The following is a 288,358-nucleotide window of genomic DNA, read 5'->3' as shown; positions in this document are numbered from 1 at the left end:
TCATTAGAAGTGGTAGAAACAAAACTTCACTGTTGAAACCAATAATTTCCAGCATGTACCTTATTTTTCAAAAAAATACTCTGCACAGTGCTTTCTTTTTGGATGTTGCCAACCCTTGAATCATAAAGCACCTTTCCTCTGCTTAAAACAGCTGACATGATAATGAAAAACTTCAGCTTCAGGACAAGCACTCTTTTTTCCTCCTGTATAACAAGTGCTAGTCAATCATAAGGAAGTCTACTTTTAGTACTTTTTCCCAGTAAAAGGTAATTTTTTTTGTGCATTAGTATTTTATTCTTTGTCTCGCAATAGTTCTAGCCACCGCTCAACGTTCTGTCCACAGTTCCCACTATGCTGAATTTTTATTTATTTATTTCTATGTGCATTGCTGTAATGTCAGAGCCTCACAAACATTAATTTCCACTGGAAGTTGTTTCTTTGCATTTTTCTTAAATGACTAAGATCAGGACCACAGCCACTAAAATGGATCTAACAGCAAAAAGAAGTCAAACATAAATTAAACGTTACTATGTTCATTGATTTATCCTGAGAATCCCAACACCAGAGATCATTTCTGGGGCAAAATCTGTGAAAGTGCATGAGCTATTAAGTGCTCAAGATCCAGGGCCGGCTCGATGCACCAGCATCGAAGCATATGCTTGTGGCAGCACATTTCAAGGGGCGGCATTCCAGCCCCCCCCCTTTTTTTTTTTGGCTTGGAGTGGCAAAAAACTGGAGCCAGCCCTGTCAAGATCTGCTAATAAAACAGTATTAAATCCTAACCTAAGAGTGTGCTGGATTTACCTTCAACAAGACAATGATTTCAGAAGTGAATGGGGAGTCTAGACATTCCCATGAAACAAAAAATCCTGCTCAGCTCTGCTCTTTCCATCTCACACATCATCAGTAACCTGGACACAACTAAACTCAATGTACATCAGCTGTATCTCTGCTATATAAACATACATATGCAAAGGGGCAGGTGGGAGAGGGGAGACAGATGGCAATGCTCAAGAGATGTTTGTATTTTGTATGCTCTGTAGGGAAAAGTAGAGGGGGGTCTTTAAAATAAGAACACACAATCAAAGGTAAATATCTTCACCTGTAGAAAGAATGTGAAGAAATGAATAATGATTGAGCAATCTGAAGGCATCCAAATCAGTTTTAAAGTGCTCCATTTTCCCTTCACATGTGAGAATGCAGCCATTTCTGATGGTACTGTTGGGTCAGTGTTCCTTAGGGAACACATATTTGTGGGGCAGACTAGTTTTATACTGACAATGCATGTCTTTGCTTTGCATTTGGATGGATGCTGTTTGGTGTTCAGCATTGAAGCACTAAGTGTTGGAGCCCAGTGTCTGTGATATAGCCTGTTCATAGCAGATATAATTTATCTTAGGAGGCACGGCTGCTGAACTAGATTGGAGAATTTCAGTTGCTAACCAAAAGAAATTTGAAATATTATAGTCAGTGAGGGCTCATTCTACAACATTCTACAAATACATTAGAAGCAAGAGGAAGACCAAGGACAGGATAGGTCTGTTATTCAATATGTGTGGGGGTGGAGGGGGTGGATAATAACAGTAAATGTGGAAATGGCAGAGGTGCTCAATTACTTCTTTGTTTTGGTTTTCACCAAAAAAGTTGGTGGTGATTGGAAGTCTAACATAGTGAATGCCAGTGAAAATACAGTAGGATCAGAGGCTAAAATATGGAAAGGACAAGTTAAAAATTTTTTAGATAAGTTAGATGTCTTCAAGTCACCAGGGTCTGATGAAATGCATCCTAGAATACTCAAGGAGCTGACTGAGGAGATATCTGAGCCTTTAGCGATTATTTTTGAAATGTCATGGAAGATGAGAGAGATTCCAGAAGATGGGAAAAGGGCAAATATAGCACCCATCTATAAAAAGGGAAATAAGGACAACCTGGGGAATTACAGACCAGTCAGCTTAATTTCTGTACACGGAAAGATAATGGAGCAAATAATAAAGCAATCAATTTGCAAACATCTAGAAGATAATAAGGTGAAAAGTAACAGTCAGCATGGATTTGTCAAGAACAAATCATGTCAAACCAACCCAATAGCTTTCTTTGACAGGGTAACAAGACTTGTGGGTGGGGGGAAGAGGTTGACATGGTATATCTTGATTTTAATAAAGCTTTTGATACTGTCTCACATGACCTTCTCATAAACAAACTAGGGAAATACAACTGCAGATGGAGCTGCTATAAGGTGGGTGCAAAACTGGTTGGAAAACCATTCCCAGAGAGTAGGTATCAGTGGTTCACAATCATGCTGGAAGGGCATAACGAGTAGGGTCCCACAGGGATCAGTTCTGGGTCTGGTTCTTTTCAATATCTTCATCAATGATTTATATAATGGCATACAGAGTACACTTATATAGTTTGCAGACAATATCAAGCTGGGAGAAGTTGAAAGTGCTTTGGAAGATAGGATTATAATTCAAAATGATCTGGATAAACTGGAGAAATGGTCTGATGTAAATAGGATGAAATTTAATAAGGACAAATGCAAAGTATTCCACTTAGGAAGGAACAATCAGTTGCACATACGCAAAATGGGAAATGACTGCCTAGGAAGGAGTACTGCAGAAAGGGATCTGGAGGTCATAGTGGACCACAAGCTAAAGTTGAGTCAACAGTGTAACACAGTTGCAAAAAACACAGACATCATTCTGGGATGTATTAACAGGAGTGTTGTAAACAAGACATGAGAAGTAATTCTTCCGCTCTCCTCTGCACTGATTAGGCCTCAACTGGAGTATTGTGTCCAGTTCTGGGTGCACATTTCAGGAAGGATGTGGACAAATTGGAGAAAGTCCAGAGAAGAGCAACAACAAATGATTGAAGGTCTAGAAAATATGACCAATAAGGGAAGATGGAAAAAAATGTCTGGAAAAGAGAAGACTGAGAGGGGAAATGATAATAGTTTTCAGGTACATAAAAGGTTGTTACAAGGAGGAAGGAGAAAAAATATTTTTTGTTAACCTCTGAGGATAAGACAAGAAGCAATGGGCTTAAATTGCAGCAAAGGAGGTTTAGGTTGGACATTAGAAAAAACTTCCTAACCGTCATGGTGGTTAAGCACTGGAATAAATTGCCTAGGGAGATTGTGGAATCTCCATTATCAGAGATTTTAAAGAGCGGGTTAGACAAACACCTGCCAGGGATGGTCTAGATAATACATAGTCCTGCCATGAATGCAGGGGACTGGACTAGATGACCTCTCGAGATCCTTCCAGTTCTATGAGTCTATGATTCAAAGGTTTCATGTCTAAAGTATATAACAGGGGAGGTCAAACTTACTGACCCTCTGAGCTGCATACAACAATCTTCAGAAGTTTGAGAGCCGGTGCGCACTTTCCAGGGATCAGGTCTTCAGCCCCAGGGGAGGAACCTGATGGAGCTTGGGGCTTCAGTCCCACTCCTGTGGAAGCCCTGAGCCCCAGCAGGTGTGCCCCACAGGGCTGAAGCCCCGAGACCCCCCCACCTCCGTTAGGCAGCAGCCATGAGACCCCACCCTCCCTGCTGAGCAGAAGACCCTCCCCACTGCAAGGCAAAGGTCCAAAGCCCTCCCCCAGTCTGGATAGTGGTGGGGGGGACATGGGAGTCTCTGGGAGATGCATTTTAACAGTAAAAGAACTGTATATGGCTCATTAGCCACAGTTTGGCTACCCTTGGTATATAAATCCCAGAAAAATATAATATATCTGCAGAGATAAAGAGAGAAAAACTAAATATCTGGAGCATTGAGAGAGAGACCTGCAGGTAACCTTAACAGACATTGACTGCAATCATCTCTAATATGACATTATATGTTTTGGCTGATCTCATGAGCCAAGAAAACTGACATTAATTTTTTAAATCTATGTCACTCAAAGAAAAGTGACTAGAATTAGAATGGCCCTGTCCTTAAAATGCTTAAAAGCTTCACTGATTGGCATTTCATTTTACATCTCTGGCACCTGTGACCCAAAGGACTAGATCTCAGCTGGTGACTGATGTAGTTCTGTTAACTTCAATGGAGCTATGACAGTTTATACAAGTTGGGGGTCTAGCCATATACTTTGGAGTGGCCATACTTAATGATGGCTCTCTCTCTCTCTCTCCCTCTCTCCCTCAGTGTGTCTTCATTTTGATTTGTTTTTTCAGCAGATCTTCAAGTCAATGGAATTATGCTGAGCCCAGGTTACAGTCTGAACATAAACGTCTACACCACAAATAAACAGCCCCTTAGCCTGAGCCTCACAAGCCAGAGTCAGATGGCCCGGGCCAGCCATGGGTTTTTAATTGCAGCCTAGACATACCCTTAAATTCTTTAGGACTGATCAGCCCAGACTCTGATCCCATTTACAGTGAGATATATCAGGAGTAACTCATTTACTTAATGAGAATCTGGGCCCAGGTGAATGAGGACAAGAAGGAAGCAGAAATAAACTGCACAAGTTTTTAGCTTTCTGTTTTTTTCAAAAGTTTTGATTTTTTCCTCTAGAAAAATAAAAGCTTTCCCTGCAGTTCAGACAGAACTCTCATACATGTATGTGTGTGTGTATATCTTCATTTTTCCTGTATTGAATCAGCCCCACAGTAATTAGAGATGAAAAGTGACATTGCTGCAGCAAAGGTGCAAATTCAACTCAGAAAGAAAAGTGGCATCAATTTCAAGGTCTATAACTAGGTACGCTTCAATATCAAATGCTCTGTGGGAGGCCAAGAACTTCAATATTTATTGAGCACATTATACTTTCTCATTATACAAATACGTATTGCGCTACAACACAAACATCTTGTGTTCACGAAAGACATCAGATGGCATCATTTGAAATCTTGCATTAACATTCAGCTTAGCTTTGGTTGCCAGAATGAATGTATTAATTCATGAACCTTGAGGTCACAAGGTCTTCAGGCAAATACTCAAATTTACCCTTCTCATATATATACAGTATTCACAAAACATATTAAATGTACACACTTCAAAACGAATAAATTGCAAAATAAATGCTGTAAGATGATCCACTAACCTCTGGTGATTGTGTCAATTACCCTCTGCACAAGTAATTAAAATAATTTGCAACAATAGGGGATGAATATCAAATTCATCTCCGGTGCATGGTCATTGATGGGTAGCTAAGTAGCTGCACTTTAACAGGATACTCTGAATCTAACAAGAAATGTAATAAGAAGGATTTTTATCATATGGAACAGTTTAGCTTTTCTGGTATGTTAAATTGTTTGAATAATGTTACACTTAGCACTTTTACACTTATCCAGGCTTGACAGGGAATTTACAGTAAACCAGACAGACGCATTAGCAACTTTATGGCAGACTTCAGTTGCTATCATCATCTTTAAAGAAAAGAAGGGATAATTGCAAGAAATTAAAAGGAAGATTACATCATTCTGAATTCACATCAAAATATATTATTGATTCAGTTTTATGGCAATGATGGCTGTTTATCTCATAAGTTATTTATATTATTTACTCAGAGGAGATTTTTTTTGTTGTCTTCGTGGCTCCTTTCATATCCTTTCCTGGAGCTAGAAAGAAGTAACTGATGAAACACTGTTTCTCTTTGTGTTCTGCGCTAAAAGAAAGTATGTATTTTAACACAGATTTGTCTTCCTATGATGTTCCATAGTACTGGACAACAAGCCAGTCAGATTGACCCCAGTAGGGTCAGAGTTGAGGTATTTAGCCATTTATGGGTAGTGTTAAGTCACATCAACTGAGTAGGTGTCATGCTGTACCAGCTCAAGCTGCACTCCCTTCAGTGGAAGTTGTGCATCCTAAGGGACAATCCCTCCTAGGGAATACAAACAAATTCGGTCAAATCAGCTTCAATGCAGCTACACCAATATTAAACAACTGGCCAATGTGTAGAAGAGGCAGGCAACATAGGAAAGTGGGAAGCCATGCAAGAATCCATTCTCAGCAAAGATCAAAGATTTCACTTGTGTGCCCCCAAGGCATTTTTTAAATGTTTTAATCAAAACTTGTGAAATGAGTTTCAAATTAGCTGCAACTTAAATATAAGTGTATATTGACAATGGTATTCAAGTCTCTTAAAAACAGAGACCATGTTATCTATAATTAGGAGTGATCTCAAATCAAATCTCCATAACCAAACAATCCTGAACTTAGAGAAAGATTAAATCTGGATCTGGACTTCGTGGCTCTGGCCCATCCTTGCTTTTAAAGGATGACTGTGGCTGCATTAGGTTTAGGAGAGGAGAAGGAAATGTAGATGGAGAAAATAAAGGTTTTCTTCTGTCCAGAAGAGTCCTCTCACAGAAAGGAAAACAGGATAGGGGAAAATATGCAAGGAAGAAACACAGTCTTGATTGACGTGAATCATGTACCTGCTGTGCCCTAAATTTCCTATGCCACATTAATGGACTGACATGGCTGTCACTATTAAAATAGTGTGTGTCCTGAAGTACCGTACTTAGCAATTATGCAGTCCTATTTGTCTTCTAAGTGCTGTACAAAACTTAATCACAACCACTACGAGGTAGCTAAGTATTACTCCAATTTTACAGATAAGAAAACCAAAGCAGAGACGGATTATTATGATGTCCCCAATTCAGTAAAGCACGTAAGCACATGTAACTTTAAGCACCTGAGTGCTTCCATTGATGTCATGAGCTTTAAATTAGGCACAACCTTAACTATATTGCTGCATCCAGGCCTAAGTGACTAATATAAATCCAGGAAGGGAAACAGCGGAAGAGCTGGGATTAGAATTCAGGATTTCCTAATAGTCTTATGCTCAGTCCATTAGGAAACATTGGCATGCCTTAACTGTAACAACTCCCTTAACCTGATATTCTTTTAATGACAACTTTAAGTTTTAACAGACTAGCTCACTGTCAGCTCACATTCTGAAATAACCCAAGAAGAATTTATCTGCTCAATTAACTGGCCTGGTACACTGTTTATGAGAAGGCTGGCAATAAAGCCAAAAGAAATGTTACAATCTTATTGTTTATAAAAGCAAGAGAACATAATGTGTGTGTGTGTGTGTGTGTGTGTGTGTGTGTGTGTGTGTGTGTGTGTGTGTGTGTGTGTGTGTGTGTGTGTGTGTGTAAATGAGTTGGCTGCCCTTGTGCGTACACTTGCGTGGCTGGGGTGCCTCTGCCCTGCCCTTTATTCTTCCTCTGACAGCCCTTTTACAGAGACTCCACATCCTTGCTCTTCCAATCACCATTGTTCTTGGGGTGTGGGTTTATTGGGACTTAAACTCAAAGTCCCCAAAATCTATCCCAAGGCAAAGCCCAAGTTCCTTCATAGAGAACCTCAGGGCCCAGGTTCCTTCATAAAGTCAATTTAAGGAGTTCTTAGAGGGAGACCCATACTGGGGTTTGGCTTACAGCTGTTCTGCTCAGTGGTGACTCTCTTGTAGACCTCCCAGAGTTAGCCCCCTCAGACAAATGATTCAGCTCTCTTATAAGGAACTGAATGCTTGAGGGTCCTCCCTGTGCCACATGTCTCTGGTTAGTTCGTTTAGCAAGCCTGCTTCAGGCTTCAAGCCTCCTGCAGGTTACTCCCTCACTTCCCCTGCTCTCTCACAGTGGGTCGGTCAAACAGAACAAATTATTTATTGTTCTTTCAGATTTCTGATGTCTTTAAAACAGACACCCCAAAACTGAGTATATCTTGTGACAAATATGTGCTGTGGTATTTTCCATCACCCATTATACAATTAATATGTACTCTATAGGTGAAATCTTGGTCCCACTGAAGTCAATGAGAGTTTGGCCATTGACTTCACTGGGACCAGAATTTGATGCCTTGTATTTTGTGTGTGTATACAGGATGTATATATAATCTGCAGCATATACATTTTCTTCTTCATATAGGCCCCCTTCCTGCAAACACGTAGGCCTTGTCTACACTAATGCTGTAAGTCGATCTAAGTCATGCTGGTTAAGTTATGTAAATTACGTAACTTAAGTTAACATAGCTTCCATTGACTTAACGGGAGACACTATCCCATTGACATAGCTTCCATCTCTCGTTAAGGTGTTTTAATTAAGTCGACAGGAGAGGGTTCTCCCACTGACTTATTGCATCTTCAGCGGCACCAGTTTAGCCCATATTACAAAATGAAGATCTTATTTACAAAGATTCCAATGTTTGACACTGTCTAGATCCATGGTTATGGTTTGAGCCATTAGGAAAATCACCATTTGAAAATTTGGGTCTAGATCCTTATGCACATGCTTAATTTTACTCATGTAACTATTCCTTTTAATTTGGACTGCTATGGAACTATACATGGCGGTAAAGTTAGGCATGTGCCTAAGTGTTGCAGGATTGGTATCACGATATTTCAGCAGCCAGTTTTGTACAGAATTAACAGAACTAGTTTACAAAGCTCACTATCTCTGTTATTAGAGACAGTATATATACATAGCCTAGCATAATGAGGCCTTGATCCAGATTGTGGCCTCTAAGTACTAACCTAATGTAAATATTAAATAATCATCATTTGGCTTTGTCTAGTTTTTACTTATTTCTTCTTCCCTCTCTCTCTCTCACACACATACTGTCATAAACAGATAAGTAAGAGTTAATAGAACAGAAGTACTTTATATCTCTTTTGCCTGTAAAGGCTTAACAAAATCAGTGAGCCTGGCTGTCCCCTGACCAGAGGACCAATCAGGGGACAGGATACTTTCAAATCTTGAGGGAGGGAAGTTTTTGTGTGTGCTGATAGTTTTTGGTTGTTGTTCACTCTGGGGGGCTCAGAGGGACCAGACGTGCAACCAGGTTTCTCTCCAATCTCTCCGACACAGGCTCTTATAAGTTCAGAATATTAAGTACTAGGTAGATAAAGCGAGTTAGGCTTATGTTTGTCTTCTTTATTTGCAAATGTGTATTTGGCTGGAAGGAGTGCAAATGTGTATTTGGCTGGAAGGAGTTCAAATTTGTATTGCTGACAGGATTTTAATTTGTACTTGTATACTTAGGCTGGGAGGGTATTCCCAGTGTCTATAGCTGAAAGACTCTGTAATATATTCCATTTTAAATTTACAAAGATAATTTTTACTGTTTTTCTTTCTTTAATTAAAAGCTTTTCTTGTTTAAGAACCTGATTGTTTTTTTTTATTCTGGTGAGACCCCAGGGGACTGGGTCTGGATCCACCAGGGAATTGGTGGGGAGAAAGGAGGGAAGGGAGAGAGAAAAGCTAATTTCTCTCTGTGTTAGGATTACTTTCTCTCTCAGGGAGAGTCTGAGAGGGGGAGAGGGAAGGAGGGGGGAAGGTGAATTTTCCTCTCTGTTTTAAGATTCAAGGAGTTTGAATCACAGTGATCTTCCAGGGTAACCCAGGGAGGGGAAGTCTGGGAGAGGCAACGGTGAGGGAAAGGGTTTACTTTCCTTGTGTTAAGATCCAGAGGGTCTGGGTCTTGGGGGTCCCCGGGCAAGGTTTTGAGGGGACCAGAGTGTACCAGGCACTGGTAATTGAGCTTAGAGGAATTCATGCTGGCACCCCATCTTTTGGACGCTAAGGTTCAGAGTGGGGAATTATACCATGACACATACACACACTCTCTTGGTTCACTCCTTTTTTATTCCTTGTCAGTGGTTGACCTGAAGCAAAACATCTGGATCCTACTTGGGTGTTAGGAATCCAAATTAGAATCCAGACCCGAATTTTCAAATGGCTTTTTTCCTCATGGCCCAAACCATAACCATGGATCTAGACAGTGTCAAACATTGGAATCTTTGTAAACCAGATCTTCTGTTTGCGATTTGAAACACTCTCTCTCTTTCCTTCTGTGTCAGGCTGTCCCTTTCCCTCAAATTCATTGAAATTACACTGAACCCCAGGCTTAATTTGTGTCAGGGTTTGCCAGGGCTCAGCCCTGGCACCTCTAGGCTTGCCCCAGCACCTCTGGGCTTGCTGCATCAGTTATGAAAGTAAAGAAATTGCTTGAGCCCCAGCTCCTAATTGCTTGAGCCCCAGCACCTATCTTATTACAAATTAAACACTGACTGAACCCCTGAAATCCTGATCTACGTATGTGTCACTGAGAATAGATTTTTCCTACTAGTTCTTTGCAGCAAACAGTGGTGCCACCACTGATCCCTTTAGCCCCCTCTTATCTCAGGAATATGTAAGTGGAAGAGGTGGCCAGAATGTGACTCTTACTATCTGTTGTTTCAGTCCTTCAAAGATTTAAGGAGGTATGTCATCATCGGAATTCTGAGTAATCCCACTGAAGTAAGTAGCAGAGACGGTTGGAAAATGGGCTTTTTACCCTCATGGAAAATTTCAATGAAAAATTCTAAAAAATGGGAGTTGTAGTTCAGGTGCCTCATGCTCCCATTCTCTTCTGTAGATCAGACTTGCTGGTGGGACTGCATCACTCATGATGCCCCATGGTTTCAGCTCCTGGTGAATCACAGGTGGTTATGATGAATCATTCAAGACGTAGTCTGGCTAGAATGTCCAGCCCACAGAGGAGAATGGGGGCATGAAAAGAAACCACGAGGCACAGCAGTCCAAAAGCCTAACTGAAATATTTCAATTCTGGGGCATTTGGTTTTTCAATAAAAAAATCAAAATTTTCCTCAGAAAGCGGTAACTTTTAGTGAAAAATCATTAGTCCCGAAACCCCCAAAACAGTGTCAATGGAAAATTTTTGACCAGCCCCATCCAACAGGACTACTCACAGTGCATAAAATTCAATAAATGTCTAAGTCTTTGTAGGATCAACACAAAGAAATTACTGTTCAGCCTGGGGTAATAACATGTTTTTTACAATCTTCTTTGAAAATTGCCTTATTCAATTTTGATTTTTAACAAAATGATATTTATAGCAAAAAATATTGATGTAGATGCTATTTTACCTGTGAAGCAAAGTAAGGAAAGCTAGAGAATTTGGCTGTCTCGAATATCATTCTTAATTTGCACTATTGTAGGTATCTGGGTGCTTCAGGGAACTGAGACCCTGATCTTGTATTATAGGAGCTTTGCCATTGACTTCAGTGTATGTGGGATCATGCCCTGGGAAAGAGTCTATGGAGACTTCTATTTCTACATTACTCATGATCTAGGAATGTAGATAGAGCTGCATGATGTTGTATTACTTGAAAACTAGTATGTAATCATATAATTAAAGGGAGTATAGTAATGCAGACGGGCAAATTTATAATTATATGTTCAGTTTTAACTGGAATTTTCTAACTTCTGAGTGTGTAAATGTGATGCCAACATTGCATTAATGTAGTTTCTTCCTTTAGTTTTCTATTATACTGTATCTATAGATATATATACACACAAAGATACAAAATGAGTGAGTGTGAATAATGCATTATACATTATATATATGTATAATGCATTATTTACACACATATACAAAATGAAATGGTTAGTCAAGAAAGCTATTTCCAAAACAACTAGAAGGAACAAAGGTTTTATTCTCAAGCTTGATGAAACATTTTGTATTTTGAATTTCTAAAGTGAAATGCAAAATTTGCATCTCACTTACAAACATTAAAAATAAACTTCCTAACAAAAAGAGAATTTCAGTTGTGGAATACAGTGCTACCCATTTTAATCTCTAAAGCAAAAAGCAATGATCTCACAATTAGCAATTAGTTTGTTGCTAAGAGAATTTATAGGTTTTTATAACAAAAACACAAAAAGTGCACTGTATGAATTGAATTTTCCTGTTGCAAATCACAGATGGGCATGAAATTAGCAAATTTCAGATACCAGTATTTTAAAAATGTAGATCCCAATCATGTCATCCTTACTCAAGACTGGAATATAATAGGAGTTTTGCCTGAGGAAGAACTGCAGGTTGGGGTACTTCTCTTGTCTTTCAATATAAACTCAAGCTTTGTTATATATGTGAAATGCTGTGAGATCTAATACTGAAGAGAAAATACAGAACAAGTGTTAAATTCCACTGAAAATTTTAGTGAATTTAATTTTTTCAGGTGGATCACTGATGCACAAAAATGTTATTAAAAATCAGTGATAAATATATACTTAACGAATCACCAATCCACATAAAGAAGTTCATATGAATACATAAATAATTATTGTCTGAATTAAGCATCCGATATTGTACCCACAAAACATTTTGGAACATTAGTTAACAGCTTGACAGTATATTTTACGTTAGATAAAAGCAGGAGATAATTTGGATAACTAATGACAAAATTCAGTCTGGGCAGACATCTCACAAAAAGCTGACAATTTCTATCTCCCTCAAACAATTTCAGGAACCTATTTTTATCTCTGCCCCACTTGCTTAATTTTCATCTGCATATTTTTTTTCCAAGGTGAAAACAAGGGGGGGAAATTAGAAACTCTAGAAGGCTGGGTGGTTTTTAACTTCTCTAAACTGAGAATACATTAACTTCTGCTTGTTAAAGCACAGAGCACTTTCCTGTGCTTTAAGATGTTTCAAAGCTGTAGAATAGCTAAAACTATACAGTAAACAAGAAATTCAAGGCAAAAAGATAAAGAGAATCTCTCTCGCATTTTGCTATAGATATGCAAAATCCTAATTATTTCGTGAAAAACATTTTGAAATACAGCAGATCGCAAATAAAGGTATTGTTACAGCTGCTTCATCAGGTTGTTTCCTCTGTATTCATTTCCCTCAGCCATCACTGTGCTGAGCATATAAAGTCTGGGTGCTATGACAATAACCATTTGTCTACATTGCTATTCAGGCCTGAGCAATGAAAGAGTATGAATTGCGAGACAGAAGACAAAACCTCTCTGCTAATGCGAAAATGCCATAGATTCACGAGTTTCCATTATAAACAGCTGAATGAATTTCCTGGGTCAAGACTACTATATTTGATCGAACTCAGCACTGAATAATCTCTGCTTGAGCTTTCCAACAGCATGTTTGTTGGGCAATCACAGAAAATTGCATAGGCATAAGGATATATTACTGTGAAGTTTTCATTGTTGAATTCTCTCTCCTTTCTTTCCATCAGTGGGTGAGGTTCTCAGGGAATTACATTTCAGTGATTCCCAAAGCTTTAGGATAACCTATTTAACAGAAATGAGAAAACATATAAACCCAGTACTGTCACTGCCATAATCTAGTCCAGCTGTGTGTTCTCTCTCAGTTTCTCTGCCTGGTACTTGCCTGTGAGTGTATGAGAAGTTCTGAGAGAGTCACCAGGTAATGGTGCACTCCACAGGCTCCTGCAGGATGTGTGGTCACTTTAAATAGACTGCTGAGGTTTAACTCTTTGAACTCAGATCAGTGGGAAACCATCAATGCAGAGGCTCCACACCTCTGAGGCTCTTGCATTCTCCCTTATTCCTCACAACAGGGCTCTACTGCATCCATGCTGAAAAGGCTACCCCAGCCAATGGCATCCCTGGGTGCCTCTCTTTAAAGAGAATCCCTTCCCCCAGTACAGACGGAGTGGGATAGCAGAAGGATAATATACCGTGGGGCTGTCTGAACCAGTAGAGAGATGATGCAGGTATTCAAACACGCTCAACACTCTCTTGGCCCCCCACTCTTCATGTTTGTTACCAATGGGAATTACCTGTTCAGTTTCCAAGATGAAGAGATAGTGACCAGAATTTAGGACCAAATCTTGCTTGCACTGAAGTCAGTGGCAAAATTCCTTTCAACCCCATTAGGCTCTGGATCGGGCTCTTAAGTATTGAAATCAAATTTTTGTAAGCTTGCATGTAAATTATTTGCCAGTGAAGGAATCGATCTTAAAACCCCCCAAATTTAATTTTACAATATTTTTCAAATGCCTCACGATTTTTGACATGCTTTTGCATGCCAAGGGACCCAACTCCTCTGTAGTTCTCTCTTCACTGAAGAACCCCCATTTAAGGGATGATCCAGGGTGACAGCATCTGAGAAGAGCTATAGAAGCCTGGCTTCAAAGGAGTTGTGCTCTCAAGAAGCCGTGAAAAGCAACAGAGAGCATTGTCACTCCTGTGGATCCCAGATATCCATGGGATTTTGGGGTGGTACCATGCCCATTCTGCACAGAAACAGACCCTGCCATCCCCAAGTGAACTATTTTGGGAAAACTGTGCAAGCAACCATCAGTGAGGATGACTGCAGGAAAACCTTCCAGTATCTCCTTCATAGGGTTCTACTGTCTTTGTATGGATGGACAGAATGAAGAATGACTGCCAGTGCTCCCTTGCTGTATAGCAGCACACCACCCATTATTATGGGCAGTGACTAAATAGCACATCTTAGCTCTCATTATAGAATAAAGGATGAGCTTCCAGTTCACCAAAGCATGTAGGCATCAACCTGATCCACAGCCCATTGAAATCAAAGTCTTCTTTCATTGAGTTCAATGAGCACTGAATCAAGTCCGATGTGCTTAGCCTTAATCAATGATTTCAATGGGACTTAACCACATGCTTAAAGTTGAGCATGTGTTTAAGCGATTTGCTGAACAGGGATGGACTTAAGCAGATGCGTTAAGTTAAGCACAAATTCTTAAGTGTTTTGCTGAATTCATGGAATAAGCAATTCTGGAAATGGATTTCTGACTTCACTGCAATTATTCCTACATGCATTTTGTCATTTGTCCAGTACTATGTATTTTAGTGCATTTTTTTTTTGCTTACATTCCATTATGCTGAACTAGGAATAATGATGGAGATAAGGACTAATTACAAGTACATATCACTGTAAATTAAAAATGAAACAGTAAAATATGCAGTGTACCCAAGAAAAGCTTTGGGTGAGTACTTTATAAATTATTCATCTATATAAACCACTATTAGTTAAGGGATCGTTTACAAGTCTCTCAAAATCACTGAGATTGCTGGAATATCTTCTCTCTCTTCTCCATGAACTGCAGAATGAGTCAGCAGCACAGGCAGGTTTTCTGGGGTAGGTTTTCAGGACTTATTTTTGCTTACAGGCATTAGCAGTTATTAAATTAATTCTCTTCATTTCATATTTGATACAGAAGATGGAAAGTGTGTAGGGAAAAATACATCCTCATGATGCCTTAACCCATTAACTTTTGAGAATACTTTGTACTGGAAAATAATTTTGTCATTTCAGTTTTATTCTCCTTCTTAATTTTGGCTTCAGTGGGACAGCTTACATAAGTAAGGGTTTGTAGGAATTCATCCTTATGTTGTAATGTGACCACAAATTGATTTAACTGCAATAAGCCACTCATCTAGGAAGTGCATTTCAGGGTCCTGGCAAGAGTTTCTGGATGGGTCTGTGTTAGATCTGTACAGATCACTAATATAAACCACTAAAAATCACTTTTATATTCATTCCTTGGCTTCCTGGCCCTGTTTTTGGAGGAAGAGGAAAAGAAACATAAGGAATGCCTCTGCTAAATACTAATAAAATAATCATACTCAGTATCACAAAACACTGAACACAGAGAATCAGCCATAGGCTAAACTGCTATTAGTTACACCAATAAAAATATGCAATAATTCCATATTGGAGAAGATGGAATTACTCTGAATTTAAGTAGGTGAATTTTGCCCATTAGCTCTTGCCTTGTGATATGCAGCTTCAATAGTTCCCTGATCGTCTGGACATCAGGAGTGAGTCAGAGGCAAGGGAAGGCACTATTTCACTTTTGTCAGAGGCTGCAGAAGAATCACTTTACCTCCAGCATAGAGCAGATACACTGTTCCCTTCAGAATTTCCATTGCTGCCTTTCCACTCAACAGCTTGTAAGATGTACTGACAGCAAATGTTCCACTCTCTCTTTCTCTCTTCGCAGCCTAGAATCATAAAAACATCATCGTTAAACTGCATCCTCCAGCTTCTGTTAGGCCTATTGTTTCAAATAGTGACATAACACTCCAGAATATGGGAGCTAACCACCTACAAGAAATTCCAAAGAGGGGAGGACATTCACAAGAGCACTAAGCAGTGGATTTGTCTGTCTCCCCCAGAATGCCATTATATTCGTCCTCTCTGAAACACAAAACAGCTCCTGACCACTGGCACTGGCAAAGCACCTACAATTAAACCACACAGAGGCAGAGTTATAAGCCAGTGGATTCTCATCTTCGCAAGTCAGTTGTTAATGAGGCTTCCATGTACCAATGTGACAAGGAAACAACATGTTTTTGTCTGCACTTTTTCTCCAAAGTGAACCTAAATCCTAAAACTCACATGGTGTTTGAGAATCCTTGCTAAAATATTCTCCTATCTGGAGTGCTATAATCTAATATTGTTTGAAGCACCATCAGTTCTAACCTTGCTCCGAATGTGGATCTCATCCAGAACACCTTTCTGAATGTGGTCAGTGCAGATGGGAAAATTACTAGAGCAGAAAAAGATGATTCCCAGTTTCCTGCTTCTGAATTATTACCCTTTAGAAAAAGCAAGGGAGATCTATGTTGGCATTTGCAACTCTGCTTTTACCTGGAGCATATATTACCAAACTACAGGGCCTTGTAGCAGAAATATTATTAACTGTATATTCTGGTATCCACATACACAGTCCTGGATTTTGAATATTCCTCGTGTCCTGCTAGGAAATTTGTCTTTTTCAGGAACTCAAGCCTCGGTTCTCCACTACATCCAAATGCAGCTCAGACATAATAGAGAATGGCAGTTACAGGTGTTGCCAGCAGATAACTGCCTGAGGCCAAGCAACAGCGGGGGGGTCCGTCACCTGGTGTGCCGCGCCAATAAACACACCAGGGTGGAGAAGCAAACCAAGTTTATTTGAAATCTCAAAGCGGTGCAGGGAGATTGACTCAGATCAAGCACACCTAAAACAAGCAGTTTGTTCCTTTATATCCATGAGAACTTTTTTTACTGACTAGCAATCCCCCGTTTCCCCTCTCTCCTTTTTTTTCCTCCCCCTGTAGCAATTACGTAAGCGCAGGTGCATTAAGTAATTTTGGCCGCGGCAGCTTGTTAGTAAGTTTTCCTTCTGCAAGTTATTTTGTCCTTCTGCTAAAGGTGCACAGGCCTCATTATTTCTGCTTTAGACCAGTTAGAACTGTTGCAACTGATAACAGCTGTTACACCTGGCTTTTTAGGTCGATTAAAGTTCAAACATGGAGGGACTCTTGTCTGCTGAGGCCTAAAACCAGGAAGGCTCCATATTCTTGTGGCCTTCCACCCTCCCGAGTTATGTAGGGTTATGCTTAGCGACACCAACAACTCCCTCCTTTGAGAATACTCAACAGACTTTTGGCTGAGTGTTCTCACATTTAAAGGATAACATGATTTAGCTCTAGGGAGCTGAAGTGCTTTACAGCAAGCAAGCAAGAGAAGAGTAACAATACACAACACCACACCAGTGAGCAGGAGGTGAACAATGCCTTCCCCTATTTTTCCCAGGTTGAGTAATCAGCCCCAGAGGGAATCAGAAATAGTGGGTTTTCTTTCCTGGGCCTTCCACTGTTCAAAAGCCTGTTTGGCTGACAGGATGTACTTGTTAATATCCTGTGCGTCTTCTGGGACATAAGTACAGCATTCATTCCCTATAAGGGCGCACACCCCGCCCTGTGAAGCCACACTTCCACCCAGGAAGTGTCCACGTATGTCTCGATGATCACAGATCAGATGGTATTTCTGATGCGTCTGTAAGGGCAGTGGGCCAAGTCTGGTACTCAAGATCACTCCAAATGGCCATCAGCTGGTAATTCAGGAAATCCCGAATTCCTAAACATACTAGATCCCACTGCAATGCCTTCCCAGCCTTTGTGATATTTAATACCATTTTTTTTTTGGTGTAGTACTATAATACACCTGTTATTTAACTATTTTTAGGTACTTTTAAAAGGCATTGACATTAATAGCATAGGAGGGGGGTTACATTATTAGTCACTTTTCAGGACACAGGGCGCAGCCTATAGAATAAACCCCAAGCTTTAATTAATACTACATTTTTAAGCATGGGTCCCACAAATGTCCTTCCGCCAGTGTATAATTTTTTGTTTTTTTACCAGGGTCAGTTCTTAATGTCCTTTTTAGTTAGGAATTCCTGGACTTTGGCAATTTCAGTGGAGTGAGTGTTCCTTCTTTTCCAAAACAGTCGTAGTGCAGCATCCTACAGGGCAGAGGTTACTAGCACATAACCCTGTAATGGTTTTGATTCTTTTAGAAAAATTCAAAGGCACAGTAGATCTGTCAGTGGATAAGGGAGAGGTTACTAGCATGTTACCTTGTACTTTTTTCCTGCTGTCCAAAAGGCACAGTGGAGCTAGAAGGCGAAATAGGCTAATTATCAGTAGGAGAATTCTCCCAATGTGGAGGGGTTTTTTTGCAGTGAGAATCTTGGGTCCATGCAGTCAGTCTTTGACATTTTACAGCGATGTTGGTAGTCACCGGGACTTAAGGGCCTTTCCAGGGTGGAGCCAGAGCAGACTTTTGTCGGTGGACCTTTACATCAATCCCGTCTCCTGGTTCCAAAGAGTGGCAGGGCTGCTAGGGTCTTTGGGTAGCCCTTCTTTACCTGTGAGAAAAGAAACTTAACACATTTTATTAGTGCCTGGCAATGTTTTGCAAATCTCATAGCTGCATGGGCAAATTCAAGCCCTCCTTTTCCTGGTTGTTAGCCAAGTCTCAACTGTGAGCAGTGTTCTTGAATGGAGTCAGTGTCCCATCTATAGCCTGAGCTTGCTATTTTATTTTATTTTTTTTAGTTAATTTATTTTGTTTTTTTGTTTTTTGTTTCTTTTTGGCTTTTTTTAACCTGCAAAGGAAACTTCCACTTTTTACTTATACAACTTTTTTCCAACAATGAAGACATAAACATTGCTATTATACAGTATATTCGTTTTATTATTTAATATATGCCACACACACCCTTTTACTAAAATAACCTTATTACAGAGCTTTGGAGCAACAAGCCAGGACAAGCACACCCACTTTGAGGAGTTCACTTAATACAACCTCTAGTTCAATAGCCTTTCACCATTCCCAGCCCTCTGGCTAGAAATCTGAGGTAGCCAGAAAGATCCCATGTACAATATGGGGAGTGGGTTAACTTTTTATGTCTTTGCTTTCAAAGACTGTTGGTATGCAAATTTTAACAACAATTTTTGCAATTAACAGTTTGGCCAATGAAATTTCTTTTCCTTACTTAAGGAAATGCATTAGACTTTAGTATATTACATTTTTCTGATTTATTCAAACACTTTGTATTTCAAGTTGAACAAAACAAATATCTGCATTTTAATTTAACCTTTTTGTTTGATTTTAAACTAGACTATTTTATAAAAATATTAAACACAAAAATTCCGGCCACAAGACAAACACTACAGGACAGAACATAGAACACAAAACATGATTCCTATTGTGCCAGTAAATGCATGGTACGTTGAATGCTGTTCAGCTGGCATCAGTTTTCTCTGATTATCTGAAAGACAAAAAAAGAGAGGTCTACCCACCCCTTCTGGGCAGACAATCATCGCTTGAAATATACAAATACTCTTGTTGGCTTCAGGCAAAACAGAGGAATTACCCCATAGTTTCTTGTATTTGTTTCATAGGCAGCCCAGGTTTTCAATTACATGATACTGTATACATTCTTTAGCTAATTCAACTAAATTGTTCATAGCCAAATCAAATGATTGCAATCCAATAATTTCTTTGCCTAATTTATTTACAAACATTTTACAGACACCAAGAACTTTCTTCTTTAGCATTTTTACAAAGTTCAACTGCTGTTTCGTTTAGCAACTACAGAGTTAACTTTTCATTTTCCCTTAAATCACTTGCTTGTCTCCCAACAGCCACTTTTATTAACTTAAATCACCATTTCAAGTAAGTCCTAGGTATTTGAAATCTCCATGCTTACACTTACTGACTCCTTTCTTCCACTAAACTCTTAAAGTTTTCCAACCTGTTTTCCAATCTTTTTGTCTGTTGCCTGCCCGCCTGGGCCCGATCCTGCTTTTTTTGCTGAACCGTCCCTTCCATGGGCACCGACTTGTTCCACTACCAGTTTAGCTAGGAGGGTGGGCTTCTTAACTAGCCCCCAGCCCTTCTGGTCTTTTCCCTTAAACATTTTTACTTACAAGACTACCCAAGTCCTCCTTCATGAGGCTTGCCACCTGGACAAAAACACATGGCCCATTGGGCAAAGGCCATTTACTTAACATATAATTTAAAGGACTATTTTTAGAGGGTTTACCCAGAGACTCATTTATTTGTTTGACACTTAAACAGAAAAGAGAATTACACAGAGAGCAGAGGGAATTACAGTCTAAGCCAGACTTTCCCACTTCTATACACTGACCGCTACAGGGGACGGGACAGAAGGATCTCAATTCAACCTCAGAACTTTCTCGCACACATGGCTTCCACTCTGAGGAATTATGAACAAGAGGTTCAGTTCTGCCCACACTTCTAACGCCCAAATGAACAGAGCAAAAAAAAACAACAGTAACCGGTTAAACAGAACAGAACCAGAACCAGATAGTGTTTTCTTATCCTATTAGGACTCACTTTTACTCATGCAGTTCTCAACATATAACACCAACAGTACCAAGCAAAGCAAACACAAAATAACAAGGGTAAAACAAATAGATGGTGTAAATTCTGCAGGGCTCCCCCCTTCTTAATTGCTCACCACACTGTGACAAATTTCTGTTACCAATCTATCCCTCATGTCAGGTGATCAGGCTGACACTACAGGATCGTTGGGGGAAGATAAAGAAAACACACCATATAACTGTATTTTAAAGCTCCATTAATAAAATAATAAAACAACAACGGAGAGTGTTGGGAACGCTCCCTCATCACTCAGGAAAACATTAATGCCCCAAGCCCCTTTCATACCCACACACGTACGTCCAGACTGGCCACTTCTGTGTATAATGTTCAGAGAAGGGGGAGAGGTGGACAGGAGATTATCCTGTATACAGCTTGTCCAGAATTTCCAACATGCTTCTGCTCTTGGGAGGGCTGTTCTCCTACACCCTGGAATCTCCTGCGGCGTCTCTTTCAGAGATTCCAGTCCAGGCCGGCTGCCTGTGGCTTCTTTGGTGTCACCAAGCCACACCGACTCCAGGGTCACAAAGGCACACTGTTGGATCTTACTGGACACTTAAGCTTTGCAAATGTAATCTCAATTCTGTAACTTGTATTTCCTTTGCTTCGCCTCTGTCTATATTTTTTTCTTCACAGCCAGCTGGGGCCGAAAGCAGCCCCTCCCTGCACCAAGCACAGTCTGCGCCGATTCCTGACCCTGAACGCAGAGCAACCCCCCCCCCTTCCATCCCTAGGCCAAGATGATTTTTAAATTAACCCGTTCCTTTCCTCAACAGACAAATTTGCTCACGCTGTGTCAGGGCTTTTGGGTGATTAAACGCTCCTCTTAGATGTATGATCTTATCTAGATTGAAGTACCTTCTAGTGGGCATTGTTTAGATGGATTTTCACGCGTGTAAATATTCCATTTCTCTAAATACCTGCAGGTTGTTGAACTATAATGTACGTACATGTAATATGCTGGGGTACCCTAGGGGGTGAGGTGGAATGTTTAGGCTGCCCCCCCCCACCCATTTTCCACTTACACACACAGGGAGGGTGCCCTGTCCGCGCTAGCGGCTCATAAACTAAGGATTTTTCCCTACAGGGTACTCACACAGGAGAGGCTAATGAGGATGGCCACGACCCTCCTACACCTCCCTTCAGCAAAGAGCGTCGGCTAGTCTCTGGGAGACAGCGCCGCTTACTCTGATTGCATCCACTGAGATGATCAGACTGTCAGTAGCCCACACGGAAAGGAAAGGGGGAGGGAAGATGGGTACACACACTCCTAGACTCAGGCAGTTTCCTCACCGGATGATGCCAGGCCAAGTCAGCCCACCATGGGTCGGACCTCCTAAAGATCCACTAGTTACCGGGCTTGCGTTAGAGTAGTCCTGGTCACGAGCTTTTGCTTCACAGGGTACTCTGGGCGTCTTCCAGTAAGAGTCACTCACACTGGCCCCCAGTATCATTCTGCATCTGATCTTGCTTTTAGTTAGTGGATCTGATCCAAGCACTTCCCAATTCGCTAGAATGCATTCTAAAGGTGTACACCGTGACCTGCCTGGACTCTGTCCCTGCCCCATATCCTAGGGTGACACTGGGCGTCCCCAGGTCATAACAGGCAAAAATCCAGACCACTGGACTGTTCCTACCTTATCCAAGGGACCGGTTCCTCACCGTCGCCCTCAACTGCTTCTCCACTACTCGAGCGCGTTGCACCGTTGTGCCCTCTGGGGTCGCTCATACCGTGTCTCCGCCGAGGCCCCCGGTGAAGTCACCGGTGCGCGCTGGGCGTCGGTCGTCGCCGTTATCCGTCGACCACCAGAAGGGATCCAGGCAAGGCTAATTTTAGCCTCAATGCCCCACGTTGGGCGCCAAGAACTGTTGCCGGCAGATAACTGCCTGAGGCCAAGCAACAGCGGGAGGGTCCGTCGCCTAGTGTGCCGCGCCAATAAACACACCAGGGTGGAGAAGCAAACCAAGTTTATTTGAGATCTCAAAGTGGTGCAGGGAGATTGACTCAGATCAAGCACACCTAAAACAAGCAGTTTGTTCCTTTATATCCATGAGAACTTTTTTTACTGACTAGCAATTCCCCGTTTCCCCTCCCTCCTTTTTTTTCCTCCCCCTGTAGCAATTACGTAAGCGCAGGTGCATTAAGTAATTTTGGCCGGGGCAGCTTGTTAGTAAGTTTTCCTTCTGCAAGTTATTTTGTCCTTCTGCTAAAGGTGCACAGGCCTCATTATTTCTGCTTTAGACCAGTTAGAACTGTTGCAACTGATAACGGCTGTTACACCTGGCTTTTTAGGTCGATTAAAGTTCAAACATGGAGGGACTCTTGTCTGCTGAGGCCTAAAACCAGGAAGGCTCCATACTCTTGTGGCCTTCCACCCTCCCGAGTTACGTAGGGTTAAGCTTAGTGACACCAACACAGGGAATTGGTTGTAGCTCCCTGATCCTCAGCAGCTCAGCCCTGGCAAAATTTAAAGCAGCAGGGGATCACACTTAACTTTCATGGCTGGAATACTAGTGGAGGTCAGCCTCACCATGTCCTTGGGCCTCTCCCCACCCCATTCCTATCCCGCGCCTTCCTCCTCCTCACACTGGACCAGCCATACACTAGCAGAGAATCCAGCTACAGTAGGGAAGGAATTTCCTGCTACGAACCTATGGCCAGTTTTTAAAGCCACTTTTTACACAGCACAAGTTGACCTTAGCAGTTCAGAGACTCCAACCTTCAGTGTGGAGCTCACCCTGCAGGGCAAGATATCTTCATCAAAACAGGCTGGACTTTGCAGCCCCAGGACTAATCAGAATAACCTATTTGTAGGCCACTATATTTGTAACCATATCGTGTAGAAGCAGTTGCATTGATTCAATAGCTGTATATCATGCCATCAATCTTTAAGCAGAACTCTTCACTGAAGTCAATGAGAAATTCTGCTTAAAATTCAATTGAATGATATAGCCCATAATTAAGGTCAAACCTCTTGCTCCCTTTCATGAGCAGTTACTCAACAAGCATCCCACTGCCTATTCATGCACATTAACCGTTGCTGACTCAGGTAGGGGCCTCACAATCTGGTCCTAACTAAAGCAAATAGGAACAGTTACAAATCCAGACAAATATTATATATGTACAGGGTTCTCACTTAAACCATTTCTTCCATTTTGAAACATGCTACTGTTTGAGTCAATTTCCCTCTACCCAAAATTGGCAATAGTTGTAGAATCAGAGCCAACCAATGCCTGCCGACAGTGGGGGGCAGATGAGGGCAGCTGGCTTCAGCAGTGTTACTGAGCATGCTCAGTCCATGTGAGCATGCTCAGTACAAGCCAAGCAGCAAATGCGGGATGGGGGTCAGATTTCGCAGAACTGCAACATTTTCTAAATTCAAATTTCATTGGTGAAATTATTGAGGTAAAAAAACTGAAAAAAATCTAAACATTTTATTTTGAAGTTTTCTAAACAAAATATTTCAATTTGAAATGATTTTTTGTGCTGAAATTTTCTTTAATTTTAAAAATTAACATAATGTTAATTAAAATTATTGTTCAAAATCAAAATAGAATGTTTTGTTAACCCCCTTTTTTTTCAACTTTTCATTCCCCCCCCAAAAAAAAAATTAAAAATTGTTTTGGTTAAATCCAAGATGATTTTTCCCTCCAATTTTTCAAAATTGTCACTGAATCAAAAGATCTGTTCTTCACCTAGCTCTAATTGTGATACCTTCACTCATATTCAGTGGTCAGTGCCTTGTTCCACAAGTAGTTCCATTTACTTCAGTAGGACAAACTCATGATGGGTACTATTCAACATGAAAAAAAATCAATGCCAATCTGGCCCATACTTTATAACAACACGTCAGATTGTACATTTATTTCAGAAGTGAGCTATGTGAAAGTACATCCAGCACCATGTTTTAAAAACTGAAGCAAGGGATAAACTTTATCAAAAATTAAATATCTTTCTAATTGTCCAATGAAAGCAATTAAAAAAGCCCTTCAATTTTGCAAAACTTTCACTAATTTCCCATTAGTTCTATAAATGACTCAAAATCAAATAAAAAAAGATCAGTATTCATATGGAAGTGCCTATTATACATACAGTGCACACTTTCAACAGATTTCTTCTTGCTAAAATTATAGCAAGTTGATACAGGCTCTCCCTTGTGAAACAGCTTTCATACCCCCTCTCACCTGCCAAAAAATTGTTTCATTTTGAAATCACAGATGGATATTTATTTTCCTATAAAACGTATAGACAGTCCCAAAGGCCAGACTATAAAATTTACAGTATTTATAAATGTAGTACTCATTACTATAAATTGTTAGATCGTTTAATTTCTAGTGTCAGTTGTTCCCTTTGAAAAATTAATAGTCATCCAATAATGACCTAAAATAAAAAAATACAATACAAATAATACCAATAATAATGATATATTTGCTTGACCATTTATAGCATTTAGTTGGGGATTGGTCCTGCTTTGAGCAGGGGCTTGGACTAGATGAACTCCTGAGGTCCCTGATATTCTATGATTCTATGAAAAGAATGCCTGCTAACATGTATGTGTGTGCGTATCTGTGAGAGACAAGGAGAGTGAGATAATATCTTTTATTGGACCAACTTTTGTTTGTGAGAGAGACAAGCTTTTGAGCTTACCTAGAGCTCTCTTTCAGGTCTGAGAAACTAAAGACTAGTCTACACTGGAACTGCTACAGCTGCACTGATGCAGCTGTGCTGCTGTAGCATATCTGGTGAAGATGCTTTTTGCCAAAGGGAGAGTAGCTATGTCAGCAGGAAAAGCTCTCCCGTCAACATAGCACTGTCCACATTGGAACTTAGGTCTGTATAACTTATTCACACCCCGAGCAACATAAATTATACCAACGTAAGTGGTAGCATGCACAAGCCCTAACTCAAAAAGTGTTACATGCTAATTACAAGAGTTGAATAAATTATTTATCATACTTAGTTAACACATATTTCAAGGGACTATTCAAAGTGAAGTGGCCCATTAACACCCTTCCAGTCATAAGGAGGAAAGTGGGGGGCAGCAACTGGGGAGAGCATTGTCAGTGAGTTACAAATTGTTGTAATAAACCATATATCCTGCCCCTTCTGTCCCCTCTTGCCTGCCAGAGCCCCAACCCCCCTGCCTACTGCAGCTGGAGGAGTACCAGCCAAATATCCCCAGTCTCGGACCATTGGACAGCCTGCCCTAGCTGCGCTGGCCAGCCCAGGCACTGGCTCGCCCGTTCCAGCCACCAGTACCAGTCTGACCTCTGGGCTGCCAGCTGGCCCCGAGCACTGTCCCAACCCTTGGGTCAGCCCAAGCCACCCCTGGGCACTGGCAGGCCTAAGCTGCCTGCTGGCTTGAGCCACCCCGGGCCACCCCAAACCCTGAACTCCAGCCGCTGGCCCAAGCTAAGTCCCCGCTGCCCTTGGAGAAGAGGGGCAGTGAGGGCAGGACCTCAGGGCACAGCATGGGTGAAGCCATGGCTTTGGTTAGGGGAGGCTTATTGGTCAGATATAGAGTGATCACTATGTGAAAAGTGCTCACAAACAGTTGATTTGGTGTTTTTGTCTTTTTCCTGTGTGAGTTCATTCAAGAGTGTAGTAATTGTCTGGTTTCACCTTCACAGTTGTTATTGTGTCTACAATACATAGATAGATAGATAGATAGATAGATAGATAGATAGATAGATAGATAGATAGATAGATAGATAGATAGAGATTTGGTTAGGGGAGGCTTATTGGTCAGATATAGAGTGATCACTATGTGAAAAGTGCTCACTAACAGTTGATTTGGTGTTTTTGTCTTTTTCCTGTGTGAGTTCATTCAAGAGTATAGTAATTGTCTGGTTTCACCCCCACTGTTGTTATTGTGTCTACAATAGATAGATAGATAGATAGATAGATAGATAGATAGATAGATAGATAGATAGATAGATAGATAGAATAACTTGATCCACGGCTGAGTCAGTTCTTTACAAGGACATTCTAGCTGGTTATAAAATTCTCAAGAGTATTTTCAGAATCTGAAAACATCTGCATGAACTTCAGTATGAAGCTAGATCATTGTTCCTGCTTTGGGTATTTTCCTTTCCCTTATGGAGGGCATAAGGTTCCCTCAGATGTTTGGGCCAAAGAGCTTGAAGCCTTATCTTTATCAGCAGAGCTTCCTGACTTTTTTCCCTTCATGCCCATACATACAGATAGCATGGAGGAGCTGCTCCTCCAGGCTGATGCAACCTCCCATCTAGGCAGGGCCGGCTCTGGCTTTTTTGCCACCCTAAACCAAAAAAAAAGGGGTGGGGCGGCTGGAGCGGCAAAGCAGGAGGGGGAACACGGCATGGCTGGAGTGGCAAAGCGGGGAGGGGAACACAGTGGCTGGAGTGGCAAAGCTGAGGGGGGAACGATGCGACTGGAGTGGCAAAGCGCAGGGAGGAACATAGTGTGGCTGGAGCGGCAAAGGGGAACAAAACAAAAACGGCGCAGCTGGCAAAGCAGGGGGAAAAAACAAAACAAAAAACCCTACAGGGTGGCTGGAGCCAGGGAGCATGGGGACTCCCTGTGCTGCAGAGTGTGCACCGGTCTAGTGGAGGCGGGGGAAGGAGCGGGGGGGAGAGAGAGAAGGAGGCGGCCAGCACTTCAGCGAGGCGCTCACCCCACAGCCCCAACTACCGCCTGCCAGGAGGGCTCTGGACCGCTCTGGTCGGCGGAGAGGGAAGGAGGCGGGTTGCCCTGCCGAGTTTGCTGCAAAAAAAAGCATCCGTGCCATCCCAGGATTGGCCAGAATGCCTCCCTGTAGAATCTGCCGCCCCAAGCATGAGCTTGCTCAGCTGGTGCCTGGAGCAGGCCCTGCATATTGGAGACTCTCCTGGCCATGCCTCTATAGCCTGCTTCAGCCCATCCTTATTCTCTCCTGTTTGTCCAATAATCATTTGTCTACCTGACCTTCAAGAGTCCCAGCTTCTGCTTTTAGGGCTTTTTTTGCTCCCACTGCAGTCAATGAAAGTAAGTCACTGATTACAAAGGCATTTCCCAGCAAGAATAGGCCTAAGCAAAGGTGTGCTCAGCATTCCCATTCATCCAAATCACAGAATAAATAACACGCAGTAAAATATATATTCTTCACATTCTCTTCAAAAGGAGTATTGTCTCAGTGGAAGAGGCAATATAATAGCCTTGCCCATTGCCCATAAGGTATTTACAGTGGTGACGAGGTCAAATTCATCTCCTAAGGTCTTCAGGAGTAAAAATATTGTATTTACTTAGTCAACATTTTGATTGCAGCAGAGTCAGGTGATCTTTGAAGACTACATATTTCAGCCAGAATGGACTGGCTAAAAGCCTTCAGGTTTCTGGTAAGCAAAAAAAAAGTCTATTTTAACCCTTTTTTCCAGTTTGGACATTTGGGAATTTACTGTAAATGACTCAACTCTTAAAACAAAGAAAAAAATCTAAATGAAAATATGAGACCCTAAAGTACATGTTCAGTTTCACTGCAGTCATAATGTTTTTGTCGCTTCTCATCTCCCCTTCTGTATTGGTACATTGTCTATTTATGTCATCTGTCTCTAGATTGCAAGACAGGGACTTTGTTGTCATACCACTCTATAAATGCATAGCAAGCTGTTGGTGCTATGTAAATAATAAATAGTAAACCTAAATATTCTCTAGCTTAAAAGGGAATCCATAAAAAAAATGTATGTCAGGTCATGATATCTATTTCTTCCATCATCCAGAAGCATTTTGCAAGGAAGCTGTGGTCTCCAATAGCTGTTCTCCCTATTTTTCATATAACTACTCTCAATTACAGGGAAATCCAGAAATATTTAATGAATGTAAAGAAACAGTACACAACTAAGAAGCAAGTATGTTCATGTCTTAGCACACTTGGTTGCTACCCATATGATGAAGTTGGGACCTCTGAAGGAACTCGGATGTGAGATTGTAGAACTACTATCTGTTGTCTGTAACCTATCATTTAAATCAGCTCCTGTACCAAATAACTGGGAAATAACTAATGTGGCAGCAATTTTTAAAAATGGCTTCAGAGGTGATCCCAGCAATTCCAGGTCAGCAAGCCAGGCAAACTTGCTGAAACTATAGTAAAGAACAAAATTGTCAGACACATAGAGGAACATAATTTGTTGGGGAAGAGTCAACATGGTTTTTGTAAAGGGAAATCATGCCTCACCAATCTATTAGAATTCTTTGAATGGGTCAACAAGCCTGTGGACAAGGGGGATCCACTGGATATATTGTACTTAGATTTTCAAAAAGCCTTTGACAAGATCCCTCACCAAAGGCTCTTAAGCAAAGTAAGCTGTCATGGGATAAGAGGGAAAGTCGCCTCATGGATCAGTAACTGGTTAAAAGATAGGAAAGAAAGGGTAGGAATAAATGGTCAATTTTCAGAATGGAGAGAGGTAAATAGTGGTGTCCCCCGGGGTCTGTACATATTCATAAATGATCTAGAAAAAGGGATAAACAATGAGGTTGCAAAAATTGCAGATGACACAAAACTACTCAAGTATCAGGACCAGACTTCAGGACCAGACTTCAAAGAGAAACTGCTGAGCTTCAGTTCATCTGCAAATTTGACACCATCAGCTCAGGATTAAACAAAGACTGTGAATGGCTTGCCAATTACAGAACCAGTTTCTCCTCCCTTGGTTTTCACACCTCAACTTCTAGAACTCATCCTTCCTGATTGAACTAACCTCATTATCTCTAGCTTGCTTGCATATATATACCTGCCCCTGGAAATTTCCACTACATGCATCTGATGAAGTGGGTATTCACCCAAGAAAGCTCATGCTCCAAAACGTCTGTTAGTCTATAAGGTGCCATAGGATTCTTTGCTGCTTTTACAAAACTACTCAAGATAGTTAAGTCCCAAGCAGACTGCGAAGAGCTGCAAAAGGATCTCACAAAACTGGGTAAGTGGACAACAAAATGTTAGATGAAATTCAATGCTGATAAATGCAAAATAATGCACACTGGAAAATATAATCCCAAATATACATATAAAATGATGGGGTCTAAATTAGCTGTTACCACTCAAGAAAGAGATCTTGGAGTCATTGTGGATAGTTCTCTGAAAACATCTACTCAATGTGCAGTGGCAGTCAAAAAGGAAACAGAATGTTGGGCATCATTAAAAAAGGGATAGATAATAAGACAGAAAATATCATATTGCCTTTGTATAAATCCATGGTATGCCCACATCTTGAATATTGCATGCAGATGTGGTCACCCTATCTCAAAAAAGATATATTGGAATTGAAAAAAGTTCAAAATGATTAGGGGTATGGAACAGCTTCTTTATGAGGAAAGATTAATAAGAATGGGACTTTTCAGCTTGGAAAAGAGACAACTAAGGAGGGACATGATTGAGGTCGATAAAATCTTGACTGGTGTGGAGAAGATAAATAAGGAAGTGTTATTTACTCCGTCTCATAGCATAAGAGCTAGAGGTCAACAAATGAAATTAATAGGCAACAGACTTAAATCAAACAAAAGAAAGTATTTTTTCACACAATGAACAGTCAGTCTGTAGAACTCTTTGCCAGAAGATGTTGTGAAGTCCAAGATTACTAACAGGATTAAAAAAAGAACTAGAAAAGTTTATGGAGGATAGCTCCATCAATGGCTATTAGCCAAGATGGGTAGGGATGGTGTCCGTAGCTTCTGTTTGCCAGAAAGTGGGAATGGGGGACAGGGGATGGATCACTTGATGATTACATGTTTTGTTCATTCACTTTGGGGCACCTGGTATTGGCCACTATCAGAAGACAGGATACTGGGCTAGATGAACCTTTGGTCGGCTCAGTATGGCCGTTCTTATATTCTTATGTTCCTAATAGACTTCAAATCACATCCCTTCCTGGATTTGCCTACTCCAGAAAGTCTAGAGATGAAAACATCAAAATTAGTTTCTTCCTTTCACTTATAAAAGAGTGAATGGCCTTACGGGTCTTGTCATAGCAAGCACCAAACATAAACAGATTAGAGCTTCTTGGAGGCTTTCATCAGATTATAGCTAACAGAATACACTCATGTTGGAGATCAGCCAGACACCAGAAACCAAGATGATGCCCAATCTGGCCTTAAAAATCTACAATTTATGTTACAGCAGAAAATAAAGTCAGACCTCATGCACTCTGAAGCACACTGGACATAAATTCCACTACACAACTCAATGCTGAATCCTGTGGCATCTTCCAGGATATTTTAAAGGAAAGTTTAACTAAATACAGTACTAAGCAAAGCATTCCTTCTCTTGTTTAGTTTGATGTTAAATAGACTACTATTCTCAAAACATTGATGTTTGGCAACATATTCCATGCCCCCCTCCCATTTTCAGTTGTCACAGAGTTGCAGAATTTTGGATGGACAACAGAGAATGCCATCGTAGAAGCTGTTTGAGGAAAGCTGAAAGGTTTGGGCTCGTGAAGTTCTTGATGCCCAGGAAAAGATGGGAGGTGGCACTGGCCTTTTCACACCCTGTGAAAGCTATTGAGCTATTACATCTCCTTCTCTTGTGAAGCAGAGGTGTCTTTTATATTATTAAATAGGCTTAATTTCCTATCCTCTGCCCCAGCAGCCATCGGTAGCAACTTGCTGTCCTTCTTCCAACCTATCAAGGTCTGTCACTGGATCTAACAACAATGGAGAATTACATTAGCTGGATAGATTGCTAAGATTAGTGGGAGTGAAAGAGTTAACAATGTTGAGTTTTACATGCAAGGTATTAAACTTCCCATTGACATGACTAGAGAAACTTCGCTCTGCTCTTAAAGCTGTCAGTTTGTAGACTCAAGAGGATAATACTGCATTGGGTTACACCAGGGGTCTGCAACCTTCAGAAGTAGTGTGCCGAGTCTTCATTTATTCACTCTAATTTAAGGTTTCACGTGCCAGTAATACATTTTAACATTTTTAGAAGGTCTCAAGTCTATAATATATAACTAAACTATTGGTGTATGTAAAGTAAATAAGGCTTTTAAAATGTTTAAGAAGCTTCATTTAAAATTAAATTAAAAGGCAGAGCCCCCCGAACCGGTGGCCAGGACCTGGGCAGTATGAGTGCCACTGAAAATCAGCTTGCATGCCACCTTTAGCACACGTGCCATAGGTTGCCTACCCCTGGGTTGCCAAAGGGTCAGAGACTGAGTAACCATTGGGGCTGGAAACTTGTTTCAAATAAGAAACTTAGATTGTGAAGCTAAATTTTGCAACAGTTGTTGATTCTAAAGCTAATTCTGCAGCAATTGCAGAATCCCAGAAAACATGAAGCTGTGCATACAGTAGAAGAAGTAAGAAGTTTCTCATGAGCTTCCTATGTAAGTCTGTACAGAGTAGGGCTACTTTATCCTGGGACATCCCCTCAGTCCCTGTACTTGTTCCTGTTTCCCAGGTACTACAGAAGGTACTGACAATGTCGAGAAGGGAAAAGCATAGAGATAGATTCTGATCCTGTCTGTTGATCATGCTGATCATGGTTCCACTCAAATCTACAATTCCTCACAGAGATCCCTGTGGTCCTGTGGGAAGTGGCACAGTGACCAAAACAGAGAAATGCAGCAAAGGGAAAGTTCTGTAGTAAAAGACTCCCTGATTGGCAAATGTTTGCTGAAAGGGAATCTTTGAAAAATGCAAGATTTAAGGAACAACCTGTTCAGCTCCAGTTTGCAGGCTGGGAAACATAAAATCAATACATCATACAACAGAGTTGATAGGCTTTTTGTCCTGTAAGCAAAACCAGATTCAGGAAATAAAAATTCCTTTTCAAGAGTTAAGTTAGTAATGATTAATTATCTAGTGAATAAAGTAGTAGAGGGTAAATCTGCTCAAACATATACATCTGCTCTAGCCTCTCTTTCCCTGGGACTAAGCAGAAACAGGGAGTTTGGTGCTCTGCTCAGAACTGCCAGCCTTGCCAAACCTACTGAACCGCAACATGACTCCCCTTGAGACCCTAGAGTATTGTTAAATAATCTACATTGAATTGATAACTCCAGGTGCAACACTCAGAGATTTATTTGCCACATTGGCATGTCTTACACCTTTATGCTGGTCCATCAGGGTCTGAAAACTGGCTCTTCCAAAACCGAATCAGAGTTGGAAAAGAAAGCACCTGAGAAGAATTTCTCTATTCTGGGAAATCTAGAACTTAATTAGATGGTAATTTTACACCACTTTATTGTTGCAAGCAAGCAAGATACAGAAGTCTGCTGGAGACTTTCATCTGCAGACAAGTACACAGAGCTATGCAAGTAACTGATTTTTTATTCAGAGTCTGAATTAAAAAATAAAAAATAAATTCAGTTTGGATCAACCTGAAACAAAAATATCGTAAAAAAAAATAATTGGGAAGCAGAAAAATACTTTCTTTCAAATTGCAAAAAAAAATTTGTATGACCAAAGATTAAACATTTTATGATTTTGTTTTGCTGGTTTTTTGTTTTGTTTTGTTTTGTTTTGTTTGGGTGGAGGGGGTTAACTTTCCATTTTTAATAAAACTTCAGTAAAATTCAAATTGAAAATGCATTTTGTATTGAAAAGTCAAAACATTCCTTTTTAAAACTGTCAAAACAAAATGTTTTGATACTTTCAGAACGTTTTTTCCTGATTTTTTTTTAAACTGAAATAATTCAGTAAATTTGAACCAAACTTGTGAAATATTTTGGTCAACAACCCCAGGGTAGAAATAATATCATATCTTTATTTGTCATCATATACAAATGGATGAACTTTGGTTTTACATAATTCTGTTAAAGGGAATAAAGATGTTTTAATCCCAACCCATTTATGGGCCTGATCCTCAGCCCCACTGTATACTCTTTTAAATGAAAGGGGGCTTACACAGTGGGTGGCAATTCCTGTGGCATGGGAGAACGCCCAGCTGCCATAAGCCAATATAGCTAGCTTTATGCCACCTGCCCCTAATTCCCTGATAAATAGATCTGAGACCAACCCTACATCCCTTTGGGGACCATTACTGCAACCAGCCCAAAATAAAGCAGCTCTCAGATGACTCTAACTTGCTCTAGGGACCAGAATGGGGGAAAGGGGATGAAAAGGTGAGAGAAAGTAAATTTTGCCTACTGCTCCACAAACCTGCTGAGCATTCCTCCAGTGCCCCTGAAGATTTCTCTGTATGTTTAAAAATGTGTAACACAGACATCCAAGTCTTTTGTAGTTGCACCTGGTTCTAAAATCAATCATTGATGGAAGGTAAGCTTTCTATATAAAGAAACAGCACAACATCTTGGCGTGAGCCTTCATCTGACATATCTTAATAGGGAAGGTTAATATACAAAAAATTGGGAAAATGGTGAATCTGCTTCTGACCTCATACTGCTTTGAAACTAGTCTGTTATCCCATTGACATCAATGGAAGCAACTCTTGATTTACACTTGTGAAGAGAAAATAAAACCAGAAACTGACATTTTGTGTCCTTATTCCCCTGAAATAATCAGAATTTCCCATTATTACAGGAACAGGGAATGTGTTTTTCTTTAGCTGATATTCCAACTGAAACAACCCTAAAATTCACAACAGATTTATTAAGTTTTATGTGAAAATAGCAGTATCTATTTTATTTTTAACATGTATTTAGTTTGCACCACTAAGGACATGAATATTGATCTTTTTGGAGCATTAACTGCAGTACGGTTTTTAAAATAAAGTAATTAAGCTCAATAAAACCTATATTTAAGAAAAACAGTTCCAGATCTTTTACTACAGGAGCCATAAGTTTAGCACATATCAGCTGACTGGCTGAAGAAAAAGCAAACCATTGGGCTGCTTCAGACAGCAGCTTTCAGAAAATTAGGCTGTAAACTACATGGTTCGGTGGGTTAATAATTAGATTTTGAGTCGTTTGGTTTCAGTTCATTGGTTAGAATCTGGTGCAGCGCAGGTTAGTAGTGGCAGAGGCTTAAATCAAGGCCTATTCTCCTAAATTCTGTTGAACACAATGGAAGTTTTGCTGGCATAGGGACTACAGGATCAGTCTCAAATGGAGGACATTGGGTGCAATTTTGAAATGAGTTTTGTTGTAGTAAGGACTATAGGATCAGTCCCAAATGGAGAATCAGTTTCAGGGCCTGTAGTGGTTCAAGACAAGTTAATAAAGTATGGCTGTCCACATTACAACAAAACCGCATCACAAATGGCATTGTCACTCTTACAGTGGAGGGGGCCAGAATCCCAGAATCTACACCAAGGATCTGGCACAATATGTGCAAAGTGAACTGTCCTTATAGATGGGTAAGAACTGAAGCACACTGGTAGAACTGTATTGAGAGGCTTGTACTGTCATTGTACCTGTTCAGTAGACAGAGAAGTTCCATTTTCAGGTCTTTGGTCTGGTTCATAGTTCCTCTAGGAGGCATCCACTGATTCCTTGGACTCCCTCATGGAGTAGTGGGTAGTGTCCACTTGGTGTCCTCATCCAGTTCTCTTGTTTTTAACCTGTTCCCTTCCCTCTCCTCCCCAGTTGGGTTGGTTTTTTTTCTTTCATTATTTGTCCCAAGGACTCAGTTGCATTCTGGTCTCTGTGATTCCAGCTCTCAGTTGAGAAGATGGGCCTTTACTTTCGAGTGACCTTAGAGCCACCTCTCCCAGGATGCAAATAGGCTGATTTCCATGATCGTTTCATGACTGTAGGCAGAGTTACCTCCTTGTGAAATTCTTCCTGGCACTGACCAAGATGGCCACCCATCAGTCCAGAAAGAGGAAGCTAAGCATGGGAGGGTAGAGGCAGTGCTCTGCAACTGTGAGTCCTTTACCTGCTCCCTTCACTGTGCACACATCAGAGTAGAATTCCCTTAGGTGTCATCCCCTGACACTCACACTTCTTCTGGGAGCAATGGGCACTGTCCAGGTTTCTCTGCTCAGAGTCCCCATCTGCTTCCCTCACTTTCACCTTGTGACTTTCACCCTGTCCTATTTTTTCATTTTTTTTGTCCCTGTATTTAATTAAATTCTGGTCCCGTGGCTCTTCCAGCATCTGAGGCAGCAGCCTTCCATGGGTGGGATTTAAATCAGCTAGTTCCTTTCATAGGTACTGAGTTCACTGATAAACCCCTATAAATCTTCCATAGGTGAAGACAGGGCTCCACTTCCAAGGGAGAAGCATCAATACTGGCTTGTCCCCAGATCACCTTCAGGGAAGGTTTACACCCAACATAAGGACAGAGATTCCCCAATGGGAAATAACTTACTTTATGTTCATCTCAAAACTTAAGACAAAGAGGATAAGGGGATGGGGGGGAGGCAATGGCTGTATATCAATAGTCCTTTCACGAAAGGGCCAGAGTTTCATTGGCCCAGTCTGACTATATGGGGTACGGGGAGGGGGCAGGGAAGGAATGAGATTCTCTCCTTTTAGAGTATAGGAACTTCTCCCTCTGTGCACTTGTGGCATCACAAATCACCCAAAGGGGGAAAGGAGGCCCAGACTTGAGCTGACTGGATGTGGAAAGGGGAGCAGGAGGCATTGCCTTGGAGGATGTCAAGCTTGCATAACCCTTCACCGTGAAGTAGGAAGCATAGAGAGGGATTGTGCTTTCCTCATGTCCCTATGAGGACAGTGCAGCTCCATACAAGGCTCATTGCCCTGGAGGTATAATCTGGTCCATAGTGAATTGAGCTGCTTATTAAAAACTTTTTGAAAAAGTGAATCTAAAGAAACTGATGCATGAGCTGCTGGATGAATGGCTTTATCTCCACCGTTGATCAATGAGGGGATTGCGTGATAAAAATCTGTTGATGCTGGGATGAGCTTACAGTACTAATCTTGGAAGTGGCGTACACGATTAGACATTTCCTAACATTAAGGCCAACACACAGCAGAATGCTGAGTCTAGAAGCATTCAGATGATAGAGAATATAGAGGTGTGGCAGAGCTAGGAATGGAGCCAAAAAGGTAAGATTATGGAACAAAACCGTCACTGACATCAATGGGAGTTAGGCAAAAAGTTCAAGGGAAGAAAACAGCACGAAGTTTGTAAGACAAATGGACAAAAATAGAAGAAGCAACTTTTCTGCTCACTTGTGTGCCCTGCTTGAGCTACCTGCATTGCTACACCTTGCACTGCTGCTCAGCTGCCATCGCCGTTCCCATGCAGGTGGGCAGGGAGTGGATGGGAAGCAGGGTCCAGAGTGTGACTTTCAGATCAGTCTGGCTGTTGCCTTGCCCCTGGGGCAGTGCAGCGACACATTGCTCCTTACTCAGGCTGAATTGCAAGGCACCAATCCAACTTTTAATGATCTGCCCTTTACTTCTTAACAAGCAAATTCTCAAATGCTGCTCCATTTGCTGAGCTGCGGCCCCTTTAAATCAATCCAATGTGAAGAAGTGCCATTTAAATCGATAGCATGCATTTGCAGGCAACATTGGTTTTAAATTTATTACATGTTATGGCTTACTGTGACAAGACAAAACACATCATAAATTTAAAAAACAAAAAGGATTTTCTGGAGATAATCAACCACTGGACTGAAAGGGTGTTTTGTTTTGTTTTGGCAGGTGGAGGGAGTGCTCATGGGAAGAATATCAGAATTTGCTGTACCTTTTTAAAAAAATCATTTACACGTGCAGCTATTTTATTTAAATCTCAACCATACTAACTACAGCATATGCTTTTTTGCTGTTCTTGACTTGCCCACTCATGTAATGATATATACCTAAGCATATCTTTAGAAAATGAGGAAAAATATGTTGTTTTGGGTTTATATTAAAAACTGCACACGCATATCCAAGAGTTCTTCCACTGCACTAGCATAATGTTTCAAACCTACACTGTATGCTATTTATTAATTATTATCACTACTGGTCACAATTAGATAAACAACAGCTTGTGCCCTTTCTATGCACCCATTTAAACATTTGCCCCATGGTGATGTCTTTGCTGAACTAAGGAATGAAATAGATATATTCATAGTGAGACACTAGTTCAAAATGATACCTACCACTTTGTATCAAAAGATCTCAAAGTAATTTACAAAGGAGAGTAAATATCATCACCCCCATTTTTGCAGAAGGGAAAACTTAGGCACAGAGAATTGAAGGCCAATAGCATCAAAAGCATCCACTAATTTTAGGTGCCCAACTCAGGCTCTGTCTACACTACACAGCTTTTAGCAATACGGCTGTGCCGCTAAAGCTGTGTTGCTAAAAGGCGTGCAGTGTAGCCACTGTTTGTCGGCAGGAAAGAGCTCTCCCACAGGCAAAAAAATTCCATCCCCAATGAATGGTGGTAGCTTTGTCAGCAGGAGCACTGTTGTTTTTTGGGGTGTGTGTGTGTTTTTTTAACACCTCTGAATGACAAAAGTTTTGTTGTTCACTTGCCAGTGTAGACAAAGCCTCAGTGTCAGCTCAAGCCTGCTTTTCTGACGTTTGAGTATTTGTAATTCTTACTTGTAACAGGGTTCCTTTAAGGGCCAGAGACCCAGGGTCAGCCATCCTGGTCAATTATCAGACTCATCTGGAAAGGGAGTATGTGATTTAAAAAGTCAGCAAGGTGGATGGGGGACTGCAGAGTGAAGTCTTGTCTACACCAGTGGTTCTCAAACAAGGGCTGCCGGTTGTGTAGGGAAAGCCCCTGGTGGGCCAGGCCAGTTTGTTTACCTGCCACGTCCGCAGGTTTGGCCGATCGCGGCTCCCACTGGCCACAGTTCACCACTACAGGCCAATGGGGGCAGTAGGAAGTGGCAGCCAGCGTGTCCCTCAGCTCGCGCTCTTCCTCCAGCCCCCATTGGCCTTGAGCTGCGAACTGCAGTCTGTTGGAGCCACAGTCGTCCGAACCTGCGGACGCAGCGGGTAAACAAACCGGCCCGGCCCACCAGGGGCTTTCCCTGAACAAGAGGCAGCCCTAGTTTGAGAATCACTGTCTACACTACAAAGTTTTGTTGGCAAAAGCTGCCTTTTGGCGACAATACAGGGGAGGTGCACACACTACAAATCTACTTTTGGTGGCAAAACTCTGCTGTTTTGCGGACAAAATAAAACCACCTCAGCTCTGCTCACTATTTTGATCTCTGCTGCCCTACAGGCATACACCCCTCCCCTTTCAAGGCTCCAGGAAGTATCTGACAGCTGAGTGTGGGGAACAAAGAGCAAATCATTAATGTGGAATGCTCCTGTGCTGCCTTGCACTAGGAACACAGCAGCAGGCAGGATGCTGCTGCAGGGAGTGGGTATCAGGAGGCGGGAGAATGGGACTGCTGGGCTGCTTTGACATTCCTCAGCACAGATTGTTCACAGAGCTGCTCCGCGCAGCTGAGAAGGCTGTGGAAGAACTCAGAGGGAATCACAGAACCATAGGCAGGCAGAGCAGGCTGCTTTGGGAGAGACTGCTGTGCCAAGCAGAGCTGGGGAGCTGATGTGGGGAGGCAGGACTGCCGGGGGAGGGGCAAGTGGGGCAATTTGCCCCAGGCCCCGGCCCACGCAGGGGCTCCCACGAGAGTTTTTCAGGGTCCCTGGAGCGGGGTCCTTCACTCACTCCGGGGGCCCCAGAAAACTCTCACAGGGCCTGACCCCCGGAGTTTCTTCCACTCCGGGTCTTCGGTGGTGGGGGCTCCCACCGCCGAAGAACCCAGGCCCCCTGAATCCTCTGGGCAGCCCTGGGGGGGGGGGTCCCCCTCCCCTTGCCTCAGAATAGGTTGGTCAGTCTGCTATCTCCCCTGCCCCAGACACACCACTCTCCTCCCCACCACACACACACTTCAGTTGAAAAGGGGCTGACAATCTACTAGGATGCCCTTGGAACATTGGGATTGAGAAACCTGCACCATGTGATGCTGTATCTGCCCCATGAGGCATTGCAAACCCTTCCCAAAGCCCACTGTGGGGATAGCTACCCACAGTGCACTGCTCTCTGTTTTGATGCAAGAGGGTGGATGCACTCTGCTGACACAAGGAGTTAGTATGGACATGCAACAGCACTTTTAATTAAAGCAGCATAACTTTTGCGAAAAAACTTTGTAGTGTAGACAAGTCCTGAAGCTGCAGAAAGGGGGAATTTCTTGCAGTAGAAAAAGAAAAAAGAAAGAAAGAAAGAGGAGCCCTAGGAATTGTGGTTGTGTAGGAAATCCCAGCTGGAAATTTTCTTTTCTTTTTGTAAAGTTTGTGGTCATTTTGATAACACATTCAGGCCAGAACCAAGGGCTAAAATCTAATTTTGGTGTAACTGATAATTCTGAAGGCTGCTGAGGAAGCCAGTCTTATTACACCATAAATTTCAAATGGAATTATGGGTGCTCAGCACCTCAGAAAATGAGGCCCTAGATACCTCAGATTGGGCACCCAAAAATAAATGGACATTCTTGCACATATGAGCCTATGTGACTTGGACAAAATCACATAGTAACTCAGTGGCAGAGCTGGGTACAATATACAAACAAAGCTGCCACTCATTTCAATGAGGCCATGTTTTCACCCAGTGTGCGCTGACTCCCAGATCTATGCCCTCTGTTATGTCAGGATTCTTCTAAATGAGCATTTGACCATGGTGGACAAATATAAAATGTTCTGAAAATATAAAAGAGATCATTTGAAATCAGCAATTTGTAGCATATTCTTAGATATTTAAATATAGAATTGTTAAAAGCTGCAGGAACTTTATGCTTTAATAGCACACCAAAATGCATAAGCAGAACTATTGTGGAATTGTACTGTACTGCAATCATTCTGATCAATGCATCAGTTCCATTTTAACATTCAGATAACTGAGGTTACAAAGTAAACCTGCTTTTGCATCTTAAACAGGGAAAAGGAAAGTGTTTTATAGGCTTTTCAAGCTTTATTTGAAGATTAGCATAAAGTGAGAATTTTCATATTGCAAAGGCTCTAAAAACAGTAAACCTTTAAGGTTGCCTGACATTCATCGCAGTTTTTTCAAAGAATTATCTGGTCTGTATTTTCCATTGAGTTGAAAGTATCAGCACCAAAGTGACAATTCCACCTTTTAAAATTAAGAATTACACCAACAAAGCCACCCTGTATACAATATATTTACATTGATTCTGTCAACACAGCCTCTTAGGTCCTTTCAAAAATATTGATTTTAATAACTATTTGATTTTAATAAACTAACATGTTCGTGGATTTCAAAGCAAACTTGATATAATGACACTCTGGGAATGAAACATGAAGTTATGCAGCAGAGAAGTGAATAATCAGCATTGTTCATTGACACATATTTGCTGTATGAATACTTGCCTAGATCTATATAAACATGATAAAACGTGTCTTGTAACCATTGTTAGAGCTTGTTAGGAAAATCTCTCAAAGAAGCGGCGCATTGGGTGCACACTTGACATGCCCCCATTTCTTAATAACAGTTGTTTTTAACATTTCTTTAGAAACTGTAATTAGCTAAACTTTTTGTTGGACAAGATGACTGAAAAGTGCTGAAACACAGAGAGATTTTTATCTATGATATCTCATAAGGCAAATGAATTCCTCCTTGACTGATAGATCAGATTTTTAGAATTTAAGCCTAAATCCAATAGATGAAACTAGTCTACCAAGGACTTTAACAAGGGAGGCGGGGGAGGGAAGTGTTATGCTACAAAGCCACATCATCATAACCAGACAGTGGATAGAATAGGCAGAGACAGTTTGCACTTGTAGCAACTTAGATCTCATGAAACCATGTAATGGAATAAAAACCTTAACAAAGAATTAAAACAAAGATGGAGGACTTTAATTGAAAACTTGATCAATTAGCAGAAAGGCCATAAGAAGGAGGCAACAGAGCATGAAATTTGATTAAACAGAACCATACGTCCCACTTCATTTCCAGCTATGTTGTGAAACTGCTGACCTTGAAAACAGAAGACATTTGAAGAGTGGGAAGTAGTGGTTAGCTCAATGCTGGTTAAAACAGAGAAGTGATAATAAATGTACAATATAAAAGTCTTAAATTACAAATCACATACATTTAGAATTGAAAGGCGGATAGTAATAAATTCGGTTAATTGACATACAATCCAAATTTATGACAATGGATAGAGGCAGAGGGAATGCGGAAAAGTGCCCTCACTTCACAAATTTGACAAACGGAGCAGAACATACTGTAGCTTGCTGACTAGTCAAATTATTGTCAGGCAGTTTGGCACAGCTCTATTGCACTGTCTGATACTTTGGGCATATTCTTGGTATTTAATCTACTTCATTCCACTGGCAGAGTCGATATAGTGAGCACAGTTATTTTGCTGTGATTATTCCCCTCATTTTCCCCCTGCAATGAGTTCAGAAAATGACAAGAAGTCCTTTGCCCCAGTGATGCTAGCACAAACCTTATAACACTTCTCAGTTTCTGATAGCCATAGGTAAATCAGACTGAAGCCATCTCAACAGGGCACAAAAACCATATCCCTCTTCTCCTCCTACCCAAGTGATATAGTGGTGGGGGTTTTCAAAAATCCTCAGGGTCTCAGTTCTCATTTTAAGTCAATGGGAGTTCTACCATTGCCTTCAATGAGAGCAGAATAATGTCAGTGCTGAGTACTTTTGAAAATTCCACCCATCCCCGGTCAAATAAAATCACAGCAAACACATAAATGCAATGTGATAGTATGGTCATCATTGTGCGTCCAAAATAAAGTATTACTGATAAAACATCATGGTGTAGTTTGTAAAAGTTTTGATGAGACTTAAGCCCATTATGACTATTATGCCTTGCACGCATTGCTAACCTTCTCCTTGCAGCATGGACCTACTTTATGAGGACAACATATGCATAGTGGCCTAAAACTTTAAGAAACTAGACCCAGGTAAAGAATATCTATGATTACAGGAAATTGATGGAATTTGTGTATTCGGTGTAGCTTTAAACTCTGCAGAGCAGTAAACCTGTTAGAAATACAGGTAGCTTTTAAAAAGAAGTGATGAAACACTTAGTTAAATGTAATAGGACAGATCCTCAACTGGTATAAATCAGAGTCACTCCATCGCAGTTCACCTACATGCCTACATGTAACTTATGAATCCTGTCTGATATCATGAACTTGCTGTATGTTTGTCTTTTGCTGCAGTTTTGCATTATACTTCTTGTATTATGGTACCTGGCTGTCTGCTTCTGATGGGACAGTTAAGGATTATTAATAACTGAATAAATCATGTCTTAGCAGAACAATGAGATGGTTGCAACCTAAGTCCTGGTCTACGTTACAAAGTTAGGTCACTGTAGGTTGCCTTGCATTGACCTATTTGTACATGTGTCTACTGCCAAATTTGTCTCTGGCCAACATAAGTGCCCTGTTACAGAGACAAGTGAAACCTCATTTCCGACCAGTGTGAAATCATGGTCAAACTACTGAGGTCTGCCCGGAGTGAGTGTAGACACTGTGTGATCTGTGTCAACCACAACAGTCCTCCAGAAGCTGTCCCACAATACCCCATGCCCTCTGACATTGACTGCTCTGGTCACAACTGTGAACTCCATTGCTCAGGGGTCACAGATCCTGGAAGCTATCCCCCTTTAAAATGCCCTGTGTGTTTTTTAAATGCCTGATTACCTAGCTGCTCACCTTTGTCGTGTGCAACTGCCCAACCAACCATGCCATCTCCATGCACCAGACGCACTACTGCCTGGAGTAGGCAGCAAGTACTGGGCCTATGGGGAGAAGAGGCTGTGCAAGAACAGGTCTGACCAGCCAGAGAAACATGGGCATCTATCAACAGAGTGCATGGGGGATGCAGGCAAAGGGACATGACAGGGATCAATGGCAGTGCAGTATGAAAGCAAAGGACCTCTGTGTGGCATGCCACAAGTCTAGAGAGGCCTACAATAGATCTGGTAGTTCACCACAGACCTGCCACATTACAATGAGCCACATGAGCCACATGAGCAGAGACCCCACCAGCAGCCCGCAGACCATCATGAATATCTCGGAGGAGCCAAAGACAGAACCTCTTGCCTTGAACAGTAAAGCGGAAGAGGAGGAGGGGAAAACACTTCTGTGGGGCTCCATCCATGCCATGAGCCAAGATCTGTCAACACTCCACCACAGTTAAGTCACTCCCATCAGCCAAGCACAGATGAGCCTGATGAAGGGGAAGGGATCTCCGGGAAGTGTGTGCGTGCATTTTTCCTTACCATCTTTATATTTAAAGAAGGCCCTCAGCCCATCCCCGGGTTACCAAGATACAGGTATAGACTTTTAATTGTTTTACTCACACAAGAAGAGGCAGAGGTACAACAAGCAGCGGTAGAGTTGGTATCTACATTTCATTCCCCTGTTGGGTTGGGGGTGGGCATGTGGAACACTTTATTTAAGTGAATAGGGATGTCCCTTTTATTCTCCTGAGAGATCTGGATGAAACTTTCATGGAGGTATTCTACAGTCATGTCCAAAAGGTGTTTAGGGATGACTGCCTTCTTTCTTCCTCTGTCATGGGACACTTTCTCACACCACTCTGTAATGAGTTCGGCTGGCACCATTGCAGTAAACGAGCTAGTGGATACAGGCCAGAGTGGCTACAGAACACTACTAGCAGTTGTGTTCTCTGTGACTCTGTGACCTTCAGGGATAAGATATCAATTACAACCGCCACTACCTGTAGAAATAGTGCCAATATTCACCATCATTGCCCTATGGTTGTACCAATGTTATAGGGAAAAATGTTATTGTTTCATGCAACAGAAAATCCTTTCCCCCTCCTCCCTGTCCCCTCTGCTGGAAAGCAGTGCTGTGCCTTAGCTCTTCAAAGCTGACGTGTCAATAAGCATTTCTTATTAAAAGTGTTTATGAAAATAAGGGAAGGGAATTTTGAAATTTTGTGACTAAATCCAGTGATATCTGTCTGTTTTTGTCATCGTTTCTGGCATGTTGGCCTTGAGGGGTGTTGCCTCCATAACCACAGAACGCCTAACGCTGATGAGGAGAATGAAGAGGACTAGGGAGCACCTGTTCAGTGAGAATCTGTAAGCCAATGCTGCACTGGGCTGTGAACAAAGGACATGAAGGGCCAATATGACTCACAGTATGGAGAAGAAAAGGACAGACAGAAGTAAGTCCCAGTAGGACAAGGAGAGGGAGATGCACTGGGACATAATGGGTATTCTGAGGCAGCAAACCCAAATGCTGCAGACCCAGGTTAACCTAGAGATTCAAAAATCCCAAACTCCCCACTCTTTGCCATTCTTGAAAAACTCCATGGACTCCGCTCCCTGCCCAACATTTCATATGATATCACAGGCCACCTCTTTACCAGTACCACTCCACATTGAGGGGAAAGAAGGAAAACCACCATTTCACATACATTGATCTGTGAGAGCCCTGGTTGCTATAGCTGTAGCCACAACAGACTATGTTTGTGCTCTGAAATGGACAGAAATGTGTGCTGCCTTTCCACTTTTAAAGTTCCACTCTGTTAATTTATGTCAAAAGTTTGCATTATATTGCTGTGGTTTTTTTTGCAGTTTTTTCCCCTGCACCGTCTTTGCAACTCAAATTTCTATTTTTGAAAAATATTATCTTTATTTGTTTACATCACATGTTGCAAAATGCATAGTGGTAGTCGAACCACACAGTGCTTGTAAATGTACACTAAGCAGTACAGAATTCAGAGCTTAAAGAAACCATTTATATTTATAAATGTACAGCAAACATTACACAATTCCTAGCAGCATCCAAAGCTCCAGCCCCCAGAGGTCCCCCCAGCACAGAACATTACTCTGTCTGACCATTAAAATGCTCTTTCAAAGGCCATGGCTACATTGGCGCTTTACAGCGCTGCAACTTTCGCGCTCAGGGGTGTGAAAAAACACCCCCCTGAGCACTGCAAGATACAGCGCTGTAAAGCCTCAGTGTAATCAGTGCTGCAGCGCTGGGAGCGCGGCTCCCAGCGCTGCAAGCTACACCCGTAAGGGATGTGGTTTACGTGCAGCTGTTGATGTACTCTGGATTTGCAGCAATGTCCCGCACTTTACCAAGAGTCAGAGTCCTGCATACCAGACAATGACTAATGGCCTGCACACTTGCATGACAATAGCCCCCATTGTGGATTTTCCAACTCCAAATGATTTCCCACTGACTGATAACAATCCAGCACTGCAAGCTTCTAGAGTGTGAACACCACTTGCTTCTACACTGTCAGTGTAGCTCTCATTCTGGGATCCATGAGCTGGAATGTTAAGGACAGCTCAACATACACAGATCCAGGAATGTGGCCTTTCACATCCAAAAGTTGTGCAGCCACTGCTCATTGTCCCAAACCTGCATTGCAATGAGATCCCACCACTCAGTGCTCATTTCTTGGGTTGGTTCTCCACTGTCTGCAGCTGTTCCTTGAAAGCCACCAGCAATACTGAATTGCTTTCCACTACGATCCTCAGCAAACTGCCCTCAAAGAAATCCTCATGTATCTGTTGTTGCAGTATTTCCTGTGGGTCTGAAAATACCAGATAATCATGCATCCTGCATTTGCAAAGTTCATGAGAATAGTTCTGAGCTCTGCAGGCTCCATGCTTCTGTCAGAGATGGCTGACAGGGAAAAGTGCTGTGCAGGATATGGGATTAAAATAAAAGTGCAAAAAGTGTGGGATATGGAAGATATTAGGGAATGATAAAGGTGTATGCTGGGAACATGACTCCTAGCTCTCAGAGAGCCCTAGGCTAGTATGACATTCCACACTGGTGAGGGAGTGCATTATCCTTGCCCTGCAACCGTGGGTGCCTCACAATGCTTTGCTGCTGTAGCTCCCACCTGGGCCACTTACAAACAGCCAGAAGTATGCAGGTCAGACCCTGAGTGTCTGTATAGCTGAAGCCTGTCAGTCACACTCTGGCTTCCACCATCCTTGGTTACCATTTTTGGGATGACCCAAAAACACTCCCAGTCCCAGATTTTTCCCCAAAACCTGTGTTTTGCACTGTCCAGCCCTCTCCGGGACATTTCAGATTTATTAGGTCCTTTGCCCCTCTTAGGGGATCAATAGACAACAGTTTGCTACCCCAAATGGAGTTACCTACACAGTTCACAACATTGGATTTGTTTTGATTAAAGAATAAACCAAGTTTATGTAACTAAAAGGAGAGAGGTTTTAATTGAGTACAAGTATAAGGCATTAAGATTAGAAAAGGTTACAAGAGAAATAAAGATAAAATGCTTCCTAGGACTAAAGCTTAACAAACTAGACTTTGTTCAAGGTGAAATTCTTACCCTATGCTTCCAGCAACAGAGCTGACCAAATTTCAGGTCAGGATCTCTCCCAAAGTCAAATGGGCTGGTTTCTTTTCTCTTCTTAGGTGAAAGAATGATAGATGTATAAGGAAAAACATCTTGGGGTGTTTTGCCCCTCACTTTTATAGTTCAGTCACTCTTTGAAAATGCATTTTCCTGAGAGTTACCCTTAGGTAAAATTCATTCCTCGAGAGGACGGAGACAAGGAGTTTGGTGGTAAAAGAGGTTTCATGATGTTGTTTGCTAAGATGCAGATCTGTTTGTTCCTGCCCCGCTTCTTCGCCAAAAAATGGCCTCTTGATTGGTGATGGCTTATCGGCTCTGATGACACCTGTCCAGAGACATCAGCTTGTCCTTTGTTTTTAAGAAATAGATGTATCCACTCCCCAGATTTGTCTGGAGAGCACACGTCAGTCATGAGTTCATCTTACATTCATACTACACTCATTTCTTCATGATATTACTGATCAATGAGTTAATAGATTTCAAATGATACCTCACAAGGCATATTTGTACAAAGATTATGGCAATAGTCTGTAGAGTGTGACTACAGGAGTGTGTTGTCCCACAATGTATAGCAAAAAGGCATTGCACACAGGACAGAGGAACACGGTACAGATGTTCCCGAGTTACGTAAACACGACATACGCAAATCCGAGTTTACAGAAAAACTTCTATAAGCTAGAAATAGGAGGGTTTTGTTTTGTTTTGTTTTGTTTTTTTGGGGGGGGGTGTTTTTTTGCCTAATGGTCTAAGATACGTTTCCAACTTACACAAAGCGCTCTGGAAAGGAAGGCTTGTGTAAGTCAGGGAGTGTCTGTGTATTGGGATCACTACCCATGATGCTACACACTTTGCACTGATACAACTTACTCCTGGTAATAAGGTGACTAGATAGCAAGTGTGAAAAATTGGGACAGTGGGTGGGGGTAATAGGAGCCCATATAAAAAAAAGCCCCAAATATCTGGACTGTCCCTATAAAATCAGAACATTTGGTCACCCTACATGGTAAGTACATACAGCACAGATGAAAGCAGTCAAGTATACATATGTACACGCAATAAACTAATCTCATAGCTGTATGCCGATGCAACTAGCATCAACCAAAGTTTGTAAAGTAACATGGCTGAAGTAAAACCATTTTTCACGTCTAGCCTCCAGGTGAGTGGTAACCAAGCAACAAACTACCTGACGTGGGACCTTGATCACCTGCAGAAAGGGAGGGTTTGAGGCTAATCACAGTGTCATATGAAGGCTTGGAAGGATCAGCCTTATATCAGTAAATGTCGAGAAATGTTGATTTCACTGTACCCATGCAAACCAACAAAAAAAATATTGTTATTGACAATAGAAATTTACAGATAGGCAAAGTAAGAAAAATGCTGCTTGAGAACTTATTGGAGTTTGATTTAAGGCTATTTACTTTGTATATTTTGACATGTGATGTTTTGACATGTGACAATTTGTGTTTTAAGTTATAACGCTTTAACTTTTTGAATCTCAGTGTCTACTGTCATTAAATAATTATTGTCTGGCCCCCAACTCATAATTTCCTGCAACTGTAAACATTTAAATTGCTAAAAAAAGAAAAAAAAAACTGCTTTAAATACAATATAATCCACTGACATTATATTAAAAAAAAATCTAATTCTGCCAAGCCTAGTCAGATGGCAGAGGAGACAGGAAATTATAAGAGAACCAGGTATGTTCTGAGCAGCTCTCTCTCTCACTGAGCAGAATAGGAAGGGAAGGCTAAGCTGGAGGAGTGAGGTCTAGGAAAGAGGACTTGCATATCAGGACAGGCAGGCAACCAGGCAGCCATTTACAGTGAACAAAGGCTCATTTTGCAGTGTTAAAATAAACAATTACACACACTGTTTTGTAGTATTTCACAATTAAGGGCTTATTTCATTGCTTTAAAAAAAACCACTTTAATACGTGGAAATAAATGAAGTGTGTTGCTAAGTCCCACCATTCTGACAGTCATGCTGAATATGATTGTGAAATACATTAACAATATTGGCACTCATGGTGCAAGAGATGGTAGTGCAGTCTGTTAATGCAATCATTTTACAAAAAGACAGCAAATGTTAAAATACACACAATAAGAAAAGCAGAGTGGTAATTTATGTGCAGATTATAACTAGAGGGCTCGTGGGCATAGGAAAAATATGCTCGGTGTAAAAGAGAGGCTTTAGGCCTTTTAAACCCTTCATTCCCAGGGGATGAGTCAGCAACTATGCTGACCCTTTTGCAGCAGTTTTCATCTCCCCCACCCCACCCCCGCCATAAAGAACAGTTCCTTTCATTTGGCCAGCCACCCAAATCGCCTTCCCACTTCACTCCCTCCCCTCACTGCTTAAAGGTGCAGGGTGGTCATTTTTACTTATTCCTTTTGTTTCAATAATGCTGACACATTTCATTTTGATAAGGTTGAAATGTTCTTTTCAATGTTACCACTTTGTTTCATTTTAACTTATATAATTTTAAATTTTATATTTTATATTCTGATGTTTCAACATTATCCAAATAAAATGATTAGATGTTTTGGAATGTAATTCTTTTCAGAATTGCAAATTTTTTTGAAATTTCAATTTTTATATATATATTTATTTATTTATTTCAGAGAGAGAGAGAGAGAGAGAGAGAGAGAGAGAGCAATTGATATTTCAAAAAAATTCACAGATGGAAATTCTGAAAAAAAACGACAAAACATCTAATCATTTTGATTATATATGATACAGCATGAAAACAAATTTCAGAATGTTGACAATTTCCATGGGACAGAAATTCTGTTTTCTGACCAGTTCTACGAGTCTCTAACAATGGTAGATATACATACAGAAATTAAAGGTAATATACCTAGAGGATGAGACTAAAATTCTACTAGATCTTGATCCAGGCAGTATGCTTGAATTTTGTAAAAAACCAAAGATGAGCATGTTACACTAGATCAATTCATTACACAAATATAAGTGTCAATTTGAGGGAAATACACATTATTCACCTTCCATCTATGTATTGCAGTTAAAGAAATACCTAGGTATAGAATGATAATTATTAACATATGTAACATTTATAGTTCCCTTTCATCCCAAAGTGTCCTGAAGCACTTTAGAAACTTTTATACAAACTATCCACACAGGGATTATTTCATCCACTACTGAAGTTCATTCACCTCTGGAATGAAATATGGCAGCTGTTGAGCAGGACATAGCATTGTCACACAATGGGTTAGGACAAGAAATTAGAAGTGCAATGAGGATTAACATGGGCATAATCACCCAACTGCAATATGGTCAGAGCATTGAGATTAACATTCTTTCATGAGAGGTATGGGACTTCTGGAGTCAGAGTGAACCTTTAAGGCACAGATCTTTATTGGGAGTGGTGTGGAGCTGTAGAGGATCTGGGAGTTATTGGACTTCCTTTGAGCCCTCGCTCCTCCCCTCTCTCCTCCAGAGCCCCCTGAACACCACAAAACAGCTGATCATGGCAGGCGGTAGGCATGGGGAGGTGCTGATTTGCGGGCAGGGGGGCCAGTGGGCAGGAGGCACTGGAGAGGGTTGGGGGGAGCTGATAGAGGGGCTGTCAGTGGGTGCTCAGCATCATTTTTTCCCCATGGGTGATCCAGCCCCAGAGCACCCACAAAGTCAGCATCTATGAATCTGCAGTCCCTTGAACACAGGGTCTAGAACTGTGCCTGGTCCCTGTGAAAGGAGCACAAGGCTGGGGAAAGTCCTTGTATGCACCCTCCCCTTCCCTACACGATCTGGCCCTTAATGAATACAAATTATTAGGACCTTGGTTTTTATGTTATTCAGTTTAGCTAGGATGACCAGACAGCAAATGTGAAAATTCGGGTCAGCGGTGGGGGCTAATAGGAGCCTATATAAGAAAAAGACCCAAAAATCGGGACTGTATCTATAAAATCGGGACATCGGGTCACCCTAAGTTTAGCAATGTCCAATCTTTCACTCACTCCTCCACCTAGTGCTATCAGTTTTATGCTGCTATTATGAAAAAATGCTTCAGGGCACCTTGAAATATTGGCTTCTAATCTTTTGGGATAACTGTGTCATTTACCAAATTGTGGCCCCGATCCTGCAAACACTCGTGCATATGCTATCTGTAAGGATGTGCATGATCTCTTCAGTGGTGCATGAAGTTAAGCACACACTTAAGTGTTTGCAGGATTGGGACCTAAGAATTTAGTTGTAACAGCTTTCTGTGCCTCCCATTCACTTGTGTGCTCTCTTTGCCAGCATGGAGTTAGGAGGTGGAACATATGGAGGGAAAGGCTCAGGGATTCTATCCTTCTCCAAGGACAGTGTGAAGTCTGCTAACAAAGGACATATCAGATATTAAACTGATGCTACACTTGTAATCGTCAATCAGTAAAAGAGCTCCACCCATCACACATGCTAGATGCAGGTGTGTTAGCACGTTTAAAAAGGAATTCCAACCTTTCTTTTTTCTCTTGCTGGTATTGGGTTCTAGTAACCAATATGCATTTGGCCACATCATCAGATACAATGGCCGCATTTGAATTACTAAGTATTATGGCTCCCAACCATATCTGCTAATAAGATGCAGAGTTCTAGTTTGTTCTTGCTGCAGGTATAAACATCCTCTGTGCATTGAGGGGAGAACAGATTGTATAGTGTATATCTGATTGATCATTGGTATACTTGTGCACTATATAACAAATTGGATTTTTAAAATATAGGTCAAAGTCACAACCACTGCAGTGGTTTAATTATTTGAGGTGCCCCTATGCCAAGTTTTAAAGGCTTTAAATGAACTACTGAAAAATGAGATATTATACTAGGCGGAACAGCAATTGTTATACTGAAAATTAAGGTCACATAGACATTTTCATTCTGACACTGTTTTGATTCACTCATAACTTTCTGAAATGAGTGTGTTTTGGGCTGAAATTTTCCAAGTTTGGTCTCTGCCCACAGATGATTCTTTTGGAAAGTATAAGCAAAAATGCTTCAACCATTTTTCAATGGAGTGGGGTGTAGTGAGGGAACAAATTTTCCCCATTCTAAAAAAATATTCTTGCCATAAGTTTTTCACCAGTTCAGCCAAAAGCAGCTGAGGGTATAATGCTGACATTTAGCACACGCGCTCATTGAGGAGAAGAGGCTTTGCATATTCCAGTGAAAATGTATCTTGATTTGGTTAGAAACTGTTGGAAATGGCATGCTGTGTATGCCCCCTATAATTTGCATGGCGTTTTCTTGCTGTGCTCTTAAAGGGCCTGATCCAAAGCCTATTAAAATCAGTGGAGAGTTTCAATTGATTTAATGGGCTATGAATCAGACCTAAAGTATAAGGCAAAAACTACAAGTTCCTATGGTTTGCAGGTGGTCTCTCTCCTGTACATCCTTTCTGATCACCTGTGATACTGCACCAGCTCTGCTTCTGAAAGGAGGATAATGGCTCTTTATGTGTACACTATTATTCACCTTTTGAAAAGTCAGTCAAAGAGCATATGCAAATCTCTAATCCCTTAATGACTCACCAGAGGTGAATAAAAATCTTTCCCTCTAACTTCATCTTCCCATTAAAATGTTAGTTGAAATGGAAAAACTGTCACATTTTTTAATCCATGGCTCGAATGAAGACTTTTCCATATATTTCTAATGTAGACGTTCAAAACATATGTAACAATAACATGTTGATAGGCTAAGATTTTAAAAAATGAGCACTTAAATTTAGGCTGCTCAGATCAGATTTAGGCATCGAATTAAGTAGTCTGATTTTCAAAAGGGCTGAGCTTAGGAGTTCTTATGGGTCTCAGAGTCAGGGCTCTGGATTTGTTGTTTCTGGCTGTGTTACTGATTTTTCTGTGTGATCTTGAGCAAATCAGTTTACTGTCCTCTAAATTGGGTTCAATACATATATTTAGATATCCCATAATGAGAATAGAATTGTATTAATCAGACAGAGACAAAATATTAAAGGTCAATAAATCCTGATGTTCACTGAAACAGTAAGGCTAAGTTTCTAAAAAATGAGTGCCTAACGTTGGTCTCCTAAGTACCTTAAAAATGACTAGGTTTTCAAAAGCGCGAACCCCCCAGTGAATCCTATAAAATGTCCTTTGTCCTTTCAAATATCTCTATCAGATTAATCTTACACCATTGAAGTCAATTGAAGTTTTTCCATGGTTTTCACAGGACCAAACTTTACATCTCTTAGGGAATTGTGTTAAACTCATTACTATTTGTACAGTTTTGCATCTGCGATCTGTCTCCCTCAGACTTTCTGTGGGTAGTTCTTCCAAGTGACAGGCCTACACCTAAAGGGTTCTCTCAGTGGAATCTCAGTGTTCACCTCACCACTGACTGTACCACTAGCTTACAGTTTCCCTATTTACCAACCATATTTACCTCCAGCAGGTCCAGCTGGATTTGGCACCTTATATGGAATCTTCCCAGGGAGCTGTGACCAACTGGTAAAAGCAGTGACTGAAAGCAGCTTGTTCTAAACAGAGTTCAATTTACTTATCCATAAGAATATAACAAGCAGAGAGAAGAGGGCTGAAAACAACAAAAGCCTAAATGCATATTGTCTTACCTAAACTTAGCCTTTCCTTGCCAGTTTAAGTTAGTTCTGCTTAACACAAGTGTTCCCCTAGCCCTTAAAGTTGGGCAAAACAACTTACACTTCTGCCTCTGCTGCCTACCTGACAGTTTAATCCTCCTCCCCACTCCCCCATCAGAGACCTGCTCAGGCTGGCTGCCTTTCATTCACTTGGCGGCTCCTGTGTTCAAAAATTTCAACCTGGGTTTTCCCCGCTTCCCTTTGGAGCCATCAGCCAGCCTCCTGATCAGAACATAGAGGGGGCTGAACTTGCAAAGGAAATGACATCGGTATTGTGTTTCAAGTATGAGAGACTAGGGCTAATTACACCCATTGTCCCCCAGCCTACAGCCTTGTAGGACTGAGTTAACCCTTAGGCTTCCTTACAACATCACCCACTTTTAATCAAACAAATGGAGGATCTCACAATATCCATAAAAATTAATAATGAGAGCTCCCACATTCTTCACAATATGCACCAGTCTGTTTGCTCAGCTATTCATTGACACACAAATCCCAAAATTTCAAAAGTTATGCATATTTCTTAGGTCGCAGGAAAAACACAGAGTCTAAGAGAACTATGAAAACTCAAGATTTAGTCATAAATGTAAAATTGAGCAGATTAAGAAAATTAATATTATGCCCATTTGTTTTTAGGGACTGGTGGATATTTGGTACATTTCTGCTTGATATTTAAGTTTCCTTGCTTTTGGGGAGATTTAAGTGAGACTATTAAGGATACATTTTCAATGCAGGGAATTTGCTTTGAAACACCCATTAACATTAATGGAAGCTGCACAATTCATGCTGAACATTTACCTCCTAAAGTTTCTTTAGAATACCCTTTTTGTCTAATTTTCTTTGCTTTCTAATGGTAGAGTGGCTACATGTATGTTATGAATTCATAACAGGTAATTTCAGACCATATCTGCACAAGCACTGATGTTTATTAGATGTCTTTTCTCTTTCATAAGACAGGGTTTTAGTTATATTTTGTCAAACATGTAGTACCCTACACATTAAAAATATATATTATTTTATCTTCCAATATTAATTCTTTGATTTTATTTGCCACAAGCCACTGTTTCAATGGGACACGTGTATTAATACCTTGCCCATTCTGCCACATGATCAGACATCTCATTTAATACGTCATCTCTCTAATGTTTGTATATAACCACTGGGCTCCAGCTATCTTTTTTCATAGGTGATTGATCTTCTCTTGATGTAAGTTTATTAGAAAGCCTAATACTCAGGTGGTTATTTTGTTGATAGCTAGAAGTGCTGAAGATGGATATAGATATATATCAATATCCATCTTCAGCATTATATATATACACCTCTACCTCGCTATAACGCTGTCCTCGGGATTCAAAAAAATCTTACCATGTTATAGGTAAAACTGCGTTATATTGAACTTGCTTTGATTCACCGGAGTGTGAAGAGCACCCCACTCCTCACCCCGCCCCGAGCACTGCTTTACGGCATTATATCCGAATTCGTGTTATATCAGGTCGCGTTATATCAACGTAGAGGCGTGTGTATAATTTTCCACCTTTAATTTGAAATGGAAGCACTGAGAATCAGAGATCCTCTTTTAAAACTGTGGTAGGAATGAGATACACAACTTAAGAGGGGTTGATTATAAGAAGTAATTCCATTTGGGATTTAGCATATGATTGACATAGTCTACGCTTTGATAAGATTAAAAAAAAATCTCCAGAGATAATTGCTTATAATGAATCATTTATTATGTATATCTCTTAATTCTAGTGGGGTTAAGGATGAGTGAGCATGAAAGCCAGGGGTAGAGCTTTCTACATTCCATAAATACTTCTTGCAGTTATTTATGTGTATCCAAAAGTATTACTGCAAGATAAACAGGAATCAAGGACACACATTGCTTCTCCTGAAGTATGCACACTGTACAAAGACCTTTGGTGATCTGAGGCCCAAATCCCGCCCATAGCCTCAGTAACCCAGCTGGGCATGGAGGAGAGCCATGAGGGCAAGTGGGAAGGAATCATCATCTGTGGAGTAGCCACAGAACCATTCAGCAGCTGCTACTCCACTCTAAGGGCTGAGGCAGCCTCCACATCTCTTGTGCCATATTTCTGTGTGGAATGGGACCAAGGGTACCATTTATTGTCATGTTTTCCAGTCCCTTCTCTTACCCCTCACATGTCTGTTATGTTCATTGAATACATATAGAGAAGTTAGATAGAAACATATAATGCTCTTTCTGGAAGGCTGCAACATAACACTACTTTATTTCTTAGACTCCAGAACCCTAACACACAGGAACCTAAAACAAAGAAAAAACAAAGCAGGCTGCTCCATAAGGCAAAGAGGCACAACTCATCCCAACTTGATCTAGGCTGGCTCTTTGCATACTGACTGTATGAGACCCAAACTATACGCTTCCTTGCACAGCTCCCTAGCCTGCAAGCAGAACTAGGAAACCCCTTACCACTTAAAGTGACAGCTTGTAAATGTAACGGTTTTAAATATACCACAATGTCCAAAGGACTGCTTCGTGCAGCAGTGCTGGAAACCCTTCAGACTGATTTTCATGGCATGCAAAGGGAGCAGCCATCTTGTAAGGGTTTGACCCTGACGATTCCTCCATGCCAGCTGGCAGAGGGTTCATTGTTCTGTTCAGTAACTCCTGACAGGCATGACAAACTCATCTCACCTAGCACACTACTTCCATAGTATTTACCCACAGAAAATGTCATGTGAGGTCTTCAATAAAAGCCAGGGTCAGACTGGTCACTAATATTGTGGTGAAATGTACGTACAAATACCAAATAAGAAGTTCCGTATATATGTTCCTAAAAAAGTCTAAATGAAGGCATGGTTCACAAAAGGTTGTCTGCCAGACAAAGGATGTACATTTGCCTGTCTGCCTCTGTTCTCATCTAAATTAAGCATTGTAAGGGAGCCTAACTGAAGTTCCACTTTGCATACAAAGTCAACATGAGGATGTGACGTCAACATGAAATCACCACATCAGGGAATAAACTCCGGGAGTCATCCTGACTCTGGAGACAAACAATGGATTTGGGGGATATAAGGAGAAGGAAAAAGGAACCTCTTGTTCCTGCACCTGAGGAAGTAATCAGGATGTGCAATTAAATTCATCAAAAAAAAGGATCACAGCTAGCCTTGGTTGGAGTTGCTGCAAGAAGGCCTTGGGTGTGAATAGACTGCTTTAGACAGATGGTTAGCTTGTTAAAGTTAAGGTTAGTTTCTAGCATGCATGTATGAATTTTGTTTGGTGTGTAATCTTTCTGTTTCCATTATCCTTACTCACTATCTCTTAAATCTTAATCTTTGATGAACACCAGAGTTAAGAACTGACCAGTCAACCACATATCTCATTTGGAACCAGAAGTATGCAATCAGGCAGCAGAGACAAACAAAAGACAGATATGGTACGGTACAGTACAGTAGTGTGTTAAACATAAGCTACTAAAAAAACGGAAAATTTAAAAAAGATTTGACAAGGTGAGGAAACTGTTTCTGTGCTTGTTTCATTAAAATTAAGATGGTTAAAAGTAGCATTTTTTCTTCTGCATAGCAAAGTTTCAAAGCTGTATTAAATCACTGTTCAGTTGTAAACTTTTGAAAGAACAACCATAACATTTTGTTCTGAGTTACAAACATTTCAGTGTTACAAAAAAATCTCATTCCCAAGGTCTTCGTAACTCTGAGGCTCTGCTGTATATCTCAGTGCTGTGATGTTATACTGGAACTGATCCTCCATTCCATCAAACAAACGTGTGTGTACACTGTCACACTAGGGATAGAAAACCTAGTATCTCTGTGAGTTGTCAGGGGCTGGATATCACCAGGAAACACTTCAGAAGGGCTTGGGGTGCACCTACTGTTAGCCTGAAAAGCAAAATGAGAGGTAGCATAGTCCTGATGAGATCAGTTGGCTATAGGATGACCAGACAACAAGTATGAAAAATCGGGACGGGGTGGGAGGTAATAGGAGCCTATATAAGAAAAAAACCCAAAATCGGGACTGTCTCTATAAAATCGGGACATCTGGTCACCCTAGTTGGCTAATAGACTGGGAGTGTCAGGGAGCTGACATCCAGTTAAGCACAAGCAATTCTTCCTCTAGTTGGCAGCAGGGGAGTAACAAGGTGACTCACAGTTCTGGCACCCCAAGGAAACATTACAGAAAGGTCCTGACTTATGTCCCCACCTGCACAATAGAATCATGACAGTTCTTCTCTGTATGGGCAGGATATGCACTTGGCTCATGTAATGCATAATCAAATATTTTCCCTATAAATATAGTAGGCCTTTTGGTTTTTTTTTAAATGGTACCACTGGCATAAAACTTTCTGTAAAAGCAGCAAAGAGTCCTGTGGCACCTTATAGACTAACAGACATTTTGGAGCATGAGCTTTCATGGGTGAATACCCACTTTGTTGGATGTGTGTCATGTCATGTCTTTGCTGCTTTTATAGATCAAGACTAACACAGCTACACCTCTGATATAAAACTTTCTGTTCTTTAACCCATGTACATCCTAGGGCAAGAGCCTTAGCTCTGTAAAAGGACACGAATGACTGTATAACACATCCCATCATAAACACTGCATGTTTACAGGCTCTCCGATAATTCAGTTTCCTTGGCTTTGGAATGCTTCAAAGTACATACTATGTTAGGAGGCAGCACATCAAGCTTACCTCTAAGTGACATAGGTTTGAAGCGGCCTTGGGACTTGTGCTGCCTAAGCTTGGACAATGCAGACCACTACGTCAAAGAAAAAACTTGCTTGGTCTCTGAGAAGATGAATGATCTCCCAAACTTTCCTGAGGATCTTTATTCACAACAGAAGAGAGGTCCTTAAGGGAAATACTGTGAAGAAAATCAGGAGGCTCCACAAATAGAGAATAGGTGCTGACAAAGGGTAAGAGTTTTAACTGATGAAAATTCAGTTCATTAGTTTCATGACATACCTTATAGCATTGTGCTGGAAAATGACAAACACCAGTTTAGAAACAGCCTTTGATGTATGCCTTGCTGGACTGCATAATAACACCTTCCAAAAATGATGAGCTGGCTCTGAGCATATATTAAAGATTACCAAAACTATCAGTCAAACCACAAAACTTCATTGATTGATGAAGAGTTTGTAGCAACACAGAGTATTTAATCAAATTATTTATGACATTTTTTCTGCAAGTTGTCCATGAGCTGCTGACAACTTTGATGATCTGTTTATTATTTTAAATTGTTCCCTGGATGTTTAGCCCAAACCTATTTCAGCATAAGGACTGCTCAGAAATTGTTTGCTGTGAGTTTTGATCTGGATATTTAATATTCAGAATTGGCTATATGAGACGTGGAACTGGTCACCCAAGTCACATGCTACTCTTTCTCTTTCCTGATTGGAAGACCTAGCCGTTGTCAACAAGAAAAATGTCTGAACTCACTGAAGTAGCTGGGTCTTGACCCGTTGATAGTTTTAAAGATTGCAGCCAAGACCTTGACATGATTAACAGAAATGAACTGGGAGCCATTGGAAGTATTGGAGGAGAGGGGTGGCTCTCTCCAAGACAAACACAAGGCCACGAACAAAATTTGTTAGTATGACAGTTCACAGAAGAGTGAATAGGAAAGGGTGTGAAAATATTTGCATCAAACTTCACTTTAGCGTTGACAAATGTTTATAAATAATTGTTCCTGCTATCCAACTATAGTTTCTAAAGCTTAAACAATTTGGAACAGGGCCTGTGTCTTTCTGTGTGTTGTACAGCCTAGTATAAACTCCCACTCTGACTGGGACACATGGGTGCTACAGCCAGACAAAAGCATAAATGATTATCAACCACAAACAACAATAACAACATTCACCCAGCTCTAGATAGAGGCCTAAAAAGAAGTCACCCTCTCTTTCCTAATTAAACACAGGGCCGCCAAGAGGATTCAGGGGGCCTGGGGCAACGCAATTTTGGGGGCCCCTTCCATAAAAAAATTGCAATACTATACAATACTATATTCTCATGGGGGCCCCTGTGGGGTCTAGCGCAAATTGCCCCACTTGTTCCCCTGCCACAGGCGGCCCTGGGAAAAATAAACCTTGTGCATCTTGGCACAAACCCAGTTTTGAGAAAACTTCTTTATAAGGTATCACTGGTTCTCAGTATCAGCTAGTGCTAAAAGACACTAAAGCTCCTTAAAAGGATTGGAAAAATATTTTCCGTCAAAACTTCTTCTGGACTGAAAACTAGGGGTTTTTAAAAAGCAGAAAAAAATCACAGACAATGTCTGCTTTCCTTCAAAATTTGTTGTAGTTTTTTTTTTTAAATTGAAAAGCTGAAATTATCTGCCAAAACCTGAATATGGTTTGGGGTTTCAGAAGTGTGTGGCCAAATATTTGCTGCTTGCTGTGTTTGATTGTTTAAAGAAACAATAAAAAAATTCTGCTTAAAAAATATCCAAAATTTTTGAACCACCTCAGCTTGTGATCAAACGCCTGAGCCCATCCAGTCAGAGATTTTTCCAGGTTTCTGATATTCTGATGGCTTCCTTGACTCATATCTGTCTTCATAACTTTGGGTTCATTTAGCTTAGAACATAAGAACAGCCTACTGGGTCAAACCAAAGGTCCATCCAGCCCAGTATCCTGTCTACCGACAGTGGCCAATGCCAAGTGCCCCAGAGGGAGTTAACCTAACAGGTGATGATCAAGTAATCTCTCTCCTGCCATCCATCTCTATCCTCTGACAAAGAGAGGCTAGGGACACCATTCCTTACCCATCCTGGCTAATAGCCATTACTTAACCACCATGCATTTATCTGGCTACAAGGGGTCCCTGACAAACTGGAGACAGTTCCTGTGGCTTTGTCTTTAGTACAGCTTATGTACATACTCCACGAGCTGAGCATTTGAGCTTGTTCCAGAATCTGGGATGAGCCTATGTTGTGAAAACTGAAATGCTCAAAATAGCACATGCATGTGAATGGACACAGAGTACTAAAATTAAATTAACCCAGGGGTTCTCAAACTGGGGGGTCAGGACCACACAGGGGGTCACGATGTTATTAGTGGGGGTCACGAGCTTTCAGCCTCCACCTCAAACCCCACTTTGCCTCCAGCCTTTATAATAGTGTTAAATATATAAAAAAGTGTTTTTAATTTATAAGGGGCGAGGTGTCGCAGAGGTTTGCTATGTGAAAGGGGTCATCAGTATAAAAGTTTGAGAACCACTGAATTAACCCCTTTGAAGCCTCAGGGAATGCGGGGGTCTCCCTGGGTAGGGTTGGGAAGGATATTGCTCTTCTCATGTGATCCCTCTCCCAGTGGCTAATTTTAAATGAAACTACCCTCCCCTGACATGAATCTCCCTAAGACACTGAAATTAAATATAGACTATAATTTAGCATTTGAGAAGTGACAGGGATGGTAGCCCTAATGGAAAAGCTAACAGCTTGGCTCTTCTGCAAGCCTCAAACTGCTGAATGAGCTTTAGGGCAGGGAAGGCTGTGCCTCCCAAACAGCCTGGCCCTGCCCCCTATCTGACCCCCACCCATTTCCTGCTCCCTGACTGTCTGCCCCCCTCAGAATCCCTGACCCATCCTGCCCCTTGTCCCCCCACCGTCCCTCAGAGACCCCCCACCACCCCGGGACCCCACCCCTGCTCCCTGTCCCCTGACTACCCCACCCCTATTCACCCCCCCCCCCGTTGACTCCTGACAGACCCCCGGAACAGGGAACCAAACCACCCCCCGTTCCCTGACCGCCCCTGCCCAAGCTCTGCCCCCTCCCTGTGCCCTGCCTGTCCCCGGGACTCCCTGCCCCTTAGCCAACGCCCCCCGGCCCCGGCCCTTACCCCTGGCTCCCCCCTCTCCCGGAGCCTCAGCGCACCCAGCAACGTCCCTGGACAGCAGCAGCGTGTCTCCAGCTGGGCCCCTGAGCTCCGCCCCGCTCAGAGCCGCGTGGTCAGGAGGCGGAGGAGCTCGGCTCGCTGGGGCGCTGTTCTGGGACGCTGCTGGATGCGCTGAGGTTCCGGGAGAGGGGCGGGGGCGGGAGCCTCAGCCATTCTCCTGGGGGCCCCGGTGGAGCCCGGGGCCTGTGGCTAATTGCTCCACTTGCCCCCCCCCCCCCCGGGCGGCCCTGATTAAACAGTCTTGCCATCAAAACATTTCATCTTAGTTTACTATTGATCGCAGTCCAGAAAATATTCCGACATGCTCAATGCTGCAATGCGTCTATCAGTTGGAAAAATGCATTAAAACATATAAAGGTTTCCAATGCAGATATAGATAAGGATCATAATTATTTATATACTGTTCTCTTTCTAGTGGTGGGATGTTTAGGCATTAATGATTGGTGTCTAATCTACTATGTATAGGTAACACCTATTGCTCTTTTGCTGTTGTTGTTTTCCTATCCCAGCAACAGGGAGGAAATAGGAAACAAATAGGAAATTCTGCTGAAATATGCAAGAGGTAATAAACAAATGGATTCATACAGCTGCTTGCCTGCATGTAGTTAAAGGAAAACAGGAAATCATTCCACCTTCCCTTTAATTGTTTTTGTTTGTTTGTTTACTATATAAACTGATGGTAAAAAAATCCTCTTAAAATGTCTCTCTCCACCCGCTCACTATCTAGAATGGAATACAGATCACTATTACTGGGGGGAAGGGGAAGACAAATGTGGAACACTACTAATTTGGTGAGGAGAAAAGGTATAAAATACTATGAAAGTCAAATGAGGAATGTAATGTGATGGTTACCAAGTTATCAGAAGTCTATGTCTTCAGAAAAAGAAGAAATAAAAACAAATTCTGCCTTCTCCTTCTAATACACAGAGGAGAGATCTTAGACCAAAAATGTAGATCTTTCTTCAGAACATGGCAAGTGCTTCACAAAACATATTAGGGGCTATAGCAAGGTTTCAAATATATAAATATATGTTGTAAAACATCAGATAATGACTGACAAGAATAAAAGCTCTTCTTTAGTCTACAGGGATGCTCTTTAATGCTTCCCCACTATCACCACCACCCCCTGAATGCCCAGCTTGTGAGCTTCATTAGCTGCATTAGAACAGAAGCATAGTATGTTTCTTTCAATTAACTCAGGCCTAAACAGAGACTGGGAATGGTTGGGTCATTACACTAATTGACTCTATTTCCCTATGTTAAGTTCTCCTCACACCTTCTATGGGGCATCTTAATTATCACTTCAAAAGGTTTTTTTTGTCCTGCTGATGATAGCTCATCTCAATTGATTAGACTCTTCCTGTTGGTATGCATACTTCCACCTTTTCATGTTCTCTGTATGTATAAATATCTCCTGTCTGTGTGTTCCATTCTATGCATCCGAAGAAGTGAGCTGTAGCTCACGAAAGCTCATGCTGAAATAAATTTGTTAGTCTCTAAGGTGCCACAAGTACTCCTGTTCTTTTTGTGGATACAGACTAACACGGCTGCTACTCTGAAACCTTTCTTTCAATGGTAATTTCTATGTGGCATTTTTTACCCAATTTATTTGTAAACATTTTAACCCTATTGAGTTAACCATATAAAAGTGCAGGTAGTAGATTTTACAGTAACTAAACTGAAGAGATGGTAGTAGAACTTTAAAGAAATAGATTGTTAGCTCTCTCCTTGGGTCAGATCTTTACCTGTAGAATAGAGAGCACTACACAGAACCAAAGTAATCTTTGTAAAAGTCAATGAATTATGATACACGTTTACTGTGTGCATGTCTGAAAAGCTACAGTACTTTGGTACTGGTTCTCCAAAACACCTTGGGTCTGATTCTCAGATACAATATCCTAGGAGTGTAAAAGGGCCTTAGTGTAAAAGAGAAGCAGGCCTTCTACGTAATCATTTACACTATTGCAAAGTAGGGGAAGAAGACAACACAATGTGCAGAGCAATGGAGAGTCATGCCTGCGCTTTTCATTTATGTGTATATTTAAATACTTCTAGTGTCATGGTTATATCCACTAAGGGCTTGACTGTAACTTTTAAGGTAAAAGCTGTGGTAGGGGGCAATGTGGAGCTGCACAGTTTGTTGAGGCTGCTTATTGGACATGGGAGTAAGCAGTCCACTGTGTCTAACAGACTGAAGCTGATCACTTTCCCAGGTGCACCAGTCATTCTTCATGGGCCAGTGCAAATGGAGACCAACTGCTCCTTGTCTTCTGTTCAGAGTCCTGCTCCCAAGAGTGTAGGGAACATAGGGACTGCCACTGTGAGTGGCCTTTTCATGGCTACCGAGAGGTTGCTTATCATAATCCAGCTCTAAACAGATTCTCAGTATCCGGCTACACTTATATACTGGCTAACAGATAAGCTATAATGGTTCCTGACAAAACTACACAATCTTTCTCAACTCCTGCCTGAAGAAATGCACTCTTGCTGAAAATTGTACTAAATTTGGTGGGTTCATTTTACAGTGGCTGGCAGTCCGTGGAATTTTACTCTGATGCCAAACTTAGCCAAAATCTCCAAGCAAACCCATCAAGTTTTCCATGGATTGCACTCTAAACCATATTAAACTGGCTCAGGCTCATCTCACACTAGGCTAAGGATCACCCCCAATGCTTTGCAAACTGAGGGTCCTATTATGCAAATCTTACTCACATGAATAGTCCTTACTTACATATGTATGCTATTGACATGCATGAGGCTGCTTGCACGAATGTTGTTCTGCAGGATCAAGCCCTGAATCTTTACTAGTTTCAGGTTTTTTCACAGAAATTTTGGTCCAGAGACCTGCAAACCCTTATGTATCAGAGTAACGGTACACATATGAGTAGCACAATTGATTTCCCATTGATTACTCAGTGTGCATAAAGTTACGTGGATACAGATGCATTAGCAGTATTGGGTCCTTGCCCTGTAGTAACTGGTACATGAATCCTTTGGGCAATTTTCAGCTCGTGTATTTAATCCTTTAATGAATCCTTTCATTTCCTGTTTTTAATCCTTTAACGTAAACCATTTGGCAGATCTATTACATTTAAGTTACGTTCACGTAAGCCAAGTCTGAAGGCCTACGTGTTTATTGCTAATAACAATATAAATAATATAGTTATTTTATTTTTAGAGCACTAGCCCACCCAGACACCTGGGCTGCTGTGCAGATAATTAAAGTTAAAAAAAAGTAATGAGAAATAATAATTAGGATGAAATTTTTCTACGAGAGTGCATATAAGTGCAGGCTCCTGTAAAACTTGTTGAGCCAGATTCTCAGCTACTGTAAATCCGCATAGTTCTATTAATGTCAGTGGAGCTATGACTATTTATATCAGGTAAGGATCTGGTCCTCCGTGTTTACATGCAGGGAGGATGCATGCCCAGACTGGGTCTGCTGCGCACCTGTTGAAAAATGTTGGACTCAAAATGTACATCTGCATGCAAATATACAACATATAAACACCAAACCAAAGGGGAGAGAGACATCTGTACGGGGACAATGAAGAGGTTGTCAGATATCATTTTTAAATGGAGAAGAATGGAGTGAGATAAATGTTCAAGAGAAACCAACTCACATTTTAAGAGTGACAGTGTTAAATATTTGATCCCAAATGTCACCAACTGCATGAAGTACAGTTTTATTCCTCTTTGCATAGGTGTCTCTAGGCCCTCCAATGCTGGGCAATTTCTGATTTTTAAGTAAAAGGGCAAAGTTGTTTTAATCCATCTCTCTTCCCTCTCCAGATAGGATGGTTTTTTTAAAAAAAATCATGTGGACTGTGGGAAAGCTAAATCAAAGGAATGGGTTTTGTTCTGAGCGTGTGCGAGGTTGTCATTGTAATCCCTTGCTGAAATGAGTTCCACAGTCTAGGTACAGCTTCTGAGACAATTCTGTCTCCTGCTCTTTGAATACTCACTCTTGTGGTAAACAGTTCTATTGTTCCTGTCGAATGCAGCTGGTAAGGGAGACTGCGCTTATGAAGCAACAGGTGGTCTCAAGTAGCTTTGTCCAGACAGCATGGTCCATTCAACAGGCCACTGATATGGGATTCAGGAGATGTGGGTCCTATTACTGGCTCTGCTGCTGGCCTCCTGTCAGTTACGTCATCTCTCGGTGCCTCTGTTCCACCTCCCATGCTTTGTCAATCTTGTCTTTGTTCAGCTTGTAAGCCATTGGGAGCAGGAAGGCTGTCCTTATACTATGCATTTGTAGAGTGCCTAGTACAACGGGTCCCTGATACAACCTGGGCTATGTCTACACTAGCACTTTTATCGGTCAAGGGTATGAAAAAACCCACACCCCTGACCGACATAAGTTTCACAGACAAAAGTGCTGGTGTGGACAGCGCTATGTCGGCGTGATACACTCTCTGGCCAACATAGCTACCGCTGCTCATTGGGGGTTTGGCTTAATTATGCCGACGGGAGAGCTCTCTCCCGCCAGCGTAGAGCGGCTACACGAGAGAATGTACAGCGGTGAAGCTGCAGTGGTATAGCTGTGTCGCTTTAAGGTCTATAGCGTAGATGTGGCCTAAAAGAAAAACGAGTCCCTTGTAAGACTCTGAGTATAAGGCAGAAATCTTTAGTTTGACTCTGGATACAACAGAGAGCCTGTCATGGTATAAACCCCCACTCTGAATCTTAGCATCCAAAAGATGGGGTACCAACATGAATTCCTCTAAGCTCAATTACCAGCTTAGTACTTGTAGCGCTGCCACCAGCCAGGAATTCCAGTGCCTGGTACACTCTGGTCCCCCCAAAACCTTGCCCAGGGACCCCCAAGACCCAGTCCCTCTGGATCTTAACACAAGGAAAGTAAACCCTTTCCCTCACTGTTGCCTCTCCCAGGCTTCCCCTCCCTGGATTACCCTGGAAGATCACTGTGATTCAAACTCCTTGAATCTCAAAACAGAGAGGAAAATCCACCTTCCCCTGCTCCTTCTCTCTCCCCCTCCCAGACTCTTCCTGAGAGAGAAAGTAATCCTAATACAGAGAGAAATTAACCTTTCTCTTCCCCTTCCCTCCTTTCTCCCCTGGTGAATCCAGACCCCGTCCCCTGGGATCTCACACCAGAATAAATAAAAAACAATCAGGTTCTTAAACAAGAAAAGCTTTTTAATTAAAGAAAGAAAAACAGTAAAAATTATCTTTGTAAATTTAAGATGGAATATGTTATAGGGTCTTTCAGCTGTAGACACTGGGAATACCCTCCCAGCCTAAGTATACAAGTACAAATTAAAATCCTTTCAGCAAAATACAAATTTGAACTCCTTCCAGCCAAATACACATTTGCAAATAAAGAAAACAAACATAAGCCTAACTCGCCTTATCTACCTAGTACTCACTATTCTGGACATATAAGAGACTGTATCAAAGAGATTGGAGATAAACCTGGTTGCACATCTGGTCACTCTCAGAACCCAGAGAGAACAACAACCAAAAACTAACAGCACACACAAAGACTTCCCTCCCTCAAGATTTGAAAGTATCCTGTCCCCTGACTGGTCCTCTGGTCAGGTGACAGCCAGGCTCACTGAACTTGTTAACCCTTTACAGGCAAAAGAGACAAAAAGTACTCCTGTTCTATTAACCCTTAACTATCTGTTTATGACAGAGCCAATGCATTATTGAGCGGCAGGGACATTGCTCATGGTGGCTGGTGTTGGTAAGTAGGCAGGATGCTGCACTCTATCAGTTGGAGGTTTTTCAGGGCAGATGACTTTATTCCAAGGTGCAATGAGTTGTAATTCCTTCCCAGTGGCTTCATGCCCTGCTGCTTGTGATGAACTGTTATAAATACAGGAAAGCTTTTCATTTCATTATTTTTGCTTTGCCAATGAAACTGGAAGATAATAACAGAGAGCTGATTAAAGAAACAGGTTGGGTGCTATTGAAACCGTTTATGTGAGATAAATAAATAAAATACTACCCCCCAAAAATCCTAGAATTCAAATTTGCCAAAACAAGCTAATTTTTACATTTATTTCTCTGCCTCCCCTTCATTAGAGAGCACTGTAAACTTGAATGTGCTTTTGTTTTGCTTATGTTGACAGTTTAAAGGGGCTTAGGGGGATTATTTATTTATTTAGTTTTAATTGGATTACAAAATGGTCATGGAGCAAAATCAGTCTCCAGAGCCTAAGATTTAAAGACGTTTTTAATCTGTTACTGGACAACACTCCCCAGAGAATTGTATTGAGAGAGATGCCACCTTCTCTCTGTTTAGCATCGTTAAAAGTTATCTGAGTGCCAATAAACTAATTGACCAATCTTTTCTCTAATTTAAATGAAGAGTGAAAATTATTCCCTTCCTGTTTATTTTTTTTAAGTGAGCTGACTTAATTCCTTTACAGTTTAGGAAATTAAAAGTCACATTGTTCCCTGTATTCACTAGAGCCTAATTTCACCTGCTATTCCCTTGCTCCCCACTTTTCTTTATGAAAATTGTAACACATGGTATATCTGAAAAGCCATGTACAATTAACTACTGTCCCATACACACCACAGTTTGCATGTGTACACCTTATGAGAGATCATTTAAAACACTGCACAAAGAAAAAGAAAAACTGCCTGCCAAAAAATGGGTTCCATGGCAAATTCTCAGTTCTTTTTCATTTTTGTGTGTAGGGTGACCAGATGTCCCAATTTTTATAGGTACAGTCTCAATTTTTGGGTCTTTTTCTTATATAGGCTCCTATTACCCCCAACCCCTGTCCTGATTTTTCACACTTGCTGTCTGGTCACCCAATTTGTGTGTGAATTTACCACTTTTGAAATGTGCCAGACTGACAGCTCTGGAGAATGAAGTCCTCATCCTTAGATAAAACTGATGAAGCATGGGCAATGGTAGTGCAAGCTTTCTTATGCTTTTCTGCCAATGTTCCCCAATTCCAACCTGCACAGAGTACATTTACATCTGAGAGAGTATTGTGGTGTCTGCATCCATCCAGCTGTAGTGGTTACTGTGGCAACAGGTACAGGAGCTAAAATGAGACCACCAATTTAATTTCACATAGGCCACCAGCTGTCCAGGTGACAAAAGCTTTGAGTCACTACCAGCCTGAGTTGGATAGCAACCGTAACAGTGAAATGCTCCATAGTGTATTATCAGTTCCCTGAGCCACCCTGATCCCTTGCAGAGTCTTAGGCTAAGCCTTACTGGGGGACAGAAGAACGCCCAGATACCAGTATGAGGAGGAATGTTGATGTGGAATAACTCAGAGCAGAACAGATTTTATGATATCTGTAGCAAGTACTTCCCCCAGCACTGCTCTTTAGGCACAGGTGAGGGGCTGGACCTTGATCTCGCATATGCCCTGCCAGAAATGACCCCTCTGGGTCAAATTAGTGCTACAGGCAGTGCCAGGCAGCCCCCACTCTCTTGCACTGCCAATTTCTGGGAAACCTACAATTCATGGGACTGCATGGGACTGTGGGAGGAAAAGGGTTCCCTGTATCTTCTTCCCCCAGGCCTACCAGTTGAAAGAAGGAGTAATTTATTCCTTAGGGTCTAGGATCCTTTGTATATATTAGGATAATATTTTCAAAATTGCTCAGGATTGGCCTGATTCTGCTCCTATCAAACTCAATGGGAGTTTTACCTTGACTTCAATGGGAGTGGAGTTAGGCCAATGCTGAGCACTTTTGAAAACCCACTCAATCTTTGTACCTAAATATTTCACATGCAAACAGATTATGAGCCCTATCCTGCAGCCACTCTGCCTGTGAGCTTTTGTTTACTTCAACAAAACAATGTCATCAACAATTATTGGATTTTATGATCGAACTGGGCAAATCCAAAATCTTTGCAGTATTGGGTTAACGTAACTTGTACGTTAAGGGGAATATTTTGAAAAGCACTCAAGAGATTTAGAAAAATGAGTTCCATAGAAAGTCAATGATGTTTATACCCCTAAATTTCTTAGGTGCTTTTGAAAAATTTCCCCAGAAATGTTCCACCAATGTGTGGGCTCTGGAATTAACCAAATGAGTTTCACAGAGAGAGGCTGAATCAATGAACAATAAAAAGTGATACCATATCAGTCTCTGACTAAACAACTAATTTTGCCGTGATAATACTTTCCTATTGTTAATTGCCTTTCCTCTTATTTCTAATTCAATTTTATGGAGTTTTGAACTAAAAGACAAATCAAGCCAGAGCATGGTGTAAAGAGAATGCTCAAAATAAATAACACAAGTAATGACCAAGTAAAATCACAACCAGGCGATACAAAATAATGAGAATCTGACTCAATACCAAAAAGAGAAGAAGAAGAAATTGAAAACAAAAATCCTAAAGGAAAAGAAGCTGGAAGAAGTTGCACACTAATAACTAATGCCACAGATACTTCTTAGCTAGCTGGCTATGGAAATAGCCATTAAAAAAAACATTTTCATGACTCTGCAACTGATACTTTCAAACATTCTTCAGGAGAGGAGAAATCATGGAAGATCACCAGATCACCCCTTCTACAGAATTATTAGAATCAGTGAGCCAAATTCTGCCCTTGTTTTCAGCCATGAAAACTACTTTGAGTAGTTACACTTGTGCCACTCCAAAGAGCCAGAATTAGACCTGGGATGAGCACATTAGTTGATCCTTGTGGGCACAAAAGAATTCCTTTCTAGAAGACCACCTCCTACCATCACCACTCATATACTCCCCACTCCCTGCCTTCTACACACAAATATTCCATTTATAGATATACAGTGAAATCTCCAAAATACATATCAAGTTCTATTGACAATTCTTCCACCACGGAGATAAGGCTAAAGTATATGAATGAATCCCACTCCTGGATGATGATGTGCCTTCCTATAAATCCAAACCATGGAAGCATACCTACTGCAGTCCATCAAATAAACACAAATTATAAGAGAAACAAAATCTTTCACAGAACTAGAACCTGACCATGTTCATACAAATTCTTTAAGGCAGCTCATGGTATTCATACATGGAGGTACAAACATTGGCCTTAAATGTGAAATTATGGTTTGCAAACACATCAGCTATACAAATCCAAATACTGCTTACAAACCTGTTTTACAATATTTGCTGTTGTATATATCTCAGATCAACAGTGATCTTTCAGCCATCATCTCAACAGATGGAAATTTGAGTGCGGTGGTAATCAGTTTTTGTGAATTCCCCAGTGCATTATCATTATAGGAATTCCTTTGTGTTACATTGTTTTATCTTGATCTGCTGTGAAAATGAATTGTTGGAAATCTTATTCTGAATCCCTTCAGAAGTTGTTTGGTCGTTGGCCAACAGACTATCACAGTGGTCCATACATTCCATTCTGGTGGTCTGCAGGATACAAGGTTTTGAGAACCAATTTTTTGGGGGGAGGGTGGGGGAGGGAAAGAGGAGGGGAGAGATTGTGTGAGAAGGTAAGAATACTAAGGTACAGCACAAAAGATAACCCACTGGTTAGGACACTACCCCAGAATGTGGCAGATCTGGGTTTAGTTACCTGTTCTGCCATAGACTTCTTATGTGATCTCAAGCAAGAAGTCTTTCTGTGCTTCAGTTCTAATAGTAGAATTTCCCTACCTCACAGGTGTTAAGACAACAAGTGCATTAAAGTCTGTGAGGTGCTCAGATACTACAGTAATGGGGCCATATAAGTACCTTTGCTACAAAGAGACTCCCTGGCTAGCAAGCAATTAAATCATTAATAGTTACAGCTTTACATCCATGATTTCCTAGCATGTTATGTATTGCTTGATAGAAATAACACCTAATGCCCTTTAGACTAAGTCACAAAATGTAACCATGTGATTTGTGTTACCTTGCACAACACACTGCACCATCATAAGCCCTGTTCAATTCCCCTGCATTGATCTTTCACCTGCTTTACTAAATTGTGATATTTCCATGTCTTCTCTGTCAGCCCAAGATTCTGAAGTTTGCTCAGCCCCTTAGGAACATGTCTGCAGTGTTAATACGTTATACAGTATATATCCAGATGTAAATGAAATATCAACCCAACATGTTCCTACAGTCTCTAGATCTCCTTGGGAAAAAAGCTGTATATCATTTTGTGAGCTCATTTTAAAACACCTGTCAAAATTAAAATGTGTTTTCTATGGAACTAGAAGTAACTGTCCCTAGCAGTGCAAGAAATACACCTGCTTCAGAAGTGGGCATGTCAGTGAATTGGAGAATTTAAACTAGCCTCAGGTCATTATTCTACCATAGTTCAATAAGGATGTTACCATTATTAGGGCCTGATCCAACACCACTGAAGCTAATGACAGTTTCAGCCCTGCCATAAACAAGTGAGAGTCCACTGTACTGTATCACTTACACTAGGACTGATTTAGTACAGGTGCTGTGTACTCAAAACTCCAGGCCATTTGTACTTAAAAATGGAGATCAGTGACATGGATGGATGGGCCAAAGTAAATGAAAATGTTCTGTTACAACAAAGAAGCCAAGAACAATTCCTAGGCCAATTTTTCTCCAACCACAATGCCTAAAGTTAAGCACATGAATCCATATTTAGGCACTTAGATAAGTGATCTGACTTCCAGAGGCAACTGCCACTGCCACTGAAGTCACTCTTCAAAATCAGGTCACATATTTCTGGGCCTAAATATGGATTTTGGTGCCTAATTTTAGGCAGAAAAGTTTGAAAATATTGGCTTTAGCATCTCTATAGCATGTTATATCTTCAAAGGACTGTAAAAATACTAATGTTACTATAGACTTAGGGCAGATTCTCAGCTAAAATAAACCAACATAATGTCATTGGCTTCAATGGAGCTATGCCAATTTATATACCCTGAGGAACTGTCCCTTAATTCTAATGTTATGGTATCTAGGTATTAAACAGGCAATGCAGTCTCAGGTATAGAACATTGAACTAGGACTCAAAGGGCCTGGGTTTTGTTCCCAACTCTGCCACATATCTGCTGGGTGACCTTAGGCAAGTCACTTCACCTCTCTGTGCTTCTGTTTCTCCTTCCACCCCTTCTCGTTCTTTAACTGTGTTTGTAGAGCACCTTGGACAACTGGGCCCTGATCTCAGTTGGAGCCTCCAGATGCCATTCTAATACTACCAATAATTTCTTTACTCATAAAGCCAACTCAGACTCCCTAGCTTGGCCAAGTAAAACCAGTACCTTGACTGTGGGTGAAGAGGTGATTATCCAAAGAGATGATGAGCTTTGCATCTATATCCTCCAAGGCTTGCAACCACTGCTGTGTAATACATGTAACTGCACATCAGATGTTACAGTGACAATGGACAGACAAATCTACTAAATGCATGAGCGCTCAGTCAGTCTTGATTAATCACATCCTCAAGACCAGCAGCAAGCTGTGCAGTCATCCTGAAGAATGAAGAGCAATGAGTTTTAACACCTAGCACTACTTCTCTTCAAAGCACTTTGCTAAGATTAAGGACAAGATTCTGCCCTGTGTGACAGAGGGGCCACATGGCAGCTTGAGCCCCAAGAAGCAGGGCTTCTAGCATATGCAAGATCTTCCCCCTCCCCTATCTTCCCTATCTTCTCCCTCCCCCATCCCCACTCTTGGAGAGAGTGCAGCATGAGCTCTACTGCACTCCACAACAGAATGTGGCCAGTCCCTGTATAGAGTTGCATGGGGGAAGCTGTCCTCCTCCTCCCAAATAATCTTCAGAACATCCCTGTCATGAAATAGGTAAGTATTATTATCCCCATTTTATAGATGGGAAAGTGGAGCCAGGGATGTTATGGGACTTGCTGAAATCACAAAGGAGTCAGTGTTAGACTTCATGATTTCCCGGCATCCAGTGCTGTGTTCAGACCAGTAGCCCACGGCTCTCATTACTATCACCACACTTTTAACACTGCTGATATAATTTAAACTGAGCAAGTTAGGATTTAGAGTATTTAATTAGTATAGCCTGCTGGCATAAAAGGGATTGAAGAGCCAGGGATTTGAAAGAACTGAACGTTGCTTTTGGCACCTCTGCTCTAATGATGTAATTGTGCTTCTGCCAAACTCAGCAGAGTGGCATTAAAGTAGTGCTTTGTCCAGTGAAAAGTGAATAAACAGATTAAGCTTTTTACTGTAAATGTGACCTGACCTATAAATAGTAGGATCTTATTAAAAAACCACTGTGTGTGACTTCAAATAGAAACCTGTTTGTTCAATGATTCATTGGCTGATCACTGGCCCAACCAATAACATCTGCCTTACTGCACGACTGTGACTTTAGGTAATATGTGTGAATGGATTTTTAATAGTTTTCTGCTGGGATGCTAAAGTAGTTCTGATAATAAGGCTACGTATTTAATTACAAGTACTTCATAAAACAGGAGATTAGCATGGCTTATCGAAACAGGTTCATAAAGAGGTTGTACCAAAATGTAGTATATTATTATATTTTTTTTAAATGCAAGGACATTCACAGGTAAACAAAAGCTCTTGTTTGCACAACATATCTGATGTACAAACACATAGATAACACAGAGTTTTAGATAGATTTTCTGCCTTAATTCTGAATGTCTGGCTTTGGGGAGTTTTCAATAAGACAACAAACTCTGCCATTTTCAGAGCGTTGCATTGGTTTTCAGCCATAGAGCTGTCATCTGAGCAAACCATCTAAGTTAATTTCCTTTGCCTTAATAGAACAAATGCTTTCAAGCTTTCATACGTACTGTCATAGCAGTGAGTCTAATCTGACTACTTGAGAGAATGCCATTTGATACTACAGCCCTTTCAGTCAGTGGAGGCTCTTGGCTGCTAGTCGGGGGTTTTCAGCGTGGAGCCCTGACTCTGGAATTCATTTCCTTTCCCTATCCAACAAACCCTGGTTTTGTTGACCTGGACAGTATGCTGCCAGGTGTGACACTTGATTTTCAAGAGCATTGCCTTCTAGACTGTAGTTAGAGTGTGGAATATTCAGAACCTCTGCAAATCAGGTCCTAGTTAATCTAGTTTCTCGGGGAACAGTGGCTGGAGGAATTTGAGGCAATTGGTTGTGGAATATTTAATGATGATGATAATGGGCTCTGCCAGGAAACAGTTTTGGCCAGTAAAGTTTTTAAAACTCATGATTTTTATTCTCAATTGCATTATTAGTAATACTGAAAGAGTGCCTCGAGATCAAGACTGGGGCATCTAAGTGCTACTGTAACACAAATCAAAATTAGACCCCACTGTGTTATGCACTGTACTGGCACATAGTTAGAACCACTCCTTGCTTTGAAGAATTTACAGTCTAATTGACAGACTAAGGTCTGGGGGAAACAGAGGCACAGAGAGATTAAGTGATTCACCCAAGTCAGTGGCAGAAACAAGAACAGAATTCAGACCCCCTGAGTCCCAGTGTAGTGCACTAGCCACAGGCTCACTCTGGTACTCTGTGTTCTATTTTCAGCACAAGTACAGGTGCTGATAGATTGGCTGGACATCTTTAATAGATCAAAAGAAACAACACAATAATACTTTCTAATCAACGTTCTTTGTCCATCTCTTCTCATCATCTGTTTTTACATGAGTCTTCCCCCCAACCTTCTTTTCACATTCTCCTACCTCTGTACTTTTAATTGGTTTCTAATGCTGACTCAGACAATATTTCATAGTCCAAAATTTCTGCTTGCAATGTAAGTGGCTTGGCATTTTTATTCCAGCCTAATAAATTGTTACTATTATTTAATAATGAAATAAGTCCATGTCATGCAACTCTCCATAACCACTACAAAAATATGTTCTTTTCAAGATATGTATATTTTAATGATGTGTGTAAATTCTCTCATCAGGCAAAGCTAATATTTTAGGCAGAACTGTTTCTAATCATAAATTTCTTGAAAGAGTCAATCTCATCAATTTTCTAAAAAGTATCAGATATTGTTTTCCTGTTATTAGCTTTAGTTTAATTACATATTTTAACAATAAAATTTAAGGGTCACCTTTTCAGAAGTGGCACCCAAGTAGCATCCATATATTTTGCGTTGGATCGAATCCTACATTGAAGACAGCAAAATTAGTCCAGATTTACACTGATGCAACTGAGAAAAGAACTTAGCCAAAATCTTGTACTTCGGTAAGTAAAAGTCACATTTAGGAATGCAAAACTTACGTAGGTGCGCAGTTCCCTATTTTGTGCACGCTTAAAGGTTGACCAAACCCACTCATTGAGTTCAGATTCAGGAGATGCTTAAGTTCAATCCTAAATATTCTTTATGTTTCTCAGTTTTCGCTGTTGTTGAGGGCGGTCTTTAGCAGTTTAGTCCTGACCCAACTCCCACTACAGTCACTGGAAAGAATCCCATTGATGTTAATAGGAACTGGATGATGCTCAAGGCCAGGTTCTTAGGTGGTGTAAATTGACATAGCTCCACTGAAGTCAGTGAAGCTTTGCAGACTTACACCAGCCTAAGAATCTAGCCAACTATCTTTCTGCATTTATATTCACTGTCATTCATTTCCTTTCTTCCCACTCCCTCCCCTCCGCTAAGTTCTTCCTAAAGTCTCTCACCTTCACATTAATTTCTCTTCCTTCCTACCTAACCAGCTTAGCTACCCAGCCTGATACTAATTCTCCAACAGCAACACTGCAGCACTCTTCCCTCCCTGTCCCTGCCAATACAGCTGAGCAAAACTTTTATGATGAAAACCAGGCAACTCTCCTGGTCTTGCATTGTGTAAGAAACAAAGAAGTCAGCACAGGTGAGCCAAGATTCTTAAAAGCTGTGATGAATTTGGGCTGAATTTCAGACAGATTTCAGGCAAATTTCAAGCTAAGCCCTTCCTTCCCTACTGCTTTCAGGAGGAATTGATGGGTTTGGTGGAAACTACGTGAAACTGCTAGGTGCTATACTGATACACCGTGATAGACAGTTCCTGCCCCACAGGCTTTGTCTAGACTGGGATTCAAAGGTGTGTTGTCAGATTGTGTTAGCTTGATCTAGTTCATTCTAACTAACACCTCTTAAAACTTAATTCCAAGCAAGGCAAGTTATATTCAGGCATGTGCTAACAGGGTCTGTTTCCCAGATTTCCCGAGGGATTTACCTCAACTAACTTAATTTGTGCTAAAACACAATTTGCCTTGTCTTGATTAGAATCTTAGAAAGTATATGTTAAGCGAGTTAGCTATGGTGAGCTAACATCACAACTTTAAATCCTAGTCAAGACAAAGCCAAAGACTTTAGAATCTAAATAGGCAAGACACCCAAATTCATGTGACACTCAGCTGTATAGTCCCACACCAGGGATTTTGTAGACAGGCATAGCTACTATAAATGGTGATCTGCACTGGTACAACTCACACTGGATTCCAGCAAGTGTAGCTGCATCGGTGGGAATTATGGCTTTGCCTGTCTACATTAGATGTTAATACTGGTGCAACTACATTAAGGGGTGATGGATAAAATCTCCACTTTAAATAATGTCTGGATTTTGCTTTGAGATGTCAGATTTATTTGACTCTGAAATGAAAAGTGAACCTAAAGCACAAGAACTGAAACCCTCATCCCTCCAACCACCATAAAAAACAAGTGTACTGAAACCAGTGAGTTCTGCATAGATCTACCTATCACCCACCCAAACAATTCTGCTGCCCACTGGGATCCTGAGCATCACCCCTCATCACCTATTTTAGGCTCCAGTCCTGAGAAGACTTGTGCATATGCTTAACTTTACATGCTGTGAGTAGTACTACTGAGTTTAGGGTGGAAAGGGACTTCAGTGGGTCTTCTAACTTTATGTGAAGTTGCACACTTAGAATCATAGGTTTAGAAGGGACCAGAAGGGTCATCTAGTCTTTGCAGGATTAAGGTGTAGATAATTGTTTCTGAAATATAATATTCCATTACAATCCCTCTTTTTATTATGGACTTTTTATAAAATAAACTGAGAGGTTTTGGACATGATACTTTATAACTGGACAATACGAAATAAACAGTCACAACTGTTTACAGTGCCAACAGATTGATTTTGCAACTCTCCTTTACTATCATTTTAATAATCCGGCACACTGGCTATTAAATTGTACCAATGCACTTTAAAAATTGAATCCTATAGTTACCTCACTTTAGATGTGTGGTTGGACTGAGATCTTACAGAAAAGAAGTTGAGAAATCTTGAGACATCAACAATTCTAAATGTTCTTAGCACTTCCCACAGAGACAATTGGTGCACTTAAAAGAGTATTCGGATAGCTGGTCTATGTATAAATATGATTTTTATAAAACAAAAACCTGTATTGGAATCCCTGTTTAATGGGATTGCATGACTGGAACTCTGAATATCCTCTGACTAAGCTTTCAAATGATCACACTCTGTAATGTTTCATAAACTCAGACCTAGAATACAGACTGTTTATATCCCTGAAGTCCCCCTGCAGCAAGTACTCACAATTTGGGGCAATAGGTTTAGAGAGCATGGCCCCTTTAAATCTTTTTCCTAAGCAGGGGTGGAGGGAAGCAGTGAAAGACAGGAGGAAAACTCCAGGGTGTGGCTCTGGAGCTCCAGAGAGAGAAGGGGAGCAGCCCACAGGCTTTGGAAAGGTGAAGCAGCAGAGAACCTGCCTGAAGCCTGGGAAGGACAGGGTGGCCGATTGGGGTCACCCCAGGACAGGAGCCAGGAGGAGCACTGAGCCAGGGACAGATCGCCAAAGGACAGGCCGGAGCTGGACCCAGTATCACTGCTGCCCAAAGCTGCATGGGTCTGTGAGTACTGGGGCTTGTAACTGCATTGGGAATAAGGAGGAAGGCTACTAGCTAGTTAAGTGGGGAGGTGGTCGCTCTGTGGCTTTGCAGAGAGCGGCAGAAGAGGGCACCAGAGGGGTTTGTTGGGGAAAGTTCACTGGCACCAAAGACGATCAGGAGCACCTAAGACTCACCGCTGGACTGGAACTTTGCTTAGGACTCCTGAACTCTGTGTGCAGACACATTGCTCAGTGTCTGCCCTTCCAGACTGTGCTACCACTGGGCCTGTGGGGCCTTGGTTTGGATGCAAGTCTGTTTTACCGTTCCTCCTGTATTTCCCCTTGTTGTTTTTCTCCTCCCATCCCTCTGTAAATAAATATTTCTCTTTCTTATATCCATTCTACTTTTCCTGTGGGTGCATGTGTTCACTCTCGGGGGGTTGGAACAGGTGCCCCTGGGGTGGAAGGGATTTTTCCTGCTGCATTCCTGCGCATGCCTTCTCTTGGCCAGAGCTGCCTGCAGAGCAGATTCCATCTTGGCTATGAGGGCGCTAAAGTTACACTCTAATAGCATCTAGACAGGAGGTTGATCCATTAACATGACATAAAACAGTCTCCAAAACAGATTGAAAATAACGTGACTGGCAGAGAACATGTAAGAAAGAGAAGAAAATTAGACCCTGATGATACAAGCAGCTCTGACTGCTCAGAGTTCATTTTGAATAGAAATTGTTAAGGGTAAAGTAACCCCTTGGCTGCTGTTTAGCATTTCAGATGATTCCAGATAAGAACACACCTGGACTTCTTCCATGAGACAGGATTTATTGAAGTCCCTAGCCAGCTGCTTCTAGGACTTGCCACACCTCCCATCTATTTAGGTTAGCTTAATCTTAACCATTTTCTTTGTCTCCCTCTTCCCTTTCCCTACTATCCTTTTGTACACACTGGGAATTGGTCCCTTTTGTCCTTGGGGATAGTTTTCACTGAGTCATTTGTTTCCTTCTCTTCCAGATCTTTGGTTCTGTGTGGGCGAGAGTTCAGTCTAGGATTGGCGTGTTTAACATTTTTTACTTTGGTTACTCTCCAGAGCATAGATATTCTTTGATAGATGCCTAAAATATATATTCCAGGTATGTCCAGACACATTGCATCAGCTAGGGCTCAAGATTCCATTGACATAAGTAGGAAATTAAAGGTGACCTACAAAAAAGAAAAAAATGAGTTTTTGCCCTTTTTACTAGCATTTTCTCTTCGATAACACAGAGATATGGATTGGGAGCTCCCCCAGCTGTTAACTGAAGGAGCAAGGAGAACTTTTCTTCTATGTTTTAGTTAAATAAGTGCTAGCAAAAACAAATAAAAGTGCCCTCCAAAAAGAATCACTTCCCTCATTATCTTTATTGTTATAGTTTTATTGGGTCTTCAATCATCCATGAAGTATTCCAGGTATGATAAGCCTTGGACTTCTAATATTTAAAAAAGGGGCACAAGTCCATTCTTTTTCATGTCACCTGTAACAGAATGATGATAGTTGTGGAGAATTAGAAGCAAAAATACCCAATTACAAATAAATTTGTATAAACTATATCACATCAAACCATAGTAGCATTTTAAAAAAGTATACAATTTCCTGACAACTTGGACAGTCTTCTCCATTATAACTGCATTGGAGTGTAAGTGTTCCAGTGTCTAATGCCATGGGAACATACCCTCTAGCTTCCCAGCCAGTAGTTGGAAAACAACCAAGGAAAAGACTAAGAATTTCCAGCATGCACTGAGATCAATGTTAAAAGCTGGGGGACAGTACTTTATGAGTTCAACGGTGCCCATATGCTTAATAAAGCTTGTAGGTATGAGTGAAACCTCAGTGCTTTGATTTTAAAAAGAAGTTCACAGTAACCTGGGACACAACACAATGCACATAAGCAGAAAGCAAGCTGAGTACTCATGTTTTTTCCGTAGATGCAGTCATTCCATGTGGAAAAATGCCAGAGCTTCCTTCCTAAAGCTTTCCTCAGGACAAACACAGTTGTCTGGCAGAAAATATACATTCATTTTGTCCTAGATGCAAAGCTGAAGCTCAACTTTACTGTGATTTCACCTCCTCTGATTGTCCCGTGGGTGGTCAGGTAATTTCTTTCTCCAGGGTTCTGTTATCAGTTTAAGAACACCTGCTGGCTGCTCAACCCAAAAAAATGAGAAGTATAGCAAAATGGAGAAAGGGAGGCCTGTAATTAATAGGCCTGATCCTGCAAAGCTTTACATATATGAATAACTTTACTCATGTGAGCAGTTCCATTGACTTCCATGGGACTAATTATGAGAACAAAGCATTTGTAGGACTGGGTCATAGACCAAGTTTACAAAAAGAAAGAATAGATATAATGGTATCTAGTGCTTACAGCAGGGGACTTGGAAACTTAAGATCTCTTTCTGGCTCTGCTCCTGACTCAGTGCACACCCTTAGGTAAGTCACATATGGCCAAAGGTATTTAGGTACCTAAAGATGCTGTAGACAGCTCATGGGATTTTCAGGAGGCCCTCGGTGCCTAACTCCCTCTGAAATCAATGCAATTTAGGAACCTAACCTGTTTAGGTGTTCTGAAAATCCCACTAGGTATCTACTTGTATCTTTAGGTGCCTGAATACCTTGAAAATATGGCCCTTAGGCCCTGTTTTAGGAAAGCACATCCATCCATCCCTATTCAGGGACATGCAACAGCATGTGCATAGCTTGATTTGATTTCAGTGGGACATGATTCAAGTTAAGCATGTGCTCAACTATATTCCTGAATTAGGGCCTGTCAAAGTTGTCCTAACCTCTAGGACACCCCTCCCCCCGCCCAGACACAGCATTTGCCCCTCCCTCAGCTCCTTATACAGCCTAGCTCCACTGCCTCTGTCCAGGAGACAATTAGTGAATCTCCTCCCGGGTCCAGAGCATAGATGACTAGCTTCTTTCTCTTGCCTTACAGAATTAAGCCCCATCACAGGGCCAACACCCCTTTGTGGTTCCGTTCCTCCATGTATAAGACAGAGATAATAATACATACTTCTTAATAGTTTGAATAAAATTAATTAATGTGTTTAAACCATTTTTAGATTCCCAGACAAAAGGTGCTGCGCCATTTTCTTTTAAAAGAAACCATAGTTATACAAATTATCAACACTTAATATCTTACATCAAAAAATGTATAATTCAGATCTCCATTTTCTTCTGTGCTTGAAACAATATATGTTGAATCATTAACCTTGCCAGCACCCAACATGCAGCCTGAGTGAGTATTTAATCCAGGGCCGGATTAACCTTTTGTGGTCATAGTGCCAAACATATTTGTGAACCTCCATTAGGATGCTGGGGCAGGTCGCTGGAGTGAGGGGCCAGCCAGGGGCATTGGAGCAAGGAATGAGGGGCATTGTTCCCCAGAACGAGCAGCTGGCTGGAGGCAATGGGGCATGTTGAGGTCAGAATCCTTACCTCTCCTCCAGAGCCAAGCCACTTCCAATTCTCTCCTCTCCTCTTCCCACCCTTCAGTGGAGGATTGGGTTACTGTGCCTAAACAGACACTGCTGGTGCCTCCCTCCCCATCAAGTAGTCGTTATGAGCCCCTTCCCAGTGTGGGCTCAGCAAACAGCATCATTGGTGCCATATTAAACACAATATTGTTTAAATCAGATGTGAGTAAAAATTGCTGCTGAGTACTAGGGATTAAAGCAACATCCACAAAGACCTACATGTGGTACACAGATAATATTTATAACAAAAATGTAAGATGCTCAGTTTGAGAATACCTTCCTTCTCTTTTCCCTATATTTCTGAGTTAATAGTCAAAGGTCACTTGAATACAATGTTTATAATGTGTAAAAAAGGGTTTCAAGAAATCTCAGATGGAAAAAACTAACATAACAGAAGAATAAAACAAATTTCTCACATCCTCATTAAAATCACCCAGGAAGCAATATGGTTTTTCATTAAAATGGAAGTCAAGATCAGATGAACCTCCAATAAATGTGATAAAAATTTGCATGTTAATTAACAAAAATAGCAAGTGCAACACTATGTCAATATCATTGTGAGATTCTAAAGATCTCTGTCTGCAAACTCCATTGCATTCTGAGGTGCAATCAAGATGTCACAATGAGTATTTTCCATCCTTCAGTCATATTGTCCCTCATCAGATGATCCGTCCTAGAGTTCATAAGTATTCAAGAATTCCCTGGATTTCCTTAGCAAAGAGGTTAACCTAAGTGCCAAAGTAGGCAGGCTGGAAGATAATATATTTTCACCCTCTTCTTTTATATATTTATTTATTCAATTAAATAACAGGGACGAGTTAAACTGATGTCAATCAGGTTTAAACTAATGTGAGAGTGTCCATAATCAAAGTTCCACCCATTTAACTAAACTAGTGCAAAATCTACATTGGTTAAACTGACATAGTTTATGTGTGGACCAAGCTAGAGATTGTCCTTCTAGAGAAAAGGTCAAAAATTAAGTTCCTCACTGGGATTCACTTCCATTTAGATTTTAGAGGTTATAGTTGCAAATACAAAAATGTTTTTAAAAGGTTTCGTGTGTTTATCCCCTCTGATTTTCGGATCAGTTTTATAGTCATATATTGCAAGGGTGAAATAATGAGTGATTTTTTTTCTTCCAGGGAAATCTGCTAATAAGTGAGATTTTTTTTCATCCCATGGCCTTTTTTTTTTTGCCCTCAACAAGTGTAGATAAAATGCTTCAGATTAAATCATAAATCTTAATCTGGATCTGTGGGTTTACAACATAAAGGGATTCCATAAAGGAGCTCTCAATTTGGACAGTGGACTGCAATATACACAATATTGTCTGCATTTTAATTTAATAGAATGTCAGAACATCAGACTAAAGATGGCCAAGATGTATTAGGTAATCTATTTTTCCCCAAGCCAGAACATTATTAAACAATGTGTAAAGTGTTTATATTAGATATTATGCCACATTCTTTTCTAGCATTTTCTGTGGTATTCTGAAGTTGTATATAAACCATCAGTTAATGGGAAAATAGGTCTGAAATTTCATGAAATTTTCAAGCCATTTAACATTGTAATCTAGAGCATTCCCCTAGCACTGTCTGACAAAAACTATGATTGGCAAAAGTTGAACACTTAAAACTGAACTACTCGAATGTGGGAAATTCTGACATTTCAAAATTTCCCTTCATCTCTCATCAAGGTCAAACTTTATTCCCACAAAATGAAATTTTAAAAATCATGGAGAGAATATCAAAATGACTTTATTGAAACATTTTGTTTTGATAAGGTCAAAATCATAGGAACTGACACCAGGAAGTGGAAGAGGCAGGGCTAGGGGTGGGAGGGGCAGGACCCGCCTGGGACCCACCCCTTCCAGCCACTGGGACACTGCTCTGCAGCATGGTGGGCCGGCAGCTGCCTGAGAGATCCTGGCTGGGGAGGAAGTGGCTTCCGCTCCCTGTTCCATTTGGGTGCCAGGGACCTGTGGCAAGTGAGCCAGACCCCTCCCTTTCTTCCACAGCACATTTCCAAATGGCTCAAGCATGGTCCCTGGCTGGGGGCTAGGGGGAGTGCAGAAAGGAGCACTTGGGGGAGGGGGAGGAACAGAGTGGGAACAAGCAGTCTGGAGATGGCTTCTCGGGGAAAGGGTGGAGTGAGGGCAGGGCCATGGGTGGAGCACCCCCAGGAAAATCAGAAAGTCAGCACCTGTGCCAAAATATTTAATTTTAAGCTTATCTCAGCATTTCATTTTGACTTTAACATTTTCAACTTCATATAGTTTAAAATAATAAAAATCTCAAAAAGATAGTCAAAACAAAGCTCTTCAACCTTATCAAAATTAAATATTTCAATATTTTTGTCCAGTTTTTTGATGAATTTGATAAATCCCCACAAAACATTTCAATTTATTCAAATAATCATTTTCTGGTTGGAAAATGTTCCATTAGAAAATTCTTGACCAGTTCAACCTATCCAGAAAGTTTTCAGAGAGCCAAAGCAATATATCAAGATACAGTAGTCAATGGGCTTTGTATAAAAGGCACACCTTTTTTCAATATCTTATTTCTTTCTTTAAATTTTCATAGAATATGAATTGTCCAACAAAGTAGAACTGTGGAGCTTTGAAGCAAAAGGAAAGAGAAGAACAAAAAAAAAAAAAGCACTCAACGAAAACTGCTTGTGGTGATAGAAAAGATGGTACTAATCCCATGCACTATATCTGGGCACTGTGGAAGATGAACAAGGCACAGAAATGTATTCTTCCTGTGCTAGTGTGAGTTAGAAGTCAGGAAGGTCTGAGTATGAAGTGCAGCCACATGAGTAAGTAGTAACAACCCCAGCTAAAGCACAGTGAATCAGTACTACCAAGAGGAATTGCTATTTCCAAAGGGCTGGTTGAATAGTGGTGTCTGAACGGAGGCTTTTAGATAGCACAGTGCCCCTAGGAATCACAGGGAAGCACAGCTGCTGCACTACCATTAAAAATAGCAATGTGCACTCCTGCTCTGATGGCCAATGTAAGGGGGCAAGGCAATGACTCACCTCCTCCAGACACCCTTGGAAAGTCTAGCATAAACATCAGTGTTGAACTTGAGTAGTCCTTGCATTCAGTGGAGTATAAGAACCACAGCTGTGCCAGCTCCTTATACCGAGTTGGTAGGGAGCAGTCATGGAGAGCCCACGTATAACCTAGCCATATCTCTTTTATCTAATCAAATTCTCTCTGAGACAAAGGAGGCAGTTTCAGGGTAAATCATGTTGTGGAAAGTGGTATTTTATTTAAAAATGAATAAAAACTACCTAGATTTTTTATTCAAACAAAAGCTGAAATTCTCACTTAACTGTGTGACTCCATGAACTGGAGCTTCAAGTAAAATATTAACTAGCACAAAAAAACACAATAAAATCATGAGAGTTGACAACAATTTGATACCTGGTGTCTGTGTGGGAAAAGGTAATCTTATAGAGAGTTCTTGATCCTCGAGATACCACAATGGAGCAGGATATGTTGTAGGAGGGACTTAACAAAATGAGGGACTTCTGGATGGGAGATTACCCTTTAGATCTCTATCAAAGTACATGAGATGAAATTGTGATCCAATTAAAATCAATGGCAGAACTCTCATTGACTTACTGGAGCCAGTCTGGTGTCTGTATGCTCACATTAGTCTCTCAATCACACTGTCTTGTTATTTTGGAAGAATTAGATACAACCCTTTGACACATCTGAGGGGAAACATAATAAGAGTACAAGCAATATATCTAAGTGTTACAGTAATGTTCATGCAAGGATCTTGTAACTTAATGACACAGCAGTCCACATGCAAACTAAACCTTCACTGTGATGTGAAAGCATGTTATAACGTGTTATATGGAAGAAATAGTATCAGAGGGGTAGCCATGTTAGTCTGGATCTGTAAAAGCAGCAAAGAGTCCTGTGGCACCTTATAGACTAACAGACATTTTGGAGCATGAGCTTTCGTGGGTGAATACCCACTTTGTCAGATGCATGTAGTGGAAATTTCCAGGGGCAGGTATATATATGCAGGCAAGCTAGAGATAATGAGGTAGTTCAATCAGGGAAGATGAGGCCCTGTTCTAGCAGTTGAGGTGTGAAAACCAAGGGAGGAGAAACTGGTTCTGTAATTGGTAAGCCATTCACAGTCTTTGTTTAATCCTGAGCTGATGGTGTCAAATTTGCGGATGAACTGAAGCTCAGCAGTTTCTCTTTGAAGTCTGGTCCTGAAGTTTTTTTGCTGCAGGATGGCCACCTTAAGGTCTGCTATAGTGTGGCCAGGGAGGTTGAAGTGTTCTCCTACAGGTTTTTGTATATTGCCATTCCTAATATCTGATTTATGTCCGTTTATCCTTTTCTGTAGCGACTGTCCAGTTTGGCCGATGTACATAGCAGAGGGGCATTGCTGGCATATGATGCCGCATATTACATTGGTGGACGTGCAGGTGAATGAACCGGTGATGGTGTGGCTGATCTGGTTAGGTCCTGTGATGGTGTCGCTGGTGTAGATATGTGGGCAGAGTTGGCATCGAGGTTTGTTGCATGGATTGGTTCCTGAGCTAGAGTTACTATGGTGCGGTGTGCAGTTACTGGTGAGAATATGTTTCAGGTTGGCAGGTTGCCTGTGGGCGAGGACTGGCCTGCCACCCAAGGCCTGTGAAAGTGTGGGATCATTGTCCAGGATGGGTTGTAGGTCCCTGATGATGCCTTGGAGAGGTTTTAGCTGGGGACTGTATGTGATGGCCAGTGGAGTCCTGTTGGTTTCTTTCTTGGGTTTGTCTTGCAGTAGGAGGCTTCTGGGTACACGTCTGGCTCTGTTGATCTGTTTCCTTATTTCCTCATGCGGGTATTGTAGTCTTGAGAATGCTTGGTGGAGATTTTGTAGGTGTTGGTCTCTGTCCGTGGGGTTAGAGCAGATGCGGTTGTACCTCAGTGCATGGCTGTAGACAATGGATCGTGTGATGTGCCCGGGATGGAAGCTGGAGGCATGAAGGTAGGCATAGTGGTCAGTAGATTTTCGGTATAGGATGGTGGTAATGTGACCATCACTTAATTGCACCGTGGTGTCTAGGAAGTGGACCTCCCATGTAGATTGGTCCAGGCTGAGGTTGATGGTGGGGTGGAAGCTGTTGAAATCGTGGTGGAATTTTTCCAGAGACTCCTTCCCATGGGTCCAGATGATGAAGATGTCATCAATGTAGCGTAGGTAGAGAAGGGGTGTGAGTGGACGAGAGCTGAGGAAGCGTTGTTCCAGGTCGGCCATAAAAATATTGGCATATTGTGGGGCCATGCGGGTGCCCATAGCTGTGCCACTGATCTGGAGATATATATTGCATTAAATTTGAAATAGTTGTGTGTGAGGATAAAGGCACAGAGCTCAGCAGCCAGTTGTGCTGTAGCATCATCAGGCATACTGTTCCTGACAGCTTGTATTCCATCTGTGTGTGGGATGTTCGTGTAGAGAGCCTCTACATGCATGGTGGCTAGGATGGTGTTTTCTGGAAGGTCACCAATGCATTGTAGTTTCCTCAGGAAATCAGTGGTGTCACGGAGATAGCTGGGAGTGCTGGTGGCATAGAGTTTGAGTAGAGAGTCCACATATCCAGACAGTCCTTCAGTGAGACACAACTCACACACAACTATTTCAAATTTAATGACAATATATATCTCCAGATCAGTGGCACAGCTATGGGCACCCGCATGGCCCTACAATATGCCAATATTTTTATGGCCGACCTGGAACAACGCTTCCTCAGCTCTCGTCCACTCACGCCCCTTCTCTACCTACGCTACATTGATGACATCTTCATCATCTGGACCCATGGGAAGGAGTCTCTGGAAAAATTCCACCACGATTTCAACAGCTTCCACCCCACCATCAACCTCAGCCTGGACCAATCTACATGGGAGGTCCACTTCCTAGATACCACGGTGCAAATAAGTGATGGTCACATTACCATCACCCTATACCGAAAATCTACTGACCGCTATGCCTACCTTCATGCCTCCAGCTTCCATCCCGGGCACATCACACGATCCATTGTCTACAGCCATGCACTGAGGTACAACCGCATCTGCTCTAACCCCACGGACAGAGACCAACACCTACAAAATCTCCACCAAGCATTCTCAAGACTACAATACCCGCATGAGGAAATAAGGAAACAGATCAACAGAGCCAGACGTGTACCCAAAAGCCTCCTACTGCAAGACAAACCCAAGAAAGAAACCAACAGGACTCCACTGGCCATCACATACAGTCCCCAGCTAAAACCTCTCCAAGGCATCATCAGGGACCTACAACCCATCCTGGACAATGATCCCACACTTTCACAGGCCTTGGGTGGCAGGCCAGTCCTCGCCCACAGGCAACCTGCCAACCTGAAACATATTCTCACCAGTAACTGCACACCGCACCATAGTAACTCTAGCTCAGGAACCAATCCATGCAACAAACCTCGATGCCAACTCTGCCCACATATCTACACCAGCGACACCATCACATAACCTAACCAGATCAGCCACACCATCACCGGTTCATTCACCTGCACGTCCACCAATGTAATATACGCCATCATATGCCAGCAATGCCCCTCTGCTATGTACATCGGCCAAACTGGACAGTCACTACGGAAAAGGATAAACGGACACATCAGATATTAGGAAGGCAATATACAAAAACCTGTAGGAGAACACTTCAACCTCCCTGGCCACACTATAGCAGACCTTAAGGTGGCCATCCTGCAGCAAAAAAACTTCAGGACCAGACTTCAAAGAGAAACTGCTGAGCTTCAGTTCATCCGCAAATTTGACACCATCAGCTCAGGATTAAATAAAGACTGTGAATGGCTTGCCAATTACAGAACCAGTTTCTCCTCCCTTGGTTTTCACACCTCAACTGCTAGAATAGGGCCTGTTAGTCTATAAGGTGCCACAGGACTCTTTGCTGCTTTTATGGAAGAGATATTGTATTTTCAGTTCACACAGATACTTTTCACCTTCTTTTTGATGCCTGTTCTACTCTGGATGTCGCTGGTGATGGAACTGCCAAAAGACTCTCACATACTGTGTGTTCTTCCTGTGCTCATGACATGCAGAGCTTCCAAATCTAACTGAGAGACAACAATTATGATTCTTTGGAAAGAAGAGGAAGATGATAATCCATCCCACACTTCAACAGAAACTCACATCAAGGTGTTGACAAAGCGGTAGGAAAAAATCCAGAAATAGCTTTTGTCTATCACATAGGATGTTTCATTATTTCAATATCATATAATGAACACGCAGTTGCAGAGCCCAATTATTGCCTTGAGTGCAGCATCAATAATGCTCACTTCTTTGTATGCATTTCTGAATTTTCCATACGTTCAAAAAGCTGGAACAAGTTGTCTGTGCAGTGACAAGAACAGCACTCTCTGAAGCAGAATATATCATCTCTAACAGAAGCAGCTGCAGATATGAGATTCGGACAGATCCTTGAAGGGCCCAGTAGTCATGTTTTGGTGAGGTTCATTTTTTCCTTTTATTAAGAAGCTGTGGGTAGAATTCTCAAAGCACCCAGCTACTTACACTATTGTCAATGAGAAACCCTGGTTCCCAAAAAGCATCAGTGTTTCAGGTAAACTATACCATAAGCAGTCCCTTCCCTCCCCAAATCGGAATCTGGAAATTGCTTTAGTTTAGGAGTTTGCTCAATTTGCCAAAGTTTGGGGTGAGTCCAAACAGGCAATGTGCATGGAGACTGTATCTAAGAAAATATCAGAGACTCTGACATAGAAGAAACCTTTCCTAATGTCATGATTACATATCAGATATCTTTGCTGGCCTCCAAGTGCCATAATTAGTGAGAACTGCATCTCCAAGTTATTGCTAATAAAAGGATGAAATGTGACAGTTCATGTTAGAGAAACAAAGTGAATTCTTAGTCAGTGCCAGCATGAATTGCACATTCTGTAGACTTTATCTGAATTTGAAAGAACAAAACTTTAGAGGAGATAAGTGAGACCACCTACGGAGGTAAGCATTATGTCCAGTAGTGAGTGTTTGTACGGTGGGGCCCATAGATATTACATTCTCTCTCTAATGAATTTATGTTAAATCTTCAGAAAGGCAAGCTGAAAATAATGAAAGAAATTCATATTAATGCTTCTGGAAATATCATAAAGTGCAGTTGAATATCCCCATGACATTTTTGACAGAAAAAAACCATCTATTTCCTCAGGTCTGTTTTCTTCAACTCTCTTCCAAGATAGGTGGATTTAGATCAGGAAGTTACTGATGAGTCTTGCTTCAAAGCTCAAGGATTAATACCTCATTAGGAACCAGAAATACCTGAACTCCAGTCTTGACTCTGACTCCCTCTGTGCCATTTGGTAAATCAACAAATACCAGTGGGTTGTGCCACCGGGCTGAGATGGCCAGATTTATTGGGACTCCCGCACCCTATTAAAAACAAATGTGTCAAAATCCATTAATACAAAAAATCCATTGAGTGTTTACACACTGCAATAATAGTAAAGCAAATCATATCCCAGTTCATTATGCCTAAATTAAGTGCTCAATTTTTCCACATACGAAAAGAATATGGCTAGATATCATTACACAAGGTTGTTCACTGCTAATCTAGACAACATCGGTGTTACAAGAATCAGTCATTCCCAGGTCAACAGGTGGTTCTTTCATCTCCTCCAGTTTTCTTAAACCTGACCCTTATGCTACCCCACCCCAAATACTGATCCTGGTACAGTCCAGTTTTTCTACTACGGAAACAAAAATATCTGAAAGACAACAGTCACAATTCCAGAAAGTAACTTAATTAAAAGAAATAATCCTAACCTATGGTAAAATTACTCTATTATTAAGAACTTTAAATTTCAGCCTTTGGTGAGAACTGGTTTAAAACAAAGTTTGCAACTGATCACATATGCTATGAAAAAATGTTGCAAGAATCAGATGTGTGCCAAAGTGATTCTTTTGGCTTTCTGCCAAAGGCAATTCTTGTCAAGCCAGGAGAAAGTTGAGATTTTGCCTATTAAGTTTCAGGACTAGCTATTTCAGCTAATCAGAAATTAGTTTATATGTTTACATTAAATCACACTTTTCAGAATAGGCCAGATTCTGATTAGCCAGAGCGCACAACAGGATGTTTGGTCATTATTAAGCCAATGAGGATACAATTTTTCCAGTAATACTGCAGAAAGAGAATATTCATCACTTCATTATACCAATGCCTCATCATCAGTGTAATGAAAGGAAAAAACATCACTGGAACTGAAGGTCCTCACAAGAGAAATGTCTTCCACTTCTATAACTATCTGGGTTTATTCTTTATGTTTTATCCCCCAACCAGTCTTGGCTTTGACATTTACATAGCAACATATGGCCATTAGCTCATGATAACAGTTGATTCCACTGACCATCTTTGTTAAGTAAATTTGGGTAGGCCACAATTCATTTGTGAAATTCATAGCTGAGTGAGCTGAGTCTGGAAGCTATGGACCAATAAAAATAATGCCACATGCTGGGTGAGAGGGAAATACACACAAAGATCTTAAAAGTATGGTCTGGGATAAATAGCACTCTAGTTTTTCAACCAATGCTAAGGTGAAAGAACTATACTATGGAAGGCCTCATATCAGCTAGGCAGGTGAGTAAATAATGCCATATATCACAATGTACATGGGAAGAATCCACACTAAGATCCCAAGGCTGTGAACCATGTGCATAGGGAGGTGGCATCCACAAAAGTCTCGGGTGCGCAGGTGGAGGGAAAATCATGATTATTAGGATATGGTTGTGACAGTATTGAATTGAATTGTGACCATATAGGTCATTGTTGCAACCAAGGTCCTATAGTTGCACCAAATCTTGTACAAAGGAGGTCAAGTAAGGTGTCTATAGAAAGTTTGTAATTTGCTGGTTATGATTATGCTGTCCATGTGTATCATTTTTGTATTTGAGGTTATGAATATTGGCTATGTACTTGTATCTTAATGTGTAGCATTAGTGAAGCATTTGGTCAGCTTCTTGAGAAAGGACTATTTTGAGTAAGTGCCCAGTTAAGAAACACTTAACTGACAATGGACTTTTGGAGATGCCAATCCACATCTGAGCTTTCCTAACATGTAAACAATGGTGTCAGACTGCAAAAAGCTGAATTATTTATAATTGCCTAGGTGGCTACAAACTCCATCTTGTTGCTGTGATTTTGCACAGAAGAACAAAGAGGTTTTCACCCACAAGACAGAGACTATAAAAGGCCCTGGAAGCCCCTCCATTTTGTCTTCAGCTGGCTCAAAAGATGGCCTCTCCACACCAAAGAGATGCCTGAAAGACACTGGGACAAAGGACTGTAACTACGGGGGTATGAGTGATTGCTGGACCCAGGCCATAAACTGCAACGTTGGTCTGAAAAGGATTGGTCCCAGACTTGGAAGGAGTCTAGTCTGTGAAAGAAGCTCATTGGAACATCTCTGAGTGTGAGATAAACCTGTATTCAGTTTACTACTGTATTAGGCTTAGACTTGTATGATTTGTTTTATTTTGGTTGGTAACTTACTTTGTTCTGTCTGTTATTACTTGGAACCACTTAAATCCTACTTTTTATACTTAATAAAATCACTTTTGCTTATTAATTAACCCAGAGTAAGTAATTAATACCTGGGAGAGCAAACAGCTGTGCATCTCTATCAGTGTTATAGAGGGCAGACAGTTTATGAATTTACCCTGTATAAGCTTTATACAGAGTAAAACGGATTCATTTGGGGTTTAGGCTCCCAGAACGACTGAATACTGGGTGCTGGGAAAGTCCCTGTTAACTGAGAAGCCCCTGGGCTAAGGGAATCTTAGTGTTTGTGAATTGCATGGGGGCATGATCCAACCTCTTGGTCTGTGCTGTAGCTGACTGTAGTGTCTAGATCAGCAAGACATGAGTGGAGGGAAGCCTTCTCTGGTAGGGGGGTTTGCTCTCAGTGGTATCCCAGCACATCTAGTGACAGTCTTGAGGGAGTTTCTGTGACCAAACCTGTCACGGGGTAAATAATGCATTGTGAGGCACAGGGATAGGGGCATCCAAAGGCCTTGAAAATCTAGATGGAGGCATAAAACACCCAAACAAAGCCTCTGTCTCAGCATTTATTTTACAATCAGCAAAAGACATAGGAAAAAAACTGGAAGTGGAGGGGAGAGACTAGGTCACGCCTGGGGAGAGAAATGATTGAACATTGGGAGGCAAGAAAGAGGCACAGTGTGTGCGAGGAAGGGGCTTGGGGGCTTCCCTGTTTCCCTCCTTGAGCAGACACCAGAGAGCTCCCCCCACCCTTGGCTCCCCGTGTGCTTGTGGGGGTTGCATTTCCCTGAGGACTGATGTGCTGCAGGTTGCACCCCAGGTCCTTGTGGCTCAGCTCAGGGAGATAGGAAGCCAGCTGAGAGTGGGCATTCCTGTGCAGCTTGGCACTGGAGGAGACACAGAAGGAGGTGATGTTCTCCATCTTCCTTCACCAGATAGCCCTGACTGCCCAGTCACGCGCAGGAGGATGCAGGAGGAGCCTGACACCAGCAGCAGCGAGAAGCCATGGACGGCAGCAAAGAAAACAACAAGCAGGAGAGGAAGAGGTGGCGGTGGCTGCTGCTTCCTCCAGCCGCACTCACCGGCTGATCCCCCGATCAGCTTATCCAAGATACCTTGCCCCAAGCATGGCAAGTACAGTCAGCAGAGCAGAAGGCAGAATAGCTAAATCATCCTGCCCTAGCATCATGAGATTTTTCCCGGTGGCCCTCAAATTGACTGGGGCAGCTGGGCATGGGCCCTGTGGGCCCGTGCGTTAATCCACCACTGCCACTTGGATTCATGTTGAGTAGTTTCTTATTCCACAAGTAATTCTACTGATTTCACCAGGCACAGCTGCAGAATAAGGCAATATTCATCTTGAGTATGGGGTGCGGCCTGGCCCTTAATTTCTCTGCCCCCATCTTTCCCTTTGTAAACTAAGGATAACATTTACCTATCCACCTCCCAGAGATGTGATGAAATTTAATGGATGTTTTTCAAATCCTTTGAAGATGTAAAGAGCTACCTAGATAGCAAGTATGATTCATAACTTGCTTTAACTCTGCTCTAAGTCATGGAGTCTCCACAGATATTTAGTAAATGCCTCAGACAACTGTCGTTCCTTGCTTTAGTGTAGGGGATGTAACCTTTTATCTTAATCAATGTGTATATTAAAGTCTTGTCTATCCTAGAATTTTTGAGGGAATCGCCCGCTATTGCATTGTACCGGGGGCTTCTCCACCAGTTATAAACAATGGGAACATTAGCATAGACCAAATAAAATATTTGTATCCCGTCCATGCTAGTGCTCCTGCCACTGCTACTGCCAGTGGCGCTGCCCTGATTATGCAGTAAGCAAGGTGATTTCCCCTAACGTGCTAAAGTAGACCAGAGTTTCGGACAATATTTTCGCAATGGATTATGAGATTTTTGTGTTTCAAATTTTCGGTCACCAAATTGAGCCGCATTTGACCAAAATCAGGTCCATGGTAGGTGGGCATCCACTATCTTGGCCTCAGTGTTCACATGATTAGGATAAGAATAGTCAAAAGGCCTAATACGAAGCACATGAACATCAATGAAAGTCTTTCCATGGACTTCCATGGTCTTTGGATCAAGCCCTCAAAGCTTCCATTAATCTAGAAACAAATGTGTCGTCTTTTCTGAATAAACAATGAAGTTCTTAATATAGTTCTTCCACTTACCGAAGGTAGTGCTCCCAATGTAATTCAATATGGTATAATTTATTATTACAGCTGAGGATATACCATTGTCTAGTATAGATTTTGTTTGATATGTTCATAGGGGCCTGATTCTCATTTACATTACCATGCTGGCAATGTAAAGTGGCCTTAAAATGGGAGTAAACATAATGTACATTTTTGAGGCCCTTTTACACTGCAAGAGCCATAGTGTACATGAGAAACAAATCTTAAATTATTAGTCACTAAGCATTCTGCAATATTTATTTATAAATAGTAGACAAATATCCATTTTATTGATTTTTGTGGAGATACAAGTTTCTGAGGATTATTCAGTTGATAGAAATGGTTTTTGAAATGTTATTAATAGTTAAGGCTTTGTGAACATAAGTTTGCTTTTTCTCTAGCCCAGGGTATACACTTTTCTCTGCCATTTTTCTCATGTTCTTTTAGGCAAACTTCCTGAATGGTAACAATTCCCCCTACTAAAGAAGTGACTTCATTATAATTCTTTGTTTAAGAGACTGATGGGTTCAGGAGTTAAGCCAGCAGCCAAGGACTAGGGAGATGTGGGTTCACGTCCATGCTCTACCCCAGTTTTCCTGTACAGCCTTGAGCAAGTGACTTCCCATTTGTGCCTCAGTGGAATGAAAAAACTTCATAACATCCCTGTGAGTCAGGGAAGTACTCAGATGCTATGGTAATGGAGACCATGTAAGTACCTTATCTAGATAATAGTTAGACTTACCAGTGAACATATTTTTACCTACTTTTTTGGAAGAAAACAGAAGACCTGGTCCCATGGAGAACCCTTTAGAATTTAGAAAATGTGGGGTGTATTTATCATACATTCTGTATTTCTCAAGGGCCCAATTGCCATATTTTATATAATCTGTCAGGCTAGGAAGACATTAAAAGCATTAGAGTATCTTACTACTAGTTCTGTATAATAAATTAACCGAGTCAAAAAACTAGAGAATAATCCTGCCCTAACGGTGATACAGACCACATAACTAGAATTTTCCATCTGAAACTCCAATTATTCCATGAAAATGTAGTATGGTCTTCATTCCGTCTCCCTATCCTGTCCCTCCAGCCCCCAACCATTAATGAATTCATTAGATATATTTTTACTCAAATCCAGAATAGTCCCTACAATGCAATCTGTGCTAAAAAGTTTTTTGTTTGTTATTTACTTGATCGCCTCTGTATGTAGTAAGAGTGTTACTTTTTTGTTGTTGTTGCAAGGAGCCAATGTCCTTCTCTCATTAATACTGAAGCCCCTTAATGTTTATTTGTACTTTTTACCATTTTTCTAACAGGTACCTTATGTACTTCCATTAATCAATTAGCAAGAAACATTAATAAAGAGATTTTAATAGGAGTGTGAAATTTATAAAGATAGAGCAATTATTCCATGCTACAAACTTAACCATTACTCTCTCTCTCACATGTATATATATTTATCCCTATCCAGCTGGTGGAAGGCAATATTCCTCAAAACAAAACAAATTGCCTGCTGGCATTTCCATTTACGGAGTGGTTCAGTAAATTGTTTTGTTAAGAATAACATTTTCATCTCACTTAATCATTATTCTTCTAAACGTTTCCCTTTAGAAAATTCAACACTTTTTGCCACCATCTTTGGATGATTTATGAACTTCACAATCCCTGAACTAGTAATATTGCAAGGTAAGTTGTTTACTTGAAGCATAATGTTACAAAGAATGGCAGAACTTTTACAGTGTGAACGAGGCCTAGGCTACCAGGCTATATCTTCTTGATATGAATGAGGTCAAAAGCACAATTAACAAATAAATAACATATATGTAAAGGAAAAGGTCCTGTTCACTTGAAAGCAGATTGGCTGAAATGTATTGTTTCATGTATTTATAATATAACTCAGTTTACCTTTAATTCAGTATAAAATAATAGCTTCATTTATGATTGGCTGACATACAGAAGAAGATTCTTCTCTAAGCCAGTCTGAATGCAGGGTTTTCAGAGAAAAGTTGACTCCACTCCTAACTCTGAATTTTCATATAATGTCTATAAGAGCACAGCACTTAACTGCTTTCTGCCCTAATCCTTCAAACATTTATATAAGTGCTTAATATTACTTCAGTGGGACTACTCATGGGCATGACCCAAAAACCCACTGAAGTCAATGGAAGTCTTTCTATTTACTTAAATGGTCCATAGATCAGGCCCACATGTACATAAAGTTAATGAGCGTTTGCAGGATTGGGGCCTTAGGCCTATAGGAAAGCACCTTCTTACTACTGATGATATATCTGTAAATGGAATGCAGAAGAAGGATACAAATCAGCACTTCAGAAACATACATCACCAAGGCTGGAGGTGTGCTCATCGCTCAAATTCAGCTCCAGGTATAGATTTCAAAGGCCCTAATGTTGGGAAATGCTTTGATTCAGGTTTTTGCCGTTAGCCCATATCTAATCAGTTTTTAATCACAGCAAGTGGAATATCTAGGGCAGGAGTCGGCAACCTTTCAGAAGTGGTGTGCCGAGTCTTCATTTATTCACTCTAATTTAAGGTTTCGCCTGCCAGTAATACATTTTAACGTTTTTCGAAGGTCTCTTTCTATAAGTCTACAATATATAACTAGGCTATTGGTGTATGTAAAGTAAATAAGGTTTTTAAAATGTTTAAGAAGCTTCATTTAAAATTAAATTAAAATGCATAGCTCCCCAGACTGGTGGCCAGGACCAAGGCAGTGTGAGTGACACTGAAAATCAGCTCGCGTGCTGCTTTTGGCACACGTGCCATAGGTTGCCTACCTCTGTTCTAGGGCAACAATTTCTGGTCTGACTTGATCCAGTTTCACGTGCAAGTTTGTGCACTGGACTTGACTCTTTAGACATGGCATCTGTATACTGTGGAACTTCCGTGTCCAGGATTTCCTCTGACCTGTCTCAAACTAGGGGAAACCAGCTTCTTTTCTTTGGCTACTTTTCATTCCATACTGCATGCTTCATTTTGAAATTGAGATCAAACAGCACCCAGCTACACATGAAAGGGACTTTAAATAAATGGATTATAAATATTTAAGCATGTTTACTTAGCCCAAACTGTCTTGTCTTCATTCCATCAAACGCAGAACAGGTCCTTAATTGTTTTATTACCTAAAATTGTAATGATTCTCTCTTCCTAACTTGAAACAGAATTTGCTGAAGTACTTTTGTATTTCTGCTGAAAAACACAGTTTCTTAACAGGATATCTGAGTGATTCCTCCAAGATCCTCCAGAAAATGTCACATATCTCAAGCACGTTACAGATTATGTAATTCCTGTATCAGCTCGTGTTTTCTGTCACCAAGAGGTTACAGAGAGAGCAGAAGGGACTGCAGCATTCTGAAGTAAAAGCATGTCTCATGACTGCTTTTCAGCTGTAGTGAGCCATCAAGCTCTGCCATGTCATTGCTATCTGGTGGCACATCCCTCAACTGAATGGCAGGTGTGATGTGCCTTTCACTTCAATTACATGCATTCATAGAATGTTATAATCATCTCTGGCATTCCATATAAGCATTCTCTACTGTGTTCTGTTCTTTTCCTCTGCTCAGTTAGAAGATAGATGGAGCCATTTTTGCCATTTTAGCCTAGTATCTAATAGATATTTCTGCATCTGACACCTAATTATTTTTTCAATGTGAAAGTCTTTGATTGTATGTATCTTTATTGTTGGAAATCTAAACACTTGTTTCAGTCTCATAAAAATGTTATCCATTTAAAGGCATGATGCACATAGAAGCTGGTTTATAATTTTATTTTTAAAATATAATTCCTTACAGTGTTTCAAAGATCCATATGATAGTCTTCGCAACTTTGTGCACTGTGATGTTTACAATAAAATAGATATTTCAATAATATATTCCTAGAAATGAGATACTGACAGTTCCCTTCAGACAAGGTGGCAAAGGGTGATTTATTTCCCCCAAAGATTAATTTGCATTCTTGAAATGGAATGCAGTTAATTAATTTTCAAAAGGCAGAAATTGTGTCATGGCATGTTGGGTTAATGGTATATCTTTTCTGGAGTTCCACCATTTGAAGCTTCATTCTGCTTTTGGAAATATTGCTATAGTGAGAAAGACGTGGAATCTTTAGTCAGAGAGTAACAATCTTAAGGCTCCACTATTGTATAGTCTTATTTGAAGGTCTAGCAAAGTTCACCATCAACATCCTTCAATTAGGACAAAATGCAGCAGCTCATATTTTCAGTAATTCCAAATAGTTTCACTCTGTCTTCTCTATTCTATAATCTCTTTGCTGTCTTCCTTTAAAAGTCCATGCTGATTTAAAGGTTTTTTCCCCTCACTTACAAATGCTTTAGTGATAGCTGTCTAGCATAGCTTTCAGATTCTGTCTCACCATATGTTCCTAGTCACTCACTTAGGACTGCATCTGTTAAATATCTGCTCCAGTATGGTTTCAATATCAACTCAAAAACAATTGGGGCTAGAATCTTTATAATAATTATTCTCTGCAGCTGTAGAATCGGCTTCTGTTCAAATTCAAAAAACTATGTATCTATTCTCATTTTTAAATTTTGATCAAAAACATGTAGGTTTGTGGATTTGGGTTCATTTTTTGGGTTGAAAAGTGGAAGCAGACTATTGTGATGGTGTAATATAAACATACATCATATTGTACTAATTAATACAATTTATTTATCTAGCCTTCGCCAGGAGGAATGCTTTTTTAAATATATATAAAATCTCAAGATGTCAAAAAGACATCAGTACATAATGTCTTATAAATTAGAAGACCTGTTTGCAAATAATATTATCTTACAGAAACGTCCTGCCTTTCCACAGGTTTTGTTATGTTCTTCCAAATCTAAAAATGTATTAATTAGATAAAAGCCCACATAACCCAGTTTTTCTTCTCTTAGTGTTTGTGAAGATGTCATAAAATAATTCCCAAATCTGAACCTTAGAGTCCAAATATGGGTACTAGCATGAATTTTCCTAAGCTTAATTATCAGCTTAGATCTGATAGGCTGCCACCAATCAGGACTTAGGTAGAGCGCCTGATAGACTTTGGTCTCCCCAAACCCTTCCCTGGGGACCCCCAAGACCCAGATTCCTTGAGTCTCACAACAAAGGGGAATAAAACATTTCCCTTCCCTCTCCTCCCCTCCAGGTGTTCCCTCTCTGGGCTCCTGGAGAAATATACAGATTCAAGCTCCTTGAATCTAAACAAAGGGATTCCCCCTTCTCCTTTCTTCCTCCCAGATCTTTCCCCCACCAATTCCCTGGTGAGTGCAGACTCCCTTCCCTGGAGTTTTACAAAAGATAACCAAAAAATCAATTAGATTCTAAAAAAGAGGAAAACTTTAATAAAAGAAGAAAAAACATAAAACTTGTCTCTGTAATCAAGATGGTAAATATACAGGGTTTTCAGCTTATAGACAATAGAAAGAAAGCTTTCTCCAGCAGAAATACAATTTAGAATACTTTCACCCAAATACACAGTAAAACTCTACCAGCCAGATACACAGTTGCAAATACAGAAAAACAATTAAAAAGACTAAACTGTCTTTCTACTTTTGTACTTACAAAATTGGAACAGATTAGAGAGCCTGTAGGTATGTGTGGTCACTCTCAGAGCCTAGAGAGAACAAAGCTGTCATAAACCTAGTCCCAGATTTGAACCTTAGCGTCCAAAATATGGGGGTTAGCATGAAAACCTCAAAGCTTAGTTACCAGCTTGGACCTGGTAAAGCTGCCACCACCCAAAAAATTAGAGTGTTTTGGGGCACTCTGGTCCCCCCAAAAACCTTCCCTGGGGACCCCAAGACCCAAATCCCTTGAGTCTCACAACAAAGGGAAATAAACCTTTTCACTTCCCCCCTCCAGGTGTTCCTGGAGAGATACACAGAAGCAAACTCTGTGAATCTAAACAGAGGGAGTCCACCCTCTCTATTTCCAGTCCTGGAAACACAAGCACTTCCCTCTTCACCCAGAGGGAATGCAAAGTCAGACTAGTAACTCTAACACACAAAGATTTCCCCCTGACTTCTTCCTCCCACCAATTCCCTGGTGAGCTGTAGACTCAATTCCCTGGAGTTCCCCACTAAAGAAAAACTCCAACAGGTCTTAAAAGAAAGCTTTATATAAAAAGAAAGAAAAATACATAAAAATGGTCTCTCTGTATCAAGGTGACAAATACAGGGTCATTTGCTTAAAAGAATATTGAATAAACAGCCTTATTCAAAAAGAATACAATTCAAAGCACTTCAGCAACTATAGACATGTAAATACAAAACAACAAACCATCTTTGTACTCACAACTTGGAAACAGACGATTAGAAAGCAGGAAATAGAAAAATTCACTCCTCATAGCCGAAAGAGTACAGGCAGAAGACCCAAGAACAAAGGACTCACACACAAAAAACCCTCCACCCAGATTTGAAAAAGTCTTGTTTCCTGATTGGTCCTCTGGTCAGGTGTTTCAGATTACTTCTTTCCAGGTGTAAGAGACATTAACCCTTAGCTATCTGTTTATGACAAAAGCAAAACCCAAAAACTACAAACAAAGGCTTCCCTCCACCTAGATTCGAAAGTATCTTGTTTCCTGATTGGTCCTCTGGTCAGGTGTTTGGGTCCCTGTTTGTCAACCCTTTATAGGTAAAAGAGATATTAACCCTTAACTATCTGTTTATGACAGAAGAGCACTGATGTCTTGCTTTTCTCTGCAACCAGAAAGACTGAAATAAATAATTTATTGTAGCACCTATTGTTTTACTCATTCATTTTAAACGAGACTGATGTTTTCAAAGAGATTATTGTTTCAACCCTAGAAGTCCTCCTCTGCACCAGATTTATCCTCAGATCTGGGAGTTGTCAGATCTGGCAGGTTGGAAAGAGTCACATACAACAACAAGGACAATACATAGTATCCTGGAGTGGCTAGGCCTTCTTTTATGGAGATATAGGATTAGTATGATGTATAATTCCCAGCTGCTGCTGGATGATTATGTCTCAGCAGTAACAGAACTACTTTTTATCATTTGTACCTGGCTTGGAGGGTGGACCTGATATGGTTATCACTATTATGACCCAGGCCTTTGTCACCTTGAGATTACACTGATTGTATCTAATTAGGGGTACACTTTAAATGTATTTGGAAGCCAAAAGTTAGAACAGAGTGTGGCAGACCACTTGGTCAACAAAATGTTTCTCTGTAAGCATATCCAGCCAGTGCTCTGTGATTTGCCTAACTGCAGGTGGGTTTCTGGATGGAGTTTAAAGTGTTGGCATTGACCTATAAAGTCCTAAATGGTGTAAGGCATTCCTGTCTGAGAGACTGCCTTTATTCCTATGAAATACCGTGAAACAGCTGAGATTTACCAAGGTAAATATATTTATAGCTGGACAACCCTTGATATACAAGAGAGTGGGTAGTTGGTAGGCTCTGCTTTGAAAAGAGATCACCACCACCACCCTTGAAACAGCTCCTATTTGCTGTTCTTCAGATGCTGCAAAGCACATCTTGTTAGAAGAGTTGCTGAAGCAAACATTGCTGGAAATAATACTTAAAAGAAAAATGAGTAATTTGGTTTATTTGGGGGCTACCTGGTTTTTAGTTTATATATTATGGGGATGCTGTTTTTTTTCTCACATTTATTGCATTTTTAAGTGTTTGTCTAAGGCATCTAGACTGTTCAGACAGGCACCTCTTGTTATTTTATAAATCTAAAGAATGAATAAATAAGAAACATATCAACCAAAATATTTCCTGCTCATAAAATATCATATCATGATTATTTTCTGAGTGTTAATAAAAAGTCAAGGCTCGTTTGGAACAGGCTGACCCCAATGAAACTTCATCATCTATTGAAATCTTCATTTACAAAATTAAGGCCTGATCTGTTAGACACATAGGCATGTGAATAAAATCATTTGTAGTATTTTTAGGATTGGGCCCTTAGGTTATAGTTATAGGCACCCAGAAACTGATTTGGGAACATGAATGAAAAGACAGACATAGGAAAGAAACTTCTCTTGGTCAGAAAATCACTCCTTAGATGTGATTTTGGGGAAATTTGGGGAAATAAGAGGGATATTTGCATTAATATTGGAGTTTGCATAGAATCATATCTTCAGAATCGAGCCCCAAGTGGAGTGAACTTCAGTTAATCATCTGCTAGTCAAGTTCAAGAACTTCACATGAATTCAGTTTAGGGGGGTTTTAAGGTTCTTCTCTTCAGGCCCAAGCGAGAATCAAGTAATAATACTTTATGTGTGGGTGGCTATGGATGTACATCTTCAAAGTGCTGCACCAGCTTTTAAAAAAAATTAAATTAATAAGTCAAATATACTACTGCTTTACTGGAAAAAATTATATTTAGTAAACCAATAATATCTGCATCAATTTTTAACAGCTGATCATATCTAATAGATTTTAAATAAGTGTGTATATTGTATTTAAAGTAATGGTTAATGGATGCATATAGAACCAAATGCTAGCAAATGCAATGGATCTGAAGTCTGTTTTTCCTAAAAAATGTATGTAAACACATGGTAAAAAGATAGTTTAAGGTGGAAACTTTCCTAACAGCTGTACACCAGCCTTTTGAACTCTCTCCCTCTGGAGTCCCACTGTGGGTGCAGGAGAAATGTAAGATATAAAAATTCTAATTGCCCTGTTTTAGCTGATGAGTGCCTAGTTTTTAAAACAAGACAGCAAAATAGCATTTAAATAACAATAGAATCCAGTATTTAGGGTAAGGAGAGTTTTAATTATATGAATCAAGTTTTATAATTTCACGGTTACTCCATCTTCCTCTTTGTCTCTTCACCTCTCAACTTTTTGTTAACTTAGGGCTGGACTACACTACTGCTTAAGAGAATGTCACTTACCTCGCTCATGGGTGTGAAAACAACACCCCCCAAGTGACGTAAGTTATATCCACTTAAAGTGCTATTCACACCACGTCATGTCGGCAGGAGACGTTCCCCAGGCAGTATAGCGCGTCTTCACCATACACACTACAGCGGTGCCACTGAATCGGTGCAACTGTGCTAATGTAGCGTGGTAGTGTAGACATGTCCTAAATGTGGAGTAGAAGCATAGGAAAGAATAGTACATTATGGATGACTGTATTAATTCCTAGACCTCATAACAGAAAACTCTCGGCACTTTCTTCACAATGCACTAGCAAGGAGCAACAAATCATATGAATGTTGGTACTAATATTCCTATGTCTTCCAGTAATTATAAGCAATATCTCAAACACATTTTTGCCTCATCCACGCCCACAGTAAAGTGGCACAGTTTGATAACTATGGATTTAGAGATAGTGAAGAGTTCAAATAAAGTTTCATACTGAGTGGAAAGTTAAGATTTTATCCAATTACAGAGACATACATTATTAGAAAATCTTAATCGTTTCTTTTGCTTTACTTTCTTTGTATTGCCTTATTTCAAACATGTAGCAAAAGTGGACATGATATGAAAGCAACAATGCTATGAAAATAAATATTGAGCCAAATGTTGCGATCCCTAACTGAACAATAGTCCCGTTTAATGGAGTTTTGCTTGGTTAAGGACCACAGAATTTGGCCCACTATGTATTATTTATATAACACCTAGGTAACCATGTAACCTAGATCTGATGTAGGAACCTGCTGAATAACTTCATGGCCACTGCAGACACTTACCAATGGTAAAGGGAAGTTTATTTAAGGTAGGTGAATCCTGTTTTTCCTATTATAGATAAACTAAAAACAGTTTATAAATGAACAAATATAAGTGATCTTGAAAGCCTTATAAAATTCAGTAAAAGGAGGAGAGTTTTAATTTGATTACTTAAAGAAGCCTCTCAAAGAAAATGTCCCTGGATTCAGCTAAGCTTTTAAGCATATGTTAAATTTAAGATGAATGGGATGGATTTAAGCACAGTTCTCAAATTAAGAGTGTAATTAAGTGCTTTGTTGAATCAGGGTCTATTTGTGTACAATTGCACCTTGTCTTTTGAGCACCAAATACCCTTAAAGAGTGTCTTAATTTCAAAGTATATCCCACTATATCTGTTTCACCATAATCGGTTTCCATTTGCTCTCTAGGAATATTAATACGCCTTAAATTACAATAACATTTCAATATACCATTACAGTCAATTTCAATTAACCTAACCTTTAGCAGAGTTTATGCTAAACTTTATCTCACCAATTGAAGCTTGATGTTTAATAGCAGGATTGGCCTTTTTTAAATATAATTCCCATCTCTACCTAAGTCACATCAATCTCTCTCTGCATCAGTTACCCATCTGTAAAATTAGGATAATTATTTCAACTATCCTTTGTCTGCCTTGTCTATTTAGATTGTAAACTCTTCAAGGCAGGGTGTTTCTCTCACTGTACATTCCCACTGAGCCTTGCACAATGGGACCACAATCACTTTTGTGGTCTCTACGTGCTACTGTAATACAATAATAATTGCTCTCTCAAAATCCTTAACCATATCCCACTTTACCTTCAATCCTATTGGCACATTTCCATTTATTTAATAATAAAACCTACATTTTCAACATTTCTAATAAATACATCCTTCTTTTCAAGGTCTAGTTGTAGCTTCAGAGAAGTCCACTCCAGATGAACAAGAGTTATGTTCCAATACTTTCCCTTAGAAACCTTTCAGTTTCCAAGCATTCAGAATTTAAATTTGTGTTACAACTTCAGCATGGGCACAAAAACCCAGTTAAACAATGGAGGATCTTCACATTTTTCAATGAGGAGTATAATTGTTGTTTAGGAAGGTGCCTCTATCTATCTGATGCCCCAACTGTTCATATATACCACTGGCCCCTTCTAGCAGGCCTACTCTCACCTTGGATACAATTGACACATTGGGAATAAGCAGCTTCTTTTACATAGAGCAGCTCTTTCTAATCTGGAAGTGCTGATGTAGCACAGTCAGGGGTAGACAGATCTACAACAAAGTTTGTAGGGCAGAAATTTCAATGCTAGAACATGAGTCATTGGATTCATTTATATAGTTATGCATGAGGCTAAATAAAAAAAGCAACATTGATTTCCTGTTGATCCCTCTCCCCCCAAGTTAATGAAGTAAATCTACTCATGTTAAAAGAAATGGCTGCATCAAAAGATCTGCTATTACCATCAATGTAGCAGGAAAGAAACTGCTAAGTAGGACAAATGTTAGGATTTGAGGTGACTCCAATCATAATTGCCAACCATATTGATTTAGGATGTATAGTATCAAACTTATGCTGGTTGCACTGCATACTAGTGGAAGTCTGGTGCTATACCTTTTTCTTAATGCTCCCTATTAGCATTGATGACATTCCCTAAGGTATGTCTACACTACAGAGCCTATGCCAGCATAGCCTCCTACTCAGGGATGGCTTCAGGCACCAGCGAAGGAAGCAGGTGCCTGGGGCAGACAATAGAAAGGAGTGGCACTCCATCCGGTATTTGGGCGGCATGTCCGGGTCTCCAGCAGCAATTCGGTGGCGGGTCCTTCACTCCCCTTCTTCTTCTTTGGCGGCACTTCGGTGGCAGCTCAATTGGGTTTTCTTTTTTTTTCTTTCACCACTTGGGCAGCAAAAAAGCTGGAGCCAGCCCTTCTCCTACTGCAGATGCAGCCTATACCAACAGAAATTTTCCTGCTGCTGGAGGACCACCTCCTCCCTGGGTGATCACGGCTAGATTTAGGGGCAGGTGATCACCTGGGGAGCTGGGCTCGGGAGGTGCTGAGCTCAAGGTGCTGTTTTTGTTGTTAGTGACAAAAGGGGAAACAGAATGTTTGAAGTGTTTCAGGTATTCCACATGTGAATTCATTTTTCACTAACCTCCTAGAACGTTCTGGACTTTTGTAGAATCTCATGCAATCTTCCAGACTTTCTGAGAAATACATTTTCCTCAAACCTCCTAGAATGTTGTTAGCCATGCCCTCGCGGATATATAAAGGATGGGGCCGTGCCAGTCAGTCAATGAGATATAAGAACAAAGTAAAGTGAAGTGAGAAACCAGGTGAGATAGTGTGAACCTTGTTTTATTGCATAATTGTGAAAGTGTACTTGTGTTTTAAGACTTGAAGAGTGTAATTAGTGACTAATAAAGGACATTTAATGAGACAGCGGAGAATTTACCCCTATCTACCCAACAATATAAAAGAAATACTGTTACTTCTTTTGCCATGCTTAATACGTAATGTTTGATGACTTCCTAAGACTGTGGAACATAGACTTTTGCTCTCTCTCTCTCATACTGTTTGTTTTCCCTGTGGAAAATAAAAGATGCCCACGAAGAAGCCTTCAGGAGCTCAGTATAGAAAGCAAAAAGCTCAGTTGCAATCTAGTTTACAGCAAGAGGTGAATCTGATGGAAAAAAATCTGAAACAGAGCAACGTAGACTGGGCTTTTTAGGCAGTAGCATTTGTTACAGTGTAGAAGAAACTGAGGAGCTAAGCATAAATGATGGCAAACCTATTACTAAAGAATTAACAGATTTACCTGAGGATAAGGAATGGAAATGTGAGGAAAGTGATAGAGAATCATCCAGTTTTCCTGGTGGAATAAAGGAGAGTGATGATAAAGAAAAAAAATCTGGTTTACATGAAAGAGAGAGAAATGATAAAGAAGAATCAGCCTTGCATGATGACAGAAACAGCAGCGAGAAAAATTGCACACCACAGACTGATACATCAGATGCTGCCTTATGGCCAGCAATCCTAAACTCTGCTGATATTGATCATACAATTTTGAATGGACCAGGCAAAGTTGAGGATGTGACATTTTGGGTAAATGAGCAAAAGTGACACTTCTCAAAGTCATACTGTGAAAGAGTGCTTAATAATAGTGAGAAACTGAATTGATATTGGCTAGTTTACTCAAAATCAACTGACCAAGTGTTCTGTATTTATTGCAAAATATTTTACAAGAATGCCAAATAGTTGCTCGCGCTTTCTAGGTACAATTGCTGGCATAACTTAGTTGACACTCAGAAGCAACATGAAAAGTTATCCAGCCATTTTATGGCCTTCTCCAAATGGATGGAGGTCGAGTCAATGGTCAAGCTCAATAAATGCATAGACGCAGAAAAACAACTCATTATTAATGTAGAAACCCAGTATTGGAGGAAGGTGCTCGAGCATCTGATCTCAATTACCCGCTTCCTTGCAAAGAATAATTTGGCTTTCCAGGGACATTTGTTAAGTTGTTCATTGAACGTAACCGTAATTTCCTCAGTTTGGTAGAACTCCTTGGGAAACATGATGAAGTCAAATAGTTCGTAAAGAAGCTATGGACCATTACTGTAGCAAAACAATTCAAAACAAATTGATTGACCTTATGGCAAGGAAGGTGCTTGACAACATATTGTTGCAACCTGGCAAAGTGAAGCACTATGCCATAATAATGGGCTACACTCCTGACATTAGTCACAGTGAAAAGATGTCATTTACAGGAAGATTTGTTGATGACGAGGATGGCTGTATCCAAGTAAAGGAACACTTTATTTGTTTCCAGTCTGTGGACAACTCTACTGGAAAAGTTCTAACAGAACTGTTTATGAAAGTTTTGAATGAGAATAAAATAAAGCTTCAGGATTGCTGTGGCCAAAACTATGACAATGGCACAAACATGAAGAGAAGAAACAGTGGTGTCCAGGCAAGGATTCTTGTGCTGAACCTAAGAGCTTCTTTCATGCCTTGTGGCTCCCATTGCCTCAACCTGGTTGTGTCAGATACAGCATTATCTTCTTTAGATTCAATCTCTCTCTTTGGAGCACTGCGAAGTATATACATCCCATTTTCAGCATCAAGTGTCAGGTAGAAGATCCTCACAGACAGTGTTTCAAATCTAACCATGAATTTGCTAAGTGACACTTGCTGGGAGAGCTGCATTGACAGCATAAGGCCAGTGAGGTTCCAAGTGACAGAGGTTTACAACACTCTGATAGAACTGATGCAATCAACTAAAGCTGAGGCTGGAATCCAGCGCGAGACGCAAAGACTTGCAAACCAGATCACTGACTTCAAATTTCTATCTCAATTGTTGTTTGGCACAGAATCCTGTTCCAAGTAAATGTTTTAAGCAAGGCATTACAAACTCAGTCAATGGACATCGCCACCGCTACCACTTTGATAAGAAGCTGCCTTGATTTCACAGTGGCCTACAGAGGCAACAGATTTTAAGATGCCATTACTGCTGCCAAAGAAATGGGGGAAAACTTAGGAGTTGAGTCTGTCTTCAAGGAAACTCATATTCATTGGGAGAAGAGATAGTTTGGTTACAAAGGCAGAGATAAGGTGATGGGCAGCTCGGAAGAAAAATTCAAGAGGGAGTTTTGTTTGCTCGCTTGTTGATTGAAGAAAGGTTCAGACATATGAAGCACCATGAAAAGACCTGGGGGCTTTTGCATGACCTTAATAAGCTGCTGGCAGACAGGAGAACATTCTTGAACAATTGTATGGACCTTCACCGGATGCTGACACCTGGGGAATGTTCGGACATCAATGATAAAGACCGCTGTTTTGAATTGGACAACATTGGTCACATTTTGCCACTCTCAACTCCAAGTTCTCCAGTTCATTCATGATGCAGAGCTCAAGGACACTTTTCCTAATGTGTGGATAGCTTTGAGCATTCTCCTCACGCTGCTGGTCACAGTCGCAAGTGGTGAGTGCAGCTTTTTGAAGCTCAGGCTCATCTTCGATTGATGATGGCTGATGAGAGACTGACATTGCTTGCTATTTTATCATTTGAAAATGCCATTGGCCAGTCTTTGGATGTCTCCAACGCTGTGCTTCCATTCATGAGAGCAAAGGTGAGAAAAGCGACCTTTTGAACTAAAGGACTACAGTTAACATTTGAAGGCTGTCACCTACTCTAACACTATTTAATACTGGTCCACCCAATGCTGGTGCACAGTTCAATATCTTGAAGTTAGTATGTTTCAGTTATTCTGAATATTAAGAAGTTTCTACAAGCTTAGAGGAAACTATTTTTTTTAATTTGCTTATATATGGCATGAATAAATACAAATTTACAGATCCTAGCATGCAAATTTATCATCTTATATGACAGGGATAAATCATGCATGCAAATCATGCATCAAAGTCGTGAAATGGGCTACAAATGCAATAAAAACAAGGTTTCAAAAGTTTAACAAATGCAGGGGGGTGCATCCAAGATGCTCCTTGCTTGAGGCACCACTTGGTCTAGGGCTGCCCCAGTGGATGACATTAGCTTATGCCAATATAGCTGTCAGCCTAGCTGCATTTACACTGGAGAGAGTTTCAGCATAAACACATCTGTCAGGTGTGTGGGTTTTTTCACACCCCTGACCAACGTAGCTAGGTCAATTTAAGCTCAAGGTGTAGACTAAGCCTGAGCCCACTAGTTCTTACTGTGCAGCATCAGAAGAAGGACCTTCTTTCAGTCACTGACCAGAAACTCTTCTCTTCAAAGGAGCTAAACTCTGCACTTTGGTACAGCCAAGATACCAGTGATATTAAACACTAAGGGCTCAATCTTGGATCTCTGGCCCAACTACTTTGTGTCACTCAGGCAATGCAAAGTGGTCGGAAATCTGTTCTAAAGGTGATGCCGTGGACTCCCCTGACACAGGGGAAACCTCAAGTGGTATACAATACATATAATTAGCTCCACCTCCTCCAAATAGGTGCTCTGGCACAGGGGCACTGGACCTACTTTAATTACAGGGATCAGCCACCCTATGTCAGTTACTATAAGTATTCTGATTAGAATTGATGAAGGACATTATTCAAATTACAGTGGTCATCACTTAAGGTATGTGTGCCATACTCCACATAGGGTGCATTGGCATGAAAAGTGGAAGGGCAGCAGAACCCAGAGTGTCACCTGATCTTTGGAGCCCTTAAGCTGCTCTAAATTAAACAAAAGGGCATTTCAGGCTCCAGCAGTCCCAGGTTTAAAGCCACCAACCCCTCTCCTCAGCAATCTAAAGTATGAGCTCAGTGCACACGAGGATTTGGCCCAAGTGGCTTCTGCCACCCTTACATGGCATAAGCCCTTATTCCATAAGTAGTCCCATTGGCTTAAGAAAAGCAAGGTACTGAACAACATGAGAAAAGGTGACAGAATATTGCCCTGAACATTTTTTTTTCCTTTTTACAACCTGTCTTTTCCCTCTTATGTTCTCTTTTTCATTTTCCTGGTTTCCATTTTATACTTCTAATCCTACATCTTCCATTTTTATCCTCTATCTTCAGTTTCCTCTTTATTCACAATTCACATCTCCTGTTCTTTCATGTAGTCTTTGTTTTAATGCTTCTCATGCTTTCCTCTATGTATTGGTGAGAGTCTTTCTATAAACGTTTGTGGCCTATGAACCAGATCTTATTCCCTTGCCTTACTCTCCATGTCCTGTACTTTATAGCCTTCCCCACATACATCCTCTCTCTCATTCCCCATCTCTTTTCACAATGCTAAATGCAATGTCTATACCCCACTGATACATGGCTTTTTCTGCATGAACCCCCTGATTAGTTTCTAAAATTAATAATGAGGGCACTAAGTACCAGTGATTTTATACTAACCCCTGTATATAACATATCTAGTCTACACCCTCTAAGTACCTTAGCTATACCAACCTAACATCCATTGTAGACACAACTGTACAGACAGAAGAACGCTTCCATCGATGCTGCTACCATTGCCTGGGGAGGCCGTGTTCCTACACTGACAGAAAAGCCCCTTCCATCTGCATAGGGTACAGTTATAAGACAGGGTTATGGTGGCATAGATATGGTGACCTAGCTCTGCCCACACAGTCCACATAATAGAGACATACCCTTACTCTAGAACCACAAATGACCTGTGCCTACTAATGGGGAGGGGGGGCTGAGTGAGGGCTGCTAGCTTCAGCAGTATAAGCCAAGCAGCAAATCTGGCGGTGGGGACATGACCCCATATGCCCCCCCAGTCACCTAGGTCTATAATATTCCCATTCTTCATTACCTCTGCCTTGCTAACAAAGTTTAGACACATTATCAAGCAGCATATTAAATCATTAGAGCAGAAGACAGAGTCAGGAACTCTGGATTCTCTTCTTAGACAAAAGTTTGCTGTCACATGGCAGGGCTTCTCCCCAACTTGCAAATGATCTAGACAAGGTTTTTGTCCAAACTTAAAGCAAGCATGCAAACAAAAATGTTCCTCAGCCCCCCCTTTACATTTTAGGCTCTCACTATTTCCCCTCCTAGAGTGCTTCAGCAATTCTACTACTCCCAGCCTTCTTTCAGTCAGCTCTATCCCTCCCTGAACTGCCTTTGAAGCCTTTATTGCCCAGGTGTAGCCCTGCCCCCTTAATTGACCCAACCGTGAGCACCAGCTCTGCACAGAGGCATTGGACCTACTTTAATTACAGGGGCCAGTCGCCCTGTGTCAGTTGCTGTATAAGTATTCTGATTAGAATTGATGAAGGAGAATTTTAAAATTACAGTGGTCATTGCTTAAGGTATGTGTACTTCACTGTTACCTTTAAAGAGTGACAGCTAACACCTTTTTCCGCACCAGAAGACAAATCTATGATATAAGTCAAACTTTAGACGAAAATCTGGAGTAGCCTCTGTTGAAAAGTTCTTTAAAATAATTTTAACTAGATTGATTTAAAAAGGAAACCGTTACTTAAAAATCTATCCAAATGTAATTCATTAGTTATGAAATCACACTTAGCAATGCAGGACAAGGTCAGATTGATTGAGGGGAAAAAAGATATTATTTAGATGTAAAATCACAAGGGTTTTTACAGACATGGAGAGGGATAGTTCAGTGGTTTGAGCATTAGTCAGCTAACTACAGAGGTGTGAGTTCAATCCTTAACGGGGCTACTAAGAGATCTGGGGCAAAAATCTGTCTGGGGATTGATCCTGCTTTGAGCAAGGGGTTAGGTTAGATGAGGTCCCTTCCAGCCCCAATATTCTATGAACATTACTACACCTGGTTTTGCATCCCAACAATCTTTGATCTGGGAAAGCATTATATAGCCAAATCCTTCTTTCATCTCTGCCCTCCTGCACCGCATAGGCTTTTATATGAAAACAATAGCTGCTCCCTTCCTTGTATACCCCCAGATAATGGAAGAAGACATTTAGACAGCATTACCAGCTCTGGAAACTCTGCTTATGTTTTACCTCTTTGGCAATTGCTTTAAAGAAATTCAAGGAAATTACATTTGAGATTTGACAAACAATTGGCAGCAGAGCCCAAAAGAAGAGTTTGCTAGGCTTGGTGCTTTGCTTTTTTCATACTTCTTTGTTAAGATCAGGGCAGGCACTAGGTTTTTTGCTGCCTCAAGCAAAAAAAATTTTGGCTGCCCTCACCCCAGCTCTGTGCCTCTCCCAACCCACACCCCCCTGCCACCCCAGCCCTGAGCTCTCCCCCCTCACACACCCCATGCTGCCCTAGCTCTGGGCTCTGCCCCTTCCACCCACACCCCCTGCTGCCCCAGCCCTGGACTCTCCCCAACCCTCACCTGCACCCTCCTTCCGCCCCAGCCTTGGGTCACTGGTAACTTGCTCCCAGGGCAGGTCATTCAGCAGGAATTTTGGATGTGCACAGAACACAGACAGGATTGGTTTTCATATCGTTACAGAACTGCAGTAAAGTGGAACAATGGAGGATATCTGGATGCATATTATAAGACTGTCCTCCATAAATGAGGAAAAGTTGAGATGCCTTTATTATTCTTTTATTCCATTCTTTGTTTCTATGGGGAATTCGCCAATGCAATATCACTGTCTTCCTTTTAAACAAATAAAACTAAAAAAAAGGCAATGGCTGTTGAAAATAGCAATTCCAGTCCTAAAAACCACTGGGAAGCATTTCTTGCTTAATTTTATCCTACTTTTTCTACAGCAAATTACAGTGGATCTGTATATTTTATTTGGGAGAAATGAAGTAACAGCTGCCCAAATTGAGCTTGAGCGCTCCTGAATTTTGAGGTGTTCAAATCTGGAAGGCAGGTGCTAGATTCCTTTTCTGAATATTAGCTATATCTGGAAAGGAAAAGTCAGTTTCTGCTTCCATGGCTCAGAAGTGGAAATCCTTCTACGTGCCTGGTACTGTATCTAAAGCTGCCCAGGTCCAGAGCCTCCCCTCTCATACTTTTCATTTTAAATTCTAGTGGGATCCACATACCTCCCTTGCTAGGCTCCAGATAGAGAGGGGCTCTGTCCATTTAGTTCACCCAATTCCTTCTTTGGGGGCTGTAGGGTGAGGTCAGAGCAGTATCCCTAATCCAGTCTGGGGAAGTCTTCTGAAGGTGATATCACGGCCAAGGACTTCTACTCCTTGGGCACACATTCTCCATTCACAGTGCCACCCCGCTCTAGCAGTGAGCTCTCCATTCACAACCAGCTGCACCATGAGGTTTCACCTACCACACTACCTCCCCCCGCTTCCTTGTTGATAGCGGCCAGGGGGATCCTGGGAAATGTAGTTCTTTCCCTGTTCTAGGGCTGGCTCTATAGACAGGGAGCTAACCAAGGAACTACAGCTCCCAGGGCCCCCTGTTGGTTCTCAGCTCTCAGGCTGGATCCCTGCTGGCTGCCGCCCCTGCAAATGGGCTGCCCCAAGCAGCTGCTTGCTTTGCTGGTGCGGAGAGCCACTCGTGGTTAAGATGCTTATCCACACTGGGCCCCATTGGGTTATTTTCTATTACAGTATGTACTCATATTCTTGTAGCTTCCTTTTCTTAGGTAAGTTGCAAACTCTTTTAGTCAATGCTTACAATTTATCTTTGGATATCCTCCTTCCTCCCTCTCATACTTTGTGTAAACTTACTCTCAGCTGGAGGCATTCTGCATATTTTGAATGTAGTGCAAATGTCATGTCATTTTCATGAGATAGTTGTAAAGAATGGGTCCTTCATTTAACTCATCAAAAACAGGTGTGTTGGACATGAGTGACAAGAAAATAAATTTGTTTTAGGAGCTGAGCTAGCGATGAGTTTAGTATAAATACTGTAATCCTTCTGCTGAGGCTTTTCAGAGGGTCACTTTCTTTATTGGAGAAGAAATTGGTAACAGAGACTCACAGTATTTTCTAGTGTGATTTAATGATTTGCCAAATGTATGTAAGTGTCCTATTTACTTTGAAGAGGGGTAGCCAAAACTACAGGCACTTGCAGAAACCCCAGCTAAGATGCTACTGAGTCAGTCCTGTTGCCAAGAAACCATTCCATTCTCTCTCACACTTGGCCCAGTCTCTGTTTTTAGCAGGTTGTTTCTTCATCTCTCTCCTGTTTGTGTCCAGTACTTTTCACCTCAGATATCCTTTAACCACAGTCACTCTCCCTTGGTCACACACAACCTGTATTCCTGTATCTAATGGACTAATTCAAGCAAACCTAGGCATTAACTCCCCCTTTGTGCAGCTGCTATTCAGTGCAAAGCAATCTCAGATGAATCTGACTATATCCTCAGTGTTCAGTGCAGCTGGCTCCCTTCTGCCTGGGTTTGATCCAAAACCCATTGAAGTGAATGGAAAGACTTTCATTGATTACAGTGTGCTTTGGGTCAGGCTCCTAAGGCCAATTTTTTTAAAGGTATATAGGCACCTAAAGATTCAGGTAGGTGCCTAGTGGGATTTTCAAGACAGCCTAGGTGCCTAACTCCCCATACCTTTTAAAATCTGCCCCCTAGTCCTTATCCAAACAAAAGAAAGTGCTTAACTCATACAATCCTCCTAATGGCAGTGAGTGCAGCTGTTGTAGCTAGCCATCATGGATCCTATTTATGTTTAACCCATGCTATGGAGAATTTCATACTGAGTACTTAATTATAATATTTCATGAACCTCCTGAATTATCACCTTTGCCATAACAATAGGTAGATAAAATAGCTGAAGTAGATATACAAAAAAGCCATCTAGAAACAATTAAATCCTTAACTTGTAAAACTAAAATCCAACATGATTACTCAATGTATAGTAAAAAAAAAATATCACTATTCTACAGTGCTGAACATTATATTAAATATTTGTCCTATAATCTACTTACAGTTTTAGCAATGGAAAACATATTCTGCACACCACCTTTTGGAATACTGAACCATAATGAAATGCATTATTTCACTGACATTACAATTATTATAGAGTCCTAAAGTTTATTCCCACTAAAAACAGTATAGACAATGGACTTGATTAGAATTTAATTGATTAATAGTGTTGTGTGGTGCTCTACCCAACAATAGTCTCTATTATTGTTACTAGAAACGTGCTTGTCAAAAGTCAGTGTTTTATTCATTTGTTGTAAACTGAAAATGATATTTCAGATTAACTATTTGTTGTGATGCATAATTCATCATTAATGGATCACATATTAATCCATTTTGTTACATAAGTGCAAAAGGCATTATTTGATCAGATTAAATATCTATCAAAGAATTTTCTCTGTTTTATATAAAACAATTTCTCACAGCAGAAAAATTTTATACTAGTAATTAGTCTGGTTTTGTACAGATTTTATCTGAGAACTTTAAATCATGCAGTCTGCTATTTTTTCACTAGATCAAGGACTCAATTATGATTCCACTAACTTCAGTGGGAACAGGAGTATGCCCCAAGTATACAACTTATTTTTTCACAAGTCTATTATCAGCCACCCTGTATTCAATATAGGAATTCATTATCAACCACAAAATCAAGGATATTTGGAATATCATAGTAAATAAAGATATTTCTAAGCATAATCTTGACAACATTTAATCACATTTCAGTTTCATTTAAGGTATAAAACATTTGAGTAATCCCACTTTGAGTCATTTTCTATTTACTCAAACCTGTAACAACTTCTTTCAAATGAAAGTTGAAAACACACAGTGACCTTTGAAGAGAAATGGCCAGATAGCGAGGGAAATCCAGAACAAAGCATGCTTCTATATTAAATTTTGGGCCCTTAACGTAATCACTTATGGTTATGATTTTTATATCCTGAGCATTTTTGACACAAGTTGCATTGACTTCAGAATAAAATAGCTACAGAATACCTCAAGGACAAGATGTAAAGTTCCTCAACCTGTGTTTTTGCAGTTTGACCGAAATCCCTGCTTATACATTTCTTGTCTCAATCTAGGGTGTCTCAGCATCCTGCAGTTTGGAATGATTAGTTACAGGAGATTACCCTATGCCCTCCAAAAATGTCCTTTGTTCACTAATTTGATGTAATTGATCACACACTGTAATAGGAAGCTGTTTAGGAAATAAGCTCCTCATCCAGCAAATCACTTACGCAAATTGATTTCAGTGTGGCTACTCGTGCTTAAAGTTAGGCATATGCTTAAGTGAATTCTTGGATTGGAGTCTATAAACACTACACTTCTGGGTTTATTAGTGTTTCAGATCAATTCTAGGGCCTGATCTTGCAACTCTTTCTCTCACACAAAGTCTTACTAGCTTCATTGTGATTGTTCATATGAATAAAGGATGAAGGATCAGGCCTTTAATGCTGTAATGGAGCTGAAGGTATCACCAAAGCAACACACATTCCTAATACCATTAGAAGTGAGGGGATTTAAAAAGAATATATGCCCTAGCAGCAGGACTGTCTTTTTACTGTGAGTTTCTACAGTGCTTGGCACAAGAAGCATCCCATTTGAGCCTCTAGGTTCTGCAATAATATACTTTTCACCAAGTATTTTTCAATACCTATAAATGTGGGAGAAAATGGTCCTTTTTAGTCTTTTATTTTCCGTAGTGATGGGGTCCAATCCTGCTATTGGCGTCAGTTGAAAATACCCATTGACTTCAATAAGAGCAAGATAGGACACATTGTCTTGAACTCTGTGCACTTCTGGAATGGGCTTATTAACGCATTCAGGTGGATTGCTGGGGAAAGTATTTGGAAAAAAGATCACAGGGCTCTGATGAGTAGTAAACAGAAAATAAAATATGTTTAAAACAGATTGCACCATATGAAAGAAGAGAAAGATGGTTTGATTTGAAAATAATACAAGAGATACAGAATTATGAAGTTGAGAAATACTAATTTTATTTCATTGGAAAAGTACAGTACTAAAAGAAAAAATGAGGCATCAGTTTTATCCTACTTGAAATTCAAGAAGGCTCTGTATCTGGTAACTATATTTTAAATATTTCTACCTTATTTTGTCACTGTGAAAAGCATTTATAGAATAAATTGGATGAGTCTGTGTATATTGGTTGTGGGAGTTTTTGTAGGGTTCAATTTTTGCTGTTCTCTTCCTCATGGTGAAAAGAGATATATGACCATTGCCGGTTTATATTTCACTATTAGAAAGTCCCACTCAAGTAAGCACATGGTGTGAATTACGCATACTTTTATTTTGAAGGACTCAAAGAAGCTTGTTTTGGACTATGATGTAGTTTTCTGGATGATCATGTTTATTATTAGTCACAAGACCTGCAATGATTATTTTAGGCCTCTTATGTTTCCCATTGTGAAACAGCACCACTGCATGCTTAGTCCAGTAAAAAGGACATAGCAGAAATCACTCTTCTTGCCTTTCTGTTTTTAACTTTAGGTTCAGGTCAGCTGACTTCCCAGAATTGATGATGATACTTTCTTTACCACTTTATGCAATGAAAATGTATGCTGTTCCTCGCAAGGTCACCCCTACATTATTTTGAGTGCTTTTGCATACTTTTTTGTGTTGCGATTTTGTTTGGGGGGGAAGAGGGTTAGCATTGACCTATTATGGTTTGAAAGCAGGTGGTTGACAGAACAAGCAATTCATAACCTGGGGATTGTTTATTTACTTTGAAATGTTTTGCTTATAAACAAACTGACACAAAGGGAAGCTATAAATACTATTAGCATTTGCAAGATGCTAGCTAGAATAGGTCTGCCACTGGTATTGTGAAGTAGCCACTAAGGGGGTTTTAGATACCTGTCATTTTCTTTTCTTTTTTTAAAAAAAATCTACGATTTTAATTAGTTTCAGGGTCTGTGCTTTGGTAGACCATGTTTAGACAGATATTTGGTGTAAGGTTTCCCGACACAAGTTCGATAGCAGGTGCTCAGTTGCAGGGGCCTATTTTGGATCTGTATGCTAATGCACACCTCCCACCCCTGCTCAGGTTCTACGGGACTCCCCCCGGGCTCGGGTTCTAAAGCCCCCGCAGAACGAGCCCCTGCCGCGCGCAGAACTAAAGGAGCTTCCCGTCCCCCCACCGTCCCCGTGACACGCGCCGCTCCCGTGCTCTAAGTAAGCGCCGCCGCCGCAGCGTGCGAGGCGCGGGGGTGAGCAAACCGGAGGGGGGGCGTGTCTTTTCCGGCCCCGCCCCCCCTTCGCTCTCAGTCCTGGAGCGCCGCTAGGCTGCCAGAGGGAAGCAGGCACCTGCTCCGGTGCTGAGCTCCTCGCCGAAGCCGCCGCCGCCCGCCTGCCTGGAAAGTTACCGAGTCGCCCGCGCGGGGAAGCCAGGAGCCGAGAGGGGAACCCGCCGCCGTCCCGGGAGGAGCAGAGCCCCGCCGCCAGGCGGGATGATGGAGACCCCGCTGCCCTGCCTGCTGCTGCTCGCTGCCGTCTGCCTGCCGTCAGGTGAGCGCGGCGCACAGGGGAGGGTGGGCCGGGGCCGGGGCCGGTCGGCAGCAGCTGTCACCTGCTTCTCCCCGGGTGCAGCGCTGGCCTCAGTGCGCGGAACTTTAGGGAGCAGCGGGGTGTGTGTGAGCCGCCCCTGCCTCCGCGGGGGGCCCTGTCCTGCTGCTGCTTCTCCTGGCACCCCCCCCCATTCGGGGAGGGTGTGGGGTGCTTCCTTCTTATGGCGTAGGGACGGTGGGTGGGTGAAGGTGTCGGTGTGTATCCCCCCCCCTTGCCTTGGGGAGCGATCGCTGGCGTTTTCCGGTGTCTGCTGGGGATGGGTGGGTGTTGTCCCCTCTTTACGAAAGGACTGTTTCTTCTCTTCCTTCCCCCCCCGCAAACGTGTGACCGAAACCTCCCTCGCCGGCCCTAGCTCTTGTCACGTCGGGTCTCTCTGGCTGCGAGCATTAAAGCTGCCCCTTTGCGGTGCCGGTTGCATGTGTGTGCCCGAGGAAGGAAAGAGATTACAAAGATCGGGTCCGACTTCCCCCTGCTTCTCTAATGTTGGGAGGATTGTCTGGTTGGTTGTACTGTGCAAACTAACACAGCCTGCTGCTTTCTGGCTGTGCCACTCACCGCTTCCCTCCACCCGATTTAGCCGGATTAAAAGACTCCCGGCGGGAGAAGGGATGCGGTTATTGGGGTGCGCTTCTAGCTCCCTTGCAAAGTTGCTTTTCTGGTTACGCCAGAGCAAGCGGGAGGAGGTGACCTCACCTGCAGTTGTAAGGGAGATGAGTAAACTGTGATGAGCCGGTTTCTTGGGGGGAGGAGGTTGGTGCCGTTCTCTCCAGACCATTACGTCTTCCTAAAAGTGAGAACTGCAATCGGATGGGGAAGAATGCAAAACAAAAGCCACGGGGCTTTGCATGTAGCTAGTTACGCTTTCAGTTTTCATCTCACGTCTGTCTGAGCGGCAGCCTTAAACTTTCCAACAGCGGTAGCTCGCCCCTTAAAAACAGCGTGTCACTGGGTCTGTTTCCTCTTTTTGTACACAAACGGCTGGATTGCTGCGGTCTCTCTCGGCTTTTCCCCCGCGCTAGTACCGGAGTCAGACTTCCTCTTCGGGAGTGGTTCCGCTGTTGAAATTCACCTCAAGTTTCCCCCTTGTGTTCGATGCAGACTAGTAAATGCATCCCCCAGGTGTTGTATTAGTAGCAGAATATGCAACTCTGAACGAATGCCAGTGATTAGTAATATCAACATCATCAACAAATATGCCACCAGCGAATAACCCGCTGTTGCCTTTGAATGGCTTCTCTTTAAATGTTGCCGGCTTGAAATAGGGAAACAAGGGACGCGATTATACAACATGGGGATACATTGTATGAGGTCTGTTCTCTGCATCTCTTTTTCAAAGGCATGATCGAAACCCAGGGGAGTAGTCCAGTGTCAAGAGTCCTGATCTAAATTCCATCGCAGCTAACTACTTTGATCGGACCCGGCTGTGTGAATGAGGTTGAGGGATTGCCACACTAGTCAGTGCAAAGTCCGAGTATTCCGCCTGGGTAGTTTTTAACAGGTGTTTGATTAGATTGAGATGACAAATCAGTTTCATGTGAGCTTTTTTTAGGCAGTAGGGAAGTAGGAATACTTGGGAAACATTAAAATTCTCTTTAACTATCTTGGCTGGGAGGTGTTTATACTCTTTTTTTGTCAATATTAAACGTGAAAACTGAAGTTCAAGGAAAAGCTGTCAAGTGTGTGTTCTGCATTCAGGGTAGAGAGTGTCTCATTATTCTTGTAGAAAGAGCGTCAGCCTGTGGTGACATTTTGTATTGCTTTAAGAAACAGTCTTTCCTTTGTGTGCTCGTATTTACAGCAGTCAAGAGGTTAGGGAAGAATTTGTGGAGTCACTGTGTTTTCAGCACTAGGCTCTACACTTCGGTTTGCTCTTCAGTTACCTATTTACGCCTAATACTTCATACAGGAAATGGAAGACAAGGATAATACACTTCAGTAGAGTATTATTTCTCTGGCATAATTTTCATATTTGTCTACTGTGAATTTCCCAAGATGAAACAAGTAGCTAAACAGAGGCAGCAATGTATAACCTCAGTAGAAGTTCTGTTTTTAAATGTGTAGCAAGGGATTCTTCAAAAACAAAACATTGACCTATATTTCAGTTTTCTGCCTTAGCAAATCATTAAACACAGTATTTAATGACTGCCAGTTTTAAGCTTTATACCATAGCTAGTTTACTGGGAAAACAATTACTCTGTGACATAGAGGGACTTTCCAGGCATGACTGAGAGTGATGATAACCTTGTCTCTTGTGCTTTATTGGAGAGTTGGCTAAAACTCTCTGAAAGGGACAGAGGCCAGTGTTTGTCCCCAACATCAAGGTGCCTCTTACCATATTGCGAAAACGTGTACTTTTTCTTTTAAAGAAAAAAAATTCAGAATTAGATCACGCTATCAGAAAGAATTTTTTAATTGCCCTGATAATATTTTGTGCTATTCTTATTCCCTCTTCTGATGTCTCATAGCATCAATTAACCTGCAGATACTGTACCTGCAGAACTATACTGATGCTGGTAATGCTGGATGGAACATGACCAAGTGCTGTCTAAACAGGTTAAAGTTGTTATCCACACCTCTAGTTTGCTGTGCTTTTCTTTCACCTTCCCCCATCCCCTCCAGTTCACTTTAACTCAGTTTGAAACACAAACAGATACATGTGGGTTTGTGGCTGGGGGGCGATAGGATCAAAATTGGTAGGAAAAAGCTTAGCTCCCCTTCTTTCAGGTTTGAAACACAGGGAGAAAAAAACTCTACTAAATCTACTTAATTTCTAGTTTATTTTTAAAACAATAACTTCAAACACTTTTTTAAAAAATCTTTTATAGCTGTAAAATTGTTTTGCCATTGTTGCTAGCATTTTGGATCTTCTGTTTATCCTCAACCACTTTGTATTGTTTTAGTATTCCCAACAATAAATTACCCTGCACAGTCCAGTTTTTGTGTACTGCACCATCAAAGTAATCTGACTCTTGGAAGCTCCCAAATCAAGTTGGCACATGCATTACTGTAAATATGCAGATGTGTACGATAGAGCACCTTATCATGAATATTTAAACTTAATACTGATCCTTATCAGTACTTAAACTTCATTCTTTATCGAATAAACTGTGTTATTGGACAGACTGCTTTCTTCTTATCAAACACTCATTTAAATTAATATTTCTGCTTGGTCCTGTCTAACTGATGTATTTTAGAGTAAGTTTTCTAATATGAAATGGTATTTTTGTGTGGTAATTTAAATGAAAATACACAAAAAAACAGTGTTTTTTTTTTTTTTCAAAAGTGAAGGAGGTCCCACAATAATTTTGAGTACTCTTCAGTCTTTACAGTCCTTTCTTTTTTTCTGGCAGATGATAATTTTGTTTGTTTGAGGCTGGATTCTGTAGAAATTATGGTCTATTAACAAAATGTGTTTGATATTATTACATTGTCTGAGTTCCTGCTCATATGATTATTTCAGAATTCATTTCTGATCTTATTCTGCTACAGTGTCTTTCCCCTTTCTTTTATTGGTCACTGTGAACTTCAGATTTTAGGACTGAAGTCTCAAACTCCCAGTGGCGCAGAGATTCAGTTTTACGCATGGGGGGGAGGGGGATGAGGTGTTTTTTTCTGAATACATGCATATCTAATTAGCTCATTAAAAATTAGCAGTCACTCATTAAATTTGGAAACTGTTTTCCTGGTTTAAAAACTCCATAATTATTTTTATGCTTTGGAATGACAAGAAGAGCAAGCTAGAAAATCTCTTGATGAAAAGGTTGGGAGACCCTTTTTAGAAGAGTTTGGCAGTAACTTTGGGGATTCTCTATTTGAGGGTTTTTGTTTGACAAGATGGGAGATGACAGTAGAACTCACTCATGTAATCATAGCAAATCTATAGACTTTGTGATTGAGGAGAAAACAAAGAACCTCTTTCTGGTGTGTGCGACATTCCAAACCCAACCTTTGCTTTTGTTCTATTGGAGAAAAACTACATTATGTCCATATTAATAGCAAATATTTTCTTGACACATCTGAGCTACTTCCAGGGTACATCATTTCCCCCACCTCCATAGCAGAATAGCAGCTTTTATTTTTTGACACCTCCATATTCCTTTTGCCTGCAAGTCTTCCCTCACATTTAAACTTGGTCCACAGTAATACCAGGATAAACAGCATAAGCTGTCTGTGGTTTGCATTGAGAGTATTGGTAGGCTTATCTCATCCTAAAATTTAGGAGAAACCTCTGAACACTTAAACATGATGGTATATATGAAAGGAAAAACAATGAAATATTTAGTGCTTTACATAGGTGACAGTGTTTCAAGAGCAATTTATATCCTTTCCATTTTATCATGAAGATGAAACACTTTAAAAAACAATGTCTTAATATGGGTTGAACTGTTTTTGCAGCTCACCCGTGTTAGTTGCTGCAAGAAGTGACCACGTTGCCAGATCTGGTTACAATAGAGAACAGAAGTACCCAAAATGGTTAAAATAAAGCTTGTTGTTGTAGTGTAGATAGCACTGAAAAATGTTATTTTCTCACCAATCATACTAGAGCAGAATCCAGGCACATGGTTAAATGGCACTTCAGTCCCATCAACATTACCAAACTGAATAGTATTAATTGTGTCAGGAGCTAAAATGTTGTGTCTGGATTCCTTAACATATATAGCCTTTTTTGTGTATGTGGGATCTTGCATCTTTTATAGTTTTATAAATCCTATTGCAGCCATTTTATTATATGGTGAGTTCCTGTCTTTAATGGGATTTGGAAGGTACCAACATTGTTTCTAGAAACATATTGTTTTGAAATTATGTTCAGCCCTGCTCAAGAATCTTCATCATCAGGGTTAACATAGGATATTATTCTGGTGATAGGACTATTTTTAACAAGTTATAGTGTATATGTAAACCACGAGCCCAATCCTGTGAGAAAACTGAGCATCAGGAGTAAGTTGCTGAGTGTCCTCACCTCTCTTGACTCAAACAAAAAGAAATGCTTGTATGTAACCATAATCAAGTGAAAACTTTTTCAAAAATAGCAAGTACTGTAGATTGTGATTAGAACTACTAGAGATTTGACTAAGGCCTGATTTCACCCTACTCTTCTCTGCCCCCCTCCAAGCTGCTGAGCGAGCACCTGTGCCTCCTATTGACTTCAGGTGAATTATTGGGCACTTAAAGCCTGATTTTCAGAGGCACTAATCTTTTAAATATTCTAATTTGTCATACTGTTTGTATTTACAAAATATGTATTGTAATGGTAAGATCTTTCTGAAATGCATAATATAAACTTGCAAATGAGTTTGATGCTTCTCTGAGACAAGGGATGGCTATCTTGGATATATATTTATATTATTAGCACACACTCATTTTTATCTGGTTGTTGAGATGTTAGTTTCACTGGGGGTAGCTTAATCCCCACTCAGCTCTACCTTAGTTGGATGTTAATCTAGTACTCTGATTTGGCTCTTTTGAGGAGCATCTGCCTAGCTTGAGATTAAGTTGCTTTTCTTATCATACGTATAAGTCTCCAGAACAGCACATCAGTATCTATTTATTAAAACAAGCCCCACATCTGTTCAGCTGGTATTTCCTTCACAGATAAGAAACATGCCTCTTTTTTGTAAAGGAAGTAATAAATCGGTGAAGAGACTGGTGGAGCTGCAGGGTATGATTTGGAGGTTATCATAGTTTAGAACAGTTCTGTAATATTTGGTTTTAAAAGTATTTGAAATGTCTTCAATAGACTTAGCTAAAGTATTTTGATTACTTCATTTCACTAAACAATCAGTTATTTCTAAGGATTGCTGAAACAGTCTATATATTCATGTTAACTTTTCAGTTTGTTCATACTAATACAGTAAATATTTTTGCACAAGTACAACCCTTACTAGCTACAAATGAGGTTTGTAAAATGCATTGTTTTAATTCAATTTGTTTTTCTAGCTAAATAAGGATGTTACTTAAGTTTGGCCCTTACTATGAAAAGCACTTAAACATGTGGTTAGGTCCCATTGACTTGAAACTTCTCTGAATATAGATTCTTTCCTGAATACAGAAGCTTTCCTGAATCAAGTCTTTAAAGAATTATCACAGGGATTCTAGAATGCATCAGAGCTCTGAATAGCTGCTTCTTCCATTTGTCTCAGCAGAAACTATGGGTGCTCATACCTCTAAAAATCAGGCTCTGAAAATCTTTATTAGAAAGTTTCATAAAACGTATATACAGTGGTTCTGACAACAGCATGATTTTTAAACATTAGATTTTGCCAATTAATTCAATAGAGGGAGCTCCACTATCTTATTGTTAAAAGCAGCATTATGTGTGTGTTTGTACTTCCGCATCAGATCTCCTGTTTCCATGGGAAAATTACATTAAGCATCCACATTTTTTTTTAAGAGTGAAAAGTTTTATGCAAGCATTTCATGCTTCAAGATGCTGCTTTGGACGGCCAGCAGTATTGATAGGCATCAATGATGTGCCTGGTGCTGTACAAGACACGGAGGAAGACGATAATCTTCATGTCAAGGAGTTTACCAGTGCAGTCTAAACTGAGAGACAAACCCAGTGCTCTGAGAGATGCAGAAAATGGTTCTGTCTTAGAGTATGACTTTATTGGGGTAGAGGTGTACTAGTAGGATCTGCCTGTTTAATTTAGAAATATGTATTCTAGAAAGTTGTGTTAAATACATGAAACAGGTAATTACCATGAAAATCCAAATATAAGGGCTAAGAAGAACTTCTGTGTAAGATTTTTATAGTGTCCATTACCATAGTATCTTTGGGCTAATTACAGAGTCGTTGGGGATCACCCATCTTTAATAAAATTTTCTTTTAATTCAGGGTGTCTTATTAAATTGTGTACTTGGAGTAAATTCACTAGTGAACTCAATGTTTCTTTGTGTTCTAAGAATAGCATGCTATCAGTAAATACTGGCCAAGTGTCTTTTCCAGTTAGTCAATAATAATTTGCTGTTTTTTATTTGTTTTTAGTTGAACAAAAATGGAAGTAACTGTATGTATTTTTAAAATATTATAACTTCCTGTAGCCTATTGACAACTGGCGTTAAATAATTTTTCATTTATATAACCATATCATATTAAATACTCATTCCTTTTGGTGCTTGGAATGCTTTGTTTCGTAAGGATTAGATGGTTTTAGTTTAATTTTAATACGCTTAAATAAGGATGAGAAAGTGTAAAGCACCATTGCTTCCAAGAGTTTAAAATTATAAAGCTGGAAATATGTGGGTGTGGAGCCTTAAAATTCCATCTATCCCACAGGCAACAAGTGATTTATTATTTTCCAGGAACACAGTATTAGACTTCCACCTGCCCTGCAGGATGAATTCTAAGTCTCCAGGACTGCATGAAGCTTGAGATTTTGAGAAATGAAAAAGGTTAGGTGGTGCAGTTCAGCCCAGTGAAAACTAATGGTTAGGTAACAATTTATATTAGAAAAAGCATTTGGGATTTTCTTTTCTTTGTTTAGAGAAGATGTCTCATTCTGATATCTGAGGATCCAAAATCAAGATCAAAATGTTGGACAGTTGACTAGGAGCACTGTGGGGTTGGGTTGGGTCAGGTGGGTGGTGGGTTGCCCTCCCACCCCAGTATTTGGTTTTGGTTGATTGTGCAGGCAGGATTGTCTGTTTCTGTATGACTTTTTTTTTTTTACATTATTCCCATTGAACAAAATGCCTTGCAGTGTCGGAAAGCTTTTTGCAGACTTCCAAGGTATCCAGAAACAGCACTTTTTTTTTTTTCTTCCCCTGTCTGGGCTCTATATCACTTATTCCAAATGAAGACGGAATTTTCTATTGGTAAATTCTAATTGATTTTGAGACTAGAGATAATCTTAATGGACTTTACCTATGGGCATACAGTCTCTGTCATTTTATAATTGGAGAAAACGCACTGACTAGGCCAGCTTTTTTACGACTGAATCCATGAGGTGGATCCCACATGAGCAACTTAGTTTAAATCCTTGGATTCCTCAGTCTTGATACTGAATGCCAGCTTTTAAGTTGAGTCACTGATGCATGCATATGCAAGAAAAGTGATAAGATAAAACAGCTTATCCACTGTTAAAGTTCAAGTGAATCTGAATACAATATTATGCGACTTGATTCCCCATTACTAAACTGGACACTTCATTCAGTCCCTGCTAACATTGTCCCACTTTGTTGGTGAAGACAAAAGAACAGGCAGGCTGGAAGAGAGAATGGAAAAACATTTGCCACTCCCAGGTGGTAGCTTACAAATCATACAGGCGGAATAATCTGTCAAATTTGTTTGCACTACTGAGGTTTTTTCCATTTGACAGAAGTGTTCAGTTCTCAACCTATTGCATAATTGTTTTTAATCTTAGACTTTGTCTGGGGTGATACAGTGGCTATCATAATATTGACTCATGACAGTACCAGTTTGTACTATCTAGCCACATTCCAAACCATAGTTTTATGGCACAAATAATAGAAGGAATTTTCTGGAATATAAAGTTTATTCTGCAGGTACTGTTTTTACAGTTTAAATATACGTTGTTTTCTAAACAAAGAATATGCATCAGTTTATTATTTGAGCATTAAATTAGCAGAAATACATTCTTCCATTACGGATGTGTAGGTTACCTAACACACTTATGTTACATAGGTTGCCTTTTTTTTCCTTCCCTGTCTTTCAAGTGGCTTAAAGATTCAATAGGAATTACTTATCAAGTTCTCATAATGGCCCTTCTTACAGAGGCCATTATTTTCTTTAGGATAACTGCCAGCTGATTTATCTTAACTTCACTCACTCTGGAAGCCTTGAATGACAGGAAATGACAGTCCTTGCTTTCCTATAGAAATCTAGCCCCCAGTCAGTGTACAGTACTTTGTCCTGGCAGATTCCATGCCCATGTAGAGCTGGTTTGACTTAACTGGAGCTTTTGTGTATGCAGGATTGAAGTTTAGGTAACAAAGTAAAAATGTCTGTTATATAGATGATTTTAGATGGGAGATCCCTCTGTGTTCCCTTCAGAGCTGAGAAGCAATGAATACTATGATTATTTAAAATTTTAGTCCACTTAAAGGAGGGAGAACAAACTTCAAAAACTCTTTTGAGAAGAGTAAAATAGTGAATAACACATTTTTACACATCCTAAATAATGTGTCTGCTCTAAAAGAAAATGGTCTCCATATCATGATTGCCTCCCCCCCCGCCCTCTCCAACAGTCCTGCAAGTCCTAGACAGTCCGATGCAGCCACAGAGAGGATTCTGGAAGGAAGTTTTCCATCTGTAGTCTCCATGAAATGCTGCATTTTGGCCACTGCACCCTTTCCAGTGGGGAGAGTTCATGATTCTCTGGAGTCTTCTTGCTGTACAGCTCATGGGACTATTGGAGGGCTTTTTTTGAGCAGCACACATCCTTCGCTGGAAGTTTCCAAAGGTGATTTCTGAGCAATTGTTCTTCTGTCCGAAGGGTGTTGTCACATGGAGTACTGCAGGGGTTCTCTTGTCACCCTTCCTGTTGGTATACATGAGGTTGCTAGAGTTAATAAGCATGGGGTACAGCATAGTTTCCATTACATCAGACCCGGCTGTTGCAGTGGAAAGAATAACCCACGGTGATTTTTTTTTTCATGAAATGCATGATCCGGCAGAGTCTTAATTCAGTCAGGACTGAAGTGTTGGTTGGTTGGTTTGTTGGGGGAAGTATCCAGGAGTGCTATCAAGGGTGATATCTGCACCCTAAGAGATGAAGAGCATCCATCCAGCACCCAACTCAGCTTCACAATCTTATTTTATTAGATACTTTAAGTGTAACCAAGAAGGCATGTTTTTTCAATCTGTTTGATTAGAAGTGATTCTTGTTACCATCATGTGTACATTTGGCTGTTGAAACTATACTTTTGTAATATGCTTTGTATGGACTGCACATTAAGACCACATACAAGGTAAAGTTTGTGCCGAAAGTGGTCACCTGGTTATTGAGCAGTACATTACAAAAGAGCAGATAACACCAATACTCCTGTTGCTATGTGGGTTGTTGATGGCGTTGAGTGAAATTTAAGGTGTTTGTTTTATCATGTAAAGCCCTAAATAGTTTCAGGCTGGTCACCTGAATGGTTGCCTCTCATCCTCTGAGAGACACGGAGTTTGAACAGCAGAGATGCTCAGGATGGATGTTCTTTGAGTTAGATTCAAGGGGTAGCATTTTCTCCATGAGTATTCCTGTTCTCTGGAATTCTGTTCCCTCCTTGATCTGCCAGAATCTGCATTTGTTAACCTGCAGGACATACCACACAACCCAACTTTTCTTACAAACATTGAGGGATGTCAGGGATTCATCGAATGAGGCCTGGCATGGGTAAATTGCCTTCTTATTTTGTGGTAGTATATTAATTGGAAAACTTTTAAATGGACACTAGAAGAATCAAGACAACTGCATTGAAAACATCAGATTTTCTAATTATGTTAGATTTTTGGAGAAGCTTAAAACTCTGGATAAACACCAGATAAATTAAAAAAACAAAACAAAATACCCTCCATAATACTTAAACACACACACTAATCCTCCTCCACCCTCAGTGAGGTAGGCATCATCTACTTTATAGAGGGGAACATTGTGAGGCACAGGGAGATTAAATGATTTGTCCAAAGATACACAGTACATCACTTGTAGAAATGGGACTAGGACCTATGTCTTCCAGTTCCCAGTGAAACCCTTCAACAGTGTTGTCCCCAAATGAGTTCCCCAACTTCCTAGCAACATGACAGATTCTGAGATGTCTGAGTTCATTTACTCAGCTCTGCTCAGGGAAGACTGATGACTGGATGGTGTTTGAAGGGAGAAGGAAATTAAATGAGCAGAAAGGCATAGACTATGTCTATCTGTGAAGGAACAGTAGCATATTTGTAGCCCTATTATTCGGGAGCCAGTCCCATTTCCTGTCAGTGGCTGTTCATAGATGATAAACTCTTGAGCATCAAGACTGATGCGGGGGGTGAGAGAGCGCTCATTTGTTTTTCCCTCTGGCAGATCGGAAACTCAAAACCATGAAGCTGAGGTGAGGATGGAGACTTCCTCAAGAGTCATAAGCATCCCCTGAGTATATTTGAAAATCTACATTGCAAATGGCAGTACCTGGTAACTAAAAAAATAATCAGGCTTCTCGTTTCATCAAACTTGTTTGAATACAGAATAGAACATTCCTTGTATAGAGTGAGAGACAGCATACAGAGAACTCTTCCAGGCCCCAGTGCCACTAAAAATGCTTGCAACCTTTCAAGCCATGCAAATGACAAAGGACTAAGTGCGCTACTTCTGCAGCGGACATACTTGTCTCTGATAGTCTGACTCCAATGGCAACTATCTATCTGAAAATGCAGATAATTTTACTTGCATTAGGTCCTAATGAGTAGTCTGTGTGCTCTCTGCTGCTGCCATTAGGGCTTGTCCATGTTATTCCAGCCAGCTTGGTAACTAACTTCAAAACACAGTATTACCAACCACAAGTATTTAAAAATTAGTTGGGTCCCCCAAAATCATGAGACCTTAAAAAGAATTTCAGGTTCTTTTTATTTGATTTGGATCACATTTTCAGCCACAATCATAAGAAGGACAAAACATTTTTGTTCTTTAAATGAAAGCTGAAATTTTCACCTCATCACTTCACATCAGGAGCTGGTATGTTAAGAAAAATACACCAGATATTGCAAGAGTTGTAATAAAAGTGCAAGAGTTGGCAACTGAGAAATCGTAAAATAGATTTTTTTTCCAAGCTACCTATGTACTATAGTTTAACTTGTAAAATATAAGTTAAACCTCATCCTCAACATTTTCTTTTATGGTAGGAGAATAGAAGATGAAATATTCCTGATTAGCTAGTGAATTTTAACAAATGTGCAATGCTATAGTCTGTATCCGTTCTTTTGTAATCTTAAAATACAACAGAGGAAAATATAGGAGATTAAATGATTGAACAAAACCGAGGAACTTGGAAACTACAAAAAAAATCTATGTTGTATATACTCCAGTGTCATGAATGTTTTTCTGTTTTCTTTTGTGACAAGGCACATTTAAACAAAATAAGGAAAGATGACTTTCTTTGAGTATTTAAAACTTGGATGTGGTTTCCTAGGTTTTTTTTCCAATAGCATATCTTGTTGGGTGGCATTTCAGTGAATTATGTTCAAAGGCAAGCTCAAAATATGAATAACTTTTTTCCAGATACCCAAGTATAAGGCAAAACATTTACATAGGAGGTTATCAGCATGAGTTTCAGGGGTAAAATATATCCTACATTAAAAATACAGATGTTTGGGTTGGATATTACTAAAGTACTTGACGTTGGCCTAATTCTGCTCCTGTTAAAGTCAGTGGAAAGCTAAGCCAGTGCTGAGCTCTCTTGAAAATCACAGTCTGAAGTTGGCACCACAAATGAAGGTGTGATTTCAGATTGGGGATACCTGCACTGCCTTTATTCCAACTAGCATGAGTAACAATAATATTGTGGCATGGACCCAGGGCCGCTGCAAGGATGTTTTGTGCCCTAGGCGAAACTTCCACCTTGCGCCCCCCAGCCCTGAGGGCCCCCCCCCCCGCCCCAGCTCACCCCTGCTCCGCGCACGAGCACTCCATGGCTGCTTCACTTCTCCTGCCTCCCAGGCTTGCGGCGCCAATCAGCTTAGGTGCTGAAAGTCTGGGAGGCGGGAGAAGTGAAGTAGCTATGGTGTGTTCGGGGAGGAGGCGGGGCAGGGATGAGCTGGAGTGGGGAGTTCCCCTGCGTGCCGCCTCCCCCTCTTACTTGCTGCAGGCGGCCCTCCCCATGCTCCCCTGCCCCAGCTCCCTTTGCCTAAATGCCAGCGGCGACTGGGGCGGACGAAGATCCGGCCGCCGCGGTCGCTGCTGAAGAAAATGGCACCTCCCAAATCCCAGCGCCTCGCCTAAATGGTTGCACCGGCCCTGCCTGCACTGCCCTCTGGCCCAGCTCAGTCTCTCTGCCAAAGAGCAGCACATGTGACACAAGCAGAGGCGTTCCCATAGGAGGCATCACCACAGAGCTGTGAGCTCATCTGCACGGCCTGCCTCATCCTGGGTGGAAGGGCCTGCTCCTGTCCCCAGTGTGAGTGGCTGATTCAGCCCAATAGTGCAGTTTGTTCACATCAGAGAACCATCATGAATGATCAACCTGAGTGTGGATTTTCTATAGCAGATTCGGTTCCTGAGTCAGTGCAGGGACTGAGAGGGGAGGCTTTGCACCTCCTTGATATGATGCTGGGGCAGGCAGGGGACAGAGAGGCCACAGTAGCAGGTCAGAGCAGCCTGCGGACAGCCCTAGCTTGCCCTCCCTGCCTCCCACTGCCATAGTCCCTATAGGCATCACTGTACCAGGGGATCCCTAGGGTGCAGGCCTGTCTCTTCCTGCCCTTGATCTGCCCTGAAACATCCCCTGTGCCAGAAGAATCTATAGGGTTGGCACTGAGCCCCTAGTGCAGTTCACCCAGGGGAGCCATGCAGCCCCTTGGTGCCAGCCCAGCTTCACCGTACTCTGCACACACAGCAGGTGCAAAGTGACTGCACAGGGTAGGAGAAGGAGCCTCCTTGGTTGAGTCCTCTTGAGCCTGCCTCTCTCTCTTTTCAAGAAAATAAGGAAATTCAAACACAAAAGACACTTTTTGTAAAAACAGTTCAGGTGGCTGAGAGACAGCGACACAAAACCCAAATGCACAATGCTAGGAAACACAGCACAAAACCATTCACCTACATCCCTCCTCTTCTCTCTCTCGCTCACACACTGCCCATTCCCCTAGCCAACCAGTCCTACTCAGCTATTGTCACCACAGTCAGACCCTTAACTCTACCCTCTGTGGAATGCCATGAAACAATGCTTACATTTCCTGAACAAAAAGCTACATAAAGAAATATGCAAAGCAGAGATCAGCACATGCACCCTGCTCAGGACACATGACCAAAGGAGCCCCAGTGACATCAATCTAAAACTATTCATTACACCCCAGAAAATTCTACATAACAGCTGGAGCTTACAAGTCCTCTCATATGCTACCTGTCACCATTTACAAACAAAGTCACAGCACACAAACACTGCAATCTGTGCAATTATGACTTACTAAATTGCAGAACCCATCAAAAAGATTGATGTAATATTTCTCCACATAAACAAATATGCTACCCCACAAAATCAAAATAACTTGGTTGGTAGCCTACAACTGTGAGATGAAGGTTCAATGTCTTAATATAACAATGCCAACTCCAAAATACTGCCACATTTACACCTACTTCCACATATACTCTTATCATTGCGCAGATTTCCCATCTTAAATTCATACTGAACACATTCAAAATAAATGTTTATTTAACAAAAAATTCTTTAGGTGACACCTCTATTGGGAAAAATACTGGTAACATATTCTAGTTCACAGTATTAAGATTGCAAACAAAAAGGACATATAGTTGTGATTTTTGACAAGTCCTAAACAGAAATAATCCAGATTCAGGCTGACTATGAGAAACAGATTAATCCCATAGGAACACTGGCATTAAATAGGCCCTGTCTACAGGTGTGTTTTGATTTTGTAAACACTTCCCTGCTAGGCTAGCCTGGGGCTTACAGATGGCAGAGTTAAGGGTATCTGGGTGGCCTGTGAGTGTGGATAAGTACAGCAGCTTTTCTCTGGGAATCGATAGTATCTGGGAACAGGGATGTGTGGGGCTGATGTACCGAGATACATTGTGTTACACTGTGTTGTGTGTGTTCCAGTTTTGCATTGTTGTCCCTTAGCAACTTGTTCTCCTTGATATTACCTTAACGTTGCACACAACCCCTTAGCAACTTGTTTTTACTACTGTAACCTGTGTCCCTGGGGACACCCCTGGGTGAGTCACCACAGCAGGGACTGACCCTGAAATCTCTGCTTCCCCATGCATGAGCTGCTGCTCCCTGAGCTAAAAAACCGCACTGCTTGGCCAGGCTACAGCTCCTCAGCCTCCACCTCTGGCTCAGCCAGGCTGAGGGGAGAGAGCCTCGAGGGTGGGGATGGGTCACAGATCTTTGAACTAAGGTGGGAACCAGAGAGGTTCCCTACTGGTGCCAGGCCCACCCAGGGACCTGGGGCACTAGCAAGGCCAGGCTGGGCACCTCACTGGCTCCCTGGGCTGCTAGAGACTGGAAGCCAGGCCAGAAGGGGGGCAGCCATGGGGGTAGGTCCATGCCAGCTGCCAGGACCTAGAACCTGCGGAGGGGAAGGGGCTGCTCCTGGACTCCCATCCAGCCGCCCCCGTGCGGAGGCTCCCCGCACGTGTCCCCCTTACCTCCTCCATCAGGGCGGCGAAGTGCTCCAAGGAGGAGGCAGGCAGGTCCCTGTAGAGCAGTTCCCTGGGGCCAGGTGGGGTGCTCAGTGACCTGGGCCCCCTGCGCAGGAAGAACAGTAGCTTGCCGGGACTGGCAGGGAGCTTGGTGCTGAGTGCCAGCTGCCCCACCGGGCTCAGCATCACCAGCAGCAGCGGTGACTGCCTCGCGGCACGCCCCAGGAAAGCCTGCAGCAGAGGCTGCCGGCACAGTGCTCCCAGCGCTCTGGGTTCAGCCGCAGGCTCCGCAGCACGCATTCCCCTAGCAGCTGGATGCGGGGATCCGAGGTGGGGGTGTACCAGGAGCGGTGCCAGGGTTTTTGGTGCCCTAAGCGGGGGGTCCTTCTGTGCTCCCGGTCTTTGGAGCATTTCGGCGGCGGGTCCCAGAGCAAGTGAAGGACCCACCGCAGAATTGCTGCCAAAGACCCAGAGAGCGGAAAGACCCCCTGCTGCCGAATTGCTGCCCCCCAAATCCTGGTGCCCTAGGCGACCACCTAGGTCGCCTAAATGGAAGCGCCGGCCCTGCATGGACCAGCCAACCGAGTATGTACCCAGAGTATGTACAGTCCTTGGAAGGCTTGTACAGGGGCAGCTAGCTCACACTGTCACATCTTCACAATCACCATTGTCCATGCCAGCTAGATTACAGAGAGTGTGCATTTGCCTACCTGTGCTGCGGTTACACCTTCACTCATACCCTTGATGTTTCTTCTGGATGGTAATTGACTGAACTCCTTTTCGTACAAAAAGAACAGGAGTACTTGTAGCACCATAGAGATTAACAAATTTATTTGAGCATAAGCTTTTGTGGGTTACAGCAAGCTTATGCTCAAATAAATTTGTTGGTCTCTAAGGTGCCATAAGTACTCCTGTTCTTTTTGCGGATACAGACTAACACGGCTGCTACTCTGAAACCTTTTCGTACAGTTTATCAGAAGAACCACGCGGCCAAGGTAGTTTCAGCATTTCTGTTATTAAACCTCTGCTTGTCAACCATTTACAACCTGTTTGAAAAGAAAATACTAAAAGGTGCAAGCTAACACATTATGGGGCAAATTCTGTTCGTTCTTATCAGTTTTGACCCTCCTTTGCCCAAGGTCTCAACTCAGTGCTGCTTAAACCTCAAATGTGGCAGTTTGGGTTCCATTTTCAAATGTTTCATGTGGTACTTTTTAAAATTTCTGGTGTTATATATAACTCAGAAGAGCTTCTGTTTAAAAGAGAGGCAATATTCTGTTCTCAGAGCCACAGCTTTCACTTTGCAAACTATATTTTTTGGCACAGACTTAAGAGCTGTTAGTGCATAATATATAGTATAAGGCACATTGTAGTACTGAAAAACAAACCTAATGCTGCCCAGCTCCGTATATCCAAATAGCTTTGTGTTAGGGATTGGTAGATGAAGAAGTTCAAAACATTTGGTTAAATGGATGTTTGGAAAATTGGAGGTGTTAAGGGGCCCTCTGGGTTCTTTCAAGCCCAAAACCTACCGAAGTGGGCAGTGGCTGGAATAAAAGAGGGTCAGTTAACCTTCTCTAAAATTAGGTAGTCTACAAAGTTAGCTAGCATCCACTTCACTGTGCTCTGGAAATTTTGAAATTGCAGCTACTCTGACTATTGATCCCTTTTTAGGACAGAAAGTTTTGATTAATTGTGGGTAAAGATTATGCATCATCTTCCCCCAACTCCACACCACATATCTGTGATATTCGTGTAATTTAAACAAGACAGACACTTAAAACCATTGCTGCTCACTCAGAATATGCAAACTATTCACCCTTCGGGAAATCTCTACGTATTGAAATGTGGTGCTGCTCTGTAGAGTTGTCTGACAGTGGAAAAGAGGCAAGATTAGGGAAGGAAGTGTAAATATTTCAAAGTACAATTTACAGTAGCATAACCACTCAGAATAATTCTTCAACAACCCAAGAGGCAAAAGTGGCTTTTGCCCCAGCGTTCAGTATATCAGTTTTGTTGTGAAACACCTAAGACTGGGGTTGAGGGATCCTGGTTTGTTACACTTGTGCATTTGAGGTAAAAATTTGGCCAAATATCTCTTCTAGAAGTACGGCAAAACCCAAGAAATGAACACACCAGGAGAAATAACTCTTTTAAGACCCTGACATCGTTTATGGTGCACATGCAGATAATTTTCTTTACATCAAGAAAATTTACAAGCACGGGCAAAAAATCCACTAGTTCATCCTTTCCATAAATATGTGAATGCAGTGCTCAATTTACTTGTATTACTGTAGTGCAGGGTGGGCAGACTTTTTGGACTGAGGGCCACATCTGGGAATAGAAATTGTATGGTGGGCCGCGAATGCTCACAAAATTGGGATTGGCATGTGGGAAGGGGTAAGCTGCATGGAGCAACCCCTGACCCTGCTACCCAGCCAGAGTGCTGGAGCGGGGCAAGCTCCAGACCCTGCTCCCCAGTGGGAGCTCAAGGGCCGGCTTAAAATGGCTGGTGGGCCGTAGTTTGCCCATCCCTGCTGTAGTATGTAGGATTCCTAGTCATGGACCATGACAAACAGGACAAAGAGAGTCTTTACCTAAAGGGGCTCACAATCTGAGTAAGAGACAACAAATGAATGCAGAGAGACAGGGGAGCTCAAAGAAACAAGGTGACAGTATTGGTGAGTCAGCATGATAGGTAGTGGTCTCAGCACATGAGCAGTCTAACCATTCTCTCTTTCTCTTTTTTTTTTTTTTGTAGTCCAAAAAGGACTTTAAAAAAAAAAAAAAAAAAAAGGATGGCTCTGAAGGAGGATAAGTTATTTGTTTCGGCAAGTAGATGTTGAAGGTTAGGATCACGAGCTAAGCAGAGACAGGAATCAACATCTTCATAGCTATTGAGAGATGTTAAGCTGTGGAGGACTTTGAAAGCAAAGACAAGCAGTTTGTTTGATGCAGTAGAGAAAGGGGAGCCAATGGATGGATACAAGAAGGGGGTGATGTGGTCAAAGCGATGGAGTAGGAAAATGATTTTTGCAGCAGGGTGAGATATGAGTGGGTTAGACTGTATTTGTCAAGCTAGGATGGAGGATGTTGACGTAAGAGTTTGGCGAGTTTTTAGCTGTGTGGATGCATAGGAAAAGCTCATCTTAAAGGTGTTATGCAGTAATGATCTGCAAGATTTAGACACTCCTGGATGTGAGGGTCTAGAGAGAGATCTGAGTAGAAGGTGACTCCCAGGTTACAGGCCTGAGTGACAAGACAGGATTGTGGTGTTGTCCACAGTGATCAAGAAAGGAGAGGGGACTCTGTTCAATCTTTCCCCAATGTTGAGCATGAAATGATGGTATAGAGGGAGAAAAGAAGTGACCAATGACATAGCTCTCTGGAATCTCTGCAGAGGGGGGTGGGGGTGGGGATGGGGATGATGGAGCAATGAGAGGCATTGGTGGAGAACCAGGAGAGAAGGGAGTACTGAAAGTCAGATATAAATAGTGCCCTCTACTTCACCTTCCCATGTGATCACATGCATTCTCTATCTCACTTGATGATCAGGATACCAATCTCACTATCTACCCAGGTGTCCCCATTCTTACCTCATCTCTAGAGTTACAGTGACTACCTGATTTTGTCACTACTCTATTTACTTCCACACCACAGCATCATCTGTTTCTTACTCCTCTCCACCCCATCAAATGTGTCAGTTTTCTTGACTGCCACAGCAAGTCACCCACCTTCCTGAAGTGGTGCCTCAAGGTTGCACTGCTCCTGTGTTTCAACTGTGTCTTTCATCATTCATCTTCAACTTGTGTAACCATTTATTCAGAATAATGCATCTGAAGGAACTTCTTACTTTCATGTTCTTGGGTCACCATTACAGATAACTTTAAAAATTGCCTATATACTACTCTATGCATTTTCCTAGAGACCTATAATGGTTTCATTTACTTCATTTATGTAAGTGTGTATGGGGTGAAGTGGCAGTGGGAAAGGCAATATGTTGAGCATAAGTGCTCGTTTTAACAAAAATATCTAATTTAAATATTGATCCAAGTGTCAAACTTTCTCTGGAGCAAGATACATCTTCATTTTTTCTTAATTAACATGAGGTTCGAGCTTTTTAGGTTCAAGTCTCTTAGGTAAATAAACCTATGATTGTATAGTAACTTTCAAATTGATTTTTTTTGTAGGAGTAGTTTCATACAAACATTAGTGTAAATTATATAATTGTCCCACAAACGCGAAGGTTATTGGCTTAACCTTCCTTCTTTAATTGGCACCTTGTCACATCATTGCAAAAATGAACATTACAAACCTCTTTGGCTATATTAGCTTTATTTGATACAATTACATTTTATTTTAAACTAAACTTTTGTATGAGAGAAATCATATGACATACTTACATTTTAATGTCAATTTATAACTTGTAACAATTTTCGGCCCTGTTCCAGCAGGTACTTAGGCATGTGACTTCAACAGGACTACTCCAGGTGCTTATGTACATTGCTTTAATTGGTGCCTTGATTTATAAATTTAATGTTCAATATTGGATCTTGCATTTGATCACCACCTGAAATGTATTTGTTTAGTGCATATCTCCTCTCCCATTGATCGTGTTTGTTATATCAGTGAGGGCTGCAGTAGTCTTGCAGCTGATGACCTGTGTAGGAAATAAAAATAAATTCAGGTTGCTGTTGGGACCATGGGTATGTTGTATAATGAGTTGTACTGTCCCTCTGCTCCCTTTGTAGGTGCTTTTAATGAGATGGCAGAGGACTGAAACTTGCTTTAAAGATTTTTCAGGCATAGGATTCTCATCAATTTCCATTCTGACTCTGACATATTCTCAATGCATGTTGCAAGCAGGGGTTCATTTCATCAGTTGAGGTCTTCAGAGTATTTTTATATTACATTCACGCTTGTACATGTAGCAATATAATATGCAAGATACAGAGGCAATCGCACTTTGAATCTGTCAATCCGGAGGTGGGAGTTTATTAAGCTTTTGGCTGTGAACGTAACTGAAAAAATGGGTCTATACAAACATCTGAGGGTCTGTCTACATGGTTCTTTGGTCTTCACTAGAGGGGTGTAAATTCTAGTGTACTAACTGGTCAGGTGGACATACTGGACACACTGAAAGTTTCATAGTGTGTATTAATGTAGTACTGTTTGAAATGGAATTACATTCATGTTCACTGGTAAACTTTAGTGTGCTCCAGCAGGGCCCACATAAGCCAGTTAGTGTGTGACCCACTAGTGTGCACTGGAATTTACATCCCTCTGGTGAGAATTAAAATACCATGTAGACACACCCTTCAGTTATCTCATCACAGTTTTTCTGATTGCTAACTAAAATGCAGGGAAATCTTTTAAAACAGATTTGTGCTCTTGTAACTATTTTAATGAGACTGTGAAAGATGCATCTTCATAGATAGTCTTCTTTATTAGTTTTGAGATCAGGATATATTTAAGTAAATGCATGGGTATTAATCTTGAAATGTTAACTTGTCCTTTTGTGGCTGCAGTTATAATTAATACAGTTATGGTCCCATCCATGTTTGTTGCATACCTTTTTTTCCACCTGAAGTGAGGTAGTTGTGTCTCTTTTGTGTACTTAAGACTAAGCACTAAAACCTATCCTGGGAGTTTATTTTCACTGAAATTTATTCTTGGTGAGTAATTTTCAGTGAAGCATATCTTTTGTTAGATCGCTGAGAGTAACTATCATGTATATTCCACCTTTTTTGGGAGTCCTTTTTGGATGCTGCGACTGTAAATCTACAGAATGTAAGCTAATGAGAGATCACCATGAATAGCTAAAGGAGATTTAAATCACAAACTTCTCTGGGGAAAACTATAAAATCTTGGCTCACATGGAATGAAATTGTGATAGGAAGCATGATCTCTGCAAAATTTACTAGGGAAAATGGAACTAACTAAAAATGATGCATTGTTGCAAGTGTCAGGGAAAGCCCTCTATTCTCTGCATAATAGTCTGGGACATTAAAAGGGTGTTACATTTGGCCAAGAAAAGATTCAAGACTTGGCTAGAGTTAGATGTGGTACCTTTTTACTTACAAGATCTTGCTCAGTTGAAATGAGAGAATGAAAGCAAAGATCTGTACTAGGTTAAACTTTTTTTTAATTTGAAGCAAATCAATAATTTTTGTGCTTGCGCTAACCACCAAGATGTTGTGTTAAACCTTGATAATACTGATATATTAATGACAGGATGTGGTTGGTCATCTCAAACACACTGCAGGGTTTCTAGTTCCATTAAAAACTGGGACACCAAAGGGTATGTCTACATTGCAGCTCCCAGCCTGTGTAGATGGACTCATGATAGTTGGGCTCAAGCTGTTGTGCAAGAAATAGCAGTATGGACATTGTGGCTCAGGCTGAGGCTTAGACTCTCAAGCCATGGGGACTGAGTGAGTTTGCCTGAGCTGCAGTGTCCACACCACTACTTTTAGTGTGCTGGCTAAAGCCCTGCTAGGGTGAGCTGGGAGGCTCGCTCCCAACTGCAGTGTAGACGTACCTAAAGACATTAAGTGACCTGCTTTATATCAAAAAGGAGGTATGTGGCTGTTAAGAAGTGAGCTCTGTTTCTAACTCTCAGTTCTGACCTTTAACACAAGGCCATCATTCTTCCCTGTGCCATGTTAGCATCTTGATTGTGTAAAGCAAGATTGTCTATGTGTTTGTCATATCACGTATAACATCACAGAGGTCTGGTCTACACTACATAAGCTGCCTTATGTTGACCTGACTGTCATTATCAATACTGCAGCGTGCTCCCGTTGATATCAGTCATCTACTACATCGACTTAATAACTCCACATCTGTGAGAGGTAAAGCGCTTAGATCGATGAAGTTAGGGTGATGCAGTGTTCTTGTGGACACTGCATTACTTACATGTCGGTTGGCTGTCAGCCCCATGAGGTGTTCACAGCTGGACACCGCTTTCCAGGGCTGACAGCCCAAGCTGTCAGCCTGGCATAGGGCTCGATTTCACAGCAGGGGGCCTGACAGCAGTAAAATTGACATTTTTGTCAGTTTCACAGCTGCTATTAGTTCAATTTTACTCTGGCTGTCAACTCCAGAGCTGGGGCTCTGGCTATGAGCCCCATTGGGCGGGGGTGGGGGGAGCAGGCTCCTGCTGTGAGCCTGCGCGGATGTCAGTACCCTGCACTCTGGCTGCCAGTGTCTTACAAGGCCCTACTTTAGTCAGTGCAAGCGCTCCTGGTGAGGACACGCACCATTGCAGGAGGAGGACAGCATGGACACCAACAGTTTGGTGGCTGTAGGTCAACCTAACTGTAGTTGACCTAATTTTGTAGCGTAGATAAGCCCAGAGAGAAACAGAAAGCTTGTTTTCTTTCTGCTGAATATGCAAAACTGGTAGGGCTCCTTCATGTATGTGCAAAGTAGTTAGCAGAGTAACTTAAATCAGGTCTACACTAGAAATTTTTGCCAGTACAGTAATGTTGCTTGGAGTGTAACTTTATTGTGACATTTCTATGCTGTTGGAAGCTTCATTGTAGGCACAGTTACAATGGCAAAAAAGTGCTTTTGTTGCTGTAGCTTATTTCTTTTGGGGAACTGGTATAAACTGTACTGGCAAAAGCACTGAGGCCTGTAGATTAGGCCTCAGAGGTGTATTCCTTCACACAGAAAGGAAAGGGAAACCAGAGAGCATAGGAGTCCAGGCAACACTCTTTAGTGGAGGGGAGGAACAGAGTGGCTGGAACTGCTGCCCTTGGTGTGTGTGTTTTTTAACTAGAAGGGGAAAGGAGAGTTAAAATTTGAGAGAGATGGGGCTTTGAGGGTGTGGGGTTTTTTTATGTGTAGGGATATTGAAGATAACTAGACAAAAAGAAGGGGATTGAGAGAATTTTAGGGAATAAGTATGTGAAGGAAAGACAATAAAAAGTAAATAGCAGTAAGATTATCTTTCTATATTTCTACTTTAGTCCATCTTTCATTCACAAAGAAAGCAGCCAGTGAAACAGATACAATATATAAAACATCTCCGTTTCGTATATAGCCTTTAATAACAATGCAATTGGATGCATGGTAATAGCATGAATCAAATTAAATTTTACTTGTTCTAGTCAAATGTCCAGTCCTACAACTTATTACCACAGGATACAAGCTATTATAATTTTCAGTAAATACCTGCAGTGATTTAATGTAGCTCTGCAGGATTCTCTGTTGGAGTATTGTCCTGCTCTCTTTATAGCTCCAGTGGCTGGTGATGGGACACTGGAAGTGGAGGGCTCTGAGTTACTACAGAGAATTCTTTCCCAGATGTCTGGGTCTTGCCCTCATGCTCAGGCTCTAACTGATCACCATATTTGGGGTTGGGAAGGAATTTTCCCCTGAGTCAGACTGGCAGAGACCCAGGGTGGTTTTCACCTTCCTCTGCAGCATGGGACACGAGTCACTTGCAGGTTTAAACTACTGTAAATGGTGGATTCTCTGTAACTTGAAGTCTTTAAATCATGATTTGAGGACTTCAGTAACTCAGCCAGAGGTTAGGGATCTATTATAGGAGTGGATAGATGGGGCTCTGTGGCCTGGAATGTGCAGAAGGTCAGACTAGATGATCATGATGGCCTCAAAATATGAGAGTCTGTCTTCAAAGTTTTTGTCAAAACTAGCTTTCGTGGGGTCAGGATTGAGCCCTTAATTTCCAGTGTACTCTTTGGTTAGCCCAGAATGAATATGATGGGTGTATTTTCTCATGAATTAAATACTTATTTGCTCACCACAATAGCTCCCTTTCAGATCCATGATCTTGCTACTCACCCTGCCTCCCCAAAATCCCTTCATCCACACCTGCATAGACATAGCAGGTTTGGTAAGGAAGAGAGAGGGAAAAAATCATCCTCCTCCTATTACCACAATTTTTTTCACCGGGGTCCTGGAATTTATTAGTGACTGTAAGTGGAGGGGTCTTGGTTCTGCATTGCTGGTGACACAGACACTTGCCTCCATGAACTAGGATGATGTGTCTGCATCAGAAAAATGTAGGTCTTCCTACCCTGACTATCACATTGTAGGATCATATCTAGTTTTCTATTCACTGTCACTCATAGTTTTTATTGGCCTTATTTTTGAAATATCTCCCTCCTATAGAATCTCTGTTTATTTTTGTTGAGGTATCTTAGCATAATTTTCTCTAGTGAGTCTTCATTTCTTGATGAAACTTGGACCTTTTAAGGCTCTTTCATATTGCTTCTATCCTTGCTAATGATTGCAGTCTATGCCAAGATTAGTATCCTCTGTATCATTCTTTATTGTTGTCTTTAAGTAAAGATGCCACATAAAACCGGATGAAAGTTGATCCCTAACGCATCACGTTGACAGCTATCTTAAATGAGTCATTTGCAGTCCTCCAATCTCTGTTTCATGTGACATTTCATATTATTTGTTCAAATTAACTTTTCAAGTAATATTTTGTGTAAAATTGCAGAAGTCCAGGTATTACATCTAACGCATTCCATCATCCAGTGATTTTTGTATTTACATTTTGAAAAGTCTGCATACTTGTGCTTTATAAACCCATGCTGATTATTTCTCCAGGATCATGTATCATATTTTTATATATATTCAGCTACATTACTTGCTAGATGATGATATAGCAGGATAGGATCTTCACTAAAAAGAAAGAGATTACATATGTGCTTTTTTCCCAGTTCTTTAAGGTTGGTGGATTCTTCCATGACTTTTTGACAAATAGCGATTCAGTAAAGTTTATTAGCTCATTACCCTAAGATTCTAGGGTGAATATTATTCAGACCTGATAACTTAATGTTCAACTCTTCCAAATTTTGTTTGCTTTTATACACTTTTCATCAATAGTTATATTGTCACCTTTTTTATTAGTCCATAATTATTTACATGGATTATTTTTTTTCTTGTTAAAGACCAATTTTTAAAGGGCAAGCTGAGCCATTTTATAAACTGGCCTACTTCCTATTATTTTACCCCTTGATATTTTTGTAAAAGCACTTCTCGTTCACCTGAGCCACTTTGGCTAACGTTATTCGGCTGTTTTGCTGACCTTATACTCTCACAAGCCTTAACTGACTTTCTAGTTTGGTTTCCTAGACACAACTTCACTTTCTGGTGCAGGCTTGTACAGGTCAAAATACAGCAATGATCAGTCATTCATTTCAAGTTATGTATGCTCTCAGCAATGACTTCACACTGGGAAATCACACTGCAGCAGACTGTAACAGAAGTGAAAATGAAAGTATTTTTTAGGTATGTTTTTGATATCTTAATTTAACAATGAAAAATAGTTACTTTGTAACCTTCTGGCTTGAATCTCATTCAGATAGTTTGGCTGAAGCTAATTTTGAATCCTGAAGGGTATTCAGACAGCTATTTTTGTGCACTCTCAGGGGTCAGGCACTTCTCAGGTTGTCGCCACATGTTCTTCAAACCACGTATGGGGAAATTCTGTTTCATATTCCTGCATTAGCAACGTCATTACTGTGTGTGGGACGGGGGAAAAAAAATCTTCTCGTCTGCTAGTAGCCCCTTTGAAGCCTGAGGAGAGTCTTTTGAGACCCTTCCTCTTTCAGAGAGTCCATGTAGATGAAGAGAATCTCTTGATGAAGTGACCAGCTTGAATTCCTTGCATTCTGTGGGAGGCCATCTGGCCTTTAGAGAGAGTAAACTCTCTCTCCTCCCAGCTTGACCAATCTTCTGTGCAGTGCTCCTGCATTCACTGCTCAGAGCTGTCTCTCGCTGTTACTACCTCAGCAGTGTTATGAGAGGGGAGAGGGAGTTATTTGAATAGCTGGGTACTTTTTAGCAGAGGAGAAAGAGGCCTTGCAGGAAGGAAAGGGCAAGACCCCTCCCTCAACCCAACTTCTGACGCGGTGAAGATAAGGTCGAAGTAGGTGTTGCTGATTAACTGGAAAGAATGGGAGAAAGGCCAAGGAACTGGTTACTCACTGGGGAAAAAATGTAGCAGTAACTACATTAATAACTGTTGGATGCATGAGGGTGAGGAAATGGAGGACATGATATGTCAAATTGGGGAGGAAAGAGGTAGTGTAGAAGAGGGGAAACTGGATGGGACAGGGGAAAAATTGAGATATGGGATCTACTTTCTGTCTCTTTCCAAGCACCTATGTTAAAGTCTTGAATATCCTCATTTGTTGTATGTAGCACAATCTCTAAGTTGTATTTGTACAAGCTCTCTTTAGCACCAAGAAAAATGAGTCTGGATAGCTCATTTGCTTAATCAGCGGTTTTCAATCTGGGGGTCCGCAGAATACAGTAGAACCTCAGTTATGAACACCTCAGGAATGGAGATTGTTTATAACTCTTAACAAAACATTATGTATGTTCTTTCAAAAGTTCAGAACTGAACATTGACTTAATGTAGTTTTGAAACTTTACTATGCAGAAGAAAAACGCTGCTTTTAACTGTCTTAATTTAAATGAAATAAGCCCGGAAACAGTTTCCTTCCTTTGTCAGATTTTTTTAACAAGCTTTCCCTTTATTTTTTCAATAGTTTATATTTAACACAGTTCTGTACTGTATTTGCTTTTTAAAATTATTTATTTTGTCTCTGCCGCTGCCTGACTGCATACTTCCAGTTCCAAATGAGGTGTGTGGTTGACCGGTCAATCCGTAACTCTGGTGTTCATAACTCTGAGGTTCTGCTGTATGCCTGAGATTTCCAAAGGGATCTGCACCTCCATGCAAAATTTTTTAGGGATCCTCAAATGAAAAAAGGTTTAAAACCATTGGCTTAGATAATTCATAAAAGCACCCATTACTCTGTTCTGCAGGATACTTGAATGATTCATTGGCTCATGTAAGAAATAGTAAGCATTTTTGATTATTTCAGAACAATTCATAAGAATTATTAGTCCAATGATTTAGCACAGGACTAGTAGCTCACAAGTTCTGATCTCATACCCAATGTATCTCTTTGATCATAGGCGAGCCGCTTAGTTTTTGCCTCTGTTTCCCCATTTGTAAAATGGAGATGAATCCCTCACAGCGTTTTAGATTACATATTGTTCTTAAATCACTTTGATAAAAACCACTCTATAAATATTTAGTATTAATATAACCACCACTATCTATTGCGAGAGTATGGCGGAGACACTGAATAACAAATTCAGAATGAAAGATGTAGAAATTTACATAAAAATAAAGCTTTAGGAGAGAATTCTTCATGAAATAAGATGACTGATAACAGTGAGGTGTCTAAGGCCAGTAAAGTAGCAAAAATATATATTTTTCTAGGCTTACGTCTGAAACTTGAGGTTTTAAATTCGAAGTCAAAGTTTCTTTTCAAGGCGGGTTCCAGAGGCAATCACTAGAGGAAGTGAAAAATGTAAATGCTTTCTTCGCTTTCCAGTTTGTTTTGCACTGCTTAAAAAATAATTGTACATCATTTTTATGTTATGTCTAGTGATAATTAGGTGTTTTATTACCAGTAAACCTTATGTGGTTCAATGTGTAGTCAATATTATTAAATCCATTTTTTCATTACACATTTCTGCTGCTGATCAGTTATGAAAGCTACCTTTAATATAAAATCGATGGCATAAAATACTTTGCTGGCAGTTCAATTTATTCAGAATATAAAGTATGAGAGAATAATGTAATCTATTTGATAGTGTTCCCAAATACTATATCTTCCTCTCTGAGTTTGCAGCAACAAGGTAAAAAGAGGGAAAAACCACAGTTTTTTACTTAAAAGTTGGGTTGGGCAGGATGAATGTGCGTATGGGACTCAAGTATTAGAGGTAGCCGTGTTAGTGTGGATCTGTAACAGCAGCAAAGAGTCCTATGGCACCTTACAGACTAACAGATCTATTGGAGCATGAGCTTTCGTGGGTGAATACCCACTTCGTTATATGGGACTCCACAGCTTTTAAAGGGTAAATTAGGGCCAGGAAAGAAAGCAGAGATGGGTCAGAACCACTTTCTGTGGAATTATTCCCCCTCCAGATTTGCTGAGAGTTTGCATAAGTTAATGTTGACAGTGAGTTTATCCAGACATCAAACATGAAATGTTAACCCCAGCCCTCTTTGAGAATAGGTGTAGCCTGGTTGTATCTGGGGAATCCATTGAAGCATGTCATCTGATGGATGCTCTGAGATCCAATTTTCATGACATCCATGCATTTGGAGGGCCAACCCTGCTGCAAGGGGGGGGGGGAACAAACTCATTCACTCTTTTTGGGATGATTCAGTAGAAACTCTGGCCATTAGTACAGTTTTCCAGCTAATTCTGGCCTTTCTTTGCCTTCTTACATAGGAAGACATGAATTATTACTGAATTTACTTTAACAGTACCATTTGGTGTCCACATTTTTTCCTCACAATAATTTCTCATAATTTTTTTCATGTGTTTATGCGACAGGCTTCTGAAGTATATCTGTCACAGATTAGTAGGAAAACATTTACTCTCTCTTGACAAGAGAAACAGGCCTGTGGTCTGGCAGCAATGATCAAGCTAACACTTTTATTCATTTGTTTCTTTCTTAAACCACACCACAGTGAAAGCTACAACAATTACAGAAAGAAGGTGCAAGTAAGTAGTGGTAGGAATTCTCTGGGCAGGGACTGTATGAGTGGATGTGGTGCCAATGCCCCAAAGCTCTGGTGCATTGGGTCTGACCTTAGGGTGATGAAGGTGTTTGAGGAAAGTCATGGGCTCCCCTTCCCATCCTCGGGAAGGGGACTGAGGGACTGACCCTGGTGCCTGCGACACCCAGCCGCGCCTCTGGCAGAGGGTGGCAGCAGGGTTGCTCATGGTTCTCCACCACCACGGGAGGAGGTCCGCGTCCCACCGCATCCGCGGGGATGATTGACCTTCATGCAAAGCTCAGCCAGGTGTAGCCCCAGGAGGAACCCAGGGCCACAAGTGTGTTGGAAGTGTTGATGATCAATGTGTCCTGCAATTCACATTAATTCTTGCATCCAGCTGCGTTCTTCATCATTTTGTAGCACATTGCATCCCTGATCCTGACTGGGCTTTTTGGGCACTACTGCAATATAACCCCTTTTTGTAAAGGTTTCAGTATACATTTCCATTGTAATTTTGTGCTGAAATGGCTCTTAAGTTACAGAAAGGGGCAAGGTGCACCTGATAGTTGGGATTGATTGTAGATATTAACATGTTACAACACAACTTTTACCCTTAAACCTATTCAGCACTCCTGAGTGTTCTGGTCACACTCGCTGTGTTCTACTTGTAGGCCTGGTCTGTACATTAAAGTTTTGCCAGCAGAGCTGTATCAGTTAGGACTGTAGGAAAAATTACACCCCTGCCAAACATAGCTATGCTGGCAAAAGCCCTAGTGTAGCTGCTGTTACACCAGCAAAAAAGCCCTTTTGCTAGTGTAGCTTATTTTGTTGGGGGAACTTGTACAAACCACTAGAAGGGGTTTGCTGGTTTAGCTATATCCACACCCTCTTCCTTGTATGGACAAAACCATAGATTGCCAGATATGTCACATCCAATGTATCCTTTCTTATCTGATTTTTAGGCTTTATCTGCACTAGCACTTTTGTTGGTGAAGGGTATGGGAAAAAAACAGACCCTGACTGACATAAGTTTCACTGATAAATGTGCTGGTGTGAACAGGGCTATATCAGCAGGAGAGCCTCTCCTGCAGACATAGAGAACACCACGCAGTGGAGGTGGTTTAATTATACCAGCAGGCAAGATCTCTCCTGTTGGCAGAGTGACTACACGGGAGACCTTACAGTGGCGGCAGTATTGTAGAATCATAAAATATTAGAGTTGGAAGGGACCTCAGGAGGTCATCTAGTCCAACCCCCTGCTCAAAGCTGGACCAATGGCCCCCTCAGGGATTGAACTCACAACCCTGGGTTTAGCAGACCAATGCTCAAATCACTAAACTATCCCTCCCCTCATTGCTGTGCCACTATAAAGTCCGTAGAGTAGACATGGCCTTAGAGTGAGACTGGACCTATAGAAACCTCTCTCTCAGGCCTTATTTTCTAATAGCTTATGTCAGGGTTAGCTCACAAAAAGTAAAAGGACTCATACATAAATGGACCCTTTGCAGTAGTTAAGTAGGACAGCCATTCACCATCTAACAAGTTGGTCAGAAGTAAGCGGCAGGTCTGTGGAATGAAACTGCGCTGTTGAAAGATCTCGGTGGCTTACTGGTCTTCCTTGGGCAAAACAAACAACTCGGTAATGCTTGGCATTATCTAATGATTGACTGCAATCCTACCAGTCAGGTCACCCTACACCTTGACATGGAAAAGTAGGAGACAGTGTGATGTTACTGTCCTTTCCTTTACTCAAACACAGCAGTCTTAGCCAAAGTTGTTATGGTCTTTCTTGTTTTGTTGTTGTGGTGAGATGAGTGAAGTGGTAACTGACCCTTGACTGGATAAAAGAAAATGTCTTTGACTGAGGGCATGTCTATATTGGAGCTGGAAGGTGTAAAAACAGAAGTGTAGTTATGGTGGCACGGGACAGACTAGCCCCAAGTACCATCTCATCTAAGACCCTAAGCAGACTAAGGCAATGTAAGACCAAATTCCTATTTTGACTGTTATTGAAGACTATCAAGTATCTGATGAGAACACATTCAGTATAGACCTCAAATAGTTCTTAATGCCATGTCAACAATGCAGAAGATATTTTATCTCTACGTTTTAGGTGCTATACTTATGGAGTCTTGTTTAATTTGTGCATATATGAACATTTTTAATCAGTGATTAAAGAATTATACACATTTCTAGGCTAAAGCAAAACCCAGAGATGTACACTCTTTCAAGGATATTTTGTCTGAACAAAGTCCTGTTAGAGTTCTAATTCTTGGGTTCAATTTTTTTTATGAGGGATAAGGGAGAACCTTTGTGCAGCTATTGGAATTACAGTATTTCATGGAGCTCTAACCTTCTGGATACAGAAATTCATTTGATAGAATAGGTTGGGAGAGATTTTTAAGCAACTAAAGTTATTTGTCATCTTGATCATCTCTTTGCATCTGAATATTGCAGACAGTTGTAACAAATAACTGGGGGACCCAATTTTCCCATTGAGCTGGAATCTTGAAATTTGGTTCTCATTTATCATGGGCTGTTAAATACAGAAAAACATCCCTGTTTGGCTCTTTCCATCAGAAGTCCACAAAAGGGCCTCAGCTGTATTTCAGATTTTAACTGCATGTACCTTTACATGCATAGCAGAGGTAATAGTTCTTTCTCTCTCTGACTTTTTTTTTTTTTCAGTTGGGGAGAAGAAAATGAAGACAACAGTTCTAATTATTAAATTTTAGCTAAGAAATTTTCCATAAATGTATATCAGGTGGGCAGTTAAATCCATTAATTTTGCTGTTCAATATTACCATCTATTGTATAGTTTCATGTTGCTCTGGAAAGTATTTGATTATGGGCTGCTATTTGAGTTTAGTCACAAAACATCAACATAAAGTAAGTGACCTTTTCCCCCATATTGCCAATCTAATACTTTCACAAGCTTTAATGGGGCATAGGCAATATGCCCTTGCCGTATTAATGTAATCTATCACGTTTACAGCACTGAGTTACAATTGGTATTACTTAGGGGAAAAAAATCATCATCAGTGTCACCAAGAGTCTTATCTCCATTTTGAATGAATAAGATAAAAGTATCCATTTACTGATCACTGTCTGCTCTCTCCAATTTAAAATAAAATTAGATAAGCTTTTAAAAAAATTGGAGCTCAAAAGAGCCTGAACAGCTGAAATATGTGCTGTTAACTAATATGCAGTGTTAGTGATAATGGGGAATACTTTTTTCAGAAGATCCTAAGTTCCATTCTCAAAAGAGCTGTAAACTTCTAGATCACTTAGATACTTTTGAGAGTTTCATCAAGTACCACTAACTAGTATATAATACTATTCTCTAGTATATAATACTCTCTTTACTTGCTTTATCCCACATGTAGCAACGGCAAAGTCTGTAATGCTCGTGTCTAGTCACCTAGAGGGTACTCATTAATAGAATACATACTGTCTTCCCTGTAAGTGTTCTTGCAACTGCTACACAGAAGAAGCATGGGTACTCAGAGTGGTATGTGGTGAATTGTGTAAATTGTGCATGGTTTTAGGTGTTTGGTTCTAACTTTCACGTTTTATTTTTAGGCAAATTATGGTTCAACATTTAGGAGTAAAATTCTGTTGCTGTTTTTTAATTTTTTTTACCATTAAGTTTATAAAAATGTCTCCCTGTAAAACACCACATTCAGAGGTCCAACAAGTGTTGGGAAATATTTATGACCCACCAACCCCTTCCAATTAACATCTGTCTGCTCTCGGTAAAATGGGAAATATGGGGTCTTTTCAGTATATATTTTACAAAAACTATTTTTCAGATTTGTACTGAACATAAAACTAGAATTCTTTCTATCTGTTTATAATCTGAGTCATCCTGAACTTTCTCAAATTCAAAGAAATAGAATAGAAATAGCAAGTTTTCTTAATATAATTTTCTTCATAAATATTCACTGAAATCAAATTGCAGTTTTTGTTTGTGTCACTTTAACAGGTGTACAGTTTTAACGGTATTACTTAATGTCCATTGGCTGCAATGGAAGTTAAGTATCTAATCTACTTAGGCACTTCTGATAAATCCCATTGGGTGCCTATTTGCAGTGTTAAATGTATAAATACATTTGTCAGCTTGGCCTGAGGAGTTAAACTTTGAAACGTTCTGATTTCTAATTGAATCTTCTTCAGTTCATTGAAAATTTGCTTTACAATGATGCCGATATATAGTGAATTAAGTTTCACCTTTAGAAATGCTGCTTTTTAAAAAAAATTTGTTTAAGATCTGATATGATGAATGAACAGGCAAGCCCACTGAGCCAATGTGGTGGAGGATTGACTGTCAACACTTTACGTAGCACTATAGCCATGAAATTGCTGTGATAAAATGGAATCCTGCATATTGTGTGTGTGACTCTAATACCAAAATTATTAAACGAGCAAATTACCGAATTTTTTTGTCAAATATTGTTTGTTTTATATCTGTACGGCTGTTTTTACCACCATTTTCAAAGTATGAAATGCACTGTAATTTGTCCTCTTTGAGGTTTTATGTAGCACCTGTCACCATTGTATCTGAGCACTGAAGTTTTATTGCTGAGAGTTTGATCAAAAAGTTTGATCTAATACTTTTATGATAAAAGTTTCAGTGACAGTATATTTGCACAAAAGACTGAGCACCACACTTTTATCAGCGGCATTGTGCGTTCCTGTGAATTTGTTCTAGTTTTGCATTTGATAAATTCTGCTATGCTAATTCTTTAAGTGCTGTATTGCCACTCATGCAGGGCATGATTTCCAGCCCTAAATGCTGTGTATTATTAATGCACATTCTTTACTGGTGTTTACAAGCTATGGTAGGCATAGTTAGAAGAAAATTTCAAATAAAGTTACAGCTAGAAATCTTGTAAATAATTGTATCCTTTCAGAAATGTTATGTATAAGTTAGCTTATGCATCTTAATTTATCAAATAACATCCAAAGCAGAAAATATAATGCATTAAACTCTTGTCTATTTCTTCATCTTTGTGTTATTTTCTCTTTAAATTTACATATACCAGGGCATCATAGACCTTTCTGCTATTTTTAATTTTTTTTAAAGGTGTTGGGAGCAAGTTGTGGATCTTCTTCAAAAAGAAAATGAGGCATTTGGGTAGATAACATGCGGAAAGAATATTTGTGTGAAGATTTGTGAAATCCTCACAAATAAGGAAGACTATATGAAATTTAGATATTTTTCTTTATTGTCTAATTCAGTACTGTACACGTATGTAAATAAAATATGGAAAGGAAAAGAGTAGTGTAATATTTCAAACAGTATTCATTTTACAACACAATCAGTAGATTTGTCACAAAGTTACAAAATGTGAATTCTATTTGCCCTTGTCAACACAGTGTATAACAGGGGTGGCCAAACCATATCTCATGAGCCGTATGGGGCTCTTTTACAGTTTAAAGTGTAGCTCATGGAGCCCCACACCTCTCAGGAAGGGGGATCCTGGTTCTTCTTTCCTCCGGGAAGCACCTGTCAGAGCTCGGGACTTCTGCCTGAACCCAGCAGGCACCTTCTGCAGGGCAGAAGTCCTAACCTCACCACCCCAGTGCAGCACAGAAGCCCCAAGCCCTAGCAGGCATGCCCAGCTCTCGAACTTCTGAAGATTGTTTGCAGCTCAGAGGGTCAGTAAGTTTGGCCGCCCTGGTGTATAAGATCCAGAAGCCCATGTTCCTTCTTATCCAAGGGCAAAATTTGGCCTATATAATATCAGATTCAGCCCAGCCATAAGCAGATGTCAACTCCTGCTTACTCCAGGGCTGAATTTGTCCATAGCGTGTGCTTGGCTCACAACCCATATTGAAATTCACAGTTTTGTTAAAATGAATTTTTTATGAATACTACTAAGTAGTTTGTGGACTACAGTAAAGTGCTTTGCATGGGAGCACTTATTCCATATAGAAATGTTTAGCGCAGGGGTAGACAACCTATGGCACACATGCCGAAGGCAGCACGCGAGCTGATTTTCAGTGGCACTCTCACTGCCCGGGTCCTGGCCACCGGTCTGGGGGGGGCTCTGCATTTTAATTTAATTTTAAATGAAGCTTCTTAAACTTTTTAAAAGCCTTATTTACTTTACATACAATAATAGTTTAGTTATATATTATAGACTTATAGAAAGAGACCTTCTAAAACCGTTAAAATGTATTACTGGCACTTGAAACCTTATATTAGAGTGAATAAATGAAGACTCGGCACCCCACTCCTGAAAGGTTGGCAACCCCTGGTTTAGAGGAAAGTAGTCCCCCCCCCCTCATAATGTCAATATAATCTAACCTCTTGGCCAAGTTAAATTCTTATATGTAGCACTGTTTAACATAACCAGAATTACCTAGCTGGTACTTGGCTAAAGCTGAATTTAGGCTTTGGATGCAAGGATGAGTATCTGTCATTTGACTGCCATGCAGATGTCTTGCCTGTATGCCAGAGTAGGATTTAGTGCTTATTGTCGGCTTTCAAAGTTTGGAAAAGTGTTGTGTGACACCAGTTCCCTGAAAGCTTTTCTTTCCTATAACCCCGCCTGCTTTTGAGAGAGAAATTGGTTGAAGTAGAATGTGAAGAATCATCTTTGAATTCAATCTTCAGATAACATAACAAGTGGAAGTAAGGCAAGCATTTTTAAACCATGAGGGTGTATGCTGGAAAAAACTAAGGAAAGAGGTGCATTCTCCATCTCTTGATATCTTCAAATCAAGATGGGATTCCTTTCTGGAAGGCGTGTGTTAGCCAAATACAAATTATTGCACTCCTATCCTGGGGTAACAGGTGAAATTTGTCAACCTGTGGTGTCAGACTAAATGATTCAATGGCTCCTTCTGGCCTTAAAAATCTACAAAGCAAGGCCATGTAATAACCTCAGAAATAAAAGCCCATCACAAGACTGTCGTCGCATGACATTGACTTGTGAAAGATATGTAGTCTATCACTCACCTAGGCTTCCAAACAGACAAGCAGAGAACAAGTAAAATACAAACAGGTATATCATCAGCCCATTGAAATGGAAGGAGCAGGTGCCTCCTGCTGACCAGTGAAAAGTGGCAGTGACACCAGCTGTGGAAGCACCTGTTTGGTATCCTCCAGGAAAGAGGAGTGGTGCTGAGAGGAAGGTTATTTGCAATGAGGAGGAGATGATGATGATGATGATGATAAATTATTATTTTAAATAAGAAAACTTTTTCAGGTGTTAGATTATTAGTTATCAAAATGAATCTTACTTCACCTTTTCCATTACACTTGCTCAGCTGCTTGCTAGCACAGCCATGTTGTCTGTTGTCCTGCTGGTGGCATTTTCTCTTCAAAGGGCCATTGCTAGGGCAGCTCTATTCTGTGCTGGCAGCGAGCTTTTGAAATTGATGGGCTCCACTGTACTAGGTAATGAACATTTAAAGACACCCAGCTTTTATCTGTTTAAAACATAAAGGGTAATTGAAAATAGTCATATCTGAAAATACAAAAAAGTCCCCAATCTCCCCTGCTGCCCCCTCCTCCCCACTCCCTTACCTTCTTTTTTGATTGGTTATTTTAATCTAACATGTTTGTCGGTAACGACTATAATATAGTTTTATCTTGTTAAATTATTATTTTAACATTTGAATGTAGTTTTCATAGGTGTATTTGTGGTGTTTCACAGAAAGAACAAGTCCAAATTAAAACTTCACCAGCTGTGCTATTTTGTAATTAAATTTGTTTGTCAAGATGGATATTTGTGCTTTAGCTAGTTCTGTTTGCAGTTAAATGCACCAGAAGAAACTTTGAAGCTGATATTCAATTAAGTTGATATTCAATTAAGGTTCTGCACTTTCATTCCACCTGCCTGCAGCATCAAGAGAAAAGATTGGCACCTATGGAACCAATAGTAGTAGTAGCAGATTTTATAAATTAAAGTTTGCATGCTGAACAAAAGAATTATATATAAAATCCTCAATCTCTCAGGTCTGGAATTTCCACTATGGTGAAGTTAGATTTCTCCTAGTTAGAATGCATTGTTTTTTGTTATAAAATTGCTATGGAAAGTAATAGGCTTATATCTGAACATGTTGGGTACAAAAAAGCTGCATAATGCAGGATTTTGTAATATGATGATGTGCTGAATTCTCATTGGAAAAAATCTATTAAAAACAGTAGGCACAGGTGAAGGTTGAAAGTGAAGCTGACAGTGATATGCACTGATCCATATAGGAGGGAAAAATGTAATTCATTGTATTATCAACTGAGCAGAAACAGAGGACATTAATCTACGTTTCAGTGAATTTAGAAGAAAGATACACAGCTAAAATATTTTAAGTGTGGAATCTAAGCATAGAACTGGGCTCTGCATATTTTGCCACTGTCAGGGATGATTTTAGAAAGATACCTCACTGCCTAAAAGCAGCAGTGGCACTAACACATCCAGTTGCAGATGGTGGAGCTAGAAAAAGATCTGACCACTAAACTAGTCGATCGGACACTCGGTTAAAGCAACTTCTTCTTGTGGCTATTTAAAGTAGATGAAATATTGCAGGAAGTCTCTGAAAGGAAAACATCCTAAGCAAAACAGTGATTGGAAGTGGAGGCGGAGTAAGAAAGGGAAAAGCACGGAAAGATAACCTAAAATAAATCCACATCTGCTCAGAATGACAGCAAATCCACACTAAGTTCTGAAATGGCAGGTAGAAGACCTACAGTGTGCTCCTGATGGTCTATAATGGTTCTACCTGAAGCATTAGACTAGAGCATGTTGTCGGAGACCTAATCAATTCAGAGAGCACAAACAGGCATTTTAAGCAAGGAAAAAATTAGCAACAAGGGAGAGAACACTGATCTGCAAAAAAAATTTTTTTTTGTTAAATCTGTCGTAGAAAATAAGGTGGAAGGCATTAAAAATTAAGTCTCCCAGAGGGAATTTCTTTAAAATGTTGTAGGCTAGAAATTGGAAGTGGTCTCAAGTGAGTCTTATTTTTCCAGTTCAAGTGTCCACTCATAATCTGAGACTAGATAGTATATTGTGGTCAACATAAGCAAGTGGTTGTAAATAAATTGAATTTCCCTTGGGAAGAATTTTAGTGACACTAATGAAAAAGAAAACCACGTATTTTTGAGGAGATGTGCTCTTCTGTGTGTGACAAAAGTGGATTTAGAATAAAAATGTGTTAAAAATACTCTAAAAACCCCCACTCTTAAAAATCTTAATTTTGTAGAATTCTAATGGCCGAGTTTTTGTTTTACCAAATCCTGCTGAACTACACTGGCAGTAGTACGTACTGGTGTGTACCTTACTGTATGATGCAAAGAGACCCTGCCTTGCAATAAGGAAAATGAGGAAAGGTGAATAAGAAGACTCCCAGCTTTCGAGTGATAAGATTTTCCTTGCTTTGTTTTGTCATTCATTAAAGTTGGCCTTAAAGGCAAAACAAACACAAGCAGTGTTTACCATTCTTTGCTTATCACAGGTAAGCACTTGTATAAGTTTATAAGTTTTAAACTACTACTGGCAGAGCCGCTGACGGGAGGCAAAAGGGGCAGGGACGTTAAAGTGCTGCCGTGGCAAAGGACCCTGCAACGCTTTAATGTCCCTGCCCCTTTTGACCCTATAGGCTGCTGATGGGTGGGGGGGGCAAAGGGAGCAGCTGTCCTGGGGCCGGCAGTTTAAAAGGGCCCGGGGCTCCGGATGCTGCTGCAGCATCTGGAGCTCCGGGCCCTTTAAATCAACACAGGTGCCCCGGGCGGCGTGGGCTAAAGGCCTGCCCCTTCTGCCCATCCCCCCTGCCGTACCGGTAAGTGTCTTCAGTTACTTTCACCCCTGCCTAGACCTTTTCTTGTAGTCCTGGAAGATGCTGCAAGGTATTATTATCATGCCATAACACATTTATTGTAGCACCATGGGACATACACTAGTGGATCCTCACTTGATACTGCCTTCTGTGTCTCAATCTCTTCTCCATTTCCATCTTACTCTTTCTTCTCCTCAGTTTACATTGTATAAAATCAGTAAGTTTTTAACTGCTCATCTCTATCCAACACAATAATAAATTGATAGTCTGATCTTAAATTTTCTGGTGTTTTTTTTTTTGGTGGGGGTGTGTGTGTCTGAACAATGTATCTATTTCCCCTACTTTTGAAGTGTAGTTCTGCTGTGTAAAGTGACTGTAAGTGTCAACATTTTTTTATTGTTCTTTAATGGTCTCCATGTCAACTATGCTCTAACAGGTAATTTCCCCACCCTTCTAAGTAGCAGGCCTGGAAACGCAGCTCTAATTGAGTGCCAAGATTGGTTCCTTTAATTATTACAGATATCACCAATAATTTAGGCTGAAAGCCAAACTGTGCCCTCAGGTGTCATGTGTGCAGTCTCATTGTCTTCAGTTGGTTTGCGCACACATAACTGATTCAAATTCCAATTTGGTGACAATACACAAAAAGACCAACTTAATCTCTATTAGTTGAGTTGAGTCTGAAGAGTAAAGGAGGAAATAGCAGTAAAAAAATTATTCTGTCACTAAAGTAAACTGATATGACTGAACACAGAGCGGGAATTAATCTGAATAGGAATGGTGCCATTTTCACTCACTTTACAAAGACCTGCACCTTGAAATTTTCTGATCATTGTTACATATGCCTATATTGATTTACACTGACTATACAGGAAGAGCAAATTGAATATTGTTGTAATGTTTTGGGAAAAACATTACATAATGTAGATTTAATTTAAAAAGAAAGATGGTCTGATATCCTGAAAGGCATTACTCATGTTATAAAGCTAAGTGCGAACTGCAGGGTTTGTGGCATTCACAAAAACAATAGGCCAAATTCTCAGCTGGTGTACAGCATTGGAATTATGCCAATATACATCAACTAAAGATTTCACTTAACCTGCACCGGCCCATACCCAGGCCACATTAATGTCCCTGCCCCTTTTGCCTCCCCTGTCAGGGGCCCTGCCAGTAGGGTCTGGACTGGTAGGGCTGTCTACAGGGGTCGGGGGAAGGGGCAGCAATGTTAAAGGAGGATCCTTAAAGCACCACTACAGCTAAGGACTGTCGCAGCAGTGCTTTAAAATTGCTGCCCCTTCTCCTCCTCCCCGCCCCCATCAGTGGCCCTGCTCGTAGAGACCCTACTGGCAGGGCCCCCAACAGGAGGCAAAAGGGGCAGGAACATTAATGTGGGCTGGGTATGGGCCGATGTGGGTTCTTACTGGTACAGAGTATCTGCTCACTTTCACCCCTGGGTCTAGGCCACTTTTCCACTGCCCCCAATGAAAGTAGAGACTAATTTTGATTTGCATTTTAAGATCGATGGATGTTCTTTCCAGTGTCTGTGTGATGGAATGCATCTCTGTGTTCACACCCTACACATTATTGTAATAAGCTTTGTACAAAACATGCCTTGTGAGGTATCAATCGAAAACTAATAACTTGCTGGTCAACAGCATCGTGGTGAAATGTATGTAACAATATCATAAGTTAAGAACTTTATAAGTCCTGACTGTTGTGTGTTTGCCAGGCAAGTCTGGGAAGTGGGTATAAACCTGCTTCTCAAAGACGAAGGACACTCTAGCCAGGTGTCATCAAAGCTGATGGGCTGTCACCTATGAAGTGGCCGTTCTTTGTCAAAGAAAGGGGATAGGAACAAACATGTGCATTTTAGCAATCAATGGTATAATATCTCTTCCTTAACAGACTCTGTCTCCTTGTTCCCAGCTGGAAAGAACTTTATCCAGGGCAGTGAGACTCAGGAAAATGCATTCTCAAAGGGTGGCAAAACTATACAAGTGAGGGGCAAAAACAGCCCAGTTTCTCTTCCTGTCCATCCCTATTTTTCACCTAAGAAGACAAAAAAGCAGCCGTTAGACCTTGAGGGCAGATCCTGACATGAAACTTGGTCACAAATCTCCTGAAAATCTGTGATAAGAATTCACCTTGAACAAAGTCTAGCTTAAGTTCAGTACTGTCTTTATTTTGCTTATATGCATTTTTTATTTTAATGCCTTAGTACTTGTACTCACTGTAAAACCTATCATTCTGTAGTTAAATAAACATGTTTTATTCTTTAATCAGAACTAATTCAGTTGTGAACGAAGTGGCTAATTCTATTTAAAATGGGAAATTGTTATATATTGATTTCCCCCAAGAGGGGGAATAGACCTAATATATCTGGACTGTCCAGGAGACAGCTGGACAGTGCAGAACGCATATTTTTGGGGAAAATCGTACTGGGAGTGTGGTGCAGTCACCCTGCGTTTGGTAACCCAAGCTGGTGGAAGCCAGAGTGTGGCTGACGTGTGCGGACATGTGGCTGAGGTCAGAGCTTCTGGACCAGGACTGTAGCTGTACACAGACACTCAGGGTGTGACCTGCATTCTGGCAGGTTGTTCGTGAGCAACCCAGGTTAGAAGTGACAACAGCAAAGCATTGTGAGACACCAAGCTTGCAGGGTTGGAGTGACACAGTCCCTCACTAGTATGGATTGCACTTTGGAATGTCATATGCAGCTAAACTTTTGGGAAATGTAATAGCTGTGAAACTTCATCATAAGATGGGGTCATTCTCATCACTGTCGGGAGACAGAATTTGACAAGGGTTAATGTGGGGGTTAGATGCTTGTCCACACGAAGGCTGTCATGTGGCAGGATCGAAGCATGTCTGATTTCCTAACAACTTACTTCATCGGTTAGAAGCTACAATATCAGCTGCAATTTGTGCCTTTTTTATTTTCTTAAATTTTCAGAAATTAAGATTATAAAAGGAACTCACTGAAAATAACTTCCAAAACAGCATCCTATGAGCAGAGTGACCCTTACATAAATTCGGTTTCTAAATATTGTCTGCTCATCTACTACTTTTTATCCAGCATTATTGAAAATAAGCAGTCAATTTCCTGAGTGCCAAAAAAGCAACACCCTGCTATTTTTCATTTCACTGGAAAAAAGCTTGTTCATTTTGTGCCCTCATGAACCAATATGAGGAACTGATTCTCAAACAGCCTGGGACAAGGCCTCTTATAACTATAAAATGATGCCTAATGGCTTTCCTTTGTTTATGAGCATCTGTTCTCACCACTTCCCTCATAGTGGGAACAGAATGATCAGGTGGAAAAAACACTAATAGATTTAAAGAGTGAATGTGCTAACTTATCTGGGGAGGTAATACACAGGTGGACTATTGTAGGTTGCCATTGTTCAAAAGTATAAGATTCATGCTAGCTTGGTTTATAAGGTTTTACCATCTAGAAAATAACATAAAATGTTATGTTCCTTCTGTTACAGATGATTAGAAAGGTTAGTTGACCAGCGGAGTTTGTAAACTAATGGAAAAATAGAATTCTACCATATTTTTAAAGTAACAATTATAGTAATTGCAACACTTCATTCGTCAGAATCTGATCTCTTTGACTTAACATGAGCAATAAAGTTCTTAATTTTCTCTAAGCCTGGAAAAAAAACAAAGCAGTATGGCAAATCACTGTAAGTCTTGTATACGAAGTCTGGTTTGTGTACTAATTTCTTCATAGTGGAAGGACAAACATAGGCAGTGATACGATAAAGATGTTACGGGACCCAAGAACCTGTGTGTGTTGAATGACTCTTTAACTGTATGCTACTTCAAATCCCATTTAATGGGATAGTTTTTGTATTTGTATTGATGCCAGCTGCAGTATTGCCATCAAAAAATCTTAATTAGGTATATCTGAAGACTTATTACACTGGTTTGTGTTTAATTCTCTGCCAGGAGAGGGTGTCTTTCATTTCAGAACCAAGGTTTGTATTTAGTCAATGACAGCGAGGGCAGTTTGGCAGTAAGAGTGCTTCCCTCACGTTCTATTTGTAAATGATAGCTCCACATTTTTTGTTAGGAAATCTGAATATAAAGTAACTTCATTCATATGCTGTTAACTGTGGATTTAAACATACAGTATCTTGTGCTCTGATATGCGGTGCTAGAACCTGCAGAATAACAATCATTGGCTTTAAATCCTGGCTCCAAACATAGTATTGTGACTGCTTGCTTGACACTTAATTTTCTTTTAACATCAAAGGCTAATTTTAAGGTTGCTTTGGCTAGAAGTCTTGTGCAAAATATTGTTTCAAGATTTTTTAATGTAAAGTCTTCTTGCAGTGATTTCTCTTATTTTAGATCTTTAAAGTTAGACCCTTTTATACAAACTCAAGCGGTTAAAGTCTTGAAATTCTACAGATTTTAAAAAATATCTGGAACTGTGGAATGGAGAAATCATCTGAAAATTACCGTTTTAATCATCAGGGAGTGTACTAAAACTTGTTGGTTGGTACAGTTTGATGTAGATCACAATCACCGCTATGGATGTTAGAATTCCATCTAACCAGTGAAGATTAAGAGGACACAATGTTCATACATGTGCAAAGATATTTTTAAAAGGATTGTGGCTACCTATTTTGTATTTTAAAGTCCTGATACTTGTATTTCTGTATACTTGTGTATATATAATATTACAGTGTTTACTTTGAAGTTGTTGTAGTAGGGCTGGAATGCGTGAGAGAATAAGACAAATAATTGACTACACAGAACTACTGTTTATATAGTAGGTTTACAGAAACCTCAGATCTCAAATTGTATGGCAATGGCACATTTTCCCCCTCTTTTGCTACTATCTGGCGAGAAGGTGAATTACACTTCTGTGTATGTGCATATCACATCATAAAACAAAAATCGAAAATAAATCTAATTCTCCCCAACACATTTTGCCAGTGTAACTTGAGGGTGTCCAAACAATGATCGGCTATGATCTGTTTAAAATAATACTTAGATACTTCCTCTTTGTCCAAGTAAAGGCACATTGACATGATGGATGGAAAAGCTTGCTCTGGCAGTGTGTGTTGGCCTGGTTCCAGTTGTGTGAGGGGTTTCAGCTTCTAGGGCTTTTTGACAATCTCTCAGTTCACTTTAAAAAGTCAGAAGAATCCCCTCCCTTTATTTTTTTTAAATAATTCAACCATTTTTGTACCCAAAATTGAGATTGAGTAATCCAGTCATGAAATGAAATGTCAGGACACAGTGTTAGGATCTTGAATCTTAAATGTGAACTTTTTACAGCTGCTTTTAAACATTTTTTGTGAAAATGCTTCATATACCATAAAAGATTAAATTTAACAGCCTTGGAGGAAGAGTATAATGTTAGTCATGTAACAAAACATATTTTGAGCCCTAACTCAGCATCTCTCGAACATTAATGTTTTAAACAATGTTGGATTTAGGCCTTTGTGTGAGCCATCCTTAATTGAAAAGGCTTGAAATACGTTCTTCCAACAACCAGAGCTTTCCAGGTTTTATATTATAAAAAGAAAATATGTGTTTTCAATACATAAAATGGATTTTCTTGTAGAAATGGTCAAAACATTTTCTACTTGGTAACTGAAAACACCTGGAGTCTTAATAAAATCCAGAGATTGAACAATATCAAGGAGAGAAAACAGTAAGGTTGTTTAATATGCTTGAAGCCTTTCAAAGGATATGGAGCTGATCCCTTGACATCTGTATCAGACTGAACGGTGATTGCATTGCTCTGTTGTATCTTCTGAATTACTTTTAGAATTAGCAGGAGATGAGGGAAGACATATAACAGCTGGCAAGCAAGGTTTCAAAGAAGACATTCACATATCTCAGCAGTTTCTTGTTCATTCTGCTTATGAGATGTCATTGTATGTTCTTGCAGAGAAGTTTCCTTGGGAATCTCGCTGTGACCATGGATACAGTAAAGGAGTTCTGACTGGCATAATCTTAGCTCCTATTTTACAAAGCAAACAGCTTTGAACATGGTTAGATTTTTCTATTACACCCCAAACATCTGGGATATACATTTAAAAAAAACTCTGCTAATGCGAGGCATTTGATAACTATCAGTATTCCTTTATTTAATATTTTTTGAATTTTTTTACAAATCTGGAGCAGATGGAGAGAGAAATAAAGAAACTGACATTAATTATTTAGAAGCAAATGCATCTAAAGTCACCAAAACTCTAGAAATAAATAGCATGTGCAGTAGTAACTATTAACAACCTTGAAGACATTTAAAGGTAAAAGGAAGAACATTTGAAAGTTATAGAGAACTGCTTATAGCTTCATTGCTCTGACTGTGCAAATTGCATGTCCCCCCACCCGCAACCCAAAGAGAACCCCTAGGAATCAACCATGTTTATTCATAGAGCAAATGATTAAAAGATCAGGATTTTTTTAACCAGATATATCAGGGATGGGCAAACTATGGCCCGGGGCCTGCATCCTGCCCTCCAGATGTTTTAATCTGGCCCTCAAACTCCGAATAGAGAGTGGGGTCTGGGGCTTGCCTTGCTCCGTTGCTCCACCCAGGGAGTAGGGTCACCTCCCAGAAGCAGTGGCATGTCCCCCCCACCCCCCGGCTCCTATGCATAGGGCAGTCAAGGGGCTCTGCATGCTGCCCCCGCAGCTCCCATTGGCCGGGGACCATGGCCAATAAGAGCTGCAGGGGTGGCCCCTGCAGATGGGGCAGTGTGCAAACAGGGCAGCGTGCAGAGGCGCCTGGCAATGCCTCTGTGTAGGAGCCGGAGAGGGACATGCTGCTGGTTCTGGGAGTTGCTTGAGGTAAGCGCCACCTGGATCCTGCACCCCTGACCCCTTCCTGCACCCCAGCTCCCTGTCCCAGCTCTGTTCTCCTTTCCACCCTCTGAACGCCTCGGTTCCATCCTGGTGCACCCTCCTGCATCTCCAACCCCTAATCCCCAGCCCCATCACAGAGCCTGCACCCTCCAGCCGGAGCCCTGACACCCACGCTCACACCCCAACCCCCTGAACCCCCCAGCCGGAGCCCTCACCCTCTCCCGCACCCCAACTCCCAATTTCATGAGCATTCATGGCCCGCCATACAATTTCCATACCTAGATGTGGCTCTTGGGCCAAAAGGTTTGCCCACCCCTGAGCTATATGGATAGATGTTTTAATCTAATTCGTTCCCTTTCCTACTAATTTCACCCTTTAATCCATTCCCCCCATCAGTAGTTCTTCATTGCTCCATTCTTTTCTTCACAAAGTTTCGTCTTATAGTCCTGATGTATACCATGTAGAACAGCAGAGTCAGCTGTTAGAAGGATGATTTCCAATTTAGGAGGGAGAAGAAGAGTGAGCAATGTGGTGAGCGAAAGGGAGAGATGATATGGGGAAGAGTGGTGGGTCATTCTCCTCCTAAAATCAGGGCATGACCAGATGGCCTCATATTGTGAGGCTGGAATTATGTGGACATAACCAATGGGGTTATCCCCTCTTGGAATAAGGAGTGGCTTCTGTGTTAAGTCATAACAGTTCATAGATCTCTTACTGTCACTAAGTCAATTTGGCTTGAACAAAGCTTTTATTGAAAAGGGATATCATTTGTGACACTAGAAGTATGGAAGTCCAATGTCAGACTGTAACCCAGGTTTCAGTGTGTTAGAATACTGTCTTTACATCCTGAAACTCTGCTGTTCAATGTTTAAAAGTATTTTTATTGAACTATTAAGGAACTGTACTTCACATTTTAAAAAATAACATTTTAAAATGCTCCACATGCGGGTGATATCCTGGAAGACTTTCTGCTGAGAGACTGGTGTTTTATTAAACTAGGTAGAAACCACTGTAAATAAAAAAGAATATTTAAACAGCTGGTGTCTGTTTTTAGTATTATTCTACTCTTTGGCTGTGATGTCAGACACTCTCTAAAGAACTGTTAACACAAATTTTATAAAATGTAGGCAAAAACTGGAAGATTAACTGTGTTCTGCTGAACTTTTTATGTTTACTATCGTAATAAAAACATTACTTGCTGGACAGAGCAAAAAATGTTCGTGATTACATTTTATAATATAGGATGCAGTCCAGATTTTATTTTGCACATGACAGTACTGCTTGTGCTCCTTAATATACAACTTTACATATATAGTATAGTAAGGTAATTTCTTATCATAATTGTATTACATATTTATAAGATTCTTATGCCAGAAAGATTCCAAGTGTCTTTACAAAGACTATCTAAAGACAAGGAATATTTCATTGTAACGTGGCCTAATAATGAAACCATAGTAAAGAAAAATGTTTCAGCTCTACATCTGTAAATAAATCTCTAGTTTAGTCAGATCATAGTTCTTTCTGTAATGATGTTTGCTTAGTTGCAGGTATGTGAAATTATTTTGCTTTGTGAAAAAAGATAGTTAACTAGTGCTGAACTGATGGCTTTGTGTGTTTTGGACTTTTTATTTTGGTAAATTTTGTGGTTTATGTATGGTTGTTTAAATAACAGTAGATATGGAGGTTTTTACATATAGTTTTAAGACGGGTGAAGAAACTTTTTTTTCTATCGGGGCCATTGACCCACAGAAAAAAATCAGTCGCAGTGAGGGTGGGGCATGGGGGCTCGGGGCTTCCCCTGGGCTCTGGGGTGGAGCCAGAAATGAGGGGTTCAGTGTTTGGAAGGGGGCTTCAGGCTGGGACAGGGGGTTGGGGTGTGGGGTGAGGCTGGGGATGAGGTGTTTGGAGTGCAGGAGGGGCCTCTGGGCCGGAGCCATGGGGCTTGGAGTTTGGGAGTGGGCTCAGGGCTGGGGCAGAAGGTTGGGGTGTGAGAGAAGGTTTGGGGTGAGGGCCCCAGGAGGGAGTTTGGGTGAGGGAGGGGGGCACAGGGATGGTGCAAGAGGTTGGGGTAGGGGTGCAGAGTTTGGGAAGGAGTTACGGTGCAGGAGGGGGTTCCAACCTGGGGCATGAGGTTTGGGGTATAGGCTCCAGCCCGGTGGCACTTACCTCAGGTGGCTCCCGGTCAGTGTCGCGAAAGGGCTAATGCAGACTCCCTGCCTGTCCTGGCTCTGCGCTGCTCCCAGAGGCAGCCAGCGTGTCTGGCCCCTTGGTGGAGGCGTGGCCAGTGGGAGCTGGTGCTGGAGGGTGGGGGCAGCACGCAGAGCTTCCCTGATTGCCCCTGCACCTAAGGGCCACAGGAACATGCAGGCTGGGAACTGCGCAGAGCCGACCGAACTTTTAACAGCTTGGCAACCCTAGCTTCCCCCCACAGCAGGGTGAGTCAAGGGTCGAGGCTTTTGGGCCATGGTTTGGAGACTTGCTGCAGGCCAGATGAAATTAAGCAGTAGGCTGGATCTGGCCTGTGGGCCATAGGTTTCCCATCCCTGCGCTAAGAGAGAGCTACATTGTCAGTATATCATTTGGTTCAATCATTTAGACTTAGTAGTTAACTGCCTCTAACAAAAATACTAAAGTACTAAAAAATCTTTGACTTTTACCCATACAACCTTATTTCTTAACCTTAAAACGTTTGAATTTAATAGTATGAATGTGTGAATTGGTTGGTATGGTTGATGTCAAGTTCCATATGTGACCTTACTAGTAATTGCCATGCTTTTTTATCTTTTGGTGTTTCTAATGGATGTGTTCAATGGCATCTTTTTTCTGAGGTTGCCAAGTACAGTTCAGCTGATAAAATGTGTTGTCTTTCAATATTTCTGAAGTTCTTCGTAAGAAAGATAAATGACTGAAAATGTGCTAAAGGTGAAGTACAATAATTATCAAGTCTGTAAAACAGAAACTTCTCTAAAGCTCCTAAATTTTTGCCACATTAATTTATGCCCAATCTAGAATCTTCTTAAAACCTGCTAAAGTGAATACTCAACGATAAGCCAGTCCTGTTAAAGAAGTCTTCAGTTATACTGTGAAATAGTAATTTGTAATAGCAAAATATGCAGTTTTGTTCTGCAAGCAAAAGAAAAACAAAAACCTGTAGTTTAACAATGCTTGCATTTCAGATCCTCATTCTTCTATTTTAAAAAAAAAAATCTGAACCAAACCAACAGTCCTTTCATGTTCATCTGAAAGTGGATGGTTGCCACAATGTCTCTCATTTATATACCATCTTTCATCCTGAAAATTCATAAAGCATTTAAAAAAAATTCATATAGAAATTGCTTCACCCTCTCTATTGAAGTGGGAGAGAACAGCTATACTTGGCAAACTTCCCATGCAAAATGAGAGAAATTTTGTCCAACGACACTGGAGTTAAATCTCTACCCCAACTAAAATACCCTTGGATCTTCAATGTCAATATTGAGCAAACAGGTCCTTTGTTTTCACTTGGAACTCAATTAGTCTACCATGGAAGGATGAAACCCTACTGGAATTTGAAACTTTTATTCCATTGAGTCTAGATATCTCTGATTCCATAAGCTTTAAACCACTAAGCTACCCTGATTCCTTGTCAGATGGGAGAGGGTGGAGAAGGACATTTGACTTTCTAGGTAAACTGTGATATTTCTTTAGGGTGACCAGACAGCAAGAGTGAAAAATCGGGACAGGGTGGCGGGTAATAGGAGCCTATATAAAAAAAAAAGACCCAAAAATCGGGATTGTCCCTATAAAATCAAGACATCTGGTCACCCTATATTCCTCTTCCCTCCAGTTGTTTGTTGGAAGCTGTTCAGAAATGCTGACATCATGAAGAAATGAGACAGAGACTATCTATATTTTACACTATGCCTATAACTTGCTAAAGCGTCTGACTCTGCACACTAAATAACAGAGGTCTTGTTTAACTACTTGAGAGTTCTTAGATTTTGTTATTTTGGGGAGTGGTTGGAAATAGTTTTAAAAAAGACAAAATATGCATAACTGGCATTCTTAAGGCTTCCACCAGATTCCACGCTATTCTTCAGATGAAAGACAGTTGTCTTGAAATCTTTTAACTGTTCAGCTCAGTAAAGATACACAACTATCCTCAACTAATGAGGCTTTTGGAACCATTCATTTTCTTTTTGTGAAGTTCCTCTGACTCTTCACTTTCATGTCTTTTTTTTTTTTTTTTTTAATATTCCACTCACTGCAATACAATGCAATGAGAATCAATGTGCTTTCTTTTTAAGTGCTTTCAACATGATTCTGACCTATCTGAGTCTGACATACCACACTCTAGGGCTGATTAAAAATTCATCCCCTCCTGCCCCGCAATTTTCAATGATGTTTTCATCAACATTTCAAAAATGAAACAGGATTTGTGTGTCCCACAGAATTTTTTATTTTTTTCTACAGAAAATACGTTCTGCCCAAGAAGTGCTGGCAACAAACAGCCAGCAGCATGACTGCAGCTGGCGGTTCTCATGCCACAGCAGCCTGTGATGGGCAAAAGGCAGAACTGCAGCACTTCTAGGGCAGACTGTATTTTCAGGGGGGGAAGGGAAAGAGTTTTGTGTGCGTGCAGCTGGGCTGGCTCCAGGCACCAGCATTCAAAGCTGATGCTTGGGGCGGCATTCTGCAAGGGGCGACAGTCCCTGTTGTTTTGTCCCAAAGCAGCACGCCGAATTGCCACTGCGGACGGCGGGGGCAGTCTGTGTGCCGTTAGAGTGGCACGTGTGTTTCCGTGGCGGCAGCAATTTGGCAGCAGCTTCTATGTTTAGCTGTCCGCCGCGGCTTCAGCTAAACATAGAAGCTGCCACGAAATTGCCGCCGTGGCGGAAACGCGCCTGCTGTCTAAGGGCACACGGACTGCCCCTGTCATCCACGGTGGCAATTCGGTGCTCTGCTTGGAGTGGCGAAAATGGTAGAGCCGGCCCTGGTGTGCAGTTGCACAGAATTCCCCCAGGAGTAGAAGTTCATCACCGCACCCTGCTTGCAGAGCCAGGTTATAACAGACAGAGTGGGATACATAGAGCTCCTGGGGGTTCTGAATGGCTAGTGGGAAGGACAGACTGGGGAGTGGGCTCAGGAGCTAATGGGGTGATAGCATTGAGCCAGAGGCTGAATGGGAGTGGGGGTGCAAGGCCACCTGGGGACCGGAAAGAGGGGCTTCAGGGACACATGGGGATGGGGGGAGGAGGCTGCAGAGACCCATTGGGATTGGGGTGCAGGGAGGGACAAGGGCAGATGTGCCTGACTGACTGGGAGAGGTTGGGGTCAGCCAGGATTTGCATGCAGGAGGTTCCCCAACTCCCAAACTATCCTGCCCCTCCCCCCAAAAGCCTAATCCATACTTCTGCTCACTCCCAACAGCCCTCCAGGTTCACTCCAGACTCCTTCCCTCTCTCTCAGCTCCTCTGTTACCTCAGACACCACCAAGCCTTTGCACTGCAGAAAATAAAATTCTGTACTGTAATTTAAATGAATTACTCAGAGTTCTGTATTAATATGTCAGTAAGGAATCTATTTAAAAAAAGATTACCAGAATCTTTTTTTGGTATGTATTGTTAGACGCATTTGCTGACAGATATTTTGAAATAAATTACCAAAATAATTGAAACTGGCATTTTTAGTTTGTGGTGTTGAGAAATAAAATATGCAGAATTTTACAGAATTTTAAAATATTGTGCGCAGAATTTCTAATTTTTTGGTGCAGAATTCTCCCAAGAATAACACTTCTAACACACTATCAAATTTCCCCTAGGCATATCTTTCCTTCATGTCAGGGAAGGGGTACGTGACTCTGGTAAAAAGAGGGCTGTGGCAAGAGAGAGGCTTAGGGTGTAGATGTTGCTAGTGGTTAGAATGGAGTGGCATTAATTTCTGAATGGGTGGCTGGTGAAAAGGAGAAAAGTAGCTGGTGAATTCCTGTGAATGCATGGTGGGTGGGGCTTGGAAGGACTTTGAACAGCAAACCTGGCACTGGGGGAAGGAGGGTACTAGGAAGAGTGATTTAAAGAATAGCAAGTCCGTTCTGTGTGTGTGTTCGGTTTTTTTTGTTTTTTAAAAAAGCTGCTGCTCATCATGTGCCTATGAGAAAAAAATAAAGCTAAAGAAAAACAAAGCTCTATATAGAAAAAGTTTGAACTTGACAGTATCCAAAGTACCCTAATGCAGAGTGAATTCTGTCCTGTGAAAACTTCTCAAGAGACATAAGATGTCAGTTTTCATATTCTAAGGTGCATCTTCTTATTTTATTTTATTTTATTTTATTGGTTAAAGGAACTTCTTTAAAAAAGTCATCTTGTCTTTTAAAAAGGTGAAATCCTGCTCTTTCTCTCTGACTTCAGTGACTTAAGTATATGTTCAAAGTTAACCACTTCTTAAACGATTTCTGAATTGGTGCTAAATTTGGAGAAATTTCGTTTAATTCAGTAGCATTACACCAGTGTAAATTTTGGTACTGTGAGCAAGTAGAGAATTAAGACCAAGTTTATAGTGAAATGTTGGAAGAACAGAGTAGGGTTCAGATTACAGATGTAATCTGTCTGAACTAAAAAGAGGCTGTGTGTAGGGGGTTGGTAAATTCCTTCTACTGATGAGTTTGCGAAGCAGTAAATTTATCAGGAGAACAGGAGTTATGTGGCCTTCTGTTCGGCAGAGAGGGATAAAAGGGAGTTGGAGTTTTTACTTTTGCCACTTAAACTGGTATAAGCCATATGATTTGGTACACCTGCCATACAGAATGTATTTTACTGGAATCCCAGAAAACATAACCTCAAGCTCTGTTGGGTATCTGAAAATTATACAATATACTTAAAAATCTAGCAACACAACATGAAGAATTTTTTGTCTGTTTAAAAAAAAATCTCCTCCTTCCCCCAGCAATATTAATTAACCTTTTCAGTAGTAAAGAGGTTTACAGTGGCATCCTGCAAATTCTTACACATGTGATTAACTTCATTTACATGATTATTCCCATTGGTTTCAGCGCAATGGCTCCCATATATAAAGTTGCTCCTGTGTGTATTGGCAAGATCTGGCTCTTACTCTGTTTTACGCAAAAAAAAAAAAAAAAGTCAATTCATACATATTGTCTGTCATGACATGATAACTTGGCATTATTTTACGACAGACCATATTAGTTTGAAAAGCCTCTTGATTCTTAACAGGGAAATGTCATTGTAAGGGTTGAATGATGCAAAGGACTAGGTTAAAAAAATCAAAATGTTCTTACAGAATCATAGATTAGGTTTGGAAGAGGCCTCAGAGGTCATCTAGTCCAACCCCCTGCTTAGACCAACCACAACTAAATCATCCCAGCCAGGGCTGTTCTAAGCTGGGCCTTAAAAACCTCTAAGGGTGGAGACTCTACCACCTCCCTGGGTAACCCATTCCAATGTTTCACCACCCTCCTAGTGAAACAGTGTTTCCTAATATCCAACCTAGACCTCCCCCACTGCAACTTGAGACCATTGCTTCTTGTTCTGTCATCTGCCACCATTGAGAGCAGCCAAGCTCCATCCTCTTTGAAACCACTCTTCAAGTACTTGAAGGCGGCTATCAAATCCTCCCTCACTCTTCTCTTCTGCGGACTAAATAAGCCTGGTTTCCTTAGCCTCTCCTCACAAGTCATGTGCCCCAGCCTCCTAATCGTTTTCGTTGCCCTCTGCTGGACTCTCCCCAATTTTTCCACATCCTTTCTGTAGTGAGGTGCCCAAAACTGGACGCAATACTCCAAATGTGGCCTCCCCAGTGCCAAGTAGAGGGAAATAATCACTTCCCTGAATCTGCTGGTAATGCTCCTACTAATGCATCCCAATATGCTGTTAGCTGCTTGGCAACAATGGCAAACTGTTCACTCTTATCCAGCTTCTCATCTACTGTAATCCCCAGGTCCTTTTCTGCAGAACTGCCACATAGCCAATTAGTCTCCAGCCTGTAGCAGTGCATAGGATTCTTCCATCCTAAGTGCAGGACGCTGCACTTATCCTTTTTGAATCTCATCAGATTTCTTTTGCCCAATCTTCCAATTTATCTAGGTCACTCTGGACTCTATCTCTACCCTCCAGCGTATCTACCTTTCCGCCCTGCTGAGTGTCATCTGTGAACTGGTTGAGGGTACAATCCATCCCATCATCCAGATCATTAATGAAGATGCTGAACAAAACCAGCCGCAGGACTGACCCTTGGGGCACTCTGACACCGGCTGCCAACTAGACATTGAGCCATTGATCACTACCCGTTGCGCCCGATGATCTAGCCAGCTTTCTGTCCACCTTTATAGTCCATTCATCCAATCCATACTACTTAAACTTGCTGGCAAGTATACGATGTGAGATTGTATCAAAAGCTTTGCTAAAGCCAAGGTATATCATGTCCACCGCTTTCCCCATATCCACATAGTCACTTATCTCATCATAGAAGGCAATCAGGTTGGTCAGGCATGACTTGCCCTTGGTGAACCCATGTTGACTGTTACTGATCACCTTTCTCTCCAGGGACTGAGGTAAGGCTGACTGGTCTGTAGTTCTCCAGATTTTCTTTCTTCCCTTTTTTAGAATTTGGGCACTATATTTGCCTTTTTTCTAATCGTCCGGGACCTACCCCGATTGCCACGCATTTTCAAAGATAATGGCCAATGGCTCTTCAATCACATCAGCCACCTCCTTCAGCACTCTCAGATGCATTAGATCCAGACCCATGAACTTGTGCATGTCCAACTTTTCTAAATAGTCCTTAACCTGTTCTTTCACCACTGAGGGCTGCTCACCTCCTCCACATACTATGCTGCCAAGTGCAGTAGTCTGGGAGCAGACCTTGTCTGTGAAGACCGAGGCAAAAGAAAGCATTGAGTACTACAGTTTTTTCCATATCATCTGTCATTCGGTTGCCTCCCCCTGACCACCACCTTGTTGATAACATAATTGTAGAAACCGTTCTTGTTACCCTTCATATCCCTTGCTAACTACAACTCTCATTGTGCTTTGGCTTTCCTGATTACAATCCTGCATGCTCAAGCAATGTTTTTATACTCCTCTCTAATCTGTCCAAGTTTCCACTTTTTGTAAGCTTCCTTTTTGTGCTTAAGCTTACTGAAGATTTCTCTGTTAAGCCAAAGTGGTCGCCTGCTGTATTTGCCATTCTTTCTGCACATCGGGATGGTTTGTTCCTGTGCCCTCAATAAGACTTTTTTAAAATACAGCCAGCTCTCCTGGACTCCTTTCCCCCTCATATTTAGCCTCTCAGGGGATCCTTCCCACCAGTTCCCTGGGGGAGTCAGTCTGCTTTTCTGAAGTCCAAGGTCCGAATTCTGCTGCTCCTTCTTCCTTTTGTCAGGATCATGAACTCATTCATCTTATGGTCACTGCTGCCCAGGTTGCCACTCACTTCTACTTCCCCTACCGATTCTTCCGTTTGTGTGAGGCAGCAGGTCAAGAGGAGCATGGCCCCAAGCTGGTTCCTTCAGCACTTGCACCAGGAGGTTGTCCCCAGTGCTCTCCAAAAACTTCCTGGATTGTCTGTGCACTGCTGTATTGCTCTCCCTCAATAGATGTCAGGTTAATTGAAGTCCCCCATGAGAACCAGGTCTGTGATCTGGAAACTTCTGTTAGTTGCCCGAAGACAGCCTCATCTTCCTCATCCTCCTGGTCTGGTGGTCTGTAGCAGATGCCCAGCACGACATGGCCCTTGTTGCTGTCACCTCTAAACTTAACCCAAAGACACTCAACAGGCTTTTCTCCAGTTTCATACTGGAGCTCTGAGCAGTCATACTGCTCTCTTACAGATGGTGCAACTCCTCCACCTTTTCTCCCCTGCCTGTCCTTCCTATACTCATCCAGGACAGTGCTCCAATCAGCTAGTTTTGCCAGCTAGTAGTATATTACATCATAAAAATGTGTGTTAAAATATTGGAATGACTTTAAATACAAAATACTGATTTTTTTAAAATCTGATTTAAATTATTTTATTTACATTTAGTAAACCAGAAAAGCCACAAATCAACACGGCGGTAATGCATGTGCATGTGATTCAGTCCCATCTAAAGCATGTGTTTAATTCCCATTGACTTCATTTGGAGTTAAGCACAGGTTTAATCAAAGGTAGTGATATTTTTGTCCTCAATAAAGTACATTATCTAACCTGTTGTGGGTTTTTTCTACAGCCCCTGCTACCAGGTTATTTTTGCATTGAAACAAGCCTTTATGATTCCACTAGTTGACTAGGAAGACAGAACTACACTATTGCACTATTAACCAGTGTTAATAGTTCTAGAAACAATTGCTCTTCGAGTGCTTACTCATGTCAGTTCCATTCTAGGTGTGCATGCGTGCCCACGTGCATGGTTACCAGAGATTTTAATCTTGGTGGTATCCATAGGGTTAGCTGTAGCGCCCCATGAGTGCCATGCTGATGCATTGGTATGTTAAGCACTGCCAACCCTGTGCCCTCTCAGTTCCTTCTTACCGGCCGTGACGGTTGGTCAGAGCGCCTTGTCTGACATCGCAAGAGCATTAGCAGTTCTTACAGTCCATTGTTCTGTCTCCTTTGTTTAGTTGATAGGTACTTAGTTAGAGCTTTAAGTGTTAAGAGTAGTAGTTTAGGAGTTAGAGGGACTTTGCCTGGTGCACGCCCTGTTCCCCAGGCTTTAAGCCATGTTCATCATGCAGGTGGCCGATACCCATTGGTGACCCCCACAAGAGCTGTTTAAAGTGTTTGGGGGAGTGCCACAGAAAATTTTTGCCCTCAAACTTAGAAGGAGCGCGATATCTGCTTGAAGGCCCTCGTCATGGACGCTGTGTGTCATCCTACCTCGAAGCCCTCTCGATTGGACTCCACACCCAGCACCTCAGCATTGGCATCTAGCGCACTACTGGCACCAGAATCCACCCGGCACTGTTCTCCCTTACCGGTGCTTAAGAAGCAGTCAAAGTTGACAGGCCCACTGGCACCACAGGAAAAGGAGGCTTTGAGCAAAGGAGTTATTAGGCCACATGCCTGCCCTGGAGTTCCTCGGGGCAGGGACTGCTGCGGTCAGACTCCCTAGCCCAACCAGGGAAACACCTCCGACTCCTAGGCGCGGCAGGGGTTCTCAGCCCCTAGTAGGGTCATCTGTGCCCAAAGCAGGCCCAGCAGCCAAAGAGCAAGTAGGCTGACCGGCACCACAGACACCAAGCCAGGTGATGGACCTGGTTAAGGCCCTGGCATATACAGGCAAGTCGGTTATGGGACTGCCCCCTAAAGCAACGGATTGTCTCTGATCCCTAGACTGCAGGCCTCGGACCCCAGCACCGCAGCCTCAGTCCCTGGTTAGAAGACACAAGTCGCTGACACCAACGTCTCCACCTGCAAGGCACGGGACACTTGAGCCATGATAACGATTCCCATAGCCATTGTACCTTTTGGCCTCCTGCCAGAGTTTGCCACAGCGCAGCTCACAATTGCCTAGGCAGTCTCCCAGGGATCGATCCCTCCCAGTGTGGGATCGTTCCCGGTTGCGGCACTGGTCTCTGGCTCTCTGGTACTGGTCTTTGGGCAGGCTCTGGTCCTCGTCCTCTCCTTGCCAGTCGCTGACGAGGGTCAGTTAGCAGACTCAAGCATCTATGGCTGCACCCTGGTCACCGGAAGGGCAATGGTCTGAGCCTGAAGGGAAATTCACCCCCTCACCTATAAAAGGAAAATTGCCACTGACCCCTGCGGTGGAGACTGGGGAAATGGCCTGCTCAGTGGTAGTGCTGGAACCCATGGGGTGTACCTGTTAGACTGGTCCCATACTCCCACCATTCCTCCCGGGCCTCATCGGACAAGCTGTTCCCAACACAGCTAGCACTGGAGTTGGAGCATGGTGCTGAATCTGATGCAGGGGCAACACAGTGGGCCCCAATGCCTAAAGAGCCATCCCCAGACGAGCAAGGGGAAGCTGCAGGGCTGCCGGTGGGGGAGGAGGGAGGGAAGTGGGGCAGTTTGCCCCAGGCTCCACTGGGGCCACCACGAGAATGGCTGGCTGAGGCTCCCTCCCCAGCCCGACCCCGCCCCTCTCCCAGAGCCTCAGCGCATCCAGCAGCGTCCCAGAACAGCGCTGCAGCGTGTCTCCGGTGGGGCCTGAGCTCTACCTCGCTCAGAGTCATGTGGTAAGGGGGCAGGGCTGCGAGCTCCAATGGGGCCTGTGCTCCCTCCGCTCAGCTTGGAGCTCGCAGCCCTGCCCCCTGACCATGCAGCTCTGAGCGGGGCGGAGCTCAGGGGTCCCGCCAGAGACACGCTGCCACTGTTGAGGGACGCTGCTGGATGCGCTGAGGCTCCGGGTGAGGGGGGAGCCGGAGGTAAGGGGCAGGGAGTCCCAGGGAATAGGGAGGGGGCAGAGGTTGGGGGGGCGGTCAGGGGACAGGGAATGTGGGGGTTGGATAGTAGGTGTTCCGGGGGTCTGTCAGGACTCAGCAGGGGGGGCGTGGATAGAGGTCGGGGCAGTCAGGGGACAGGGAACAGGGGTGGGGTCCTGAGGTGGTGGGGGGCCTGAGAGACTGTGAGGGGACAAGGAGCAGGATGGGTTGGGGATTCTGAGTGGGGACATTCGGGGGGCAGGAAGTGGGTGGGGGTTGGATGGGGGCAGGGCCAGACTGTAGGGTAGGGAAGGCTGTGCCTCCCAAAAAGCTCATTCAGCAGTTTGAGGCTTGCAGAAGAGCCAAATTGTTAGCTTTTCCATTAGGGCTACCATCCCTTTCACTTCTCAAATGCTAAATTATAGTCTATATTTAATTTCAGTGCCATAGGGAGATTCATGTCAGGGGAGGGTAGCTTTGTTTAAAATTAGCCACTGAGGGAGGGATCACATGAGAAGAGCAATATCCTTCCCAACCCTACCAAGGGAGACCCCCCTCCCCGCATTCCCTGAGGTTTCAAAGGGGTTAATTCAGTGGTTCTCAAACTTTTATGCTGGTGACCCCTTTCACATAGCAAACCTCTGTGACACCTCGCCCCTTATAAATTAAAAACACTTTTTTATATATTTAACACTATTATAAATGCTGGAGGCAAAGCAGGGTTTGAGGTGGAGGCTGACAGCTCGTGACCCCCACTAATAACCTCGTGCCCCCTGAGAGGTCCCAACCCCCAGTTTGAGAACCCCTGGGTTAATTTAATTTTAGTACCCTGTGTCCATTCACATGCATGTGCTATTTTGAGCATTTCAGTTTTCACAACATAGGCTCATCCCAGATTCTGGAACAAGCTCAAATGCTCAGTTTGTGGAGTATGTACATAAGCTGTACTAAAGACAAACCCACAGGAACCATCTCCAGTTTGTGATGGACCCCTTGGAGCCAGATAAATGCATGGTGGTTAAGTCCATTAATGGCTATTAGCCAGGATGGGTGAGGAATGGTGTCCCTAGCCTCTGTTTTTCAGAGGGTGGAGATGGATGGCAGGAGAGAGAGATCACTTGATCGTTACCTGTTAGGTTAACTCTCTCTGGGGCACTTGGCATTGGCCACTGTCGGTAGACAGGATACTGGGCTGGATGGACCTTTGGTTTGACCCAGTATGGCTGTTATGTTCTAAGCTAAATGAACCCAAAGTCATGGAAACAGATATGAGTCAAAGAAGCCATCAGAGTATCAGAACCTGGAAAAATCTCTAACTGGATGGGCTCAGGCGTTTGGTCACAAGCTGAAGTGGTTTAAAAATTTTGGATATTTTTTTAAGCAGAATTTTTTTATTGTTTCTTTAAACAGTCAAACACAGCAAGCAACAAATATTTGGACACACACTTCTGAAACCCCAAACCATATTCAGGTTTTGGCAGACTAATTTCAGCTTTTCAATTTAAAAAAAAAAACCACAACAAATTTTGAAGGAAAGCAGACATTGTCCGTGATCTTTTTTCTGCTTTTTAAAAACCCCTAGTTTTCAATCCAGAAAAAGTTTTGATGGAAAATATTTATCCAACCCTTTTAATGAGCTTTAGTGTCTTTTAGCACTAGCTGATATTGAGAACCAGTATACCTTGTAAAGAAGTTTTCTCAAAACTGGGTATGTGCCGTGATGCACAAGGTTTATTTTTCCCAGGGCTGTCTGTGGCGGGGGAACAAGTGGGGCAGTTTGCACCAGGCCCCACAGGTACCCCCATGAGAATATAGTATTATATAGTATTGCAATTCTTTTATGGAAGGGGCCCCCAAAATTGCGTTGCCCCAGGCCTCTTGAATCCTCTGGGTGGCCCTGGGAAGCTGCCCCTCCCCCCGTTATGAAGATGTCTTTGTTGTCTCCTGATGAAGTGGTGCCAGGCCCCCGATGACTTCTAGGAGCACTAGGCCCTGCTGAAAAGGGTGGCTGCCACCCTGAACTCGAGGTCGAGCAGCTAGCAGAGGAGACTAACCTCTGTCATACCTTCCTCCACTCTGGCCTGGGTCGCATTGCCCGTCCACTCAGATGTCCTTAAAATTGCCAAGTCTGTGTGGCAAACCCCCTCTTACATTCTGTCTACCTCTAAGAAGGCAGAAAAGAAGTACTATGTTCCCGCAAAAGGATTTGAGTACCTGTACACTCACCCTCCAGTGAGGTCCCTGGTCATGTCCACTATTAACAAAAGGGCCAGACAGGGCCAGGTGCGTGGCACACCGAAAAATAGATGCCAAGAGGCTGGACTTGTTTGGCAGGAAAATTTATTCAACAGCCAGCCTGCAATTTTGGGTGTCTAACCATCAGGTCCTGCTAGGCAGATACAACTTCAGCCTGTGGGACTCCATCAGAAAGTCCAGAGAAGAGCAACAAAAATTATTAAAGGTCTAGAAACATATGACCTCTGAGGAAAGATTGAAAAGATTGTTTGTTTGTTTAGTCTGGAAAAGAGAAGACTGAGAGGGGACAAGACAGGTTGTTACAAGGAGGAGGGAGAATTTTTTTTTTCCTTAAAACTGTGAGGATAGGACAAGAAGCAATGGACTTAAATTGCAGCAAGGGAGGTTTACGTTGGACATTAGGAAAAACTTCCTGTCAGGGTGGGTAAGCACTGGAATAAATTGTGTAGGGGATGGTTGTGGGATCTTTATCACTGGAGATTTTTAAGAGCAGGTTAGACAAACACCTGTCAGGGATGGCCTAGATAATACTCACTCTTGCAATGAGTGCAGGGGACTGGACTAGATGTTCTCTCAAGGTCCCTTCCAGTTCTATGATTCCTGCTCTCTCCTCCTGTCCTGAAAAGTCGCATTCTTAGCTGCAATAACATCTGCCCGCCCTGCCTTACCTCGGAAGCACCCTATCTGGTCTACAAATACAAGGTCCCGCTGCAGCCGCACTCAGCTTTCCTTTCCAAAGTAGTCAAAGTTTCATATGGGCCAGGATATTTACTTGCCTGTCTTTTTTCCAAAGCCGCATAAATTGGAGGAGCTTAGATTGCATCCTCTGGGCATCAGGAGGGTGCTAGCCTTCTACATTGAAAGGACCAAGCCATTCCACAAATCGGCGCAATTGTTCATCATGGTGGCTGACAGGATGAAAGGTCGTCCAGTGTCTGCTCAAAGAATTTCTTTTTGGATCACTGCGTGCATTTTCTGCTGCTTCGTTCAGGCAAAGGTGCCACCTCAGGTGATTGTCACCACTCATTCAACCAGGGTGCAAACCTCTTCAGCAGCTTTAGTGGCCCAAGTGCCTATCAAGGAAATCTGTAGGGTGGCCACCTGGCTATCCGTCCACACATTCAAGTCCCATTACGCACTTATCAGCAGGACCGGGCTTTGGCAGAGCAGTACTGCAAGACACTAGGTTGTGAATTCTGATCTCACCTCTGAGGATGCTGCTTGTGGGTCAGCTAGAATGGAACAGGCATGAGCAAACATCCGAAGGGAAAAAAAGGTTGCCTACTTTTTTGTAATGGTTCTTTGAGATGTGTTGCTCATGTATATTCCATTACCTGCCCTCCTACCCGTCTGTTGGAGTTGCCGGCAAGAACGAACTGAGAGGATGCAGGGTTGGCAGCGCCTAATATACCAATGCATGAGCGCGGCACCACAGCTGACGCTCCAGATACCGCTAACGCAAAAATTTCTGACAGCTGTGCACATTTGCACACACACACCTAGAATGGAATGGACATGAGCAACACATCTCGAAGAACAACAGTTACAAAATGGTAGATAACTGTTTTTTGTCTCCTTATTTTTTGTCTTCAGGAAGCTTACAAATGAAGCCATTAGATTTTTTTCTTTTAAATTTATATGATGTTTCTTCAGATATGTTCCAATGGAACTAAAAGTATCTAAAACACACTAATTGGTTATGATTCAACAGTAAGAAGATGGATTTTCTTTGCAAACGATTTGAAAATTGTTCCAGTAAAGCTGAGTCTTAATAAAATACAAATATAAAAGAAAGTGCCAGAGAACTTTTGTATGGTTGCTAAAATTAATGCCACTTTCTTCTTAATTAGTTTGAACAAATGAATGTTCAGTTAGATGCTGTGTCCTCTCCTCTCCCATTCACTTCCTCACTGACCTGTTAGTGTCTACTGTGATGCCCAATGTAGCCGGTGGAGGGACTCCCATTGATTTTTTTTTATTTTATTTTTTTAAAAAGCAAGTAGGAGACTCTGTACTAGTTTGCAAGATCAAGCTACTAATTTGTGAGGATGTTGTTGCCTTGTAAGAGAACAACACTTTAGATTATTATTGTATTACAAGTGAGGAAAGAATACATTTGAACTTTCACAGTTACTTACTTGTCACCTTTAGAGATGAAATGTATGGGTTTTAAGCCAAATTGTAAGGTGATTTTTCTGAATGCTTCAAGTAGTAAGCTTAAGGGGCCGCTTAGTACATATGTGCCATTATTTTTTTTTCTTGTTTTAGAAGCCATGGATAGCAATCTTTGGCTGCAGAGCAAGGCCCCAGCTTATGGTAGAGAGGTTCCCAAGGTGTGGTCTTGTGGACCACTGGTGGTCTCTAGAGAGTTGGCTGCTCACATGCCACTAAAATATAAATGTGTGTGTATATATAATATACAATCCCAATGATGTCTGTTATAAAATATACTTTGCTATTTGTTTCTTAGCATTTTTATGTGGGACAATAATGCCATTTATCTGACTGTTAGGCTTCATGCTCCAGTAAAAAGAGTTAATGGGAACTGTGAGATTAATGTGATGTCAGATCAGAATGGCAGCCAGTGGTAGGCAAGTTAAGGAACCTAATACCAAACATATGGGGGGAAAAGGATGGTTTTAAGGTTGTGCTGAATTTCCTTTATCAGCTTAAACAACCTAATTAGCCCTATAAAGTTTAGCTTGCTTACTGAGACATTCATCACATAACCCTAAAATTAGGGCATTTAAACATATATGTACTGGTGGCCTTTAATGATGGTACAGTAGTAGTAACATTGGTGCTAATATTATGTTCAGAGTCTTTTAAAAAATTAAATTTCAGAGCAGGATATATAAGCAGGTCTATTCTAATATATAAGAAGAAAGCTTAAATGGATATTGACTGTTTGGTTACAGTGCAGTATCACACAATTCATATGAAGTTTCTGCTCTTTTTTTAATCAGTTAAAAGAACAGTGCTTGAGCTCATTTATAACTTAGCTTCTGCCAGCTGGTTGTATTACAAAATCCATCACTAACCCGCTCAGTTCTGCTGTTTAGGAGTTACTACATGGCAACCTCAAAATCAAGTGTGGTTGGTTTTGTTTTTTTTTAACACAATCGGGGGAGCAGATCTTATACAAGATTCTGCGGCTAGAGTCTTGTGAATTTCGTTATTGTGTGGGCTTATCAAATGTAGTATTTCCAAACAAGATGGATGTTTAAGCTATATGCATCTTTTCCACTAAGGCTATTTAAAAATGAAGTGCTATGCTGAAAAGGACTCTTAATTGCATTGACTTTGCGGACAAACAAATATCAAATTTAAACAGTCTTAACGGTGCACGTGCATGTGTGTTTACGCTGTGTACTGCATTTTGATTTCTAAACACCGAATTAGTTCTCTCCCTATTTCTGAAAATGAATACATCAGGAAGCAGTTGCATTATTTGAAGTTTATCCATGTTCCTGTGATTTGTTGTTAGACAAGATCATCTCTATAAATACTTGGTTAAGGGGTGGCACACAACTTTTTAACTCTTACATAAAACTCGCATTGTCTTTTATTATTATTTTCATGAACATTGATGTCTAAAAGGAAGTTTTGAATGTCATCAGGAGTTTGAAATTGAAATGAGTCGTCGTCTCAGGGTTTTAAACTTGCAATGATACCACTGATAGAGGAAATAAATTGGTTGTGAATTTATGCCAATACTTGTATAACACTTAATATATTGGTAACATACGTAGTCAACTTCATTTATTAATGCCTTGAATGGGGACATGACCAATTGTATCCAGACAGTTGCCTGTTTGCTAGACAGTTATGAAGTTATAACAGTTATGCTAGACAGTTGTAGACGGTTATGAAGTTAAATCCACTGTAATTTATATTAATATTGGATTCAACTCTGTGAGATTCAGATACTTCAAACAACTTGTGTGATTATCTAAATCCACTTACTCTTAGCCAACCTTTACCCCTTTCTGGAGATCTGCCACCTCAAACTCAGTGGATCAAAGTATGGAAGAATCAGGCTGGTGCAGCAGAAAAACAGAGGCTTCTGGCAGCACATTTTATAAAAAAAATTATTCCTAATCACGGAAATTTGCAATGATTAGTTGAGGGCACAACGAAACCTTATGTTTTGAAGCACAGCCAGCTTGAGTCGGGTTCTTAAAAGGGTCATGAAAAATATGCGGTATGTATTGTGATTGGTTTATCTTCAAGTACTGAATTGAAATGGAGATGGGTCAGTTAGCCTTTAAAATACAAGATTATTTCTTTACTGTCTTCTAGAATATTAGCCCAAACAAAATAAGTGAGGAAACTAGAGTAGTACATAGACATAAGTACATTTAGTCTTATTAATTGTATTCTTGAGCTAAAGGATGAAGATATAAAAGACTGAAAAACTGAGATACCATTATGGTATTTTTTTTTTCAAAACTGACAGAACACTTTAGGTGTAACCCTTGTAGTTTCATGCTTCTCCATAGAAAGTCAATGTTTATTGCAGTTCCCTTCTGGCAGACACTCAGTGCCACTCTGGGAAGGCATGAGTGGAGGGGGGAACAGGTAAACAAACACTGACAATTTTTCTTCATCGTAAATTGCTACATCATGTGTTACCACAACAGGGGTCAGTAATGCTCATTCTTGCTATTAAACTTTGAATCCATTCTTAGAATGTAGTTTTTAGTAAATTAATTATCCTTATGAATAAAACACATTCAGGTCTACATGCTGCTGCTACTTCATTGGATATATGAAGATCTCAAGGATTTAATATAAGACTTTCTACTTATCATAGATTTGATGCTGATAATTATAATTGTCAGTAGTTCTTTGGGAAAATAATCTGTTCTGCCTTATGAGGAAAACATGAAGTAACTTGTCCAGTATTCTGCAATCAGATTTACTAATTTAAAGCCTGGATCAATATTGCAAAGGAACCAGCCCAGGAGTCCAACTGACTTTGTCTGGGCTCCAGGCCAGTGTATAGGGTCTGTGTGAGTGAATCCCACATACTTCTATTGGAACAAAAACATCCACTTTCACATAATATCTTAACTGTTTTGTGGAACAGATGACAGAATAGTGTTGAGGTAATTTGCAAGTGTGTTCCTGGATCTCAAAAAGCCAAGGGCTGGCTCAATAGCTAACCAGATAGCGTAGCATTATGTTTACGACTTGGGAAACACTTGAGCGATAATACTAAATATATTCTCAAACTCCTTAGGTCATTCCAGACTGGAAAAATATGGGAGTGGGAAAAGATAATGCAGAAAAAGAGCAGAATCAAAACCTTAAAGGGTTCCATAAGCCTTGACCCTCACACTTCACAAATGTGTATCACAGGGTGCGGGGGAAGGGTGTGTGAACAGTTCCTCAGAGGCAGCATTTTCCCAGTAAGAGGTTTAGAAAACCTGACCTATGAGGAAAAAGTTAACAATTTTGAGAAAAGAAATGGAGGGGGATACCTGATAAGTCTTCAGTGATGTTAAGGGCTGTTTATAAAGAGAACTTGTGATCAGTTGTTTCCAGTGGACACAGAGGTAGGGCAAGAAGTAGGGAGCTTATTTTGTGGCAAGGGAGATTTAGGTTAGATATTAGGGAAAACTGTCTAATATTAAGGATTGTTAAGCACTGAAATAGGCTTCCAAGGGAGGTTATGGAATCCTCATCATTAGAGGTTTTTAAAAACAGTTTTGACAAATACATATCAGGGATGCTCTAAGAATATTTGTTGCTGCTTCAGCTCAGAGGCTGAACTATATGACCTCTCAAGATCCTTGCCAGCCATACATTTCTATGATTCTATGAACCTGGGTGTCCCATATCCAAAGTGACTACCCTAACCACTGGGCTACGAGTCTTTCTCAATGAATACTTAATTAATTATATAAAGTGGGGCAGTTCCAACAAGAGAGATTAAGAGAAACCAAAATGCATTTCAAAAATTCATTGGTTTTTTTTTCTTCTCCATTAGACAGTTTCACTCTGGGGTCAGTCATTCCATAGTAGCTTTCCCACCAGTCACAGTCAGTAACTGCTGTCTGTGTCTATAAGTGATGAGAAGGTGGAGGACTGACAGAAAGAGGGAGGAATGGGGTGTCTGCATATTCTAGCAGACCCCATTCCTCCTCCTCCTCCTTCTCCTTCGGCTTCTGTTCTCCTAGGCGCTGGCAGGGAAAGCCATTAGTATAATATCGTAACTTACGGGTGTATTAACTGTTCTGTGAATCTTTTATGTTGGTGAAATACCTTTGAGGAGAGATTGGGAGCCCCCCACAGGCAACAATGAGGAGAACACCTGGCATCATGGCTCCATTAGAGCTGAGGCAGAGGAGACTCATGCTAGAGCAGAGGCATAGGGCTTCAAATGAACAGGTTTGGCCTCCTGAGAAAGCATCTTTAGGGATGGCATTGCTGCTGTTGGGCAGCAAACTCCTATTCTTCCTCTTATGATTTAGCACAAACTTCATGAGATGATTCTTGACCAGGGCCGGCTCCAGGGGTTTTGCCACCACAAGCAGCCAAAAAAAAAAAAAAAAAAAGCTGCGATCGCGATCTGCGGCAATTCAGCTGGAGGTCCTTCGCGCCGAGTGGGAGTGAGGGACCCTCCGCCGAATACCTGAAAGTGCCGCCCCTCTTGGGAGTTGCCGCGCCGAACACTTGCTTGATAAGCTGGTGCCTGGAGCCGGCCCTGTCCTTGCCAATTTTTTTTCCCTCTCCCAGAGCCCCTCCCTCAAGTATTTTCCTTGTGAAGAGGCAGTCGGGCTCATGGCATCTAAAGGAGCAATGCGGGGGGAGGGATAGCTCAGTGGTTTGAGCATTGGCCTGCTAAACCCAGGGTTGAGAGTTCAGTCCTTGAGGGGGCCACTTAGGGATCTGGGCAAAAATTGGTCCTGCTAGTGAAGGCAGGGGGCTGGACTCAATGACGTTTCAAGGTCCCTTCCAATTCTAGGAGATTGGTATATCTCCAATTATCAGGCCTATCCTGAAATTCAGATGGATAAAAATTTTATAGCACACATTGTAACCTGTGGTGTGTATAGAATACATAAAACCTATTGGGACTATTTTTGGCATCCATGCACTTGTATCTCCAGATGGAGGATTAGTTACAGGGAGTCCCACCATGCATTCCTCAGGGAAACCAATAAAACCTCTAAAATGACACACAATAGTTTCACACCTAAAAATGCCGTGATTTTTAAGGTCCAGTATCTTGGACCCTTCGAGAGCTAGAAGCAGGGGTCCCTTAGGAGGCTGGGATTCTTTCTGTCTGTCTGTCTTTCGTTCCAAACTCCTATTCCTATCCTTTACGGGATCATGATATAACAGACTTTAAAGCCGTAACGGTGACACCTATGTTGTAGGTCTAAATCTTGCCCAATCTGAGTCAAGGTATTATGTGGGGAAATTCTGTTTTCATGTAAAGGGAGAAATACATTTCTCCGCTCGGTGGCCTTTTTTAAACAAAGGCATCTGTTTGAAATGTTAGGTTAAATACTGAAGAGATGGACTGACTAGTGGCCACAATAAGATGGTCAAAGGTGCATGATAAATACATATATTTTGTCGCCTCAGTTTAAGACATCCATGTTTGGTGCATGTATATTATATAGAAATTATAATTGTAGGTTTCATTTTTAGGGAGCTGTAATAGTCAAACAGGACAATGCTGTATATGATCCTATTTTTCTTTATTCAGTTATGGGCTTGAAAACTGAGCTAGCCATTAAATGGAACTTCCTTCCTGTGAGAGAATTTCAGTTTTGGAGGAAAAAAAAAAAATCTCCCCGAACTGGGAGGAAAAGCAAAAATTATGAAACTTCCTATAGAAAGGGATTTAAAGGAAAAGAGTGTGCCAGGAAACCCTCTGTTTCACAGTACACCTCCCTCCTGCACCAAGCCAGTGAGGAAGAGAGCCAGGCTGCTTGGCCTCCCACTTCCCTCACAGCTCTGGGGTTGGGAAGGTTGAGTGACTGGGATCTCTGCCTCTCCAATCCTGGAGTCTAAAGGATAGGAGATAGGGAGCAGGGAGGCAGACAGCTCGGCGTTGGTAACCCGTCTGGAAGGCTCTTGCCAGTTTCACTTTTTGCCTGACAGAACCTTTCCAGGCAGGCAGTTGAGGAGCTGTGAATGGAACATTGAATTTTGTGGTAAAATTGAAATTTTCTCATTGAAAAACTTTGCTGTTTGCAAAAAGGGCATTTTTATTTAGAAAATAATTTTGGAGAAAAATTCCTGACCATTTCAATGTAAAATGTTGAGGTATGGTGTGTCAAGCGGAGTTAAAAATGTAACTGTATAAATTACATTAATCAGGTTATAATTTCTTTTGAAGAAATGTATTTATTGTTTCAGGTACTTAATTAGATGATTCCAAAATAAAATTAATCAGTAATCTTCTGTGTAACTCCTCAGCACTGTTCAATTGCAAACTGTCTGTCTGTCTACTAAGAAAGCCAGGAACCATGCCATGTAAAGGCTTTATCAACATCAGGTGAAGGTTGAAATGTACTGTACTTTTTTTCTTTATTAAGCGAGTCAAATTAATCAGCCTTATAGGGTTTAGATAAGAGTTCTAGAGGCAACTTTTAATGAGGTCTATTGCCGGGGGTGAGAGGGAACTGTTCACATCAAGTGAATGGTGGAAATGTTGCGCACCTTTAAGTTTTTATAATATGTCCTTTCAATCCTTAAGGAATTTTTTGGAGCATATTTAGCATCACATACAATGATTTGTGAAATACTAGTGCAATACAAAGACTAAATTGCTATGAATTGAGCCTTTATACTATGATAGGTATAGTGCTGCATATTCCATTAACATTGACAAGGTAAGGATCATTTTAACCTTTCTTTAATGCAGAAAAGTGATCCTGAAGATTGATAAGCATGTAGGATTTTCATCTTCAAGTGATTACCATAAATGCAGCTGTTAAGACATTCTCTGTATATGAGCACTTCAAGTGCAGTGTTCCTTTCTGTTCTAAAGGAGCTTTTCAGTTCTGTTTAGGGGATATCTGGAAGATAATGGAGATGTAGGCTTTGTTTCTAGGGGTTTTCACGGCCCCGAGTGCCCATTAAAATTACAAGAAGGTCAAAGAATCAAAAGTATAATTATTACTGACTTCAAAGCGGACAAACTTCCAAATGAGTTGTGATTATTTCAAATCAATTATTACATGAAAACTCTGTAAGGTAATAGTGGAGGGGAAGTTGCACATTGTATAACTTTCACCAGATTTCATCTTTTGTATAACTTTCACCAGGTTCACACATTGGTTCTTGCTGAGAAAGCGCCTCTCTCAATTTCAATTTGCCCAGCTACAAAGCATTAATATACAATTTTGATTTTTCTATGCTAGCATTTTAGAACATGTTGGTTAGCATGTGCTAGCTAATATGTATTATTATTTTTAATGTACTCAAGATAACCCCCCAGTGAGGCTTTCCTGTGGTGTATAGCTATGGGATTGGGGATGGGACTCTGAAAAGAAACAATGAGGAAAAAGTGATAGAGCTGACACAAGTGAATAGTAAGTTCCAGATCCTGAATTGAAAGCATGAAAAGTTGGGCTTGTAAGATGGATTTAACATCCAATACAGATAACTCAAGCTGACATGAAGAGGTGACCTCTGTCCAATCCCTAATGGACAGGTGGTCTATTTGAAATACAACTGACATTATTAAACAATAGACATTAAATGGAAGTCTCATCATAAACGCAAAGCTCTGAAGACCATCCTGACTCTCCAGGTCAGGGTTTGAGGCACAAGGGTTGGAGTAGAGCAGAGATTTTTGCATTGCCTTTTTGTCTAGAGCAGTGGTTCCCAAACTTGTTCCACCGCTTGTGCAGGGAAAACCTCTGGCAGGCCAGGCCGGTTTGTTTACCTGCCGCGTCCACAGGTTAGGCCAGTATGGTTCCCAGTGGCCACAATTCACTGCTCCAGGTCAATGGGAGCTGCTGGAAGCGGCACGGGCCGAGGGACGTACTGGCCACCGCTTCCAGCAGCTCCCATTTGCCTGGAGCAGTGTATTGCAATCACTGGGAGCTGTGATCGGCCGAACCTGCGGATGCAGCAGGTAAATAAACTGGCCTGGCCCGCCAAGGGCTTTTCCTGCATAAGTGACAGAACAAGTTTGGGAACCACTGGCTAGAGGGGACAATCTGGTACCTTTTTGCAAACACTAAAACGGATGATTGAATTATTTTACCATGCATAAAGCATTTTCCTCCTTATATTTGCTTATTCAAAAGTTTACAAAACTACCATAAGTTCAAAAGAGGAATTCCCTCTACCAATAATTAAATTCTGTATTCAAGTATAGGTTTTTCTAACATTCATTCACACACACACGCTGCAAAGATGGCATTTTTATTCATTGCACATATCTGGTTGCTTAAGTTAATCGAGTAAAAGAAAGATGCAGAAGTTGAAATATTGATTAACTATAGCATATTTTTAACTCACCTCCCTTTTACCACCTCTGGAGTGAGCTTCAGAATATCAAATACTGAAATACTACTTAACCCTGAAATGAATATTAAACAAAATATTTTATTAATATTTGGTCTAAACTTGAGACAGTGTCTGTTTACTATCCTGTGTTCATGTACAGTGGCCATTTCTATTAGTAGGAGTTGCGTACATGAATCAGGTGTATATATGACTCTGCATGTGTAACAAATAATCTCTGGCCTATATTGACACCCTACACAGAACGGTAGTTAAAATATATATTTTAATCTTCTAGAATATTTTTAAAAATTCCTTCAGGCTTTGAAATGTCATCATGTATATTTTCATATTCAGCAAAGATTTAATATTTGAACAATTATTTATAAAATGTTATACCTTAAAGTCAGTTGAAAATTATATTATATTAGTAAAATAATTTAAAGGGCTATTTAATATAGACAAGAAAATTCTTCTCAATATGTACTTGTCTGGATCTACCTGCCTGCAGGAGTCATTTCAAGGAGTGGACTTCAGAGGCTTCCCTAATATGACATGAATAAGGCTGTTGATCATATTAATGGGTTAAAGAGCCTATTGAGAAGCTTAAGCCTCTTTGTCAGCTAAGATTGGTATGGTAGAGGTTTTCCTATCTAGCCACATATTGAAGGACAGGTAGAATCCAGTCTCTCTCTCTCTTTCTCTCTCATGAATATGCATTGAAAGGGAGGCAAATAAGATAACAAACTCATGACAATCCTAGCAGAAAGTGACCTGAGAGAATGTGGTATTTGGGACTGATAATGACTAGGTGTTTTCTTTGGTGTTTTTTCCCTTTCATCACTATGAGAGTGGCTTGCAGCTCTTATCTCAGGCAGATTGCTGCCCTGGCTGGCCATGAGTCATTTCCTGTTTTAATACAAACCTTTCGGCAGGGGTTTCCCCTCCCAATTATTGTAGTACTCCTTTTTTATTCGTGTTTAATGAAAATAAATCAGGGGTGGGCAAACTATGGCCCGCAGGCCATTTTAAGCTGGCCTGCGAGCACCACGTGGCTCCCGGAAGCCACTGCATGGTCCCACTCTGGCCCCTACATGCTCTAATAGGAGCTGCAGGGGCGGTGCCTGCAGATGGGACAGCGTGCAGAGCTGCCTGGTTGCGCCTCCACGTAGGAGCCGGAGAAGGGACATGCCACTGCTTCCAGGAGCTACTTGAGGTAAGCGCCGCTTGGAGTCTGCACCCTCTGAGCCTCTTCTCATGCCCCAACCGTCTGCCCCAGCCCTGCTCCCTCTCCTGCTCTCCAAACCCCTCGATCCCAGCCTGGAGCACCCTCCTGCACCCCAAACCTCTCATCCTCACCCCACCCCAGAGCCCGCACCCCCTCCCGCACTCCACCCCAATTTTGTGAGCATTCATGGCCCAACAGGTTAGGATGCCTTGCACATGGTGTGGGGCCATTTGTTTTATTACTTGTAAAGTACATCAACTTCTTAAACTTTTTCCTTTTGGTCTCAAAAGTCTCATTTCACCACTCTTCCCCCACATACACAAAATGGAAGTGATAATGAACTGTACATAAAATCCTAGCTTTTCAGAGGTGTGACTTCTTAACACAAACAGAGAATAGGGTTTGTCGGCTTCACATTCTACCTTTCTCCTTCCTGCTCTCGTTCCTTTCTTGAGTCTTATAATCAGGCCAGGTATTGAACATGTATAAAACCTGCTCTGAGAAGAGGCTATGACCCTAAATGCATATGTATCCATATAGGTGCATTGTGTCTGAACATCAAACAGAGCTGGTATAGTGCAGTAGGTCTATAGTTAAGCTTAATGGCCTTGACAGTACCCTTTTATCTTCTTTTTAATGTTGGGAATGGACACTGAATTGCACCAGGAACCCCTTTCTGTCTTATATATGTATTTCTGAAATGTGGTGTGTGTTGGGGTGGTGAAGAAGGGCTTCTTGCCCCTCCCCCCGCCTTAACTAGTTTTCTACTTCCCCAATTCACTACAAAGGCATGTATTGCTGCATACATCTTTTGTTTACACAATATATCAGGAATTTAGTACTGTGCTGTTTGATAAGCTGCATGTCATAAGCATTAGACACCAGACATACTGGTGCCAAAACGATTAACACCATAATTCATGAGAGATCACTTCGGGTTTCCCTTCATTGACTCTACCCCTCTTGCAGACTTCTTGAAGAATGATGTAATTACTCTAAATGAATTTTTGTCAGCAATGAATGTACTGTACACTGCCTGACTTTTGAAATCAAACCTCAGGGTAGTGCACTCTCTAAGGAGTGCCATAACTGGCATCTATAATTTTCAACACAAACAAGTCCACTCATAAAAAAGTGAAAGGAATTATTTACTATGAATGAGAACACAGAGCACTACAACTTAATTTCAAATCTCTTCGGTTTATCGGTGCCATTTCTCAGCACTGAGTTTTTTAAAGGAGGAATATCACACATTACTAATAGTTATCCATTATAGTCAAAATGCGTATTTTTGAACTGGAGCTGGGTTTTCTTATTGTACATCAGTAGCCCTGCATATGTGTGTTCCAATTACAAGGTTAGCCACATAAATTGGAGAAACCGAACATGCTAAAATAAGCATGGGTCTGCTGTCAAATTACACACACACGTACTGTAAAGAGAGCCTTCTGCCAGTTTCACCTTTAAAGACATGGAATTGACAGTAAACACAATCAAGCCACTCTAATCCCTTGGGATTGCTTCTACAGATCACATTCCACAACTACAGTGAATTACAAATGCTGCTTTTTTTTTTGTACCTCTTACTCAAAAATTGCCTTTCTTCTTCTAAATGAAATGTCACACAATATTGGTCTTCATTTGTGGTCTAGCTGTTTTGCCTGTTTATAAAACAAAAACTAATCACCTAGCTTTTTTTTTAATTACATAAATTAGGGTTAGATCTTGGCTGAATCTAATGCAGCCCCGTATGGGAAAATAAAATCTGCACCTCCTGCGTCCCCCACACACATGCTTTCACTTACCACCTGGCTTCTCTATCTCTCAGCACCAGGTGAGGGAAGCCCATGCAGTCACTACTCCCTTCTACAAGAAAATGGGAGGGAAGTGAGTAAAGCTTTGTCTACTCTGGCCTGTAGGGAGCTGTCATAACCTTAGTCCCAGATTTGGACCGTAGCGTCCAAAATATGGGGGTTAGCATGAAAACCTCCAAGCTTAGTTACCAGCTTGGACCTGGTACTTGCTGCCACCACCCAAAAAATTAGTGTGTTTTGGGGCACTCTGGTCCCCCTGAAAAACCTTCCCTGGGGACCCCAAGACCCAAATCCCTTGAGTCTCACAACAAAGGGAAATAATCCTTTTTCCCTTCCCCCCCTCCAGGTGCTCCTGGAGAGATACACAGACACAAGCTCTGTGAATCCAAACAGAGTGACTCCCCCTCTCCGTTCCCAGTCCTGGAAACAAAAAGCACTTTCCTCTTCACCCAGAGGAAATGCAAAATCAGGCTAGCAAATTCAACACACACACAGATCTCCCCCTGATTTCTTCCTCCCACCAATTCCCTGGTGAGTATAGACTCAATTTCCCTGAAGTAAAGAAACTCCAACAGGTCTTAAAAGAAAGCTTTATATAAAAAAGAAAGAAAAAATACATACAAATGGTCTCTCTGTATTAAGGTGATGAAATACAGGGTCAATTGCTTAAAAGAATATTGAATAAACAGCCTTATTCAAAAAGAATACAAATCAAAGCACTCCAGCACTTATATTCATGCAAATACCAAAGAAAAGAAACCATATAACTTACTATCCGATCTCTTTGTCCATACACTTAGAAACAGAAGATTAGAAAACAGAAACTACTTCTCCAAAGCTCAGAGAAAGCAGGCAGACAGAAAACAAAAAAACTCAGACACAAACTTCCCTTCACCCAAAGTTGAAAAAATCCGGTTTCCTGATTGGTCCTCTGGTCAGGTGCTTCAGGTGAAAGAGACATTAACCCTTAGCTATCTGTTTATGACAGGAGCTCTAACCATTTAGGGCTAGATTGTGCTGTCAGGTAATGTGCTATTGCCCGTTCAGTCTAATGAATTGAATATCCACATTTCTTGAGTTCTAATCTCCGCTTCATCATCTCTGCTTTGCTGTTTGATCTGTTTTGGCTTCTCCGTCACTAAAATATGGATAGTATTACTTTTGTGGCTACCTAGCTCACATGGCTGTTGTGAAAAGTGTTTGTAAATAGGCCTGTTTCAAAATTAGGAAACTTTTTTTAACAAAAATTATTCAAATATGTATTTCATACTAGAGGTGTCCTTACAGAGGCAAACATATCAATTTTGGCATTTGTATAGTATGTTTGTATATATTTTGCAATTAATTTGAACTGGAAAAGTGGTGAAAAGGCAATTTTTCCTTTTGCCTGAATATTTTGCTTTCTTCGGTATTGGTTTCCCCATACCAATCATATGTCATTTCCCCTGAGTTACAAAGCAGGATGCAACAAATCAAAGATAAATTTCTGCCTAGAGCTAGCTTCTGGGTCAGGGGGAGCCCATGGCTATGTGTTCTTTTATGATTTTTGGGGACCAGCACATCTAAAGGAGAATCTCTGCTTTCGTGTGTTTTTTTTTTTAAAGTACCCAGTTGTTTTTTTTTCCTCCTAGCCATGGTCTTGAAAACATAAATCTACTTAGTGTTGAAAGTTTGTCACTGATTTTGCATAAAACTGCAGTTTACTGATGGCTTCCTCTTAATAGCAACAGATAGCTGACTACTTAGGTCCATGAAAATGATAGCCACAGGCAGGGCCGGCTCTAGCCATTTCGAAGCCCCAAGCACGGCGGCACGCCACGGGGGGCGCTCTGCCACGTGCCAGTCCCCCGGCTCCTGTGTATCTCCTGCAGACGTGGCTGCGGAAGGTCCGCTGGTCCCATGGCTCTGGTGGACCTCCCACAGGCGTGCCTGCGGCTGCTCCACCAGAGCCACGGGACCAGCGAACCCTCCGCAGGCACACCTGCGGGAGGTCCACCAGAGCCACCTGCCGCCCTCCCAGCAAGCGGCAGAGCACCCCCCGCGGCATGCCGCCCCAAGCACGCACTTGGCGCGCTGGGGCCTGGAGCCGGCCCTGGCCACAGGCCACTGGGCAGTTAGGAGCACCCTAAATTAATTTGTGCTTTTGAAGGGGTGTTTATCTTCAGTTGACCTCTGGCCAAAAGGAGGGGTAGTATGAGAAACAACATGGTCTAGGGGACTGGAAGCATTCTAATCCCAACTCCTTACCCTTCTCTGGTGTTGGTCAAACTTTAGCTTTAGTTTCTCTCATCTGTAAAATAGGGAGGATACTTGCCTACTTCACATGGGATTATGACTGTTAAAGTTTGTTAAGCACTGTGTACTAAATCTCACCAGCATGTGCACCAGCGCCTATTGGCCTCTAGGCTCTTTGGAAACCAGAGTCCACCAAGGAATATCATATCTCAAGTCCAGGATAAGCTTTGTACGAGGCAATCGTCCAGAGGGGAAGATCTCACAGAACAGTCCCTAAATGGGCCCCTTACACTTGAAAATTAATGTGGACCAGTTCAGAAGATAAGCCAGTGAACCACTATTTTTTTCTAACTTGAAGTGTGATCTTAGTTACTCTATCAAAGATGCCCAATTCTCTCAGCAACGATTTTGTCATGAACTGTCCAAAAATATTTAATGGGCTTAGGTCAGAGTGTAAAATTGGGTCATCAGCCAAGAGGTCTGGGGATAGGAGGAGGAAGCAATTTCCCAAAAGGAGTAAAGAGTGTGACATACCAAATTTGCCTCTGCCATTTAGGACTGAATAGAAAGACCGGTGTTTAGTCTCTCCTGGTTTTTCTGAGCACCTTCCAGATGAGGATAATCAAAGGGGCAGTCTTTAGGCGCTAGGTCGTTGTAATTATTTCATGACCTGTAGCACATATCTTAATCTAAAATATATGTATAATTATTAAATTTTAATATATATTTTAGAACTGGCCATACAACAATTAACCCACCAAAGAAAAATTCCCTGACAGCTGCCATGAATCCTCGTTGTATCTATTGACCTATCAATTCATTGGGATTGAGCACAGCTGTAAGGTTAACAAATCTGGGCCCTGATTGCCAAGGGATGGAAATGATTTTCTGAGTAGAGACTACTCCCTTCTTAGCTCTCAACCCCCTTCCACTGATCTGAACTCTGGTGATATTGAATGGAGAGAGAGGCACTTCATAACTAGGACTAAAACTATTGAGGGATATATAGAAAAGCTTGAACTCTAAAATGTGTTAGCCCCTGCAGGTCCTGGAGCACAAGTATAACGTCATCTCTGTGTGAATCTGTGCCTAGTAAACGGGCAGCCACACTTGCTACAAATTCCAGATGGCTTCCATGAACAGCCATGTGTAGAACTTATTGCAATAAATATTTTAACTTTGAGGTGTATGTGTGTGGTGTCCACAATCAGCAGCAGCCTAGGATCTAGTGTAACCGAGAGGGCGTAATCCTCCATGGCCCTTCACCTTACACAGACATTTTATACAAGCGCAAAATGAACGTAAAATGCTTCCCTGTGTGAAGAGGAGTAATCATCCTAAACTTCCCTTTGTGACCTTTCTAAAGAAAAAGAGCAGATACATTCATTTCTTCCCCAGGGCCTGTAAACAAAACTGTGCTCAGTAGTATCAGAGACAGTCAACATATCCACATGAATCAGCACAGACACTTGTAACCGTAAAGTTACTGTAAACATTCTTCAGATCAGTGGATATCAGCTGAACGTATTCAGTAGTGGACAGTATCTCCATCCATATTTCCTGCTGTTTGATAAACTGGTTCTGCTTTTTAGGCAGACAAGAGATCTTTGTGTGCTATGAGATCCTTTATTGGCAGTTAGACAGGAGTGCTACCATTTGAGGGGACTGAAAAAGAAGAATGAATTCCATAAAGTAATCTCTTTATTTACTAGAGAGAAAAAATTACTCTGATATAATGGAAATCCAGTGTGACTTTACACACAGGCCCATGTCTGCCAGGGGAAGAGAGAGTACATTCAAACTGAGTGTGGAAGAGCGGGGAGGACTCATTAGGTGTAGTAAAGGAACAATCACTTCCACTTTGAAATTGGTCCTGTAGTTGACAAGCTAGTCAAGTAAAGGAGGACTAATTCTTGGCAGAACACCGGGAGGAGTTGGAAGCTATCAGATGGCCTGAGTTGCGAGTATGGGGAGGGCTTTTCCAAGAGGTCAGACAGCTTGAATCTAGAACAACTCTGAAAAGGAAAGAAAACAATAATTTGAAATATCCTTAACCCATAGCTGAACTAAAATAGCCCTGCAGGCTGCAGTGGAACCAATGAGGATGTTGTGTGAAAACTTCAGAGAAATATTGAGCTATGTACTTCAGACTACTAAAGTCAATAATTTTTTGCATACGTTGCCTTGTAAGATAGGAAGAAGACTGGGAATATTCCTTTGAAAGTGGAAGGAAGGGAGCTGGCTGGGGGAATGGAGAGTCGTCTTCAATGACTGCAATCTGCCTATGAACTTGAGAGAAGACACCCATGCTCTGTGCTGAGAAGGCCAGATCACAGAAAAGAGGATAATTTGAATATGTCCCATCTGCCTCACGAGACCAGGCTCTTTCTTTTGAAAGATATGCTGTTTGCAAGGAATCCAATATTAATCATTCTGGTGCCTTAGAAGTAAGACTGCACATTTTCTGCATTTTCCAGGCTGAACATGCAATGAAGCTTACTTACTGAGTATTACCAGCAAGACTTCAGTGCCATAGAATGAAAAATGTTCTCAGTGAATCTTATTTGTTGTGTTTAACAGCACAGTTTCTGCTTCAAGTTATTAAATTAGTGGGAAAAGCTGACTCTATTATTCACTGACTTTATTTTTTATTTAGATGATTTTCAGTTTTCAGAACATGTGTCTTTCATATTACATTTTCAAAATGCATTGATTTGGTTTCACTGCAGCAAATTATACCATTGGAAAGGCTATCAGTTACCTTATCTGTGCTAAGTAGTACAAGCTACGGTGATCTATTAAATGATCTGGCAAATAATTTTTTTCGAGTTGTACAGTATTATAAGGTAATGGTGACACTTGCAGGAAGTTTATATCAGCATTTTCACTGGAAATATCTACTTTCAAGAGCTCACATTTATAACTCAGCTATAAAAAATGACTTTTCTGAATCTGTGTATTTGTGATCTCTTATGAATGAGTAAATACACAAAATCAGCTTTTAAAGCAGTCCATACAAAGTAGGATTAAGATGCTCTTTTTACATTCCTTTAAATCAAAAATAGCTTTATAACTGCAAAAAAAATTTTAGTCCATAATGTAGATTTGTTACATTGTCTAGTGTGACAAAGGGAGTCCTGCATGAATAGAATGTTTGGCTTCCTAGAACATATGTCATTAGTTTACAATAGGAAAAGTGACCTGTTGCTCTGGCAGGAAATTGGGTTTTTTTGTTTTTGTATGTGTTTCTAAGTAGAGGAGTCATGAGGTAACTGTAATGAAAAGTTGGCTGTAGTATGAGGAACGGAAACATTCCATTACACTGGGATGAAAAATGGCTGTCCCGTAAACATCTTACGTTTTCATTTGGTGGCTGTCTGTTTTCATAGCAGATTACCTAATTTATAAACTAACTCTGTGACAACATGCACAAAATCAGTGACACACCAAGAGTGAGGCTCTTCAAATATTATGGAATACATTTTTTTTAAAAAGTGAAGGGGTGTGTTCAGTGAAAAGTGAATGGTTTAAATGGCAGAGTTAATGTATAGGTAGAATAACTAGATACCATTTGTTTAGCTGCATTTTAAGTTTCAACTTCCATTCACTCCAATTGTTAGTACATGCAAAAGTTATTTGTGCAGCTGAATGGGAAAGCGGATCTTTTAATGTTGTTACATAAATGAAATGTACTCTACGTGTTAAACGAAAAAAAGAAAGGGTCTGTCTAAAACAAAAAAATACCACCATCCCCACTGCCCCAAAACAAATCCCAAAGCACCAGAATTCACAAAAACAAATGTTATGGTATCGACACCTAACCACACTGGAATGTGTTAAGGAAGCCTACTATTGGAGGAAGTTCTCAAGTTCCTTTGTATGTAGATAGTCATTCTTTCTCCAGAATGAGAGGCTTTAAATCTTCTAAACATTGATTTAATACAGTCAAAAGAAACTAGAATCCATTTTGCTTAGCACAGCATTCTAAAAATTTCTCCTCATGTGAAACACTTCTCATGGGGTCTGTGCTGTGTGTCAGTATCTGACATCCTGCCATATGTACTACATTCGAGGAAATTATAGCAATCTAACTTAGCTTATGTAATTGCTGCTGCTACTTCATCTAACATATGGGTCTTTCCTTGCCACTCATGACATTTCCCCTCATTCCAGTGATATTGAAGAGTAGAGAGCCTGGCATCACAAAGTAACACGTCAGTCCTGTCTCAGTGATGGTTCTATTTAAACATACTGATTTCCATTTAAATAAAATAATTCTTCTCATTTATGATTTTCTCTTTAAAACTTTCTAACTTTCACTGATTTGTCAAGCATGGTAAAATGTCACTTTTCAGCAAGATGGCCACTATTTCAAGCATTAGGGTAAGAAATGTTTATTAAGTAAGCACTTTGTTTTCATAAACATCTTTGTGGTTTGTTTTATCTTTATCTGCTCTTGGGACACTATGCCAGATCCATTGGGGACAGTTTTCTTTTTAAGGAATGTAGAGATTTGAGGAGCGGAACTCCAAAAATCTCTGACTGCAAGGCTTCATCCTCCAGTTGCTCGTGCCCCATCATCTGCTTTAGAGTGGTTAATCACAAACTCTGGAGACAAAGTTGTCCCATAGCCATTGCTCATATGATGTGGACATGATCAGTCTGTGTGTCTCTAGTATCCTAATGAGTGGCTGGTGATCCTAGATTCCTTCTAAGTGGCCTTGATAAATCTCTGGAGGTGATTCTAGTGCGAATAGCAGCTATTTCAGCAGTCAGCGGTAGAGTTCGGGGGGGGGAAAACATTAACACTTTTTAAGTCACAATTTTTGAAAAGTGTTCCTCTTTTAATAAGACTGACATTCAGAAAGCCTTTTCTCCCTGGAGTCTTACCCTGGTGCTGAGTTCCTTAACTACACCACCTTTTTGAGCCTCCCCCTCTTGGTTTGTTGTAATTCCTCCTATTCCAAGTGCCTTTCTTTTAGTTATTTGTTTTCAGAGAGCTGGTATCAGGTCTTCTCATATTCTTGGGTGAGGGTACTTCCTGAGGTCTCAGAGCTAGTCTTTTTAGTGTCCCAGGATTTAACTGAAAAGTTCATTTGCTGTTCAGTTAATCAAATGTATACTCTGCTTTTCACCAAGACTTAAAATACAAAGAACAGTGCACTGTATATCCTGGCCCTTTAGAAAATAATTAAAACGTATTTTAATTTTTCCTAGAAATTAAGGATAGGAGAGGTTTATTTTGGTCCTTCAGGAAAATGGCTTACAAGTTTAAGAAGAAATTCTAACTATTTTCTAAAAGGGTAACTTCTACATAAACAACTGTGGGAGACTGGCAAACCTATAATTAAAACTTAGGGGCCTCATCCAAAACCTACTGGAGTCTTCCAGTAATTTTAATTGGCTTTATATGAGGCCTTAGCTGAGGTGCAAAAGATGTAATACAGAATCTATTCCACTAACTTGCAATGCTTCTAAACTAGCCCAGCATTTCCTTGCTTCTTATAGGTATGACTACACTGCAATTGGAAGGATGATTGCACCTATTGGGTTTCTGGGGAAGGATGATTGCAGCTCACATAGGCATACTCATGCTAGCTTTAATCTAACTATTATGGCTAAAAATAGTGAAGATGTGAAAGCATGGACCCTGGACAGACTTGTACAGCTCAAGCTGAAACCTCTGCTGTTGTCTTCTCAGCTATTTTTAGCCATGCTAGTTAGGTTAAAGATTGCACTGGTATGGCTGTCTGAAATCTGAGCTGCAGTCATTCCTCCAATTGCAGTATAGATATATATTCTAAATGCCATTAACAGCTACTTTTCAAATAATAGGCAAAAATCTTGGTGTGGGTTTGAACCAATGAGAAAATGAGATTGTAAATCTACAAGACAGAGGAACTATTTTTAACACAAGCCTTGAAATAATTAGACTTTTAAGCAATAAAAAAGGCTAGTAAATGAATTCATTTTACTCTAAATTTTCAACTTGTATCAGTGTATTTGGTGTTTCAGAAAATGCTATTTAAAGGTGTTTCTTAGGTTTAATCTCTAACAAGGGGGTTAGTATGAGGGGATAAGCATAATTTCTTTAGATATAAATCAGCCATTTCTTTTAAAAAAAAAAAAAAAAAAAAAAGCTCATTTTAGGATGCAACTTGGAGCAATTGTCCATGCCACTTCTTATTCCTATTCATCATAACTTTCATAAAAGAATTTCCCCATCTCTTAGTGCTTCTGAATCTGGATCTCCTATTTTTCCACAAAAAGTTCCCAAGCATTTTATTTTGCTTGCTTCTATGGGTACACATTGGAAGACCTTGAATGCTTCTGCTGTAATTGACAGGAATTAGCTTTTTGAGGGTGCATTACCGTTGTCTGAGGCCAGAAGGTAACCGGTGGTAAATCAAAGGAGCACTGGGAATATTATGATGCTGCAGACAGGTAGACAACAGAAAACAAGTAAAGCAGAGTAGTAAGAAATATATTTGCTTATTTAAGGTTTATATGACAATCCTCAGACCCTTAAGACAGTGTCAGTTGCTAGATAGCACTGCCAGAGTAGTTTACAGGACAAAGAAATTTATATGGTGCTCCTTCTGTGTCCTTCGATTTAAACGAGTACCTAAGTAAAACAGAGACTTGGGACTCAAAAGGATCAGGCTTATAAGTTTCATGTATTTCTCCTATTGTCTAAAATGACTCTTCTGAAGTTTTCCATTCAGAGCCCAAACTATGGTTAAAAGTATTTTCTCATTCTGTTGAAAGGGGGCAGAGTTTGGGAAGCAGTCTGTGTCAGAGCCTCCATTAACAAGAAGGGAAAAGAGAGAAAATAGTTTTAAAATTCTGTGCAATTGACCAGTTAATTTAATGCAAAAAATAAGGAAAAGTGAGGACTGTTGAAATTAACAATTGTCCTGTAGCACCTATTGCAAAAGAATTAGTCTGTCAACTCTTGCAAATATTGAGGAGAATGTCCTTAATTTACAAAGCATAGTGTTGCACAGGTGCACTAAAGCAGTCAGCACTCTGCTGCTGGTTCTTTTTTTCTTGCTAAGATCACAATCCTAAAGATACCAAATCTTCTAAGCAAGCTGCAGAAAGCTTCATCTTGCCACAACTAAGATTAAGCCACTTTGTAAATAACTTAAAAGAATACCTGTTCAAAATGTTTGACTTAAAAGGCTGGTGTTATAGATTGAGAAACATTTCCACTATGAATGGTGAAATCCTTCTGTATGTGAGAAGTCCTCAGTGAATATATAAAAAGTTAATTGTAACAAAATCATTGCTTAAAAATACACTTGGAAAACATGTAACTTCAGAAAATCTAAAGTGACAAATATATAAGTAGGAGCCATTCTTTTTTTTTTCTTCTTCACTGTGTGTAAATCCACTGCTGTATACTTGGAGGCAAGAGATATCATGAAAGTTTTGGTTTTTTTTCATTTGCATGTGCTGTGATGGTTTCACCTTTGTCCTATGAATACCATACAATAACACGGTGTGCCCTTGAGATGAAAAGGCCCTTTTATTCCAATTCTCTGTAAAGCACAAAATAAAATTGCTCCAGTGTTTGCACCTTTTTCAGGATGTGGCAGCGTGATGGCACATTTGTTTGACATACCTTTTAATTATTCAGAATAATTTTTGAGTGCCCAAAATTAGGCAAAGCTTCTGGCATAAACAAGGTTCCTGCCTTAAAGCGTGTGCAAATATAAATTCAGATATGGCATGTTGGAATAAGCGATGAGAATGGTAGAGGAAAGGCACAATGTACTAAGAATATGTGGAATCTCAATAACACATGTATCCATCTTAATGGTTCTGTTAAATTAGCATTTTTTTTAAAAAAAAGGCTACTTGTAGTTGATGTGATAGAAGTGAGTTTCTAAGAGAAACTTTAATAAGGAATGGTGAATTTCATGGTGCTGTTCCATGCAAGGGTACAGCCTGGAAGAAGAGAATGAGAGGCATGGAACAAAAAGGGCTGGGAGGGGAGAGAATGTGGAAAGGAGACATAAGAAGATTATGTGTCTCAAGCATTCTTTACACTGATTCCCTAAACAGTCAGGTTGACACATATTAGAACTATAGATTTTATAACCCCTTTAACCATGTTGGCCTTGAATATTTGAGACCTGCCCTTCACGCCGTGTGTGCCACCTGCACTTGCACACCAGCTGGTATTTGGGATTTCCACCACTGCATCTGAAGGCAGGAACAATTGCATATTTTCTGTAGTGGGTCCCTATCATTCGTTCCTTCCTACCCTCAGAAATCCCTCTCATTTTTTCCCTCCTCACTTTAAAAACATTGGTCTTAAAAACAGCCAAACTCACTGCTTATATAGTGATCATGACCTTGCAGTTACTATCTTCGTTTTCGATAAGTTTCTTTCCCTTTGGACCCCATCATTTAAATTTTTTAGAGGGTATTTTAAGTTGTATTTGCTTTTGCTTTGTATTACGGAGACTCAATCACATTTTTAATTAGCTTCTGCCCAAATAAATAAAATGATTGTTACAAATGCTTCAGAAAAACCACTCTGTGGACCTAGATCCTAGAGATGAAAGATTGTCTTAGGGGACGTGTAGATCTGGGTTCAGTTCCTGATTCTGCTCCAGAATTATTGTAGAGTCAAGGTGGGGGAGGTAATATCTTTTGTTGGACCAACTTCTGTTGGTGAGAGAGACAAGTTTTCAGGGTACCCTGAATTCTTCTTCGGATCCATAGAATTTACTGAGTCATCTTCGGAAAGACACTCATTCTTGCTGTGCTTCAGTTCCTTAGCTGCAAAAATGGGAACATATTTTACTCCAACCTTTGTGTTTCTGGTCTGTTTACTTTGTAAGTTCTTTGGGGCAGGGACTGCCTTCAGCTATGTGTCTGATACAGTGGCTAGCACAGTGGAGCTATAATCTTGGTTGGAGTCTCTTCATACTAGTATAATATTAGTGCTAAAAACAATAACAGCTAGGGTACTGGCTGTGTTTGAAATGCGGTATGGATGTTTGCACTGCTTTCATTTAATTGAGCTGTATGATCATTTGCAAGTGTTCTCTCATTTGTTATAATGGATTAAAAATGCTGGTGTCCTTATACAATCAAGTAGATTGTGTGTATTTTTTTACACTTTTGAAGCTGGCTGCTGTTTGCCCTCGCATGATTTTGAACTGAAAGTGTAATCAGTCACCAAACAGGACTGCTAATATTCACAGAGAACACTTTATATATGGAATATCAACCAGTCATTAGAAGACTGTGTTACATAGGAAACTTCGAGAATTTGCTTTTCCTAGTTCCGTGACAGGTTGTCCAGTCAGATTAAATTGAGGATGATGAGGATAATACCTAGGAGACTTGCACCATACATATATAATGTAATGTATAATGGGTTTAATTTGCTAAGTAGCTGTGCTTTCAGTGACAAATGTAGACCTGCAGATTTAAGCTTTTTTCTATTTTATGAAAAATATTGGCTAAAAAAAAAAGTGTGTTAATTTTCCAGAACTGAAAAAGGTTATGTGCTCTCTTCTTTCACAATGGAACAGCAAATTGTAGCTATTTGTTTTGTTGATAGTGATGAAGATAGAGGTCACAATTTGTGGACAGATTATAATTTAATATTTCAACTAGCAGTATTTAGTAGTTGACTTATAAGAACTATTTTTTCCTCAAACATTTTCTCCATTTATTCAGTTTTTGGTATTTTTCCATAAATTAAGATTCTTTTTTGTTTTAAAAGATTTTGATGTGGTATTAGAAGCAGAAGTTTATATTTTTCTTCAGAAATCGCTAAACTTTACATCAACAGCTGAAGGTATTTAAACATTATTTTACAGTATCTATATGAGTTGGGTTAAGTAGATTGGAGATCATCTCTTCCCTTGTACATTACTGCAGTGGCAATTCATATCAGCTAAAGTACTCAGCTTAACCGTACACTAGTCTAATAGTGAAGGGCTTGGAGCAGGAATTTTTCAGTAAAGGTCCTGAACTTTTGAAGTCACTTCCTGTATTGTTCAGTGTACTCCTAAATCTGATGACCCTCTTCAAGTACCACTGCAAAGTATATCTCCTCTTCCAGGTTTTCCAGGGGAGCGATTTGAGAGGATGTGTAAGTAGAGTATGAGAATTTGTTGGTTATGAAGAATGCATAAGGTTCTAGTCTTGGACATTGGTCTAAATTGTAGTTGCATAGCCTTTTATAAATGACGCTTGTCGGTACTACCAGGGCACTTGGTTTAAGATTTCAGTCTAATACAAAGTCTGTTACAAAGGGTGCCAATCCAAAGCTCTGGGTGCCAGTGATGAAGGTAACAGGAGGGCGGGCAATTCCCTCTAGCCCCACCCCTCTTTGGCCTTTAAGCATATGTGTGGTGCCTTTTCAAGGCTGTAGGTACTTACTGAAGGTGGCAGCACCAATGACGCATTGCGCTCCCACCCCCCAAGCTCTGCCACTGCTCAAAACCTCACTCCATTACAGTTAGGAGCCCTTGATGTACAGCATGGGAGAATTTACACACAGGACAAGTTCCAAGCAGCTTAGGGCTTTATAAGGCAAAACCAATAGGGTGAAAAACTGAAATGTATGTATACATCTCAAAAAGGAAAACATAATTATTGGCAAATAAAATAACATGGAGTCTTACAGAAAGGTATTAAATTAATCTCACTTAAATTTTACAAATACTGTTTTCAGTGTAGCTTGGTATTGGTGCTTTGGTTCTGTTTTTAAAAAAATACTTCATGATCTACATTTGTTCACTTTAAAGGCTACATCTGGACTACCCGCCGTATTGGCGGGTTAAAATCGATTGCTCGGGGATCGATATATCGCGTCTCATCTAGATCCCCAAGCGCGCTTATATGGATTCCGGAACTCCACCAACCCCAACGGAGTTGCGGAATCGACAGGGGGAGCCGCGGACATCGATCCCGCGCGGTGAGGATGGGTGAGTAATCTGATCTTAGATATTCGACTTCAGCTACGTTATTCACATAGCTGAAGTTGCATATCTAAGATCGATTTCCCCCCCTAGTGTAGACCAGCCCTTTCTGTTAAATTGCTTAGTATTTTAAAGCTGCTCTTGCATAGAAATATATGCAGGTAATATACACATGTAGGTATAGTACATAGGTTTTAAAGGAAAATGCCTGTGTTGTCTTGTGAATTCATAAAAGGGAGAAAGTCTGGATTCTTAGAAGTAAGACTTTACAGTATTAGAACTAAAACAGTTACAAAAGCTAAAAGAGAGCCATGAGCTCCCAGCTGTGTCTCTTTTGTGAATCTGCCACTAAACTGCCCCAATCCAGTTCCCTCTAACCCATGCCCTGCTCTTAAAGGCACAGTACATTGTCTTCACCAGATGAGTACTTATGGAATTGTCTGTGTATGGCAGGGGTTGGCAACCTTTCAGAAGTGATGTGCCAAGTCTTCATTTATTCACTCTAATTTAAGGTTTCGTGTGCCAGTAATACATTTAAACATTTTTGGAAGGCCTCTTTCTATAAGTCTATAATATATAACTAAACTATTGTATGTAAAGTAAATAAGGTTTTTAAAAATGTTTAAGAAGCTTCATTTAAAATTAAATTAAAATGCAGAGCACCCCTCCGGACCAGTGGCCAGGACCTGGCCAGTTTGAGTGCTACTGAAAACCAGCTTGTGTGCTGCAGGTTGCCTACCCCTGGTTTATGCTAATACTACATCTAAAACTGTAGTTGTGTAGTTATCTGTAACCTTTCATATAAAACATGCAGTTTAAAAAATAAGAAATTAAATTACTGTGTCATGCAGATATGCTATAGTAATTTTGTTGTCGCAAAAAACTGCCTGAAACATTTCTTTCCTTGCAAATCACAGTAACTACATTATTCTAAAACGCTTGTGTGGTTCTCTTTGCATGTTGGCTTCAATGGGACTACTCACATTAAATGATTTATCACGTGTAAAATTTGCACTATCCTTTGTATTGCAGCTTTCAATCAAACTAAAAATGTTAACTGCACTTTAATTGCTAATTAAGAGCAAATCTTTTCTTGTCAGTAAATGGAGCATTAGTTTATTATTTTGAATATGCAACTGCAGCGGTCTGCGTAGCAGAGTGAGCTAAGTTCACAACAGAACTTATGCATTGTGACACTGAGCATTGCCACACCTAACTTTCAGGTGCCTAGAAAATCACTGGGATTCACAAAGCCAGAGTTGGGCACCTACATTTCCTATACAATGAATTAGGAGAGAGAGAATGGGATTGACAAAAGCCAGCTTATTAGGTGGCTCTTTGCCTAAATTAGCCGCTGGGAGATGCCAAATCAAGGGGTGTGTGCAAAACCTCATCCCTCTCTGAGATAAGTGGCTAAATCTAGATTGCAGGGAGGCACCTGCCTCTGCTGGGGTATCTCACATGCAAGTCCTCTCTTGGAGTTAGGTCCCAGTGCCATTTTAGCAAGAAACTTGGGGGGCAGGGGGAGCCCAGCAGCTCGGGTACTCATCTGGAATGTGGGAGAATCTGGTTCAAGTCCTTTCTCCACATGATGGGGAGAATGGGTTTAAACAGGGATTTCTCTGCTCTCAGTCACTGGGCTATGGGATATTCTGATGTGGGGCTGCCTTCACCTCTCTTGTTGAAGCAGTTTCATATTGACTAAATAATGAAAGAATCATGGTGCCAGAGAGACACAGGGGAGCAAGCATGAGAATTAATCTAGCCTGGTGGTGAGAGCATTCACCTGAGAGGTAGAAGACCCAGAATCCAGTCCCCCAGCTCCAATGACTTTTTTTTTTCCCTTAATTTTCTATCCACTGTGGAACAGCTTCAACAGGAGATGCTGCATGTTTTGTTAAAGCTTACCTACACAGGCCCAATTCAGGAGATGAGTTCCAATCACACTCCTATTTTTCCTGATTCATGCATCGTTCTGGGGCCGAGGCATCCGGTTGCCTGGTGTGGGGCTGCAGTCCACATGCTCAGAGGCAAAAGCATAGGTGCCTAGAGAACTTGTGCTGCAAAAATGTAGGCATAGAGCAAGTATAGTTGTATGCATTGGATGAAGAACAAGAGTTCTGGATAAATCAGACGTTTAAATGATCAAACCTGCGTTCTTGGAACAAAGAGCCCAATCCAACTGTTTTGCCTTTTTTTTAAAAAAAGGGGGAGGGGCAACAAAAACCCAGAGCTAATCACCAGTGCAGCTTGTAAATTCCTTTCTCTGTAACTAAGGGACTCAAGGGGAGACAACAGTGCTGCAAGTTTTTTTAGTTTGGAGCTAAGTGATGACACTTACAAGATCCACCACCCCTTACTTGATAACTTAAGTCTTTCAAGCTGGCAGTCCCTTCCTTCGTCAGCAGCTGAGCTTGTAAATTCCCGTAAACAAGTAGGAAGGAACATATTTGAATAGCCTGTGTAATGCTACTATTTCTAAATCATCAGCAAACAGCTTTGCGTTATTTTCTAATGTGCATGCTCAATTTTGAATTTTCATTCATTTGTGTTTTAACTTTTATTTTAAAACCAATTTATTCAAACTTAATGAACGAATTGCTCATTAAGGCCAGTTGTATAGCAGATTTAAATTTTAATGTTCAGCTGTTTTTAAAGTTATCCATTAAGAGAAGTGGTTAGAATTTGTTTCAAGATTGGGCTGGGTGGGCGGGGAGAATTACCGTCTTGGTTCTAAAATGGCTGAATGCTTAATCTTTGAAACAAAAAGATTTACCCTTAGGCAAAAATCAATAATGGGAAACTTCAGACCAAGTGTTAGTGTACAAAACCAGGTAGCTGAAGAGACAAAACAGTTTCCGCTCAAAGTAAAGTAGGCATGATTGTTATAATATCATCTTACATTCATATAGGTCCTTTCAACTGGAAAAATCCCAGCGCTTTTTACCAATGAAACAAGGTATAAAGAGGGATTAATCAGCTCACCTGTGAAATAAAATCATTGGTGAAGTGGAATGTGAGAGCTGTCTAAGATATTCATGTATCCTCATTACATGATTAGATTAAGAAGAAAATAAGTCTATATTCAGTGAAAGCTAAAGCAGAAACCTTGGTGAGGGAGAAAAACGTAATTTTGAGCTGCAGTTTGGTCAGGACACTGGGTTGACAGCTGAATATTTACAGATTCTTTCTTTTTGAGGGGAGAGGAAGGGAGAAGCACTGTCGCTCTTGAGTATCTCAGGCAGTCAAAACCTTATAACATGTTTGTCAGTAAAACTACAAAAGGATTATTGGGTAGAAAACAAAAATGATTTAATTAAAACTAGAGGAACTTAGTGTTAACATATTTAAATACTTTGGGTATGGTGCTGCTTTGGATATGAGACAGAATTGAAAGACTTTTGCCATCTTAACTTTGCATTCCTATTCTGTCACTTTTTCAAGAGGGTAGGGATCCTTGACAGATTAAAATATAAAGAAAAGAAATATAATGTGGACAAAAGGAATATTGTAGAATTGATGGGGTGTCTTCATTGGTTTAAGACTGGAAGCTGGTTTAAGCAATAGTTTAATATAAATACACACGTCATCCTTAATATAATCCACAAAGTAATATTTGGTTAATTAATGTAAAAGTATATGCTTTTTATTTATCAAAATTCTTAGGTATGTGTTCTTGTTGTGGTGGGCTACAATTTATGGCACAATTGCCCATGATTGATAACAGAAAATATTATTTAGAACTCTTAATACAATAGTCTTCAGAGATCTGACATGATTCATTCAGTTAACCTAAGTGCCAAGAGTAAGGTGTGCCAAAAATACATCTGGAATAGCTATTTCTTCACTAAATTGCTGCTATTTATCTTTTGACTTTCCCATTTTCATATTGGCTACTAGAAGGCCCTACTTGCTGAAACAGATAAATTATAGTCTGCAAATTCAGAGCTCAATAGTTTTTAAAATGAGCACATATATTAAAAAGTACATTTGGGATGCTTAAGACTATATAATTCTTCTGCTATCTCTCTGGCTGGGGGATCTGTACGTACCAAGATTCATAAAGGATGCTTGCAAACACATCTGTCAAGGGAGTGGACACTTTTTTGTTTTCCCCTTTGCTTGCTTGCTATTTGTAAAAGGATCAGTGTATTCTATAGAAGTTGTGAAGATCAAGATAATGCACGGATCATATTAAATGCACGGAGGAATACCATGAGAACCAGGCATTTGTAGTAAATATTGTCCCCCTCTGAAAGTACAAGTGAAGATTCCTAATGATGGGTGGGATTTTCAAAAGTGCTTATACACATTAGATACCTAAACTCCTGTTGATACCCAATACATTTAAAAGATATTAGTTTGAACGGGACAAAGTAGATAACGTAATATCTTTTATAGGACCAGCTTCTGTTGGTGGAAGGTAGAAGTTTTTGAGCTATAAAGAGCTACTTTACATGGGGAAGGAAGCAGAGTGTCTGAGCTAAATGCAAGTTGGGACAGATTGTTAAGCATAAGGGATAAGGCATGTCGGAGATGGTCACTTGAAAGGAAGTGGACAGTTGGGGCATTTTTGTTAAGGATCTAAAGTGGGCAGGTTGATGGTAGCAAGTAGTGTTTGTTGTGTTACAAATTCATGTAATGAGCTATAAAAGCAGTGTTTCTGTTAAGTCTATTGTTTTCAGTGTCTGCCAGAGTTATGAATTTAAGTTCCCAGGATCGTCTTTTGAAGGTGTTGCGCTGTAATTGATATGAATAGCAAATAGGAACTAGAATATTGCTGTTCTGAAAACGGATGTGGTTTTACTCTTTCCTTAGGGAGAAGAAAACTGTGGTCCACAGAAGGATTTTTTTAAAAAAATATATATATCTGTTAAGACCAAATGATGTATACTTGTTACAAGACCATGGCTGATAATATATGGATGAAGGAAATAAGTCCGGTTTACCTAACAACAAACATTCAGCAACAGTCACACTATGGGCTGTGGCATAAGGTGATTAAATCTGGAAGCACTTCAGTAATGGATCTTTTGGTCAGTCTCGAGATAGTATTGAAATCCTTCCTTTCAGGTCCAGAACATCACAGTGGTGCACATTAGCAGACGATATGGGTTCTTTTTTTCTATATTGCTTTCTTTTTGCTCTTACCTAGAGCATTGTCTGAGATCAAGATTTTCATGATTTGAGAGAGTGAGCATCCCTATTATACAAAACACGTGAACCTCTACACAGGGTTGCAAAACTATTCTGTTGCATTATTCCACCATGTCCAGCCTACCAGTTCAGCATTACTGGAAGCATAAATATTGCAACCATCTTTTATTAGTTCTTCGGAGATGAGAGTAGATATCTTTAATTGCCTAAGTCTCGCCAGTGAGTGGATTGTTAAGTAGCTGGCCCCCAGGAAATTATCTTCCAAGCAAGTATACAAAGCAAAGCAAACTGAAATTCTGTCAGAATTGATGGAATTAAGCCTTAATGCATAAACTATGCTATTATATGACAAATGTAGGCCGTAGACCAGCAGCATAATGCTTTATTATATCCTCCATGTGTATCACTGCCTCAATTGGTTCTTCTACGTGTTTTTGCTGTTTTTGCTATTTTATTCGTTGTACACTTTCAGATTGGTTTTTTAAGGTTTTTCTCTTCATCTCTTTAAAATTATTTAATAGAAAGATTGCTCTTGTCTTGTGCAGGTAACTGATTATTTACCGTTTGGCTTGCAGATCAAATTTGCACTGTTTACTAGTAAAAAGGAAGGACTTTTGTTAACTATTAGTACTGCAAATTTAGCCTGGGATCTGAAAATCAAGCTGGATTCTTTCTTACTCAAAGATTATCATCAGTGAGAGTTTCTGCAGCTCAGAGATTTCAAATGTATAAATGAAGAAAGATTTTGGCCCAGGAAATCAAATATTAAAAATTCTTTTGATTTTGTGTGAGCCAGATTCTTGACTCCGACTCCCTCTCTCATAGCTCTACAGAGCTAACAAGCGTAAAGAAAGAAGATTAAAAATATTTTCACTAAAGTGAGCAGCTATGACCCCAAATGCATAGTGGGAGCAGGATTGGTGAGTAAGGTGTTATTTTTACAGGCATTTTTAGCAGAATCACACTTTAAAATATCCTGAAGGAATCAAGCAGTAACTCTTTCTTGAAAGTTAAAGCTTAAATTTCCAAGAATATTTACTTAATATGGGCCAGCAGAATGTTCACTCGCATATAGAGTAAAAATTAAACAAGGAACTTCAAATTGTATGCACCTGTATCTATTCCACTATGGCAGCCTCATATCAGAAAAGTTTTGCACCATTCTGTACAGGTACTTACGTTTGATATAATAGGAACAAAAGGGATATTCTCTGGTATACTGACAACTTTGTTATCTGACCATTCCCTGCATCAGAGAAGAGTAAGCAAAATGGAACAGAAGAGCCTATCCACAGTGGTGGGGCTCAGTAATATTGTTCATAGTTCATGGAATATGTGTGTAATATATGCATGTTAGCCCACTCTACTAAGCAAAATGGAACAGAAGAGCCTATCCACAGTGGTGGGGCTCAGTAATATTGTTCATAGTTCATGGAATATGTGTGTAATATATGCATGTTAGCCCACTCTACTAAGCATCTTGTTAATGATTTTGAGTTTCCCTGAATTCCCACTAATTTGTCTTAATCTTTCTGATTCGAATGCTGTATCACATTGCAAGTTCCAGGATACAAAATTTAATTTGCTGTTTATAAGAACACAAGAACAGCCATACTGGGTCAGACTAAAGGTCTGTCTAGCCCACTATTCTGTCTTCCAACAGTGGCCAATGCCAGGTGCCCACAGAGAGAATGTACAGAACAAGTAATCGTCAAGTGATCCATCCCTGTCGCCCATTCCCAGCTTCTGGCAAACAGAGGCTAGAGACACCATCCCTGCCCATCCTAGCTAATAGCCATTGATGGACCTTTCCTCCATGAACTTATCTAGTTCTTTTTTAAACCCTGTTATAGTCTTGGCCTTCACAACATCCTCTAGCAAAGAGTTTCACAGCTTGCCTGTGCGTTGAGTGAAGAAATATTTCTTTTTGTTTGTTTTTAAACCTGCTGCCCTTTTCATTTGGTGACCCTTAGTTCTTGTGATATGAGTAGTAAATAACACTTCCTTATTTACTTTCTCCACACCAGTCATGATTTTTATAGACCTCAATCATTTCCCCCCTTAGTCGTCTATCCTCCCCTTCACCATCATCTCTTGGCCTCTTTTCAGTGCTGTTGCTTTCTAGGTGTTTTCTCCTCATTCCCATTGTACATTTTCTGGTTTGGATAATTATTTTTCCTGATTATGCATTGGCTTGAATTTTCTAGGTTGAATCTCATTTTGATTTTCTTCTCAGATTTCTAACCCCCCAGGTCCTTCTTTCACCAGTGGTCTCTCCCACTGGTAGTAAAATCTGCAAATATACTTACTCTGTTTATCTCCTTTTAGATTTGTATAGAAAATGTTGAAATAAGACAAGACTCCGTACCATCCCTGCAGTGCCCCACCAGGGACATGATCCAAAGCTGAGGCCAGAGGCATCTCCACACAACACAGAACCATAGAAATCTAGTCCGGTCCCCTACACTGACGCAGAACCCAGTAAACCTAGACCACTTCTGACAGGTGTTTCTCCAATCTGTTCTTAAAAGCCTCCAATGATAGGGATTCCACAACCTCCCTTGGAAGCATATTCCAGTAACAGAAGAGAACAGATGAAAATATTGTTTTCATCTTAAGTGTGAACAGCTCTAACACAGGTGTAAAGCTTATAAATTAAACCATTTTTCTTATAAAATCCTCCACCATATATTTTGGCTTAGAGTTATTTACACTTTTTTCCTTTTTTTAACTTCTTTCCATGTATTATTGATCTGTTTTTATTTTGTGGCCTCAAGAAACCAATAGATGAAGTTCACTAAATTCTAGTTGTCAGTGAACTTATTACAATAGTATTTCTCACTATTCTCTGTGTGATCTTTCAGTCAGTTTGAGACATAACATTGGTCATCTACTGGCCAATCTGAATTCCTTTTTTAAGATTATATGAGTGTTCTGAATATCAAACGCATTACATGTTCTGAATTCCCTTCACCTACTGATTTTAAAACATCCTTTTGAAAAAGCAATCGAGTTCCTCTGGCATGGTTTGTTCTTCTTAATCCATGTTTGTTGCTCATGGTTCTATTTTCTAGAATTTCAGATTTTTTTAAAGATGTTAGATGTGTACAATAGCATAAAATATATTATTTTGAAAAAGTACTGTCTGTAACATTTGGGCTGATAAATGTAATTATATGAGACTCCATCACACTTGGTGTTGAACTATGCTTAGAAGACTAGTTTTCCAATTTAGCTCCTCAGCATGGTTAGCAAACCATTCTTCCAATTTAGCCCTTCAACAGTATGCGATTTCAGGTGCCAAGTACTTCTGCTTTTCCGTGCTTTCCTGCTGTGTGATAAATCTTTGTGATGTTTTGGCATATTGATGTGAGGAGCCTGGATACATTTTCCTATGGTTTTGCATGAGCTTTGGGGAGTGAATTATACCTGTCACAAGTTTCCAACCCATAGTAATGTAATAATATCTGCGTTGTGACCTTTTCATTACCAGGTGCAGATATTGTTATATAATACAGTGGCCATGTATCTCTCTCTCTGGCCCTACCTCCACAATGTGAGAGGTGTGGTGCACCAGTTTCTCATTATCTGTGGAAGAATGTATTTTGTAGTTCAGATTACTGGAAACAGAGGTGCAGAAGGGTGGGTTTTTTTAAAGAAAAATAAAGCCCGTCTGCTCACACCAGTTTTTTAATAAACATTACCTCTGACTAGGTATACAACTAGCCATCCAGAGAGATGTACTACAGTACAGCTAGATTGCAACTGCAGCCAGAGATCTTGTATCTCTCTGCCTTATAAAGGTTATGAAATTATTTCATCCCTGCTATTGAAATTCAATAACTATGGAATATTTGCCATATTTCATTGGAATATGCACAGCTTGCTTTCCACAGAGGAGTCTTAACTATTGGTTTTTATCTCTGATAGGACTGTCATATGTTTTTAGAGAGGAAGGCTGGTCTTTGTGGAGCTGGGCTTGAACTCTGCTCTCCTGTATCCCTATTCCCCATTTTGTCACAGACTGTCTAACATCAGGCAAGTCACTTAAACTCTGTGCATCAGTGCCCCCATCAGTAAGATGGAAGTAGTAATACTGCTTCTCTTACCTGTTTGCACTGTAAGCTCTTCAAGACAGGGACTGATTTTCTCTGTGCAATACCTCATATCGTGGGCTCATTGATCTCAGCTGGGGCCTCCAAAGACTACTGCAATCCAAGTTAAAAATAATAATGTGCAAAGGTGTCTATTTCAAAGCAATACTAAAGCCAGTTCTGAGATCTTAAGGGCTTATCTTACAGATTTGTAAATCCACTAGAAAAATATTTGTTAGGCAGAATATAATTTAAATTCATTTAATTTTTCTAAAGACGAATCTCCAAATCAAATTAGTCCTGAAATTCTGGAAACCTCTTGCAGAAGGATTCATGTGAGCCATGTGGTGCTTTCCTGAAGAGATCAAGGCTAGTGAATTATTTAGTTGGGCCCTGACTACATTTCAGTCATGAGAATGAAATATTTTGATACCTACAAAATGACTGACCCAACAGTGAAGTAAAACCGAGGAACCTCTGCAATGTGAGTGATTATCATAGCACAGATGCTTCTCAGGACATTTTCTAGACTGGCACTTAAGGGGCTAGATTTTCAAAACCTGGCCTCTCTTTTAGTGCCTGCAGTTAATTATGGGTGCAGTTTACACAAATGACATCTATGTACCTGACTGAACCTGCAACTACTTAAATATCTAAAAGACCTAAATTGCAACTGTAAATAACAAGAGTCAGCCAAATTATTAGCTAAAAAAGGAGGTCCAGTTAAAGGCAGACATAAAATTAGATGTCTTGTACCCAATGATATTTAGGTTTGAGAATATTTACTCCTGAGGGCATTCTGCACCAAAAAATAAAAAATTCTGTGCACAATATTTTAAAATTCTTCAAGTTTTATTAGTCCATAAATAAATGTAGAGGCTCCAGCATGGCAGTGAGGCACACAGGCCACTGGCGGTAGGAAGGTGTGAGATCACTCTGCAGCCTCCCCCCCCCCGAGACATGGATTTAGTGAGGCTGCACTTGACCCTGATACAGCGCAAGGCCTGGGCCTGCCCCTCATGCATGGGGTGTGGGACAGGCAGGCTCAACCAGGCAGGATCCAAGTATGCAGAGGATCAGTGTGGGGTGAGAGGATTCTATGTGGGACAATCTGAGTGCAAGCAGTTCAGTGTGGGGGGGTCTAGTGTGCGGGTATCTGAATGCACAGAGGCTCGTTGCTGGGGCAGTGGGACTCTGCAGGGGCTTCCAGGTGAAAGTGATTGGGGCTCAGCGGAGGAGTCTGGCTGTGGGGGTCTCAGCAGGGGAATCTGGGTTCTGAGGGAGTGGGGCTTGGTGGGGTGGGAGTCTGAATGCAGTTAGTTCGGGATCTGTGGCATGGGGGTCTGGATTGGGGGGCTCAGGCTCATCAGGGTGGAGCGTTGAGTGCAGGGATCTCTAGGGGGATGCTCTAGGTGTAGGGGTCTGGAGGGCTAGGGGGATTCTGAGTGAGGCTCAGGCTTGGCAAGTGTGTCTGGATATGGGAGGTCCAGATGCAGTGTCTGAACAGATGGGGGTGCAGCTCTGTGTACAGTGACTCCTCCCCCCATAGCTGAGGATTGATGGGGGCAAGAAACAGTGGAGGATGGTGAGCTTGCTAAAGCTGGGGGAGGTTTCTGGGGTGGGTCTGACACAGCCCCAGCCACTCCTTGCAGGAGAAGAGGAAGTCCCATCCTCTCCTGCCTCCAGCCCTACCAGGACTAGCAGCTGATCCTGGCTCAGGGTAGGAGCCACTGGCCTGGGGTGTCCCCAGCCCTGTGGTGATTTACCTCTCTGCTGGATCCTCTGGGTGCCTGAAACACTGTACCTGTTCAGCTAGGGAGTGGTGCGTGACTGCTCTTGCAGTGTCCCTTTGCTTCCCTGTCAGAATGTCATTTTTCTGCAGGGAAGCAAAGAAATCTGTGGGGGACATAAATTCTGTGCATGCACAGTGGCACAGAATTCCCCCAGGAGTAGAATATGTACGTGATTCAAGAGCACGTGGCCATAATGGTATCCCTCTACTTTCTTTCAAGCAATCTGGTACTGAAATTTTTACAAGGATCCTGATCTCTTAAAAAGACAACGGAGGAGTATAACTTTGGAAAGTCATTTTAATCTTGGCTACATGGCATTGGTTTCCCATTAAATTACTGTAAAAAGGCTTGTAATCAGTATCAAGGCATAAAAATATACAAAATTTCCAGATCTGTTCAAACGTAGTCAAAGGCCACATGAATAATACCCTAGCCTTGGTGTTTTAGGGAGGCCAACATGTGGATCCCTCAAATGAAGAGTACTGAAATATTAGTAATATATGAGAACTGCTCTACTATGAAAACTCAGCTAAGATGTTGGTGGGTGAGACAACAATGTATTAAGTTATAAGAGGCAGATTAATGAGATCCATCTCTTCTCAGGTAAATTAAATTTTGTGCATGTCACCTTAAGTAATAAAATATAAGAAATTGGTGGTGGTGTGTATTGAGGACATACATAGTTGCACTGCAAGACTCATGGCCTGCAGTGCTGTTACAACATAATTCATATTACTGAATGTATTACTGATATTTAACATTTAAAATAGCTTAAAAGCTAGTATTTTGTACTTTGTAAAAAAAAAAAAAATAAAAAATACTGGTTTGGTGCTTCTGAAGGGTACCAGAATGACAACTCTGGAGAATTGCCCCCTCCAGTTATCCAGAGAATTAAGGCATGCAATGGGGTCCTGAACTATGACTGAGGTCCCTAGAGGCTACAGTCATAATAATAGATTGTGATACATGCCATTTGAAGGTATGACATATGCTAGTAAAACTGATGCCCCAGTCCTGAAGTCAGTGTGACTACTCAAGCTGAAAGTTAAGTGTGTGCATAAACATTTGCAGGATTGGAATTTTTTATCTGTTATGCCTTTAGGTATCACTGTACTCCATACCATAACTTTATAATACTGCTTTTAGAACAGCTTAATCAAATTTTTCATATCCATTATAATCTGCTTCTAAAATACTAGCTATTGATATGATACTGGCAGCATAATTGCATATGAAATTATTTTTAATTACAGACTATAAATAGTACATTAGTAACCATGAATAAGAAGCTATAATCTATAACTTTCGTTTTTTTTCCTGGCATGCTGATAATTGGTATTGTGTTCTTATTTGTTGTTTGTTTGCCTTTTTCATTGCTATCAACTTTTTTGATAATAAAGAATTCACATACGCAGGAAAGGTCAGCAGCCAATCAAAAGTGTGCCTTTTTATGTAATTTACCTAATCCATTTTATCATAGTACTACAGTTGTATGCTGTTGGCACCTGGTGACAGACTGACATATCCTGAACAAACCGTATGGAATTAAGATAAACTTTATTCAGTAAAGTTAAACCTTATTGAATTAGGGCTAATACCTTTGGGGTACATTATATTAAAAATGCATTTGTAAATGTGGCTTTGTATGTACCTTCTCTAGTAGGGCAGGGAGATGCTAATGTACTTCAACCATTATCAGCCTTTGAAGCCATCTTCCTGGGGCAATATGCATATACTAATTCAAACTGGATTTTCCAGACACTAATAGATAAAATAAAAGATTTTTGGATAAAAGCCTGGGTTTTAACCTGACTCGTGGCTTTCTTCCTGATTCAGCAAATAGACAGGATCCCTGGTCCATGAAGAGCCCCAGTCCTTAGAGGAGGATTGGAAGGTCTTGGTCTACTGAGGCTTCATGTAACTATGTGATGGTTCTGAGAGGAAGCTCTGGCAAACTTGTAATCACAAAGAAACCCCAAGGTTGGGGACATGCCTGCTAAGCTCATGAGCATTCATGTAGGTTCTTTTTATTATTTTTTGTGTTTCATGTATGTAGTGCTTTTATCTTAAGAATAAAGCAGGTCTGCTTAGAGAGAACTGTGTGGTAACTTATCAGTGGCAGTCGCTCTGTTATCAGTCTCAGGGTAAGTCTACATTACAAAATTAGGTAGAATTTATAGAAGTTGGTTTTTTTAGAAATCGTTTTTATACAGTCGATTGTGTGTCCCCCCCACACAGAATGCTCTAAGTGCATTAAGTCGGCGGACTGCGTCCACAGTACTGAGGCTGGCATCGACTTCCGGAGTGTTGCACAGTGGGAATCTATCCCACAGTTCCCTCAGTTTCCGCTGCCCATTGGAATTCTGGATTGAGATCCCAATGCCTGATGGGGCAAAAACAGTGTCTCGGGTGGTGCTGGGTACATGTTGTCAGGCCCCCTTCTCCCTCCCTCCATGAAAGCAACAGCAGACAATTGTTTCACACCTTTTTTCCTGGGTTACCTGAGCAGATGCCATACCACGGCAAGCATGGAGCCAGTGCAGCTCACTGTCGCCGTACGTCTCCTTGGTGCTGGCAGACATGGGACTGCATTGCTGCACAACAGCAGCTCATTGCCTTTTGGCAGCAGACAATGCATTACGATTGGTAGCCATCGTCGTCGTACTCCTGGGTGCTCTTTTAGCTAACCTTGGTGAGGTCGGTCGGGGCACCTGGGCAGACATGGGAGTGACTCAGCCAGTTCATTCTCATCTTCTGGTGAGCACCCAGGAGATGACGATGGCTAGCAGTCGTAATGCACTGTCTGCTGCCAGCCTAAGATGTAGAAGATAGATGGAGTGGATCAAAACAAGAAATTGACCCAGCAATGTGCACATCATGCTGATGAACTCTGTATGGTCCCCTGTGCTGATCAGCTCACCACGCTGTCCAAACAGGAAACGAAATTCAAAAGTTTGCGAGCCTTTTCCTGTCTACCTGGCCAGTGCATCTGAATTGAGTGCTGTCCACAGTGGTCACAATGGAGCACTCTGGGATAGCTCCCGGAGGCCAATACCATCGAATTGCATCCACACTACCCCAAATTCGACCCGGCAAGGAGGATTTCAGCGCTTATCCTCTTGTCGGAGATGGAGTGAAGAAATCAATTTAAAGAACCCTTTAAGTTGGAAAAAGAAAGGGTTTCATCGTGTGGACAGGTCCAGGCTTAAATCAAGGTAATGCTGCTAAATTCAACCTAAAATCGTAGTGTAGACCAGGCCTCAGAGAAAGCAAGCAGGTCTGTTTAGGCAGATTGCCTTTGCTGGGAATAAGATAGTAAAGGCAGGGAACTGTTCAGGTATATACTCTGGCCAGATAAGAGTGAGATGTGGGTCTCCACACAGAAGGGCAACAGTTGGGAGGCTGGAAGCTGACAGTAGGTGCCCCAGCCGAACCACTGAGTGGAAATGCAGGTGCAGTTGCCCTGAGTCATGGCAGCTGTTAGTCTTGTTTGTTCAGATCTGAAAAAGAAAGGCAAAGCAGAAATTTCAGCAATAAAAGGTGAAATTGTGTGTTTTCTCCCATCACTGACAGAACACATCTGTTTCAGTTCATCATCATTCAATTGGAGACAGTTGCCAATACCAGGCCAGCTCCAGGCATCTGGGAAATTTGAAAAACGTTGTCTGTGAGGGCCCCTTAAATCTAAAGAGGCCCTCAAAGGAGCAATCTGTCATTTATTTAACATAAATCATAGGGATTCCAGCCTGACTCACATCCATTCTACTTTCAGTGAGTTGCTTTTTTTTTTTTTCGTTCCCGTTTCCTGTCTTATATTCTCTGTATAATGATGAGGATTGTCTCTAGGTAGCACTGAACTGTTGATTGTTCCAATTGGGCTATATTAATGTAATCTGAATCTCTTTGTCATCTCCCTTTATCGGTAAAAAATGTAGTTGGGAAAACAGTCATAGCAACCAAAAGCCTGCCAGCATCGGCAGGGCCCCCATTGCTAGCAGAATGACATAGAAAAGTGGAATTTCCATTTGCTTGGACACAGAGAGGATAGACTTTTTCCATTAAAAGCATATAGAGCTGATTCAGCCTGCTTAGAATTATGGAAAGATCAATCTACACTTCATGCATTCCATTTAGTGTTTTGATTTTTTATAAGGCTTTTTTGAATTTATTCTGTTTTTCATGTTTTTTCTCTTTTATAACTGAGTCAATTGCATTTATTTCTGGAAGACCATATTCTTTGCACATTGCTTTTCTAGCGAATGCAAGTTCTTTATTTTTTTTATTGTGTTCAGGGCCTTTTTAAGGATGGGAGTTGAAATAAGTGTGGATTGAATGTATGTGAAAAATAGGTAGAACGAATGGAAAGTATTATAGAAATTTACTTGACAGGACACTTGCTCTTACCTAGCAGTTTTTTTATTGTTCACTTTGCTGACAGGGTAGATGGAAATAATAAGTATGTTCTTTTGATTTTAGGTGATTAAATCCAATTGGAGTGTTAATGGAAGTAGCACACTTGTCAAGAATAGAAGATACACTACCCATAGTTGGTATTTTTGCTGGTTGTTGACCAAATATATGTTGACCAAATATGTTTTTATTTTGCATTTATGATATATTAAAATAACTCTGTTGGAACTTTAGGTTTCAAAGTTCTTCTCTGAAAAGAGACTATGTAAAAATGACACCATCTGCCCTTTCTTCATATTGTACTCATGTCTGCCACACAAAGGGAGCAGACCTCCAAGGGCAATTAGTCTTTGCTAAGGACTGCTTCTTACAACTGTGGGCCTCCACTGAGAGCTGAATTTGGCCTGCAGCATCTTTATTTTGGGTGACATTGCATGGAGCAGGAAAAATGTCCTACTTGATTCTCAGATCTCAGGAGGAATTTGCAGGTCTGTCAGTTGATTTGAAGTTATTGAGATATGTTGAGTATAAAATAATTCTATTGAAAAGCCATGGTAGTCATCTAGAGAAGGAAGATGAGGAAAAGGATCCTAGACACCCAAAAGGATGAGAGAGCTAGGGAGGACTTAAAGAGAGACAATAGAAAAGATGGAAGAAGAAAGGCCTGGGATCAAGGTGAGAGTGGGAATTGCTAGGAAAAAATGGGACATGGTGGACAACAGAACAGTATTAATGTTCATTAAGTGACTTAACATGGAGAACATACAAAGATCGCCTCAGGATAGACAGGGACAACGAAGCCTTGGTCATGCCCTAAACAATGTTTGACAGGATGGAAAGGAGTCAGATTGAGAAGTGGTCAAAGCTACAGTGTTATACCTGATTCAACTCTGTAACTACTAAGGCTCTGATCTCACAGTAAACTTTACATGGATGTAGAGTTCCACCTATGTGAAACTCGTGGTAAGATTAGGCCTAATGAAGGTGCACTGCCAGCATAGAAGGGAGCTGAATATTATATTTAGTAAAACTGATTAAAATGCTAAAAGTTAGTGGTATCACGATCCGTTAAGTGACATCCTTTTCACTTGGCCAGTTGTCTTGTAATTTAGTGAGCATTTTTATTTGCCTTGATAGATCTGTCTTTACCTTGTGGGATACTGTTTTCACTGGGAATTTATTATTGCACACCTTCTGTCTTTTGACACACACTTAATTTTCAAGGCTGGATTGGTGGGTAATGGAAGAAATTGTGTTTTGATGAGGGTAACAAGTCAGTTGTTATAGAAGACTTTCGTCATGTCACAGCTTACTGATTGATAAAATGTTGAAAATTATATTGAAAAATACTTAAGATGTTTCCTCTGTACAACATGACTGCAGGGAAGCTAATATAACATTGATGTATTGTTGGGGGGTTTTTTTGTTTTATTTTTTTTAAGAGAAGTCTCCAGAGATGATCCTGGCAATTACAGGCCAGTAAGCCTAATTTAAGTGCTAGGTAAATTGGTTGAAACTATAATAATGAACAGAATTAACAGACACATATAAAGCACAATATGTTGGGGAAGAGACAATGTGGCTTTTGTAAAGGGAAGTCGTACCTCATCAATCTATTAAAATTCTTTTAGGGTGTTGGCAAGGATGATCCAGTTGATTTACAGTGTACTTGGATTTTCAGAAAGTCTTTGAAGTCCCTCAGTAAAGGCTATTAAACAAAGGACTCAGCGTGAGATAAGAAAGTCCTCTCGTGGATCTGTAACTGTTTAAAAGACATGAAACAAAGGATAGGAATAATTGGTCAGTTTTTACAGTGGGAGAGGAAAATAGCAAGGTCCCCCAAAGATCTGTACTAGGACAATGCTGTTTGCCTTTTTCCAGATCATTTATGAATATGTTAAACAGTGAGGTGGCAGAGTTTGCAATTAAGTCCAAAGCTGACTGCAATGAGTTACAAAGGTATCTCATGAAACTGGGTGATTGGGCAACAAAATGGTAGATGAAATTCAATGTTGATAAGTGCAAAGTAATGCCCATTGGAAAACATAACCCCAACTATGCATGTAAAATCATGGGGTCTAAGTTAGCTGTTACCACTCAAGAAAGAGATGTTAGAGACAACATGGGTGGTTGTCTGAAAACATCTGCTCAATGTGTGGCAGCAGTCAAAAAAGCTAGCAGAATATTAGGAACCATTAGGAAAGGGATAGGTAATAAGACAGAAAATATCATAATGCCACTATATAAATCCACGGCATGCACTATTCAAGATGGTTGCATCATCTGAAATATATATATATATATATAAAAACTGGAAAAAGTACATAAGAAGGGTAACAAAAGTTATTAGGAATATAAAACAGTTTCCATATGAGGAGAGAATTAAAAAACTGGGACTGTTCAGCTTAGAAAAGAGATGACTTAGGGGAGATATGATAGAGATCTATGAAATCACGAATGATGTGGGGAAGATTATATAATGAAGTGTTGTTTACCCTTTCACATAATACAAGAATGAGGGTCACCCAATGAAATTAATAGGCAGCAGATGTAAAACAAACCTAAGGATGTATATCTTTACACAGCGCATAGTCAACCTGTGGAACTCATTGCCAGGGGATGTTGTGATGGCCTAAAGTATAACTGGGTTGAAAGAAGAATTGGGTAAGTTCATGGAGGACAGATCCATCTATGGTTATTAGCCAAGATGGTCTGGATACAACCCAATGCTTTGGGTGTCCCTAAACTTCTGACTGCCAGAAGCCGGGATTGGATGGCAGAGGATGGATCACTAAATAAATTGCTCTGTTCTGTTCGTTTCCCCTGAAGCATCTGGCACTGACTACAGTCAGACATGATGCTGGGTTAGATGGACCAGTATGGCCATTCTTACGTTGAGACTTCTGTGATTAAAGAGACTACAACAGCATATGACTTTACACATTAACTTTTGTAACTTCTTTTTAATCTTGTTTTCCACAATTCACTAACCTCCATTGTGATGCTTGTTCATTAACGCAAATGTTCTGTGATTTCAGGCATTTGGCAAAATAATCCTTTGCCCTTATTTTCTAATTAGTTTTATCTCAATAGAAAATAAAATATAAGGAAGGGAATTGTAAGAATATACTCTTTTCTCTTTTCCTCCTCCTTCTCATTTGATATGCCAATTACTTATGTTTTAACCATTCTAGAATATTTGTGTATCTACACTTTTGAAGGTATAGGTCACTCAGTCACTGAAACTCAAAATGGTTTTTTGTTAAGGGGTTATGAAACTGTTACTGTATGCCATTCTTTACTGAAAGAATTTGGGATGTCTTTGTGTATGTCAGTGAATATAAAGAATTAACCTTATTTTACCGATCCTATTTCCATGCTTTTCTTCCACATCAGTTGTAGTGCATGGAAGAAGCACAGAGAGTGGGGCAAAGTAGGACATAGCTATGTTGCTGTTGTTAGCTGGGAGCACATGAAGGAGGAGCCCCTTCATGTATTTGACTAGGAATATGTGGATTTAGGGATCCAGGATCCATAGAAAATGCTGGCTCTGTATGTATTCTAGTTCCCATAACTATCCTTACTGCTTCCCTGTGAGACAAAATGATGCCAATCTCAAAAGCTGTGGCCCTTTTGAATTAGTATATTTTTCTTTCATATGTCTTAATTAAAGAGGAACCTAGGAGCCAATAGGATGTGCCCCCAGTAGGAGTGAGGCTCTTACTGCATCATAAATTATTATGACATGATTAGGCTATGCTATTTTGCATGGAACAAAATGGTGCATTTCATGGAGCAACATTTAATTTTCATTAGTTGATGATTAAAACAGACTTAACAAAGCTTTTAATAAAGTGCTGAAAATGTTTCAGTACATGCCTAAAGAAAGAAACAGATTTTTTTTCGAACTCTTTCTTTTGATGGTTGGAGTTTTTTACTTTAAGAGTAATACATTCTCTTAGGGTTAGGGGTGGAAAGTCTGTCTCATACGCTCTTGTATCCTCCTCCTACACTCCACTTCTGAATGTTTTAGTCCTCACAGGCAGCAAAAATCAGGACACTGGCTCTGAAGACTTGACAGTTGAGTGCTGTAAGGAGTGAAGTAAAGATGAAAAACTCAAGAGTTGGGAGAAAAGGGACCTGCAGCCTTCCGTCACCCCTGAGAAAAACAGGTTAACTTCGGGAAAACTGTGCCATCTCTCTCCCAGCTGCATTCAGTGGCCTGATCTGAAGAGTAGGCAGCTGGCACTGAGAAAACTCCACCTGCTCCTGCCATCTGTCCTCTAATCCCTACATTGGCAAGATCATAGTTCATACATATCTCTGAAACCTCTCTCTGTACATGTGCAGAAGGTGGAAAAACTGGCAAAAAGTCTGGACTCCACCTCTTTCAAGAGATTAGGTTTTCTTGGGCACTGGCCAACTCTATATTGACGTCAAATCTATGATGACAAGGTAATTAGTGTTACGTCTTCAGAATAAAATCTCACAAGTCCAATATGAAAAACAGATGTTATTTAAATAGCATTTATGCATAAATGCTATCATGTGGGTATCATACCTTTTAGTCCCAGATTTGGACCTTAGCGTGCAAAATATGGGGGTTAGCATGAAAACCTCCAAGCTTAGTTACCAGCTTGGAGTTGGTACTGCTGCCACCACCCAAAAAATTAGAGTGTTTTGGGGCACTCTGGTCCCCCTGAAAAACCTCCCCTGGGGACCCCAAGACCCAAATCCCTTGAGTCTCACAACAAAGGGAAATAATCCTTTTTCCCTTCTCCCCTCCAGGTGCTCCTGGAGAGGTACACAGACACAAGCTCTGGGAATCTAAACAGAGTGACCCCCCCCTCTCCGTTCCCAGTCCTGGAGAACAGAATTACCGAGTTAATTTCTCTTTCCCTCCCTCCACCCAGAGGGTATGCAAAGTCAGGCGAACAAATCCAACACACACAGATTTCCCTCTGACTCCTTCCCCTACCAATTCCCTGGTGAGTACAGACTCAACTTCCCTGAAGTTTCCCAGTAAAGAAAACTTCAACAGATTTTAAAAAGAAAGCTTTATATAAAAAAGAAAAATACATACAAATGGTCTCTCTGTATTAAGGTGACACATACAGGGTCAATTGCTTTAAAGAAATATGAATAAACAGCCTTATTCAAAAAGAATACAAATCAAAGCACTCCAGCAGTTATATTCATGTAAATACCAAAGAAAAGAAACTATATAACTTACTATCTGATCTCTTTGTCCTTACAACTTAGAAACAGAAGATTAGAAAGTAAAACTACTTCTCCAAAGCTCAGAGACAGCAGGCAGACAGAGAACAAAGACTCAGACACAACCTTCCCTCCACCCAAAGTTGAAAAAATCCGGTTTCCTGATTGGTCCTCTGGTCAGGTGCTTCAAGTGAAAGAGACATTAACCCTTAGCTATCTGTTTATGACAGTGGGTATATTGATCCATCATCTCAGTATCAAATTATGGGGAAAAAATACAGGATTGTTTTTCCTATTTATTGTAATACAGAATATTGTTTCTAAAACTAATCTAGTGGAGAATCTACAGGGATTTTTGATTACTACTTCTGAGATACAAAGTTTTGTTTAACTTGATGAAAAATTTTCAGTTCTTTGAAAACATTAAAGTATTGGTTACTCATAGTTTGGGTCATTTAAAAAATAAAATCCTTTCTGAGAGTGATTTTGAGTCACTTAAAAAAATAAAATGCATTCCGTGAAGCAAACTGCAGAGTCATTTTAGGCAAGAGGAGAAAGCAGAAGTAGCAACCACAATATGATGCTTGAATGCATTAAGGCAGGGAGGAGGTAGAAAAGGAGATGAAAATGTAATTGGAACAGTTTTAGTGTAGGAAAAAGATTGTACACCTTCCCTGTAAAAAGCAAGAGTGATGTTACAATGGTCAGAAGCATGACTCAAAAAGGTCAGTCCTCCGAATTCTTTATACTTCTAGACTCGTAAGCGAATTTTCATTCTGCCTGATTAGATACATTTTGAAGCTGAAACTCTTGTGCAGTATTGTTTCAGTAGTCTCTCTCTTTCTTTGTTCCCCATTGCTTCCCACCTGGCAGGAGACTTCCATCATTGCTTGTATCAAACTTTTGCTTGATCATTTAAATTCACTTATTTTACAAATGGAACACTTTTAAAATCATACAATATTTATGCAGTTTATTTTTCTTTTTTTTAAGTAAAACACAGTTACTTCCGTCAACAATCTGACAAAGGATATGTCCTTTGGCAGGTAGAGTAGTAGACCCAACAGAGCTTTACTATCTTTGATATTTGTGATCGTTTCAACAGTAATACACACACACTTTGGAAAAGATTTCTGAAAAATTACTCATCAAAGTACACCATAAACAAAAATTTGGTCTTTCCTCTGAAATATGATAGCAGATAAGTAAGAAATGAATGATGGGAAAACCATTTACTGATAATGATCTCCAAAAGTCAATTGTTGGAAAGAGAACTTTTCCATTTCACACCTCTTATAAGATATGCAGTGCTTTTTATGATACTGACAATGAATTTCCAATGCTATCACTTCAGATGGTTCCACCCAGTTCTTTTGGGAACATTGTTTTTTCAGGATTCCCACGAATTCAAGGGTTTAAAGGCATCTACTGTTTTATAAATCTTTTAGTAGACCTTGATCTAGTAAACTAGTTCAGGTAATTTGGAATTACACTAACCTTTGCTACCTATAATGCCATAAATATATGGAGCTTTGCAAAACACATAAGATAACAAAGTTCTTATCTTGAAGAGCTTTCAAATTTAAAATTTCAGCTTCATTCCATGAACACAAATCTACATGCTCAAACAGCAACAAGACTGCGCTAGCAATATGTTTTTGTTTTGTGTGTGTGATTGTATGATAGTGCCAGGTGACTTTGCATAAAATGCAAGCTAATTAAAATTTCCCTTAAAGGGATCGAGATGAATGCAAAATGTTCTTCTGCCTCTTCAGATGTAAATATCCCACTGATGGAGAGGAAAGAGAACAAAAGCTGCAATACAGAAATTTGAAGCTGGGTAACCAGTCCCCACCAAACCTAGAACAGAAGGTTGTTTTTTAGAGTCTGGGTATAAACTAGGTTTCCTATTTATAGGATCTGATCCAAAGCTCATTGAAATCTAAGGGAGAGTCTGTCCACTGATGTTAATAGTTTTGGGGGGGGGGGCCATTAAGGGTAACATTTTTACTTCTTGTGGCCCTTACTTTTTTTCTTTGAAAGTTAACTCACTGCCCATGTGACACAAAAGTACATGCATCTTTAACGAACTACGACACAGAGCGAGCAGTGTGATTCTCTGCTCATGTACACATACTTGCAATAGCACAGAAGTGGCTGTGGCATCACTCGCACTAGCTGTCATCCAGCTTGCACAAGTATGCATATGTGAGCTGGGAATCACACCCCTACTTCAAAGAGTAGACATAGCCACAGTGACTGCCTTCTAGCTTCTCTTTTGTACAGGTGCGCTGGAACAACTTGTATAGTGGGGGTGCGGAGAGCCTCTGAAGAAAACTGTGTACCCTGTATTTAATGGAAACTACTTCAAGTCAGGGGGTGTGGCAACACCCCTAGTTCCAGCACCTGTGCTTTTGTAGGTTTCACTGTCATTCCATGGAGTGGATTAAATGACCGATATGCACTCATAACTACAAACAAATCATTAAAAGCAGCAAAGAGTCCTGTGGCACTGTATAGACTAACAGACGTATTGGAGCATGAGCTTTTGTGGGTTAATACCCACTTCGTCGGATGCCTGAAAGCTCATGCTCCAAAACGTCTGTTAGTCTATAAGGTGCCACAGGACTCTGCTGCTTTTACAGATCCAGACTAACACGGCTACCCCTCTGATACTAAACAAATCATTGATGATCTGTTTTCAGGACTACCAATCTTGGCATTTTCCTTTATCTTTTTTGAGTTAGGCCTTAGGGGTATGTCTGCATTGCAGCTGGGAGCGAGCTTGCCAGCCTGGGTAGATGGACTCTCACTAGCAGGGCTTGAGCTAATACGCAAAAAAGAGCAGTGTGGATGTGGCAGCTGTGGCAGAGACATGGGCTAGCTACCTGAGCTCAAACCAAGGGGTTTGGGTGGGCTTGAGAGCCTGTGCTGCAGCCCAAACTGCAATGCCCACATTGCTATTTTTAGCATGCTAGCTTCAGCGCAGTTAGTATGAGTCTGTCTACCCAGAGTGGAAGGCTTGCTTCTCACTGCTGTGTAGGTGTACCCTATGAAAAAGGGATAGAAACTCTCCCTCCCCTCACCCTACATTAGCATTAATTCTTCTTTTTACATTCGCACATTGCATCTTGAAAATTTGCTGCTGAGTTAAGACAATATTTGCTTTGAACTACTCATTTAGTCTTAAGCTTTGCAAAAGCTAACACATAAAGCAGCATCTTTGTAACTTTAAAGTTTGATTTGATTCAAAGCACAGAATTTGCTGCACTCCAAATGAACATTCAGTTGATGGAGGAAATGTGAATTCTGCAGAGGTATTACTACGCAAAATTTTAAAAAAGAAAGCTCCACCTCTTTGGCACTCTATCAGAAATTTCAAAGGACATAACTATTTTGGGACTTCACACAATTAAAACTGTTGAAATGACAGTCTTTAAACATAATAGTCTGGAAATAGCTTCACAGTTTTAGAAAAGTTCAAACTGAGCTTGAGTCCGAAAGACTATTTTGCTGTTCATATATTCTCAGAGTTACTTTCTTAGCAGTTAATATATTCTTCAAATGTAGGTTAATGTGGAATAAATATATTTTTTCATCACAAACCTTGCTTACAAACACACACATGAAATTATAGCAGAAGAATCCATGACTGTTAATCTTGCATAATGGTTTCCATTCTAAACCTCCTTAACATTCTAAAACTTTCATCTTTTGTGCTGAAATTTTCCAGGACAGGGGATTTTTCTAAAAGGCTCACGCAAAAATGGTTCAGCTGTTTTAAGAACAAACTGTGGGGAAAGGAGGGGAATGCAGTTATGAAAGCTTTCTTACAACTAATTTTTAACGACTCTGATGCTGAAAGGGCTAGTAGTAGAATTTTGAAATTTGGCAGAGGTAGGCCTCACTGAGATAAGTTTCATTTGAATTCTCTCATAAAAAACATTTTGATTTTATCAGGTCGAGAGACATTGAAATTGTGCTGTCTATGTGCAGTAGGTTTTATATGAATTCTCTCCCTAAACTCATAAATGTCCCAATTCTGGAGACATTTATGTACACGAGTGTCTTTACTCAAGAGTGCTCGCACTGAACTCACCTTTGGATATATGTAGCTATTTGTAGGATCTAGACCAAAGTGTACAGCTAAGGATGGCTGTGCTGCATGTGTGTGCATGGATAGCTTAGCTACAGAATTAAATCCCTAGTGGATATGTGCACTAGCTGTGGAGGCCTTGACTCAGTCCTGCCCTTTTTCATAACTTATAAAGAGGTTAGGCCGGGCCAGAGGTACACCTTATATAAATTGCACAGGAGCTGAATGAAGAGTGCCACAATTGCTTTTGGCTCCATCCCCATAGACTTTGTAAGGTCTAAAGGGATTAGGGGAAACTGCTGCCCACATTGTATAGTTGGAAGATGGGAGGAACTGCACAGCTCCTAAATTTCACAGAGGGGATTTTCTAAGATGGGTGGGACAGGGGATTCCAGTGGTGCTAAATAGATAATTGTAGCGATGGAATTTCCATGTGTTATTGCCAATCTTTTGCAAGACAGCAGTGGTCAGAGTCCTACAGAGTTTGTTTTTTACATTTCCCCTCCCACTCCCCCCGCAGTCATTTTTCTACACAGGTTATGCTAGGCTGGTTTTTTATTTCCCAATACAACATCCTCATTATATGAGGAGCTCTGTGGTGCATAGCAAAGGATGCCAGCTTCAGTGTAGGGTCAGGACCTGCTATGTATAGTATCTTTACGGCAATATATTGCTCAGCACTTCCTTTTTCATGATAATACCATTCTACTTGTTTCCATCCTCACAGAGCTATTAATGTGTTTGGTTCATTTTTTCCATTTAGAAGAAAGTCTGATGATTTGTTCATGCTTATTGCTTTGTGAAATAACAGCTTCGTCTTCTTCCCTCACTGAGTTTTAACACATTCTCTTTGGCTCTATTATTTTCAACTAACTTTTTTGCATTACATATTCTTATTGAATGTTTAGAAAAGAGTACAGTAACTTGGAGCTTGATCCTGGAAGGTGCTGAGTACTATGTTCCTACTCAAGCTAAGTACTTACAGACCTACTTAATTTCAAGCACAGAGACTACCTACATGCTTGAAGTTAAGCAGTTGTTAAGGGATTTGCTGTAGTGCCTTGCAGAGTTACGCCTATATTTTGAGTTTGGGTCTTGCAAAGGTATCCACCTGAAAGGACATTTTTGTCTACATGGAACCAATTCTTTGGGCCCTTTTTAAAGAGGTTACCACATTAACAGTGAAGATTCCAAAGGGATCATTTATTGTCCATTGTATCAGTTTTTAGAAATGTACAAAGAGTATTCTTTTATTCCTTTTAAAATTCCTCTTAATATTGCAAGGGAGATTAACACTAAAAAAAGCACATCAAAGGAATGTTTGGCTTCAGACAAACTGACAAAGAACAAAAAAAATGTTGACACCCCTTAAATAGTCTTATTGTACCATCTTACAAATGTCTATGATCAGTGCATGATGCTATATATTCACCTGTGTTGGCACAGCAGGACAAGATAAGTACAGTGTGTCAACCTCAACTTCAAAGTTCATTTCCTTTTGGTTTGTCTGTTAAGTTGAACAGGAAAAAATGGGCATGATTGTATAGAATCACGTGACCCAGATATCATCTAACAATCAGTCCCTGGTTAATCACCAAATTATAGATTTACTGATTTCTTTCTTTAAACAAGGCATAGATATAAATTATTTGATATAGCCTCTCTATCGTCTATATCAAATCACTTATCCAGAAAGTCATTTTCTGGCACAGTATGGATGTAGGTGTTTAACCTTTCAAGCTTTAAAATATCCCCACATTTTTTCTATTTTAATGTCTAACTTTAATAATAATAATAATAAAGACAGTACTCTTCTGGAAGGTCTGTTGATATTAAGTAGGTAAGGAAGAAATATATGCAAATTATTTTAAATCTGTGAAATAGAATGCAAAATCTTAATAGAATCCCATCCTCTTCATGAATATTAACGATAGTCTTTTTCAAAAAAAATTTGTTATTAAAATGAAGAACCTCCGAGTGTAAATGAACATAGAACACTAGATTATCAGGGTGGCCATATTAAGGTTTGTTTTTTGTTTTAAATGCGTAAAGATCTATACAATTCCATTAAACGTATGTCAGCGTATTGCATTGAGAAATAGCTTGTGATCCTTTAAATACAATCTGTGGCCTAAATTTTGCTTTCTGTTTAAATGCAGAGTAATTAAGGGTATGTCTACACAGCAAAGAAAAACCAGTGGCTGGCCCTTGCCAGATGACTTGGGTTCAAGGGGCTCGGGTTTTGAAGCTGTTCCATTGCTGTGTAAACTTCCAGGCTCGAGCTGAAGCTCGGGTTCTAGGACCCTGTGTTGTTGGAGGATCCCCAGGCTCCAGTTCCAGCTCAAGGTTAGAAATCTACATCGCAATGAAACAGCCCCGCAAACCTGATTCAGCTGGCACAGGCTAGCCACTGGTTTTTCTTTGCTGTGTAGAAATATCTTAAGAGCAGGATTTGGCCTTCTATTGTAATGCATATGCAGAAAGGGTAATAATTAGGGATGTGTGTTCATCCTTAATTTTATCACTTCCTAACTTTGATTGTTTAACCATGCAAACACTCTTTATAGTAGGCATACTTAACTCCTCCTGTATCGAAAATAGAATTGTCAGCTGTGTGGATTTTGATTGAGAGCTCCCTTTTTTTATGCAGATGTTAGCCTGTCTCTTGGACACTTAAAACTATCTAGGGTTCTCTGTATTATGCCAGAAGATGAACATCAAACCATGAGAACATCAGATTGCCCTTGATCTCTCTGATGGCTGTTTGAATTGGTTAAGATCAATGCAAGCAGAGAATGGAACCACCTTGTGGAAAGCAAACATTGAAGATGATAAAAGACAGTGTCTGAAAGCCAAAAGCTTGGAAAGTGGCTTGTTGTGGCTTAGAGGAGGAGATGCCTGCTTTTGGAAGGGTGGGATGGGTAGCTATGGCAGGCTTGCTGATTGACCTGGGAGGTAAGGTCCAGGGGGTGCACATCTCCTTTGTCTACAGACCCAGGAGCATGAGCTGACACTTGGGTCCCCAAAGTGTGTGGTTTGGAAATGAGGATGATCTACCGGGGCCTGATTTAAAGCCTTCTGAAGTACATGGGAATCTTTCCATTGATTTCAATTGGCTTTAGTTTGGGAGATAGATAAATGTGTGACAACCTCTGACACACATTGTACTGCAAAAAGAACAGGAGTATTCATCCGAAGAAGTGAGCTGTAGCTCACGAAAGCTCATGCTGAAATAAATTAATTAGTCTCTAAGATGCCACAAGTACTCCTGTTTTTGGCAGATACAGACTAACACGGCTGCTACTCTGAAACACATTGTACTGTGTTTCATCCTTATTGAAAGTCAAGTAATTAAGTCATAACAAAGAGAGAGATTTTGCAGATGAGAATCCACCTCTAACTGATTTTTTTCCCTTCAAGTAGCTTCAGAATATAGTTTGCAGTTAAATAAGCACATTTCAATAGTAACACTACCAGAAGGCCAAAAATCTTCAGACATCTCAATCCCTAATATGTGACCCCCCTCCCAGAAAAAGACCCCAGTTCCCTTAAATTTAGTGGTCTCTGCATTATAGGCTGGAAGCTTTTCCATATGTGCCAAGGCCTTTTGTTTTCTATCAGGAAATCCTGACTCAGCTGTCACTCATGCTGCTTTGCCCTAAAAATACACTATTAATACAAAAACGTGAGTTTGCAATCTTAGCAGGAGGTAGCTATTGTCATTATTAAAACACTCACGTTTTCTAGACTGACCACCAAATGAAGACATAGGAAGACATGCATACATAGAATGGTAGAAATGGAAGGGACCTTGAGAGGTCATCTATTTCAGTCTCCTTCACTCATGGCAGGACCAAGTATGATCTAGACCATCCCTGACAGGTGTTTGTCTAACCTGCTCTTAAAAATCTCCACTGATGGAGATTCCACAACCTCCCTAGGCAATTTATTCCAGTGCTTAACCACCCTGGCATGAAGTTTTTCCTAATGCCAAACTAAACTGCCCTTACTCAATTTAAGCCCATTACTTCTTGTCCTATCCTTAAAGGTTAAGGAGAACAATTTTCCTCCTCCTTCCTTGTAACTATCTTTTATGTACTTGAAAACTGTTATCATGTCCCCTCACAGTCTTCTCTTCTCCAGACTAAACAAACCCAATTTTTCAGTCTTCCCTCAGATCATGTTTTCTGGACATTTAGTTATTTTTGTTGCTCTTCTCCTTACTTTCTCCAGTTTGTCCACATCCTTCCTGAAATCTGGTGCCCAGAACTGGACACAGTACTCCAGTGGAGTGGAGTAGAGTGGAAGAATTACTTCTCATGTCTTGCTTACAACACTCCTGCTAATACATTCCAGAATGTTTGCTTTTTTGGAACAGTGCTACACTGTTCACTCATATTTAGCCTGTGATTCACTATAACTCCCAGATCCCTTTCTGCAGTATCCTTCCTTTTTTTTTTTTGCTCCCCATGCATCTTACAAATATATCCACTAACACAGAAGAGAGATGTCAAAATATGTCTTTTTCATATGTAGTTTTCTAAAATACCTTTGCAGGGATTTCTCTAATTCCTGTTATGAGTGTTTGTTGTGATTTTGCTAGTTTGAAGACTCAGGCAATCTTATTTTAGCCATCTCAAGGGAAACTGGTATGTGGCTTCTGATTTTGGACAAAATCATCCAAACTTTCATTTTAGCAGACCATTCATTGATTACATATTCTGAATTTTGTAAACCTAAATAGTCTCCATAAGCATTTTCAGTCACACTCCCAAAGCTCCTGCTTGTTGAGTGTTTTGTGGTATATGCTTGTTACCGTAGCAACTTGCAGAAGTTGATATAATTGTCTGAGAGTGAACAAAAAAGGAACAAGAGTCCCATGATGGCACTAAGTATACATTAGCAGAAAAAGCAAATCTCCTTCTTTTCTATCTAAAATGCTGTCACGTCTAATAATTTAAAATGCCTGTTTGACTTGAGCTTGAACTAGTTTATATACCAAATCGTTTGCTTCTTATTTACATAAGAGCAAGGCTCTTTTGTTGCTTTTTAGTCTTGAGGAAAAGAACTTAAAGGGGAGTTTTCTTGCTGTTTAACAGAAACTAAGATTAGAATTGTAAATATAAAATTAAAACTACACCATCCTTCCACCCACCCCAAATCAATTCTTTAGAGCAGGGCAAGGGGAACCTAGGGTCCCCTGCCCTTTCCTACTTTTGATTGTTGTTTCCAACAGTATTTCTGAATGCAGGAAATATTGATCTTCATGTTGTAAATTAAGAGGAGTTTTTTGTAACTTTTAAGTTTACATTTCTTGAGCACCATCTAGTGGACCAAATGCTGTCTCTCTTAATTTAGAAAACAGCACTTGAATTTAATCAAACTGTATAGCAGATTACAGCACACTCTAAGAAGACTGTTTTTATTTTAAAATATGATCAATATATTTAAATTGAGTATGTGACCATATAACAGAAACACATGATCAGCAACAGCTTGGTTAAAATGGAATATTGTTAAACTAGAACTCTTAGGATGTGAACAAATATAACAGCCTATTATATTTATCTTAAATCCTTCCTTCTCCTTCTCCCCCCAGCCGGGTTCTCAATCCCAGTGTGATTGATTCCCTTCTGCCTATTTTGTCTTGTTTACATCATAAGATTTTGTAGAAGGGATTTTCACTTACAGTATTTTTGTATAGGACTGTGATGAGTTAGGGAATATATGTACAGCTCTTAAATCCTGTTGGATAGCGCGGGGGCGCTTTGTCAGATTGTGGACTCTATTTTGAATGGGCTAGTTTGCCTTCTCCATTGTCCTTTTACCTCCATCTTGGACAGAAATTCCAACGGGAAGCAGCATAGGGATAACAATAAAGAATCAGTAACGTAAATGCTCTCCCATTGAAATAAAACCACTGTAGACAATAGGCTCAGCCTTGCACAGAAGAACCAGTCATCCCAGATGGGCTGGTAACTTAGTAACTGATCACCAAGTAGGGAATTTTGATCACCTGATGAGGCTGTTAAGGGAATCATCTGATAAGAGGGCTGGAAGTTATAAAAGAAAGAGTCCCTCAGCAATCACTTTACAGAGAGGTTAAGAAGAGAGCAGAGATTCCATCTCTTGGATGAGACTATAGGTGAACAGTGGAGAGAGATGGGATATTGGACTGCACAGAGTATTCTGGTCTATGCGTGAGGAAACCGAGGCAGGGAAAATGTATATTGCTGTGTGTTAATTTATCTAAATGTGTGCATATCAGTGTGCTAAGTAAAGAGAATATTGTATCCAAAATCCTATGCAAAGTTTATTTGTGTCTGTCTATAAACCAGAAGGTGCACACTTCTGGTGGGTTTCTGGAGAATGTGCATGTGCTGCTGAGGAGTCTTGGGAGAGACATTAGTTTCAGGGCTGTGGCAACTGGATCAAGAATGTCTCTGCTGCCAAGAGGGGTGTCACACATGAGGCATGAACCTGGAGTGTGGGCCTAGAGGCCCAAAGCTGGCCAGGAATAGTGCCTAAACTCTGCCCAGCTCCAGCAAGCTAAAGCATTTGGGATTCAGCATTTGTATCCCCTCAGAGCAGTCTGAGTGTCCTGCCGAGGAGCTCAACCACATCTGTGACAAGCACTGGTCACAACCGGGGTCCAGTCTGACTGTGGCTTTTAGTAGTTACCACAATATTAAATGTTCAGTACTAGTAACAGTAGTAGTAATAAACTCAGGCAAAATCCTCATTAAAAACAGAGTCTGCCTGAGTAAACACTAGGTAAGAACTTCAGTATTTGACCCTTTCAGAATATATATTATATTTTATTTAACTGTCCACCTATCTGAGGTGAGGGCACATCGCTAACCAGGATGTACACATGGTAGGCGGAATGTCGGCCAATTCCAAGTACCATTCCAGACCCCTGGAGAGTAGTCCTCTGGCCCAGAGATCCTTACTTTGGGAGAGGGTAAGTCAGGGGACAAGTGCACCATGAGCATCATATGGCCTTGGCAAAGCGTGATGAATCTGCTGAAAAATCCAGTGCAGCTGGTGGTTGTATGACCTTCTTGTACAGCCCCGAATATGCCATCATCTCCCTCTTGCTCCTTAAATAAGGTTCCTGGTTCAGCAGCAAGTTGGGGAAGTCTTTGATTGTGCAACTCCAGTGAAGCCATGCTGGCTTGGCATTGGAGAAGGGAAGCAAAGGGTCCCCCAGACCTATGTTCAGGCATAGGACCACTCTCCAGTGGCTGTGATCTCTGGCAGAAGCCCCAAATGCACAGGTTTGGTGGATGTCATATTTCAGGGCAACTGTGTCTGTATTACTCCTCTGAGGTCCAGCAGGGGCAACCACTCTCAGGCTTCCTTCTCCCCAGTTGTCATCGTCTCCCTCCATCTTGACCAGAATATTTCTCAGCTGCACAGCTCCCTGCCTATACTGTGAATGCCCCAGGAAGGGGCAATACACCTGAGCAGGCCTGGTTTAGTATTCTCCTCAGAGACATTAAATAGTGAAATTGCCACAGTTAAGTTGCACACTGCTCTTTCTAACTGATGACATTTATTCTTAACTAAAAGTCTGATGCGAAAAACCTGTTAAACAATAAAATAAAAAAATTTAAAAAACCCTACACTCCCTGATGCCAACAAGGACTATGGCCAGTGAACAGGTTCTCAAATCCCACCTGAAGTTTTCCTGAGAGATGTAGATTTTTCACATCCCTGAGCAACACAGAAATACCAAAGTGTGTAGTGTAGGCCTGGAGTTTAAATTTAATTCACTAAGGTTTACATTAATTCTGTAAGGTTCACAAAATTGCCATCTGTGTCACAGTGGGCAAACCCCATCCTCATTCAGTGCAGAGGGACAGTCTGGGAAGAATATTGAGGAAAGACTTGCTAAGGCTGTTTTCCCCCTAGACTTCTGTACTGGAAGTTTTTCCATGGGAGGGGATGACGTAAGCTTGTATAGTTTGTTTTGTAAAATTGATTTATAAAAATAGCAAAGCAAAACTGTATTAATAACAACAGCGCTACTATTAACATATTCAGTTGGTACGCTTTTATAAAATTATTTCAGTTTTCATTTTTCTTCTTGTGTGCTATGTGAATCTCTTTTTGCATTTCACTCATTTTAGACGATGAAACTACACTGGTCAATTTCACTTTGAAATTCCCATGCGTAGCGCTATTGTGTTTGGGCTACTTTATGTCTAAACCATCTGCTAGAGAGACAAGGCAGGTGAGGTAATATCTTTTATTAGACCAACTTCTGTTGGTCCGAGAGAGACAAGCTTTCAAACAAGACAGAGCTGCTCTTCAGGCCTGGGAAAATGTCGCAGCAAAATGAAAGGTGGAACAGATTGTTTAGCATAAGTAGTGAAGAACAAGTAATATCCTGGATTTGACACGACTACAGCTGTACTGCATAATACCAAAGGTATTACGTTTATTTTGATTCTAGGCTGTCCTTATGTTGATAGTGTTGCGACATATGCCCTGCAGACAGAACTGGCTGAGTTTTCAGATGGGAAAGATAAACATGTTTGTTCAGTTTTAAGGCAACGAGGCTGGATACAAGGTAGCAGCTAGCAGGGCCGTCTCTAAGTTTTTTGCCACCCAAAGCAAAAAAAACTTTTGGCTGCACCCAACCCCAGCCCTGAGCTCTCTTTCCCCCCCACCCACCTGCACCCCCTGCTGCCCCAGCCCTGGGCTTCCCCCACCAGTGCTGATTCCGTGCACTCCCCCCTCACCTCTAGCTGGTCCGGCGCTGGCAGGATCGGAGTAAGCAGCGGGACACCTGGGCCACGCCTCAGCCCAGGGTCCCTCCAGCCAGGGCTCCTGCCTCTGGGACCGGCTGGGACCTGGGAGGGCAGAGCTGAGGGACTGCCCCGGCAGCGGGCTGAGGAGCCAGGGCAGGGTAGCTGCAGAGGGATGCCACAGGGTAGCCCCGGAGAGCGGGATGCAGGCCCCACACTGCAGTGCTCCACCCTCTATGGCCCTGCTGCTGCTTCTGGCTGCCCTGCTGCAGTCCCTGGGTGGCTCAGGCTGCTTTGCCCAGTCCCGATTATGGCCCTAGGGGGCGGCCGTCCTGCAGCACCTGCAGGCAGCTCTGTGTGCCCCAATGGACGGCCTCCAGCCTGAGTGTCTTCCACTTGGAGCCTGCCCGGCCCAGCCAGAAGGTGCGGGTGCTGCTCCCCCACGGTGTGAACCGCTGCAGCCCCAGGGCACCCTCCACACATGACATGCTGCTGCCAGGGCCAGCTCTAGGCTTTTGCCACCTGAAGTAAAAAAAAAAAAAAAAAAAAAAAAAAATGGCCGGAATGCCACCCCTGAAAATATGCCACCCCGAGCATGTGCTTGGTTTGCTGGTGCCTAGAGCCGGCCCTGGCAGCCAGTGTCCATAGCCTTTTTTATATGGTCTTCTCGCTGAAAGAGTGAAGTTCGGTTCTCAGAATCCACATGACTTGCATTAACTACAGTAGGAAATCTGAATGTATAAAGCCCATGAATAATTACCTAAACATACTTAATGTACTGAATCCTCTTTTGTTAAAAACATTCATGGATGAATCCCTAAAAAATAACACAATGCCGTAAGACATTCGTTTTACCTTAAACCAAATAGTAATTAGCACCTTAGAATTCCAATAAAACACTTACCATTCCTTTCTCTCTCATAGGCCTTGGATTGTACACAGTAAATGCAGTATATGGAGATACCATTGTTATGCCTTGTTCTCAGGGAATACCTACTGACCTGATGTTTGGAAAATGGAAATATGTGAGTATGGCTTACCTTGAACTTAATTATTGCCAGTATACGTATATTTTTGTGAATAAAAGTGCAGATTCAAATTTACATAATTCCACTATTCTGCTGTCAAGTACAGTGAATGTAGGTAGAATTAGTCTCAGATGTGCAAGAGAAATAATTATTAGAATTAGGGCATTCTGTCAAGTCACATGCCAGGTTGCCTAACTCTTATTGGTCTGAAAAAGCCATCTTTGTACATTTGAACCTTCCTAAAGCAGGAAGTGTTTTTATCCTCATGAAAAGGATCCCCAAGTTGGCAACTACTGCATGCTGTTTCATGCTTCACTCTATTTTTCATGCTGCAAAGGGCAAAGTGAGCCTTCTGGAGAGCTGGGTTCTGTTTCCCTGTGCAGCTAATGGTGTGCAAAGAATGTGCCAGAAGCACAGTAGAAAAAAGCTAACGCTGCCTTGACTCACTCCATTGATTTGTATTGGAAACACAGTGAACTTCACTATTATTAGTAAATGTCACTTTGTAGTTCATGTCCTATAACACTGTAAGCTTAAAAAAATAAACAGCACAAGCATACATAGCAGCATTGATACCATATGCAGTAATTAATGAATATGGATGGGCAAACCAGTTATGATAAACACTATCCCCTTTCATCTCTCTCTAACTGAAGTCAAAATTAACATTTTCCATATTTCTGAAAAGCCTATTTAAGCATCTCCCCTGATTATGACCTCCATTTCCAAAGCTGTCCTCTCACTCCCCCAAACCAAAATGTTATATGCATTGGCAGGTGTTTTGAGGAGTAGGAGGTCTCATTTTTTAAGGGCTGACTTAGTTCCCAGATCTCTTGCTCTGGCAGGGAATTTCTACTTCCACGTTTTGCCTCTTCATTAGTCTAATTCTCTTCTTTTGGTGGTGGCCAAATGGTCCATATTTGTGCAACAAATCTGCCACTTCAAAATTTAAAAGGACTTGGAGTGAACTGCAGTACTGTGAAATTGCATTTTCCGTACAAGATGCCATGAGGTTAAAAATTCTTGAAGGAAGAAGGGAGGGATCTCAAGAGCTCCAGAATTTTCAAAGCCACCTCTGCATTTTGGGATGTAAATTGCAGAGTCCTGTGGAGCATGTTTGCTTAGGGGGAGGGTTAAAATACTTCAAATAAGCCTACAAAAGATGGCCAGAATTTTGTTGAAAACTCCTTCCTTCCTTCTGGGCTTTTTTCTAGAAAGGCAGTTACTGCACTTGGTGAACTTGCAAAGCTATTTTGAGAGAAATCTGGCTCTCTTCCCCCAATCCCATTGCACAAGGAATCGTTACTAATCAACAGTGGAGAAAAAATTTAGAAATTGCTGATTGCTTTAGATCTGTTACCAGGGCTGGCTCCAGAGTTTTTTGCTGCCCTAAGCAGCAAAAAGGAGGAGCGGGGGAAAAGAGAGCTGCAATCGCGATCTGCAGCTCTGCTGCCACCACTTCAGTCTTCGGCGGCAATTCGGCGGCTGGTCCTTCACTCCGAGAGGGACTGAGGGACCTGCCGCCGAATTGCTGCCAAAGAGCCCAATGTGTCGCCCCTCTCCAATGGCCGCCCCAAGCACCTGGTTGCTGGGCTGATGCTTGGAGCCGGCCCTGCCTATCACACCTTTCCTAAACCACCACCTCCAAGGGTCCAGGGGTAGGTGACACATGCTGTGTATTATTTGTACAACTGCAACTAGCTTAAGATTTTTAACATGCTAAGTACTGCCAAAATGTATTCCATGTAACCCCCTGCTCCCTGGCCACCTAGCATGCCAATGATTTTGTTTATTTTTCATCTTTTGTAAGACATTTTCCTTTCATTGGAAGCAGGAACACCCTTGTCAATTTCTGGGCATGTCATAGACTTCTTATTTTATAGACTGAGAGGAGATTTCAGTTTCTAATGTAATATTCTCAGGGTAGCCCTTCCAGGTCCCTGGTGTGGACTTAGAAACACTCAGAGAAGAGTCTGTCTCCAGAGAATCTACCGGAGATTTTATTTTGACTTCGGTGCATGCTAGGGCAGAACATATTCATGCATTGCAGACAGGAACAACAAAGCTCATAAGCACTGTGCTACCAATTCTTGGTGCTTTGATTTAAAGAGAATCTCAGTTTCCTGGAACATCATAACATGAAGAATAGTCCTTTCCTTTGCTTTTATGTAAAGGAGGGGAGGGGGAAACAAATCTTGGAAAACACAGCCTGAAGTTCTGCCTTGTATGAATATTAACTTTCTCTATGGCAGCTCCATGTAAAGTTCTCCTTTGATATTTTCCATTTTTTTATAGCAATTGCATACCGATTAAAGTAAGGAGGATGTCTAGAAACTACTTTACAAGTTATCCTGAAACATATAAGTAATCTTTTATTGTAGGTATAGTCCCATGCTTAGAGACTTCTGAATGCTGTAACAAAAAAAACTAAAAACTAATTTAGAATAAAATGGGCAATTTTGCCTGATCAAATATAGTTCCCCACCTGGGATTTAAACATCCGTGACAAACAATACAAAATACATAAAAACAATAGCCTAAGAAACAGGGCATTGGAGCGGAGCCCGGAGCTGGAGCGCAGAGCAGCGCTGGAGCAGTGGAGCTGCAGGTTCTGCCTGAAGCGGAGCCGAAGCACAGCTCCAAAGCCGATTAAAAAAAGAAGACTCAAGATTTCAGTTAACTTTGGATGCCTCTGATATTGTGTATACCTTTTGGTATGTGGAAATGCAACTAATTCCACAGCCACCAGCCTTTGTCACAGAAGGCCTTCCTCATTCCATGTCAGTATTGTATCATGGAATGGTGATCCATTCCAGTGCAACCAGTCTAACACCCAGTATGCTATGTAGCACAACAGGCTGTCCTTCAAATGACAGATCTTATCATCACTCTTCTCCCCATTCTCCCCCCCCCCCAATCAAAACAAAAATCCAAAACCTATGAATTATGTCTGTTGTCATCGTTTTTAACTACATATTGGCTGGATAGCAAGCACCCATTGCAGATCTTGGGGCACTTCTAAATAGGTCTCTGTGTTTATGGAAAAATGAAGCATTTATTTATTTTAATTTTAATTTTATTTATTTATTTTAGGAACCGGAAAACAGCTCTCCAGTATTTATTGCCTTCAGGTCAGAAACAAAAAAAAGGGTTCAATATGATGACATAGCCGAATACAAAGGCAGATTGAGTCTCTCAGAAAATTATACATTATCCATCAAAAATGCAAGGATCAGTGATGAAAGAAGATTTGTATGTATGCTAGTAACCGAGGACAATGTGTATGAAGAGCCTACAGTAGTCAAGGTGTTCAGTAAGTAACAGCTTAGCATAGCTACTAATATGGATCTCCAATTAGGGAATTGCTGCTGAAAGCAAAAAGAGTTAAAAAATATATTATGCAGAATCAATGACTAACATTAGCAGTTTTCTGCAGTAAAAAGTCTAATCTGTCTGTAGCATTTGTGTAACAGGACTCTCTGTAGTCTTAGTCTGCCTACTCTGAACAAGAGGAGTTTCAGGGCTTGATAATGAATCAATTGTATGCATAGGCTACATCATTTTGCCCTTAAAATGAAAAATGTAAAAATAAGACTGATAGGAAAAATTTCACTTACTCTGTAAGTGAACTTTTCTGGGGGTGGGAGAAGTGTTAAGTGATATGTTGGAAACATTTGGTAGTATGTGAGTTTAAAGAAATGTATTTAAATGTCCTCAAGAACCTGGCACACACAGGTAATGAAACTTGAAATAAAGGCTTAAAAACATACTAGCCAAAACTCATATTTTTCTTCCCTTTTGAAATGTCAGCAACAAAGTGTATTAGCATTATGACCTAAGGCTTGACACCATAAACATTACTAATGAACACATCTGTCTAAGATTTTCAGAAGTAACTGGTGATTCTAGTTGCTAAATTTTTCAGAGTCCAGGATTTTCACAGACAAGTTACTTGGTAATTTTTGAAATTCAGGCCCCTTTAGGATTTCTGACATAAAACACACAAAAATTGAGACAGCCAGCATGACTAATCACTACAGAATAAAATGGAAGTTCATCTTCTCCTCCTCTACTTGACATTGGCCCTCTTGTGCAACAGCATTATGGACTTCCTGAATAGCCTTGTTATTTTGAAGATGTTTTGCCCTCTGTGTAGCATTTCCTACTGTGAGTAGACTCTCAGAAAACAGTGGGTTTCTCCTCCATACCCAATCTTGAAATTTTCTTTTGCTTCCTTGCCTTTGTGCACTCAAGATGCATGTTTAAATACAGTTTACACAAAGTAATTATGTCAAGAAAAGTTGAAAAGTTAATAACAATATCAAAAAGATTACATTTTGGCTCAGAGAAAATACATAATTCACCAAATGTGGTGATGATTTTATAACTCATGCAGAAAGAAGGTGTAAGGAATTCTTCAATGTTGTTGTGCTGGTATCTTAATACAGTGTTGACAGTGTCCCAATCAGTTTGAAGGGTGATTGGGAGTCAACAATAATTCACTTCCATTGTTTAACTTTGATATTTGACTGCAAGAACAATTAAATTAAGGACAGCAGGGATAAGTGTGCAGGGTGCTTCAAATGAAGTGATAAAGGAGGAGTAAATTTATCATGAAGGAGTAAATATGTAGATGAGACTGTATTTTAGAGAGGTTACAAAATATTTGAATACCAAGTGGTTGAATTACTGTATATAGTTCTATTGCTAAGGCATACATAATATTTTTTCAGCCATGTTGCACATCCTTTACCTTTTATGGCACAGGTGGGCAAACATTTTGGCCTGAGGGCCACAGGTGGGTGAGGAAATTGTATGCAGGGCTGGGGCAGCAGGTTGGGATGTGGGAAGGAGTGCGGTATGCAGGAAGGGGCTCAGGGCAGAGGGTTAGGGTGCAAGAAGGGTGTTGGGTGTGGCAGAGGATTGGGGTGCGGGCTCCGGCCCGGCGCCGCTTACCTCAAGTTGCTCCAGACTGCCTGCCCTAGCCCCACACCATTCCTAAATGTGGCCAGTATGTTCAGCAGTGGCTCCTGGGAGCGGGGTGTAACAGGCAGCTCTGCTGCACACTGCCCTCACCTGTGGGTACCGCCCCCGAAGCTCCCATTGGCCACAGTTCCCTGTTCCCAGCCAATGGGAGTTGCGGGGGTGGTGCCTGCAGGCAAGGGTAGTGTGCGGAGTCCTCTGCACTCCTCCCTGCCTCCCCCCCCCACAGGGGCCTCAGGGACATGGTGCCAGCCACTTCCAGGAGCGGCACAGGGACAGGGAGTCTGCCTTAGACCCGCTGCACCACAGAGCTGGCATGGCCCGCGGACTGTAATTTATTAATTAAGCTACATTTTAGCAAGGAAAATAAGAATAGAAAATGCTGAATGTGTAATGTGGCTGAGTTAACATTACCAGAAAAACCTTTACTTCAGAATTTTCTGGAAAAAAAAGTGTTTTGGAGTGACTTTACGATTTTAAAGTTCTGTTAACATTTAATTTCCCCAGTTGGTTTATATTAAGGAAGAATTAAGATTTGTTGGCAAGTTGCATAGGTTCAGCCAGTAAAGCTTCTAAACTCTTCGAACAGCTGAACGAATCCCAAGTAACCAACATTCTTGGTTATCTGAAATTCAGATCTGTCCCTTGAGGTTTGACTGAAGCTGAGTTTCGGTGGAGCTTGTTACATCTTTAGTCCTGAGTTAATCAGCTGGTGCAGCTAACGAGGTGCATTGGCTCATTACACAGATAACACCTGCTAATAGCCCTCATTGGATTGTTCAAGTAACAACCTCTGCCAGCTTTCCTGGTGGATCTTTCCAGCATCTTCATCTGGATGTAGATAGCCAACATTTCCAAAGCATACTGGCTCCACATACATTCGCTCCTATCTCCTTGCACAGCTATTTGGACTCTAAAGCTAGCAAGCTGAGTTAATGTGCTTACAGAGCTGTAAAGGTGCTATTCTAAGCCCCTGCAGCCAGAGATAAGCAGTTTGCTGAAGTTACAAGCCCTACCAACCTATGCTCTGATGCTATTAAACTCTTGAGCTTAAAATTTCCTTCTGCTTCAGCGGATGATCTTCTATATGTCTGGCACCCAGTAAGTGTAAGCACAGTATATTAATCTGCTTGCACAGGTGAAAGCCTGTTGCTATTCCTCCTCAACTGCAGCAGCCTCTGTCTGCACTCAGTGCTTAATTTGCAATGAAAGAGATGCTGGGGCTGAAGCAATTTTTTTACTTAAGTGATGTGTCAGGCCTAGAGGTGCCGGGGCTGTGAACTGCCAACCCTAGGAGTGCTGGGACTCAGCCCCAGCACAAATTAAACACTGTCTCCACTGCAGTTAGACATCTGCAACTGGTCTGTGCCAGCAGACTCAGGCTGCGAGGCTGTTGAATTGCAGTGTTGATGTTCCAGCTCAGGCTGCAGCCCCAGTTCTGGGACCTTCCCACCTCACAAGATACTAGGTCCCAGGCTCCAGCCCAAGCCTGGATGTCTGCTCTGCAGTTAAACAGCTGTTTAGACTGAGCTCAGGTCAGCTGCAGGTTTTTAACTGTGGTGTAGATGTACCCTGAGTGGGCAGGGAGAGCTCTAAGCAACTCTTCTGTGCCTTCTCCATTTCATCTACTCAGCAGCACCCCCTTTCTCTGCCTCCCACCTCCTCATATGTGGGTGGAGAGATCACTCACTCTGGCTCACTGCTACCATTCCAAGTAGTGAATATTTTTGTTGTGCATCATAGAATATCAAGGTTGGAAGGGACCTCAGGAGGTCATCAAGTCCAACCCCCTGCTCAAAGCAGGACCAATCCCCAGACAGATTTTTGCTCCAGATCCCTAAATGGCCCCCTCAAGGATTGAATTCTCAACCCTGGGTTTAGCAGGCCAATGTTCAAACCCCCAGGTAATCCAAGCGGAAGCAGGATAGATGGTTCATTCTCTTATTGAACTCACAGAGGGGAGAGCTCAACAAAGAGTGGATAACCCTCATTAAAGAACAACCAAGTGCAGTCACTGAGAGGAAAACATAGAAAGAAGGGCAAAACAAAAAGACAGCAAACTTCAAATTTGTTCAGTTTATCGGATGGCTGGCAAAATGATATAAAAATGATATAAAAACAGCCATTTTTGTTTATGGGACCTGTCTACGTGAGATGAGGGCAGTTTAGGAGACCTGATTGTGGTTCAGGTGATAGGCATGAAAACCTATTGTCCCTGCAAGTGTGTTTGGAAAATGGGTTAATCGGTTTGTTTTAAAACACACAAACAGTGTTTACTCTTCTAAAATACATCTGGTCTGGTCTGTTTTCTGCTTGAGAACGACATGAGGCTTTTTGAGCCAGGGTTTTTTGTGCTTTGGTATTTTATTTGCCACAGGCAAGTTGTTTGAGAATTCCAAATAAATAGTTTACTTTATTGCTTTTTTTTTTCTTTTTGATTGTCTGTTTGGACAAATCTTACAATTTCCTGCATTTTAGATCTCAATATATGAAGAAAGAGACTTAGAATGGAAACTTGTGCAAACTTAGCTAGTGCTGTAGTAGGCATGACAAGTGTGACTACCCAAATGTAAATGAATAAACTTTTTATTCTGTTTTTTTCTTTATTTTATATTTTTAAATTGTGTGAAGAGAACTTGGATCAGGATAGCAAGGCTCTTGGTAACTTTCCAGATTACTAGCTTTGTTTGATAGGTTTGATTTTGAAAAAGCTTCTGTAAGCTGAAATGTGACAACTTGGAGACAGTTTCGGTTTGTATAAGTGTACATAAATGTCTGCTTATTTAGAAGCACAGCTGGAGTGCAAAGACTTTTTTTGACTGTGTAAATATACAGACTTTGTTTCCCTAGAACTTATAGAAAAACAGTCTCTTGGAGATAAAAATTTGCATTCCATGCTTTTGGCCAGAATGAATTTTAACATACAACTTATATAGTCTCTAGAAAATAGTGTTTTTTATAATGGAAACGCTGATGGCGCCTCAACTCTAACAGGGAAGGGAGCAGCTACTATTAATAGGATGATGTATATTGCTACTGAATAGAAAGTTTGCTTTTTAAAAAGATGCAATCGACTCAATCTAGTCAGTTTTGAAAAATAAATTAGTAATTTCAGATACTATAGTTGCTTCTGTTATACTAATCTCAGGTGTTACTTAAGTATAACAATAGTATGGGGGAAAATGAGAAGTGGGATGAAGTTGAGTTTCACCATTTGAAATATTAAAGCTAAACTAATATCTGTGTTAAAACTTTTTATGCCACTATATTTTATATACCACTGTTTCCTTCTTCTGGAAATGTATCATGTTCATCGGTAGGCTCTCTTAATCTTGGTTGTAGCATTCCTGGCTAAAATATAGCGTGCCAATGTATAGCATAAGTTTACGCTACTTTTATATTATCCTGTAAAATGACATATATATAAAGTGAAACCAGTAACATGATTCTCTCTCCTGTTAAATCTCGCGAGATGCCCCCTCCCCCTCTTCCAAAGTCCATTTGCCAATATTTAGGTAGGAGCAATTTTATTTAACAGCCAAGGAAGATGTAAACCCCCAAAAGACAAGGTTTCAGATGAAAAGCCTGATGACTCTGCAGCTCACCAAATAGTTCTAATGTAGTTGCTGAACCCAGGTTGCTGACTGTTCTGTCTTCGTTGTTGGAGAATGTTAGTACTTTATACAACAAACTGAAATCCCTGCTCTCCTTTCTCTTACACACATTTTTTGTTTATAGAACAACCATCTCAACCAGAAATTATACATCCAGCAAACTTCCTAGAAACAGAAAAGCTTAAAATGGTAAGAGCATTTTTCTTAATTTAAACTCATGTCCCTGGAGGTGAGCTTGGAGCTGTGCCATCAGCAAGATGGAATATTCTGTATGTGTTTTCTGAGCTAGCAATAGTGGGATATGGGGAGGATTGCTCAGGACCCGGTCTGAGAGTATAAAACTTCTGAAACCATCTCTCGGAAAACCAGTTTTCAGCTGAATCAGGAATAACAGCAACATACTAGAAGGTTACAACTAGCCCCTCCCCACATCCAGAAGAATGGGTCAAGTTCTGTTCATCCCCCCGCCCCCAAGAAATACCCAGGCATCATTTGTCATTTATCCTTTTAAAAAAATCAAAACGTTTTGATTGTTTGTCCTTTCCTGAGACTTTAACTAATCACATAACCAAGAGTCACCATGTAAGCATAAATGGAGTAATTCTATCAAAATGTCAGAGGACAAAATGTTTGATAATTCTTGTGTTCTGCAGCTCGGGGAATGTATTGCAAGAGATAGTTATCCAGATGGCAACATTACATGGTACAAAAATGGAAATATTTTGCAGCCCGTTGAAGGAGGTATGTTTCAGTAATGAACAATGAACCTCATTCTAGAACAACCTGCACATGTCAATAACTTCACTCATATGAGTAATCCTCTTTAAATCTATAGGGTTATTCCATGACTAATGCTGTTCACGTGGGGGGAAGGTTTGCAGGACTGAGACATAAAATTGTGGGTTTCAATATTGTAGTATTATTGCCAAAAAGTTAGATGTATCTTTCTGAGTTAAAGAATTTTTTTTAAGTAACTAGCAAATTAATTAGAAAGTGTTTGTTTTTGTTTTTGTTTTTTTTAAGTACTTTCGGCATTTTAGGACAGCATTGTTTTACAAGGTGTCTTTCTTGGGGTGTTTTTTCTTTGTGGGCGAAAGTGTCAGGACCAGAAGGTGTAGTCTGTTGCAGTGAATTTTGTTTATTGTATTGCTTGCTTTAAAATTCTTGTGCTTGGATGCCGAGCAATAGATACATAAAAATGATTATTGTACAAAATAAGAAAAAATCCAAAATTAGGAAAGATTGTATATACTAAGAATGTTACTGAAACAATGTCTTCTTTTCAGCTGTAGTCATGAGCTTACAAAAGGTGGTGGACCAATCAACTGGACTCTTCACCACGACATCTTCTCTCCAGTTCATGCCGACAAAGAAGGATGCAAATGCACAGTTTGCCTGTAGCGTAACATATTATGGGCCATCTGGACAGGAAAAAATACCATCTGAACCAGTGGTCTTTGATGTTCACTGTAAGTTGTTTAAAAACTGGGTCGCGGATTTATGTTCATAAATATATGATCTTTCTGGGGAAAAAAATCCACCTATCAGCAAAATCGCAGGGTCCCAGACTTTCTTTGATAGCAAAACCCCTTAGTAAAACTCTGAGATAAATCCGAATAATGATGCTCTTTTTGATAATAGGATTAATGCTTTTTCAAAGTTGATCAAGCATACACTGCATCCATTTCAGGATTGCGTTTTTATTCTCCTTTTTCAATGACATTAGATTTCTGAATATTAAGATTACTGTTTCAGGAGGAAAAGTGTAGCAGCTAACAGAATCCTATGATATGGGAATTTCAAGTCCTTGTAACAAACTATTGCTAAATAAGCTGAATTAGAAGTTTTCGTAGTAGTTGACTAGACTTCAAAAATATTGTGTGAGAATTAAAGATAGTCTTTGCATCTCTCTCTGCCCAGTGAAATGCGCAGTAAATATAAATTAACACACATCAAGACTGGTATACTAAGGTACCCAAATGTTTAGAGTACTCGTTGAGCACAAAAACGTCATGAATCTAAACAAACAGTGCAAGTTATCCCTCTGCTTAAAATTGTCAGGGACAATGATCCGTTATCCAGAGAAGAGGAAAGCCCCAGACTGAGGCAACCATCTATGGCTTACTTGGCTGCCTAGCTTCTGTTCCCTTCTGGAGCAAAGTCTGTGGAGAGATTTAGAATGGGGACTCAATTCTTGCATTCCATTCATAATGCATTTTAATGGAGGTATTCCTGATTCTCACCTGAGTAAGAAATTCAGACCTCTTTTCCACTGACAGACTCTTCAAAAACAGCTAGGGAAAATGACAAGGAAGAAGGCCATTGGGAATATCAGCCATTACTCTTAGAAGTCATTAAGAGATCCCATGTCTACAAGCACCCACTCCATACCTATCAAATTGAGTTTGCTTTAATTTTTGGTCTCTAAAGAGAAGGCACCTAATCTCATTCTCTCTCACCCCACTCTCCTACAAGACACGGGAATTGCTGCCCAGGCTTACTAGAGGATCTAGGATACAGTGAGGTCTGCTTGAAAGGAAGTCTGGTAGTGAGCTAATTTGCATGCATCTTGTCTCCTCAAATTGCTCCATAGCTACTTCCTCTTAAGCAGTTATGCTGTCCCCATTACCTTGACCACTTATAGACCCCAGGCTAGCCTACTCACTGTGAATCTAGTTTGCACACACTTCTTGAATTTATGTACCCCAGACTGTTGCAATCATGGCCCAATGTGAAAAAAAGAGTGCCGTTTCTAACGGCAACATCGTCTGCGCTGAAGAAATCACGGGTACTCTACACTGAAGATTAAAAGAGCATGGCTAGCAAGCATATTATATCCTGTTCTCTCAGCAGACTATTTAATTAAGATAACTTCTTCATACACTCATCTCTAGCTTCCTCTAGAGACATTTAGTATCGCTGCGCTGCCAATTAACTAACAATGGGAATTGGGCATATCCTTGATTAGTGAAAAGGAGTAGTACATGGCATGAAGCTCCCTCAGCCACAGAATGAAGCATTACTAGTTTCCTTCTGAAAATACCTTTATTCATTTAATATAACTTCAGTCCCTTGTTCTTTTCAAATGCATCTCTAAACTGAGATCCTTATCTTGTTGGAATAGGTGTCCAGAATTGCTTTGAACAGATTTCTCAACTGCTGTTAGGTGAAGTTGTTGTTGGTGAGATACAAGTGCTTTTTAAATGTGTCAGTAATCTTAATTAGTTTCTATCTCCTTCTTATTAATTATTTTCTATAGCTGAATTCAGTACAGGTTTTAAAAAAGACAGATTACAGCTCCAAGAAATGGAAATCTATTTATTTATCTATCTAGTCATTTGCATTCAGATGCATCACCAAGCTCTATCATTCCTTAAATTTCTAAAAGACAACTAATCAGAAAATAACACAATACCAGCTGTTCAGTTTAAAGACAGTGATGAATCCCACTCATCAACAGCTGCAGGGTCCTCCTGAATAATGAGCCAGTTGTTTTTTAACTGTACCTTATTTATTTAGGGGTAAAGCTTGACTGCTCTGTCCTTCCAACAGCACATGGAGAAGATGTGCAAAAATCCATTCCTCCGCAGGCTTATCATTGGCCACTAGTGCTGTAACCTGCTGGATATCTACCAGTGCCCTAATTATTGCCCCTGCTAAATACCATGCAGCAGCATGGGTTTCTAGTAGTCACTGCAGCAAGTTGGGCTCAGTGATCTACTCTTCCCTTCATATCATCACTGGTGCAGCCTGGACAATTCTAGGCTCCAACTTTCTGGTCCTGGCTGGCATTGCTCCCCCAGCAATAAGTCATGAAGGCAGGGCTATGCAGCCAACCACTAGGACATCTTACTTCACAATTTCATCTCAGAGCTGCACCAAGAATGCTGACTGAAGTCAAGACGCCCCTTTTCCAAAGTAGTTGAGCCTCTCAGACAGCACATCAGAAATTACATTTCTAAGGAATCAGGGCAGCAGGCAGGGTGGGATTATATTCTGGATTTCTTGATAGATAGACAACTGAGATCTGTGTCTACTGATTTCTTTAGAGGACTCTTGCATACCCCTTAGAACAACCAAATTACATGAAAGATTCTTCTTTGTTACAACACAATATGTTGTGATCATGGGCGGTTTAACTTATATCTTTACTGTTGGGGCTTCTTGATATCACCATCCCGCCTCTGTAGACCTCAAGAACAAACAGCATGCCATCTGGCTATGAACTGCCCTCTTTACCATCTTGATGGGGGATGGATGTGCACAACGTTTCACATGATGCCATGATAGAGTGGTTACCTTATGTACCTGACATCATCTGATTCATTGTTCATGCTGCCAGAAGCCATATGCCAGAAGAAGAATCCCACTCCCAATTCAACTCCATAACAAAAATACACACAATTTTGTCAAAAAACCCACCACCAACAAAAAAACTCTTCCATTAAAATGAGACCCAAAATCTTTCAAAGCCCTGACCATATGGGTAAGTTTTATGCAGAGCTCTGAAGTACTTTACATTCAGTGTCTGGTGCGCTGCTGCTGTAGGGAGCAAATTCCATAAAACTATAGGAAGAGTGACTTAAATGATAAGTTCTGCAACGGAACAGCAGTAGAGATGTGGTAGCTCAGATGACTAAATAGTTCAGGGCTTCATAGATGTTGACTTGAACTCAGAAGTGAGAGTCACAGAAGAGACTCACCCAGTGGGACATACAAATTTTCCTATACTGCCTCACCAGCATACATCAGACTTGTTATGGAAGTGCTGTATCTCTAGGTTTGAAAGAGTGGTTCAGACTCCAAGTCTGTTCACTCGTTGGCCTCTTCTAATGCTACCAAAAAAAAGAGCGTCAAGGTTGGGGTAGGGGTGGTTTTGTGATAGAATTATCAGTATAGGTTACTGAATGGCCGTGTGAAATGTTTGGCTATCAATATCCATTTCCAGACATTGACCCTGCAAAATGCAGGTGCAGAGTGTTACTTGCACAAGGTAAGGAGGACAGGGAAAAGGGGATCCTGACCTAGTGAGACGGATAATGTGTGGCCAGCAAGTTAGGGCCAAGGATTCATAATTTAGAAGGGACCATTGGTGATCATCTAATCCATTGGTTCTCAATCTGCAGCCTGCTTGTGGTCCAGTCATCACACAGCTGTGGCCCATGTGACATTCTCAGGGCCAATAGGTAACACACATATTGTATGGATGAAGCCCACACTACACCGAGAGAGCTGCATATGCATCCCACAATGGTGAATAGATTGAGAACCACTGATCTAGTCTGACGTGTATAGCATAGAACTTCTTGGAATTAATTCCTATATGAACTAAAGCATCCCTTGTGTAAAAACATACACTCTCAGTCACTAGTAATTTTTAAATCAAGAATCCAGTACAACTCCCTTGGTAAGCTGGGTAACTACCCTCACTGTTTGACTGATTTAGAGAAATCAGTGTGAGAAATAGATTTAGTTAAACTGGTGAAATCCCCTTGTGTGGACTTATTTTAACTTAACAGTAATCTTTTTTTTTTTAGTCTGCTGCCAGCCTCACTAGTTAAATCAATAAAAGGTACCCCTAAATAAAAAAGCGACCTCACAAGGGATGCTCCCATTTATCTAAATCAAATTCTAAACTGGTTGAATTCAGTACAATTTTTTTCTTACAGACAGGGCCTCAAAGAAATCTTTATCCCAGGCTCTCTCTCCCCCCGCCTTTTTTTAACCCTGGATTCGAGTAAGAGAACAGCCACACAAAAGTCTTGAGACTTCCTCTCAGTGTGGTAGACTGTCTAGTGCCACAACCACATTATAGCCTTTCATCCTCACTCACGTCACAGACCAAAAGAGCCTTGTGCTTCCTGATCCATTCCATTTTCCCCTTTGCTGAGTAAATAGCATTGTCAAATGATGGTTCATATATATAAAATTTTAAATTATAACCAACAATTGTACCATGTGATTTGTTATTTAGAGCAAATCTAACCATTTTTGTCAACTAAAAAGTAGGTGCAACTGTCCCAGTGCTGAACAGAGATCCACCAGCATGGACCTTAATGGAGTCCTAATGAAGGCAGTGGAGGTCCGGCATACCCTGTCCTAATGCAAGAGCATCTCATGATTAGAATACAATATATTATTTAAATTAATATAAAAAGTTAGCTCTACATTGTCTTTCATTAATCTGGCCCATTTTACTCAGCTTTTGAAAAGTATATTTAACATCCTTTACAGGAGGAGTAACCTATATTAGAGAATACTCTTAAAAAGTAAAGATAAGATTTTTTTAAAAATTACCAGAGTACAATATGTTATAGCTCAACCCTATTGAACATGACAGAAATATTACATTTATAGCTTTGTTGACTGTGTTGAGTCTTAAGTTCACCAAATTCATCTTTCTGAAAGCTACTGCACTAAGAGGAGCCTGCTATAGTTGCTTAGCTAATATTTCTTTTTATTTAATACAAGATACTATTATCTAATTATCGCAGGGGGGCTGATAGCTTTAGTTTTTTTGTGGCTGCTGCAAGCCCTTCAAACAGCAAGCTGAATATAATGCTGTTAAAGTCTCTTGTAATGAAATCATACTGTGAAATTGTTCCTACTGGTCTTTTTTACATGAAATAATTATGGTCACTTCTTCTTCGTTATAGGCATTTTGCTAAGGAAAACTTGATTTTCTACGTAATTTATTCTAGGAAGATTACTGCTAAGTGTGGAAGAAGACCTAGTAACTTCATTCCTTCTATTAAAAAAAAAATTATGCAATACCCTCACCTGCTTCTGGAGAAAATTGTATATACTTTGGACATTTACCTTTTATGCATAGTTATCTTGGTACTTGATAAAAACTATTAACTTGTGTCCATTATTTTCACAGATCCTACAGAAAAGGTGACAATTAAAGTGCTGTCACAAAGAAATACCCTCAAAGAAGGTGATAACATCACTCTGAAGTGCTCAGGAAATGGTAATCCACCTCCACAGGAGTTTTTGTTTTATACTCCAGTAAGTATTACCTTACTATTGTTACTTAGCTATAACAGTCTATACTATTTCTTCCTATTATTTGACACCAGAGGCACCCACACTGAACCAATCGAACTTTACCTTACCACAGCAAAACCTCCTAGTGCCCCTTCCCATTGCCCCTCTCCTAGTCAACTCCCCCTAGCAGGCACTCACTGCAGCTCCCCGTTCTTCTAGCAGGTGATGAGCTGCTGCTGAGCAAGTCCTATGAGCAGAGCAGAGGGGACATGAGATGCTGGAAGTGCAGCAAGGCTGGGCACGCCCCCCCGGGGAGCCCAGATGCGGGAGCTGGACCCATGGCAGTGGCCAGGAGGAGTTGTACAGACCCACCTCACTGCCCATGCAGGTTTGGCCCCATGTCCCCTGCGTTGTGATGGGGGGGAGGAGCATGCCAGAGCCAAACCTGAATCAGTACAGGGTGGCCAGGGTTGCTCCTCCTGGCCCATGCTGTTGGGATGGCTCCTGCACCCAGTATCAGTTCAGCCGGAGCTCAGGTTGCCCCTCCCTTCAACAAATAATTCCCTAGGCATGTGCATAGGTTGCCTATACATTATTCAAGTCCTGCCAATGGTAGGCATCATGCATAAAATGCATATGGCTGTGGGTACTGCTGTTCAACACTAGTTTCTGTGGACTGAAGTTATAAAGGCTTATATAACAAATTAAGGCATCTGATGCTATTAACAAAGTGAAAAGATGACCTTGGCAAGCTCGGCAAACTCCCTGAGAGGATACCAGTCTGGAGCCTGCAGAGAATCTATCAAAATTTAGTGAAGATTTTTTTACCCTCTTCACAGATTAGCAAACTTTTTACACAAAATATATGGTGCAGTGGTGTTCATAGAAATGCAATAGTGAAAAAGGACCAGAGGAAAACAGTTTAACTCAAATACAAACAGAGTAATCCCACGAGAAAAATCAAATGTAGCAGATTTAGATCTTTCTCTGTAAAGTATATTGAGTAATTAATTCCTGTAGTGACAGCCTTCAGAAGAACATTAGAATTGTATGGTGAAAAACAGAGAGACAATGTATTAATGGAATTTTTTTTAAAATGGGGAATAAGATTTATAAAGAACAATTTGAAAATTATTAACTACGCCTTAAAGGGACAAACATTCTTTTTGCACGAGTTTAAAGTAGTTTCAGGTATCACACCTGCCATTTCTTGTGGTTTCACAGTTGCATCTTCCTGTATTTATTTTGTCTTTACTCGACACAAACAAGGATTGACTGACAATACAAGGGAAACAGTGGAATAAATAATACACAACCTACTGTCAAATGCAGAAAGTAAAAATTGAAAATAAAGTTAATATTTATATTATAGTATATATTAGTTATAGTAATCTTGCAATAATAGGTGAAATATTTTCAGACAGAAATGTGATCATTTGTAGGCTGACCTTTGTTTCCTCCTTTTTGTTTCTTGCATTCTTTCTGTGTTTTCTACTCCCACTACACCATCAGAATCAATATACGTTCAGGACAGGAAGACCACATGCTTCCAAGGAGCTCCAAACCACCAGTTACTTAGCTTAATAACCCTCAGCTACTTTGGACTCCTCTCCTTTTGCAGCTTGCATTGCTGCAGAACTGTGAGAAGAGGCAGGGTCTGAAGCCACTCCTCTACATCAAGCTGCAGGTGAAGCTTAGGGAGAGCGGAACTGATGCCCTAATCAACCCCCTTTTAAGCCATGCTAAGCAGCAGTTGTAGAAGGGGGGGCTAGGATGGAGGGAAGAGCCGCCAGTGCACCAGAACTCCACCTGTTCTGTGATGAACGTGGGTGAGCTAAGGGCTCCATTTGACATGGACTTCAGCCTCCTAATTACATCTACAGCATTCTCTTGCTTGAGGGGAACTAAAATTAGTGCTGTGTTAAGGATCTCTCAATGTTTGTGATACGCTTCAGTATTTAATGTTTCCTGGAACTTGTAGCATTTCAGATAAGATATTGTTCCCTCATCATAGTTTCTCTTTGCAATGTTATGATTATTATACATTTTGTTCTGTCTATGTAATCTTCCCTTCCAATCTACCTGTTAAACATCTTAGATTTTGTATTTTTCTAACATTTCTAAAAATGGTCATTTAAGTTGAATGTTCCAAGTAAAACTTTTTTCTTAATGTGGGAGTGACTTTGCAACTGAGCAATGCCTGCAGTCGTGCAACAAAATTAAATCTGCTATACTCAGAGGTGGTTGGATTTCACTGGTGCTGAATGTATATAGGCTGTGAAGCACTTCAGTCTAAAAATTGCTTCATAAAATATTATTCAAAGAACCATGTGACTGTCTTGTTGTTAGCAACTCTCTGTAACCCATAAGTGTAATACTTCCATCCACAGGGAGAATCTGAAGGCATAAGAAGCTCAGATACTTACATAATGACAGATGTGAGACGAAATGCAACAGGAGAATACAAATGCTCTCTGATTGACAGAAGCATGGAGGACTCAACCGCTATCATAGTTCATTGTAAGTCATTGTATCTTTCATTTCCAGAAACAATTCAAACATCTTACAAATTCTGAGCCAATCCCTCCTTGTTTTACTCATGTGATTAGTCCTATTGGCTACCCTAAAACTGTATGCAGTGTAGTAACCATGTCAGTCCCCAGATATTAGAGAGAAACAAGGTGGCTGAAGTAATATCTTTTATTGGAGTCTGTCACCTACAGGAGAACTGAGCATGGAATAATTGCAAACAGAATTTGATCCTTTGTCTTAGAAAAAAGTAAGTGCATTTTTTTAACTTGATACCTTTTAATACCACTGTACTTCAGTGGATTAAAACAGGCCTGCATACTGTGCAAACTGTTCTGACACTCAGCAAACATATTTTTGACAAGTTGCAATCAGTGATGACTTGTGTATTTTAATACAAAAATTATTGTATGAAGGCACTGTCTCAGAATCCATTTAAATTTACAGAAGCATCATTTGGTCCTTTATTATGTCAATCAAAACCATGATTCACAGGAATTTCCATTCTGGATCATATGAGTCCAATATCCTATCTCAGAAAAGGGCTAGTACCACTTACTTCAGAGGAATATGCTAGGAACATTGTAGGTGGACAATAAAGGATTAGCTATATCCATAGTGGAAATTTCTCCTTAAAGCAGTCATTTAGTGTTTGGCTTATTACGTAAAGCGCAAGAGAGTTGATATCCCTTAATATATGTCTGTGGATTTGCTCATTATTCGTTAAAAATATGTAACCAATTTTTGAATCCTGTAAACTCTTGACCTTAAATTCGTGTGGCAATAAATTCTGCCAGCAGAATAGGCATTTTTAAAGTATTTATTAGTTTTAAATGTGTTGCTTTTCCATGTCATTTACTATCCACTTGTTCTTATATTATGTATAAGGATAAAGAGGAGCACCCAGTTTGCATTCTTTACAACATTGATTATTTTATATGCCATTGCCTTACCACTCTTTCATTTGTCTCTTCTTTAAACTGTCACACACATTTTCAGACTGTCTTCATGCTGAAGTATCCCTGTGTACTCTCTCCCCCCCCAAACACACACTTTGCATCTCTTCTGTTTCTGCTCCATCTTCTTTTAGATAAGGTAATCAGAATTGAACACAGTATTCCAGGAGATGCCATAATATCAATTTATATAATGGCATCACCATAATTTTATTATTATTCTCTATCCTATTATTTACATATCTTAATATATTTTGCCTTTTTTTCTTTTTTGCTGCTAATGTGTAGTGGGCAGAGGTTTTCATTTAATTACCTACAGGGATGCCTAGCACTTCTTCTTGAGATTACAGTTAATTTAGGACTTATTTATCTGTGTGAGTAATTCAAACTGTTCTTCTAATGAATATTGTACATTTAACAAGGACTTTCAGCATCTGCCATTATGTTGTCCATTCACTGAGCTTTGCAAGTCCCTCTGAAGCTCTAAAATATTAGTGTCGACCTGTAAAATTTCTTGTCACCAGCAGATTTTGCCTTGTCTCTATTCATACCCTTTTCCAGATTATTTAAACATATGTCAGTTCTGGTCTTAATATAACCCACTGTCAACCTTTTACCATGGGGAAAACTCCCCATTTATTTTGTGACTTTTAGTGAGTTCCTCATCCATGACATTATTTCTCATTCTGTGTCTACTTAATTTCCTCTATAGTCTTTTCAAGAGAGATTATTTCGAAAGCTTTTTATTTTAAATCCAAATCATTTTTATCAGCTAGTTCTTTTTATCCACTATTTTGTTTACAGGCTGAAAGAATTCTAATGGATGTGAGAAGTCATGCTGATTTTGGTTTATTACTGTCATTAAATGTTCATCTCGGTGTTTTATAATCCAGTTGTTCAGATATTATTTTAGCCAATTTCCTGGTACTTAGTAAGGCTTGCTTGTCTAACTCCCATAATCACCCGAGCATCATCTTTAAAGATAGGGGCAACACTTACTGCCTTTGAGTTTCAGTATAGTAATTGATTTTAATGAGTGCATATTGTTGTCAGCAGCCACTTCCTTCAGAATTCTTGAATGTATAGCATCAGGTCCTGTTGAATTGTTCCTCTTTAATTTAATCGGTGTGTTCCTGTATCTGTTCTTTTGACCCTTCAATCCCTAACATTGCCTCACTTTTATGATTTAAAGATTATTGGCCTAAGGTGGAAATCTCCACAACGTGTATTGTGGTGAGAACTCATGTAGCTTCTCTTCAGCAGCTTTCTCCTCTATAATTGCTTGCTTTACTCTGATAGTTCAGCAGAGCTACTGTTTCTACCACTGCTTTCTGCTTCCGATATACTTAAATAATTTTTTGTATGTTTTCATGTCTTTACCTATTTGATCTTCAAATTCCATCTTTGTTTTTAATGACAAATTAATGAAGGGAGTTTTAAAGGCAGAAAAAAGAAACCTGAAGCAAGTCAGTGTAAAAGTAGAGTATTTTAGTAATTTTTTGCCCCTAGAAAGGCAAGTGTATGCAAACCTTTTTCATACTGCCCTACTCAGTAACATCTGTGCCAACAGATGAAAAGTGTGTGTCATGGTACACCTCTGTCCCGATATAACGCTGTCCTTGGGAGCCAAAAAATCTTACCATGTTATAGGTAAACCACATTATATCGAACTTGCTTTGATCCACCAGAGTGCACAGCCCTGCCCCTCCCAGAGCACTGCTTTACTGCATTATATTGGGTCTCGTTGTATCGGGGTAGAGGTGTACATAAGGAAAATTAGTGTATTCAGACAAACTATTTACCCAGATGCCCACAATGATTTCCAAGAGAATCCTCTGCTAAATGTGAGCTAGTCTCCCAGCCCATTCTATAAACACCTCTCAGGGCTATGCAGCTCAGAAGTGAAGACCTTAAGTCTCAGGTTCACTGCAGTTTTTCCCTAACTTTGAATGATTCATAACAATATGTGAGAAGGGTGGTGGCCTCGATTCTTTCACGGAAAAGGGAGGGGACCTAGCCTGTTGCCCAGGAGGAGGTCTGCGTTTAAAGACTGCTCTCTTCAGAGTGTCAGTCTTGCAGAGATGAAGGCCGAGAATTTAATGAGTTCTTGCTTCCCGTGACAGGATTCCTTCCTGAATGATCTTCTATGATCTCTTGAGTCTGGGTTGATATCCTGCTTCAAAGAAATAAAGGCTTGAGTAGACATCGAAGGGGAATAACCCCGAGCAAAAAACTGCCATAGCCTCTCTACCCTATATTAGCGTGTGCTCAGAGAATAGGAGGAAACAAGCTGAGTGAGAACTAATCCTCCTCACCCACGTGAAGCAGCAATCTATGCAATTGTTCTTTGAGTCATTGTGGGGAGAACAGATGAACTCCTAAGTATCTCTTACTGAATTTTGATGGTTTTGATTTTGGGGACAAGAGGGAAACGAAATGATACTGTTCAGGTAGTTGTCTCTCTTTGATAATGTCTTTGTACGTGTGCCTGCTGTGTGAAGTAGCAAGTGAACCAATAGAGAGAGAGTTCATGTAACCACTGATAGTAGAAATTAGGCTTATATTAGTAATAACACCGATATTACTAACATTTGACATTATTCATTGTTGTTGCAAGATGGGCCGGGTCTTCTCTTTGATGCCTGCTTCCCTTAATTATAATGCTCATTCTAGTGAAATTGGTGATTGAAAGCAGCAGAAAAGTTGACTCTTCTGTTGAGTGAATTTGCTTGCTGTTGGGATTAATGAAGCACAATTCACAGGTTTTAGCAATTCTAAGATCTTTAGTACTTGAGAATATACAGATAGAAATTCTATCTGCATCATCAGCCGTTTCTTGAGTATTTCTAAGATGACTGTTGCTGTAGTGTCTGCGGATTTAGAATCAGGAAGGCAAAACAAGCGGATAATAAAGGGGGCATTTTATATATAGATTTCTTGATTATCTATAATGATAGGGAAAGGGATAAAGAAAATGTAGGTGACAATTTAATTAGAACTCTGTTAGTTGCCTGAATGCAGTAGTGGTATTTTAAACCCTTTAACAGCAACAGCAGCAGAATCCAGTAAATGCAATACCACCATTTTCATGAGAATAATTATCTGGTACTACAGAGCTGGGCAAAAATATTTCTTGCCTGGTGAGTCTCCTGCCCTAAAAAGAACAAAGTGGGACTTTAGGGCTCTGGCCCAAGGAAAACAAACATTTTAAAAACCCTTCTTTTGAGGTTCACCCTCTTGTGTCTAACCTGGCTTTTTTTTTCTTCCCAGCTGTTGTTAAAATGGTAGGACATGTTGCAGTGCTTTTCCAGCAAATAGTATGCCATGATGGGATTATAATCTACTGTGGTTCAGAGCTCCACCAGCCACTGATTTCCATACATGCAATATTTAGGATGACTAGACTTGTTGGTTTGCATAGTAAGATGCTAGGAGATGGGGATGAAAGCAATGTTTAACTAAGCGACTTTTCTATTCTCTCGAGATAGGATTATGTATGCAAAAAACAAACAGTAGCATCTGGAGTGACCTAGAACTTGGAATGTCTGAGACCTTATGGCATATCTAATCATATAAGAAGTAAAAAGGGGAAATGATGCATTGGAAAGCTACATAGTGGGTGATGAATGAGTGTGTTTTAAGTTAAGAAGAAATCTTGGAAAAAAGAATCAACGAACAGAACATATGCTGCCTCCCTACCTCTCTGACAAAGGCCCTAACCCACTTCTCCCACTGAGTTGCCAAACCCTTCTGCACCATCCCCTCACCCTGCCTCCCCAAACTGGGGAAGCTCTTCCACACCTCTTAAGAGAATCAACCTGTCCTTCTTACCAATTTCAAGAATTCTCTCCCTTGTTCTTCTCTACCCAGTATCCCTACATGCAGCTTCTAAAATTCTTTATCCCTCAAGACAAGTCCTCTACTCAGATTTCCGCCCCACTTCTAACAAAAATCCTTCTCATTCCACTCTGCTGTTCCCTTTGCTAAAACCTCTCCCCCCTACCTGGACAACATCTCCAGTTTCATGAACCTCCTGGTTCATTTTTCCAGCTGCACAAGATGGGAAAAGATCTGTTTATTAGCTGATCTGTGTCATGTTTCACTTTTAGACTATAATTATAGTAGATATGCAAATACTCTGCACTGTGTTTTTTCAGGATCATTATTTATCTGTCTCACTTATGAGAACTGATTTAGATTTTTTTTTTGAGAAAACAATCTAAGTTTTAGAATTGCAATTAGTCCACTGATTTCTTTTTTTCTGTAAATCCTCAGAATGGTCCATTCTTCTGGTATTTATCTTTTAACAATGTTCCTTTTTATCATAGATTTGGATTTATCACTTACTCCTAGTGGAGAGGTTATTAAGCAGATTGGAGAAGCTCTGCCTGTATCATGCAACATCTCTTCCAGTAGAAATGCAACTGTGTTTTGGATAAAGGTTAGTAGTAATTCTTGTTAACACCTACTCATTGTATTTGGTTACTCCCTCTGTGTTTTGGGAAGAATCTTTTTAAAACTGATCTTTTATAAGCAATGACCAACTAAAATATTAACCTGGACATTTAATACTATAAATGTTTGGACCAATTTGCATAAATTTTCAAAGGTGACTAGTGATTTTGGATGCCTCAGTTTTTGGGTGTGCTACTTGACACTTTAAAAGCACCTGATTTTTCTGAAAAACTGTAGCAGGCGCCTGAAAATCAGTCCCTTTTAGGTGCCCCACTTTGGCACTGAAAATATTGAGGTCTCCACACACTCAACACTTTTGAAGATTTAGGCTATTATGTTTTTGGTATGTTTCCCATAAACATACTAAAAGGACAGCCTACATTGGGCAGTGGAGTGAGTGACTGGATGTCTCAGGGCATTGGTAAGTGAGGAAGTTTGTCAGAGAGTATTCACATCTGACCCTGATTGACAGACCACCACCTAATGACTGGTCAGTGGTTTGTGTTGAAATAAAGTGTCCATTTCTCACCACTGTTACCAAAACTGGCAGCCTTGTTGGCAGTCTCACTAGGGTGGCCAAGGGAAGACTAGACTATAGACACCAAACTATCCTCTGATCCTCTCCTTCAAAGCTGGGACCTATTGTGGTGGGCATGGGGAGGTGGCATAGGTAAGCTTGCAAGCATACTTGCCATGTGGTCCCTGTTTTTTATATAAATAGATCACTAAAGCCTGCAGAGCTGTCCATGCAGCACTTTTGAGAAATTGGAAACCTCTTTTTTCATGCTTGGCACAACTGTTGCTAATTACATTGTCAAATGCTGGGGTTTAGTTATTGGCTGGACAATTAAACATTAGGAAGAAAAAAATGCACAAATACAAAATAGGGAATAACTATTTGGCTAGGTAGTAATAATGCAGAAAAGGATCTAAGGGTTGCAGTAGAGCACAAATTGAATATAAGGCAATAATATGATGCAGTTGTGAAAAAGGCAAGCAACGTTCTGGGGTGTATTAACAGGAGTGTTGTATTTAAGATAAAGGAGATAATTGTCCCTCTCTGTTCAGCTCTGTTTGGCTGGTGTACTGTTTCTAGTTTTGGGCTCCATGCTTTGGGAAAGATGTGGGCAAATTTGGAGAGAGTCCAGAGGAGAGCAACAAAAATAATAAAAGGTTTAGAAAACCTGAATCTCGAGGAAAAAATTATTTGGGGGGGGTGGAATCTGATAAGCCTTCAAGTATATTGGACTATTGTAAAGAAGACAGTGAGCGATTGTTCTCATGTCCACTGAAGATAGGATAAGAAGGAATCTGCTTAATCTGCAGCAAGGGGGATTTAGATTCGATAAGAGAAAAAAATTGTAACTATAAAGGATAGTTGAGTACTGGAATAGGTTCCCAAGGGAGGAAGTTGTGGAATCCCTGATCTTTGAGCTTTAAGAAAAGGTTAGACAGACACCTGTCATGGATGGTCTACGTTTACTTGCCTTAGTGCAGAGGATAGACTAGATGATCTCCTGAGGACCCTTCTAGCTTTATGTTTCTATGATTAAGGCTCTGATCCCACAAAGCACGTGAGGAGTTCCATTGAAATCAATTGCACTGCTTATTTGTAATGAGGTTTATAAGATGACTCACATGCTTAACTTTAATCATATGCTTATTTGGATTGGGGCCTAAATTGGAAATGATGTGGTCTAACTTCTTACTTTATCAGGACAATACCAGAATGCAGACAAGTCCATCATTTTCAAGTCTACAGTACCAGGATGCTGGAAACTACATCTGCGAAACTACTCTACAGGAGGTTGAAGGGTTAAAGAAAAGGAAAACACTTACACTTATTGTGGAAGGTAATGGAGCAGTTAGTTATGCTTTGTTAATACTGTAAATTGTACAGTTAACAATTATTTTACCATAATGTTTAAATATAATATTCTTTTAGGAAAACCTAAGATCAGAATGACAAAGAAAACAGGGTCAAATAAATCTAAAACAATAGTCTGCCACGTGGAGGGTTTTCCCAAACCAGCTGTGCAATGGACAACTACTGGTAGTGGAAGCATCATAAATCAAGCAAGTATTTTTCTCATTCATTTATGCACAAATAGTAGTATGTGAGGCCTGGAAAACCTGACGGACTTTGAGAGATTAAAGAAAAAGATCAAATACGCATGCACAGAGATTGGCAGTGATAGTCCTCTGCATAGTATAGATTGGACAGCACCCACCAGCAGTGTGCATTAATTTCTTATGGTCATATACTACCTTTAGTTACATCTTCAGTCTTACTGAAGTCAAGGAGTTTTCAGCTTCAGGGCGTGGATCAGGTCTTGGAACTATATAAAATGTTGATTAATTTTGGGCGCTTGTAGCAGATGATGATAAATGGCAGCAAATTCAGGGTACAGCTCCACCAATTTTTATGACACTGAGATATTTAAGGCAATATTAAAATAAATGTGTAGCTTGATGGAGGAGACACATCTGAAGAGTGCAAACACTAAAGAGGGAAAGCAATTGTCAAGTGGTGGAAGTATAAATGAGAAGTGCTTTTCATGTTTAAGTGAGCAAAATATTAAAATCAATTATTGGACTGTTTATTTAGTTTATTATTTTAAATGGTTCCCTTTTTTCCAAACTGTAACAGATTTATTTTTAAGAGTTATTTACTTCTAGAACTTTCCTTATAAACAATTCTAGTACAAGAAATTACTTGTACATTTTTTGTTCTACTGATTTCTTCTTTCCTTTCCAGACAGAGGAGACCAACTATGTTAATGGAAAATTTTCCAGTAAAATTGTAATTTCTCCTGAAGAGAACGTTACATTAACCTGTATTGCTGAAAACCAACTAGAGAGAACTGTCACCTCGATGAATGTCTCTGCCAGTGAGTGTCTTCAATTAGAAGCATTTCAAAAATGAGTGAGAAGCTGTTTCCTTAAAAAGAACAGGAGTACTTTTGGCACCTTAGAGACTATAAAAAATTTATTTCAGCATGAGCTTTCGTGAGCTACAGCTCACTTCTTCGGATGCATAGAATGGAACACACAGACAGGAGATATTTATACATACAGAGAACATGAAAAGGTTCATGTTTTTCATGTTCTCTATATGTATAAATATCTCCTGTCTGTATGTTCCATTCTATGCATCCGAAGAAGTGAGCTGTAGCTCACGAAAGCTCATGCTGAAATAAATTTTTTAGTCTCTAAGGTGCCACAAGTACTCCTGTTCTTTTTGCGGATACAGACTAACACGGCTGCTACTCTGAAACCTGTTTCCTTAAAGTTTCAAATACTTTTGCCAGTTTTTCTCTCTAAATAATATGAGATGCAGATTGGTGCTGCAGTAGTATTAGAGGTTTTTTGGTGTGTGTTTTTTTTTTTTTAAGTTCTGCATGTCTCCTGCACTAACAACCGACTTAGTCCTCCAACCCAGCCTAGGTTGGTAGTGAAAGAAATTTGTTACTAGTGGATGGCTGTTCAGTGGACTACAGTATGTGAAATTAGTTGTATGATTTCAATACTGTTCTGAGTGGCAGGGCGGGTGCAAGGATGTTTTGTGCCCTAGGCGAAACTTCCACCTTGCACCCCGCGCTCCCCCCCACCCAAGCCCTGTGGCAACTCTCCATCTCTGCCCTCCCCTCCGCGGCAGCTCCTCCCAGCCCGGGGAGCTGTGCAGCAGCTCCTCGCCGCAGCTCACCTCTGTTCCACCTCCTCCCCAAGCACGCTGTCACTGCTCCACTTCTCCCACCTCCCAGGCTTGCAGTGCCAATCAGATGTTTGGTGCTGCAAGCCTGGGAGGGAGAGAAGCAGAGCGGGAGGAGGCGGAGCAGAGGTGAGCTGGAGTGGGGAGTTCCCCTGCATGCCGCTGCCCCCACCCTTACTTGCTGCTGGCGGCCCTCCCTGCACTCCCCTGCCCCAGCTCCCTCCACCTAAATGCTGATGACAACTGGAGCGGCCGAAGATCCGGCCGCTGTGGTCACCCCCGAAGGACCTGAAATGCCATCCCCCCAAATGCTAGTGCCCTAGGCGACCGCCTAGGTCGCCTAATGGGTTGCAGCAGCCCTGCTGAGTGGACCAGTATGCCTATCACAAAAATCACAGCAGCACTAACTAGCTCCCTTCTTTTAGCAGAAAACCCATAAGAGAACCCCCTTCAATCTCCTATAATTGAACCCTGCAGGTTAGGGTTATGGCACATTGGCAAGGGGAAATAGGCTGTGGCTCATGATGCATCTGGTTTGGGAATAATACTTCAGACAACCTATATGCTATCCTTCTCATTCATACACAGATTATAAAGTAACTCCTTTGTTACTGAGATCTTCTTTTCTTAGCCCCCAATTTTGTGGTTTGTTTGTTAACTTTTGATGTGATTTCAGAACAGAATCTATCCATGGGTGCTAGAGTTTAATGGACTACAGTAATGATAAAGTGGTAAAAAGTTATCCTGTCATGACTAAATGCTTAGTCAGAAGTATTCATAAGATTAAACTTGTCATTTTTTGGAACAAAACACTTTCATGTGATGCATTATGGATATAAAGCAAGGATTGCTGCCTAAAATATAAGATTAATTATTTTGTTGTGTGGCTGATGCAGCATTAAGTATGAGCATTTCGGTCTAGCTGTAAAATAGATTATATTGTTAAATATTGCAGCATAGTGTCAGGGTGAAGGTGACTTTCAGGTACCAAGAAGTTTTTGTTTTTAATTTTAATGTTTTTATTATTTCAGTAAGTATCCCAGAAAATGATGAGCCGAATGGTATGTAAGTGCTACAGAACCCTCTTTCTTGACTCTGTCCGCTCTAGTTTTATGAAGTGTCATTAAATGAGTAATTTCCACAGTCCTCTTTGCTTTCGGAGTTCAATTGAAATTGCCAAGTCTCTGAGCCAGTAAGAATTAGACCCTGTTAAAAACCTTATGCTTAATAGTAATACAAATTTTTATGTTATCACAATGCTGTAATACAGGGGTCAGCAACCTTTCAGAAGTGGTGTGCCAAGTCTTCATTTATTCATGGTAATTTAAGGTGGTAAATTTGCATGTCAGTAATACATTTTACATTTACAGGGGCTGGCACATGGAACCCCAGGCTGGCAGCAGGCTGAGCAGACTGACGGCTGGGACCCCAGGCCGGCAGCGGGTTGAGTGGCTCAGCCCACTGCCAGTCTGGGGTTCCGTCCATCCAGGCTGACAGCGGGCTAAGCAGGGCTGATGGCTGGGACCCTAGGCCGGCAGCAGTGTACCACAGTAAATCAGCTCACATGCCCCCTTTAGCACATGTGCCATAGGTTGCTGACCCCTGCTCTAATAGTTTTGACTTTTTGACCATCTCTCTTGCTGGGGGATTACTTGTATAGAAAATGTTTAATGCTGTGTTATAATTGTTAGACACCTCATGAACTTTTCTTCTTTGTTTTAGATGGCAACAGAGAAAAGGTTAATGACCAGGCAAAACTAATAGTAGGAATTGTGGTTGGTCTTCTGCTAGCAGCTCTGGTTGCTGGTATCATCTACTGGATATATGTGAAGAAATCAAAGTAAGACTTAACATAGAAGCTTGCTCTTAACTTTTTAAAATTAAAATAATGTGTACATGCATGTTTAGCTCCCCACAGCATTCTGGAAATCTAGGGGTGAAAAGTTATCCTCATCTGTAAATCTTATCTTGCATCTGAATTTAAAATAGACATCTTAATATGGAGGCAGTGTATCATCTAGGGCTTAGAACACAGACCTGGGAGCTAGGACTCCTTAACTCTGCCCCTGATTCAGCTGTGTGGCCTTGGCCAGATCATTTAGGGCCAGATTGTGTTTCCATTTAAGTTAGTGACACTTTTCCTATTTGACTTAAATGGGATGTGGTATTTCAATTTCCGAGTCAAATAATGGGCTGCCACATCTCTGCAACGTCATGGATAGTCAGGTGAGTTATCTTAGTGTAGGAGAAGTTGGCCAGCTCATACTCTAATTATCTGAATTTTATAGAAAGATAAACAGATGCCAACTTCACAGGAGTGTGTGAAGCTCTATTAAATTGTTCATATTGTGGTTTGAGATCCTTTTATTAACAGGTGCTAATGAGGGAAGTTGTATTGCTTGAAAACTAGACATTGCCAGGGCTGACTAAATATCTAGATCCAGAAGGTAGAGTGTATGGTGTGTGTATTTGCTCTGCTTGTTTTCAATTAGAGTTTCATTAGTACAGAAAATCAGTTTAAGACTATATGGAATACATTTGACAGTCTCTAAAAAGTCTTTAAAATATCTTCCCCTTCACCCTCATGGTTATCAGGTCCTCTAAACATATCCAACTTGCATCTGGTTCTGCTCAGTGTGGTAGTATGCTCTTTTCCCCAGACACAGACTGGGGCCCTGTCAGTTGTGAAAGTGCACACTTATCCTACCCCCATGCCTTCTCAGAGATTCAGTGGAGCTATCTGATTTACAGCAGCTGAGGATCTGGCCAACACAGCACCAAGATCATTTATAAAGTGTTCTGAGAGTGGAGGCAGTTATGTATGTTGTGTACATATTTGTATAAACAAACATGCAGTATTAAAGTTTACTTGTATTTCTCTATAACTTTACACATTGATTTGCAGTAGCTATATAATACAGTAACTCCTCACTTAAAGTCGTCCTGATTAACGTTGTTACATTGCTGATCAATTAGGGAACACGCTCGTTTAAAGTTGCGCAATTCTCCCTTCTAATGTTGTTTGGCAGCCACCTACTTTATCCACTGCTTGCAGGAAGAGCAGCCCATTGCAGCTGGCTGGTGGGGGCTTGGAACCAGGGTGGACTAGCAGCCCCCCATCAGTTCCCTGCTCCCTTAAGTTCCCTGTGCTGCAGCTGCCCAGCAGGCTCGTAATTACATCTATCCCTTCCCCCCCACTGCCATGTGCTGCTCCCTGAGCCTCCTGCATGCTGGGCGGGGCAGGAGAGGGCAGGAAGCTCATGTCAGCATGTCCCCCCTCTCTTGCTCCTACACCTTGCTTACCCCTTCTTCTCTGTATAGAGCAAGATGGGGATGCTGATGGAGAGAGACCCAGAGACCCTGGGTAGCTGCTGGTCTCAACTTCCTTATCCACTTAAAAAGAATGCATTTAAGAGTGGGTCAGCTTACTTAAAGGGGCAGTGTGCATTTCTCTCTCTCTTCCATGCTATCTCCCCTCCTCTCCATTCCTGTTGTCTTGCAGAGTGAGAGGCTACATTAACAAGAATGTGTTAACCCTTGAGGGCTCAGCTGAGTGCTAGTTCATCATTTAGCTCTGGGGGTCGGGATCCCTCAGGGGGGTTGTGAGCTGTCAGCCTCTACCCCAAACCCTGCTTTGCCTCCAGCATTTATAATGGTATTAACTATATATAAAAAAAAGGTATTGTTAATTTATATGGGGGAGGGTCACACTCAGAGGCTTGCTATGTGAAAGGGGTCACCAGTACAAAAGTTTGAAAACCACTGATTTAGCAGCAAGGCATTCCCTGGGAAATATCCCACCCTCTTCCATCCTCTAACTTCACCACCACAATCATCATAGCTGTGAACGCTATTGAATTGTTTGTTTAAAATGTACACTGTGTGTAATAAAATTGTTTTTTATATGGTGAAAAAAATTTCCCTGGAACCTAACCTCTCCCCCCCCTTTATATTAATTTTTATGGGGAAATTGGATTCGCTTAACATTGTTTCACTTACTTAAAGTTGCATTTTTCAGGAACATAACTACAACATTAAATGAGGAGTTACTGTATACATATTCTGAGTTTTAATATGAAAAATTATTTCTCATTCACTTGCCATACTTACTCATCTGTTTCTGGCATTATAAAGTGTTCCCATGCAGTCTTTAGATTTTACTTCAATACAAAACCACAAACATAGCTGTGCAGGAGATTTTTGGAATGTCCTGAATAGGGAAGCTTTATAAATATATGACCAGCAAAGAAATATTTAGCATGTGCTATTTATAAAGCTGCAGGAAATAAAAAAAAAATGTCCCTACCACCTTCAGTTATTACTATAACAAAATGTCCAGAATTTTTTTTCTCTCTTAATGGGGAGTCCAAAGCATGAGGCAGTGACTCATTTATGGAGGGGAAATGTGATGTGTTTCGATGCTTTATGGTGTTAAACTTTGTTTTCCAAACTGGACCATTTCAAAAATAGAAATGACAGAATATTAGGCATGAAACAAAAGACATAGTAGAACATGAATATCATATTTATAGTTAGAGTAGAAAATTAAATTAGCAGTGAGTAGATTGGGACCAAATATTTTTTAAAAACAGTTATGTTTAAATCATTATCAGTCTGTCTGACAATCACTAGTTTCTTAAGTGAATCTAATTGCTCGACATATTGTCTGCTTTTAGTATATATTTATATAAACCTATTCTCCTCTCCCTTGGGACTCAGTTTCCCTGTTTTCGGCATGCAGTACTTCCAAAGAGCAAGCAGAGCATCAGTATGTATGAAACAGGATTGCAGCACAAATCACAGCCCAGAAATCTCAAATGCTGTCCTCTCAAAAACACCATTGCAATACGTATTGACACTGTGTGTGTCCAATCACAACCCTCCGTTTCCACGCAGGCCACTCCCTCGAACAGTTAGTCACTTTTTGAACCCACCCTCGAACAGTTATTCACCTAATCTCTGCCCCCAAAGTGACGTCAATGGAAAGTCTGAGAAGGCAGCAGCACAGAATTTTCAAACTCTCGTGAGGCAAGAAAAATGTTATTTTTTTTCATTAATGTATGTTGTGGTTTGTAGAATTTTCTATTGTCTTGTGATACAGGATAGTAGGAATTGTACTCACAGGGGTGGAGTGTATTCACAGTAACTAGCTTCTGTAGCTATTCATCGCCTCAGATTCATTTAATGCAAAAGCTGATTATTGCTACATCCTCTGCACCAGTTCAATGCAAATTAATTAGCAATCCTGAGTAAATTGCCAGTGCAACCCTCAGCTAGGCAATCTAAATATTCCTGTCTTCATCTCATCTCAGACATTCCCTAGAGAGAGTTTTATTTTTATATTATATATATATATATGATTTATTTTTAAATGCTATTATATATAGCATTTAGAAAAGAAATCCATGTAGTGCCTCCGTTTTCCCTTCACTCTGAAACAGAAATCCAGGTGGAGAACATTTCTAAAGAAAATAATTAAATCTTTTATCCTTTCATTATCTGGGATTGTGAATACAAAAATTCCAGGTAATGTTACGCTAGAACAAGCTTCCTCTGATTTATTGCAGATTTTAAATGAAGGAAAAAACCCGAAATTTGGCTGAAAATTCAAACCGCAGCAATTTTTACAATGATCAGAGACACACAAAATTGTTGGTTTAATCAGCATCTTCAGTCATTCTGAGCTTATTGCTAACCTCTTTCCAGACTGAGGTTTGTCACTGGATGATTAGCAAAAATTGTACTTTTCTGCTATTTTGTATATGGTTAGAATATTGAAACCAAAAGTTGCACGATGTGTTATAGAACACTCCATAAGTGTATATGTCTCACATACTTCCAACCACAAAGTTCACATTATTGTAAACATGGGAGACAAACTGGAAGTGAGCTGTTTGTGCTCTATATTTAATCAGTATAATCTAAGTCAGAGAATAACATTAGTATCAGTTAGTGAAAAAAATATTTCCACTTATTCCACATTGCTTTCAAGCATTTTTTAAATTTAGGTATCAGTCTTCTCCTGGCAAAAAACAGGTGAACCTGTAAACCCTTTAGCACCATTTTACCTACCTTTTAGAGAGCCTTTTGAGTAGTGATCCCCTATGGTAATCATTTTCTTGAAGGCAGGATATTGAGGACTTCTGAAGGAAAGCTTGAAATGTCAAATGAGGAATTAAACTTTATTAAGAGGATATAGGGATCCATACATTTTGAGTGGAGAAGAGAAGTACAGGAGGCAGACACACCATCTATAAAATTTTAAGTAAAACAATATTTTTATAACCAATTTCTGACACTCTTATCTGACTTGGTTAGAAGTTTGGTTCAGACAATATATTGTGAAAAAACAGGTGCGACGACTTAACATGTCATCTCTCTTTGTGCATCCATGCTGCCCAACTGTGATTGTTATGAATTAATTCTGGGAAAGTGTGCATATCTATATCCCCTGCTGCTCCAACAGGGGATAGACAGCAGCACTAAGGGTAATGGAGACTCAGAAGCTCCATTGTAGAGGACTAGCAAGTCTTCTACATACACACTATAAGGGGTTCTGTCTACACTGCAAAAATAAGAGTTACAACATGGTTACAAAAAAAGACAATTTTATGCTTTCCAAGGAAGCTGGCAAAGGCAATGCAGTTAGCTACCATGGTGACTATCAGTATTGACTAGATTGTAAATTATGTTTCATGTCAGCTACACTGGGAAACAATAAGACCTGTAATAGTGAGTCTCAGATCCTGAGTCAGCTGATGTCCTTGTGCTACAGGACTGAAAATAGCAGTGTAGCAATTCCAGTTGGGCTCTGATACTCTCTTCCCTTCCCAGGTTTCAGAGTCCAGGCTGACCTGGAACACCTACACTCTGATTTTCAGAGCCAAAGCATGAGCCTAAAAGTCAGTTGACCTGGACTTGGGCAGGCTGCTGCTGGGTTGTTGGTTTTTTTTTTTGTTGTTCTTGTGTAGCTGTACCCCGTGTCATAAACTGGTTATAAACTCAGGCTGTGTCTAGGCTGGCAGGGTTAGCCCACAGAAGTTTCCTAGGGCTGCAGGTCCAGCACTTCTCATACTGCTGAGAGCCTCCATGCAACAAGGCTCCTGTGTTTTAACAAGGTCATGTAAAGTGTTAAAAATGCTGGCAGTTACACAAGCATTGCCTGCCCTGTGGCTACCAATGGTAGAACTGCACTAGTGTCAACAGTAGAAATTTTTCATGAAAATCCCTATTGTTGAGCAAATGTTGTAGTGAGATCACTGAGGCGTCAGCCTCTGCCAACATTGTCATAATAAGTCTTGACAAGGTAGGTGAGGTAATATCTTTTATTGGACCCACTGCTGTTGGTGAAAGAGAAGCTTTTGAGTTCCACAGAGCTCTGTGGACCACCATATCCTGGAACCATCCTGGCTACAACAACACAGTTAGATGCTTATGCATGGATTTAAAACACTTAAATTTGAAGACTTAACTAAGTGGCCTTGTTTTCAGAGAGGCTGAGCATATGCAGTTCTCACTGCATTGATGTGGGCCATACCTTAACTTCTGTGAAGGTGATGGGTACTCAGCCCTCTGAAAATCTGGCCACTTGTACAGGTGGCAGTCACCCAAAATAGAAGGTCTGAACAGTTGAGGAAGAGGCGTGTTATATGTAAGGATTGAATATCACAAGTTTTTATTTTTTAAACAAAATTATTCTAACACTAGTTGGACCATTAGAGCAAATTCTATGATCTTTGCAACAGAACAACTTTAACCTAACCTAATTTAACCTAAGCAGCTGATAATGCCAGATAACAAAGCCCTCTAAACTTCAGTAGCAGCTCACAGGAGAGCCAATCTGTTTTGGGCTCTGTGTAAGGAGGGACACTCACTTTGGGATTTTATAGTAATTCTGTATCTCTCTCTCTCCATTGCTATGACTTGTTCTCTTGAGTCTAACATGTCACATTTGAAATACAGCTCTTGAATTGTTCAAATTTTAATATCCAATGAAAAAATAGGCGCCTCTCTGTCACAGTCATGTCCCTTGGCAGAAACAGTAGTTTCCCTGTCAACTTATCTCTCTCTGCATTTGTTGGTATCCCTTTTGAGAGAGCCTGGTTTCATCACTGAAAAGGCCCTCAGGGGTTATAGTCTGTAATGATCTGCTCAGCACATTCTTCTCCCATGAGCCTCAAAATTCTGTGTCTCATCCCTACCCTCAATCTCTATTTTTGTAACCCAGTGTTACGAAAGGAGACATACTCATGAGTTGTTATTCAGATGACAAGCAAAATCCGTATGATCCACCTAAAGAGAACAAATTTGGCTTTTTTCTCTTACTGTGGATTAGAGAGATTTGCAGAAAAATTTTAAGGTCACATGAGAAATTCAACCACTGTCAATATTAATTTTTTTTCTTGTTTGGCTTCTTTCACTGTCCCTCATTTTCCTCTGTGCAGATCAGTCCTCTCTGGATTTGATATTCAAAGAGAATGAAAATAACTGTCCAGCAGAGACTTAACAATGGGCTTAATGAGTTACTTTGTGGTATAATCCCAACATTTAAATGACTGACAGTTGTCTACACTTCACAGTTAACCCAGAATCTTAAATTTTAGCCTTAATTTCTACCTATCAGTATCATCCACAAAGAAAACACTCTGATCTGCATTTGGAGGACAGACTAAATCACTGATAATCCTTCAGTATTCTTCTAATGCTTCCCTTCCCTCCCCGATAGACAAGTTCTTCCATCCTTGATAAGGAAAGAACCGTAAGGCAGCTTGGAACAAAGGCCCTGAGATACACACAGGCTTGTGCCAAAACAGTGAGGACCCAGTAACAAGGGTAGGGCTTTAGTACATGGATCTGAGCATTCCCACAGTAATCACCCTGGTTAACTGTTCAGTTTTGGGATAACCATTGATCATGAAACAGAGACTTGGCCCTGGACTATATTACGAGTTTAGGTCAAATTTAGCAGTGTTAGATCAATTTAACCCTGTTCCCATCCATACGACGAAGCCATTTTTGTCAACTTAAAGGGCTCTTAAAATTAATTTCTGTACGCCTCCCTGACAAGGGGATTAGTGCTGAAATTGACATCGCTGGGTCAAAGTTGGGGTAGTGTGGATGCAATTCAACTGTTTTGGCCTCTGGAAGCTATCCCAGAGTGCTCCACTGTGACCACTCTGGATCACACTTTCAACTCAGATACACAACAAAAGCCCTGGGAACTTTTGAATTTCATTTCCTGTTTGGCCAGCATGGTGAGCTCATCAGCACAGATGACCATGCAGACCCAGAATCACAAAAGAGCTCCAGCATGGACTGAACAGAAGGTACTGAATCTGATCTCTGTATGAGGAGATGAAGCCATGCTATCAGAACTCCGTTCCAAAAGACACAATGCCAAAATATTTATTTGAAAAAATCTCCAAGAGCATGAAAGACAGAGGACCTGCAGCACTGTGGCATGAAAATTAAGGCGTTCAGACAAAGAGGCAAAATTAAGACGCTCCAGCCATGCTGCTTCTATGATGAGCTGCATGCAATTCTAGGTTAGGGCCCAAACCACTACCCCACCCTCTGTCCATGGACACCTGCAAAGGAGAGTCTCATGCAACAGGGATGAGGATTTGGGAGACAAGGCAGATGAGGAGGCTTAGGATAATGCACAGCACGCAAGTGGAGAAACCATTCTCCCCGACAAACAGGAACCAGTACCCTTCCAACCCCTCCAAGGTGGACACACAGACCATTAAGCTAGAGAAGGCACCTCTGGTGAGTGTACCTTATAATGCATGGTTTAAAAGCAAGCCTGTTCAATGATTAATTTGCCTGAAGGCTTGGGATGCATTCACAGCCAGTACAGCCCCTCCTTTTAAATGGCCAACCCAATGGGTACTTGGTAGGGGAAAGGAGGGCACTGCTGTTTGAAATCATTCCCATGTTATGAAAGTTGAAGCAGCTGAAAGTCTGTGGCTTACCATGGCTGCCTGCAAGCAGAATTCTGTTGCCTGGTCCTACGTGTGATCTTTCTCACCAAACCAGCAGGCCCTCAATATAAGAGGCAAAATGTGACCTTGTACCAAAAGCACATGTGCTATGTAATTTTTACTGTGAACCAAACTGTTAACGAGTCTACCCATTGTTCTCTAACATGTCTTTTTAAATACTACTCTCCCTTTTTCCTCCCACAGCTGCAAATGTTTCAGTACTTCCCCTCTCACCTCCATCCCAGAGGCTAGCACAGATAAGGTGAAAAAAATGCACTTATGATAAAGTGTTCTCCGAGCTCATGCAGTTCTCCTGCACTGAAAGAGCTCAGCAGAACGTGTGGAGGCAAACAGTGTCAGAGTCCAGGACGGCAGGATGCAATGCTGAGGCTACTGGAGCTTCAGGAAATGTAGCAGGAGCACAGATGGCCACTGCTGCCCCTGTGTAACAACCTGCCCTCCTCTCCTAGATGCCCAAGAACAGGGAGGGGCCCCTCCGGGCACCCAACCAGTTCACAGCCCAAGCAACAGAAGGCTGGCATTCAATATGTTTTGAAGTGCAGTGTAGCCTTCTCCTTCCCTCCTCTCCTTATCCACCACCCCAGCTGGTGCTTCTCTCTTCCCCAACCCCTCCCAGGCTACCTTGGCAGTTATCCCTCTATATCAGGGTTTCTCAAACAGGGGTCGCTGCTTCTGTAGGGAAAGCCCCTGGCAGGCCAGGCCTGTGTGGTTACCCTGCCCTGTCCATAGGTCCAGGTGCTTGAGGGGGTGACTGGCTGTGGATCACTGCTCTGGGCCAATGGGAGCTGCTGGAAGCAGTGTGGGCAGAGGGATGTAATGACTTTCTGATCACTGCTTGCAGAGGCAATAGAGGGGAGGGCAGTTGGCTTACAAGGAAGTAGAGTGAACCAAGGCGGGGGGGGGTGTCATTAAGGAGAAACAAACAGAACTGTCACAACATAGCCTGGCCAGTCATGAAACTGGTTTTCAAAGCTTCTATGATGCACAGTGTTTCCTGGTGTGCTCTTCTAATCGCCCTGGTGTCTGGCTGCATGTAATCAGTGGAAGTTTGCAACGCTAGACAGCTACTGGTCAGTTAGGAATCAATTTGGAGTGGGCAAATCCACTGTGCGGGCTGCTGTGATCCAAGTAGCCAACCCAATCACTGAGCTACTGCTATCAAGGGTAGTGACTCTAGGAACTGTGCAGATCATAGGGAACCCCACTGCAGCAAAGCCATCCACTAACTGTGGTGGGACAACAGAAGGCGATTTGCCTCACCTCCCACTCCCCCATAAACGTCTCCCTTTTACTCCCACAGTTATTGTGGTGCACACAGCAAGCAGCAATAACAATTGGTTAGACCTCATCAAACCCAATATTCTGAGCCAGTAAACTGGACCAGCACAGCCTATAGTTGAACAGCTCCTTACTACTGTCCAGGGTGTCTGTGTACGGCTTCTCTTGGCATTAAGGGGTAGGCTATGTCCCCAAGGTTAACTATTGGCATTTCAACGTCCCCAAAAGTTATTTTCTGATCGGGAAGTAAGTCTCTTCCTGCAGCTGTCGAAACAGACCAGAGTTCCTGAAGATGCAAGCATCATGTGCCTTTGATGTTGGTGAAACATCCCTTGTGATCCACCAGTGCTTGCAGCACCATTGAAAAGTACCCCTTTTGGTTTATGTACTGGCTGCCAAGGTGGTCCAGTCCCAAGATAGGAATGTGTGTTCCTTCTGTTGTCCAACCACAGTTAGTGGATGTCTTTGCTGCAGTGGGGTTCCCTATGATCTGCACAGTTCCTAGAGTCACTACCCTTGATAGCAGTAGCTCAGTGATTGCGTTGGCTACTTGGATCACAGCAGCCCGCACAGTGGATTTGCCCACTCCAAATTGATTCCCAACTGATCAGTAGCTGTCTAGCATTGCAAACTTCCAGAGGGCTATCACTACTCACTTCAGGTGTGAGGGCTGCTCTTATCTTGGTATTCTTGCCCTTCAGGGCAGGGGAAAGCAAGTCAAAGTTCCATGAAAGTGCCCTTACGCATGCAAAAGTTTCACAGACAGTGGGAATCTTCCCAGACCTGCAACATTATGTGGTTCCACCAGTCTGTGCTTGTTTCCCAGGTCCAGATTCAGCGTTCCATGGCTAGAACCTGCCCCATTATTAGCATGATGTCCAAATTGCCAGGGCCTATGCTTTGAAAGAAGTCTGTGTCATGTCCTCATCACTATCGTGATCACACTGTCGTCACCTCCTCGCCTGCTTTAGCAGATTCTGGTTCTACATATACTGCAGGATAATGTGAGCATTATAAACACCTTGCACAACAACAGCAGTGAGCTGAGCAGGCTCCATGCTTGCTGTGGTATGGCATCTGCAGGAGAGCAGAGTTGCAGCAGAAGCAGTGCATGACAACAGATGCATGAGAGGACCTGTGAGGTGGATTAATGGCACCAGAAGAGCAGACTTGCAGCGGAAGTGGTGAAGGATGACAGCACTACACACATTTCCTGAGAAGCCCATGATGGACAACATGGAGGAATTTGCTATTGAGACACAAACAGGACAGCACAGTTGCAACAGAAGCAGTGGTTGGATGATGATGGTTAGCAGTCCAGCTGCACGCAGTATGGCATCTATACAGAAAAAAGAGATAAAACGATTGTCTGCCATTGCTTTCACGGAGGGAGGGGTGACTGACGACATGTACCCCAATCCACCTGCCACAATGTTTTTGCCCCATCAGGCATTGGGATCTGAACCCAGAATTCCAGTGGGGAGGGCAGAGACTGCAGGAACTGTGGAATAGCTACCCACAGTGCAGCGCTCCGAAAGTCGACGTTAGCCACAGTACTGTGGACACACTCTGCCAACTTAATGCACTTATTGGGGAGACACACAATCGACTATATAAAATTGCTTCCTAAAAATTAACTTCTATAAATTTGACCTAATTTTGTAGTGTAGAAATACTCTTGGATTTTTGTACTAAGAGTTCATGCACAGAGACCGCACTAGCAATACCGTTAGACAACATAGTTGAAAGGAAGTGGTAAAAAGGATAAAGTAACTTCAAGCATTAAAATATACTAGCCAATGTAATAATCTACCTTAAAACAGAGAGACAGCTATTGCAATTTCAAACATCCAATCATCTGTTTAGACCTCAGGTCCATGATCTTGTGTCCCTCTTGCTTGACCTGATGCATCAGGTCTGCTGCCCACTTCCCCTTCTGGGGAATTGGCACTTCCAGTGGTAGCACTTCAGCCATGTCTGAAATTTGGGATACAGTTGTAAGCCCCTAGGAAATGTTTTCCCCAACTCATGTGGATCAGGACTTAACTAAACCATAGCCCTTTATACTTTTCAAGGTCACTTAAACCAAGGCCGGTTGCAGTGTTCATCTACACTGCTAGATAAAGCTAATGTCTTTGCACAGGTACACCGCACTAGCAAAAATAAAGCCATTGATTTTTAGAGAAGTATATGCTGACTAGCACCAATGTGACGTGTCATATTGTCTTGCTAACTTGTGCCATCATTGTATTTTGCAAGTCAATGTCACTTCAGTCCTTTACCCTGAATTTGTAGTGAGTATATGCATAAATCTGTCACAACAGATTACTATAGAGGAAACAAATTATCACAGAGAAAATGTGTATATGATAAGCTGCTTTGACACAAGGAATTACTGTCTCACTCAAATACATCTGGCCATTTACATTTTAAAAGTTGTGGCTTTTAAAATGTTATCACACCATTGCAGCAATCTTTCACCTTGGCTGATGGTGAGGTTTCTCACATTAAATGCATGGCTTGTGGGGTTATTCTGCTAAACTAAACTAAGCACTTAACTCACTAATTCATCTTCACTGCTTATATTAAAGCATACCTGCTATTTTAAATGAGGCATACCTTTTTCTTCCCTGTCCACCCGACAACATTTACAGTCTCTTCTCTGTCCAGAAAAAATGCTTTGTGCACTGAAACAAAATCTAGGTGGTACCCAGAATGGTTTTCAAATCTAAATGATCATTGACTTCTGCTTAGCACAAGCTCCAAAAGCTATTTTATGTGAACACACAAAGATTGTTGTGTTGATAAAGATGTCTTAGTCACACTTCTGCATTTAATATGCCTATGGACAAAACCCTTAATGAAACATGCAGAAAACGTAGGGAATTAATTTGTCAAAAAAATACACATGTGCACAACCAGCTTAGCCTCAGTAAACAGAATTATCCTGGGCTCTTTTGCAATGTATAAGTTCCACTGTTACTAATATATGTGTATGTAGTCCTACTGCAATGCTTATTGGTATATTCATAGTCATGCAAATACTTCTAGTGTTGTGCTGGTAATTGAATTCTTACAATTTTTTTCTTTGCAGAGAGGGAGAGAGAGACACTGTATATTAATATGAACAAAATGCTATTGACATGCAAATGAGACACTGATAATTTTTTTCTTGTAGGACACCATCAAAACATGTAAACAAAGACCTTGGAAATATAGAGGAAAATAAGAAGCTAGAAGAAAACAATCACAAACCTGAAGTTTAAAAGACAGATGTCAGTCATTCCAGGTAAATTGGAAAATAGAATCAGAACAGTTTACCTGTGTATCATATCTCCTGTACAGCAAAAGGAGGTTTTTCTTTCAGTTCAAGGGCTAGAAAGCCTCTGCTTCTGGAGTAGGATGATCCAATATTTATCTTTAGTCAACCTCGGACCTCAGAGCTGAAATATGGTCTAGTGAGCACTATGAAATTATGAAGCCTTGTTCTCCCCTTTCAGAATATAAGTACTCATAGTAAAGGCAATAGGAATTATTTGTATTCTTATGATATAGGGGAGAGTGGGAGCAACACCCACAGCAGCTATGGATTTTTAATAGAACCTGTGCACACACATTAAAAGAAATGCAAAAGGATTCTGACAATCAGAAACCAACTATCAGATGCGTTTGAACTCATGCGCTCAGGGAAATTTAATAATTATATGATGTATACTCACAAAGGAGAACATTTTAGTTCTATTCACTATAGGTATAAATTAGTTTTTGGTGGGCTCAAAACAATGTATGTTCAAGAGGTAAGATGTTCTTACCATAAAATCACATACTATTACTAACCTCATGCTGGATGTAGTCATTGTGCCATGACTGTGCAAAAGAAGTGGAGATTTCCCCTTCTCTTTATAAAACACAAGCTGCAGGACAACCCATGGGATACATCTTCACTACCCGCCGTATCAGCGGGTAGCAATCGATTGCTCGGGGATCGATATCGTGTCTCATCTAGATGCAATATCGATCCCCAAAGGCGCTTATATCGATTCCGGAACTCCACCAACCTGAATGGAGTTGCAGAGTTGACATGAGGAGCCACGGACATCGATCCCGCGCCATGAGGACGGTGAGTAATTCGATCTTAGATACTTCAACTTCAGCTACGTTATTCACGTAGCTGAAGTTGCGTATCTGAGATCGATTTTTCCCCGTAGTGTAGACCAGCCCATGGAATCCAAACTGCAATGAATACAGTTGTACTACAACAAACCCACAGCATCATCCAGTGGTCAGATGCAGCCACCACTGCTGCCTCTGTCCTCTTCTTTTAATGTCACAGGCTGGGGCTCACACCGTCTTTCTGAACATTGATGTCCCTTAACACACACACATTGTGGAAGGCCAGGGTAAAGAGGGTGGAAATCAGTATCCAATGTTCTTTAAATTATGGAAGTAAACGGTCAAAAGATAATTTAATTTGAAAGCTTATCAAATTTACTCAGTTTCTAAATTAGTTTTTTTTAATTTATGCCTCCACTTTTGAGTGTTTAATTTGAGAAACCTTAAAGAGACCTAAGTTGAGAGAGTGCTGTGCACCCATCCTTTGTCAGCCCTCTTTAAAGTGTCATGCTGCAAAGCCAAAAATGGAGAGGAACAAAATCATCGGTCACTCTTAAATTCGGTGTAGAGATTGTAAAATTATTACACCAGGTTTCTTGTTTCAATAAGATGGGGATAGGAGGGTACTTTAAGGGAATAATGTAAGATATTGAAAATGCTGGATCTGAATGTTTCAGTTATTCATACAGTCTTGCCTCTAATCTTAGCATAAACCACAAGGCAACTTTTCTTGCCACAAATACTCAAAGGAGTCAAAGATCTGAGAGACAGTCCATATAAACATCTACTACTATTATTGTCAGGAATGTCCCTATTTATTGTGTAATAGTGTTCTAGTCATTGATATTGTAATTAGAGGTTATGTTGCAAAAGTCCTCCATAGAGTTTGCTGTGCCAGAGTTCATCATTCAGGTAGGAGGAGTGGGGGGGTGGCAGGTTGCTTTCAAGTTTTGCGGGGGGGGGGGAGGGTGTAGACTCTTGCTCTGCTCTTTTAATTGTGCATACCCTTGAAATTCTGCAGTCCTAGAGTACACTGGTAGGAGGAAAGGAATGTCCAACACGAGGAGGTTGAGCGATGGGAGAAAGCTACAAGCAGTCACCCTCCCCTTCCCACTTCCAGCTACTGGTCTCTCCTGCCTTCACCTGCAAATGACAAGCACCTTTGCTTTCAAACCCTACTGGAACTTCCTTGAAAAATCTGCTGTCACCCTCCCCATGAGTCCCCAGCTGCAAAATTACTCCTACCTACCTTTGCCCTGCTGACAGTATTAAGAAAGATGCCCTCTCATATTGCAGATATCTAGACCTAAAGTAAAATGGGAAGGAAGAGAGCCCCTCTATGGATTCTTCACAATGCCACAGGGTGGCATTCCACCCTCCATTAAGTGATTGCTTAGGGATTATTTTGCTGGCTGCTTTGGTACTTATGTTAATCTGCTATAGATGTGAAGGTTTAAGAAGAACACATTAGGATTCTGAGCATAAGGGATTTAAGGCCTACAGAGGTGGTGGAGTGGTCCTGTTTCCTCAGCCTTAGAGAATGTCTAACACTGCAACCAGGAGATACGGCTCCTGTAGACCAAAGCAAGCTCAGACTGGAGCCACAGCAGCATTACAGGTGACTTCCTCCAGTACAACCCCACCCAGGATCTTGAGCTAGCTTCCATCTAGCTCGGGTTTGTCTACAGCAGCTGCAGTCATACCCTTAGTGTTAGAAGTTCATCAGGCCTAGACTATATGGAAGGCATGGGAGAGGAGAGAGCTCTGGTGAATTGAATTTTGCACAACTGAATTCATTTTGTCCAAGAAGGAAGTTTCTCCATTTTCCTTGTAAAAGTGGTAGAAATGTCAAAAAATTAGTCCCTAAACTTAATTTACAGATTTCTGGGAAAATGCTCCCAGTGTCCCTTGCTTCTGTGTGCCAGAAGCTAGGAGTGAATGACAGGGAATGGATCACTCAGTTATTACCTGTTCTGTTCATTCCCTCTGAAGCATCTGGCATTGACCACTGCTGGAAGATGGGATACTGGGCTAGATGGACCTTTGGTCTGACCCAGTATGGCCATTCTTATGGAAAATGGTGAAATTAGAATCCCTAAAATTCCCACTGTAATTTCACATGGGAAAGACATGGTTCACTTCATGCCCTAATGTTTTGTGCAATGGTTCTAGACATTGTAGTAGCTGCCACATCTACAGAGGTGACTGTCCGTTAGCCCTGGCTAGTATTTGTGTATTGTTTTGGGTTCCTTCAAATCTGATGTGTTATATAAACATAAGCTCCTTATTACATTCATGATTTGGAGAATACATTTATTGATTCATCAGCAATGGACATATCTTTTTGTGATGTAATTCAACTTAAGTTTGTAATGGCATTTTCCAGTGACATTTATTTTGCAGTTAAATAAAGACTATTAAAACTCTTGTCTAATGATGATCATTTTGCCAATGACCTAGTTTAACTGACTATTTTTCACATTTTCAGAGAATACATATAGAAGCATGAACATGGATTGTATTCAAAACATACAAAGAAGTGACAGTTATTCATGGTTCAAGTATTGAACAGATCATTCTACCAAGTTTTCAAAGGATTTTAGATGCAATTATCTCAAGTTTAAAAAAAACCCTAATTTGGCATCAGCCAAGATAGTAGGTCACCATGTTGTGTTCTGTTTGTTTTTGTAAATGTCTGCACTGAAGAGTTCTTTTTGTTTGCCTTTATGTAAATTTTTTACGTAGCTATTTTTATACACTGTAAGGCTTTGTTCTGGGAGTTGCTGTTAATCTGATGTACGGTGTAATGTTTTTATTTCAGTTTGGTTTTAGTACACCCTTTGAGCAGGTACATTTCTAATTCTGATTGCTATCTGGAAAATCCCTGCTTTTGTAGAGCAGAGATCTAAAATGTAAGGTTGTGTTATGGGGATAGAGCAAGCTCCTTTTTCTATTCTTGAAATCACAGTGGCAAGAGATGGAGCTAGCTACGACAAAAGTGCACTAAAGGGTTCGTGGAAGTAAAAACAAACATCTAACTGACCAGAAAAGGTCACACAGTTCCCAAAAATAAGCCTGGGAGTCTAGCAAAGAATTTATCACAAAATTCTTGTTAGCCTGTGTACAGATTGCTGCTAATAATTCTTTTCTGAGTGAGTGAATCACGTGTTATAGCAGTTTGGAAAAAAGTTATTGATTGTCCTCAGTCTCATTGTAGATAGAGAGCAACACTGTAATTTTGAATTGGTTTTAAGTCCTTTTGGTTATTCACTGCCTTAAAGTACTGTACCTTTTTCTTCATTTCAAAAAGATAACAGTCAGAATTGGAGATTTTTTTAAAACAATAGTCATATCAAAGCTGCATTTTTCCACAAAAATAGAATATATATATATATTTTTTGTGTGTTTTTGTTAACTACGCTACAGATATTGAATGCACCTTGGATAATTTTAGTGTTTTTACCTGGTACATAATTTATCAAACAGTGCATATAATTGTAACAATGAAATGTTTATGTATCTTTAGTTACATTCAAGTTTAACTTTATAAACGTGTTTTATGCTTGAGGCAATTTTTAGAATGATGTAAAAGGAAACATTTTTTGGGTAGATGGCCAATAGAAAACTGTAAAAACTCAGAAGTTCCATCTCAGTATTCTTAAACAGAAGTGTAGTTTCTGGGAGAATGTAATAGACAATTCAGATAATGGGAGGAAAATAAGTACATAGAGTAAACAGAACATCAGATTTCCATTTTTACATCTATGATCCAGGGGGAAAGTAAGTTTTTATAGATGGTTAGGCAAAAAAAGTTAGTAAAAACAAATTAAAGAAATGGAAATTAGAAAACATTTTGCCACTTCTACATTATTTAGAAAAAACACGTACTTGTAAATTTGTAAAATGTTAAATGTCTGGGCGGTAGTGACTGATGTCTTAATAAAAGCTTCCTGTAGTGCATTGGCATGGATTAAATACATAAAATGTCCTATAAACTCTATGCTGTATAAAATATTAAGGGGGAAATCCTGTTATTTGCCTCTAAACTTTGATTTGTTAATATTTTATTTGGCAAAGGGGAAAAAAATCTTGGTCAACATTTAAACCAAAGTAAAAGGGGTGGGGGAAAAAACCAAAGTTGTTTGTTTTGCATGGCTAAGCCATTGTTATCTCTGTAAATACTGTGATTTTTTCCTTTTTTTAGAATTTTGTTAAAAAAATTCTAAAATTTTTAAACACTTGTTTTCCAAAATAAAATGTGAACACACAAAAAAGGTACTTTATATACAATTTTTTTTTTATTTTGGTATGAGAACACCACTACCAACTGAAATGCAGTGGGAGTGACTAGAGGAAAAAAAGTTGTAATGGCTTTAAGTATGTGATAAATGACAGAAGTTTATTGTAATTCTCTATATTTTGAGAAGAAACCTTCAAGACTAAGAAGTAGAGGGAATGGGTCGAAAAAATATTTACTACTTTCTTGGAAAAAAAACAAGGAAGATTTTTTAAAAAATCACTCACTTTCTACACCCACAGTTGGGAAAAAGGAATAAAAAGCTCACCTTTTGAAATTTGGCTACATCTCCCATCCAGTTTAACTCTTCAGCCCTAGGAGACAGATTTTTCCCTGTTCAATGTTCACTTCAGGCATGTTTCAGGAACCACCAGTGCATAAATAAATGTTTCAATCCATGCCTAAAAGATAATAAAACAAAGTATGAATTCACCTGCTTGTCTGACATTTCAGTTCAAAGGAACACTTCTGCATGTGAGGAAAGACCCTGATCCTGCGAGTTCTTAAGCATGCATGTAACTTTACTCTTGTGAGTAATCTCTGAAATCAGTGGCGTTCCACACAGGTGCTGGGATCTGTCCAAGAATCAAATCTTATCACACTATGCAGAACATGAGTACATGTATTATTCTTATTTCAGGATGTAGTTAGTACCTATCATTGAGACATATGGGCACCTTACAAGTAAACCTATGTATGGTTTACATTTTGCAGGGTGAGGAAATCAGGGTGGCCTCCAGAAAAAACTGCAATTATGGGCCATGAGGGCCCAGGTCTGTCAGTTACAGATGGACTGCATCAACTGAATTCATTTCATCTCAGTTGTTGTGATGATTACCTACAGTACAAATCCCTGCTTACATGCTGAATAGATAAAACAGACAAAGTGAGGGAGAAAGGAACTGTTATCCACATTTCAACTATGAGGAATTGAGAGAGAGATTAAACTCTGCCCAAGGTCATACAGGAAATGGGTGCTCTTATGATTAAGGCACTGGACTACGTTCTCCCATTTAACTGATTGTTCACTAGGACCAGTTCTGCAATCACCACCAATAAAAGACTGAGGCAGAAATGTATGTAGTGGTTAAAAGTCTGCCCTTTTGAATGGGGAGAGAGGCAGAGGAGTAATTTCACACACAAAAAAAACTTCAGCAGAAAATTATAGTAGATTCTGCCTTTTTTTTTTTTTTTTTTTTTTTTTTTAAGGCTCTAAAGGTGTAGTATATCTAAGACCTAATGCTTGCTTGTGCC

General features: G+C 40.8%; 1 protein-coding gene and 1 long non-coding RNA gene across 5 annotated transcripts; one reads left to right on the top strand and one right to left on the bottom strand.

Annotated features, from left to right (window-relative positions):
- Window positions 1–56,909: 56,909 nt before the first annotated feature.
- Window positions 56,910–61,264, bottom strand: LOC115646551. 2 transcript variants are annotated; one of them, XR_003999056.1, is made up of 4 exons: window positions 61,157–61,264; window positions 58,280–58,385; window positions 58,007–58,178; window positions 56,910–57,194 (listed from the first exon to the last, which is right to left on the bottom strand). It is a non-coding gene; the product is annotated as an uncharacterized LOC115646551 (long non-coding RNA). The 2 variants fall into 2 exon arrangements; XR_003999057.1 differs by lacking the exon at window positions 58,280–58,385.
- Window positions 61,265–118,521: 57,257 nt separating this feature from the next.
- Window positions 118,522–287,536, top strand: ALCAM (activated leukocyte cell adhesion molecule). 3 transcript variants are annotated; one of them, XM_030582328.1, is made up of 17 exons: window positions 118,522–118,747; window positions 240,070–240,170; window positions 243,267–243,486; window positions 248,895–248,959; window positions 249,424–249,511; window positions 250,057–250,239; window positions 255,654–255,781; window positions 258,151–258,280; window positions 263,574–263,686; window positions 265,418–265,553; window positions 265,646–265,776; window positions 266,459–266,591; window positions 268,444–268,473; window positions 269,135–269,252; window positions 272,309–272,440; window positions 281,873–281,983; window positions 285,296–287,536. In XM_030582328.1, the coding sequence occupies exons 1-16, from the start codon at window positions 118,690–118,692 to the stop codon at window positions 281,958–281,960; spliced, it is 1,854 nt and encodes a 617-aa protein (XP_030438188.1). In that variant the 5' UTR covers window positions 118,522–118,689; the 3' UTR covers window positions 281,961–281,983; window positions 285,296–287,536. The 3 variants fall into 3 exon arrangements, with proteins under 3 accessions (XP_030438188.1, XP_030438207.1, XP_030438198.1); XM_030582338.1 differs by lacking the exon at window positions 118,522–118,747 and adding an exon at window positions 238,723–238,826; XM_030582347.1 differs by lacking the exon at window positions 272,309–272,440.
- The last annotated feature ends 822 nt before the right edge of the window (window positions 287,537–288,358 follow it).

The sequence above is a fragment of the Gopherus evgoodei genome, chromosome 1 (genome assembly GCF_007399415.2).
Source record: "Gopherus evgoodei ecotype Sinaloan lineage chromosome 1, rGopEvg1_v1.p, whole genome shotgun sequence".
In the NCBI taxonomy this organism is placed as follows: Eukaryota; Metazoa; Chordata; order Testudines; family Testudinidae; genus Gopherus; species Gopherus evgoodei.
This window is presented reverse-complemented; position numbering and strand designations above follow the sequence as displayed.

Bases quoted from the DNA above. Each gene is read 5' to 3' on its own strand.
- ALCAM (XM_030582328.1), top strand. From the start codon at position 118,690: ATGATGGAGACCCCGCTGCCCTGCCTGCTGCTGCTCGCTGCCGTCTGC. The intron at 265,777-266,458 runs GCAAGTATTTTT...TTTCCTTTCCAG, and splicing joins GTGGAAGCATCATAAATCAA to ACAGAGGAGACCAACTATGT. The intron at 268,474-269,134 runs GTATGTAAGTGC...TCTTTGTTTTAG, and splicing joins AGAAAATGATGAGCCGAATG to ATGGCAACAGAGAAAAGGTT.